General features: G+C 49.0%; 1 long non-coding RNA gene, 14 other non-coding genes and 4 pseudogenes across 17 annotated transcripts; 15 read left to right on the top strand and 4 right to left on the bottom strand.

Moving 5' to 3' along the window:
• The first annotated feature begins 4,436 nt into the window (after positions 1 to 4,436).
• On the top strand, positions 4,437 to 16,602 carry LOC138273946 (uncharacterized). Of its 3 annotated transcripts, none has more exons than XR_011200312.1 (4): positions 4,437 to 4,492; positions 4,647 to 4,702; positions 12,114 to 12,189; positions 16,512 to 16,602. It is a non-coding gene; the product is annotated as an uncharacterized lncRNA (long non-coding RNA). The 3 variants fall into 3 exon arrangements; XR_011200313.1 differs by having other exon boundaries at positions 4,486 to 4,552; XR_011200311.1 differs by lacking the exon at positions 4,437 to 4,492 and having other exon boundaries at positions 4,584 to 4,702.
• A 37,488-nt stretch (positions 16,603 to 54,090) lies between these two features.
• LOC138273949 (small Cajal body-specific RNA 4) lies at positions 54,091 to 54,217 on the top strand. The gene has a single exon (XR_011200320.1). It is a non-coding gene; the product is annotated as a small Cajal body-specific RNA 4 (non-coding RNA).
• Positions 54,218 to 57,154: 2,937 nt separating this feature from the next.
• On the top strand, positions 57,155 to 57,281 carry LOC138273963 (small Cajal body-specific RNA 4). The gene has a single exon (XR_011200334.1). It is a non-coding gene; the product is annotated as a small Cajal body-specific RNA 4 (non-coding RNA).
• Positions 57,282 to 66,721: 9,440 nt separating this feature from the next.
• On the bottom strand, positions 66,722 to 95,994 carry LOC138273940 (neuronal acetylcholine receptor subunit alpha-7-like; annotated as a pseudogene).
• On the top strand, positions 83,309 to 83,435 carry LOC138273955 (small Cajal body-specific RNA 4). Its single transcript, XR_011200326.1, has one exon. It is a non-coding gene; the product is annotated as a small Cajal body-specific RNA 4 (non-coding RNA).
• Positions 86,432 to 86,558, top strand: LOC138273962 (small Cajal body-specific RNA 4). Its single transcript, XR_011200333.1, has one exon. It is a non-coding gene; the product is annotated as a small Cajal body-specific RNA 4 (non-coding RNA).
• Positions 95,995 to 96,044: 50 nt separating the features above from the next.
• Positions 96,045 to 125,505, bottom strand: LOC138273939 (neuronal acetylcholine receptor subunit alpha-7-like; annotated as a pseudogene).
• LOC138273954 (small Cajal body-specific RNA 4) lies at positions 112,644 to 112,770 on the top strand. Its single transcript, XR_011200325.1, has one exon. It is a non-coding gene; the product is annotated as a small Cajal body-specific RNA 4 (non-coding RNA).
• LOC138273961 (small Cajal body-specific RNA 4) lies at positions 115,943 to 116,069 on the top strand. The gene has a single exon (XR_011200332.1). It is a non-coding gene; the product is annotated as a small Cajal body-specific RNA 4 (non-coding RNA).
• Positions 125,506 to 125,555: 50 nt separating the features above from the next.
• On the bottom strand, positions 125,556 to 154,816 carry LOC138273938 (neuronal acetylcholine receptor subunit alpha-7-like; annotated as a pseudogene).
• LOC138273953 (small Cajal body-specific RNA 4) lies at positions 142,165 to 142,291 on the top strand. Its single transcript, XR_011200324.1, has one exon. It is a non-coding gene; the product is annotated as a small Cajal body-specific RNA 4 (non-coding RNA).
• On the top strand, positions 145,254 to 145,380 carry LOC138273959 (small Cajal body-specific RNA 4). The gene has a single exon (XR_011200330.1). It is a non-coding gene; the product is annotated as a small Cajal body-specific RNA 4 (non-coding RNA).
• Positions 154,817 to 154,866: 50 nt separating the features above from the next.
• Positions 154,867 to 155,783, bottom strand: LOC138273937 (neuronal acetylcholine receptor subunit alpha-7-like; annotated as a pseudogene).
• A 15,692-nt stretch (positions 155,784 to 171,475) lies between these two features.
• On the top strand, positions 171,476 to 171,602 carry LOC138273952 (small Cajal body-specific RNA 4). Its single transcript, XR_011200323.1, has one exon. It is a non-coding gene; the product is annotated as a small Cajal body-specific RNA 4 (non-coding RNA).
• A 2,852-nt stretch (positions 171,603 to 174,454) lies between these two features.
• On the top strand, positions 174,455 to 174,581 carry LOC138273958 (small Cajal body-specific RNA 4). The gene has a single exon (XR_011200329.1). It is a non-coding gene; the product is annotated as a small Cajal body-specific RNA 4 (non-coding RNA).
• A 25,745-nt stretch (positions 174,582 to 200,326) lies between these two features.
• LOC138273983 (small Cajal body-specific RNA 4) lies at positions 200,327 to 200,454 on the top strand. Its single transcript, XR_011200355.1, has one exon. It is a non-coding gene; the product is annotated as a small Cajal body-specific RNA 4 (non-coding RNA).
• A 14,623-nt stretch (positions 200,455 to 215,077) lies between these two features.
• On the top strand, positions 215,078 to 215,204 carry LOC138273981 (small Cajal body-specific RNA 4). Its single transcript, XR_011200353.1, has one exon. It is a non-coding gene; the product is annotated as a small Cajal body-specific RNA 4 (non-coding RNA).
• A 39,844-nt stretch (positions 215,205 to 255,048) lies between these two features.
• LOC138273972 (small Cajal body-specific RNA 4) lies at positions 255,049 to 255,176 on the top strand. The gene has a single exon (XR_011200343.1). It is a non-coding gene; the product is annotated as a small Cajal body-specific RNA 4 (non-coding RNA).
• A 14,623-nt stretch (positions 255,177 to 269,799) lies between these two features.
• Positions 269,800 to 269,926, top strand: LOC138273980 (small Cajal body-specific RNA 4). The gene has a single exon (XR_011200352.1). It is a non-coding gene; the product is annotated as a small Cajal body-specific RNA 4 (non-coding RNA).
• The last annotated feature ends 18,432 nt before the right edge of the window (positions 269,927 to 288,358 follow it).

The raw sequence follows: 288,358 nt of genomic DNA, 5'->3' as shown, positions 1-288,358 counted from the left end.
TAACCCTATTGATCCGGAGGTCCTTTCAAACTGGGCGCAACGTGCTATTTGTATGCTGGGGAACGCCAACACTCAACTTTCGATTGAAAGGAGGAAGAGTCTGCTTTTAAAGATCGATCCCAAATTAACTTCTCTGGCCTCAAAAGATGAGGGTCCTTTGGCCAAAGGCCTGTTATTTGGAGATTCTTTTATTAAAGATTTGGGCAAATATGTGTCCACCTTTGCCTCTCTGGATAAGGCCCAGCTTTCGATGAAGAACATTTTTTCGTCTCGGGTTTTTGCCAGGGCCGGCAAAGGCAGGAGTCGCTTTGCCGGCCGCTCCATCAGGAATCAATATTCCAACAGAGACTCCTTCAACCAGCAATCTCAACCTGAATCCTATTCAGGATACAAACCGAAGTTCTATCCCCGTCGTTCAAGAGGCTACCGGTCCAGAGGTTACTCCAGCAGGGGAGACCAAACCTCCGGTAAGTATTTCCGCTTCTGGCCTTCCTCCTGTAGGGGGCAGATTAGCTCTGTGTCTCGATTCATGGCGTTCTCTCACCTCAGATCCCTGGGTGATTCAATCTGTTCAAGGGTACCAGTTAGAATTCTATCAGATGCCAGTTCAGAGTCGCGTCCCTATACCCCTAGTTTTTTCCCAAGAGCAAAACGAGCTTTTGCGCGTCGAAATCCAATCTATCCTGGCCAAGTGCGCAATAGAGCCTGTTCAATTCGACTCTTCGGGCTTCCTCAGCACCATCTTTCTAGTCCAGAAGAAGAATCACAAATTTCGTCTGGTGTTGAATCTCAAGGCTTTCAACAATTTTATAATCTATCGTCACTTCAAGATGGAGACTATTCTCCATCTCAGGGACATTCTGCTTCACCGAGATTGGCTAATCAGACTGGATCTGCAAGACGCCTATCTCACAGTCCCAATTCATCATTCACACAGGAAGTTTCTTCAATTATGGCAGGACTCTTTTTACCGCTTTCGAGTTCTTCCCTTCGGCCTTTCTTCCGCTCCTTGGTGTTTCACCAAGATTCTCAAACCCGTCGCAGCCTTTCTCCGGTCTCACGGGGTGCGTTTAATTCTCTATTTGGACGACTTCCTTTTGATGGCACAGGACAAAAATCTACTTCTAGATCATCTTCAACTGTGTCTAAACCTCCTTCGCGATTTAGGTTTTCTCATCAATGTGCAAAAGTCGGTTTTAGTTCCGACTCAATCTTTGGAGTTTCTCGGTTTTCGAATAAATACCACTCTATCGGTGTTGCAGCTCCCGCAACACAAGGTTTCATTGATCAAGAAGGAGATTCGCCACTCCCTTTCCCTTCCGCAGATCTCTCTCAGAAATCTGGCACGCCTAGTAGGTCTGTTAGCTTCTTCCATTCAGGCAATCTTCCCAGGTCCTTTACATTATCGAGCCCTGCAACGGCTCAAAATACGTCATCTTCACAAGGGTCTCGCTTATTCGGATCCCTTGGTCTTAGATGCCGAATCCAAAGAAGAGCTTCAGTGGTGGCTAACCCATCTAGATGCCTGGAACGGCAGAACTATCTTCTCTGCCGCCCCAGATCTTGTATTAGAATCCGATGCAAGTCGGACGGGTTGGGGCGCGAGATGTGGTCAGTTCTCGACTGGGGGCGCATGGTCTCTGAAGGAGTCCTTCTTGCACATCAACAGTTTAGAGATGCTTGCAGGTTCCTTTGCCATCCGCACTTTTGCAAAGAACAGGGTAAGTTGCACCATCCTTCTCAGGATGGACAATTTGTCCGCGGTCAGATACATCAATCACCTAGGAGGTACCAGGTCAAAGATACTCTCCTCTCTGGCAAAACATCTTTGGGAATATTGTCTGCCTCGTCGGATTTCAGTCAAGGCGGTTTTCCTGCCAGGCAGATTCAATACAGTAGCGGATTGGTATTCCAGACACCTTCACGATTCCAGCGATTGGCAACTGCACCCTTCAGTGTTCAGTCACCTTTCTTTTGTCTTTGGAGAAATGTCTATAGATCTGTTTGCTTCTCGCCTCAATTCTCACCTTCCTTCATATTTCAGTTGGAGGCCAGATCCACAAGCCCTGGCCACAGATGCCTTTCTTCAGATTTGGCCGACTTCCCTTCTATATGTTTTTCCCCCTTTCCTTCTCATCCCCAGAGTCCTCGCTCAGGTGCGCAGGCAACGGTCTATTCTGGTGATTGTAACTCCTTTCTGGCAGACCCAACCGTGGTATCCGACTCTATTAGAGCTGGCGATCGCTCCGCCTCTTTGGCTGCCCCAATTTCCCGATCTCCTCTTGAATCCTCAGGGCCATCAACATCAGTTGATTCTCGACGGATCCCTGTTCCTCATAGCTTGGAAAGTTTCGGGTCGTCCTGGGGAGTCCCAGGAATTTCGGAGGACGCTGTTAAATTTATCCAGCAGGCCAGAGCCCCGGGAACTTCCAGGGCCTATAAGTCAGCTTGGTCCCTTTGGTGCAGCTGGTGCCTGGACAGGAATTCAGATCCCTTTTCAGCGAATGTAGTATTAATTATAAATTTTTTGGCTTCTTTGGCTTCTCAAGGTAAGGCTTATCGCACTATTAATTTGTATAGATCTGCCATTTCTGCGGAACATCAAAGAGTTGATGGTAGGCCAGTTGGAGAGCATCCCCTGGTCTGTCAATTGTTAAAGGGAGTAAGATACGTTAATACACCGTCTCCTAAATATAATGTTATGTGGGATGTTACTCTGGTGTTGCGTTTTCTTACCTCGTGGCCTGATAATGAATTATTATCTCTCAAACAGCTTTCGGCTAAGTTAACCATCCTTTTATGTTTAGTTTCTATCAAGCGGATCTCAGATGTTAGAGCACTGGATGTTACTTCCTTTTTCTTTTCTCCCCTTGGTGTTTCGTTTCAGATCAAAAAACGTACGAAAACTAACTTGTCTAGTATTAATTATCCATATTTTCCCTCTCAACCCAATATATGTGTTGCAAATTGCTTAAAAACTTATGTAACCCGTACTGCAGATTTGAGATCATCCTCTTCATCCCAACTACTTATTTCCTTTCAGAAACCTCACCTTCCTGTGTCTTCCCCTACCCTGGCTCGTTGGGTTAAATGGGTTATGTCCCTTGCTGGCATTGATATTAGTGCCTTTGGTGCCCATTCGGCCAGGGGGGCTATGGCCTCTCGTGCTTTTTGGGCAGGTTCCTCTTTACAGGATATTCTCAGATCTGCAGACTGGTCGAATGAAAATACGTTTAGAACTTTTTATTGTAAACCGATTTCTCATGTCTCAGATTCTGTGATTGCAATGCTTTGAACATGCATAATAGGAGCCTCCGGTCTTGTAATAAAATTGAGATTTTCCTAGCCTTGGTGTCTGAAAGGCTAGATTTTATTAAAGACACGGAGGCGAGTATTATCCCACCACGATTTAACCCGCCCTGTTTCTCTCTTTCAGTACCAACTCCCTCTTCCGGTGTTGGCTCAGGGTGATACACACCAACGTCTCTTACCAAGCTTGGATTTGTGCGACATCGACTATACCTTCCAGTCGTCCTTCGGTCTCCGTCATCTTCGAGATGGTTGCATGGACTTTATGACTTTGGTTTTTATGTTCTATGTGATTGTTTTGGTTACTTCTCCTCTTTAGTTCGCATCAAGAAAAGAGGACTTGTTGCTCGCAGTTAAGATATTAGTAGTGCATTGTGATATCCCATTGGTTACTACACTATGAGGTCATTTTGTAGTTCTTTTGTTTCTGGATACTGTAGTTCTTGCTTGGCTGCTGTTCGTAATTAAAGCAAGAAAAGACTGCATAATACTCGCCTCCGTGTCTTTAATAAAATCTAGCCTTTCAGACACCAAGGCTAGGAAAATCTCAATTATGCAAAACATTGCTGTGGCAACACAATCGCATAATTCCAGTGACCCAACTATATATGACTCACTGAATGTGTTAGACTGTGAAGAAAAGTCTCCGATGAGAATGCAGGGGCTGATGAAACAGAAGCGGGTGACATCCCTAGCCCGTCTCACCCCACACCAGAGCCACTTGCCCTACAGCTTCAGGGTATAAACTGTGCACGAGAAAGGCCCCCTTCACCCGGGGAGTTAAAGGCCCCCAGTGCTGAGGCCAGCCTGCTCAGACCAGGAGCGTCCCACCCTCGGGGCTATCACCTGCCCACTACAGGTACCAGAAGCCTCCTTGAGATAGACACACCCAGCTGTTGCGCGCGTCCGAACACAGCCCATCCAATCACAACCTCGCTCTTCCTCGGGAGCCAATCAATGATAACCGGACTGTTCACATGACGGCCGCAGATATCGCTTCCATCTGTTTCACCTCTCTGCCGCCAAGATATCACGGACGCCTTGGATTGGCCAGGAGGTTGTCACATGACCGAAATAGGCGTGACTTGTAATCATCGGAGAGCCTCTGATTCGTCCAAAGGTGGCCACGTGACCTACTGGCGCGCCAGACTGTGGATTTAAAAAGGGTCAGCGTGGGCATTAGGTTGGTTTGTGCTGTTCACGTTGTGTTTGGAAGTTGAATTGCTCTCGTCTACGTTTTTATGTATGTGTCTAGTTTGTTAATAGCAATAGGTCTGAGTTGTCACCGGGCGTTCTCAGGTTGTTGTGTTTTATAATTGACTTGTTTTGAACTTTAGGACCTTGATGCTTCTCTTTCCTCGAAGAAGGGATGGGATGGCGGCTCAAGACAGAGGTGGGTGAACGAGAGGTGGTGGGATCTTTATTTTAAATACCTTGTAAATCTTCGTTTCTTTTGCAGGTCGCTATTCTTTTTTCGATAATCCGTCTCGAAGCTGCGTTATCCCACGTGATGTTCTCTCTGCGGAGCTGTCATTGCTCCCTTTAAACTTCTGCAATTGATTACTGTGGTTTTTTTTTGATCTAGCTTTGTTAATTTTCCATTTAAACGTAAACTTGTTAACAAAACGTTTTAACTAATGTTTAGTTTTTATGTATTTCAGCTCTGGCCGTTTGCACTTTGATAATTTAGTGTTTCTGTAGTGTTTACTATGAAATGTTTTCGCCATTGCCAAGTGCTTTTATTTCCGTTTCCTTAAGAAGACTCTGGTCTTCCTTTCAGAGCATTTATGGCTAAATGACTTGTTAACGGTATTTTTTGTTTAGTAATTCACTGTTGTGTTCTGGGACTTGTAGTTCAGTGTAAAATTGGAATAACGCCCATGAAAAGAAAATGCGAGCTGGAAGGGAAATGCTGGTCTGGGGGACACCAGTGTTCTCTAAACTCCATAGTAAGTATGCAAGTAGGTTTAATTACTTTAACTTGCAGATACGGTGCAGCTGTGTCCGGTCTCGCAAGAGTGAACCGCGGTGTAACATGAACTGCAGAGGACGGACACTGACAGTTCGCTTTCTTAGAGTGCGATGCATGTTGGAGCTCGTGTTATAGGTGGAAGAGAACAATCTTTAGCTTGTGTTTGGAGGGAATTTTGTGCGGGCCGTTGAAATTGAAGTTAATTTTATTACAATATTGTACGCGAACACTGTTGGAGGGATTTTTTTTTTCCTCACCACCCCCCAAAGTGATTCCTGCAGCCCGTGCCTCTGGCTCTAAGGTGAAGTACCCATGTTAAGATGCAGCTCTGAGGTGTGCAAGGACGCTTCTCAAAGGGTCCGGACTGCCTCGAGCACTGGGTCTTGAGTTGGAGAAAGTGGGGGGAGCGCCTCCAAGGGTGAGGAACGCTTCTTTTGAATGTGGGAGGCGGTGCCCCTAACCAGCTTCTCGTCACTCTCGGGGTACTGTGATTCCTTAGCTGTGTTTTGGGATCTGTTAGTAAGATATCTTCCCCGTTGCAGAGTTCTCTCCCATCTTCGGACTATTACGAGGCTCTGTACCGTGTAGGAGTACCTTTATCCCTAATGAGACAGTTGTCTCGGGGCCGCTGTGTTGAGATTCCATCTTCAGGTGGAGTGCATTGCGAATCCATTTTTCATTTTTTTGCAGATTTGCTGGTTGTCGTCTATAACGTCTCATCATATCAGTACAGTTGACCTTAGCAAGAGAGGAGGGAGGTGTACTGAACTGAAATTCCCTTTTTGATTTGCTCGCGCACTCCACCCGACCCCTCCCAAATTGAGTAGTTTACTACGAATGGCTGTTTTCACTCCAACTTTCTTTAACTCTGTTTTTCTTACGTTGTCGCAGAGGCTCAGTACCGCAAGCTAGTACACCGTGTTATGGTTTGTACTCGCAGTTCAGACTGAATTTCTCTCGCTGCCGGTGTTTAGATAGGTCCTCGAGTGGGTCTTGCCTGCTGACATTAATTCAGTGACCTCTGCTCAGCAGCTGGTGATGAATTTGCTTGTAGTCAGGCTCCATACACGCGGTTAGGGAGGACACACGCAACAATAGTCTATTATCGTAAAGGTATACACAGGGGCACAATGAGCCCTAAAAACTGGAGAAAAATATTAACTGCAGAAACTCTGCCTTGTCACTAATGCACGTCGTCAGTGTGATTGGGTAAAGTGAGTGCCCTCGTTCGATTAACCAAGCCATCTTTGAAGTTACAGCTTTAAAGGTGTTTGAGACAAATCTTACCCTGCCATTATAAAACTGTCTTCAACGAACTACACCTGTGTAGGCAAAAAATGACTTTCAGACTTATGTTTCTGGAGGCTACAAAATCACCCTTGAATGAACATATCTTGGGAGTGTCAACTCATTTCTCCCTGGCTGAAGAATGAACTCGCCTCCTTGTTTCTCTTCAGTTAAATATCTCTAGTGTGGAGGGACTTCACACGGGACTTTTCACGACTTGCAACATCCTGCATGGCTCGGATTTATCTGTTAAATGGTTTGTGGGTAAAATGATTATAACAAATCTCCCAAGTGGGCTTTTTGGCTCACGTTTTATGATAGGAGTGGCCGTTTTGAATTGGTGAGTACCCTCCTTCCAGCTCAGAAGTAACGTTCTCTTCCTGAGGATACTGCCTGTTTTAATAGCTAATACCTTGACCTGTAAATGGCAAACTAAGTGAAATTGACTACCAATGTAGTCATTTACTAGTTGTGTGGTCTCTGTAGCCAGACCTTGCACCAGAACTTTGCATCTACTTGCCACCAGGAGGCCTTCACTTGGATCTGAAGCTAAATTGTATAAACCTAGTGGTAAGGAGTTATATATTTTTTTCCTTGGTGGCACCCTATATTCATCAATTCTGTTTGCAGTGTTAAAACTTCTAACTTGCTCTAGTGCTGTTGAGGGTCCTGAAGGTCGTGGGATTCCGCCAATACCTTTTTGCTGTACTTTTGATCTTGCTATTAGGTGCAGGTTCTGAATGCCATAACTGACTGAAGCTGACTTAACCAGGGCAAAGGTACCACTTGCATACTGCAAGTGATAGGTCCCCGTGGCTTATCCCAGAAACAGCACAGAATCTGATTGCCGCTGATCAATTTCCAGAACTAATTCTGTAATGTTTGAAATTAACTATAAAAGGAATCCTTATGAAGAAAAGGATTGTGGACAGGAACACAGTGGATAAGTTCTAATCCATACATTTTCTGGGGCGTATCTTGGTCAGGAGGAGAGGGGGCAGCTTCAGATTTTCCAACAAAGGTTAAAATACATTTTACAAGGGCAGGGTGCATGAAAGGGACTTAAGGGGCAGTGGGAAGCGAGAAGAATGCCGATTGGTAGGTGGAGCTGGGTGGGAAAGTGTTTGGTAAACTTACCAACATTTTTGAAGACTCAAAACAAAGGAAGCCTGCATGATTACCTGTATGTAAAAATTCCTGGTGCCATCCAACAGACACTTGTCCATACATGACAAAGAACCTTTATCCAAATATTTACTGAAAAGTATATCGGAGGGGAGAGCGTGTTGACTGTAGGAAGCTGGTGTGTGGTGAGCACCTATGGTGTTATCACCTTATAGCAGGTATCCCCTGTTAGTGAGGAGTAGGCACTATCTAGGATGCCAGGGCTCTCTGGAGGTAATTTGTCTGAGCAGCCAAGACTTACCTGGGAGACATGCAAAGCTTATGCAATACCACTCGTCACACACCACTTAGACACATGAAAGAACAGTGTTACAAAAATAAATACTTCATTATGGTAACACAAATATTAGAATACTAATAGGCACCCCCCTTAACTGGTGGTAAGTAAACACTGTGTACACATTTTTAATCAGATAAACATGGAAAGCAGTGAGCATTGGTAAAAGCAATAGTGGTGAGGGCCAAACCATATACTAAAAGTGGAATATGAAGAGTCCTCCACCCAAAGATGTGGAATTGGGAGAAGGAGGAACTAGGAACCCCAAAAGGTAAGTATCCCAGTGCATGCCCTAGCCACCAGGATAGGTAAGTACATCTTGTGCCTCGGTCCCAACAAGACGACTCTGGAAGAGGGACTGCAAGACCCAGACAAGATGATCTCCAAAGGAAGGGAATAACATCCTGTTCATGATGCTGTCCTGTTGTGTCAGGAGCTGGAAAACCACCAAGCTTTGGCAAATGGAGGAGATGGTGTGTAAGGCGGAAAAGTACCAAGAAGGTCCAGGAAACTCAACCCAAGGAGGAGTCTGGTGGGTGACCTTTAGCAGCTGGGAGTTAAGAGGTACCCCCCAGGCAGCAGGCAAAGGAGTTGCAGTGAGGTCCACTCACTACCCCTGAAGTGTCGCACCCCACTGTAGCAGCAGGCAGGAGACTGTTGTAGAAAGGTGTTGGGGGCCAGGGCTACCTAAAGCATGAAGATTCCTTGGAGGCACAAACCAGGCTTGGTAACTGCAAGAGTTGCTGTGCACGGGGGTCCTGCTTGAAGAGGCAAGGGCTCGCCGTCTCCCAAGTTGGGCAGCTGGTAGATGGGACTAAAGGGACCGCTCCAGACCACCTGTAATGCTGGATCCATGCAGCTCTGGGGAGAGAAGATCCATGAGGACTCATCGTGGCAGTTGGTACTTGAGGGTGACCATATATTGGTGTGTGGGGGGGGGGGGTGTTCTGTGTACCTGCCTGACCACTCCAATTCTCCCATGGGCCTCTGCCCACCTTGAGTCCAAGGTGGTAGAATCCAGTGGCCAACTGGAGTTCTGAATCCCCACCCCCCAGGGTGGTGATGAACTGGGGTGTAGTTATTCCCTTTCCATTGTTTGCTTTGATGCCAGAGCAGTGTCTAGAGGTCCCTGGATTGGTGCAAACCAGTTTATGCAAGTTGGTATCAAATGTGCCCTTCAAAGCATACCAGTAGCTTGGGGAGGCTACCCCTACCAAGCCATGTTACACCTTCCCAATGGAGATGGTGTTACCTCCCTCTCCCACAGGAAATCCTTTATTCTGCCTTACCCTGCTTGAGCTGATCAAGCAGCAGGAGGACAAACAGTCTGCAGGGTGGTAGTTCGGGCTGTCTTAAACCCCACAGGACTAGTTGGAGCAATGCCAGGGGGTGTTCTCTAAGGAGCCCCTAGAGTGCATGGCATACAGCCAATACTGGCAACAGTAGTAGAGTTGGTTTCTGACATGTTTGAAACATTCAATGGCCATGTTTAGAGTTAGCATTATGTAGCTGGACACAGGGTAAAATGGCTTCCCCTGCACTTTTGAAGTCCAGTATAATGGGACTGGTGTTCATGGCCCACCTCTGCTCAGGTGGGGTGCCTTCAGACACTGGTACCTGCACCCTGCCCTCTGGGATAGGAGGGCCTGACAGAGGGATGTCTTAAAGTGACTTGGTGCATTGACCTGTAGTGAAAGGGTGTATGTACCTTCTCAAGCAGGTTCAGATAGCAGGCCTGCAGACGCACTTTGCATTGCCTCCCATGGGTGGCGCAATACATACTGCGGCTCCTGGGGAATTGCTGATGCCCTTGGTACCCAAGTACCATTTACAAGGGACTTGCATGGGAGCACCAGTATGCCACCTGTGGGGGGTGCCAAGTCTTACACAACTCACAGGAGAGCAGTCCCCAAGGTCCTGGTTAGCAGGATCCCAGTGAAAAGACACAGTGACAGCAGGGAAAAAGTGGGGGGTAACCATGCCAAGAGGGTACTTTTCTACACTGCCCAGTGAGTGAAGATTGTTTGGATATAAATGTAGCTTAAGGTGGAAGTTGTTTGTCACCAATTCAATAGGTGTGAGGGGCTGCAAGATGCTAGTGTCCTGCCACGCTATTGTATGTCTGTTAGCAATAGTTCCTTTCATATTTTCCCTAGCCTCTTGTACTTTAACTTTCCTTTTTTTAACTTTACTTTTTTTTTAACTTTACTTTTTTTTTAACTTTACTTTTTTTTTAACTTTACTTTTTTTTTAACTTTACTTTTTTTTTAACTTTACTTTTTTTTTAACTTTACTTTTTAGAGACATTTTTTTTTATTTATGCCTGACCTCAGCACTGCAGCCGGAGCCCCAGTGGGCATCCAGGTTTTTCTTTCTGGGTGCACATTGGCGGATCCAGCTGTAGTGCTGATGTCTACAGAGGTGGCAGAAATTGGTGCCATCTGTCACCTCTCTCTAGATAGCCTGAATTCTGGCACCCAAGGGCCACTCAGAACGCCTCTGAATAGACATCTCGCAGTGAAATCTCATCTCTAGAGAACTCCTTGTGGAGGAAGAGCTGCTAGCTTTGACACTGGAAGGACTTACTGCTGGCACAGTATGCACAAATGATTAAGTCACTGTCCCAGTCTGATATTGGCTTTTCCACTGGAGCTTTGGACCAATTTGTCCTCTTACAGATTTCCTGCAGCTTCAGAAGCGGCCTTTGGTTTCTCAGTGCTGCACCAATTCCTGAAGCATAGATGGTAGTTAAGCTGCCTACATATCTGCTTTGAACCAATCGGCTTAAGCTGCAGCATTGAGGGTAAGTCATGGGTTTATGACTTTCAATTATTGGAAAAGAAAATGGAGGTAACTAAATCATGGAAATCCAATTTTAAGGGAATGTAATTCAAATTACCATAAAATAAACTGGATTCAGCAAGCAATACGGTTTGAAGACTGCAGTAGAATATACATCAACAAAGGGGAAACTGTCCCATATTAAATCCCTATTAGGAATAGTTTTGAGTGTACTAATACCAGAAAACATTTCATTAAACTACTATTGAGCATGACTGCATTTATACATGTTCCTAAAAGGTGTTTGCGTTATGGACCAATAGAACTGTAATTCAAGGTTAATATGGAATCTACACCTTATGCTTTTCTATGAAATGGTGAATGCTGTTCCCTCTGCAACATTTCATTCAGCAGTCCTAGTTCATGAAATGGCTTGCACTTCAAACTGATTTGTAAGGTGCGTCTATAGTAGCATTACTAGAGTAAGGTGGCTTTCCATAGGCCTTGGGTGTATTTTAAGCAGTGGATTTTGGGGAAGGTGAGGTTTGGAGGCTGGGCTAAGGACTGGAGAGAGCTTAAATATATGCACTTGCGAGCACCTTTAGATAAATAGTGCCTGCTAGCCTTTGTCGTAGTCTCAACTTAATATGGTGGCTCTAGCCCTTTTACACTGTTAATCCAGGGTAGTGTACATGTGGGGTTGCTGCTGAGGCTGTTTTGAATGCAAACATCTATTTTGAGTGCCATTAACACACACTAAAATATTTAGGTTGTGAGATTCAGTTACTATGTAACTGACAAGCCTTTGTCCTGCCTCTTAAATGTTTGCAGGCATTTATATTCAAGCTTTTATTAGATTCTCCTTTCCTACTGTCTTAAATATACATGTCAAAACATAAAACTTGCTGTTTTATGCTGACTCTGGCACCCTAGCTGGGGCCCCACATGGCTGCATGTTTCTTGGGATGTCCCAAGGGGAGCAGGGGGAGACTGGCTGTAGAAATGGAAGAGATTGGTCTGATCTCACACCTTGACTTAAGGGTTCCAAGAGCACCCCAGAGTGCCTTTCTTGATAGACTGCAGTCAAATTTTCTCCCTATTACCAGAAGTGACAACCTTGGAATGAGGCAAAAACTGGAGCCCTCGTGACTGGAGTCAGTGTCTTGCTGTTGGTTCATTATTTTGATATAGCAAGTTAAGAGGATTATTTTATTTGCAGTCCACGTTTTGTAGTACTTATCTTTGCAAAATGAATAGTGTGCATAGTGGTTTCAGCGCCTAATGTGTTTTGGTTTTCTGCAGCTGACCTGGTGTTCCTCAGTTGTCCACTTTGCTGTGTGAAGCCTGTCCTTGCATCTGACACTGCCTGCACTATAAAGTAAGTTAAGGGTTCATAAATTGAACGTTACATGCACTAACGTATGTTACACATGTGATCGTAGTTTATAGTCTGAGGTGGTATGGCAGGTGTAAGGTGATATTGCTGTGAGGACTGGAGGTGGAGGGGACTTGGGAGAATAGAACGTTTATCAAGAGGTAAGAGTAGTTTACTGTGCCATGAGAACTAACAGATGTATTGCACCAGGCCTATGTCCATCAGATCCGACTGTTATGCAATATTTTGTAAGGTAAATCTAGAATGGTTTAATGGTCCAGGATGTAGGAGGCTGGACTGGCTTGTAGTGAGTACCAAGGGGTACTTGCACCTTGCACCAGGCCCAGTTATCCCTTATTAGTGTATAGGGTGTCTAGCAGCATAGGCTGATAGATAATGGTAGCTTAGCAGAGCAGCTTAGGCTGAACTAGGAGATGTGTGAAGCTACCACAGTACCACAAGTGTCACCTGCACAATATCATAAGAAAACACAATACACAGTTATACTAAAAATAAAGGTACTTTATTTTTATGACAATATGCCAACGTATCTCAGAGTGTACCCTCAGTATGAGGATAGCAAATATACACAAGTTATATGTACACAATACCAAAAATATGCAGTATAGTCTTAGAAAACAGTGCAAACAATGTATAGTTACAATAGGATGCAATGGGGACACATAGGGATAGGGGCAACACAAACCATATACTCAAAGTGGAATGCGAACCACGAATGGACCCCAAACCTATGTGACCTTGTAGAGGGTCGCTGGGACTATTAGAAAATAGTGAGGGTTAGAAAAATAGTCCACCCCAAGACCCTGAAAAGTGAGTGCAAAGTGCACTAAAGTTCCCCAAAGGACAAAGGTCGTGATAGGGGAATAATGCAGGAAAGACACAAACCAGCAATGCAACAACAATGGATTTCCAGTTGAGGGTACCTGTGGAACAAGGGGACCAAGTCCAAAAGTCACAAGCAAGTCGGAGATGGGCAGATGCCCAGGAAATGCCAGCTGTGGGTGCAAAGAAGCTTCTACTGGACAGAGGAAGCTGAGGATTCTGCAGGAACGAAAAGGGCTAGAGACTTCCCCTTTGGAGGACGGATCCCTCTCGCCGTGGAGAGTCGTGCAGAAGTGTTTTCCTGCCGAAAGAACGCCAACAAGCCTTGCTAGCTGCAAATCGTGCGGTTAGCGTTTTTGGATGCTGCTGTGGCCCAGGAGGGACCAGGATGTCGCAAATTGCGCCAGGAGGTAGAGGGGACGTCGAGCAAGACAAGGAGCCCTCTCAGCAGCAGGTAGCACCCGGAGAAGTGCCAGAAACAGGCACTACGAGGATGCGTGAAACGGTGCTCACCCGAAGTTACACAAAGGAGTCCCACGTCGCTGGAGACCGACTTAGAAAGTCGTGCAATGCAGGTTAGAGTGCCGTGGACCCAGGCTTGGCTGTGCACAAAGGATTTCCGCCGGAAGTGCACAGAGGCCGGAGTAGCTGCAAAAGTCGCGGTTACCAGCAATGCAGTCTGGCGTGGGGAGGCAAGGACTTACCTCCACCAAACTTGGACTGAAGAGTCACTGGACTGTGGGAGTCACTTGGACAGAGTTGCTGGATTCAAGGGACCTCGCTCGTCGTGCTGAGGAGACCCAAGGGACCAGTAATGCAGCTTTTTGGTGCCTGCGGTTGCAGGGGGAAGATTCAGTCGACCCACGGGAGATTTCTTCGGAGCTTCTAGTGCAGAGAGGAGGCAGACTACCTCCACAGCATGCACCACCAGGAAAACAGTCGAAGGCGGCAGGATCAGTGTTCGAGTTGCAGTAGTCGTCTTTGCTACTATGTTGCAGTTTTGCAGGCTTCCAGCGCGGTCAGCAGTCGATTCCTTGGCAGAAGGTGAAGAGAGATGCAGAGGAACTCTGATGAGCTCTTGCATTCGTTATCTAAAGTTTCCCCAGAGACCCTAAATAGCCAGAAAAGAGGGTTTGGCTAGCTAGGAGAGAGGATAGGCTAGCAACACCTGAAGGAGCCTATCAGAAGGAGTCTCTGACGTCACCTGGTGGCACTGGCCACTCAGAGCAGTCCAGTGTGCCAGCAGCACCTCTGTTTCCAAGATGGCAGAGGTCTGGAGCACACTGGAGCTCTGGACACCTCCCAGGGGAGGTGCAGGTCAGGGGAGTGGTCACTCCCCTTTCTTTTGTCCAGTTTCGCGCCAGAGCAGGGCTAAGGGGTCCCCTGAACCGGTGTAGACTGACGTATGCAGAATTGGGCACATCTGTGCCCATGAAAGCATTTCCAGAGGCTGGGGGAGGCTACTCCTCCCCTGCCTTCACACCATTTTCCAAAGGGAGAGGGTGTAACACCCTCTCTCAGAGGAAGTCCTTTGTTCTGCCATCCTGGGACAAGCCTGGCTTGACCCCAGGAGGGCAGAAACCTGTCTGAGGGGTTGGCAGCAGCTGCAGTGAAACCCCAGGAAAGGCAGTTTGGCAGTACCAGGGTCTGTGCTACAGACCACTGGGATCATGGGATTGTGCCAACTATGCCAGGATGGCATAGAGGGGGCAATTCCATGATCATAGACATGTTACGTGGCCATATTCGGAGTTACCATTGTGAAGCTACATATAGGTAGTGACCTATATGTAGTGCACGCGTGTAATGGTGTCCCCGCACTCACAAAGTCCGGGGAATTGGCCCTGAACAATGTGGGGGCACCTTGGCTAGTGCCAGGGTGCCCTCACACTAAGTAACTTTGCATCTAACCTTTATCAGGTAAAGGTTAGACATATAGGTGACTTATAAGTTACTTAAGTGCAGTGAAAATGGCTGTGAAATAACGTGGACGTTATTTCACTCAGGCTGTAGTGGCAGGCCTGTGTAAGAATTGTCAGAGCTCCCTATGGGTGGCAAAAGAAATTCTGCAGCCCATAGGGATCTCCTGGAACCCCAATACCCTGGGTACCTCAGTACCATATACTAGGGAATTATGAGGGTGTTCCAGTAAGCCAATGTAAATTGGTAAAATTGGTCACTAGCCTGTTAGTGACAATTTGAAAGATATGAGAGCGCATAACCACTGAGGTTCTGGTTAGCAGAGCCTCAGTGAGACAGTTAGGCACCACACAGGGAACACATACATATAGGCCACAACCTTATGAGCACTGGGGTCCTGACTAGCAGGGTCCCAGTGACACAACAAACATACTGAAAACATAGGGTTTTCACTATGAGCACTGGGCCCTGGCTAGTAGGATCCCAGTGAGACAGTGAAAACACCCTGACATACGCTCACAAACACGCCAAAAGTGGGGGTAACAAGGCTAGAAAGAGGCTACTTTCTCAGACAGGACATGAAGCTAACTAAGACAAAAAGAAGGCTCACAATATGAACTTCACCAGGAGAGACTGGAGTATTTAACTGTTTGCACAAATCTGTCATGTGCTTTTATTATAATCCAGGATCTGTAAAGTGCATCAAATCACCTGTGAGGGTCTCAAGGTGCTTAATTGTAGGCACTGAGAGCTTACGTTATTTACTGAGAATCACAGTACGTTGATCTGATAATGGAACCTAGTTACCCCAGTTCCAAAGTCGACAGCTCAGGCCATTACACCACACCATCTCCCTCCAGCTTTGCATCAATTGGCTAAAGCTTTAAATAAGGCTGTAGGAAAACGAGATCGAAGAGCATAGAAAGCAACCTGCACCATCTTTTTGCAGGAGGAAAAATTGAACTTAGACCTTGTCCCATGCCAAAAGCTGTGTTCCATAGCAGATGACTCCCATCAAGTATCTATATAGAGATCCCCCCCAATATCTCTTTGGTAATCCTCACTCCTTGCAACTTGAGCTGCTGGGCCACCCTTTAATGCAGCTTCCTCATGCTGTAATCTGTAAATTCCTATAAAGTCTGCAACCCTACATGCAGACATGCTGCATGCATGTAGGGTTGTCTTTTTCAGAATAATGATTATCGAAAATGCTGTTCTCTACTTGCCAAGAGTGGCACAGCAACTCAAGCTTCAAGGAGTGAAGATTGCCAAAGGGGTTGATGTGTAGATGTGCACTTGAAACATCAATTTAAAGTCTGCTCACAATGCAGTTGGCCTGTGCATACTCCATTTTTATTTTACTTGCCTTTAATATACTGGCATGCTTGTGAGGGCCTTATCACTGTAGGTTGAGGGGTGGGGGAAAATGTCTGCTGCTTGCTTTTCAGCAGACTGGAGAAAACCTGTAAACAGTCTGCTAGACTTAGTTCATTTTGGATGCTTCAACACTTCTGGTGGCTGTAGCTACCCTCACTCACTCTCTTAATCTTGTTTTCTTGTAGGTGACACCTCCCACCGGAAGCCTCTTGGAGGAAATCTTTGGTGACCAGGCCTTGTCTCGCTTCACATTAAGAAATAAAGTATTGAACTGAACTTTTGTGTCAGTACTAATTTTTGAGAGAATGGCAAAGAGTGATCAATGTTTCCTCAGAGGGGTGCTCCTGTGAGGTGATAGTTTGCAAATAGCATTCCGGTCCATCTTTAGAAGATGCTATATAGCACTTATTGTGCTGGGTAGTGACATACTTTTACAAAATTGCTTCTACCTTAAGCTTCTTCCAATGGAAGCTCACTATTAGAATGGTGTTTTAGTGAGGGGTTAGTGAGATGAACGAGTTCTCGAGCTCTGGATGTTCACAATTAAGTCTACAGTGCCATGGTGTTTATCTGGATTGTTTGTTCACTATCCTCATTTTAACTTCAAATTTGTTAATCATACACGTTTACTGGGTAAAACATTTCTTCAGACATAGCTATTCAGTAAGCAAAAGATCAAGCAACAACACTATATATCTATACACAGAAAAATAGAAAACTTTTTTGATAGACTGTGCCCCTTGCATATAACCCGTATACACACGTAACTGTATGGAACCTGTGGTAACCCTTAAATCCTAACCGCATAGGGGTAGTGGCATTATACAAAGATGCATGTTACGAACCATCTAATGTCTAGAGCCAAAAACCAAGACCCTAAAACAAGTGTTGAGGTGTGGCTAAAAGCTGTAAAAAGGCAGGACTGCCCTCTCTCGTATGTAGGTAACAAAAGGGTCCTAATAGATGTTTAATGAAAGGCATTAAACCATTGCATGCACTAGCTGGTAAATCAGTCCGTTCAAACCAAGCACTTTTTGCAAACCTAACTGAATAGGCCCATTCTAAAGTACCTCAGACAATGATGGTGAGTAGACATCTCTAACGAGGGTTGTGTGGCAGGAACTGATGAGGTATAGTACTGTCTGATCAACCTCTTAGCTGAAGCAAAGACCTCCATCTCAGCTGTTGGTAAATTATTCTGGCTTTCCAAGAGCTTTAAAATGTGACTTCATGTATTGTAGGCAGGGTATAGACATTTTGGTGTCTAAGCTCAAGCTATCCCGTATATCTATTCAAGTTTAGCTCCGCCGTAACCCAGCCTGAACAAGATATGAGGGTGAGCGTGGATCAAATTCTCAATAGAACCTTATCCAATTCCCCATGGTTGATCTGGTGGGGCACCTTGTCCAACACCTAGGAGGCCCCTCATGAACTTACGTGCCCCTACCTGTATTGGGTCAATTTGCATAACCAGTCTCGCAGCCAAATGTTGCCATGGGATACATTTTGCTTTATAGACAATTAATGGTCTATTGGCCTTAGCACTAGGCAACAGGGAAAATCATTTATACCAACAGGAGCCCTCTTAAGAGATTATGTATCTTTAATCTGAGGATGGCCACTCAATCCTGATTTAATAAATCCCTAAATGGGTAAAATTGTCTCCCTTGATTGGTCCCGGTCTTTCTACTAAAAGGTAGATGTTGTGTAATTCTTTGAACCCACCACAGGCTTGTCACCAGTTCCAGACTTCTCTTAAATATGATAAAAAGCTCTGTCAAAGCCTTCTGGCTGTACATGCAATCTGGACTACATCATCTGCGTAAAGAGCAGGCAGCATACATTGCTCTGCTTTCAGTATGTCAAGATTATGTCCAATAAGCAAAAACTCCAAATGATAGACCAAATAAATAATAAAAGGGAAGGGTGCCAAAATGCTGTGCTGATGAGCTTTAAGATTAAAATGTCTAGTGCATTCCTCATTGCTCACAAATCTAACTGAGGCTGTTACACCATGATTGAGGTCTTTCGAGAAGGCAGCGAGAGCAGGCTCAAGTCCCATGGAGCCTATCTCTACCAGAGTGTATCTCTGTTCATCTTATCAAAGGCAGATCCAAGGTCCGTGAAGGCCAGCTGTACCCACACCCCAGCCCTAATATTTGTCAGTAGTTATAAATTGAGGTTTTGCTTAGTGCTTACCAACTGGGTCAGGAGGTATCCTCACTCCTTTTCAAGAATAGGGTAAGGGCTGCTTCATTTGGCCTGGAGTGCTCAAGTACCCACAACTTCTTCCCTGGTCATTACTCCACCATGGCTAAGCACGTAGTCCACAAAGTCTTGCTAGGGCCTCTTTGAGAAGCCTATCCCAGCCTTCCCTCAGAAGACACAAACATCCCCTTACAGGATGTCCAAACAAACGTTCAAAGGGGGAAATAACCTACTCCCTTCTGTGGCACTTCTCAGTAGGTAAAAAGCAAGCAGGGTAACAGGATATCACATCTGAGTTTTTCCAGGAGTCCTGCAGCCATGCCCATCGTGGTTTTGTTGAATCTCTCAAACCATTTACTTGTGGGTGATATGGGGTACTTATAAGTCAATCTGAATTGCCTTGAGGTATGCAGACATGAAGTTACTATCTGTCTGATACCACCTCTTTAGGGAAGACCACCCTATTAAAGATACAGAGTAGGGCCCTGGCAACTGTGTTGGTAATCATAAGAGGTAGAGCTTCAGGGTACCTGTTTGCATGATCCATCACCATGAACCCTGAGGCCGTTAGATAGTCTAGGTGGGCAAAAACGTCCACCCCTACTCTTTCAAAGGGAACCCCAACCACTGGAAGTGAAATTAAGGGGGCGTTTGGGTGGCTACCTGACTTGCTACTGGCTTTACAAATGCACGTGAGTTACAAAACTCCTTTACCCCCCGGGACATGCCTGGCCTGTAGAAGTGAGGAACTAACCTACTGCAAGGTTTGCTCTGGCCAAGATGCCCAGCTAAGGGGATGGCAAGAGCCAAGGTGAGTAGGAATTCTCTATTAATCTGAGGTGCTCCCACTCTTCTTGTGGCACCAGGTTTGGAGTCTCTGGCCTCAGTATACAGGAGTCCCTCCTCCCAACAGGTTCTGTGGGAGCCGCTAACCTCTCCCTGGTCAGCGGCATTCCGTTTCAGGCTCTCAAGAGTGGGACGGGTCTTCTGTCCCTTGCACAGCTTTTCGATACAAGGGCCCAGGAGTTCTGCCATGTAAGGCCTAAGTTCCTGGAGCTCATTTACCTCATGGGCAGACAGTTCTCTCTGAGGAAAGAGGGCCTGAGCTTGGGGCTCCTCAGAAGCTGGCTTACCAGACTTCCTGCCTTTTCTGTTAGAGGGTTGGGCCGTTATTCCAGACTCCGCACCTCTTTTGCACCCTGGACTTTGCATAGCCCGCTGGTGTTTTTCATCCACACCCATTTGGGTATACCCAGCATTGCTGCATGAGTCAGTGGCATAACAAAACATGAGCGCGCCCCCCCCTGCAAAGTACATGAAGGCCCCCTCCGAACTCACTCAGGAGCTCTGAGGTCAGAGCACTGCGATAAGGTGGCGTCCTGGAGCTTGGACCTTGCAGTGCCAGAGGGGCCTTTGTTATGCCACTGGCATGAGTCTTTTGTTCGATCTCAGCCATGCTGAGGACTCTAGATCATTTCCTAGCAGCCAGGCTACAGAAACTGCAGAGGATACCACACCCTTTTTCTGGCCAGAAGCCCCTCGCAACTCTAAGGGCACCATTTCTATGGGATGAGCCTTAACTTGGTTGTCAGCAATGATGACTGTGAAAGTTTAACCCGTCAGATATTGCTCTGGGGTTATCATTTTTTCCAGTCACTGTGGTGACATTTACACCTGTTACAATAGGATGTTTGAATGTAACAATAAGTCCATACAGCAAAACAGCCAACACATGTTTCGTCTTCAAGACTTTGTCAAGGCTTCAGATGTATATAAAACATTATATGTAAACACGAAAGGTACATAGATCAAGCTGCTGGTAGTCATGAGTCCTTGGGAGAAATCGAATAGTACAGGCAAATGATGGACATGATAAGCCTCAAGTATTTGTGGAGCGAGTAAACCTGTGCCGTGCGTGTCGGGGTTTTGGCAGAGTACTAACACTCTGCCAAAACCCCAACGCGCGCGGGTTTATTCGCTCCACAAAAACTTGAGGCTTATCATGTCCATCATTTGCCTGTACTATTTGATTTCTCCCAAGGACTCATGACTACCAGCAGCTTGATCTATGTACCTTTCGTGTTTACATATAATGTTTTAAATACATCTGAAGTCTTGACAAAGTCTTGAAGACGAAACACGTGTTGGCTGTTTTGCTGTATGGACTTGTTACATTCGAACATCCTATTGTAACTTTGACCATTTATCACCATCTGGCTGCTCTGGACACATGGTCATTTTGTACACCGCAGTCTTTTGATTGAGATTTCTACTTTCTACCTGCACTTATAATAAATATCTACACATCATCTTCCAAGAACGAACTTTGAATTTATTCTTGAACATTATCAGGATTCGTGCTATTGGTGTGCCCTGGCCACTCTTCTTTCAATATTTAGGCAACCACCCACTCTTCAGTGTGTGGCCCTCCGACACCTGTGGTGGCAGGTGTTAGGGCTAGCCTGGCACCCAACACCATATTGTTTAAATTTTATGACTTCGCTCGGATTTCACTATTGACATACGCTTTGCAGATGTGCAAGCACTCTGGCATCCGCCACCATCTTCGCCTGACTTACATTTACACCTGTATCCCTCAGTGCTTCAACTCTGATCCCTCTAATATAGGCTGTTGTCTATACATCTCCAGATTACTGGGACAGAGCCAGAGCAGCTACAACAACCTCACCCTCTAACTGCTTATGTGAGCTCTGACATTCAGGGCCCACTTGGTCTCCCATGGGGAGACCTACCACTGCAGCAGGCGCTGTTGGTGCACTAGGGGGTTTCTTTTTGGGACAGGCAGGGTTTCCAGTTTGATGCCTGTTGGCTTTGCAATTGTAGCACCAAGCCTTCTTGTGATCCTAGTTCTGGTACCCACTCCTGCTTTGTCTTGTTGTAGGCCCAACCTACTGAACAGGTTTTTGGGGACCTTTAGAAGACTATCTTTAGACTGGTCACCATCTTTCCCTTGCGGAGCTTAGCAACCCAACAATGAGTTGTCTTGGACACCCTAGTCTTGACCCAGTGGTCTGCTTTCTTTCCCAATTCTTGGGGAGACATTGGACCTAGGTCTACCAGATATTGATGACGCTTTTCATTGAAGCAGTTACTGTAAGAAGCTGGCCTGGTGTGTGGTGGGTACCTAAGGTACTCACACCTTATAGCAGGTCCAGGTGTCCCCTATTAGTGTAGGCAGTGTCTAGACACAAGGCTCTTTAGAGGTAACTGTGGATGAGTAGCTAAGGCATATCTAGGAGACATGCAAAGCTCATGCAATACCACTGTAGTCACACAGTACTCACCAACAAGCAGGTTAAGGGTTCTTGGATGATCCAGTTGACATCCCACAACGGATGGAAGATTGCAGTCGGTCAGTGGTGTGGACAGGCCACCAAGAAGCCAAGGTCAGAATTTGTGGTGAAGCAAAAGTGGAGCTGCTGGCGACCAGCAAGGTCCAGGAGGACTCAACCCACAGGGGAGTCCTAGGGAGACCTTCAGCGAGTCCACAGAAGTAAAGGCAGCCCCCACAGGAGACCCACTGGAAAAGGAACCAGGCCTAGCAGAGGAGCCCTCACAGCACAACTAGAGAAGGGTTCCACACCGCAGAAGAAGCACGCAGAGGGCTCTGCATCGCAGGGAAAAGTGCTGGGAGCTGGGGGTACACGGAGCCTGAAGATCCCTTAGAGGAAAAATGCAACAAGCCTTAGTAGCTACAAGAGATGCGGTGCATGGGGTTACTGTCCTTTGTGGGAAGACAAGGGTTTATCCTCCACCAAAGTTGGACTGCTGGCAGAGAGGACTAAGAGGGCTACTCCGGACCACCACCTGTGATGCAGAATCCATGCAAGTCATGATAACAGGAGATCTAGGCAGCCGGTCGTTGTAGTAGTTAGTGCCTGCCAATGCAGGGGAGTGACTCCTTCACTCAAAGGGAGATTCCTTCTTGTGCAGACTGAAGACTGAACACCCTCAGAGCATACCCGGTGCTTGGGAAGGCTACCCCTCCCAAGCCATGTAACACCTATTTCCAAAGGGAGAGGGTGTTACCATTCCCCACCCCCACCCCACCCCTGTTATCTCCCGAAGGAAATATTTTGTTCTGCCTACCTGGGCTTGAGCTGTTTGAGCAGCAGAAGGGCAGACACTTGTTTGAGGGGTAACCGCAGCTTGGGCTTCCCGGGAAACCCCAGAATACTGATAGGAGCAATGCTGTGGGCCCTCTGAGCCCCCAGGGTGCATGGAATCCTACTTCCAATACTGGCCACAGTATTGGGGTATGATTTCGACATGTTTGATACTAAACATGCCTAGGTCCGGAGTTACCATTATGTAGTTGGTCATAGGTAGTGACCTATGTCCAGTACACGCGTAAAATGGCATCCCTGCACTCACCAAGTCCAGAAAAATGGGACTGGAGTTTGGTGACACCTCTGCTAGGGCATGAGTGCCCTCGCCCACAGGTACTTGAACCTTGCCCTCTAGACTAGGAGGGCCTGCCATAGGTGTGACTTGCAGTGACCTGCAGACTGCAATGGCAGGCCTGTAGATACTTTGCATGGGCTTGCCAGGGGTGGCATAATACATGCTGCAGCCCATGAAGATCCCTTGGTACCCCAATGCCCTGGGAACCATATACTAGGGACATACATGGGGGCACCAGTATGCCAAATGTGAGGTGTAAGTGGTTCAAATAACCATGTTTAAAGAGAGAGCACATAATCACGGGGGAGGGTCCTGGTTAGCAGGATCCCAGTGAACACAGTCAAACAGGCAATAAGTAGGGGGTAACCAAGCTAGAAAGAGGCTACTTTCCAACAGTTACTCATGTTTTCTTTCATAAACAAATTATAGAGCCCATCATAGGCATGCACTTCACTTCCAGTTTGCCAATCCTCTGGTGTTTCACTTAATAGTCTAAGAAATCCACCAGTCTTGCATGTGGTTTCCTCTTAACCTGCCACCCAGTGTATTGACTGAGAAGTCAACAAAATCTATCTAGGATTGCTAGTCTCCCTGAATCTGATCTGTACTCCTCAGCGGTGAGTCCAAAGTCCTCAATCGGTGTATCCTTCATGCGGTCATAGGACTCAGCATCTGCTCCAGTCAGTGTCAGAAGTCTATCCATACACTTCCCTGAGAACAGCTTCCAGATTAGAGAGCCCCAATACTTATGGCTGAGTATCCTCAGGGTACAAGCCCTCTCAAAGGATGTAAACCATTTGGTGATTATAACCCTCTGAATATTTGGAGACAATCCCTTTGGAGATCATAGAGTCAACCGCTTATTCGTTCTCCCTGTTTACATTTTTCGTGCCACCAGAGATGGGTTTTATTCCCATCTCACCACTTTCCTTTTGTATAGCCAAGAGCCTAGACTCTAATCCTATCCTCTGAGCTAGCTTCTGGAGTTCAGCATCTTCACGGTCTCCATCTCCTGGGGTTCAATCAAATGTGCTCACAGTGGTGTTACACTCAGTGGAGTTGTGGAGGGATTCAACATCCTCTTCCTACTCATTCTCCGTAGGGGCTCTATCATTTTCTGCCTGCAGAAGGGCTTTAGTGGATTTAGATTGCTTGGCAGAGGACTTCAGGTTGTGCCAACAAAAGGCTTTGGTAGGGACCCAGGCTGAGCTCCCAGGATGAATCTGCTGCTTCAGTCATGGAATTAAAGTAGTTGGGACCTTTTTTAAAGGGCATAACTAACTAAAGTATTTTAAATTCTAAACAATTTAAATTGGGTTACTTTAACACATAGCCCGCCGGCTAATAAAAACAATTATGAAAATTCAAAAATTAGCAAAAAAGTTTCCAAAATAGACCATTTTGGCTTCCATAGTGATATCATTTATTAACCGAGTGGTACAGCAAATTCAAGTTTTGTACCCCGCCTCACACCACAAATATAGGAAGCTGGCTCTTCATATGATGTATCAAAATGAGATATATTGTGCAAAGAGTCCAGTAGTTCCCTAACCAGTAGACATGGGCTTGCTCTAGCAATCCCAAGGTGCTCTTTTAGGGGGTATTCGGGTCAAGCAGCCTTAGCCTTATCCGAGAGGAGTGTTAGACATCTGCAAATGTACACACAGTCACTAAGACTCAACTCAATAAGGAAGTCAATACCAAATTACAAAAATAACAAGTATTTATATATATTTAATTTAGGCACCAGAATCAGTACGATCAGGTATGTATGTTTTTCTAGAAAATACTTTAGGTTTCAAATCGACACCGTGCGTTTTTCAGAAGCTGTAATGTTATCCTATTTTAGGGTGGGGGGGGGGGGGCGGTGTGCTAAGTACTGTATTCAGGTATAGGACATTGACTAACGGGACCAGACTTAGGGTGCGTCAGGGAGTCCACAGTGAGCAACTCCAAGGTGGGCTGTGTCTCTGGAGGCTGAGGGGGCCACATTGATACCATTGTCCCACTCCAACTCGGGCTAGTCCGTACGGGTGTCATGTTGCTTTCCAATGTTGGTGTTTTGTGGTCCAGACTCCTCTCGGGGTGCCTCCAAGATGCAGGTAAGCAACTCCACTGCTCCACATGAGTTCCTTGGTTCTTGGTTGACAGCAAGCAGGCTTTTTGGAGGCACAAGAGCTTGCAGGACAATTAGACTTTGGCACAAATCAGCGGGAACAGCAGATAGGTCAGCAGGGTTGGGCCAAGTCAGGTGCTTCTTCCTCAGTCCTTGCTTTTGGGGGGGTCTCCGTTGTCCTTCGTATGTCAGCAGGAATCTGTTTACTTGATGCCTGGGGCTCCGCTAAATATTGAATTACGGGGCTTTAGGGAAGCATAGGGCAGTAGCCAATGGACTACTTACCCTTAGGTTCACTATGCCCCCTATATGACCACTTCCTGTGGGAAAGTGGGCATAACACTGTCCCAGACTTCCGAAATCTGCCAACACCCAGATGGCAGATTTCTAAATGTTGTGACCACATTATGCAGCGCACCCTAGTCTGTGTAGGTGCCAAATGGACCCTGGGGTATTGGCAGTCGGCATCGCCCCTTTAATTGAAGCCAGATCTGTACACAAACGACGAGAGCCTCCTTTAAGCCCCCTGCCTTGGAATGCAGTTCACAGGTTATCCTGTTGGGAGGGGTGTGCTAACACCATGCCTGATAAGGCTTTTGTTCCTTTCCGCCAGAGGGCAAAGGCCCTCAACCTTGGGGGTCTGTAACGTGTCTGGTGGTGGCAGACTAGTTAGAACTTGTCAGCCAGCACAAGAGTAAATTGTAGGTTTTCAGGGGTCACCTCTAATGTGCCCTCTGGGTGTCTGTATTAATAAATCCATCACTGAGGATTTAATACAAGACGTTTAGTATCAAACATCCCTATTTTCAGTGAAGCCATCATGTAGCTGGGGAACTCGTACTGACTAGGGTCCAGCATATATAATTAAAATGCCTTCCCTGTTCACTTACTATGTCTGAGAATCGACAGATATAACAGGGGCGTATCTGCTCTTGCAAATATGTCCACACATGTAATATAATGCACCCTGCCCTACGGCTGTAAGGTGTGCTGTAGGGGTAACATATATATATTGCATGCAGTGTTAGGGGACATGGCACAAAGCCTGTGTGCCATGTCATGTTTTCACTTTTGTCTTTACCAGGACATGCAGCCTGCAATGGCAGTCTGCATATGCTAGGTGAAAGGGGTCCCTGTGGGTTGGCATTATATATATGCAGCCCTTGGGGACCCTCTTTGGTCTCCATGGCCTGTGTACCAGGGTTACCATTTACTAGGGACTTATGAGGGAGGCAAAAGTATTGCCACCTGGGAAATAATTGCACAGTTAACGACAGAGATCTGGCACAAGGGACCTGGTTAGCAGGAACCAAGTGCACTTTGTCTAAATTGCATTACATACCAGGCAACAATTGGTGGGACTGTGCTAAAAATGGGCACCTTCCTACACCTTATGTTCCAAATTTAAAGCACTTTCTCGGTGAGTTGCTCTGATCTCCTCTTTGAACACTAAAGTTTTAAACCTATGTCCTCCCCCCTGTGTTATAGGATGGTTAGCACATAGTATCACTCTTGCTGACCAATCTCCCACAGCCAGGGATAAATTCTAAAAATGTATCTTTGGCAGAGTGGCTTGGATGGGGAACAACTCTCATAAACTCAACGCTGATAAAACTGAGATTTTGATGATTAACATTGATAATAAAATTAAATATTAAAAGGCTGAAATTTGAGTGGCTCAGTTGGGGACTTCCGACTTGCTGCTTCATTGGTCTGTAATCTTGGGCTCTACTTTGATCAGGATCCCTCTCTCAACTCAGTTTTACCAAGTCTCTTCTCAGTGCTCAAAGATCATGATGTTTCTCCTATTTGATTCCGGTCACATTGTTTTCAAGTTATTGTTGTAAACAGGATTGATTACAATAATACCTTCCACAGTGTTCAAAATATTGCGGCACATCTAATACTCAATCTTCCCTCTTGTTCGTCCATCCCTACCCATCTGAGCCCCCTTCACTGGTTACTCTACTCAAAAGAATTATCTTCAAGTCAATGTGTCTGAAAAGCTTACCAGCCTACTGAACATACAATGCAAATTTGTTGGCTCTTCATGTTCTCAGATCGTGAAATCCCTGTTGTCTATTTGGATCATTGTTTCCTGTTACTCTCAAACTCATACGGGGGGCTTCTCTGTGCTTGTAGCCACACTCTGGAGCTCCCTTCTGCAATACCTTTGAAACAAACTCTGAAAACATGTTTTTTTCTGCTTGATCTTGCAATCTCCCTCCTCACTGGTCATGCTCTGTATGCCAGCCCTGTGGCTTCCCTTTAGCACCATGACATTTTATATGGAACTAATTGCACCAGGATATTTTATAGGGAAAACACAACTAAATAAGGCAGATAGACTTTGTTCCTCTCTCACCATCTCAAAAGATCTATCCGGTAATAATCCTGCCTTGATGTGTCCTCAAATAGACGTCAAAGAGCAGGAATCGAACTCCTTCACCTCATCTAAATATTTGCAACCCCCTCTATCATTTTGAATTATTTCACATTAGACAAGTCACTTTTTACCTATTCCTTCTCTAGTTGAGCCTGGTTCATTGTCTGGGTGAACTGAGGGCCCGTGCGAACAAGGGTAGGTCCTGCAGTCCAAGTTGAAGATTTAATATGAACAAGGACTTCACAGTATGATAGCAAGCTCTAGATAAGGGTACTAAGACATCACAGGTTGTAGAGTCCAAAATTGATGTCAGCAGATACAGCAACCACCTGATCTTTATTACTTTGGGTCGTCTTCTCTGCCTTGTCCTTTGGGGGCTAAAGAATTTTCTTAAGGGATAGACCACGTCAGAGGGGCTAGAAAGGGGAGCACTGTCTGTGGAATTGCTCAGCAGTGAAACAAAATATGTGATAACCCATGAAAAACTGGAGTTTAGAAATATGAATACCAAACTCTCTGTAACCACTGGATCCAGACTGATGCACTAACCTGCATGGCCGACTAAATGGCCTCTTTTTGATCCACTGGAGACTGTGGTGAGCTGTACAAGATGAAGAAAACACTAAATACCAATGGATGCATGTGCCCTTGTTAACTCTACATCGATGGCAGCTTCCCTATTGCAGTGCTTCCTCTTCCTTCAGTAGTTCTGCGGGTCTACACATTTCTGCTTGAGCAGTTGTCCACACTAAACCAAGCCAACGTGAGTTGAATGTGCGTTTACAATGGTGAAATGCAATTCTGTTTTTCAAGAGTGCCCTGAAATTGGGACGCATAGCTTTGCACTGGAGCACTTCACTACTCTTTCAGCCATGGTAGACCTGGCATCATTCTTAGAGTGACTTGCAGCGCAGGCTCAAATAAAGCCCTGAGCTGTGGATGATATTGTACATCCGATGCTGCGTCTGCCATGTTATGGTAAAAGTGACCTGGTATTACTGGTACCCAGCAGGTGATAACTCTGGAAAAGAGCTACATAGCCGTACACTGGGTGAGCCCTAGAACGCCCAATACTGAAATCTGGAAGAGAGACTTGGACGAATGGAGAACAGCAGACAAACAAAGATACGATGAAAGATTTGGCTGGCTAGACTGTAATGTAGGCATAGCTCTTATCAGGTTGAAAGTAATCTGGGTTCTAGGGTTTAGAGGTGCAGCCTAAATACTGAATTTAGGGGCTTTACAGGGGGTGCTAGGTGGTACCCTTTTTATGACCACTTCCTTTGGGAGGAGAGTATAACCCTATTGGCCTAATTCCTACCACACAATATGGAGTAATCTGAAAGGTGCTGTCCACTTCAGCTTGTCGACCCTAGGGGTGGGACTGGCATGGAGTGGGCACTCCTAATTTTCCTGCCAGTCCTGCCTCCAAAAGTAGGGTCAGGAAAAGGGGGTCCACTTTATCTACCATTTGGAGAGGCCTGGGTCGCATTTCAAAGCCATCAAGGCCTTTGAAGCTCCCTGCCCCGGAATGTCCATCCTGCCTGGAAGAGAAGGTAACACCTCTTCCAAGTGCAGGATTTTGTTCTGAGCCTTCGGGAGCACTGGCTCTCATCTCAGGGGGGCAGAACTTTGTCTAAGTTAGCACCACTGGTTTTGACCATGTTACCCACGTTAGGAGTTGGAAGGTTTTGCAGGGGCACCTCTAGGGTGCCCTCTGGGTGTCTGTATTAATAAATCCATCACTGGATTCAGTAAGAGTTTAGTAATTTGAGATGTTTGATACCAAACACCCCAAAAATGGCTTCCCTGTTTAATTGCGATATCTGAGAATTGACAAAGACCTAGCAGGGGCATATCTGCTCATGCAGGTATGCCCTCACATGTAATATAGTGCACCCTGCCTCTAGGGCTGGAAGGCCTGCCAGAGGGGTGATATGCATATATTGCATGTAGTGATTAGGGAACATGGCATACAGCCCGTGTGCCATGTTTTCGTTTTAGGTCTGCACCAAGGCACGCAGTCTGCAAAGGTAGTTTAGGGTGCAATTAGATGAGGGTCTCTGAGGGTGGCACAATCTGTGCTGCAGCCCTCAGGGGGCTTACTTTAGTACACATGCCCTAGGTACCAGTGGCAACTAAAGGTTTGCCAATTGGGAGAACGACTGCGCATTTTTAGTAATGAAATCTGGCACTAGGGACCTGTTTGACATGACTCCAGGGCACTTTCATTCAAAATTACACCAGAAACTATAGGAAAAAAGGTGGGGGGGGGGACATATCAAAAGAGGCACTATCCTACAGGTCTTACTCATGTCTTTCCTCTTTCCCAGTTCATAATGCCCCAGTGGGATTGAACTTGGTTCACACTTATCTGATGGTCGCTCCCTTTAAGCCACTTCACAACTGTACACTCAGCCAGGAGGAAGGCTGTTTTTAAAGTAAGCAGGCTATCACCTCTGTCTGCAGAGTGAGTGAGCTGCAGGCTCTTTCTTTGAAGCCATCTTTATTCTCCATCCATCCATCCATCCATCCTGATAAGGTGGTGCTTCGAACTAGACCTTTTTTTCCCTCCCTTAAGTGGTCACACACTTTCATGTGGGCAATCCATCACCTTGCCTACTTTTTACACCCCCCACATCCTTCTAAGGAAGAGGAGAGACTTCACCACCTGGACCCGAAAAGAGCTTTGGTGTTCTAACTCTATCATACTCGAGAGTTCTGGGTGGATGAGTAACTCTTTGTGGGCACGAAGAATAGACGGACAGTTCAGAAAAGAACCATCTCAAGATGTGATGCTCTCTGCATAAAAATGTGCTATGCTTTGGCTAAGAAGCAACCCCCTGAGGGTTTGCATGCTCACTCTACCAGAGCAACTGCTGCAACCACTGCGTTATCACGCGGAGTCCCTGTCCCGGATATCTGCCATGCAGTAATGTGGGTATACTTGCACTAAACACTACTACCTGGATAGTCCGGTCTGCAGGGATGGCTACTTTGACTGTTCGGTCTTGCAGGACTTCTTTGTATGATCTTAGTTCGCAGACCCACCTCTGGGGATAGTATTGCTTGGGTATCTGTTCTAAGATAAGGAACCTTCATGTATGTCTCTATTAGATGGACAGGTTACTTACATTCTGTAACGCATTATGTGGTGGAGACAATATCTAGTTGCAGATTCCTTACCGACCTGCCCATCCTCCCCGCAAACTGATTTCCTCTTCTTAGTTTTGCCTTCCTGTTTTCTAGGTCTCAACACATGATTGTACTATTAGCAGCAGGAAATACTTGGTTGACAACTTCAGCAATACACTGATTAATCTCTTTTGTAACTAAATTTATGTGTGCTGTGATTACTTCTACCAGTTTATTAATTATTTAGACACAATTCAGCCAGAATAAGATAATGGTCTGTCTAGGCCTTAGCAACGAAGTCTAGGAGGGCTAAAAATAAATGATCTAGGCGTGCATGGGGTTATCGATCAGCTGAGACAGTCCGAACACAGTCCAAAATATTTTAGCTTCACTTGAATTATTGATATCAATTTCGATGTTGAAATCACAGAGACCAAGCAAATTACTAAGTTTGACCTAGTGGAAAGACCAGGTTACCACTATTAATTTTGCACAATTTTTGCCTCAAGATGAATACTAGTTAAAGTTGCCTCCCATTTACAAATAATGACAATACTCCCTAGCCCTCCTCCTTACTTACACCCGGTAGGCTAGAGCAAAATCTGACTTTGGACAATACATTAGCCATGTCATTTTTGCAAATAGAGCCAGATGATGAGCCAGGATGCATTCCTGCACCGCAGTCTCTTGTTTAGGAACACATCTTGGTGTTTGTTTGAACTTAGCCCTAAATAATGTACTAAAATATAAACGTTAAGTCCAATTTGATCACAAAATACTTTACTTTTAAATGCGTTTAATAACAAGTAACCTTCAACCCTAATATCAACTAAAAACCTAATTATAATTTAAGTAAAATTGCAAACTCTCTATCAAAAATGGGTAGATGCACACTGTAAAAGGATGGCTCAGTCAGTATAGGGTGCCACACCACAGGTGTACACCAGATTCCAAGCAACCCTTAGTGATTGTAAATAGGTATTCATATAGCGGAATCTCACTAGGGGTAGCTGAGGCCAGCGGCTGAAGCTTATCCAGGAGGATTTTTAAGCACTTGAAATACCACAGTAGTTGAACAGTAACTCATTCACAAGAAAGAACCACACAAGTGTCTTAAAAGTAAAGAATAATGTATTAAAGCACTACTACTAGACTAGCATTGGTATATCTCCCTTTCGAGAAATCTGCACACAGTATGTACACAAAATAACAAACAGAGAAAGCATAATGCACAGGGCCCTAGGGAACCTTGCCTACCTGTCAGATGCTCACAGGGGCCTCTGCCCATCTTGTTTCCAAGATGGCAAAATCAAGTGGCCACCTGGCACAGCTCGGTACACCTCCCTAGGGGAGGAGCTGACCAGGGTGGTGCTCACTCCCCTGTCCTTTGTGTAGGTTTGCGTCAGAGTCGGAAACGGGGGGGGGGTTGCAGATTATGCAAGGAGGGCACCAAATGTGCCCTTCAAAGTAGGCTGGTGGTGCTCAGAGACCACCCCACCCCGTAGACACCTAATACACAGGGGGAGGCGGTCACACCTCTCCCTTGCAGGAAATCCTTTATTCAGCTCCTCTGGCCTGAGCCTGGCTCACCAGCAGGAGGGCAGGACAATGTCTGGGGTCAGCAGCGTGGGCTGGCACCTGGTCCCAGTAAGGTTGCACACGCAGAAATGGGTGATCTTCTAAGGCACCCCCAGAGTATATTGCATCATGCAACTAGCACTGGAATTGGCGTAGTTGCATGATTCCAACATGATTGATACCAGAAATGCCTAGGTTTGGAGAATCCATTATGTAGTTGGACCACTTGTGTTGGTCAGTGTCCACTACATACCTTAAAATGGCTTCCCCTCGAGTCGGCTTGGGGTTTATAGGAGTACCCTCACACTTGGAAACATGCACTGTGCCCTTGGGCTAAAGGGCCTACCAGAGGGGTGACTTAGGTCGGGTTTGGTGGTGAGAATGCATGCACCATTTCAAAAAGGCTGCAAAGGGTGGCCAGCACATGCCGTAGTCCATGGAGGACCCCTGGATACCTAAGTACGATACACTAGGGACTTAAATGGGTGCACCAGATTGCTAATTGTGGGTGTAAAAAGTTATGAGCAACTAAATTTAGGGGAGAGAGTACAGTCACTGGGGCCCTGGTTAGCAGGATCCCAGTGAACTACAGTTCATACACAATGACATCAGGCAAAAAGTGGGGGTAACTAATGGCAGAAAGACGGCAATTCACTACACACATTTGTTCTGTTAAAATGCGTTTATTGTGCTATGGTTATGTCTTGTCTTGTGAAGGAGCGTCTGTTGGAAGGCAGGTAGGCTGTTCCTTGCTAGACAAAATACAGGGATCTATTTGGGGTAAAATAGTCAAGACTGCTTATAGGGGTTTGCCGTAAGAATTAGGTTAAATCTGTCAATTGCCCTCGAGATATGCAGAATTAACAAAATGAAGAGATGTGAATCACAGGGCAGAAATACTTCTGTATCCATTTCCGTCCTCTGTTTAGGCATTCTCGACAGGCACTTTGCACTTAATGATCAACCTAACAGGTTTTTCTTTTTATGGAACAATTCTTTTTACGTCTACAACCCTCCAAACACCAGTGGAGAATGTTATCCACTTGAGAGACTGTGGCTTTGCACTCCACAGGATGCAGCAGTGGGCAAACCACCCACTGTAGAGACTTGTGAGACTGTGGCTTTGCACTCCCCAGGATTGATCAGTGGGCAAACCACCCACTGTAGAGACTTGAGAGACTGTGGCTTTGCACTCCCCAGGATTGATCAGTGGGCAAATCACCCACTGTAGAGACTTGAGAGACTGTGGCTTTGCACTCCCCAGGATTGATCAGTCGGCCAACCACCCACTGTAGAGACTTGAGACTGTGGCTTTGCACTCCCCAGGTTGCAGCAGTGGGCAAACCACGCACTGTAGAGACTTGTGAGACTGTGGCTTTGCACTTCCCAGGATTAATCAGTGGGCAAACCACCCACTGTAGAGACTTGTGAGACTGTGGCTTTGCACTCCCCAGGATTAATCAGTGGGCAAACCACCCACTGTAGAGACTTGTGAGACTGTGGCTTTGCACTCCCCAGGATTAATCAGTGGGCAAACCACCCACTGTAGAGACTTGAGAGACTGTGGCTTTGCACTCCCCAGGATTGATCAGTGGGCAAACCACGGTAGGAAGTTGGCTCTGTATGTACTATTTCAAAGTAAGAAATAGCATGCACAGAGTCCAAGGGTTCCCCTTAGATGTACGAGAGTGGCAAAAAGAGATAATTCTAATGCTCTATTTTGTGGTAGTGTGGTCGAGCAGTAGGCTTATCAGAGGGTAGTGTTAAGCATTTGTTGTACACACACAGGCAATAAATGAGGAACACACACTCAAAGACAATTCCAGGCCAATAGGTTTTTATATAGAAAAATATATTTTCTTAGTTTATTTTAAGAACCACAGGTTCAAGATTTACAAACAATACTTTAAATGAAAGGTATTTCACTTAGGAACTTTGAATTAGCAAAATAACATATACAGTTTTCACACAAATGGCAATAAGCTATTTTAAAACTGGACACTGCAATTTTCAACAGTTCCTGGGGGAGGTAAGTGTTTGTTAGTTTTGCAGGTAAGTAAACCACCTACAGGGTTCAAAGTTGGGTCCAAGGTAGCCCACCGTTGGGGGTTCAGAGCAACCCCAAAGTTACCACACCAGCAGCTCAGGGCCGGTCAGGTGCAGAGGTCAAAGTGGTGCCCAAAACACATAGGCTTCAATGGAGAAGGGGGTGCCCCGGTTCCAGTCTGCCAGCAGGTAAGTACCCGCGTCATCGGAGGGCAGACCAGGGGGGTTTTGTAGGGCACTGGGGGGAACACAAGTCAGCATAAAAAGTACACCCTCAGCTGCACGGGGGCGGCCGGGTGCAGTGTGCAAACAGGCGTCGGGTTTGCAATGTAGTTCAATGGGAGACTCGGGGGTCTCTTCAGCGATGCAGGCAAAGGGGGGGGGGGCTCCTCGGGGTAGCCACCACCTGGGCAAGGGAGAGGGCCACCTGGGGGTCGCTCCTGCACTGGAGGTCGGATCCTTCAGGTCCTGAGGGCTGCGGGTGCAGTGTCCTTACCAGGCGTCGGGTTCTTAGAAGCAGGCAGTCGCGGTCAGGGGGAGCCTCTGGATTCCCTCTGCAGGCGTCGCAGTGGGGGCTCAGGGGGGTCACCTCTGGCTACTCACAGGCTCGCAGTTGCCGGGGAGTCCTCCCTGTAGTGTTGGTTCTCCACAAGTCGAGCCGGGGGCGTCGGGTGCAGAGTGCAAAGTCTCACGCTTCCGGCGGGAAACGCGTGTTCTTTAAAAGTTGCTTCTTTGTTGCAAAGATGCTTCTTCCTTGGAGCAGAACTGCTGTCCTCAGGAGTTCTTGGTCCTTTTAGATACAGGGTAGTCCTCTGAGGCTTCAGAGGTCGCTGGACCCTGTGGAACAGTTGTTTTTAAGTGGGGAGACAGGCCGGTAGAGCTGGGGCCAAAGCAGTTGGTGTCTCTGTCTTCTCTGCAGGTTTTTCAGCTCAGCAGTCCTTCTTCGTATTAGGTTGCAGGAATCTAGTTTCCTAGGTTCTGGGGAGCCCCTAAATACTGAATTTAGGGGTGTGTTTAGGTCTGGGAGGGCAGTAGCCAATGGCTACTGTCCTTGAGGGTGGCTACACCCTCTTTGTGCCTCCTCCCTGAGGGGAGGGGGGCACATCCCTATCCCTATTCCTATTGGAATCCTCCTAAATCAAGATGGAGGATTTCTACAGGCAGGGGTCACCTCAGCTCAGGACACCTTAGGGGCTCTCCTGACTGGTGGGTGACTCCTCCTTATTTTTCTCATTATCTCCCCTGGACTTGACGCCACAAGTGGGAGTTGTGTCAAGGGGGGGGGCATCTCCACTAGCTGGAGTGCCCTGGGGCATTGTAACACGAAGCCTGGGCCTTTGAGGCTCACTGCTAGGTGTTACAGTTCCTGCAGGGGGGAGGTGTGAAGCACCTCCACCCAGAGCAGGCTTTTGTTTCTGTCCTCAGAGAGCACAAAGGCCCTCACCACATGGGGTCAGAAACTCGTCTCTGAGCAGCAGGCTGGCACAGACCAGTCAGTCCTGCACTGAACAATTGGGTACAATACAGGGGGCATCTCTAAGATGCCCTCTGTGTGCATTTTTTAATAAATCCAACACTGGCATCAGTGTGGGTTTATTATTCTGAGAAGTTTGATACCAAACTTCCCAGTATTCAGTGTAGCCATTATGGAGCTGTGGAGTTTGTTTTTGCCAAACTCCCAGACCATATACTTAATATGGCCACACTGTACTTACAATCTCTAAGAATAGACATAGACACTGTAGGGGCATAATGCTCATGCAGCTATGCCCTCACCTGTGGTATAGTGCACCCTGCCTTAGGGCTGTAAGGCCTGCTAGTGGGGTGACTTACCTATGCCACAGGCAGTGTGAGGTTGGCATGGCACCCTGAGGGGAGTGCCATGTTGACTTAGTCATTTTCTCCCCACCAGCACACACAAGCTGGCAAGCAGTGTGTCTGTGCTGAGTGAGGGGTCCCTAGGGTGGCATAAGACATGCTGCAGCCCTTAGAGACCTTCCCTGGCATCAGGGTCCTTGGTACCAGGGGTACCAGTTACAAGGGACTTACCTGGGTGCCAGGGTTGTGCCAATTGTGGAGACAATGGTACATTTTAGGTGAAAGAACACTGGTGCTGGGGCCTGGTTAGCAGGGTCCCAGCACACTTCTCAGTCAAGTCGGTATCAGTATCAGGTAAAAAGTGGGGGGTAACTGCAACAGGGATCCATTCCCTTACAACCACCCACTGTATAGACTTAAGAGACTGTGGCTTTGCACTCCCCAGGAGTGATCAGTGGGCAAACCACCCACTGTAGAGACTTGTGAGACTGTGGCTTTGCACTCCCCAGGATGCAGCAGTGGGCAAACCACCCACTGTAGAGACTTGAGAGACTGTGGCTTTGCACTTCCCAGGATACATCAATGGGCATGGAGGCCCCTCGTGGATCTGGCGTCGTGCACTCATCCGGCTGAGGTGCCCCCCCTTCCCTTCCCCCTGTGGTGCCTGTTGTATTTCTATCTGATGCCCCTGCAGTGTTCTCTCTGTTGTGATCTGGTATCGTGTGTGGGCCTCGCCCATGCATTGTGGGCCCAGTGGTCCACGGACTATGAATGGTGCAATACCTGGACTAATAATCTTGGTGTATATTTTTGTTAATAGTGTATATATGTATATTTTTGCTTACTGATTTTTTATATATTACTATGGTTACACTCATTTCCTTTTGTCTTTGCATTCTTCCGGGGGGGGGGGGTGTAAATATAATGTATAAATATGTATTAGTGTGTGTGTTGTCGTGGGTGGGTGTGGGGGTGTTGCGTGTTTGTATCCCTGTTTTTTCCCTCCCCCCTCCCCTGTTTCGTAGGTGCAGTACTCAACGTAGTCATCGCCGCCGGCGTTGGTGCTCCTGGTACAGGAGCAGGAAGACAATCGCAGGGAGAATTTGGAGTTCCGGGTCCATGGTGTCCTCCTTCCTCGTGGAGTGTGTAGAGGTGAGCGTTTTCCCTTCGAGATTCCTGTTTCCGCCGTGTTTTTATCCGTGGTGTATCCGCCCCGGAAAAGGTGGCGGATTGGCCTGTCATAATAGTGTGGGTGGTACATTGTCCTCCGCCTGTCTGTTGGCGGTGACCGCCGAGCTGTTTGTTTGTACCGCCGTGGCGGTCGGAGTGTTAAAGTGGCTGTCTTTGTTGGCTGTTTCCGCCACGGTCGTAATTGCTAACTTTTTACCGCCAGCCTGTTGGCGGTCTTACCGCCGCTTTAACACCATCCGCCAGGGTTGTAATGACCACCTCGATCTTGCACCTTAACTTTTTGCAAGGATTAATTCAGTGCAGCCTAAATATTGTACTCTCATATGAGGATTTCTGATTTGATCAAGCCGACTTTCTTGATCCTCAACGCGCCCCGTCTGCCCTCACGGGCCAAAATAACTAAAAGGGACAATTGAATAATTGGTTTGTCAATCTGTTCTAGGTCGTTCATCTCAGCAGCTCTATCCAGTGTTAAGGTTAATTTCTTTTCCTGCCGTCTTCTGGCACTGCTGTGGCACAATCTAGTTACTGTTTTTCACCTAATAGTAAAATTCTCAGTTTGTAATACTCTGTGCTCAGTTACCGAATTCTATGATCTTCTTCGGTACAGTTTAATAACTGATGCACGTAATGGGGATTAATCCATGGCTACATAGGCATTTACAAGGTTTAACATATTTAGGGTTTTTACTTAATTTGTGGCCGGAAGCACGTCTTTGATTTGTTCCATATGACAAGCTTTGATGCACCAGAGTGGGGAGCGGGACACACTTCCAGGCATATGGACGATCAGTTCATAGTGCATTACGTGAAGAACCCAGCGACTTGTAACTTGCTGAATGGTTAGATGCTGCGCTGAGTCATAGTCCCTACTAATGGGAACACATGATCAAGCATATTAACATTGGGATATCTGAGCTACTAATTGGCAGGTGTGGTCAATGGTAACAAGGGCCAGCAGGTGACGTCAGAGACTCCTTCTGATAGGCTTCTTCAGGTGTTGCTAGCCTATCCTCTCTCCTAAGTAGCCAAACCCTCTTTTCTGGCTATTTAGGGTCTCTGCTTTGGGGAATTCCTTAGATAACGAATGCAAGAGCTCATCAGAGTTCCTCTGCATCTCTCTCTTCACCTTCTGCCAAGGAATCGACTGCTGACCGTGCTGGAAGCCTGCAAAACTGCAACAAAGTAGCTAAGACGACTACTGCAACTCTGTAACGCTGATCCTGCCGCCTTCTCGACTTTTTTCCTGGTGGTGCATGCTGTGGGGGTAGTCTGCCTCCTCTCTGCACTAGAAGCTCCGAAGAAATATCCCGTGGGTCGACGGAATCTTCCCCCTGCAACCGCAGGCACCAAAGAACTGCATTACCGGTACTCTGGGTCTCCTCTCAGCATGACAAGCGAGGTCCCTTGGTTCCAGCAACTCTGTCCAAGTGACTCCCACAGTCCAGTGACTCTTCAGTCCAAGTTTGGTGGAGGTAAGTCCTTGCCTCCCCACGCCAGACTGCATTGCTGGGAACCGCAACTTTTGCAGCTACTCCGGCCTCTGTGCACTTCCGGCGGAAATCCTTTGTGCACAGCCAAGCCTGGGTCCACGGCACTCTAACCTGCATTGCACGACTTTCTAAGTGGCCCTCCGGCGACGTGGGACTCCTTTGTGCAACTTCGGGTGAGCACCGTTTCACTCCTCTTCGTAGTGCCTGTTCCGGCACTTCTGCGTGTGCTGCCTGCTTCTGAGAGGGCTCCTTGTCTTGCTCGACGCCCCCTCTGTCCCCAGACGCAATTGGCGACATCCTGGTCCCTCCTGGGCCACAGCAGCACGCAAAAACCCTTACCGCACGATTTGCAGCTAGCAAGGCTTGTTGGCTGTATTTCCACAGGAAAACACTTCTGCACGAGACTCCACGGCGTGGGGGATCCATCCTCCAAAGGGGAAGTCTCTAGCCCTTATCGTTCCTGCAGAATCCTCAGCTTCTACTGTCCAGTAGCAGCTTCTTTGCACCCACAGCTGGCATTTCCTGGGCATCTGCCCATCTCCGACTTGCTTGTGACTTTTGGCCTTGGTCCCCTTGTTCCACAGGTACCCTAGACTGGAAATCCATCGTTGTTGCATTGCTGGTTTGTGTCTTTCCTGCAGAATTCCCGTATCACGACTTATATGTCCTTTGGGGAACTTTAGTGCACTTTGCACTCACTTTTCAGGGTCTTGGGGTGGGCTATTTTTCTAACCCTAACTATTTTCTAATAGTCCCAGCGACCCTCTACAAGGTCACATAGGTTTGGGGTCCATTCGTGGTTCGCATTCCACTTTTGGAGTATTTGGTTTGTGTTGCCCCTATCCCTATGTGTCCCCATTGCATCCTATTGTAACTATACATTGTTTGCACTGTTTTCTAAGACTATACTGCATATTTTTGGTATTGTGTACATATATCTTGTGTATATTTGCTATCCTCATACTGAGGGTACATTCTGATATACTTTGGCATATTGTCATAAAAATAAAGTACCTTTATTTTTAGTATATCTGTGTATTGTGTTTTCTTATGATATTGTGCAAGTGACACTAGTGGTACTGTAGGAGCTTCACTCGTCTCCTAGTTCAGCCTAAGCTGCTCTGCTAAGCTACCATTATATATCAGCCTAAGCTGCTAGACACCCTATACACTAATAAGGGATACCTGGGCCTGGTGCAAGGTGTAAGTACCCCTTGGTACTCACTACAAGCCAGTCCAGCCTCCTACAGACCTGCAGAAAACCAACACTTCAGGGAAAACTCCCCGGCGACTGCGAGCCCGTGAGTAACCAGAGACTACCCCCCTGAGCCCCCACAGCGACGCCTCCAGCGGGAATCCAGGGGCTCCCCCTGACCGCGACTGCCTGTAACAAGGGACCCGATGCCTGGAACCAGCACTGCACCGGCAGCCCCCAGGACCTGAAGGAACCGAACTCCAGTGCAGGAGCGACCCCCCAGGCGACCGTCTGCCTAGCCCAGGTGGTGGCTGCCCCAAGGAGCCCCCCGTGCCTGCCTGCATCGTTGAAGAGACCCCCAGGTCTCCCCATTACTTCCTATCTAAAACCCGACACATGTTTGCACACTGCACCCGGCCGCCGCTGAGTGTGTACTTTTTGTGCCTTCTTGTGTCCCCCCCCGGTGCCCTACAAAACCCCCCTGGTCTGCCCCCCGAGGCAGCAAGTACTTACCTGCTGGCAGACTGGAACCGGAACACCCCTGTTCGCCATTGAAACCTAAGTGTTTTGGGTACCTCTTTGACCTCTGCACCTGACTGGCCCTGAGCTGCTGGTGTGGTAACTTAGGGGTTGCCTTGAACCCCCAACGGTGGGCTACCTATGCCCCAATTTTGAGACCTGTAAGTGTTTTACTTACCTTCAAAACTAATCTTTACTTACCTCCCCCAAGAATTGTTGATTTTTGCACTGTGTCCACTTTTAAAATAGCTTATTGCCATTTTTACAAAGACTGTACATGATATTGTGTGCATTCAAAGTTCCTAGAGTATCTAAGTGAAATACCTTTCGTCTGAAGTATTACTTGTAAATTTTGAACCTGTGGTTCTCAAAATAAACTAAGAAAATATATTTTTCAATCTAAAAACCTATTGGCCTAGAGTAAGTCTTTGAGTGTGTGTTCCTCATTTATTGCCTGTGTGTGTACAGCAAGTGCTTAGCACTACCCTCTGGTAAGTCTACTGCTTGACCACACTACCAAAAAATAGAGCATTAGGATTATCTCTTTTTGCCACTCTCTTACCTCTAAGAGGAACCCTTGGACTCCATACACACTATTTCTTACTTTGAAATAGTATATACAGGGCCAACTTCCTACACTTAACACTACCCCCTGATCAGCCTACTGCTCCACCACACTACTACAAAATAGAGCATTAGAATGATCTACTTTTGCCACTATCTTACCTCTAAAGGGAACCCTTGGACTTTGTGCACACTGATTCTTACTTTTAAATAGTATATACAGAGCCAACTTCCTACAATGGTGGATCAGCGGTGAGGTCTAAGACTTTGCATTTGCTGGACTACTCAGCCAATACCTGATCACACGACTAAATTCAAAAAAATGTCATTAGAAACTGATTTTTGCAATTTGAACTATTTTTCTAAATTTGTAAAAGTCCTGCTAGGGCCTTGTGTAAGTCCCTGTTAGCATTTCTTTTAGAGTTTAAAAGTTTGTAAAGGTTTGGATTTAAGTTCTAGAAGTAGTTTTTAGATTCTTAAAATGTAATCCCAACTTTTAGAGTGATAATGTCTAGCACGGATGAGATGGTGGTGGAACTCAACCTCACCCTTTGCCTGATTCTTAGGATGTCAGAGTTAATGACTCTCTGTAAAATAAAACATATAAAAACTGGATCAAACCCTACCAAAGTACAGCTCCAGGAGCTTTTGGCAGAGTTTGCTAGAGACCACCCCTCTGAAGATACCCTTACAGAGGGGGAAACTAGTGACATGGAAGATAACTCTCTCCCTCCTGTCCTAGTTAGGGAGACCAGGGTTCCTCAAACCCTGACTCCACAAGCGATAGTCAGAGATGCTGCTTCTCCCACAGGGGAGTCCAGCAACTCTGGAAGCATTGAGGACAGCCTAAATGAAGATGACCTCCTGTTAGCCAGGATGGCCAAAAGACTGGCTTTGGAGAGACAGCTCCTAGCCATAGAGAGGGGAAGACGAGATGGGTTTAGCTCAAATCAATGGTGGCAGCAACTCAAATAGGGTCAGATAGAGTACTGACATGCTAAAAATCTCCAAAGGGATTGTAACAAAATATGAAGATGTGATGACATCACCAAATGGTTCACAGCTTTTGAGAGGGCTTGTGCAACTAGAAAAGTAAACAGATCTCACTGGGGTGCTCTCCTTTGGGAAATGTTCACTGGGAAGTGTAGGGATAGACTCCTCACACTCTCTGGAAAAGATGCAGAATCCTATGACCTCATGAAGGCTACCCTGATTAAGGGCTTTTGAGTCTCAACAACTGAGGAGTACAGGATTAGGTTCAGGGGGGCTCAAAAATCCTTGAGCCAGACCAGGGTTGATTTTGTTGACTTCAGTCAAAACACTGGATGGTTGGATTAATGGCAGTGGTGTAAATGATTATGAAGGGCTGTATAATTTGTTTATGAAGGAACACCATTAAGTAATTGTTTCAATGATAAACTGCATCAGCATCTGGTAGACCTAGGTCCAATTTCACCCCAAGAATTGGGAAAGAAGGCAGACCACTGGGTCAAGACAAGGGTGACCAAGACTTCCACAGGGGGTGACCAAAAGAAAGGGGTCACAAAGCCTCCACAGGGGAAGAGTGTTGAGACATCCAAGGGAAAAAGTAAAGAGTCTTCTACAGGGCCCCAAAAACCTGCACAGGAGAGTGGGTCCAAAGCCTCTTCACAATCCTCATTTGGATACAAGGGTAAACACTTTGATCCCAAAAAGGCCTGGTGTCGCAGCTGTAGTCAGAATGAACACCAAACTAGAGACAAGGCCTGTCCCAAGAAAGGTTCCACTTCAACCACCACTCCAGTTCGCACTGGAATAGCCAGTCTCCAGGTGGGATCAACAGTGTGCCCAGACCAAATCAGGGTTCATACTGAAGCTACATTAGTCTCTCAGGGTGGGGTGGACTTAGCCACACTAGCTGCCTGGCCGACTAACATGCAAAAATACAGGCAGCAGCCTAGTTATTAATGGGACTAGAGTAGAGGCCCTGAGGGATACAGGTGCCAGTGTCACTATGGTGACAGACAAACTGGTTTCCCCAGGACAATACCTGACTGGACAAACGTATCCAGTCAACAATGCTGACAATCAGACTAAAGTACAGCCCATGGCTATGGTAACTTTAGAATGGGGAGGGTTCACTGGCCTGAAACAGGTGGTAGTCTCTTCTGCTATACCAGTTGAACGTCTGCTTGGAAATGATCTGGAGTCCTCAGCATGGGCTGAGGTAGAACTCAAAACCCATGCAGCCATGCTGGGTATCCCTGAACTGGTGTGTGTCAAGACTAGGGCACAGTGCAGAGCTCAGGGTGAAAAAGAGGTTTTGGAGTCTAGAATAATGGCCCAACCCTCCAAGAGAAAAGGAAAGAAGACTCGGGAACCAGCTTCAGCACAGAAAAAGAAACAGAACCTCTCTTCTCAGGAAGAAGTTCTATCCCCCGAGGGAACTGAGCCTATAGAGTTAGAACCTTATCAGGTTGAGCTCTTGGGCCCAGGGGGTCCCTCAAGGGAACAGTTGTGCAAGGGGCAAGAAACTTGTCCCTCTCCTGAAGGCCTAAGGCAGCAAGCTGCTGACCAAGAGAAAGGAAATGTCAGTGGAACACACAGGGTCTATTGGGAAGATGGTCTCCTTTACACTGAGGCAAGAGATCCAAAACCTGGTACCACTAGGAGAGTGGTAGTGCCTCAGGAGTTTAGGGAGTTCCTTCTGGTCTTAGCCCATGACATTCCCCTTGCTGGGCATTTGGGACAAACCAAGACATGGGAGAGGTTAGTCAACCATTTCTATTGGCCCAATATGTCCCAGAAAGTGAAGGAGTTTTGTGCCTCCTGTGCCACCTGTTAAGCCAGTGGTAAGACAGGTGGCCACCCAAAAGCCCCCCTCATTCCACTTCCAGTGGTGGGGGTCCCCTTTGAAAGAGTAGGAGTGGATATAGTGGGTCCACTTGAACCTCCCTTAGCCTCAGGGAACCAGTATATCCTAGTAGTAGTGGATCATGCTACTAGGTACCCTGAAGCAATTCCCCTTAGGTCCACTACTGCCCCTGCAGTAGCCAAAGCATTCATTGGTATTTGTCCCGGAGTGGGATTTCCTAAGGAGTTGGTTTCTGATAGAGGTACCAACTTCATGTCTGCTTACCTAAAACACATGTGGAATGAGTGTTGGGTGACTTACAAATTCACCACACCATACCATCCACAAACCAATGGTCTTGTTGAGAGACTTAACAAGACATTGAAGGGCATGATCATAGGGCTCCCTGAAAAACTCAAAAGGAGGTGGGATGTCCTCTTGCCATGCCTGCTTTTCGCCTACAGAGAGGTGCTTTCCTTTGTCCAGTTTCGCGCCAGAGCAGGGCTGAGGGGTCCCTGAACCGGTGTAGACTGGCTTATGCAGAAATGGGCACCATCTGTGCCCATGAAAGCATTTCCAGAGGCTGGGGGAGGCTACTCCTCCCCTGCCTTCACACCTTTTTCCAAAGGGAGAGGGTGTAACACCCTCTCTCTGAGGAAGTCCTTTGTTCTACCTTCCTGGGCCAAGCCTGGCTGGACCCCAGGAGGGCAGAAACCTGTCTGAGGGGTTGGCAGCAGCAGCAGCTGCAGTGAAACCCCTGAAAAGGCAGTTTGGCAGTACCCGGGTCTGAGCTACAGACCCATGGGATTGTACCAACAATGCCAGGATGGCATAGAGGGGGCAATTCCATGATCTTAGACATGTTACATGGCCATATTCGGAGTTACCATTGTGAAGCTACACATGGGTAGTGACCTATGTGTAGTGCACGCGTGTAATGGTGTCCCCGCACTCACAAAGTCCGGGGAATTTGCCCTGAACTATGTGGGAGCACCTTGGCTAGTGCCAGGGTGCCCACACACTAAGTAACTTTGCACCTAACCTTTACTAAGTAAAGGTTAGACATATAGGTGACTTATAAGTTACTTAAGTGCAGTGAAAATGGCTGTGAAATAATGTGTGCATTATTTCACTCAGGCTGCAGTGGCAGGCCTGTGTAAGAATTGTCAGAGCTCCCTATGGGTGGCAAAAGAAATGCTGCAGCCCATAGGGATCTCATGGAACCCCAATACCCTGGGTACTTCAGTACCATATACTAGGGAATTATAAGGGTGTTCCAGTATGCCAATGTGAATTGGTAAAATTGGTCACTAGCCTGTTAGTGACAATTTGGAAAGAAATGAGAGAGCATAACCACTGAGGTTCTGGATAGCAGAGCCTCAGTGAGACAGTTAGTCATAACACAGGTAACACAGTCAGGCACACTTATGAGCACTGGGGCCCTGGCTGGCAGGGTCCCAGTGACACATACAACTAAAACAACATATATACAGTGAAAAATGGGGGTAACATGCCAGGCAAGATGGTACTTTCCTACAAGGTCGAGCCGGGGGTGTCGGGTGCACAGTGGAAAGTTTCACGCTTCCGGCGGGAAACATGAAGTCTTTAAAGTTGTTTCTTGGTTGCAAGAAAGTTGCAGGTTGTTGAACAGGGCCTCTGTTCACGGGAGTTTCTTGGTCCTTGGTTGCAGGGCAGTCCTCTGAGGCTTCAGAGGTCGCTGGTCCCTGTTGGATGCGTCGCTGTTGCAGTTTTCTTCAAAGTAGGGAGACAGGCTGGTAGGGCTGGGGCCAAAGCAGTTGTCGTCTCCGTCTTCTCTGCAGGGCTTCAGGTCAGCAGTCCTTCTTCTTGTGGCGGAGGAGGGCAGGGAACGGGAAGAGGTCGTCATTGTTATATCTGACGAGGAGCAAGAGGGACAGGAGAGTTTTGGTTTTGTGGAAAGATCTATCGCTGAGCAGGATGTGAATTTTTTGAGTAGAGGAGCTGGGGCAGATGGTTTGAAGGAGTCCAGTTTGGGGAGGTGTTCAAGCATAAGGAGTTTTGAAGGAAATGTTAGCGCACGGAATGTTTTGCATGTGGGTGAACAGGTGGATCTGGTGGATCAGGAAGGTGTGTTGGTAACAGGTTTGGTTTATGGTCAGGTAGGTAGGCGTGTGAGTAGGGATAAGGGTAAGGTTTTGCTTGATAGGTGGAAGCCAGCTTTGCAAGAGGTTAGCGCTGGGTGTGACGCCCCTCGGTTTCCGGGCAGGCCGGGTGGACTGACGGTGCATCAGGATGCTGGGCGGCATGCTGGTGGGCAGAGTTTCCCGGTTAAGGCCAGGGTGCCTTTGATACACCGGAAAGAAGGGAGGGTAAATTCCGGAGCGGTTTACCCGACGACGAGGGAAACTGTTGTACGAGGTTCGCTGGGTCACGGTGCGGGCTCAGTTTTGGGAGATGAGCAGCCCTCCACCAGCTGGGGCGCTGGTGCAAGTTTCAAAAGGCTTGAAGAAACTATGCTCGATTATGACGACGACGAGGTCGATCAGGATACAAGGGTAGCAGCACCGGTGTTGCAGTCAACGGTTCCGGAGGTGGTCCAGGGCGATCATTATGGGATTTGTCGCACTTCGGCAGGGAATTTACCTAGAGGTGAGCTGGGGATGGGGATGGGTCGAATTGTTGGTGGTAATTATGGGAGGGAAGTATGTGGTTTTGGTGGGGTTAATGCTTCTGTACAGGTGGATGGCATTAAAGAGGATGGGGCAGGTAAGTCAGAGGTTACTGGGGATGTTCGTGAAGAGGACGGGTCAAAGGTTTTGCAGGAGTCGGTAAAGGCAGGGGGTGTAGTAGGTGCAGAGGTTTCGGTAAAAGGTAAAAAATTGCCGTACATGGGAGTGGCGATGCCTTTGGGGGCGCATCTCACTCAGAATTTACAGGATAAGATTTGGAAAGGGGAATTTGTGGATGTGTTTAAACTATTGCATAGAGAGGTGCAAGCGAAGGAAGGGTCAAAGGAAGAGGAGTGGGAATTGGCCAGGAGACCTAAAGTTCCTACAAATATTGAAAATTGGACATCAGCCTTTCTGATTTATGCATGCGTCTATTGTGAAAGGCACAAGGATTCGTGTATTGCTTTGTTTAAATATATGGATGTGGTGCGGCGGGCCCAAATGGATTATGGGGGATTTGGGTGGTTTCGGTATGAAGAGGAATTTCGTGCAAGGAAGGCGATGGACCCATCCAAAGCTTGGGGGGAGATAGATAATGAGTTGTGGATGCAGTGGTTAAGGACGGCCAGGTATGCTCCTACTACGCACACTGCAAGTGGTCTTCCGGTACAATATAAGCCCTTTCAGGGGCGTCCCACCCAATTTGGGGTGGGTTTTGGACAGCGCAGGCAGTTGCAAGGAAATGGGTCTTGCTGGGCATTTAACAGCAGCTTCTGCAATAGGCAGTCCTGTAGATTTCGGCATGATTGCTCCCATTGTGGAGGCAGGCACCCAGCTTTTCAGTGTTTTGGAGGCATGCACTGGGGATGGCAAGGACAGCAAAGTAGAGGTGGTGACAGGGGCAGAGGCCAAAGTCAGCATGTTGCTGGAAAAGGGCCCTACGCCTATTAAGTTTGAGATTATTTCAGATTGGCTACGTTGGTATCCTCGAAGGGACGAAGCAAAGGTTTTGTGGAGTGGTTTTGTTGAAGGTTTCCGTTTATGCTATGAAGGTCCTAGAGTGCGAAGGTGGGCCAATAATTTGAAATCGGCGAGGACTTACCCGGAGGTGGTTCAGGCAAAATTGGACAAGGAATTGGAATTGGGAAGGATTGTAGGCCCATTTTTGGAGTGGCCTTTGGCCAACTTGACTATTTCGCCCCTAGCAGTGGTTCCAAAAAAACAGACAGGTGAATTTAGGCTGATACATCATCTGTCTTGGCCAGCGGGGAGTTCGGTCAATGATTTTATCGCTGTTGAGGATTCTGTTGTGCACTATGCATCAGTGGATGAAGCTGTTGCCTTGGTGAGGAGGTGTGGGCATGGGGCAGAGATGGCAAAAGCGGACATAAAATCAGCGTTTCGGTTATTGCCTGTTCACCAAATGTCCTTTGTAACGTTCGAGGAGACTCTCTTCCATTTTCTTAAAACCCTATAACCTTATTGTGCGTTTTTTAATGGGTAGGCGGAGATTTCATTGCTCACCTACCCAGTTTTGCATTTTCATATCCCCACACTTGAATGGGGTGATTAATACCCACACCCAAGGCAGAATTACTGCTTGTGTATTGCGAGGTGGTGCCACAGTGACATTGAGGAGGTGGACCGTAAGTAATTATTGTAGAGTCGCTAATGCTAATGTGTGTTTTTCTGCTCATAGCATGGACCCATTCATATGACTAATTTAGGTACAGGCTTCCCAGACCAGCGAGGTGCCTGCGGAGGTGACAAGAAGAGAGGTGGTTCCCAAAGCAAGGAGAGAGAGAAGGACAGGTATGTTTGCACATAAAGCATTGACCCTTTGCTTAAGTATAGTAAACCATTACACTATAGGGCTCTTGAAAGTATGGGCAGTTTGAAGACTGTACTTATGGAACTTAGCTACCTGACCACCCAGCTTTATTTTGCATTTCTTACTGACATCTCCTAAATCTCTAGAGTGAGTTTTGTTTCTAAACTGCCCACCCTTCTGGAAACATGCCTTAAAAGCACCTTCTTCACATGTATATGGAAGGTGTTCCTGTATGATTTGCTGTGAGTTATTCAGGTGAAATTAGAGTATTTTATAGGAATGCAAATGCATATTTCATTTCACAAATACTTGAATCGCAGAAAATTGAAGGATCCTACCCTTTGATACAATAGTTTTGACCTCACTAAAGGCCCGCACATTTAAACAGTGACTTGAGCCTTTATATATGTGTTTTGCTTCCATAGTTTCTTGCTTTTCGTCATTTCAGCAAAACAAAGTTTGAAATATTGCCAAAATGTGAAATTGTCTTGCTCAATGTTCATCCTCTTTTTCATATTGTAAGCATGTTTCTGAACATAATGTATAAAATGTACTTGATTATTATTATATTAATGGTTGGATTTTTTTCTATGGGCGCATTTCTGTTGAGTGTCGAACATGGCAGGCAAAAGTAAGGAAGAAATAGCAAACTTTCTCCCATTATTAATCTCTAGGCATACCTCCTATCTATTGGTAATACCAGTGACTGCGTCTACGGTTCTACTCCTTCCAAACTTGTATATGCTGCTTCACTACTTCCCTCAGCGCTTAATTCGTAAATTAAAACGTTCCGGTGCTCAAAGTCCTCCTCTTAAACACGCGGCTGCTGCAATTAACGGTGAGAGCACGGTTGAGGCAGCGTAATCCTGAAGCCATCTCGTGCCACTTTAATCTATTTACACACTCCCTGTCCCTTCAGCTCACTCTTGTAGTTTTCTGTTTTCTCCCTTTGTGATGGTTTTTCTCTTCCTCCGTCTTTCCCATATGTGCCTTTTGCTCTCAGAAAAGGCTTGAGGCAGAAAAATAAGCGCCGACCCTCAAAAACAAGTGCTGGTGTAGGAAAGTACCATCTTGCCTGGCATGTTACCCCCATATTTCACTGTATATATGTTTTAGTGTATGTGTCACTGGGACCCTGCCAGCCAGGGCCCCAGTGCTCATAAGTGTGCCCTGTGTGTGTTCCCTGTGTGATAACTAACTGTCTCACTGAGGGTCTGCTAACCAGAACCTCAGTGGTTATGCTCTCTGCTTTCCAAATTGTCACTAACAGGCTAGTGACCAATTTCACCAATTCACATTGGCATACTGGAACACCCTTATAATTCCCTAGTATATGGTACTGATGTACCCAGGGTATTGGGGTTCCAGGAGATCCCTATGGGCTGCAGCATTTCTTTTGCCACCCATAGGGAGCTCTGACAATTGTTACACAGGCCTGAGTGAAATAACGTCCACGTTATTTCACAGCCATTTACCACTGCACTTAAGTAACTTATAAGTCACCTATATGTCTAACCTTCACCTGGTGAAGGATGGGTGCAAAGTTACTTAGTGTGTGGGCACCCTGGCACTAGCCAAGGTGCCCCCACATTGTTCAGGGCAAAGTCCCCGGACTTTGTGAGTGCGGGGACACCATTTCACACGTGCACTATAGTCACTACCGATGTATAGCGTCACAATCGTAACTCTGAACATGGCCATGTAACATGTCTAAGATCATGGAATTGTCACCCCAATGCCATTCTGGCATTGGGGAGACAATTCCATGATCCCCCGAGTCTCTAGCACAGACCCGGGTACTGCCAAACTACCTTTCCCGGGGTTTCACTGCAGCTGCTGCTGCTGCCAATCCCTCAGACAGGTTTCTGCCCTCCTGGGGTCCAGCCAGGCTTGGCCCAGGAAGGCAAAACAAAGGACTTCCTCAGAGAGAGGGTGTTACACCCTCTCCCTTTGGAAAAAGGTGTCAGGGCTGGGGAGGAGTAGCCTCCCCCAGCCTCTGGAAATGCTTTGATTGGGCACAGATGGTGCCCATCTCTGCATAAGCCAGTCTACACCGGTTCAGGGATCCCCCAGCCCTGCTCTGGCGCGAAACTGGACAAAGAAAAGGGGAGTGACCACTCCCCTGACCTGCACCTCCCAGGGGAGGTGCCCAGAGCTCCTCCAGCGTGCCCCAGACCTCTGCCATCTTGGATTCAGAGGTGCGCTGGCACACTGGACTGCTCTGAGTGGCCAGGGCCAGCAGGTGACGTCAGAGACTCCTTCTGATAGGCTAGTAAGAAAGGTAAGAGCCTATCCTCCTTCCTAGGTAGCCAAACCTCCTTTTCTGGCTATTTAGGGTCTCTGCTTTGGGGAATTCTTCAGATACAGAATGCAAGAGCTCACCAGAGTTCCCCTGCATCTCCCTCTTCACCTTCTGCCAAAGGATCGACCGCTGACTGCTCAGGACGCCTGCAAAACTGCCACAAAGTAGCAAAGACGACGACTGCAACCTTGTATCGCTTCATCCTGCCGGCTTTCTCGCCTGTTTCCTGGTGGTGCATGCTCTGGGGGTAGCCTGCCTCCTTCTTGCACCAGGAGCTCTGAAGAAATCTCCTGTGGGTCGACGGAATCTTCCCCCTGCAACTGCAGGCAACAAAAGACTACATCACCGGTCCTCTAGGTCCCCTCTCAGCACGACGAGCGTGGTCCCTGGAACTCAGCAACTCTGTCCAAGTGACTCCCACAGTCCAGTGACTCTTCAGTCCAAGTTTGGTGGAGGTAAGTCCTTGCCTCCCCAAGCTATACTGCATTGCTGGGTACCGCGTGATTTGCAGCTTCTCCGGCTCCTGTGCAGTCTTCCAGGATTTCCTTCGTGCACAGCAAAGCCTGGGTCCCCGACACTCTAACCTGCAGTGCACAACTTTCTGAGTTGTCCTCCGGCGTCGTGGGACTCCCTTTTCTGACTTCGTGTGGACTCCGGTTCACTCCTCTGATCCCGTACTTCTGCGGGTGCTGCCTGCTTCTGTGAGGGCTCCCTGACTTGCTGGGCGCCCCCTCTGTCTCCTCATCCAAGTGGCGACATCCTGGTCTCTCCTGGGCCACAGCAGCATCCAAAAACCCTAACCGCGACCCTTGCATCTAGCAAGGCTTGTTTGCGGTCTTTCTGCGTGGGACCACCTCTGCAAGCTTCTTCACGACCAAGGACATCCATCCTCCAAAGGGGAAGTTCCTAGTCCTCTTCGTTCTTGCAAAACACCAAGCTTCTTCCATCCGGTGGCAGCTTCCTTGCACCCTCAGCTGGCATTTCCTGGGCTCCTGCCCACTCTTGACACTGTCGCGACTCTTGGACTTGTTTCACAGGTACTCAGGTCCGGAAATCCACTGTTGTTGCTTTGCTGGTGTTGGTTTACCTTGCAGAATCCCCCTATCACGACTTCTGTGCTCTCTGGGGGTTGTAGGTGCACTTTACACCTAGGTTACAGGGTCTGGGGTGGGCTATTTTTCTAACCCTCACTGTTTTCTTACAGTCCCAGCGACCCTCTACAAGCTCACATAGGTTTGGGGTCCATTCGTGGTTCGCATTCCACTTTTAGAGTATATGGTTTGTGTTGCCCCGATACCTATGTGCTCCCATTGCAATCTATTGTAACTTTACACTGCTTGCATTACTTCCTTTTGCTATTACTGCATAATTTTGGTATTTTGTACATATATCTTGTGTATATTTGGCATCCTCATACTGAGGGTACTCACTGAGATACTTTTGGCATATTGTCATAAAAATAAAGTACCTTTATTTTTAGTATATCTGTGTATTGTGTTTTCTTATGATATTGTGCATATGACACCAGTGGTATAGTAGGAGCTTTGCATGTCTCCTAGTTCAGCCTAAGCTGCTCTGCTATAGCTACCTTCTATCAGCCTAAGCTGCTAGAAACACCTCTTCTACACTAATAAGGGATAACTGGACCTGGTACAGAGTGTAAGTACCCCTTGGTACCCACTACAAGCCAAGCCAGCCTCCTACAGCCGGTGCTTAGCACCGGAAACAAGAAGCACAAATTAAGCACTGACTTCCCTTTTAATGGTGAATGGAGTTGGAAAAAAGAAGTTTATTTTGCGATATGATTTTTCGATATGGGTCTTAGTCCTGGATGGCACCGTGGCAAGGAGTACATGACCATTTGCTAGCAGCTCCACCATCCTGCTTCCTTCAGGGTCGAGACCTAGCACTGGTTTTCCATATTAAGCGACTGGGTTCTTATATCTCAATTCCCACTATTGACAGTCCATTTCTACATCAGAATCCCCATTTGATGATCCCTTGGGTCTCTCTAACAGTGCCTTAGCTGTGAATTTCTTCTTGGATGCCCAGAGTGCCTCGAAGGTTTTCAGTTGCTTCTGGTTGCATCAAGTGGCTCTTTAGAGATGAAAGCAATACTGATGACTTATTGTCCTACATTTCCTGAGGCTTGAATAAGTTATAAAGCCTTTCTGTAGAGCACTCAGAATATATGGCAGTGGCTTTGTCAGGGAATATACTCACTGGGAAGTGGCGTGATTGCCTATTTAACAATGTGCTTTTTTTAAACCTTCAATCTATGGATTGACTTGCTGCTAGATCTTCGGTGAAGATATGCATGCATATGAGGTATTAGTAGGTCTGCTTTATTTTCATCTGAATAAGGTTGTTGTAGAGCTTTTTCATGGAGGCTAATTTTCACATCAGCCCGTAGAATAGGTGCAAGGATGGCCAGTCAACAGTCCATTAATGTTCTTGTATTCCATTTTTGCCTATTAAATTATTTACATTGGTGTTCTCGCTGGTTTGTTAGTTTTTAAACCTACATTGATGTTTTTTGAAGGCTTAGCATGATGGGGCTGAAGAAACTTGCCATTCTGAAAACTTTTTGCAAGGATTAATTCAGTGCACCCTAAATATTGTACTGCCTCATGAGGATTTCTGATTTGATCAAGCCGACTTTCTTGATCCTCAACGCGCCCCGTCTGCCCTCACGGGCCAAAATAACTAAAAGGGACAACTGAATAAATGGATTGTCAATCTGTTCTAGGTCGTTCATCTCAGCAGCTCTATCCAGTGTTAAGGTTAATTTCTCTTCCTGTCGTCTTCTGGCGCTGCTGTGGCACAATCTAGTTACTGTTTTTCACCTAATAGTAAAATTCTCAGTTTGTAATACTCTGTGCTCATTTACCGAATTCTATGATCTTCTTGGGTGCAGTTTAATAACTGAGTCACGTAATGGGGATTAATCCATGGCTACATAGGCATTTACAAGGTTTAACATATTTAGGGTTTTTACTTAATTTGTGCCCGGAAGCACGTCTTTGATTTGTTCCATATGACAAGCTTTGATGCACCAGAGTGGGGAGCGGGACACACTTCCAGGCACATGGACGATCAGTTCATGGTGCATTACGTAAAGAACCCTGCGACTTGCAACTTGCTGAATGGTTAGATGCTGCGCTGAGTCATAGTCACTACTAATGGGAACACATGATCAAGCATATTAACATTGGGATATCTGAGCTACTAATTGGCAGGTGTGATCACTGGTAACTGTGAGGTAAATTGATATGATATTCAGTAAGTTTTCTGAGATAGCGTTCGGAAATTAATAAACTATTTCCATATGTTATTTTGTGTATTTTTATCCTTATGAGGACAGTTGGCTTTCAGGTTTCCGAATCCTCCTGAGTAAAATCATTCGGAATTATAAAATTGTATTTTGTCAGATTCTGTAATAAATCCTCCCTAAAGCTACAGCCAATGTTTTTGTTAATGGGGGATTAAGAAGGTTGGGCCTATGAAGTAAGGCTCTGCTGATACTATCCCCCTAGAGTAAAGGGAAGTAGAGAACTGTCAGTTTCAAGAAGAGCTAGTGACGTGTTACTACTTCCTACATTTGCCCTGTTCTCATTTGCTCATTGTTGTTGCGCTCTAGTGGCAGTATGCATCATGGCTGTGTTGGCTTTGAACAGTGGGAGAATTCTTTCAGTGCGATCACTGGGGCGAGGGATAGTAATCTAGCTTCCGACAGTGTTCTACATTTCCTGTGGGCACCGTTGGAGTGACGTCTAGTATGGGCGATGTTATAGCACCCACGCCAATATGTCTTATTGTATCCTTTCTGGGGGTACATAAGGTAAAAGAAGTCCATCTGTTACGTGAAAGTCTTTTTTTGCAGCTTGCTAATAGGACCGATATTACCAAAACTGTAAAAAAAAAACAAATTGCCCTCTGAAAGACACCTTAATACAACATGGACACAAAGTTGAATGCTTTCAAGTGTAAGCAATATTCTGCCCACATTAGAAAGCAGGACCCCACACTATTTCAGTAGCTCTTGATGCTCACAGTTTTGGTGTTACCGACCACAGACAAACTTTCTGTACAGATCCAACTTGCACCAAAATGCATACTTTTCATTAAATCTGTGAACTGGAAGATCAATCAGTAACCTGGCAAGCCTAGATTTAACTGTAGAGAAAGATAGTTACAGGCAGTACTTGGTGATGAAAGGTCAAGGGGTGAAGATGGTGCTTTGTGTGGTGGTTTATTTTTTGGACTTTTTTGTTTTCCCTCTGCCCTTCCACATACATCTCTATGTCCTTGAAGGGCTAAACTTCTGTGTAAAATTCAGAAGGAGGACTAGGCTTCCAGTAGGCTGTGGGTGTACCAGAAAATAATATTTTTGCTTCTTGAAATCATGGGTATCGCTTTTTTCAGTAACATTTTTGTTTTTGCTGACAGGAACGTGATGTCTTGGTCGATTCCACCTCTTATGGGCATAAAAACCGAACTCCCAGAGAGAAATGGTTCCAGGGCCTCATCTGGACGTCACGGTGAGCATAATTCCTACAGAATACGGGCTTTGAATGTTGAACTGTGAGCCGGTCTGCATCATAGTTTTCTTTTGTGGAGCTCGCTCTCTTGCATTGCATATTGTGTATTGAGCCCCTAGGATAAGATTAATGTTCAACACCAAGCCTGTTTAAGAGTCTGAGTAATCTAGTCCAGTGCAGTTCTGTGCTTTCACCCTGTGCATCTTCCCATGTTGCAGGCCAAGAAAGCCTTTGAAAGGGTTGAGAGGCCAGCATGGTTCTAAGTAAATTTATATATGGGTACAGGAGGCTGTCACATGCCAGGTGTGCATACCACAGAGCCAGGCCACAGTATACTAATATTTCCAATTAGAGGAGCAAGGCTCATTTGACACTTTATGGGGTATCCTAGCTTGTGAACTTCCAGACCAAGCCAGAAGTCTGTTGGCGGTTTTATGGCGTTTTTTTGGGCGGTATTTTGCCGGTCATGTGTATTTCGGCGCTCTTTTGGCGGTCATGTGGCGCTCTTTTGGCGGCCGTTCGGCGCTCTCCTGGCCCTCTATCGGCGCTCTCCTGGCCCTCTATCGGCGCTCTCCTGGCGCTCTCTGTCGGTGGTCTTTCGGCGCTATTCTGGCGCTATTCTGGCGCTATTCTGGCGCTATTCTGGCGCTATTCTGGCGCTATTCTGGCGCTATTCTGGCGCTATTCTGGCGCTATTCTGGCGCTATTCTGGCGCTCTTTCTGGCGCTATTCTGGCGCTCTTTCTGGCGCTATTCTGGCGCTCTTTCTGGCGCTATTCTGGCGCTCTTTCTGGCGCTCTTTCGGCGCTCTTTCGGCGCTCTTTCGGCGCTATTCTGGCGGCCATTTGGCGCTCTCTCGGCGCTATTCTGGCGGCCATTTGGCGCTCTCTCGGCGCGGGGGGCATAGGTGGGAGACTAGTCTTCACCAATGTGCGCATATGCGAGTTAGCATTCAGGTGTAAAACAGTAGCATGATCCAAAGACAAAATTAGCCCTGCTCTGTTACCTTTAAGTTAAAGATCCTTACCCTCTCTGGAGCCAAACTATTTCATAACACACAGCGTCCTGTCAGAAATTGGTTGGAAAGGACTCTTTCTTGCACCTTAACTTTTTGCAAGGATTAATTCAGGGCAGCCTAAATATTGTACTGTCTCATGAGGATTTCTGATTTGATCAAGCCGACTTTCTTGATCCTCAACGGCCCCGTCTGCCCTCACGGTCCAAAATAACTAAAAGGGACAACTGAATAAATGGTTTGTCAATCTGTTCTAGGTCGTTCATCTCAGCAGCTCTATCCAGTGTTAAGGTTAATTTCTCTTCCTGTCGTCTTCTGGCGCTGCTGTGGCACAATCTAGTTACTGTTTTTCACCTAATAGTAAAATTCTCAGTTTGTAATACTCTGTGCTCAGTTACCGAATTCTGTGGTCTTCTTGGGTGCAGTTTAATAACTGAGTCAAGTAATGGGGATTAATCCATGGCTACATAGGCATTTACAAGGTTTAACATATTAAGGGTTTTTACTTAATTTGTGCCCGGAAGCACGTCTTTGATTTGTTCCATATGACAAGCTTTGATGCACCAGAGTGGGGAGCGGGACACACTTCCAGGCACATGGACGATCAGTTCATAGTGCATTACGTAAAGAACCCTGCGACTTGTAACTTGCTGAATGGTTAGATGCTGCGCTCAGTCATAGTCACTACTAATGGGAACACATGATCAAGCATATTAACATTGGGATATCTGAGCTACTAATTGGCAGGTGTGATCAATGGTAACTGTGAGGTAAAGTGATATGATATTCAGTAAGTTTTCTGCGATAGCGTTCGGAAAATGTATAAATTATTTCCATATGTTATTTTGTGTATTTTTATCCTCATGAGGACAGTTGACTTTCAGGTTTCCGAATCCTCCTGAGTAAAATCATTCGGAATTATGAATTTGTATTTTGTCAGATTCTGTACCAAATCCTCCCTGAAGCTACAGCCAATGTTTTTGTTAATGGGGGATTAAGAAGGTTAGGCCTATGAAGTAAGGCTCTGCTGATACTATCCCCCTAGAGTAAAGGGAAGTAGAGAACTGTCAGTTTCAAGAAGAGCTAGTGACGTGTTACTACTTCCTACATTTGCCCTGTTCTCATTTGCTCATTGTTGTTGCGCTCTAGTGGCAGTATGCATCATGGCTGTGTTGGCTTTGAACAGTGGGAGAATTCTTTCAGTGCGATCACTGGGGCGAGGGATAGTAATCTAGCTTCCGACAGTGTTCTACATTTCCTGTGGGCACCGTTGGAGTGACGTCTAGTATGGGCGATGTTATAGCACCCACGCCAATATGTCTTATTGTATCCTTTCTGTGGGTACATCAGGTGAAAGAAGTCCATCTGTTAAGTGAAAGTCTTTTTTGGCAGCTTGCTAATAGGACCGATATTACCAAAACTGTAAATGTCACATGCCAGGTATGGATACCACAGAGTCAGGCCACATTATACTAATATTTCCAATTAGAGGAGCAAGGCTCATTTGACGCTTCATCGGGTATCCTAGCTTGTGAACTTCCAGACCAGGTCAGAAGTCTTTTGGCAGTTTTTTGGAGTGTTTTGGCTGTCATTTGGCGCCATTTGGCTGTTTTTTGGCTGTCTGTAAGGAAATGCCTCCTTGGAATGGTTACCCCCTAATCTTTTGCCTTTGCTCATGCTAAGTTATGATTTGAAACTGTGCTGGGACCCTGCTAACCAGGCCCCAGGACTAGTGTTCTTTCCCAAAACTGTACATTTGTCTTCACAATTGGCACAATACTGGCACTCAGGTAAGTCCCTTGTAACTGGTACCCCTGGTACCAAGGGCCCTGTTGCCAGGGAAGGTCTCTAAGGGCTGCAGCATGCCTTATGCCACCCTAGAGACCCCTCACTCAGCACATGCACACTGCTTCACAACTTGTATGTGCTGGTGGGGAGAAAATGACTAAGTCGACATGGCACTCCCCTCAGAGTGCCATGCCAACCTCACACTGCCTGTGGCATAGGTAAGTCACCCCTCTAGTAGGACTTACAGCCCTAAGGCAGGGTGCACTATACCACAGGTGAGGGCATATGTGCATGAGCACTATGCCCCTACAGTGCAGGGTAGCCATAAGAGTATATGGTCTGGGAGTTTGTCAAAAACGAACTCCACAGTTCCATAATGGCTATACTGAAAACTGTGAAGTTTGGTATTAAACTTCTCAGCACAATAAATACACAATGATGCCAGTGTACAATCTATTGTAAAATACACCCAGAGGACATCTTAGAGATGCCCCCTGAATACATGCCCGACTTCTAGTGTAGGCTGACCAGTTCCTGCCAGCCTGCCACACACCAGACATGTTGCTGGCCACATGGGGAGAGTGCCTTTGTCACTATGTGGCCAGGAATAAAGCCTGTACTGAGTGGAGGTGCTTCTCAGCTCCCCCTGCAGGAGCTGTAACACCTGGCGGTGAGCCACAAAGGCGCACCTCTTTTGTTACAGCGCCCCAGGGCATCCCAGCTAGTGGAGATGCCTGCCCCTCCGGCCACTGCCCCCACTTTTGGCAGCAAGGCTGGAGGAAATAATGAGAAAAACAAGGAGTCAGCTCCCACCAGTCAGGACAGCCCTTAAGGTGTCCTGAGCTGAGGCTCACCCCTGCCTTTAGAAATCCTCCATCTTGAGTTAGGAGGATTCTCCCAATAGGATTAGGGATGTGCCCCTCTCCCCACAGGTAGGAGGCACAAAGAGGGTGTAGCCACCCTCAAGGACAGTAGGCATTGGCTACTGCCCTCCCAGACCTAAACACACCCCTAAATTCAGTATTTAGGGGCTCTCCAGATCCCAGGAAATCAGATTCCTGCAACCTGAAGAAAGAAGAAGGACTGCTGACCTAAATCCTGCAGAGAAGGAGGAAGACGACTACTGCTTTGGCCCGAGCCCTACCGGCCTGTCTCCAACTTCGAAAACCTGCTCCAGCGACGCATCCAACAGGGACCAGCGACCCTGAAGTCTCAGAGGACTGCCCTGCATCTAAAGGACCAAGAAGCTCCCGAGAACAGCAGCCCTGTTCAAGAAACTGCAACTTTCTGCAACAAAGAAGTAACTTTAAAGACCCCACGTTTCCCGCCGGAAGCGTGAGACTTTCCACTCTGCACCCGACGCCCCCGGCTCGACTTGCGGAAAAAACTAACACTACAGGGAGGACACCCCGGCGCCTGTGAGCCCGTGAGTAGCCAGAGTTGACCCCCCTGAGCCCCCACAGCGACGCCTGCAGAGGAAATCCAGAGGCTCCCCCTGACCGCGACTGCCTGTGTCAAGGGACCCAACGCCTGGAACCAACACTGCACCCGCAGCCCCCAGGACCTGAAGGAATCGAACTCCAGTGCAGGAGCGACCCCCAGGCGACCCTCTGTCTAGCCCAGGTGGTGGCTACCCCGAGGAGCCCCCCCCTGTGCCTCCCTGCATCGTTGGAGAGACCCCCGGTTCTCCCCATTACTTCCTATCTAAAACCTGACACCTGTTTGCACTCTGCACCCGCCTGCCCCTGTGCCCCTGAGGGTGTACTTTCTGTGCCTGCTTGTGTCCCCCCGGTGCTCTACAAACCCCCCTGGTCTGCCCCCCGAGGACTCGGGTACTTACCTGCTGGCAGACTGGAACCGGGGCACCCCTGTTCTCCATTGAAGCCTATGTGTTTTGGGCACCTCTTTGACCACTGCACCTGACCGGCCCTGAGCTGCTGGTGTGGTAACTTTGGGGTTGCCTTGAACCCCCAACAGTGGGCTACCTTGGACCCAACTTTGAGACTTGTAAGTGTTTTACTTACCTGCAAAACTAACTTCTACTTACCTCCCCAGGAACTGTTGATTTGTGCACTGTGTCCACTTTTAAAATAGCTTATTGCCATTTCTACAAAGACGGTACATGCTATTGTGATTATTCAAAGTCCCTAGAGTATCTAAATGGAATACCTTTCATTTGAAGTATTACTTGTAAATCTTGAACCTGTGGTTCTTAAAATAAACTAAGAAAATATATTTTTCTAAATAAAAACCTATTGGCCTGGAGTAAGTCTTTCAGTGTTTTTCCTCATTTATTGCCTGTGTGTGTACAACAAATGCTTAACACTACCCTCTGATAAGCCTACTGCCACAAAATAGAGCATTGGAATTATCTCTTTTTGCCACTATCTTACCTCTAAGGGGAGCCCTTGGACTCTGTGCACACTATTTCTTACTTTGAAATAGTATATACAGAGCCAACTTCCTACATTGGTGGATCAGCGGTGGGGTCTAAGACTTTGCATTTGCTGGACTACTCAGCCAATACCTGATCACATGACTTAATTCCAAAAATAGTCATTAGAAACTGATTTTTGCAATTGGAACTATTTTTCTAAATTTTTAAAAGTCCTGCTAGGGCCTTGTGTAAGTCCCTGTTAGCATTTCTTTTAGAGTTTATTGTTTTGTAAAAGCTTGGATTAAGTTCTAGAAATAGTTTTAGATTCTTAAAAAGTAATCCCAACTTTTAGAGAAATAATGTCTAGCACAGATGAGATGGTGGTGGAACTGAACCTCACCCGTTACCTGCATCTAAAGATGTCAGAGTTAAGGTCTTTTTGTAAGCTAAAAAAGATAAAGACTGGGTCCAACTCTACCAAAGTACAGCTCCAGGAGCTTTTGGCTGAGTTCAAAAGGGACAACCCCTCTGAGGATAATACTTCAGATGGGGAAATTAGTGAACAGGAGGATGACTTCCCCCCTCCTGTCCTAAATAGGGAGAACAGGGTCCCTCAAACCCTGACTCCTCAAATCCTAGTCAGAAAGACTGGTTCTTCCATAGGGGATTCCAGTAGCTCTGAAAACATTGAGGGCAGCCTCAATGAAGATGACCTCCTGTTAGCCAGGATGGCCAACAGATTGGCTTTGGAGAAGCAGCTCCTAGCCATAGAAAGGGAAAGAAAAGAGATGGGTTTAGTTCCCATTAATGGTGGCGGCAACTTAAATAGGGTCAGAGAGAATAATGAAATGCTAAAAATCCCCAAAGGGATTGTAACAAAATATGAAGATGGTGATGACATCACCAAGTGGTTCACAGCTTTTGAGAGGGCTTGTGCAACCAGAAAAGTAAACAGATCTCACGGGGGGGCTCTCCTTTGGGAAATGTTCACTGGAAAGTGTAGGGAGAGACTCCTAACACTCTCTGGTAAAGATGCAGAATCCTATGACCTCATGAAGGCTACCCTGATTGAGGGCTTTGGATTCTCCACTGAGCAGTACAGGATTAGGTTCAGGGGGGCTCAAAAATCCTCAAGCCAGACCTGGGTTAATTTTGTAGACTACTCAGTGAAAACACTGGATGGTTGGGTAACTGGAAATGAAGTGCATGACTATGTTGGGCTTTATAATTTGTTTATGAAAGAACACATTTTAAGTAACTGCTTAAATGAAAAGTTGCATCAATATCTGGTAGACTTAGGTCCAATTTCTCCCCAAGAATTGGGAAAGAAGGCAGACCACTGGGTCAAGACTAGGGTAACCAAAACTTCCACTGGGGGTGACCAAATGAAAGGGGTTACAAAGCCTCCCCAGGAGAAAGTGGGTGACACGACAAAGAAAGAGAGTCCTCTGTAGGCCCCTAGAAACCAGACCAGGTGGGTGGGCCCCAAGACACAACCCAAAACAAAGGTGGGTCCCAGGGTAAGAACTGGGATGCCACTAAGGCATGGTGCCAAAACTGTAGACAGACAGGGCACCACACCAAGGACACTTCTTGTCCCAAAAGCAAACCCCATAGCAAAGTCCCAGAGGTAACCAGTGTAGCCATTGGGGGTGACTCCCCAGATGAGGAGGTCTTCATAGCCTTCAACTTGAAAAAGGGCCCAACAGGTGAGTTGGAGATTCCAGAGGGAAGTAGACACTTCCACCGCCTACTGGTGAATGGAATTCCAGCCACTGCCCTGAGAGACACTTGTGCCAGTCACACTATTGTGCATGACAGGCTGGTTTTCTCAAACCAGTACATCCCAGGTGAGACTGCCAGAGTAAGAGTTAGCCCAGACAGGGTCAGTGATAGGCCTATGGCTTTTGTGCATATAGAAGTGGTTGGGACTTTTAGCTAGAGAAGGGTGGTAGTCAGACCAGACCTCCCCCTTGATTTCCTCCTTGGAAATGACTAACCAGAGGTTACTCAGAGCCTAAGAGGGGAACTGGTCCAGTACCAGCCCTCTCCCAAGGATTCTGGAGGTGCTACCTCTGCCGTAACTGCAAGTAGGCCGCAGAATAAAAAGAAAAGAAAACAGAGTAGGAAAGGGGGGTAACCTTTAGCCAAGGTTCCAGTAAGGGAGAACTCCAAAAGTGGCACTGGTAAAGTCCAACCTGGCCCACAAGAAGTCCTGACTAGTCAGGCAACTGTTCAACTGGAGTGGGTGGCTCCTCAGTTAACAGAAGAAAGAGTGGAAGAAGGGTGTTTACTACAAGATGCAGTAACCCCCCACTCCAACACAGCAGACAGGCACCCTGAACCCAAAGAAGCCTGTAACTTAGCTTCTTCCCTTGTAGGTGAAGAGCTAAAGGTGTGGTTCTGGGCACTGACAGCTGTCAGTGGCCCCTGCTGGGTGTTAGCCTTTATGGCTGCACTATCCTTGGCATGGTGGTCTGACCCCATGCCAAATAGCAAGTTAGGCCCCCTGACCATGTTGGTCATGGTGGGGTTACTCCGGCTATGGGTAACCTCTTTGGGTAAACTAGGGGTGTGACCCTGGCTAAAATGAGGTGGATACCTCTAAACCCAAAATAGAGAAAATAGGTGAAGACATTAAAAAGTCAGACAAGAGGCAATTCGGACTAGGTCCTATCACTGTGGAAGTGGGTAGTTCCCCAGAGGGAATGACCTGAACAGGAGGATGTAAGGCAGAGTAGGCCCTGCAACAAACCAGCCTATTTTCCCTACTCTTCCTCGCCTGACAGACTAGGAAGACTCTCCCAGCTTTGGCTGAGTCTCCTGGCCTGTGGGCAGGCTTGTGTAAGGAAATGTCTCCCTGTTGCAGTTACCCCCCACTTTTTTCCTGATACTGATGCTGACTTGACTAAGAAGTGTGCTGGGATCCTTCTAACCAGGCCCCAGCACCAGTGTTCTTTCACCTAAAATGTACCATTGTTTCCACAATTGGCACGCCCCTGGCACACAGATAAGTCCCTTGTAAAAGGTACCAGTGGTACCAAGAGCCCTGTGACCAGGGAAGATCCCTAAAGGCTGCAGCATATGCTGTGCCACCCTAAGAGACCCCTCACCTAACAAATGCACCCTGCCATTGTAGATGGTGTGTTTTGGTGGTGAGAAAAAGGCAAAGTCGACATGGCATCCCCCTCAGGATGCCATGTCCACAAAATACTGCCTGTGGCATAGGTAAGTCACCCCTCTAGCAGGCCTTACAGCCCTAAGACAGGGTGCACTATACCACAGGTGAGGGCATAGCTGCATGAGCATTATGCCCCTACAGTGTCTATGTCTATTCTTAGAGATTGTAAGTACAGTGTGGCCATATTAAGTATATGGTCTGGGAGTTTGGCAAAAACAAACTCCACAGCTCCATAATGGCTACACGGAATACTGGGATGTTTGGTATCGAACGTCTCAGAATAATAAACCCACACTGATACCAGCGTTGGATTTATTAAAAAATGCACACAGAGGGCATCTTAGAGATGCCCCTTGTATTTTACCCAATCTTTCAGTGCAGGACTGACTGGTCTATGCCAGCCTGCTGCTGAGAGACAAGTTTCTGACTCCCTGGGGTGAGAGCCTTTGTGCTTAGCACCTCCACCCTGCGGGAACTGTAACACCTAGCAGTGAGCCTCAAAGGCTCAGGTTTCGTGTTACAATGCCCCAGGGCACTCCAGCTAGTGGAGATGCCCGCCCCATGGACACAGCCCCCAATTTTGGCAGCAAGTCCAGGGGAGATAATGAAAAAAACAAGGAGAAGTCACCCACCAGTCAGGACAGCCCCTAAGATATCCTGAGCTGAGGTGACCCCTGTCTTTAGAAATCCTCCATCTTGATTCTGGAGGATTCCCTGTAAGGAAATGCCTCCTTGGCATGGTTACCCCCTGACGTTTTGCCTTTGCTGATGCCAAGTTATGATTTGAAATTGTGCTGGGACCCTGCTAACCAGTACCTTTGTCTCCACAATTGGCACAACCCTGGCACCCAAGTAAGTCCCTTGCTGACCACATGGGGAGAGTGCCTTTGTCACTCTGTGGCCAGGAACAAAGCCTGTACTGGGTGGAGGTGCTTCTCACCTCCCCCTGCAGGAACTGTAACACCTGGCGATGAGCCTCAAAGGCTCACCCCCTTTGTTACACTGCCACAGGGCATCCCAGCTAGTGGAGATGCCCGCTCCTCTGGCCACTGTCCCCACTTTTGGCGGCAAGGCTGGAGGAGATAATGAGGAAAACAAGGAGGAGTCAACCCCCAGTCAGGACAGCCCCTAAGGTTCCCTGAGCTCAGGTGACCCCTGCCTTTAGAAATCCTCCATCTTGAGTTTGGAGGATTCCCCCAATAGGAATAGGGATGTGCCCCCCTCCCCTCAGGGAGGAGGCACAAAGAGGGTATAGCCACCCTCCAGGACAGTAGCCATTGGCTACTGCCCCCAGAACTAAACACACCCCTAAATTTAGTATTGAGGGACGACCCTGATCCCAGGAAATCAGATTCCTGCAACCTACAACAAGAAGTAGGACTGCTGACCTGTAAGCCCTGCGGAGATGACAACTGACTTGGCCCCAGCCCTACCGGCCTGTTTCCAGACTCTAAGAACCTGCACTGCGATGCATCCAACAAGGACCAGCGACCTCTGAGGACTGCCCTGAACCCGAAGGACCAAGAAACTCCTGAGAACAGCGGCACTGGTCAAAAACTGAAACAACTTTGCAACAAAGAAACAACTTTTAAAGAACTCTCTCTTCCTGCCGGAAGCGTGAAACTTCACACTGTGCACCCAATGCCCCCTGCTCGAGTTCAGGTAAACCAACACTGCAGAGAAGACTCCCAGGCGACTACGATGACGTGGGTACCCTGAGTCGACCCCCCTGCACCTCCACAGTGACACCTGCAGAGAGGATCCAGAAGCTCCCCCTGACCGCGACTGCCAGTTTACAAGGAACCTGACGCCTGGACCAAGCACTGAACCACAGCCCCCAGGACAGAGAGGTACCACCTTCCAGTGCAGGAGCGACCATCAGGCAGCCCTCTTCCTAGCCCAGTCGGTGGCTGGCCTGAGGAGACCCCTGTGCCTTGCCTGCATCGCCTAAGTAACCCCCGGGTCCCTCCATTGCTTTCAATAGCAAACCCGATGCCTACTTTGTCCACTGCACCCGGCCGCCCCTGTGCCACGGAGGGTGTGTTTTTTGGGCTTGTGTCCGTCCCCCACCCCCCACCCCTCCAGTGCTCTACAAAACCCCCCTGGTCTGCTCCCCGAGGACGCAGGTACTTACCTGCTAGCAGACTGGATCCAGGGCACCCCTGTTCTTCATAGGCACCTATGTGTTTTCAGCCCTCCTTTGACCTCTGCACCTGACTGGCCCTGTGTTGCTGGTGCTGTGGCTTTGGGGTTGCCTTGAACCTCCAATGGTGGGCTGCCTATGCCCAGGAGACTGACTGTGTAAGTGCTTTACTTACCTGAGAAACTTAACCAAACTTACCTCCCCCAGGAACTGTTGATTTTTGCAGTGTCCACTTTTAAAATAGCGTATTGCCACTTTAATCTAAACTGTGTGTACTAATGTTTGAAATCAAAGTTCCATACTTACGTGTGTGAAGTACCTTGCATTTTATGTACTTACCTCAAATCTTGAATCTTGTGGTTCTAAAATACATTAAGAAAATATATTTTTCTATATAAGAACCATTGGCCTGGAGTTAAGTCTTTGAATGTGTGTTCGTCATTTATTGCCTGTGTGTGTACAACAAATGCTTAACACTACCCTCTGATAATCCTCCTGCTCGACCACACTACCACAAAATAAAGCATTAGAATTAACTAATTTTGCCACTATTAACCTCTTAAGGGGAAGGAAGCCTTGGACTCTGTGCACACTATCTTTCACTTTGAGATAGTATTTATAGTGCCAACTTCCTACATATAGTTTAATAGATTGTGCTATTGCTCTACCTATAACACAAATAATGGCCAGTTGCAAGGGTCACATGCTACAATTGCAAATGGTAGCGCTAGCAACAAATGAGAATGCCTCGTTGTAAGCAAACCACAAGTTCTCATTATAGCGGTTTGAAACAACTGGCATAAACTGCTTTTGGACTTCCACAAGGAGGGGCACGAAAGGCCCGGTGCAATGTAGTACTCTAAAATGTCCACCCACAACACTGTCCAGGATTCTGAGTGGCAGTACTGACACTGGGCAGCCATCAGGTGGAAGTTGTGCAGGTCACCAGGCTTCTTTCCTCCTCCTTTGTCCTTGCTGGCCCTTGCATTAAGCGACACAAAGACCAGCCACATGAACCAGTCTCCTCAATCCGACCTTGAACCCGAGGTAGGGTGGCTTATCCCTAGATGTAGTCTTTGGATACAGCTTCCACGAAGTTGATGCTGACATCAGGATGGAAATAGTGCAGATGATGTTGAAGATGGTAAAAGCCACCAGACACATGCGGTCAATGACTGTGGCGGCAAATTTTCACTCATTGCAGGCCGCCTCGTCTGCATCCTGGCTACGGAAACGATCTGCCAGGTACTGCACCTCCTCTAGGATCTTCTCAAGTTGGGGATCACCCGGCTCTGAACTGTGCCCGCTGGGCGGCACCCCATTGGAGTGCAGGGAAAGAGAAGCAGGGAAGTCAGGTTGCTTGTGCAAAAGGTCTGAGGTCTTGCCAGTGGTATGGTGCAGCTCTTCTAGGCCTCGGAATCCAATGTATAGTAGGTTTCCATTGGCACTGTTAGGACCACTGCCATGCCGGTCAGGAGTGGTGTGTTCGCTGTCAGAGCTGCAACTCAGAAGGCTTGGGGTACACTGGGGCCTTGGCTCAGCTTCCTCCCCAGGCTTCTTCATCCTCAGGAACCAGGCACACCATTTCAGAACAAAGATCTGCACCTAGGGAAAGCAAAGACACAGAGGGGCATAAAGCAGAGTTTTTCACAAGACCCTATTCACCCTGTCAACACCAAAAGACTGAGAACAAGGGTTTAAGACTAGCGGACCTGAGGGAGAGCTACAGGACATGCAGAAATGGATGTTCTTAAACATTATGTTAATGCTTTCCTGCTGCAACAATATTACATTTATAATATATGTACAAGTTACTTACCTTCGGTAACGATATATCTGGTAGAAACATATTCTAGTTGCAGATTCCTTACCTTAGAATTTTCCCCTAAGCGTCAGACTGGATCCGGAGATTTTTTCTTCGAGCAATACCCTTGCACGTCGGTAGGTGGCGTCGGTTGACTTCGCAGGCGTCGTGGTCACACTGATGATGTCGGGAGCAGTACATAGACGCCGCACTCATGCAGTGACGTCAGTTTCTTTTAATGTCTTTCCACGCCAGAGCGCAGAGCCGCTAAGAACTTTGATATTGGTGCGCTAGAGGTAAGGACCTCAAAGGGGGAATCCCTGTCCCTAGAAATCAGTTCACAAGCAGGGAGGATGGGTGGGCGGTAAGGAATCTGCAACTAAAATATGTCTCTACCAGATATATCGTTACTGAAGGTAAGTAACTTGTACATCTGATAGAGACTTCTAGTTGCAGATTCCTTATCTTAGAATAGATACCCAAGCAATGCCATCCTCGGTGGTGGGCTGCGAACTAAGATCATACTAGAAAGTCCTGCAGGACCGAACGACCAAAGTAGCCGTCCCGTCGGACCTGGCTGTCCAGACAGTAATGCTTAGCAAACGTGTGCAGAGACGCCCACATAGCTGCCTGACAGATATTAAGGACAGGAACTCCGCATGCTAACGCAGTGGATGCAGCAGTGGCCCTGGTAGAATGAGCCCACAAGCCTTCAGGAGGTTGCTTTTTCGCCAAAGCGTAGCACATTTGATGCAAAGAAGCACCCATTGAGAGATGGTACGTTTCTGCACCCCCTTCCGTTTCTTCGCTCCCACATAGCCAACAAAGAGTTGATCGTCCACCCAGAAGTCTTTAGTACGATTGAGATAGAACGCCAATGCTCTTTTTGGATCCAGACGGTGGCGTCTCTCCTCCTCATGGGAAGGATGTGGGGGTGCGTAGAAGGTAGGCATTGTGATGGACTGGCCTACATGAAACGGTGTAACCACCTTAGGAAGGAATGAAGCCCTAGTGCGTAACACCACCTTGTCGGGGTGAACGATAAGTATGGAGGCTTTGAAGAAAGGGCCTGAAGCTCACTCACCCTGCGAGCAGAGGTGATGGCGATGAGAAAGACAGTTTTGAATGTGAGGAGCTGTAAGGGACAATTATGCATAGGCTCAAAGGGAGTACGCATCAAGAAAGTAAGCACAAGATTAAGATCCCACTGAGGTATGATGAAGGGAGTGGGAGGAAATAAGTGGGTGAGCCCCTTTAAGAACCTACTCACAAGAGGAGATTTAAAGAGTGAGGGCTGATCAGGAAGCCTAAGAAAGGCGGAAATGGCAGACAGATACCCTTTAAGGGTGCCCAATGCAGAGCCGTGCTGGGGTAAGGAAAGAATGAACAGAAGAACCTCTGAAAGAAGGGCAGATAGGGGGTCAACAGATTTGTTGGTGCACCATGCCACAAATTTATTCCAACAACAGGCGTATACAGTTTTAGTCGAAGGACGCCTGGCTGCCAAGATAACATTGCAGACTTCGGGTGGAAGGGCAAATGCCGTCAACTGTTGCCGCTCAATCTCCACGCATGAAGGCAGAGGTTGGAAAGGTCCGGGTGAAGGACTGTCCCCTGCTGCTGCGACAGAAGATCCGTCCGAAGAGGCAGTCTGAGAGGAGGATCGATGGACATGCTCAGTAGCTCGGGATACCACAGTCTTCGAGCCCAGTCCTGAGCCAGCAAGATAACTTGGGCCCGGTCGCTCTTGATCTTCTTGAGAACTCTGGGCAGGAGAGGGATAGGCAGGAAGGTGTAGAGGAGACCGGAGTTCCACTCGGAGACGAAAAGCGTCTCCGAGCGAGTGCCGCCTTGGAAACCCCAACGCGCAAAATAGCTGACATTGCGCATTCTCTGCGGAGGCAAACGGATCTAACCAAGGCTCTCCCTACTAGCTAGAATTGGACATCTGCACCCTTCACTGGCTAACCGTCGCTTAGGAGAGTACTGCTTTACACATGATGGAGGGCATGTGTATCTACAACCAAACATGCTACGAATGGGTCTTTTAACCCTATAAGCATCTCTTTGTTGCATGTAGTGTAGATCAAAAGGCAAAACTTACCTTCTTCGAAGCCAGCGGAGGTAGGCTTTCACCATTTTTCACCTGTCCTCATTTACAGCACACACATAGTCGCCATACTGTCACACCAACTACTTTCTCTCACCCTTTGTGCGAAAATAATCTAACTGATAGAGACTTCTAGTTGCAGGTTCCTTACCATTGAATTTCCCAAGGCGTAAGCCTGGATCCGGAGATAATTCTTTGAGCAGTAACTCCTGTGTGCCGCGGGTGTCGTCGTGGTCGCCTTGATGACGTCCCAGACGTATATAGGCGCCACCCTGGTGCGCTGACGTCAGTTATTTTCTTTCCGCACCAGCCTTCGCGCAGATCCGGGCAAAGAGCTACCTCAGTCATTTTTTACTACCAGCGACTGTTTTGTTGAACTTTCTGTGACAAGATTGGGGGTGCGTCAAGGAATGTCACTTAAGACAAGCCTCAAACCCTGCGACTCCTGTCACCGAACTATGTTGGTGACGGATATGCACCTCATGTATCTATTGTTTGGAGCGCTACCATGACCCGAAGTCGTGCTCAGAGTGTTGGGCCATGAATCCGAAAGCTTTTAGGGAGCAGTCCCTAAAGCTGCTGGTGGCCCAACACTCGGCTCCACGTTGCTCCTGGTCTCGATCAAGAGGAAGGTCTCGAGACTGCCTGTGGACTCAACACCACTCTTCGCCCTCAAAGTCTTCTGAGCTTTTGGGTCACAAGGAAAAAGTCGAAGAAGATAAACGTTCACCCTCTCGTTCGGATGATGGGACTAGGGATGAGCTCAGCACTCTAGGCCTCCGTCATCGGAGCCTGCATCTGGGTCTGCTCCGCATTTCCCCAACTTCCTGGGAGCTGGTGTCACCCCTGCCCAACTAAAAGAATTCTGAGGCCATGCGCCTCATTTTTGGGCAGTCTGACCCACCCTCGGCCCCCTTAGGCCCAGGTGAGTCAGTAGGGGCCCCCTTGGGTTCCAAGTCATCGGCTTTGGCCCCGACTCCGGAAGATCCCTCCGGATCAGTTTCTGGATCCGTCCAGATGCCAGTTGTACCAGCGCAACCTTCCCCAGCGTTGGGTCTGACGTTGACGCTCCCGACACTGATTGTGCCCAGAATCGATGTCGATCCTATACTTATACCTGACGACCTCGATCCAGAACGGCGTCAATCGACACCCACTGGGATTGTAGAGGGGCTGCTGCACTCTTTGGAATACCAGCGTGACCCTAACATGGACTAGGTAGAGGAATTGAGTAACACCAGTGGACACCTCCCCTGATGCTGGCATGCTGTCTCCCATCTGTGGCTACGGAGGAGGGGAGCTCTTACTCAATGTTGGTAAGAATGGCGGCTGAGGTCTTGGACCTCGAGCTTCCTTCTGTGGAGGTCAGGACTAATCTCCTAACCAGGGTGCTTCAACCTAGTTCTTCCTCTTCCGAACCTCTTCTCCCATTTAACGAACACTGACAGACGTCCTCTTGGGTACCTGGTCAAGACCAAGCACAGGGGCTCCTGTGAATAGGATGATTGCCAGCCGCCATAGACCTGCACCATCAGACCCCAAATTCCTCACTCAACATCCCACGCCTGAGAGCCTTGACATCCAGGCTTCATCGGGCGCATTTCCTACCGCACCCCTGGATAGGGAATCAAAGACTGGACAGTCTTCCTTTTGTGGCTACTGAAGGGGCACCCAACCGCTTTCTTTCCCCCCAGTCATTGACCCACACATGCTGTACTGCCCCTGCGTGGACACGGGATCCCATGTTCCCGGGGATCAGAGAGCCAGCGGGTCACCTAGTTCACTTCCGCCCCCTCCTCAGCCTCCAAACCTTCCTAGTCTGCAGGCACACCAGGAACCAGTTGGTGGCAGGATTCGCCATCTCCTGCCCCAATGGCAATCCATTATTTTGGACAGGTGGGCCCTCCAGATCGTCCAGAGGGGCTACTCTCTCCCCTTCGAGACATCTCCAGCCATGCCACCTTCATACAATTGCATATCGGAGGATCATATGGCACTTTTCCGTTAGGAAGTCCAAGCCTTTTTGCCTAAGGAGCTATAGAGAGGGTCCCTCTTCCAGAAGTAAGTCGTGGTTGTAATTCCCGCTACTTTCTGTGCCGGGAAAGGACAAGGGCCTTTGTTCTATACTAGATCTTCAGTCCCTCAGCCTCTTCCTCTAAAAGGAGAAGTCCAAAATGTTGGCATTGGCTCAGGTCATATCTGCCCTGGACCCAGGAAACTGGATGGCGGCGTTGGACTTTCAAGACGCATACTTCCACATCCCCGTTACCAGATCAACATTCTTTATTCAAATCTCCCATTGTTGGGAGGTTTATTAAAGGCCTCATACATCTTTTTGCTCCTATCTCAGTCATCAAGTCCCAATGGGATCTGAACCTAGTCTTAACATTCCTTATGTGTGCCCTTTTCGAGCCTCTTCACAATTGCCCTTTACAGCTCTTAACCATCAAAACTGTGTTCTTAGCTGCCTTCACCTCTGCCTTTTGAGTAAGTGAGCTCCAAGCTCTTTCATCTGACCACCTTTCCTGGCAGTACACCCTGACAAAGTGGTACTTCACACAAGGGCTCCTTTTGTTCCTAAAGTAGTGACACCCTTCTATGTCGGGCAGTCCATCACTTTGCCTACCTCTTTTGCACCCCCACATCCCTCTCATGAAGAGGATAGACTTCACTGGTACGATCAAGGTAGAACTCCAACGCTCTTTTTGGATCCAGGCAAAGACTTCCGGGTGGATGATCAACCATATGTGGGTGCAAAGAAGGGGAAGTTTGTGCAGAAGAGACCATTTCAAGATGGGTGCTCTTACGCATCAAAATGTGCTACACTAAGAAGCAACCCCCTGACGGCGCACAGAGGTACTGCTGAAAGAAAAAATATCCAGATCCAGACTGACACCTGGGGAAATTCGAAGGTAAGGAATCTGCAACTAGAATATGTCTCTACCAGATATATCGTTACCAAAGGTAAGTAGCTTGTACAACAGTGGCGTCAGTGCCCACATTTACTACCAATTAAAGAAGGGATCGTATGGTACCTCTTGACTCTAAAGACTTCAAACAAAAAACAAGCAGCCACAGTCCGAGCTATAATTAGATGGTGGGTGTATGTAGAGCCCGTGATTCTACAGCACTACGTGCAACAAACAGATGTTTATAGGGACGGTAACATTTCTTCTGTTCACAAGAGTTAATGACAAATACACTTGCCTAAACTCATAAAGCCTAAATATAATACAGTTGGGGATGTGATGTTCCATTCCCTGAAGCCAGTGATATCAACACTGTACACTACACTTTTCACCTTCTGCTCTTGCAAGCTTCTTCGTCCTAGTTTGTCATCTACAAAAAAAAAAGCCTAAAAGGTGACTGATATTTTTCCACACACCTAATTGTTCTCTTTTGTTGTTCTGTGTTGTTTTTTTGTTTGTTTTTTTCTTCTCTTCTTTCTCTGTTCTCTTACATGTGCCTGATGAATCTGTTTGCGGATGCTGATGCTGTTTCATGCGACTTCCAACCTGGGGGCTGCCATTGATCCTGTGGGATCGTGAAACGGTGTCCAACTAACAATTTTACTATTAACAATTTTCTTTTAACTAAATCGACCATTTTGTCCTTGTTTGGGTTGGGGGTGTTTTTTTTGTTGTTTTTTTTTGTGTGTTCCCAGAGTTCCCAAGCAAGAAGATGAAGACATCCGAAAAGGTAGTGGGATTGGTGGCATATGCTGGAGACTCATCAGATGAAGAAGAAGATCAGGGCAGTCACAAAAAAGCAAGTACATTTGGACAGAGCTGGAACTCTAGTCGACAATTTCCATCTACCATGCAGCAGCGTGCCCAGCAACAGATGCCTTTCTGGATGGCACCATGACCCAACTGGCAACAGGCTGTCCATAGCGAACTCTCAGTAGCAATAATGCAGCATGAACTATTTAATAACACTTAGATTTAAACCTTAAAGGACAACTATTTCTTAACCTTCATACAATGTGAGGTGCAGTAATTTCTTTTGTTTCCATTAGAGGTTATTTGATATCCTCCCAATGGAGTTGGCACCTATTTTTTTTTTTTTTTGTCCAATTTTGAAGGCGTAGATTGGAATTTGAACAGCGTGTGGAGAAACAACTTGCAGAGTGTCATGAGAGCAGGAACTGTGTTCAGCTAACACATTTTATGCATCATCGTATTTCTTTTTAGTCTTGGAACTACTGTTCCCAGTTGAATCGCAATTACAGAAATTGGATATGGAGCTGAAACGAGCACATATAATGTGCCATTGACTTTCAAGTGTCCTTCATTAATGAAAGTCTGTTATGAAGAGCCAGTTAATGGGTGCTGTAATGTCTGTTTTTATTGTGTATATGTCCAAAATGAAAGGACATTGTAATTTGTCTTGATCGGCTGTGTTTTTTTTATTTATTTTTTACGAGCGAATTTTGAACCTGCATTTGCCTTTGGCATACTAACTCTATCAAGTCTGACGCACCTTTGTTTAGCTTGTTGGCCCAACATTTTTTTGAGCGTCCAATTGAGTGAGAGACCTCTAGAGCCTTCCACCTTTACCTTGTTACTGTGGCACTTAGCAGATAATTACCCCCTGTCTAAACCTTGGCCAACTGAATACTATCGCCTATTGCTGAATGCCTTTCTTTCCTTTTTACTTCCCAGTCTGGCACTAACTTTCCGAGTGAAGTTTGGATACCTCTGATATTTTCTAGGGCACTGGAATGAGGCATATCTTTTCTCCATTTTTTTTTTTTCTTTGTTTGCTTCCCCCCTGTTTATTGGGTGTGACCACCTACCCCTTCAGTTGATTGCATTGTTTATTTTCAGTACCCCATTTACAGGAAACTAATGTATTTACTTGCTGCATATGTCAAGGCTACCTGTTCTTCCGGTTTTCTTTTACAGCCATGTCTTCGCATCAGTGATTGTTTTTGGCAAATACCATATTGATTGTCCGCGTCTGTACCACACTTTGGACTCTGTGAAATGGAAGTAGCACACACGTTGCAGTATCTTGCTTAATAAAATTCTTATTTGTAAGAACGTTTAAACCATGCAAAGAAGAATTGTGCCCTTATTACTTATATTTTATGGGACCCTTTCTCCAGTAGTTGTTTTTTTGTATTTTATTTATTGACAACTAGGCCAGAACATGATTGCAGTGACAAAGATTGAACTTACCCAATCGTTCTAACATATCCCACACTTAACAGTTCTCTTCTTTCTCAGTCTCTTTCCCCATGTCAAATGTTTGTTTCTCATTTGCCTCCAGGTCCACGACTTCAGGCCTGTACAATGTGTTTTTTTTTTGTTTCTTAATGACCAAAGACCTGATGATTTACCAGTATACTTGGTGATTCTTAGAACTTTCGGTGTGGCTTATTCATATTTTTATTCCTGTTAAAATACCTTTTTCCATGGGACTTATATGCTCACCTTGGCCCTTCTGAAAGATGCGACCTACTTTGCTTAAGTGATGTCCTAAAAAGCACTGTTGCTCCAGTAATTGTCCCTGCTTCTTGGAAGCTGTAACGTTCAAGCTTTGTGAACAAGTCAATGGTAGGGTGTTGCAATTCTGTATATAATCTACCATTCACACTTCAAATAATTTTCACTTTCGCTTACACTTAAAGTCCCTACCAATTCTTCCTCAGAGGCTGACAGTATGTCCCACAATGTGGATGTTGGGGAATTAAACTGTGCTTTTGTGTTCCTCCAGAGTTTTTGTCCTCCCTTGTGGAATCCTGTATAGGAGGAAAACGTCGTCAAAGATGTTTACCATTCCTGAAATTATATTTGCCCACCACCCATTTTATCCTCATACATTCAGCATTCATGCTGCGGTTTTTAACTCTGAAACTGGTAGCATTTGTCCACAATAAGGTGAAAGTCTTGAGCTAGGCTCTGAATTTTGTTGTGGCACATGCCTTTACATCTGTTACGGGTGCCAGGAAATGGTATTGAGCACTTAAAAGGTGCTGATTGGAAATACAAGTGCATTTCTCATCCTATTTACTAGCGTACTCTTAATCTTAAAGCTGTCTTCTCAACCACTGTGCCATCACCACCTTAACAAATATACGTTGAATGCAAATCTAAAAGGTCTTGAGTAAATGAGGGAGACAAGATGGGGCCGCACATTGTTTTGAGGCTTAGGGTTCAGTGTTTTTGGGGTAAACCTGTATAGGTTGAGCGTGTTTTGAAATCTGAGGGGATTAGGTAACATTTTCTTGTTGGGTTGCTAGGCTGTAGTTCAGAGTTTCTCAATAAAGACTTCATCTTACCTGTATACTGACTGATAATTGTGTTTGCTGAAGTACAGTAAAGACCAACTAAAGACTTGGCATCAGGAAAGGCAAAAAGTCAGGGGGTAACCATGCCAAGGAGGCATTACCTTACAGTGTCAAAACGCTCTTTCAATTGTAATGTCAACATACCTATGTCACACAGCTCTAGTCCATGAGGAAACAAAGCAGATGTCACACAGTGGGACCCACATCTGTGAAATCATGAGGGAAAGTGACAACTCAGTGACCATACACTGGGTGAAAAGGACAGACAGTAGAGAGGTAGTAGTGTTAAAGTACATGTAGTAGGCAGGTTTGTATTCTTACCTGTGTCTCACTGGAAGTATTGCAGGATCACCGTTTTCCTGTTGTCGATGTCCTCTTCTTCTGCTTCCTCGTCTTCACTGTCCACAGGCCCCACAGCTGCCACAAAATCTCCATCTGGACCATCCTCCTGCAGAAAAGGCACCGGTCGTCGCAAAGCTAAGTTGTGAAGCATACAGCAGGCCACGAAGATCTGGCACACCTTCTTTGGTGAGTAGAATAGGGATCCACCTGTCATATGGAGGCACCTGAACCTGGCCTTCAGGAGGCCGAAGATCTGCTCTATAATCCTCCGAGTTTGCCCATGGGCCTCATTGTAGTGTTCCTCTGCCCTTGTCCTGGGATTCCTCACTGGGGCCAGTAGCCATGACAGGTTGGGGTAACCAGAGTCACCTGCAAATGGCGAGGGACAACTGTTAGACACACACTAACCTGTAGGGATATCCCCAGACCCAGCCAACCATTCCCACTGACTTGCTTCCAGGTGCTCACCTAATAGCCACACACGGTGCCTCTGGAGTTGACCCATCACATAAGGGATGCTGCTATTCCGCAGGATGTAGGCGTCATGCACTGAGCCAGGGAACATGGCATTCACATGGGAGATGTACTGGTCTGCCAAACATACCATCTGTACATTCATCGAATGATAACTCTTCCGGTTCCTGTACACCTGTTCACTCCTGTGGGGGGGGTACCAAAGCCACATGGGTCCCATCAATGGCACCTATGATGTTGGGGATATGTCCGAGGGCATAGAAGTCACCTTTCACTGTAGGCAAATCCTCCACCTGAGGGAAAACGATGTAGCTCCGCATGTGTTTCAGCAGGGCAGACAACACTCTGGACAATACGTTGGAAAACATAGGCTGGGACATCCCTGATGCCATGGCCACAGTTGTTTTGAAAAGACCCACTAGCAAGGAAATGGATCACTGATAGCACCTGCACTTGAGGGGGGATTCCTGTTGGATGGCGGATTGCTGACATCAGGTCTGGCTCCAACTGGGTACACAGTTCCTGGATTGTGGCACGGTCAAACCTGTAGGTGATAATCAAATTCCTTCCCTCCATTGTCGACAGGTCCACCAGCGGTCGGTACACCGGAGGATTCCGCCATCTCCTCACATGTCCCAGCGGACGGTGCCTATGAAGGACAACAGCGAGCACAGAGTTAAACAACTCAGAGGTATGTACCCACAGTCTACACAGAACACCATTCACACACAAAATGTGGCCTGTATGTGTGTTGAGACTAAGCCTAGGTATGTGTGACGCAGTTGGTAATTAGGCCATGTGGGCCCCTGAAATGGCGGCTGTCTGACCTGTAAAGTGGGACAATGGGATGTGAGGTAACTGCGCTGGCGTTGTACACCGTCGCGGTAGGCGGTCGAAGACCGCAGCGCAATGCTGCATTGGTTAACATTGGACCCTATGGGTCCCAGGAGCCAATGAGGATGTACGCCGGCGGTGATGGTACGCACCGCCGTGGACATGACTGCCGCGGACGTGACCGCCATTTTCTAGCTGTTGAATCACACGATACCTGATCTTCAACAGGAGAGGACCTACACTGCAAGTGCTGCTGTGACCTCGGTCTGGAAGAGACAATGGCTCGTGCATCTGGGGAAAGGGCCCCTGCCTTCACATCGGAGGAGTTGGAGAAGCTTGTCGATGGGGTCCTCCCCCAGTACACGCTGCTCTACGGTCCTCCAGACCAACAGGTAAGTTCACAGGGAGCATGTTGTATGGGCTATGCCTGTGTGGAGAGGGCTGGTTGTAAGAATGAAGGGGGCAGAGTTATGCGTGCATGAAAGACGGTGGGTGCATGTGCCACATGGCAAGGGTAGGGATGGGACCCACTCACTTTGACGGCGCAGTTGGTAATGACTTCTCTTCGTACCCTGTACATTTCATGTAGGTCAGCGCCCACCAGAAGAAGGATATTTGGCGTGCCATCGCCAAGGACGTCCGGACCCTGGGGTTCCACCACATACGGAGCACCCACTGCTGGAAGAGATGGGAGGACATTCGCCGCTGGAGCAAGAAGACGGCGGAGGCTCAGCTGGGGATGGCCTCCCAACGTGGGAGGGGTGCCCGTCGAACCATGACCCCCCTGATGTTCAGGATCCTGGTGGTGGCCTACCCGGAGTTGGATGGCGCTTGAGGGCACCACAGCAGACACAAGCCGGTGAGTACACTCTCATTCAGCTGACTGCGCGCAGTGGAGGTGTCTGAGTGGGGGAGGAGGGCTGTGAGTTTCCCTAGGCCAGGGCGAGTACCGTAGGCTAGGCCCCTCCGTAAGGCATGGCCCTGTGGCCCCCCACCCCACCTCTGTAGAGTGCCAAGTACAGCTATTCATGCACCTGTGTCATCTATGTGTACAGATGTCTTCCATAGCCTTGTAGGCCATTTCCCAGGAATTGCACTGTAGAGCCCAACAGCGCAATTGTGTCTGTCTTGTCCGCCAACGGTAGCAGTAATCCATGCACTCAACATGTCTTTCTTCTGTTTCCACCCCCCTTTTTTGTGGTCTCCCTGTTCTTGTGTGCATTAGCATCATCAGGCGGAGGAGCAGTGGCACCGGAGCACGAGGGAGCTGCATCCCACATGGCCATGGAGGGCCACACTACGGACTCTGAATACTCCAGTGGGACGGAGGGCAAGGGGAGCACCACAGTGGGGACAGGAGCTCCCTTGTGGTGGGGGCAACATCTGTGCCCCCCACTTCTACAGGTACAGCCACCAGCACCGCCCTCCCAGCAGCCCCTCAGCCTTCACCCCGTGCCAGCTCACCCAGGAGGGTGGGCATCACTTTCGCCCCAGGCACCTCAGCTCCTGCCCCAGTCACCCCTGCTGCCCTCAGTGAGGAGGCCATTGACCTCCTCAGGTCACTCACTGTTGGGCACTCTACTATTGTGAATGCCATCCAGGGTGTAGAACGGGAGTTGCAACAAACTAATGCATTCCTCGAGGGCATTCATTCTGGTCAGGCGGCCCTTCACCGATCCTTTCAAACTCTGGCCTCAGCACTGATAGCAGCCATTGTCCCTGTGTCTGGCCTCCCCCCTCCAACTTCCTCCACCCAGACCCAATCCCCTCTACCTCTGCCTATCCCAAGCACACCATCAGACCAGCCTGCACACACCTCACCACACAAGGGAAGCTCAGGCAAACATAAGCACCACACATCCCACAGGCACTCATGCAAGCATCACACACATACAGACACACCAACATCCACTGCCTCCACTGTGTCCCCCTCCTCGTCGTCTCCCTCCTCCCTCCCAGTCTCGTCTACACCCACACCTGCATGCACTACCTTTACAGCCACTACGTCCCGCACCAGCACACCCCGCTCACGTGCAGTCACCACCCCCACTACCATTCCCACGTCCCCTGTGTCCTCTCCCAGTGTGTCTGTGACGCCCCGTCCGAAGATACACAAACGCAGGCACACACCCACCCAACATACATCCACCTCACCACAGCCTTCAGCGCATGTACCTGCACCCAAAACCACAAAACGTACACCTCCTACAACCACCACCTCTTCCTCCACTCCCAAACCCCCTCCAGCTACCCGTCCCAGTGTGTCCAAACAACTTTTCCTGTCCACGATTAACCTATCTCCCCACCCCCCCCCATCCAACTCCTAGGTCCCGAACTAGCATCTCAGCCACAAAATCTCCGGGACCAGTGGTGCCTGTTGTCACAGGTATGTGGAGTGCACCGGTCACCAGGACAGCCAGTGTGTCACAGAGCCACAGCACAGCCAGTCCCCCCCTGTGAAGCACCAGACGTTGGCCAGTGCCCGGCGGGAGAGGGGGAAGACTCCAGCCACCCAAGCCGCTCCCAGGGGTCCCGGTGGGAGTGTGGACTCAGCTGTGACTCCTCCCAAGGTGGGGAAGGGCCAGAAGAAACCCGGCAAGTCTGGGACGAGCAGCACGGCGGAGAAGCCCGCCAGCCCCATCGTCGCTGCCCAGGAGGCCACCGCCAGCCCCATCGTCGCTGCCCAGGAGGGCCCCGCCAGCCACAGCCCACCTGCCTAGTAGGGCCCCGCCAGCCACAGCCCACCTGCCCAGGAGGGCCCCGCCAGCCACAGCCCACCTGCCCAGGAGAGCCCCGCCAGCCACAGCCCAGCTGACCAATGAAGGAGAGCCAGCCCCAGCCCAGCTGGGCAATGAAGGACCGCCAACTCAAGCACCGCTGCACAGGGCAAGCACCGCTGAACAGTGCAAGGACCGCCAACTCAAGCACCGCTGAACAGGGCAAGGACCGCCAATTCAAGAACGGCTGAACAGGGCAAGCACCGTTGAACAGGGCAAGGACCACCAACTCAAGCACCGCTGCACAGGGCAAGCACCGCTGAACAGGGCAAGGAACGCCAACTCAAGCACTGCTGAAAAGGGCAAGGACCGCCAACTCAAGCACCGCTGCACAGGGCAAGCACCGCTGAACAGGGCAAGGACCGCCAACTCAAGCACCGCTGCACAGGGCAAGGACCGCCAACTCAAGCACCGCTAGCCATGAGCGGCAGGGGCACTGACGCAACAGGGACCGTCACAGGGTGAGTGATGCACTCTGGGCACCAGTCCCCCTCCAGAACCAGTGGAGACATGCATCCACTCTCTTTCCTTCACAGGATGAAGCACCCTGGGCACCAATCACCCTCCAGAACCAGTGTAGACATGCATCCACTCTGTCTCTCCTTCACAGAATGAAGCACTCTGGGCACCAGTCCCCCTCCAGAACCAGTGTAGACATGCATCCACTCTGTCTGTTCTTCACAGGATGAAACACTCTGGGCACAAAGCCCCCTCCAGACACCAGTGGAGAATGTTATCCACTTGAGAGACTGTGGCTTTGCACTCCCCAGGATTGATCAGTGGGCAAACCACCCACTGTAGAGACTTGAGAGACTGTGGCTTTGCACTCCCCAGGATGCAGCAGTGGGAAAACCACCCACTGTAGAGACTTGTGAGACTTTGGCTTTGCACTCCCCAGGATGCAGCAGTGGGCAAACCACCCACTGTAGAGACTTGAGAGACTGTGGCTTTGCACTCCCCAGGATTGATCAGTGCGCAAACCACCCACTGTATAGACTTGAGAGACTGTGGCTTTGAACTCCCCAGGATTGATCAGTGGGAAAACCACCCACTGTAGAGACTTGTGAGACTGTGGCTTTGCACTCCCCAGGATGCAACAGTGGGCAAACCACCCACTGTAGAGACTTGAGACTGTGGCTTTGCACTCCACAGGATTGATCAGTGGGCAAACCACCCACTGTAGAGACTTGAGAGACTGTGGCTTTGCACTTCCCAGGATACATCAATGGGCATGGAGGCCCCTCGTGGATCTGGCGTCATGCACTCATCCGGCTGAGGTGCCACCCTTTCCCTTCCCCCAGAGGTGCCTGTTGTATTTCTATCTGATGCCCCTGCAGTGTTCTCTCTGTTTTGATCTGGTATCGTGTGTGGGCCCCGCCCATGCATTGTGGGCCCAGTGATCCACGGACTATAAATGGTGCAATATCTGGACTAATAATCTTGGTGTATATTTTGTTAATAGTGTATAATAATAATGTCGATTTTTGCTTACTGATTTTTGATATATTACAATGGTTACACTCATTTCCTTTTGTCTTTGCATTCTTCCGGGGGGGGGTGGGGGTTGGGGGGTGTTAATATAATGTATAAATATGTATTAGTGTGTGTGTTGTCGTGGGTGGGGGTGTTGCGTGTGTGTGTGTCCCTGTTTTTTCCCTCCCCTCTCCCCTGTGTCGTAGGTGCAGTACTCACCGTGGTCTTTGCCGCCGGCGTTGTTGCTCCTGGTACAGGAGCAGGAAGACAATCGCAGGGAGAATTTGGAGGTCCGGGTCCATGGTGTCCTCCTTCCTCGTGGAGTGTTTAGAGGTGAGCGTTTTCCCTTTGAGATTCCTGTTTCCGCCGTGTTTTTATCCCCGGTGTATCCTCCCCGGACAAGGTGGCAGATTGGCCTGTCATAATAGTGTGGCAGGTACATTGTCCTCTGCCTGTCTGTTGGCGGTGACCACCGAGATGTTTGTTTGTACCGCCGTGGCGGACAGAGTGTTAAAGTGGCTGTCTTTGTTGGTGGTTTCTGCCACAGTCGTAATTGCAAACTTTTTACCGCTGGCCTGTTGGCGGTCTTACCGCCGCTTTAACACCGTCCGCCAGGGTTGTAATGACCACCTCTATCTTGCACCTTAACTTTTTGCAAGGATTAATTCAGTGCAGCCTAAATATTGTACTGCCTCATGAGGATTTCTGATTTGATCAAGCCGACTTTCTTGATCCTCAACGCGCCCCGTCTTCCCTCACGGGCCAAAATAACTAAAAGGGACAACTGAATAAATAGTTTGTCAATCTGTTCTAGGTCGTTCATCTCAGCGGCTCTATCCAGTGTTAAGGTTAATTTCTCTTCCTGTCGTCTTCTGGCGCTGCTGTGGCACAATCTAGTTACTGTTTTTCACCTAATAGTAAAATTCTCAGTTTGTAATACTCTGTGCTCAGTTACCGAATTCTATGATCTTCTTGGGTGCAGTTTAATAACTGATGCACGTAATGGGGATTAATCCATGGCTACATAGGCATTTACAAGGTTTAACATATTTAGGGTTTTTACTTAATTTGTGCCCGGAAGCACGTCTTTGATTTGTTCCATATGACAAGCTTTGATGCACCAGAGTGGGGAGCGGGACACACTTCCAGGCACATGGACGATCAGTTCATGGTGCATTACGTAAAGAACCCTGCGACTTGTAACTTGCTGAATGGTTAGATGCTGCGCTGAGTCATAGTCACTACTAATGGGAACACATGATCAAGCATATTAACATTGGGATATCTGAGCTACTAATTGGCAGATGTGATCAATGGTAACTGTGAGGTAAATTGATATGATATTCAGTATGTTTTCTGAGATAGCGTTCGATAATTAATAAACTATTTCCATATCTTATTTTGTGTATTTTTATCCTTATGAGGACAGTTGGCTTTCAGGTTTCCGAATCCTCCTGAGTAAAATCATTCGGAATTATAAATTTGTATTTTGTCAAATTCTGTACCAAATCCTCCCTAAAGCTACAGCCAATGTTTTTGTTAATGGAGGATTAAGAAGGTTGGGCCTATGAAGTAAGGCTCTGCTGATACTATCCCCCTAGAGTAAAGGGAAGTAGAGAACTGTCAGTTTCAAGAAGAGCTAGTGACGTGTTACTACTTCCTACATTTGCCCTGTTCTCATTTGCTCATTGTTGTTGCGCTCTAGTGGCAGTATGCATCATGGCTGTGTTGGCTTTGAACAGTGGGAGAATTCTTTCAGTGCGATCACTGGGGCGAGGGATAGTAATCTAGCTTCCGACAGTGTTCTACATTTCCTGTGGGCACCGTTGGAGTGACGTCTAGTATGGGCGATGTTATAGCACCCACGCCAATATGTCTTATTGTATCCTTTCTGTGGGTACATCAGGTGAAAGAAGTCCATCTGTTAAGTGAAAGTCTTTTTTGGCAGCTTGCTAATAGGACCGATATTACCAAAACTGTAAAAAAAAAAAAAAAAAAAAAATTGCCCTCTCAAAGACACCTTAATACAACATGGACACAAAGTTGAATGCTTTCAAGTGTAAGCAATATTCTGCCCACATTAGAAAGCAGGACCCCACACTATTTCAGTAGCTCTTGATGCTCACAGTTTTGGTGTTACCGACCACAGACAAACTTTCTGTACAGATCCAACTTGCACCAAAATGCATACTTTTCATTAAATCTGTGAAGTGGAAGATCAATCGGTAACCTGGCAAGCCTAGATTTAACTGTAGAGAAAGATAGTTACAGGCAGTACTTGGTGATGAAAGGTCAAGGGGTGAAGATGGTGCTTTGTGTGGTGGTTTATTTTTTGGACTTTTTTGTTTTCCCTCTGCCCTTCCACATACATCTCTATGTCCTTGAAGGGCTAAACTTCTGTGTAAAATTCAGAAGGAGGACTAGGCTTCCAGTAGGCTGTGGGTGTACCAGAAAATAATATTTTTGCTTCTTGAAATCATGGGTATCGCTTTTTTCAGTAACATTTTTGTTTTTGCTGACAGGAACGTGATGTCTTGGTCGATTCCACCTCTTATGGGCATAAAAACCGAACTCCCAGAGAGAAATGGTTCCAGGGCCTCATCTGGACGTCACGGTGAGCATAATTCCTACAGAATACGGGCTTTGAATGTTGAACTGTGAGCCGGTCTGCATCATAGTTTTCTTTTGTGGAGCTCGCTCTCTTGCATTGCATATTGTGTATTGAGCCCCTAGGATAAGATTAATGTTCAACACCAAGCCTGTTTAAGAGTCTGAGTAATCTAGTCCAGTGCAGTTCTGTGCTTTCACCCTGTGCATCTTCCCATGTTGCAGGCCAAAAAAGCCTTTGAAAGGGTTGAGAGGCCAGCATGGTTCTAAGTAAATTTATATATGGGTACAGGAGGCTGTCACATGCCAGGTGTGCATACCACAGAGCCAGGCCACAGTATACTAATATTTCCAATTAGAGGAGCAAGGCTCATTTGACACTTTATGGGGTATCCTAGCTTGTGAACTTCCAGACCAAGCCAGAAGTCTGTTGGCGGTTTTATGGCGTTTTTTTGGGCGGTATTTTGCCGGTCATGTGTATTTCGGCGCTCTTTTGGCGGTCATGTGGCGCTCTTTTGGCGGCCGTTCGGCGCTCTCCTGGCCCTCTATCGGCGCTCTCCTGGCCCTCTATCGGCGCTCTCCTGGCCCTCTATCGGCGCTCTCCTGGCCCTCTATCGGCGCTCTCCTGGCGCTCTCTGTCGGTGGTCTTTCGGCGCTATTCTGGCGCTATTCTGGCGCTATTCTGGCGCTATTCTGGCGCTATTCTGGCGCTATTCTGGCGCTATTCTGGCGCTATTCTGGCGCTATTCTGGCGCTATTCTGGCGCTATTCTGGCGCTATTCTGGCGCTATTCTGGCGCTCTTTCGGCGCTCTTTCGGCGCTATTCTGGCGCTCTTTCGGCGCTATTCTGGCGCTCTTTCGGCGCTCTTTCGGCGCTCTTTCGGCGCTATTCTGGCGGCCATTTGGCGCTCTCTCGGCGCTATTCTGGCGGCCATTTGGCGCTCTCTCGGCGCGGGGGGCATAGGTGGGAGACTAGTCTTCACCAATGTGCGCATATGCGAGTTAGCATTCAGGTGTAAAACAGTAGCATGATCCAAAGACAAAATTAGCCCTGCTCTGTTACCTTTAAGTTAAAGATCCTTACCCTCTCTGGAGCCAAACTATTTCATAACACACAGCGTCCTGTCAGAAATTGGTTGGAAAGGACTCTTTCTTGCACCTTAACTTTTTGCAAGGATTAATTCAGGGCAGCCTAAATATTGTACTGTCTCATGAGGATTTCTGATTTGATCAAGCCGACTTTCTTGATCCTCAACGGCCCCGTCTGCCCTCACGGTCCAAAATAACTAAAAGGGACAACTGAATAAATGGTTTGTCAATCTGTTCTAGGTCGTTCATCTCAGCAGCTCTATCCAGTGTTAAGGTTAATTTCTCTTCCTGTCGTCTTCTGGCGCTGCTGTGGCACAATCTAGTTACTGTTTTTCACCTAATAGTAAAATTCTCAGTTTGTAATACTCTGTGCTCAGTTACCGAATTCTGTGGTCTTCTTGGGTGCAGTTTAATAACTGAGTCAAGTAATGGGGATTAATCCATGGCTACATAGGCATTTACAAGGTTTAACATATTAAGGGTTTTTACTTAATTTGTGCCCGGAAGCACGTCTTTGATTTGTTCCATATGACAAGCTTTGATGCACCAGAGTGGGGAGCGGGACACACTTCCAGGCACATGGACGATCAGTTCATAGTGCATTACGTAAAGAACCCTGCGACTTGTAACTTGCTGAATGGTTAGATGCTGCGCTCAGTCATAGTCACTACTAATGGGAACACATGATCAAGCATATTAACATTGGGATATCTGAGCTACTAATTGGCAGGTGTGATCAATGGTAACTGTGAGGTAAAGTGATATGATATTCAGTAAGTTTTCTGCGATAGCGTTCGGAAAATGTATAAATTATTTCCATATGTTATTTTGTGTATTTTTATCCTCATGAGGACAGTTGACTTTCAGGTTTCCGAATCCTCCTGAGTAAAATCATTCGGAATTATGAATTTGTATTTTGTCAGATTCTGTACCAAATCCTCCCTGAAGCTACAGCCAATGTTTTTGTTAATGGGGGATTAAGAAGGTTAGGCCTATGAAGTAAGGCTCTGCTGATACTATCCCCCTAGAGTAAAGGGAAGTAGAGAACTGTCAGTTTCAAGAAGAGCTAGTGACGTGTTACTACTTCCTACATTTGCCCTGTTCTCATTTGCTCATTGTTGTTGCGCTCTAGTGGCAGTATGCATCATGGCTGTGTTGGCTTTGAACAGTGGGAGAATTCTTTCAGTGCGATCACTGGGGCGAGGGATAGTAATCTAGCTTCCGACAGTGTTCTACATTTCCTGTGGGCACCGTTGGAGTGACGTCTAGTATGGGCGATGTTATAGCACCCACGCCAATATGTCTTATTGTATCCTTTCTGTGGGTACATCAGGTGAAAGAAGTCCATCTGTTAAGTGAAAGTCTTTTTTGGCAGCTTGCTAATAGGACCGATATTACCAAAACTGTAAATGTCACATGCCAGGTATGGATACCACAGAGTCAGGCCACATTATACTAATATTTCCAATTAGAGGAGCAAGGCTCATTTGACGCTTCATCGGGTATCCTAGCTTGTGAACTTCCAGACCAGGTCAGAAGTCTTTTGGCAGTTTTTTGGAGTGTTTTGGCTGTCATTTGGCGCCATTTGGCTGTTTTTTGGCTGTCTGTAAGGAAATGCCTCCTTGGAATGGTTACCCCCTAATCTTTTGCCTTTGCTCATGCTAAGTTATGATTTGAAACTGTGCTGGGACCCTGCTAACCAGGCCCCAGGACTAGTGTTCTTTCCCAAAACTGTACATTTGTCTTCACAATTGGCACAATACTGGCACTCAGGTAAGTCCCTTGTAACTGGTACCCCTGGTACCAAGGGCCCTGTTGCCAGGGAAGGTCTCTAAGGGCTGCAGCATGCCTTATGCCACCCTAGAGACCCCTCACTCAGCACATGCACACTGCTTCACAACTTGTATGTGCTGGTGGGGAGAAAATGACTAAGTCGACATGGCACTCCCCTCAGAGTGCCATGCCAACCTCACACTGCCTGTGGCATAGGTAAGTCACCCCTCTAGTAGGACTTACAGCCCTAAGGCAGGGTGCACTATACCACAGGTGAGGGCATATGTGCATGAGCACTATGCCCCTACAGTGCAGGGTAGCCATAAGAGTATATGGTCTGGGAGTTTGTCAAAAACGAACTCCACAGTTCCATAATGGCTATACTGAAAACTGTGAAGTTTAGTATTAAACTTCTCAGCACAATAAATACACAATGATGCCAGTGTACAATCTATTGTAAAATACACCCAGAGGACATCTTAGAGATGCCCCCTGAATACATGCCCGACTTCTAGTGTAGGCTGACCAGTTCCTGCCAGCCTGCCACACACCAGACATGTTGCTGGCCACATGGGGAGAGTGCCTTTGTCACTATGTGGCCAGGAATAAAGCCTGTACTGAGTGGAGGTGCTTCTCAGCTCCCCCTGCAGGAGCTGTAACACCTGGCGGTGAGCCACAAAGGCGCACCTCTTTTGTTACAGCGCCCCAGGGCATCCCAGCTAGTGGAGATGCCTGCCCCTCCGGCCACTGCCCCCACTTTTGGCGGCAAGGCTGGAGGAAATAATGAGAAAAACAAGGAGTCAGCTCCCACCAGTCAGGACAGCCCTTAAGGTGTCCTGAGCTGAGGCTCACCCCTGCCTTTAGAAATCCTCCATCTTGAGTTAGGAGGATTCTCCCAATAGGATTAGGGATGTGCCCCTCTCCCCACAGGTAGGAGGCACAAAGAGGGTGTAGCCACCCTCAAGGACAGTAGGCATTGGCTACTGCCCTCCCAGACCTAAACACACCCCTAAATTCAGTATTTAGGGGCTCTCCAGATCCCAGGAAATCAGATTCCTGCAACCTGAAGAAAGAAGAAGGACTGCTGACCTAAATCCTGCAGAGAAGGAGGAAGACGACTACTGCTTTGGCCCGAGCCCTACCGGCCTGTCTCCAACTTCGAAAACCTGCTCCAGCGACGCATCCAACAGGGACCAGCGACCCTGAAGTCTCAGAGGACTGCCCTGCATCTAAAGGACCAAGAAGCTCCCGAGAACAGCAGCCCTGTTCAAGAAACTGCAACTTTCTGCAACAAAGAAGTAACTTTAAAGACCCCACGTTTCCCGCCGGAAGCGTGAGACTTTCCACTCTGCACCCGACGCCCCCGGCTCGACTTGCGGAAAAAACTAACACTACAGGGAGGACACCCCGGCGCCTGTGAGCCCGTGAGTAGCCAGAGTTGACCCCCCTGAGCCCCCACAGCGACGCCTGCAGAGGAAATCCAGAGGCTCCCCCTGACCGCGACTGCCTGTGTCAAGGGACCCAACGCCTGGAACCAACACTGCACCCGCAGCCCCCAGGACCTGAAGGAATCGAACTCCAGTGCAGGAGCGACCCCCAGGCGACCCTCTGTCTAGCCCAGGTGGTGGCTACCCCGAGGAGCCCCCCCCTGTGCCTCCCTGCATCGTTGGAGAGACCCCCGGTTCTCCCCATTACTTCCTATCTAAAACCTGACACCTGTTTGCACTCTGCACCCGCCTGCCCCTGTGCCCCTGAGGGTGTACTTTCTGTGCCTGCTTGTGTCCCCCCGGTGCTCTACAAACCCCCCTGGTCTGCCCCCCGAGGACTCGGGTACTTACCTGCTGGCAGACTGGAACCGGGGCACCCCTGTTCTCCATTGAAGCCTATGTGTTTTGGGCACCTCTTTGACCACTGCACCTGACCGGCCCTGAGCTGCTGGTGTGGTAACTTTGGGGTTGCCTTGAACCCCCAACAGTGGGCTACCTTGGACCCAACTTTGAGACTTGTAAGTGTTTTACTTACCTGCAAAACTAACTTCTACTTACCTCCCCAGGAACTGTTGATTTGTGCACTGTGTCCACTTTTAAAATAGCTTATTGCCATTTCTACAAAGACGGTACATGCTATTGTGATTATTCAAAGTCCCTAGAGTATCTAAATGGAATACCTTTCATTTGAAGTATTACTTGTAAATCTTGAACCTGTGGTTCTTAAAATAAACTAAGAAAATATATTTTTCTAAATAAAAACCTATTGGCCTGGAGTAAGTCTTTCAGTGTTTTTCCTCATTTATTGCCTGTGTGTGTACAACAAATGCTTAACACTACCCTCTGATAAGCCTACTGCCACAAAATAGAGCATTGGAATTATCTCTTTTTGCCACTATCTTACCTCTAAGGGGAGCCCTTGGACTCTGTGCACACTATTTCTTACTTTGAAATAGTATATACAGAGCCAACTTCCTACATTGGTGGATCAGCGGTGGGGTCTAAGACTTTGCATTTGCTGGACTACTCAGCCAATACCTGATCACATGACTTAATTCCAAAAATAGTCATTAGAAACTGATTTTTGCAATTGGAACTATTTTTCTAAATTTTTAAAAGTCCTGCTAGGGCCTTGTGTAAGTCCCTGTTAGCATTTCTTTTAGAGTTTATTGTTTTGTAAAAGCTTGGATTAAGTTCTAGAAATAGTTTTAGATTCTTAAAAAGTAATCCCAACTTTTAGAGAAATAATGTCTAGCACAGATGAGATGGTGGTGGAACTGAACCTCACCCGTTACCTGCATCTAAAGATGTCAGAGTTAAGGTCTTTTTGTAAGCTAAAAAAGATAAAAACTGGGTCCAACTCTACCAAAGTACAGCTCCAGGAGCTTTTGGCTGAGTTCAAAAGGGACAACCCCTCTGAGGATAATACTTCAGATGGGGAAATTAGTGAACAGGAGGATGACTTCCCCCCTCCTGTCCTAAATAGGGAGAACAGGGTCCCTCAAACCCTGACTCCTCAAATCCTAGTCAGAAAGACTGGTTCTTCCATAGGGGATTCCAGTAGCTCTGAAAACATTGAGGGCAGCCTCAATGAAGATGACCTCCTGTTAGCCAGGATGGCCAACAGATTGGCTTTGGAGAAGCAGCTCCTAGCCATAGAAAGGGAAAGAAAAGAGATGGGTTTAGTTCCCATTAATGGTGGCGGCAACTTAAATAGGGTCAGAGAGAATAATGAAATGCTAAAAATCCCCAAAGGGATTGTAACAAAATATGAAGATGGTGATGACATCACCAAGTGGTTCACAGCTTTTGAGAGGGCTTGTGCAACCAGAAAAGTAAACAGATCTCACGGGGGGGGGCTCTCCTTTGGGAAATGTTCACTGGAAAGTGTAGGGAGAGACTCCTAACACTCTCTGGTAAAGATGCAGAATCCTATGACCTCATGAAGGCTACCCTGATTGAGGGCTTTGGATTCTCCACTGAGCAGTACAGGATTAGGTTCAGGGGGGCTCAAAAATCCTCAAGCCAGACCTGGGTTAATTTTGTAGACTACTCAGTGAAAACACTGGATGGTTGGGTAACTGGAAATGAAGTGCATGACTATGTTGGGCTTTATAATTTGTTTATGAAAGAACACATTTTAAGTAACTGCTTAAATGAAAAGTTGCATCAATATCTGGTAGACTTAGGTCCAATTTCTCCCCAAGAATTGGGAAAGAAGGCAGACCACTGGGTCAAGACTAGGGTAACCAAAACTTCCACTGGGGGTGACCAAATGAAAGGGGTTACAAAGCCTCCCCAGGAGAAAGTGGGTGACACGACAAAGAAAGAGAGTCCTCTGTAGGCCCCTAGAAACCAGACCAGGTGGGTGGGCCCCAAGACACAACCCAAAACAAAGGTGGGTCCCAGGGTAAGAACTGGGATGCCACTAAGGCATGGTGCCAAAACTGTAGACAGACAGGGCACCACACCAAGGACACTTCTTGTCCCAAAAGCAAACCCCATAGCAAAGTCCCAGAGGTAACCAGTGTAGCCATTGGGGGTGACTCCCCAGATAAGGAGGTCTTCATAGCCTTCAACTTGAAAAAGGGCCCAACAGGTGAGTTGGAGATTCCAGAGGGAAGTAGACACTTCCACCGCCTACTGGTGAATGGAATTCCAGCCACTGCCCTGAGAGACACTTGTGCCAGTCACACTATTGTGCATGACAGGCTGGTTTTCTCAAACCAGTACATCCCAGGTGAGACTGCCAGAGTAAGAGTTAGCCCAGACAGGGTCAGTGATAGGCCTGTGGCTTTTGTGCATATAGAAGTGGTTGGGACTTTTAGCTAGAGAAGGGTGGTAGTCAGACCAGACCTCCCCCTTGATTTCCTCCTTGGAAATGACTAACCAGAGGTTACTCAGAGCCTAAGAGGGGAACTGGTCCAGTACCAGCCCTCTCCCAAGGATTCTGGAGGTGCTACCTCTGCCGTAACTGCAAGTAGGCCGCAGAATAAAAAGAAAAGAAAACAGAGTAGGAAAGGGGGGTAACCTTTAGCCAAGGTTCCAGTAAGCCAAGGAGATTCTGCTCCAGTAAGGGAGAACTCCAAAAGTGGCACTGGTAAAGTCCAACCTGGCCCACAAGAAGTCCTGACTAGTCAGGCAACTGTTCAACTGGAGTGGGTGGCTCCTCAGTTAACAGAAGAAAGAGTGGAAGAAGGGTGTTTACTACAAGATGCAGTAACCCCCCACTCCAACACAGCAGACAGGCACCCTGAACCCAAAGAAGCCTGTAACTTAGCTTCTTCCCTTGTAGGTGAAGAGCTAAAGGTGTGGTTCTGGGCACTGACAGCTGTCAGTGGCCCCTGCTGGGTGTTAGCCTTTATGGCTGCACTATCCTTGGCATGGTGGTCTGACCCCATGCCAAATAGCAAGTTAGGCCCCCTGACCATGTTGGTCATGGTGGGGTTACTCCGGCTATGGGTAACCTCTTTGGGTAAACTAGGGGTGTGACCCTGGCTAAAATGAGATTAGCAGAGGTGGATACCTCTAAACCCAAAATAGAGAAAATAGGTGAAGACATTAAAAAGTCAGACAAGAGGCAATTCGGACTAGGTCCTATCACTGTGGAAGTGGGTAGTTCCCCAGAGGGAATGACCTGAACAGGAGGATGTAAGGCAGAGTAGGCCCTGCAACAAACCAGCCTATTTTCCCTACTCTTCCTCGCCTGACAGACTAGGAAGACTCTCCCAGCTTTGGCTGAGTCTCCTGGCCTGTGGGCTGGGGGGAGGCTTGTGTAAGGAAATGTCTCCCTGTTGCAGTTACCCCCCACTTTTTTCCTGATACTGATGCTGACTTGACTAAGAAGTGTGCTGGGATCCTTTTAACCAGGCCCCAGCACCAGTGTTCTTTCACCTAAAATGTACCATTGTTTCCACAATTGGCACGCCCCTGGCACACAGATAAGTCCCTTGTAAAAGGTACCAGTGGTACCAAGAGCCCTGTGACCAGGGAAGATCCCTAAAGGCTGCAGCATATGCTGTGCCACCCTAAGAGACCCCTCACCTAACAAATGCACCCTGCCATTGTAGATGGTGTGTTTTGGTGGTGAGAAAAAGGCAAAGTCGACATGGCATCCCCCTCAGGATGCCATGTCCACAAAATACTGCCTGTGGCATAGGTAAGTCACCCCTCTAGCAGGCCTTACAGCCCTAAGACAGGGTGCACTATACCACAGGTGAGGGCATAGCTGCATGAGCATTATGCCCCTACAGTGTCTATGTCTATTCTTAGAGATTGTAAGTACAGTGTGGCCATATTAAGTATATGGTCTGGGAGTTTGGCAAAAACAAACTCCACAGCTCCATAATGGCTACACGGAATACTGGGATGTTTGGTATCGAACGTCTCAGAATAATAAACCCACACTGATACCAGCGTTGGATTTATTAAAAAATGCACACAGAGGGCATCTTAGAGATGCCCCTTGTATTTTACCCAATCTTTCAGTGCAGGACTGACTGGTCTGTGCCAGCCTGCTGCTGAGAGACAAGTTTCTGATTCCCTGGGGTGAGAGCCTTTGTGCTTAGCACCTCCACCCTGCGGGAACTGTAACACCTAGCAGTGAGCCTCAAAGGCTCAGGTTTCGTGTTACAATGCCCCAGGGCACTCCAGCTAGTGGAGATGCCCGCCCCATGGACACAGCCCCCAATTTTGGCAGCAAGTCCAGGGGAGATAATGAAAAAAACAAGGAGAAGTCACCCACCAGTCAGGACAGCCCCTAAGATATCCTGAGCTGAGGTGACCCCTGTCTTTAGAAATCCTCCATCTTGATTCTGGAGGATTCCCTGTAAGGAAATGCCTCCTTGGCATGGTTACCCCCTGACGTTTTGCCTTTGCTGATGCCAAGTTATGATTTGAAATTGTGCTGGGACCCTGCTAACCAGTACCTTTGTCTCCACAATTGGCACAACCCTGGCACCCAAGTAAGTCCCTTGCTGACCACATGGGGAGAGTGCCTTTGTCACTCTGTGGCCAGGAACAAAGCCTGTACTGGGTGGAGGTGCTTCTCACCTCCCCCTGCAGGAACTGTAACACCTGGCGATGAGCCTCAAAGGCTCACCCCCTTTGTTACACTGCCACAGGGCATCCCAGCTAGTGGAGATGCCCGCTCCTCTGGCCACTGTCCCCACTTTTGGCGGCAAGGCTGGAGGAGATAATGAGGAAAACAAGGAGGAGTCAACCCCCAGTCAGGACAGCCCCTAAGGTTCCCTGAGCTCAGGTGACCCCTGCCTTTAGAAATCCTCCATCTTGAGTTTGGAGGATTCCCCCAATAGGAATAGGGATGTGCCCCCCTCCCCTCAGGGAGGAGGCACAAAGAGGGTATAGCCACCCTCCAGGACAGTAGCCATTGGCTACTGCCCCCAGAACTAAACACACCCCTAAATTTAGTATTGAGGGACGACCCTGATCCCAGGAAATCAGATTCCTGCAACCTACAACAAGAAGTAGGACTGCTGACCTGTAAGCCCTGCGGAGATGACAACTGACTTGGCCCCAGCCCTACCGGCCTGTTTCCAGACTCTAAGAACCTGCACTGCGATGCATCCAACAAGGACCAGCGACCTCTGAGGACTGAGGACTGCCCTGAACCCGAAGGACCAAGAAACTCCTGAGAACAGCGGCACTGGTCAAAAACTGAAACAACTTTGCAACAAAGAAACAACTTTTAAAGAACTCTCTCTTCCTGCCGGAAGCGTGAAACTTCACACTGTGCACCCAATGCCCCCTGCTCGAGTTCAGGTAAACCAACACTGCAGAGAAGACTCCCAGGCGACTACGATGACGTGGGTACCCTGAGTCGACCCCCCTGCACCTCCACAGTGACACCTGCAGAGAGGATCCAGAAGCTCCCCCTGACCGCGACTGCCAGTTTACAAGGAACCTGACGCCTGGACCAAGCACTGAACCACAGCCCCCAGGACAGAGAGGTACCACCTTCCAGTGCAGGAGCGACCATCAGGCAGCCCTCTTCCTAGCCCAGTCGGTGGCTGGCCTGAGGAGACCCCTGTGCCTTGCCTGCATCGCCTAAGTAACCCCCGGGTCCCTCCATTGCTTTCAATAGCAAACCCGATGCCTACTTTGTCCACTGCACCCGGCCGCCCCTGTGCCACGGAGGGTGTGTTTTTTGGGCTTGTGTCCGTCCCCCACCCCCCACCCCTCCAGTGCTCTACAAAACCCCCCTGGTCTGCTCCCCGAGGACGCAGGTACTTACCTGCTAGCAGACTGGATCCAGGGCACCCCTGTTCTTCATAGGCACCTATGTGTTTTCAGCCCTCCTTTGACCTCTGCACCTGACTGGCCCTGTGTTGCTGGTGCTGTGGCTTTGGGGTTGCCTTGAACCTCCAATGGTGGGCTGCCTATGCCCAGGAGACTGACTGTGTAAGTGCTTTACTTACCTGAGAAACTTAACCAAACTTACCTCCCCCAGGAACTGTTGATTTTTGCAGTGTCCACTTTTAAAATAGCGTATTGCCACTTTAATCTAAACTGTGTGTACTAATGTTTGAAATCAAAGTTCCATACTTACGTGTGTGAAGTACCTTGCATTTTATGTACTTACCTCAAATCTTGAATCTTGTGGTTCTAAAATACCTTAAGAAAATATATTTTTCTATATAAGAACCATTGGCCTGGAGTTAAGTCTTTGAATGTGTGTTCGTCATTTATTGCCTGTGTGTGTACAACAAATGCTTAACACTACCCTCTGATAATCCTCCTGCTCGACCACACTACCACAAAATAAAGCATTAGAATTAACTAATTTTGCCACTATTAACCTCTTAAGGGGAAGCCTTGGACTCTGTGCACACTATCTTTCACTTTGAGATAGTATTTATAGTGCCAACTTCCTACATATAGTTTAATAGATTGTGCTATTGCTCTACCTATAACACAAATAATGGCCAGTTGCAAGGGTCACATGCTACAATTGCAAATGGTAGCGCTAGCAACAAATGAGAATGCCTCGTTGTAAGCAAACCACAAGTTCTCATTATAGCGGTTTGAAACAACTGGCATAAACTGCTTTTGGACTTCCACAAGGAGGGGCACGAAAGGCCCGGTGCAATGTAGTACTCTAAAATGTCCACCCACAACACTGTCCAGGATTCTGAGTGGCAGTACTGACACTGGGCAGCCATCAGGTGGAAGTTGTGCAGGTCACCAGGCTTCTTTCCTCCTCCTTTGTCCTTGCTGGCCCTTGCATTAAGCGACACAAAGACCAGCCACATGAACCAGTCTCCTCAATCCGACCTTGAACCCGAGGTAGGGTGGCTTATCCCTAGATGTAGTCTTTGGATACAGCTTCCACGAAGTTGATGCTGACATCAGGATGGAAATAGTGCAGATGATGTTGAAGATGGTAAAAGCCACCAGACACATGCGGTCAATGACTGTGGCGGCAAATTTTCACTCATTGCAGGCCGCCTCGTCTGCATCCTGGCTACGGAAACGATCTGCCAGGTACTGCACCTCCTCTAGGATCTTCTCAAGTTGGGGATCACCCGGCTCTGAACTGTGCCCGCTGGGCGGCACCCCATTGGAGTGCAGGGAAAGAGAAGCAGGGAAGTCAGGTTGCTTGTGCAAAAGGTCTGAGGTCTTGCCAGTGGTATGGTGCAGCTCTTCTAGGCCTCGGAATCCAATGTATAGTAGGTTTCCATTGGCACTGTTAGGACCACTGCCATGCCGGTCAGGAGTGGTGTGTTCGCTGTCAGAGCTGCAACTCAGAAGGCTTGGGGTACACTGGGGCCTTGGCTCAGCTTCCTCCCCAGGCTTCTTCATCCTCAGGAACCAGGCACACCATTTCAGAACAAAGATCTGCACCTAGGGAAAGCAAAGACACAGAGGGGCATAAAGCAGAGTTTTTCACAAGACCCTATTCACCCTGTCAACACCAAAAGACTGAGAACAAGGGTTTAAGACTAGCGGACCTGAGGGAGAGCTACAGGACATGCAGAAATGGATGTTCTTAAACATTATGTTAATGCTTTCCTGCTGCAACAATATTACATTTATAATATATGTACAAGTTACTTACCTTCGGTAACGATATATCTGGTAGAAACATATTCTAGTTGCAGATTCCTTACCTTAGAATTTTCCCCTAAGCGTCAGACTGGATCCGGAGATTTTTTCTTCGAGCAATACCCTTGCACGTCGGTAGGTGGCGTCGGTTGACTTCGCAGGCGTCGTGGTCACACTGATGATGTCGGGAGCAGTACATAGACGCCGCACTCATGCAGTGACGTCAGTTTCTTTTAATGTCTTTCCACGCCAGAGCGCAGAGCCGCTAAGAACTTTGATATTGGTGCGCTAGAGGTAAGGACCTCAAAGGGGGAATCCCTGTCCCTAGAAATCAGTTCACAAGCAGGGAGGATGGGTGGGCGGTAAGGAATCTGCAACTAAAATATGTCTCTACCAGATATATCGTTACTGAAGGTAAGTAACTTGTACATCTGATAGAGACTTCTAGTTGCAGATTCCTTATCTTAGAATAGATACCCAAGCAATGCCATCCTCGGTGGTGGGCTGCGAACTAAGATCATACTAGAAAGTCCTGCAGGACCGAACGACCAAAGTAGCCGTCCCGTCGGACCTGGCTGTCCAGACAGTAATGCTTAGCAAACGTGTGCAGAGACGCCCACATAGCTGCCTGACAGATATTAAGGACAGGAACTCCGCATGCTAACGCAGTGGATGCAGCAGTGGCCCTGGTAGAATGAGCCCACAAGCCTTCAGGAGGTTGCTTTTTCGCCAAAGCGTAGCACATTTGATGCAAAGAAGCACCCATTGAGAGATGGTACGTTTCTGCACCCCCTTCCGTTTCTTCGCTCCCACATAGCCAACAAAGAGTTGATCGTCCACCCAGAAGTCTTTAGTACGATTGAGATAGAACGCCAATGCTCTTTTTGGATCCAGACGGTGGCGTCTCTCCTCCTCATGGGAAGGATGTGGGGGTGCGTAGAAGGTAGGCATTGTGATGGACTGGCCTACATGAAACGGTGTAACCACCTTAGGAAGGAATGAAGCCCTAGTGCGTAACACCACCTTGTCGGGGTGAACGATAAGTATGGAGGCTTTGAAGAAAGGGCCTGAAGCTCACTCACCCTGCGAGCAGAGGTGATGGCGATGAGAAAGACAGTTTTGAATGTGAGGAGCTGTAAGGGACAATTATGCATAGGCTCAAAGGGAGTACGCATCAAGAAAGTAAGCACAAGATTAAGATCCCACTGAGGTATGATGAAGGGAGTGGGAGGAAATAAGTGGGTGAGCCCCTTTAAGAACCTACTCACAAGAGGAGATTTAAAGAGTGAGGGCTGATCAGGAAGCCTAAGAAAGGCGGAAATGGCAGACAGATACCCTTTAAGGGTGCCCAATGCAGAGCCGTGCTGGGGTAAGGAAAGAATGAACAGAAGAACCTCTGAAAGAAGGGCAGATAGGGGGTCAACAGATTTGTTGGTGCACCATGCCACAAATTTATTCCAACAACAGGCGTATACAGTTTTAGTCGAAGGACGCCTGGCTGCCAAGATAACATTGCAGACTTCGGGTGGAAGGGCAAATGCCGTCAACTGTTGCCGCTCAATCTCCACGCATGAAGGCAGAGGTTGGAAAGGTCCGGGTGAAGGACTGTCCCCTGCTGCTGCGACAGAAGATCCGTCCGAAGAGGCAGTCTGAGAGGAGGATCGATGGACATGCTCAGTAGCTCGGGATACCACAGTCTTCGAGCCCAGTCCTGAGCCAGCAAGATAACTTGGGCCCGGTCGCTCTTGATCTTCTTGAGAACTCTGGGCAGGAGAGGGATAGGCAGGAAGGTGTAGAGGAGACCGGAGTTCCACTCGGAGACGAAAAGCGTCTCCGAGCGAGTGCCGCCTTGGAAACCCCAACGCGCAAAATAGCTGACATTGCGCATTCTCTGCGGAGGCAAACGGATCTAACCAAGGCTCTCCCTACTAGCTAGAATTGGACATCTGCACCCTTCACTGGCTAACCGTCGCTTAGGAGAGTACTGCTTTACACATGATGGAGGGCATGTGTATCTACAACCAAACATGCTACGAATGGGTCTTTTAACCCTATAAGCATCTCTTTGTTGCATGTAGTGTAGATCAAAAGGCAAAACTTACCTTCTTCGAAGCCAGCGGAGGTAGGCTTTCACCATTTTTCACCTGTCCTCATTTACAGCACACACATAGTCGCCATACTGTCACACCAACTACTTTCTCTCACCCTTTGTGCGAAAATAATCTAACTGATAGAGACTTCTAGTTGCAGGTTCCTTACCATTGAATTTCCCAAGGCGTAAGCCTGGATCCGGAGATAATTCTTTGAGCAGTAACTCCTGTGTGCCGCGGGTGTCGTCGTGGTCGCCTTGATGACGTCCCAGACGTATATAGGCGCCACCCTGGTGCGCTGACGTCAGTTATTTTCTTTCCGCACCAGCCTTCGCGCAGATCCGGGCAAAGAGCTACCTCAGTCATTTTTTACTACCAGCGACTGTTTTGTTGAACTTTCTGTGACAAGATTGGGGGTGCGTCAAGGAATGTCACTTAAGACAAGCCTCAAACCCTGCGACTCCTGTCACCGAACTATGTTGGTGACGGATATGCACCTCATGTATCTATTGTTTGGAGCGCTACCATGACCCGAAGTCGTGCTCAGAGTGTTGGGCCATGAATCCGAAAGCTTTTAGGGAGCAGTCCCTAAAGCTGCTGGTGGCCCAACACTCGGCTCCACGTTGCTCCTGGTCTCGATCAAGAGGAAGGTCTCGAGACTGCCTGTGGACTCAACACCACTCTTCGCCCTCAAAGTCTTCTGAGCTTTTGGGTCACAAGGAAAAAGTCGAAGAAGATAAACGTTCACCCTCGACTTCACCCTTTCGTTCGGATGATGGGACTAGGGATGAGCTCAGCACTCTAGGCCTCCGTCATCGGAGCCTGCATCTGGGTCTGCTCCGCATTTCCCCAACTTCCTGGGAGCTGGTGTCACCCCTGCCCAACTAAAAGAATTCTGAGGCCATGCGCCTCATTTTTGGGCAGTCTGACCCACCCTCGGCCCCCTTAGGCCCAGGTGAGTCAGTAGGGGCCCCCTTGGGTTCCAAGTCATCGGCTTTGGCCCCGACTCCGGAAGATCCCTCCGGATCAGTTTCTGGATCCGTCCAGATGCCAGTTGTACCAGCGCAACCTTCCCCAGCGTTGGGTCTGACGTTGACGCTCCCGACACTGATTGTGCCCAGAATCGATGTCGATCCTATACTTATACCTGACGACCTCGATCCAGAACGGCGTCAATCGACACCCACTGGGATTGTAGAGGGGCTGCTGCACTCTTTGGAATACCAGCGTGACCCTAACATGGACTAGGTAGAGGAATTGAGTAACACCAGTGGACACCTCCCCTGATGCTGGCATGCTGTCTCCCATCTGTGGCTACGGAGGAGGGGAGCTCTTACTCAATGTTGGTAAGAATGGCGGCTGAGGTCTTGGACCTCGAGCTTCCTTCTGTGGAGGTCAGGACTAATCTCCTAACCAGGGTGCTTCAACCTAGTTCTTCCTCTTCCGAACCTCTTCTCCCATTTAACGAACACTGACAGACGTCCTCTTGGGTACCTGGTCAAGACCAAGCACAGGGGCTCCTGTGAATAGGATGATTGCCAGCCGCCATAGACCTGCACCATCAGACCCCAAATTCCTCACTCAACATCCCACGCCTGAGAGCCTTGACATCCAGGCTTCATCGGGCGCATTTCCTACCGCACCCCTGGATAGGGAATCAAAGACTGGACAGTCTTCCTTTTGTGGCTACTGAAGGGGCACCCAACCGCTTTCTTTCCCCCCAGTCATTGACCCACACATGCTGTACTGCCCCTGCGTGGACACGGGATCCCATGTTCCCGGGGATCAGAGAGCCAGCGGGTCACCTAGTTCACTTCCGCCCCCTCCTCAGCCTCCAAACCTTCCTAGTCTGCAGGCACACCAGGAACCAGTTGGTGGCAGGATTCGCCATCTCCTGCCCCAATGGCAATCCATTATTTTGGACAGGTGGGCCCTCCAGATCGTCCAGAGGGGCTACTCTCTCCCCTTTGAGACATCTCCAGCCATGCCACCTTCATACAATTGCATATCGGAGGATCATATGGCACTTTTCCGTTAGGAAGTCCAAGCCTTTTTGCCTAAGGAGCTATAGAGAGGGTCCCTCTTCCAGAAGTAAGTCGTGGTTGTAATTCCCGCTACTTTCTGTGCCGGGAAAGGACAAGGGCCTTTGTTCTATACTAGATCTTCAGTCCCTCAGCCTCTTCCTCTAAAAGGAGAAGTCCAAAATGTTGGCATTGGCTCAGGTCATATCTGCCCTGGACCCAGGAAACTGGATGGCGGCGTTGGACTTTCAAGACGCATACTTCCACATCCCCGTTACCAGATCAACATTCTTTATTCAAATCTCCCATTGTTGGGAGGTTTATTAAAGGCCTCATACATCTTTTTGCTCCTATCTCAGTCATCAAGTCCCAATGGGATCTGAACCTAGTCTTAACATTCCTTATGTGTGCCCTTTTCGAGCCTCTTCACAATTGCCCTTTACAGCTCTTAACCATCAAAACTGTGTTCTTAGCTGCCTTCACCTCTGCCTTTTGAGTAAGTGAGCTCCAAGCTCTTTCATCTGACCACCTTTCCTGGCAGTACACCCTGACAAAGTGGTACTTCACACAAGGGCTCCTTTTGTTCCTAAAGTAGTGACACCCTTCTATGTCGGGCAGTCCATCACTTTGCCTACCTCTTTTGCACCCCCACATCCCTCTCATGAAGAGGATAGACTTCACTGGTACGATCAAGGTAGAACTCCAACGCTCTTTTTGGATCCAGGCAAAGACTTCCGGGTGGATGATCAACCATATGTGGGTGCAAAGAAGGGGAAGTTTGTGCAGAAGAGACCATTTCAAGATGGGTGCTCTTACGCATCAAAATGTGCTACACTAAGAAGCAACCCCCTGACGGCGCACAGAGGTACTGCTGAAAGAAAAAATATCCAGATCCAGACTGACACCTGGGGAAATTCGAAGGTAAGGAATCTGCAACTAGAATATGTCTCTACCAGATATATCGTTACCAAAGGTAAGTAGCTTGTACAACAGTGGCGTCAGTGCCCACATTTACTACCAATTAAAGAAGGGATCGTATGGTACCTCTTGACTCTAAAGACTTCAAACAAAAAACAAGCAGCCACAGTCCGAGCTATAATTAGATGGTGGGTGTATGTAGAGCCCGTGATTCTACAGCACTACGTGCAACAAACAGATGTTTATAGGGACGGTAACATTTCTTCTGTTCACAAGAGTTAATGACAAATACACTTGCCGAAACTCATAAAGCCTAAATATAATACAGTTGGGGATGTGATGTTCCATTCCCTGAAGCCAGTGATATCAACACTGTACACTACACTTTTCACCTTCTGCTCTTGCAAGCTTCTTCGTCCTAGTTTGTCATCTACAAAAAAAAAAGCCTAAAAGGTGACTGATATTTTTCCACACACCTAATTGTTCTCTTTTGTTGTTCTGTGTTGTTTTTTTGTTTGTTTTTTTCTTCTCTTCTTTCTCTGTTCTCTTACATGTGCCTGATGAATCTGTTTGCGGATGCTGATGCTGTTTCATGCGACTTCCAACCTGGGGGCTGCCATTGATCCTGTGGGATCGTGAAACGGTGTCCAACTAACAATTTTACTATTAACAATTTTCTTTTAACTAAATCGACCATTTTGTCCTTGTTTGGGTTGGGGGTGTTTTTTTTGTTGTTTTTTTTTGTGTGTTCCCAGAGTTCCCAAGCAAGAAGATGAAGACATCCGAAAAGGTAGTGGGATTGGTGGCATATGCTGGAGACTCATCAGATGAAGAAGAAGATCAGGGCAGTCACAAAAAAGCAAGTACATTTGGACAGAGCTGGAACTCTAGTCGACAATTTCCATCTACCATGCAGCAGCGTGCCCAGCAACAGATGCCTTTCTGGATGGCACCATGACCCAACTGGCAACAGGCTGTCCATAGCGAACTCTCAGTAGCAATAATGCAGCATGAACTATTTAATAACACTTAGATTTAAACCTTAAAGGACAACTATTTCTTAACCTTCATACAATGTGAGGTGCAGTAATTTCTTTTGTTTCCATTAGAGGTTATTTGATATCCTCCCAATGGAGTTGGCACCTATTTTTTTTTTTTTTGTCCAATTTTGAAGGCGTAGATTGGAATTTGAACAGCGTGTGGAGAAACAACTTGCAGAGTGTCATGAGAGCAGGAACTGTGTTCAGCTAACACATTTTATGCATCATCGTATTTCTTTTTAGTCTTGGAACTACTGTTCCCAGTTGAATCGCAATTACAGAAATTGGATATGGAGCTGAAACGAGCACATATAATGTGCCATTGACTTTCAAGTGTCCTTCATTAATGAAAGTCTGTTATGAAGAGCCAGTTAATGGGTGCTGTAATGTCTGTTTTTATTGTGTATATGTCCAAAATGAAAGGACATTGTAATTTGTCTTGATCGGCTGTGTTTTTTTTATTTTTTTTTTACGAGCGAATTTTGAACCTGCATTTGCCTTTGGCATACTAACTCTATCAAGTCTGACGCACCTTTGTTTAGCTTGTTGGCCCAACATTTTTTTGAGCGTCCAATTGAGTGAGAGACCTCTAGAGCCTTCCACCTTTACCTTGTTACTGTGGCACTTAGCAGATAATTACCCCCTGTCTAAACCTTGGCCAACTGAATACTATCGCCTATTGCTGAATGCCTTTCTTTCCTTTTTACTTCCCAGTCTGGCACTAACTTTCCGAGTGAAGTTTGGATACCTCTGATATTTTCTAGGGCACTGGAATGAGGCATATCTTTTCTCCATTTTTTTTTTTTCTTTGTTTGCTTCCCCCCTGTTTATTGGGTGTGACCACCTACCCCTTCAGTTGATTGCATTGTTTATTTTCAGTACCCCATTTACAGGAAACTAATGTATTTACTTGCTGCATATGTCAAGGCTACCTGTTCTTCCGGTTTTCTTTTACAGCCATGTCTTCGCATCAGTGATTGTTTTTGGCAAATACCATATTGATTGTCCGCGTCTGTACCACACTTTGGACTCTGTGAAATGGAAGTAGCACACACGTTGCAGTATCTTGCTTAATAAAATTCTTATTTGTAAGAACGTTTAAACCATGCAAAGAAGAATTGTGCCCTTATTACTTATATTTTATGGGACCCTTTCTCCAGTAGTTGTTTTTTTGTATTTTATTTATTGACAACTAGGCCAGAACATGATTGCAGTGACAAAGATTGAACTTACCCAATCGTTCTAACATATCCCACACTTAACAGTTCTCTTCTTTCTCAGTCTCTTTCCCCATGTCAAATGTTTGTTTCTCATTTGCCTCCAGGTCCACGACTTCAGGCCTGTACAATGTGTTTTTTTTTTGTTTCTTAATGACCAAAGACCTGATGATTTACCAGTATACTTGGTGATTCTTAGAACTTTCGGTGTGGCTTATTCATATTTTTATTCCTGTTAAAATACCTTTTTCCATGGGACTTATATGCTCACCTTGGCCCTTCTGAAAGATGCGACCTACTTTGCTTAAGTGATGTCCTAAAAAGCACTGTTGCTCCAGTAATTGTCCCTGCTTCTTGGAAGCTGTAACGTTCAAGCTTTGTGAACAAGTCAATGGTAGGGTGTTGCAATTCTGTATATAATCTACCATTCACACTTCAAATAATTTTCACTTTCGCTTACACTTAAAGTCCCTACCAATTCTTCCTCAGAGGCTGACAGTATGTCCCACAATGTGGATGTTGGGGAATTAAACTGTGCTTTTGTGTTCCTCCAGAGTTTTTGTCCTCCCTTGTGGAATCCTGTATAGGAGGAAAACGTCGTCAAAGATGTTTACCATTCCTGAAATTATATTTGCCCACCACCCATTTTATCCTCATACATTCAGCATTCATGCTGCGGTTTTTAACTCTGAAACTGGTAGCATTTGTCCACAATAAGGTGAAAGTCTTGAGCTAGGCTCTGAATTTTGTTGTGGCACATGCCTTTACATCTGTTACGGGTGCCAGGAAATGGTATTGAGCACTTAAAAGGTGCTGATTGGAAATACAAGTGCATTTCTCATCCTATTTACTAGCGTACTCTTAATCTTAAAGCTGTCTTCTCAACCACTGTGCCATCACCACCTTAACAAATATACGTTGAATGCAAATCTAAAAGGTCTTGAGTAAATGAGGGAGACAAGATGGGGCCGCACATTGTTTTGAGGCTTAGGGTTCAGTGTTTTTGGGGTAAACCTGTATAGGTTGAGCGTGTTTTGAAATCTGAGGGGATTAGGTAACATTTTCTTGTTGGGTTGCTAGGCTGTAGTTCAGAGTTTCTCAATAAAGACTTCATCTTACCTGTATACTGACTGATAATTGTGTTTGCTGAAGTACAGTAAAGACCAACTAAAGACTTGGCATCAGGAAAGGCAAAAAGTCAGGGGGTAACCATGCCAAGGAGGCATTACCTTACAGTGTCAAAACGCTCTTTCAATTGTAATGTCAACATACCTATGTCACACAGCTCTAGTCCATGAGGAAACAAAGCAGATGTCACACAGTGGGACCCACATCTGTGAAATCATGAGGGAAAGTGACAACTCAGTGACCATACACTGGGTGAAAAGGACAGACAGTAGAGAGGTAGTAGTGTTAAAGTACATGTAGTAGGCAGGTTTGTATTCTTACCTGTGTCTCACTGGAAGTATTGCAGGATCACCGTTTTCCTGTTGTCGATGTCCTCTTCTTCTGCTTCCTCGTCTTCACTGTCCACAGGCCCCACAGCTGCCACAAAATCTCCATCTGGACCATCCTCCTGCAGAAAAGGCACCGGTCGTCGCAAAGCTAAGTTGTGAAGCATACAGCAGGCCACGAAGATCTGGCACACCTTCTTTGGTGAGTAGAATAGGGATCCACCTGTCATATGGAGGCACCTGAACCTGGCCTTCAGGAGGCCGAAGATCTGCTCTATAATCCTCCGAGTTTGCCCATGGGCCTCATTGTAGTGTTCCTCTGCCCTTGTCCTGGGATTCCTCACTGGGGCCAGTAGCCATGACAGGTTGGGGTAACCAGAGTCACCTGCAAATGGCGAGGGACAACTGTTAGACACACACTAACCTGTAGGGATATCCCCAGACCCAGCCAACCATTCCCACTGACTTGCTTCCAGGTGCTCACCTAATAGCCACACACGGTGCCTCTGGAGTTGACCCATCACATAAGGGATGCTGCTATTCCGCAGGATGTAGGCGTCATGCACTGAGCCAGGGAACATGGCATTCACATGGGAGATGTACTGGTCTGCCAAACATACCATCTGTACATTCATCGAATGATAACTCTTCCGGTTCCTGTACACCTGTTCACTCCTGTGGGGGGGTACCAAAGCCACATGGGTCCCATCAATGGCACCTATGATGTTGGGGATATGTCCGAGGGCATAGAAGTCACCTTTCACTGTAGGCAAATCCTCCACCTGAGGGAAAACGATGTAGCTCCGCATGTGTTTCAGCAGGGCAGACAACACTCTGGACAATACGTTGGAAAACATAGGCTGGGACATCCCTGATGCCATGGCCACAGTTGTTTTGAAAAGACCCACTAGCAAGGAAATGGATCACTGATAGCACCTGCACTTGAGGGGGGATTCCTGTTGGATGGCGGATTGCTGACATCAGGTCTGGCTCCAACTGGGTACACAGTTCCTGGATTGTGGCACGGTCAAACCTGTAGGTGATAATCAAATTCCTTCCCTCCATTGTCGACAGGTCCACCAGCGGTCGGTACACCGGAGGATTCCGCCATCTCCTCACATGTCCCAGCGGACGGTGCCTATGAAGGACAACAGCGAGCACAGAGTTAAACAACTCAGAGGTATGTACCCACAGTCTACACAGAACACCATTCACACACAAAATGTGGCCTGTATGTGTGTTGAGACTAAGCCTAGGTATGTGTGACGCAGTTGGTAATTAGGCCATGTGGGCCCCTGAAATGGCGGCTGTCTGACCTGTAAAGTGGGACAATGGGATGTGAGGTAACTGCGCTGGCATTGTACACCGTCGCGGTAGGCGGTCGAAGACCGCAGCGCAATGCTGCATTGGTTAACATTGGACCCTATGGGTCCCAGGAGCCAATGAGGATGTACGCCGGCGGTGATGGTACGCACCGCCATGGACATGACTGCCGCGGACGTGACCGCCATTTTCTAGCTGTTGAATCACACGATACCTGATCTTCAACAGGAGAGGACCTACACTGCAAGTGCTGCTGTGACCTCGGTCTGGAAGAGACAATGGCTCGTGCATCTGGGGAAAGGGCCCCTGCCTTCACATCGGAGGAGTTGGAGAAGCTTGTCGATGGGGTCCTCCCCCAGTACACGCTGCTCTACGGTCCTCCAGACCAACAGGTAAGTTCACAGGGAGCATGTTGTATGGGCTATGCCTGTGTGGAGAGGGCTGGTTGTAAGAATGAAGGGGGCAGAGTTATGCGTGCATGAAAGACGGTGGGTGCATGTGCCACATGGCAAGGGTAGGGATGGGACCCACTCACTTTGACGGCGCAGTTGGTAATGACTTCTCTTCGTACCCTGTACATTTCATGTAGGTCAGCGCCCACCAGAAGAAGGATATTTGGCGTGCCATCGCCAAGGACGTCCGGACCCTGGGGTTCCACCACATACGGAGCACCCACTGCCGGAAGAGATGGGAGGACATTCGCCGCTGGAGCAAGAAGACGGCGGAGGCTCAGCTGGGGATGGCCTCCCAACGTGGGAGGGGTGCCCGTCGAACCATGACCCCCCTGATGTTCAGGATCCTGGTGGTGGCCTACCCGGAGTTGGATGGCGCTTGAGGGCACCACAGCAGACACAAGCCGGTGAGTACACTCTCATTCAGCTGACTGCGCGCAGTGGAGGTGTCTGAGTGGGGGAGGAGGGCTGTGAGTTTCCCTAGGCCAGGGCGAGTACCGTAGGCTAGGCCCCTCCGTAAGGCATGGCCCTGTGGCCCCCCACCCCACCTCTGTAGAGTGCCAAGTACAGCTATTCATGCACCTGTGTCATCTATGTGTACAGATGTCTTCCATAGCCTTGTAGGCCATTTCCCAGGAATTGCACTGTAGAGCCCAACAGCGCAATTGTGTCTGTCTTGTCCGCCAACGGTAGCAGTAATCCATGCACTCAACATGTCTTTCTTCTGTTTCCACCCCCCTTTTTTGTGGTCTCCCTGTTCTTGTGTGCATTAGCATCATCAGGCGGAGGAGCAGTGGCACCGGAGCACGAGGGAGCTGCATCCCACATGGCCATGGAGGGCCACACTACGGACTCTGAATACTCCAGTGGGACGGAGGGCAAGGGGAGCACCACAGTGGGGACAGGAGCTCCCTTGTGGTGGGGGCAACATCTGTGCCCCCCACTTCTACAGGTACAGCCACCAGCACCGCCCTCCCAGCAGCCCCTCAGCCTTCACCCCGTGCCAGCTCACCCAGGAGGGTGGGCATCACTTTCGCCCCAGGCACCTCAGCTCCTGCCCCAGTCACCCCTGCTGCCCTCAGTGAGGAGGCCATTGACCTCCTCAGGTCACTCACTGTTGGGCACTCTACTATTGTGAATGCCATCCAGGGTGTAGAACGGGAGTTGCAACAAACTAATGCATTCCTCGAGGGCATTCATTCTGGTCAGGCGGCCCTTCACCGATCCTTTCAAACTCTGGCCTCAGCACTGATAGCAGCCATTGTCCCTGTGTCTGGCCTCCCCCCTCCAACTTCCTCCACCCAGACCCAATCCCCTCTACCTCTGCCTATCCCAAGCACACCATCAGACCAGCCTGCACACACCTCACCACACAAGGGAAGCTCAGGCAAACATAAGCACCACACATCCCACAGGCACTCATGCAAGCATCACACACATACAGACACACCAACATCCACTGCCTCCACTGTGTCCCCCTCCTCGTCGTCTCCCTCCTCCCTCCCAGTCTCGTCTACACCCACACCTGCATGCACTACCTTTACAGCCACTACGTCCCGCACCAGCACACCCCGCTCACGTGCAGTCACCACCCCCACTACCATTCCCACGTCCCCTGTGTCCTCTCCCAGTGTGTCTGTGACGCCCCGTCCGAAGATACACAAACGCAGGCACACACCCACCCAACATACATCCACCTCACCACAGCCTTCAGCGCATGTACCTGCACCCAAAACCACAAAACGTACACCTCCTACAACCACCACCTCTTCCTCCACTCCCAAACCCCCTCCAGCTACCCGTCCCAGTGTGTCCAAACAACTTTTCCTGTCCACGATTAACCTATCTCCCCACCCCCCCCCATCCAACTCCTAGGTCCCGAACTAGCATCTCAGCCACAAAATCTCCGGGACCAGTGGTGCCTGTTGTCACAGGTATGTGGAGTGCACCGGTCACCAGGACAGCCAGTGTGTCACAGAGCCACAGCACAGCCAGTCCCCCCCTGTGAAGCACCAGACGTTGGCCAGTGCCCGGCGGGAGAGGGGGAAGACTCCAGCCACCCAAGCCGCTCCCAGGGGTCCCGGTGGGAGTGTGGACTCAGCTGTGACTCCTCCCAAGGTGGGGAAGGGCCAGAAGAAACCCGGCAAGTCTGGGACGAGCAGCACGGCGGAGAAGCCCGCCAGCCCCATCGTCGCTGCCCAGGAGGCCACCGCCAGCCCCATCGTCGCTGCCCAGGAGGGCCCGCCAGCCACAGCCCACCTGCCTAGTAGGGCCCCGCCAGCCACAGCCCACCTGCCCAGGAGGGCCCCGCCAGCCACAGCCCACCTGCCCAGGAGAGCCCCGCCAGCCACAGCCCAGCTGACCAATGAAGGAGAGCCAGCCCCAGCCCAGCTGGGCAATGAAGGACCGCCAACTCAAGCACCGCTGCACAGGGCAAGCACCGCTGAACAGTGCAAGGACCGCCAACTCAAGCACCGCTGAACAGGGCAAGGACCGCCAATTCAAGAACGGCTGAACAGGGCAAGCACCGTTGAACAGGGCAAGGACCACCAACTCAAGCACCGCTGCACAGGGCAAGCACCGCTGAACAGGGCAAGGAACGCCAACTCAAGCACTGCTGAAAAGGGCAAGGACCGCCAACTCAAGCACCGCTGCACAGGGCAAGCACCGCTGAACAGGGCAAGGACCGCCAACTCAAGCACCGCTGCACAGGGCAAGGACCGCCAACTCAAGCACCGCTAGCCATGAGCGGCAGGGGCACTGACGCAACAGGGACCGTCACAGGGTGAGTGATGCACTCTGGGCACCAGTCCCCCTCCAGAACCAGTGGAGACATGCATCCACTCTGTCTTTCCTTCACAGGATGAAGCACCCTGGGCACCAATCACCCTCCAGAACCAGTGTAGACATGCATCCACTCTGTCTCTCCTTCACAGAATGAAGCACTCTGGGCACCAGTCCCCCTCCAGAACCAGTGTAGACATGCATCCACTCTGTCTGTTCTTCACAGGATGAAACACTCTGGGCACAAAGCCCCCTCCAGACACCAGTGGAGAATGTTATCCACTTGAGAGACTGTGGCTTTGCACTCCCCAGGATTGATCAGTGGGCAAACCACCCACTGTAGAGACTTGAGAGACTGTGGCTTTGCACTCCCCAGGATGCAGCAGTGGGAAAACCACCCACTGTAGAGACTTGTGAGACTTTGGCTTTGCATTCCCCAGGATGCAGCAGTGGGCAAACCACCCACTGTAGAGACTTGAGAGACTGTGGCTTTGCACTCCCCAGGATTGATCAGTGCGCAAACCACCCACTGTATAGACTTGAGAGACTGTGGCTTTGAACTCCCCAGGATTGATCAGTGGGAAAACCACCCACTGTAGAGACTTGTGAGACTGTGGCTTTGCACTCCCCAGGATGCAACAGTGGGCAAACCACCCACTGTAGAGACTTGAGACTGTGGCTTTGCACTCCACAGGATTGATCAGTGGGCAAACCACCCACTGTAGAGACTTGAGAGACTGTGGCTTTGCACTTCCCAGGATACATCAATGGGCATGGAGGCCCCTCGTGGATCTGGCGTCATGCACTCATCCGGCTGAGGTGCCACCCTTTCCCTTCCCCCAGAGGTGCCTGTTGTATTTCTATCTGATGCCCCTGCAGTGTTCTCTCTGTTTTGATCTGGTATCGTGTGTGGGCCCCGCCCATGCATTGTGGGCCCAGTGATCCACGGACTATAAATGGTGCAATATCTGGACTAATAATCTTGGTGTATATTTTGTTAATAGTGTATAATAATAATGTCGATTTTTGCTTACTGATTTTTGATATATTACAATGGTTACACTCATTTCCTTTTGTCTTTGCATTCTTCCGGGGGGGGGGTGGGGGTTGGGGGGTGTTAATATAATGTATAAATATGTATTAGTGTGTGTGTTGTCGTGGGTGGGGGTGTTGCGTGTGTGTGTGTCCCTGTTTTTTCCCTCCCCTCTCCCCTGTGTCATAGGTGCAGTACTCACCGTGGTCTTTGCCGCCGGCGTTGTTGCTCCTGGTACAGGAGCAGGAAGACAATCGCAGGGAGAATTTGGAGGTCCGGGTCCATGGTGTCCTCCTTCCTCGTGGAGTGTTTAGAGGTGAGCGTTTTCCCTTTGAGATTCCTGTTTCCGCCGTGTTTTTATCCCCGGTGTATCCTCCCCGGACAAGGTGGCAGATTGGCCTGTCATAATAGTGTGGCAGGTACATTGTCCTCTGCCTGTCTGTTGGCGGTGACCACCGAGATGTTTGTTTGTACCGCCGTGGCGGACAGAGTGTTAAAGTGGCTGTCTTTGTTGGTGGTTTCTGCCACAGTCGTAATTGCTAACTTTTTACCGCTGGCCTGTTGGCGGTCTTACCGCCGCTTTAACACCGTCCGCCAGGGTTGTAATGACCACCTCTATCTTGCACCTTAACTTTTTGCAAGGATTAATTCAGTGCAGCCTAAATATTGTACTGCCTCATGAGGATTTCTGATTTGATCAAGCCGACTTTCTTGATCCTCAACGCGCCCCGTCTTCCCTCACGGGCCAAAATAACTAAAAGGGACAACTGAATAAATAGTTTGTCAATCTGTTCTAGGTCGTTCATCTCAGCGGCTCTATCCAGTGTTAAGGTTAATTTCTCTTCCTGTCGTCTTCTGGCGCTGCTGTGGCACAATCTAGTTACTGTTTTTCACCTAATAGTAAAATTCTCAGTTTGTAATACTCTGTGCTCAGTTACCGAATTCTATGATCTTCTTGGGTGCAGTTTAATAACTGATGCACGTAATGGGGATTAATCCATGGCTACATAGGCATTTACAAGGTTTAACATATTTAGGGTTTTTACTTAATTTGTGCCCGGAAGCACGTCTTTGATTTGTTCCATATGACAAGCTTTGATGCACCAGAGTGGGGAGCGGGACACACTTCCAGGCACATGGACGATCAGTTCATGGTGCATTACGTAAAGAACCCTGCGACTTGTAACTTGCTGAATGGTTAGATGCTGCGCTGAGTCATAGTCACTACTAATGGGAACACATGATCAAGCATATTAACATTGGGATATCTGAGCTACTAATTGGCAGATGTGATCAATGGTAACTGTGAGGTAAATTGATATGATATTCAGTATGTTTTCTGAGATAGCGTTCGATAATTAATAAACTATTTCCATATCTTATTTTGTGTATTTTTATCCTTATGAGGACAGTTGGCTTTCAGGTTTCCGAATCCTCCTGAGTAAAATCATTCGGAATTATAAATTTGTATTTTGTCAAATTCTGTACCAAATCCTCCCTAAAGCTACAGCCAATGTTTTTGTTAATGGAGGATTAAGAAGGTTGGGCCTATGAAGTAAGGCTCTGCTGATACTATCCCCCTAGAGTAAAGGGAAGTAGAGAACTGTCAGTTTCAAGAAGAGCTAGTGACGTGTTACTACTTCCTACATTTGCCCTGTTCTCATTTGCTCATTGTTGTTGCGCTCTAGTGGCAGTATGCATCATGGCTGTGTTGGCTTTGAACAGTGGGAGAATTCTTTCAGTGCGATCACTGGGGCGAGGGATAGTAATCTAGCTTCCGACAGTGTTCTACATTTCCTGTGGGCACCGTTGGAGTGACGTCTAGTATGGGCGATGTTATAGCACCCACGCCAATATGTCTTATTGTATCCTTTCTGGGGGTACATCAGGTAAAAGAAGTCCATCTGTTACGTGAAAGTCTTTTTTGCAGCTTGCTAATAGGACCGATATTACCAAAACTGTAAAAAAAAAAAAAAAAAAAAAAATTGCCCTCTCAAAGACACCTTAATACAACATGGACACAAAGTTGAATGCTTTCAAGTGTAAGCAATATTCTGCCCACATTAGAAAGCAGGACCCCACACTATTTCAGTAGCTCTTGATGCTCACAGTTTTGGTGTTACCGACCACAGACAAACTTTCTGTACAGATCCAACTTGCACCAAAATGCATACTTTTCATTAAATCTGTGAAGTGGAAGATCAATCGGTAACCTGGCAAGCCTAGATTTAACTGTAGAGAAAGATAGTTACAGGCAGTACTTGGTGATGAAAGGTCAAGGGGTGAAGATGGTGCTTTGTGTGGTGGTTTATTTTTTGGACTTTTTTGTTTTCCCTCTGCCCTTCCACATACATCTCTATGTCCTTGAAGGGCTAAACTTCTGTGTAAAATTCAGAAGGAGGACTAGGCTTCCAGTAGGCTGTGGGTGTACCAGAAAATAATATTTTTGCTTCTTGAAATCATGGGTATCGCTTTTTTCAGTAACATTTTTGTTTTTGCTGACAGGAACGTGATGTCTTGGTCGATTCCACCTCTTATGGGCATAAAAACCGAACTCCCAGAGAGAAATGGTTCCAGGGCCTCATCTGGACGTCACGGTGAGCATAATTCCTACAGAATACGGGCTTTGAATGTTGAACTGTGAGCCGGTCTGCATCATAGTTTTCTTTTGTGGAGCTCGCTCTCTTGCATTGCATATTGTGTATTGAGCCCCTAGGATAAGATTAATGTTCAACACCAAGCCTGTTTAAGAGTCTGAGTAATCTAGTCCAGTGCAGTTCTGTGCTTTCACCCTGTGCATCTTCCCATGTTGCAGGCCAAAAAAGCCTTTGAAAGGGTTGAGAGGCCAGCATGGTTCTAAGTAAATTTATATATGGGTACAGGAGGCTGTCACATGCCAGGTGTGCATACCACAGAGCCAGGCCACAGTATACTAATATTTCCAATTAGAGGAGCAAGGCTCATTTGACACTTTATGGGGTATCCTAGCTTGTGAACTTCCAGACCAAGCCAGAAGTCTGTTGGCGGTTTTATGGCGTTTTTTTGGGCGGTATTTTGCCGGTCATGTGTATTTCGGCGCTCTTTTGGCGGTCATGTGGCGCTCTTTTGGCGGCCGTTCGGCGCTCTCCTGGCCCTCTATCGGCGCTCTCCTGGCCCTCTATCGGCGCTCTCCTGGCCCTCTATCGGCGCTCTCCTGGCGCTCTCTGTCGGTGGTCTTTCGGCGCTATTCTGGCGCTATTCTGGCGCTATTCTGGCGCTATTCTGGCGCTATTCTGGCGCTATTCTGGCGCTATTCTGGCGCTATTCTGGCGCTATTCTGGCGCTATTCTGGCGCTATTCTGGCGCTATTCTGGCGCTATTCTGGCGCTATTCTGGCGCTATTCTGGCGCTCTTTCGGCGCTATTCTGGCGCTCTTTCGGCGCTCTTTCGGCGCTATTCTGGCGCTCTTTCGGCGCTATTCTGGCGCTCTTTCGGCGGCCATTTGGCGCTCTTTCGGCGGCCATTTGGCGCTCTTTCGGCGGCCATTTGGCGCTCTTTCGGCGGCCATTTGGCGCTCTCTCGGCGGCCATTTGGCGCTCTCTCGGCGGCCATTTGGCGGCCATTTGGCGCTCTCTCGGCGCTATTCTGGCGGCCATTTGGCGCTCTCTCGGCGCTATTCTGGCGGCCATTTGGCGCTCTCTCGGCGCTATTCTGGCGGCCATTCGGCGCTCTTTCGGCGCGGGGGGCATAGGTGGGAGACTAGTCTTCACCAATGTGCGCATATGCGAGTTAGCATTCAGGTGTAAAACAGTAGCATGATCCAAAGACAAAATTAGCCCTGCTCTGTTACCTTTAAGTTAAAGATCCTTACCCTCTCTGGAGCCAAACTATTTCATAACACACAGCGTCCTGTCAGAAATTGGTTGGAAAGGACTCTTTCTTGCACCTTAACTTTTTGCAAGGATTAATTCAGGGCAGCCTAAATATTGTACTGTCTCATGAGGATTTCTGATTTGATCAAGCCGACTTTCTTGATCCTCAACGGCCCCGTCTGCCCTCACGGTCCAAAATAACTAAAAGGGACAACTGAATAAATGGTTTGTCAATCTGTTCTAGGTCGTTCATCTCAGCAGCTCTATCCAGTGTTAAGGTTAATTTCTCTTCCTGTCGTCTTCTGGCGCTGCTGTGGCACAATCTAGTTACTGTTTTTCACCTAATAGTAAAATTCTCAGTTTGTAATACTCTGTGCTCAGTTACCGAATTCTGTGGTCTTCTTGGGTGCAGTTTAATAACTGAGTCAAGTAATGGGGATTAATCCATGGCTACATAGGCATTTACAAGGTTTAACATATTAAGGGTTTTTACTTAATTTGTGCCCGGAAGCACGTCTTTGATTTGTTCCATATGACAAGCTTTGATGCACCAGAGTGGGGAGCGGGACACACTTCCAGGCACATGGACGATCAGTTCATAGTGCATTACGTAAAGAACCCTGCGACTTGTAACTTGCTGAATGGTTAGATGCTGCGCTCAGTCATAGTCACTACTAATGGGAACACATGATCAAGCATATTAACATTGGGATATCTGAGCTACTAATTGGCAGGTGTGATCAATGGTAACTGTGAGGTAAAGTGATATGATATTCAGTAAGTTTTCTGCGATAGCGTTCGGAAAATGTATAAATTATTTCCATATGTTATTTTGTGTATTTTTATCCTCATGAGGACAGTTGACTTTCAGGTTTCCGAATCCTCCTGAGTAAAATCATTCGGAATTATGAATTTGTATTTTGTCAGATTCTGTACCAAATCCTCCCTGAAGCTACAGCCAATGTTTTTGTTAATGGGGGATTAAGAAGGTTAGGCCTATGAAGTAAGGCTCTGCTGATACTATCCCCCTAGAGTAAAGGGAAGTAGAGAACTGTCAGTTTCAAGAAGAGCTAGTGACGTGTTACTACTTCCTACATTTGCCCTGTTCTCATTTGCTCATTGTTGTTGCGCTCTAGTGGCAGTATGCATCATGGCTGTGTTGGCTTTGAACAGTGGGAGAATTCTTTCAGTGCGATCACTGGGGCGAGGGATAGTAATCTAGCTTCCGACAGTGTTCTACATTTCCTGTGGGCACCGTTGGAGTGACGTCTAGTATGGGCGATGTTATAGCACCCACGCCAATATGTCTTATTGTATCCTTTCTGTGGGTACATCAGGTGAAAGAAGTCCATCTGTTAAGTGAAAGTCTTTTTTGGCAGCTTGCTAATAGGACCGATATTACCAAAACTGTAAATGTCACATGCCAGGTATGGATACCACAGAGTCAGGCCACATTATACTAATATTTCCAATTAGAGGAGCAAGGCTCATTTGACGCTTCATCGGGTATCCTAGCTTGTGAACTTCCAGACCAGGTCAGAAGTCTTTTGGCAGTTTTTTGGAGTGTTTTGGCTGTCATTTGGCGCCATTTGGCTGTTTTTTGGCTGTCTGTAAGGAAATGCCTCCTTGGAATGGTTACCCCCTAATCTTTTGCCTTTGCTCATGCTAAGTTATGATTTGAAACTGTGCTGGGACCCTGCTAACCAGGCCCCAGGACTAGTGTTCTTTCCCAAAACTGTACATTTGTCTTCACAATTGGCACAATACTGGCACTCAGGTAAGTCCCTTGTAACTGGTACCCCTGGTACCAAGGGCCCTGTTGCCAGGGAAGGTCTCTAAGGGCTGCAGCATGCCTTATGCCACCCTAGAGACCCCTCACTCAGCACATGCACACTGCTTCACAACTTGTATGTGCTGGTGGGGAGAAAATGACTAAGTCGACATGGCACTCCCCTCAGAGTGCCATGCCAACCTCACACTGCCTGTGGCATAGGTAAGTCACCCCTCTAGTAGGACTTACAGCCCTAAGGCAGGGTGCACTATACCACAGGTGAGGGCATATGTGCATGAGCACTATGCCCCTACAGTGCAGGGTAGCCATAAGAGTATATGGTCTGGGAGTTTGTCAAAAACGAACTCCACAGTTCCATAATGGCTATACTGAAAACTGTGAAGTTTAGTATTAAACTTCTCAGCACAATAAATACACAATGATGCCAGTGTACAATCTATTGTAAAATACACCCAGAGGACATCTTAGAGATGCCCCCTGAATACATGCCCGACTTCTAGTGTAGGCTGACCAGTTCCTGCCAGCCTGCCACACACCAGACATGTTGCTGGCCACATGGGGAGAGTGCCTTTGTCACTATGTGGCCAGGAATAAAGCCTGTACTGAGTGGAGGTGCTTCTCAGCTCCCCCTGCAGGAGCTGTAACACCTGGCGGTGAGCCACAAAGGCGCACCTCTTTTGTTACAGCGCCCCAGGGCATCCCAGCTAGTGGAGATGCCTGCCCCTCCGGCCACTGCCCCCACTTTTGGCGGCAAGGCTGGAGGAAATAATGAGAAAAACAAGGAGTCAGCTCCCACCAGTCAGGACAGCCCTTAAGGTGTCCTGAGCTGAGGCTCACCCCTGCCTTTAGAAATCCTCCATCTTGAGTTAGGAGGATTCTCCCAATAGGATTAGGGATGTGCCCCTCTCCCCACAGGTAGGAGGCACAAAGAGGGTGTAGCCACCCTCAAGGACAGTAGGCATTGGCTACTGCCCTCCCAGACCTAAACACACCCCTAAATTCAGTATTTAGGGGCTCTCCAGATCCCAGGAAATCAGATTCCTGCAACCTGAAGAAAGAAGAAGGACTGCTGACCTAAATCCTGCAGAGAAGGAGGAAGACGACTACTGCTTTGGCCCGAGCCCTACCGGCCTGTCTCCAACTTCGAAAACCTGCTCCAGCGACGCATCCAACAGGGACCAGCGACCCTGAAGTCTCAGAGGACTGCCCTGCATCTAAAGGACCAAGAAGCTCCCGAGAACAGCAGCCCTGTTCAAGAAACTGCAACTTTCTGCAACAAAGAAGTAACTTTAAAGACCCCACGTTTCCCGCCGGAAGCGTGAGACTTTCCACTCTGCACCCGACGCCCCCGGCTCGACTTGCGGAAAAAACTAACACTACAGGGAGGACACCCCGGCGCCTGTGAGCCCGTGAGTAGCCAGAGTTGACCCCCCTGAGCCCCCACAGCGACGCCTGCAGAGGAAATCCAGAGGCTCCCCCTGACCGCGACTGCCTGTGTCAAGGGACCCAACGCCTGGAACCAACACTGCACCCGCAGCCCCCAGGACCTGAAGGAATCGAACTCCAGTGCAGGAGCGACCCCCAGGCGACCCTCTGTCTAGCCCAGGTGGTGGCTACCCCGAGGAGCCCCCCCCTGTGCCTCCCTGCATCGTTGGAGAGACCCCCGGTTCTCCCCATTACTTCCTATCTAAAACCTGACACCTGTTTGCACTCTGCACCCGCCTGCCCCTGTGCCCCTGAGGGTGTACTTTCTGTGCCTGCTTGTGTCCCCCCGGTGCTCTACAAACCCCCCTGGTCTGCCCCCCGAGGACTCGGGTACTTACCTGCTGGCAGACTGGAACCGGGGCACCCCTGTTCTCCATTGAAGCCTATGTGTTTTGGGCACCTCTTTGACCACTGCACCTGACCGGCCCTGAGCTGCTGGTGTGGTAACTTTGGGGTTGCCTTGAACCCCCAACAGTGGGCTACCTTGGACCCAACTTTGAGACTTGTAAGTGTTTTACTTACCTGCAAAACTAACTTCTACTTACCTCCCCAGGAACTGTTGATTTGTGCACTGTGTCCACTTTTAAAATAGCTTATTGCCATTTCTACAAAGACGGTACATGCTATTGTGATTATTCAAAGTCCCTAGAGTATCTAAATGGAATACCTTTCATTTGAAGTATTACTTGTAAATCTTGAACCTGTGGTTCTTAAAATAAACTAAGAAAATATATTTTTCTAAATAAAAACCTATTGGCCTGGAGTAAGTCTTTCAGTGTTTTTCCTCATTTATTGCCTGTGTGTGTACAACAAATGCTTAACACTACCCTCTGATAAGCCTACTGCCACAAAATAGAGCATTGGAATTATCTCTTTTTGCCACTATCTTACCTCTAAGGGGAGCCCTTGGACTCTGTGCACACTATTTCTTACTTTGAAATAGTATATACAGAGCCAACTTCCTACATTGGTGGATCAGCGGTGGGGTCTAAGACTTTGCATTTGCTGGACTACTCAGCCAATACCTGATCACATGACTTAATTCCAAAAATAGTCATTAGAAACTGATTTTTGCAATTGGAACTATTTTTCTAAATTTTTAAAAGTCCTGCTAGGGCCTTGTGTAAGTCCCTGTTAGCATTTCTTTTAGAGTTTATTGTTTTGTAAAAGCTTGGATTAAGTTCTAGAAATAGTTTTAGATTCTTAAAAAGTAATCCCAACTTTTAGAGAAATAATGTCTAGCACAGATGAGATGGTGGTGGAACTGAACCTCACCCGTTACCTGCATCTAAAGATGTCAGAGTTAAGGTCTTTTTGTAAGCTAAAAAAGATAAAAACTGGGTCCAACTCTACCAAAGTACAGCTCCAGGAGCTTTTGGCTGAGTTCAAAAGGGACAACCCCTCTGAGGATAATACTTCAGATGGGGAAATTAGTGAACAGGAGGATGACTTCCCCCCTCCTGTCCTAAATAGGGAGAACAGGGTCCCTCAAACCCTGACTCCTCAAATCCTAGTCAGAAAGACTGGTTCTTCCATAGGGGATTCCAGTAGCTCTGAAAACATTGAGGGCAGCCTCAATGAAGATGACCTCCTGTTAGCCAGGATGGCCAACAGATTGGCTTTGGAGAAGCAGCTCCTAGCCATAGAAAGGGAAAGAAAAGAGATGGGTTTAGTTCCCATTAATGGTGGCGGCAACTTAAATAGGGTCAGAGAGAATAATGAAATGCTAAAAATCCCCAAAGGGATTGTAACAAAATATGAAGATGGTGATGACATCACCAAGTGGTTCACAGCTTTTGAGAGGGCTTGTGCAACCAGAAAAGTAAACAGATCTCACGGGGGGGGGCTCTCCTTTGGGAAATGTTCACTGGAAAGTGTAGGGAGAGACTCCTAACACTCTCTGGTAAAGATGCAGAATCCTATGACCTCATGAAGGCTACCCTGATTGAGGGCTTTGGATTCTCCACTGAGCAGTACAGGATTAGGTTCAGGGGGGCTCAAAAATCCTCAAGCCAGACCTGGGTTAATTTTGTAGACTACTCAGTGAAAACACTGGATGGTTGGGTAACTGGAAATGAAGTGCATGACTATGTTGGGCTTTATAATTTGTTTATGAAAGAACACATTTTAAGTAACTGCTTAAATGAAAAGTTGCATCAATATCTGGTAGACTTAGGTCCAATTTCTCCCCAAGAATTGGGAAAGAAGGCAGACCACTGGGTCAACACTAGGGTAACCAAAACTTCCACTGGGGGTGACCAAATGAAAGGGGTTACAAAGCCTCCCCAGGAGAAAGTGGGTGACACGACAAAGAAAGAGAGTCCTCTGTAGGCCCCTAGAAACCAGACCAGGTGGGTGGGCCCCAAGACACAACCCAAAACAAAGGTGGGTCCCAGGGTAAGAACTGGGATGCCACTAAGGCATGGTGCCAAAACTGTAGACAGACAGGGCACCACACCAAGGACACTTCTTGTCCCAAAAGCAAACCCCATAGCAAAGTCCCAGAGGTAACCAGTGTAGCCATTGGGGGTGACTCCCCAGATAAGGAGGTCTTCATAGCCTTCAACTTGAAAAAGGGCCCAACAGGTGAGTTGGAGATTCCAGAGGGAAGTAGACACTTCCACCGCCTACTGGTGAATGGAATTCCAGCCACTGCCCTGAGAGACACTTGTGCCAGTCACACTATTGTGCATGACAGGCTGGTTTTCTCAAACCAGTACATCCCAGGTGAGACTGCCAGAGTAAGAGTTAGCCCAGACAGGGTCAGTGATAGGCCTGTGGCTTTTGTGCATATAGAAGTGGTTGGGACTTTTAGCTAGAGAAGGGTGGTAGTCAGACCAGACCTCCCCCTTGATTTCCTCCTTGGAAATGACTAACCAGAGGTTACTCAGAGCCTAAGAGGGGAACTGGTCCAGTACCAGCCCTCTCCCAAGGATTCTGGAGGTGCTACCTCTGCCGTAACTGCAAGTAGGCCGCAGAATAAAAAGAAAAGAAAACAGAGTAGGAAAGGGGGGTAACCTTTAGCCAAGGTTCCAGTAAGCCAAGGAGATTCTGCTCCAGTAAGGGAGAACTCCAAAAGTGGCACTGGTAAAGTCCAACCTGGCCCACAAGAAGTCCTGACTAGTCAGGCAACTGTTCAACTGGAGTGGGTGGCTCCTCAGTTAACAGAAGAAAGAGTGGAAGAAGGGTGTTTACTACAAGATGCAGTAACCCCCCACTCCAACACAGCAGACAGGCACCCTGAACCCAAAGAAGCCTGTAACTTAGCTTCTTCCCTTGTAGGTGAAGAGCTAAAGGTGTGGTTCTGGGCACTGACAGCTGTCAGTGGCCCCTGCTGGGTGTTAGCCTTTATGGCTGCACTATCCTTGGCATGGTGGTCTGACCCCATGCCAAATAGCAAGTTAGGCCCCCTGACCATGTTGGTCATGGTGGGGTTACTCCGGCTATGGGTAACCTCTTTGGGTAAACTAGGGGTGTGACCCTGGCTAAAATGAGATTAGCAGAGGTGGATACCTCTAAACCCAAAATAGAGAAAATAGGTGAAGACATTAAAAAGTCAGACAAGAGGCAATTCGGACTAGGTCCTATCACTGTGGAAGTGGGTAGTTCCCCAGAGGGAATGACCTGAACAGGAGGATGTAAGGCAGAGTAGGCCCTGCAACAAACCAGCCTATTTTCCCTACTCTTCCTCGCCTGACAGACTAGGAAGACTCTCCCAGCTTTGGCTGAGTCTCCTGGCCTGTGGGCTGGGGGGAGGCTTGTGTAAGGAAATGTCTCCCTGTTGCAGTTACCCCCCACTTTTTTCCTGATACTGATGCTGACTTGACTAAGAAGTGTGCTGGGATCCTTCTAACCAGGCCCCAGCACCAGTGTTCTTTCACCTAAAATGTACCATTGTTTCCACAATTGGCACGCCCCTGGCACACAGATAAGTCCCTTGTAAAAGGTACCAGTGGTACCAAGAGCCCTGTGACCAGGGAAGATCCCTAAAGGCTGCAGCATATGCTGTGCCACCCTAAGAGACCCCTCACCTAACAAATGCACCCTGCCATTGTAGATGGTGTGTTTTGGTGGTGAGAAAAAGGCAAAGTCGACATGGCATCCCCCTCAGGATGCCATGTCCACAAAATACTGCCTGTGGCATAGGTAAGTCACCCCTCTAGCAGGCCTTACAGCCCTAAGACAGGGTGCACTATACCACAGGTGAGGGCATAGCTGCATGAGCATTATGCCCCTACAGTGTCTATGTCTATTCTTAGAGATTGTAAGTACAGTGTGGCCATATTAAGTATATGGTCTGGGAGTTTGGCAAAAACAAACTCCACAGCTCCATAATGGCTACACGGAATACTGGGATGTTTGGTATCGAACGTCTCAGAATAATAAACCCACACTGATACCAGCGTTGGATTTATTAAAAAATGCACACAGAGGGCATCTTAGAGATGCCCCTTGTATTTTACCCAATCTTTCAGTGCAGGACTGACTGGTCTGTGCCAGCCTGCTGCTGAGAGACAAGTTTCTGATTCCCTGGGGTGAGAGCCTTTGTGCTTAGCACCTCCACCCTGCGGGAACTGTAACACCTAGCAGTGAGCCTCAAAGGCTCAGGTTTCGTGTTACAATGCCCCAGGGCACTCCAGCTAGTGGAGATGCCCGCCCCATGGACACAGCCCCCAATTTTGGCAGCAAGTCCAGGGGAGATAATGAAAAAAACAAGGAGAAGTCACCCACCAGTCAGGACAGCCCCTAAGATATCCTGAGCTGAGGTGACCCCTGTCTTTAGAAATCCTCCATCTTGATTCTGGAGGATTCCCTGTAAGGAAATGCCTCCTTGGCATGGTTACCCCCTGACGTTTTGCCTTTGCTGATGCCAAGTTATGATTTGAAATTGTGCTGGGACCCTGCTAACCAGTACCTTTGTCTCCACAATTGGCACAACCCTGGCACCCAAGTAAGTCCCTTGCTGACCACATGGGGAGAGTGCCTTTGTCACTCTGTGGCCAGGAACAAAGCCTGTACTGGGTGGAGGTGCTTCTCACCTCCCCCTGCAGGAACTGTAACACCTGGCGATGAGCCTCAAAGGCTCACCCCCTTTGTTACACTGCCACAGGGCATCCCAGCTAGTGGAGATGCCCGCTCCTCTGGCCACTGTCCCCACTTTTGGCGGCAAGGCTGGAGGAGATAATGAGGAAAACAAGGAGGAGTCAACCCCCAGTCAGGACAGCCCCTAAGGTTCCCTGAGCTCAGGTGACCCCTGCCTTTAGAAATCCTCCATCTTGAGTTTGGAGGATTCCCCCAATAGGAATAGGGATGTGCCCCCCTCCCCTCAGGGAGGAGGCACAAAGAGGGTATAGCCACCCTCCAGGACAGTAGCCATTGGCTACTGCCCCCAGAACTAAACACACCCCTAAATTTAGTATTGAGGGACGACCCTGATCCCAGGAAATCAGATTCCTGCAACCTACAACAAGAAGTAGGACTGCTGACCTGTAAGCCCTGCGGAGATGACAACTGACTTGGCCCCAGCCCTACCGGCCTGTTTCCAGACTCTAAGAACCTGCACTGCGATGCATCCAACAAGGACCAGCGACCTCTGAGGACTGAGGACTGCCCTGAACCCGAAGGACCAAGAAACTCCTGAGAACAGCGGCACTGGTCAAAAACTGAAACAACTTTGCAACAAAGAAACAACTTTTAAAGAACTCTCTCTTCCTGCCGGAAGCGTGAAACTTCACACTGTGCACCCAATGCCCCCTGCTCGAGTTCAGGTAAACCAACACTGCAGAGAAGACTCCCAGGCGACTACGATGACGTGGGTACCCTGAGTCGACCCCCCTGCACCTCCACAGTGACACCTGCAGAGAGGATCCAGAAGCTCCCCCTGACCGCGACTGCCAGTTTACAAGGAACCTGACGCCTGGACCAAGCACTGAACCACAGCCCCCAGGACAGAGAGGTACCACCTTCCAGTGCAGGAGCGACCATCAGGCAGCCCTCTTCCTAGCCCAGTCGGTGGCTGGCCTGAGGAGACCCCTGTGCCTTGCCTGCATCGCCTAAGTAACCCCCGGGTCCCTCCATTGCTTTCAATAGCAAACCCGATGCCTACTTTGTCCACTGCACCCGGCCGCCCCTGTGCCACGGAGGGTGTGTTTTTTGGGCTTGTGTCCGTCCCCCACCCCCCACCCCTCCAGTGCTCTACAAAACCCCCCTGGTCTGCTCCCCGAGGACGCAGGTACTTACCTGCTAGCAGACTGGATCCAGGGCACCCCTGTTCTTCATAGGCACCTATGTGTTTTCAGCCCTCCTTTGACCTCTGCACCTGACTGGCCCTGTGTTGCTGGTGCTGTGGCTTTGGGGTTGCCTTGAACCTCCAATGGTGGGCTGCCTATGCCCAGGAGACTGACTGTGTAAGTGCTTTACTTACCTGAGAAACTTAACCAAACTTACCTCCCCCAGGAACTGTTGATTTTTGCAGTGTCCACTTTTAAAATAGCGTATTGCCACTTTAATCTAAACTGTGTGTACTAATGTTTGAAATCAAAGTTCCATACTTACGTGTGTGAAGTACCTTGCATTTTATGTACTTACCTCAAATCTTGAATCTTGTGGTTCTAAAATACCTTAAGAAAATATATTTTTCTATATAAGAACCATTGGCCTGGAGTTAAGTCTTTGAATGTGTGTTCGTCATTTATTGCCTGTGTGTGTACAACAAATGCTTAACACTACCCTCTGATAATCCTCCTGCTCGACCACACTACCACAAAATAAAGCATTAGAATTAACTAATTTTGCCACTATTAACCTCTTAAGGGGAAGCCTTGGACTCTGTGCACACTATCTTTCACTTTGAGATAGTATTTATAGTGCCAACTTCCTACATATAGTTTAATAGATTGTGCTATTGCTCTACCTATAACACAAATAATGGCCAGTTGCAAGAGTCACATGCTACAATTGCAAATGGTAGCGCTAGCAACAAATGAGAATGCCTCGTTGTAAGCAAACCACAAGTTCTCATTATAGCGGTTTGAAACAACTGGCATAAACTGCTTTTGGACTTCCACAAGGAGGGGCACGAAAGGCCCGGTGCAATGTAGTACTCTAAAATGTCCACCCACAACACTGTCCAGGATTCTGAGTGGCAGTACTGACACTGGGCAGCCATCAGGTGGAAGTTGTGCAGGTCACCAGGCTTCTTTCCTCCTCCTTTGTCCTTGCTGGCCCTTGCATTAAGCGACACAAAGACCAGCCACATGAACCAGTCTCCTCAATCCGACCTTGAACCCGAGGTAGGGTGGCTTATCCCTAGATGTAGTCTTTGGATACAGCTTCCACGAAGTTGATGCTGACATCAGGATGGAAATAGTGCAGATGATGTTGAAGATGGTAAAAGCCACCAGACACATGCGGTCAATGACTGTGGCGGCAAATTTTCACTCATTGCAGGCCGCCTCGTCTGCATCCTGGCTACGGAAACGATCTGCCAGGTACTGCACCTCCTCTAGGATCTTCTCAAGTTGGGGATCACCCGGCTCTGAACTGTGCCCGCTGGGCGGCACCCCATTGGAGTGCAGGGAAAGAGAAGCAGGGAAGTCAGGTTGCTTGTGCAAAAGGTCTGAGGTCTTGCCAGTGGTATGGTGCAGCTCTTCTAGGCCTCGGAATCCAATGTATAGTAGGTTTCCATTGGCACTGTTAGGACCACTGCCATGCCGGTCAGGAGTGGTGTGTTCGCTGTCAGAGCTGCAACTCAGAAGGCTTGGGGTACACTGGGGCCTTGGCTCAGCTTCCTCCCCAGGCTTCTTCATCCTCAGGAACCAGGCACACCATTTCAGAACAAAGATCTGCACCTAGGGAAAGCAAAGACACAGAGGGGCATAAAGCAGAGTTTTTCACAAGACCCTATTCACCCTGTCAACACCAAAAGACTGAGAACAAGGGTTTAAGACTAGCGGACCTGAGGGAGAGCTACAGGACATGCAGAAATGGATGTTCTTAAACATTATGTTAATGCTTTCCTGCTGCAACAATATTACATTTATAATATATGTACAAGTTACTTACCTTCGGTAACGATATATCTGGTAGAAACATATTCTAGTTGCAGATTCCTTACCTTAGAATTTTCCCCTAAGCGTCAGACTGGATCCGGAGATTTTTTCTTCGAGCAATACCCTTGCACGTCGGTAGGTGGCGTCGGTTGACTTCGCAGGCGTCGTAGGCATCGTGGTCACACTGATGATGTCGGGAGCAGTACATAGACGCCGCACTCATGCAGTGACGTCAGTTTCTTTTAATGACTTTCCACGCCAGAGCGCAGAGCCGCTAAGAACTTTGATATTGGTGCGCTAGAGGTAAGGACCTCAAAGGGGGAATCCCTGTCCCTAGAAATCAGTTCACAAGCAGGGAGGATGGGTGGGCGGTAAGGAATCTGCAACTAAAATATGTCTCTACCAGATATATCGTTACTGAAGGTAAGTAACTTGTACATCTGATAGAGACTTCTAGTTGCAGATTCCTTATCTTAGAATAGATACCCAAGCAATGCCATCCTCGGTGGTGGGCTGCGAACTAAGATCATACTAGAAAGTCCTGCAGGACCGAACGACCAAAGTAGCCGTCCCGTCGGACCTGGCTGTCCAGACAGTAATGCTTAGCAAACGTGTGCAGAGACGCCCACATAGCTGCCTGACAGATATTAAGGACAGGAACTCCGCATGCTAACGCAGTGGATGCAGCAGTGGCCCTGGTAGAATGAGCCCACAAGCCTTCAGGAGGTTGCTTTTTCGCCAAAGCGTAGCACATTTGATGCAAAGAAGCACCCATTGAGAGATGGTACGTTTCTGCACCCCCTTCCGTTTCTTCACTCCCACATAGCCAACAAAGAGTTGATCGTCCACCCAGAAGTCTTTAGTACGATTGAGATAGAACGCCAATGCTCTTTTTGGATCCAGACGGTGGCGTCTCTCCTCCTCATGGGAAGGATGTGGGGGTGCGTAGAAGGTAGGCATTGTGATGGACTGGCCTACATGAAACGGTGTAACCACCTTAGGAAGGAATGAAGCCCTAGTGCGTAACACCACCTTGTCGGGGTGAACGATAAGTATGGAGGCTTTGAAGAAAGGGCCTGAAGCTCACTCACCCTGCGAGCAGAGGTGATGGCGATGAGAAAGACAGTTTTGAATGTGAGGAGCTGTAAGGGACAATTATGCATAGGCTCAAAGGGAGTACGCATCAAGAAAGTAAGCACAAGATTAAGATCCCACTGAGGTATGATGAAGGGAGTGGGAGGAAATAAGTGGGTGAGCCCCTTTAAGAACCTACTCACAAGAGGAGATTTAAAGAGTGAGGGCTGATCAGGAAGCCTAAGAAAGGCGGAAATGGCAGACAGATACCCTTTAAGGGTGCCCAATGCAGAGCCGTGCTGGGGTAAGGAAAGAATGAACAGAAGAACCTCTGAAAGAAGGGCAGATAGGGGGTCAACAGATTTGTTGGTGCACCATGCCACAAATTTATTCCAACAACAGGCGTATACAGTTTTAGTCGAAGGACGCCTGGCTGCCAAGATAACATTGCAGACTTCGGGTGGAAGGGCAAATGCCGTCAACTGTTGCCGCTCAATCTCCACGCATGAAGGCAGAGGTTGGAAAGGTCCGGGTGAAGGACTGTCCCCTGCTGCTGCGACAGAAGATCCGTCCGAAGAGGCAGTCTGAGAGGAGGATCGATGGACATGCTCAGTAGCTCGGGATACCACAGTCTTCGAGCCCAGTCCTGAGCCAGCAAGATAACTTGGGCCCGGTCGCTCTTGATCTTCTTGAGAACTCTGGGCAGGAGAGGGATAGGCAGGAAGGTGTAGAGGAGACCGGAGTTCCACTCGGAGACGAAAAGCGTCTCCGAGCGAGTGCCGCCTTGGAAACCCCAACGCGCAAAATAGCTGACATTGCGCATTCTCTGCGGAGGCAAACGGATCTAACCAAGGCTCTCCCTACTAGCTAGAATTGGACATCTGCACCCTTCACTGGCTAACCGTCGCTTAGGAGAGTACTGCTTTACACATGATGGAGGGCATGTGTATCTACAACCAAACATGCTACGAATGGGTCTTTTAACCCTATAAGCATCTCTTTGTTGCATGTAGTGTAGATCAAAAGGCAAAACTTACCTTCTTCGAAGCCAGCGGAGGTAGGCTTTCACCATTTTTCACCTGTCCTCATTTACAGCACACACATAGTCGCCATACTGTCACACCAACTACTTTCTCTCACCCTTTGTGCGAAAATAATCTAACTGATAGAGACTTCTAGTTGCAGGTTCCTTACCATTGAATTTCCCAAGGCGTAAGCCTGGATCCGGAGATAATTCTTTGAGCAGTAACTCCTGTGTGCCGCGGGTGTCGTCGTGGTCGCCTTGATGACGTCCCAGACGTATATAGGCGCCACCCTGGTGCGCTGACGTCAGTTATTTTCTTTCCGCACCAGCCTTCGCGCAGATCCGGGCAAAGAGCTACCTCAGTCATTTTTTACTACCAGCGACTGTTTTGTTGAACTTTCTGTGACAAGATTGGGGGTGCGTCAAGGAATGTCACTTAAGACAAGCCTCAAACCCTGCGACTCCTGTCACCGAACTATGTTGGTGACGGATATGCACCTCATGTATCTATTGTTTGGAGCGCTACCATGACCCGAAGTCGTGCTCAGAGTGTTGGGCCATGAATCCGAAAGCTTTTAGGGAGCAGTCCCTAAAGCTGCTGGTGGCCCAACACTCGGCTCCACGTTGCTCCTGGTCTCGATCAAGAGGAAGGTCTCGAGACTGCCTGTGGACTCAACACCACTCTTCGCCCTCAAAGTCTTCTGAGCTTTTGGGTCACAAGGAAAAAGTCGAAGAAGATAAACGTTCACCCTCGACTTCACCCTTTCGTTCGGATGATGGGACTAGGGATGAGCTCAGCACTCTAGGCCTCCGTCATCGGAGCCTGCATCTGGGTCTGCTCCGCATTTCCCCAACTTCCTGGGAGCTGGTGTCACCCCTGCCCAACTAAAAGAATTCTGAGGCCATGCGCCTCATTTTTGGGCAGTCTGACCCACCCTCGGCCCCCTTAGGCCCAGGTGAGTCAGTAGGGGCCCCCTTGGGTTCCAAGTCATCGGCTTTGGCCCCGACTCCGGAAGATCCCTCCGGATCAGTTTCTGGATCCGTCCAGATGCCAGTTGTACCAGCGCAACCTTCCCCAGCGTTGGGTCTGACGTTGACGCTCCCGACACTGATTGTGCCCAGAATCGATGTCGATCCTATACTTATACCTGACGACCTCGATCCAGAACGGCGTCAATCGACACCCACTGGGATTGTAGAGGGGCTGCTGCACTCTTTGGAATACCAGCGTGACCCTAACATGGACTAGGTAGAGGAATTGAGTAACACCAGTGGACACCTCCCCTGATGCTGGCATGCTGTCTCCCATCTGTGGCTACGGAGGAGGGGAGCTCTTACTCAATGTTGGTAAGAATGGCGGCTGAGGTCTTGGACCTCGAGCTTCCTTCTGTGGAGGTCAGGACTAATCTCCTAACCAGGGTGCTTCAACCTAGTTCTTCCTCTTCCGAACCTCTTCTCCCATTTAACGAACACTGACAGACGTCCTCTTGGGTACCTGGTCAAGACCAAGCACAGGGGCTCCTGTGAATAGGATGATTGCCAGCCGCCATAGACCTGCACCATCAGACCCCAAATTCCTCACTCAACATCCCACGCCTGAGAGCCTTGACATCCAGGCTTCATCGGGCGCATTTCCTACCGCACCCCTGGATAGGGAATCAAAGACTGGACAGTCTTCCTTTTGTGGCTACTGAAGGGGCACCCAACCGCTTTCTTTCCCCCCAGTCATTGACCCACACATGCTGTACTGCCCCTGCGTGGACACGGGATCCCATGTTCCCGGGGATCAGAGAGCCAGCGGGTCACCTAGTTCACTTCCGCCCCCTCCTCAGCCTCCAAACCTTCCTAGTCTGCAGGCACACCAGGAACCAGTTGGTGGCAGGATTCGCCATCTCCTGCCCCAATGGCAATCCATTATTTTGGACAGGTGGGCCCTCCAGATCGTCCAGAGGGGCTACTCTCTCCCCTTCGAGACATCTCCAGCCATGCCACCTTCATACAATTGCATATCGGAGGATCATATGGCACTTTTCCGTTAGGAAGTCCAAGCCTTTTTGCCTAAGGAGCTATAGAGAGGGTCCCTCTTCCAGAAGTAAGTCGTGGTTGTAATTCCCGCTACTTTCTGTGCCGGGAAAGGACAAGGGCCTTTGTTCTATACTAGATCTTCAGTCCCTCAGCCTCTTCCTCTAAAAGGAGAAGTCCAAAATGTTGGCATTGGCTCAGGTCATATCTGCCCTGGACCCAGGAAACTGGATGGCGGCGTTGGACTTTCAAGACGCATACTTCCACATCCCCGTTACCAGATCAACATTCTTTATTCAAATCTCCCATTGTTGGGAGGTTTATTAAAGGCCTCATACATCTTTTTGCTCCTATCTCAGTCATCAAGTCCCAATGGGATCTGAACCTAGTCTTAACATTCCTTATGTGTGCCCTTTTCGAGCCTCTTCACAATTGCCCTTTACAGCTCTTAACCATCAAAACTGTGTTCTTAGCTGCCTTCACCTCTGCCTTTTGAGTAAGTGAGCTCCAAGCTCTTTCATCTGACCACCTTTCCTGGCAGTACACCCTGACAAAGTGGTACTTCACACAAGGGCTCCTTTTGTTCCTAAAGTAGTGACACCCTTCTATGTCGGGCAGTCCATCACTTTGCCTACCTCTTTTGCACCCCCACATCCCTCTCATGAAGAGGATAGACTTCACTGGTACGATCAAGGTAGAACTCCAACGCTCTTTTTGGATCCAGGCAAAGACTTCCGGGTGGATGATCAACCATATGTGGGTGCAAAGAAGGGGAAGTTTGTGCAGAAGAGACCATTTCAAGATGGGTGCTCTTACGCATCAAAATGTGCTACACTAAGAAGCAACCCCCTGACGGCGCACAGAGGTACTGCTGAAAGAAAAAATATCCAGATCCAGACTGACACCTGGGGAAATTCGAAGGTAAGGAATCTGCAACTAGAATATGTCTCTACCAGATATATCGTTACCAAAGGTAAGTAGCTTGTACAACAGTGGCGTCAGTGCCCACATTTACTACCAATTAAAGAAGGGATCGTATGGTACCTCTTGACTCTAAAGACTTCAAACAAAAAACAAGCAGCCACAGTCCGAGCTATAATTAGATGGTGGGTGTATGTAGAGCCCGTGATTCTACAGCACTACGTGCAACAAACAGATGTTTATAGGGACGGTAACATTTCTTCTGTTCACAAGAGTTAATGACAAATACACTTGCCTAAACTCATAAAGCCTAAATATAATACAGTTGGGGATGTGATGTTCCATTCCCTGAAGCCAGTGATATCAACACTGTACACTACACTTTTCACCTTCTGCTCTTGCAAGCTTCTTCGTCCTAGTTTGTCATCTACAAAAAAAAAAGCCTAAAAGGTGACTGATATTTTTCCACACACCTAATTGTTCTCTTTTGTTGTTCTGTGTTGTTTTTTTGTTTGTTTTTTTCTTCTCTTCTTTCTCTGTTCTCTTACATGTGCCTGATGAATCTGTTTGCGGATGCTGATGCTGTTTCATGCGACTTCCAACCTGGGGGCTGCCATTGATCCTGTGGGATCGTGAAACGGTGTCCAACTAACAATTTTACTATTAACAATTTTCTTTTAACTAAATCGACCATTTTGTCCTTGTTTGGGTTGGGGGTGTTTTTTTTGTTGTTTTTTTTTGTGTGTTCCCAGAGTTCCCAAGCAAGAAGATGAAGACATCCGAAAAGGTAGTGGGATTGGTGGCATATGCTGGAGACTCATCAGATGAAGAAGAAGATCAGGGCAGTCACAAAAAAGCAAGTACATTTGGACAGAGCTGGAACTCTAGTCGACAATTTCCATCTACCATGCAGCAGCGTGCCCAGCAACAGATGCCTTTCTGGATGGCACCATGACCCAACTGGCAACAGGCTGTCCATAGCGAACTCTCAGTAGCAATAATGCAGCATGAACTATTTAATAACACTTAGATTTAAACCTTAAAGGACAACTATTTCTTAACCTTCATACAATGTGAGGTGCAGTAATTTCTTTTGTTTCCATTAGAGGTTATTTGATATCCTCCCAATGGAGTTGGCACCTATTTTTTTTTTTTTTTGTCCAATTTTGAAGGCGTAGATTGGAATTTGAACAGCGTGTGGAGAAACAACTTGCAGAGTGTCATGAGAGCAGGAACTGTGTTCAGCTAACACATTTTATGCATCATCGTATTTCTTTTTAGTCTTGGAACTACTGTTCCCAGTTGAATCGCAATTACAGAAATTGGATATGGAGCTGAAACGAGCACATATAATGTGCCATTGACTTTCAAGTGTCCTTCATTAATGAAAGTCTGTTATGAAGAGCCAGTTAATGGGTGCTGTAATGTCTGTTTTTATTGTGTATATGTCCAAAATGAAAGGACATTGTAATTTGTCTTGATCGGCTGTGTTTTTTTTATTTTTTTTTTACGAGCGAATTTTGAACCTGCATTTGCCTTTGGCATACTAACTCTATCAAGTCTGACGCACCTTTGTTTAGCTTGTTGGCCCAACATTTTTTTGAGCGTCCAATTGAGTGAGAGACCTCTAGAGCCTTCCACCTTTACCTTGTTACTGTGGCACTTAGCAGATAATTACCCCCTGTCTAAACCTTGGCCAACTGAATACTATCGCCTATTGCTGAATGCCTTTCTTTCCTTTTTACTTCCCAGTCTGGCACTAACTTTCCGAGTGAAGTTTGGATACCTCTGATATTTTCTAGGGCACTGGAATGAGGCATATCTTTTCTCCATTTTTTTTTTTTCTTTGTTTGCTTCCCCCCTGTTTATTGGGTGTGACCACCTACCCCTTCAGTTGATTGCATTGTTTATTTTCAGTACCCCATTTACAGGAAACTAATGTATTTACTTGCTGCATATGTCAAGGCTACCTGTTCTTCCGGTTTTCTTTTACAGCCATGTCTTCGCATCAGTGATTGTTTTTGGCAAATACCATATTGATTGTCCGCGTCTGTACCACACTTTGGACTCTGTGAAATGGAAGTAGCACACACGTTGCAGTATCTTGCTTAATAAAATTCTTATTTGTAAGAACGTTTAAACCATGCAAAGAAGAATTGTGCCCTTATTACTTATATTTTATGGGACCCTTTCTCCAGTAGTTGTTTTTTTGTATTTTATTTATTGACAACTAGGCCAGAACATGATTGCAGTGACAAAGATTGAACTTACCCAATCGTTCTAACATATCCCACACTTAACAGTTCTCTTCTTTCTCAGTCTCTTTCCCCATGTCAAATGTTTGTTTCTCATTTGCCTCCAGGTCCACGACTTCAGGCCTGTACAATGTGTTTTTTTTTTGTTTCTTAATGACCAAAGACCTGATGATTTACCAGTATACTTGGTGATTCTTAGAACTTTCGGTGTGGCTTATTCATATTTTTATTCCTGTTAAAATACCTTTTTCCATGGGACTTATATGCTCACCTTGGCCCTTCTGAAAGATGCGACCTACTTTGCTTAAGTGATGTCCTAAAAAGCACTGTTGCTCCAGTAATTGTCCCTGCTTCTTGGAAGCTGTAACGTTCAAGCTTTGTGAACAAGTCAATGGTAGGGTGTTGCAATTCTGTATATAATCTACCATTCACACTTCAAATAATTTTCACTTTCGCTTACACTTAAAGTCCCTACCAATTCTTCCTCAGAGGCTGACAGTATGTCCCACAATGTGGATGTTGGGGAATTAAACTGTGCTTTTGTGTTCCTCCAGAGTTTTTGTCCTCCCTTGTGGAATCCTGTATAGGAGGAAAACGTCGTCAAAGATGTTTACCATTCCTGAAATTATATTTGCCCACCACCCATTTTATCCTCATACATTCAGCATTCATGCTGCGGTTTTTAACTCTGAAACTGGTAGCATTTGTCCACAATAAGGTGAAAGTCTTGAGCTAGGCTCTGAATTTTGTTGTGGCACATGCCTTTACATCTGTTACGGGTGCCAGGAAATGGTATTGAGCACTTAAAAGGTGCTGATTGGAAATACAAGTGCATTTCTCATCCTATTTACTAGCGTACTCTTAATCTTAAAGCTGTCTTCTCAACCACTGTGCCATCACCACCTTAACAAATATACGTTGAATGCAAATCTAAAAGGTCTTGAGTAAATGAGGGAGACAAGATGGGGCCGCACATTGTTTTGAGGCTTAGGGTTCAGTGTTTTTGGGGTAAACCTGTATAGGTTGAGCGTGTTTTGAAATCTGAGGGGATTAGGTAACATTTTCTTGTTGGGTTGCTAGGCTGTAGTTCAGAGTTTCTCAATAAAGACTTCATCTTACCTGTATACTGACTGATAATTGTGTTTGCTGAAGTACAGTAAAGACCAACTAAAGACTTGGCATCAGGAAAGGCAAAAAGTCAGGGGGTAACCATGCCAAGGAGGCATTACCTTACAGTGTCAAAACGCTCTTTCAATTGTAATGTCAACATACCTATGTCACACAGCTCTAGTCCATGAGGAAACAAAGCAGATGTCACACAGTGGGACCCACATCTGTGAAATCATGAGGGAAAGTGACAACTCAGTGACCATACACTGGGTGAAAAGGACAGACAGTAGAGAGGTAGTAGTGTTAAAGTACATGTAGTAGGCAGGTTTGTATTCTTACCTGTGTCTCACTGGAAGTATTGCAGGATCACCGTTTTCCTGTTGTCGATGTCCTCTTCTTCTGCTTCCTCGTCTTCACTGTCCACAGGCCCCACAGCTGCCACAAAATCTCCATCTGGACCATCCTCCTGCAGAAAAGGCACCGGTCGTCGCAAAGCTAAGTTGTGAAGCATACAGCAGGCCACGAAGATCTGGCACACCTTCTTTGGTGAGTAGAATAGGGATCCACCTGTCATATGGAGGCACCTGAACCTGGCCTTCAGGAGGCCGAAGATCTGCTCTATAATCCTCCGAGTTTGCCCATGGGCCTCATTGTAGTGTTCCTCTGCCCTTGTCCTGGGATTCCTCACTGGGGCCAGTAGCCATGACAGGTTGGGGTAACCAGAGTCACCTGCAAATGGCGAGGGACAACTGTTAGACACACACTAACCTGTAGGGATATCCCCAGACCCAGCCAACCATTCCCACTGACTTGCTTCCAGGTGCTCACCTAATAGCCACACACGGTGCCTCTGGAGTTGACCCATCACATAAGGGATGCTGCTATTCCGCAGGATGTAGGCGTCATGCACTGAGCCAGGGAACATGGCATTCACATGGGAGATGTACTGGTCTGCCAAACATACCATCTGTACATTCATCGAATGATAACTCTTCCGGTTCCTGTACACCTGTTCACTCCTGTGGGGGGGTACCAAAGCCACATGGGTCCCATCAATGGCACCTATGATGTTGGGGATATGTCCGAGGGCATAGAAGTCACCTTTCACTGTAGGCAAATCCTCCACCTGAGGGAAAACGATGTAGCTCCGCATGTGTTTCAGCAGGGCAGACAACACTCTGGACAATACGTTGGAAAACATAGGCTGGGACATCCCTGATGCCATGGCCACAGTTGTTTTGAAAAGACCCACTAGCAAGGAAATGGATCACTGATAGCACCTGCACTTGAGGGGGGATTCCTGTTGGATGGCGGATTGCTGACATCAGGTCTGGCTCCAACTGGGTACACAGTTCCTGGATTGTGGCACGGTCAAACCTGTAGGTGATAATCAAATTCCTTCCCTCCATTGTCGACAGGTCCACCAGCGGTCGGTACACCGGAGGATTCCGCCATCTCCTCACATGTCCCAGCGGACGGTGCCTATGAAGGACAACAGCGAGCACAGAGTTAAACAACTCAGAGGTATGTACCCACAGTCTACACAGAACACCATTCACACACAAAATGTGGCCTGTATGTGTGTTGAGACTAAGCCTAGGTATGTGTGACGCAGTTGGTAATTAGGCCATGTGGGCCCCTGAAATGGCGGCTGTCTGACCTGTAAAGTGGGACAATGGGATGTGAGGTAACTGCGCTGGCGTTGTACACCGTCGCGGTAGGCGGTCGAAGACCGCAGCGCAATGCTGCATTGGTTAACATTGGACCCTATGGGTCCCAGGAGCCAATGAGGATGTACGCCGGCGGTGATGGTACGCACCGCCGTGGACATGACTGCCGCGGACGTGACCGCCATTTTCTAGCTGTTGAATCACACGATACCTGATCTTCAACAGGAGAGGACCTACACTGCAAGTGCTGCTGTGACCTCGGTCTGGAAGAGACAATGGCTCGTGCATCTGGGGAAAGGGCCCCTGCCTTCACATCGGAGGAGTTGGAGAAGCTTGTCGATGGGGTCCTCCCCCAGTACACGCTGCTCTACGGTCCTCCAGACCAACAGGTAAGTTCACAGGGAGCATGTTGTATGGGCTATGCCTGTGTGGAGAGGGCTGGTTGTAAGAATGAAGGGGGCAGAGTTATGCGTGCATGAAAGACGGTGGGTGCATGTGCCACATGGCAAGGGTAGGGATGGGACCCACTCACTTTGACGGCGCAGTTGGTAATGACTTCTCTTCGTACCCTGTACATTTCATGTAGGTCAGCGCCCACCAGAAGAAGGATATTTGGCGTGCCATCGCCAAGGACGTCCGGACCCTGGGGTTCCACCACATACGGAGCACCCACTGCCGGAAGAGATGGGAGGACATTCGCCGCTGGAGCAAGAAGACGGCGGAGGCTCAGCTGGGGATGGCCTCCCAACGTGGGAGGGGTGCCCGTCGAACCATGACCCCCCTGATGTTCAGGATCCTGGTGGTGGCCTACCCGGAGTTGGATGGCGCTTGAGGGCACCACAGCAGACACAAGCCGGTGAGTACACTCTCATTCAGCTGACTGCGCGCAGTGGAGGTGTCTGAGTGGGGGAGGAGGGCTGTGAGTTTCCCTAGGCCAGGGCGAGTACCGTAGGCTAGGCCCCTCCGTAAGGCATGGCCCTGTGGCCCCCCACCCCACCTCTGTAGAGTGCCAAGTACAGCTATTCATGCACCTGTGTCATCTATGTGTACAGATGTCTTCCATAGCCTTGTAGGCCATTTCCCAGGAATTGCACTGTAGAGCCCAACAGCGCAATTGTGTCTGTCTTGTCCGCCAACGGTAGCAGTAATCCATGCACTCAACATGTCTTTCTTCTGTTTCCACCCCCCTTTTTTGTGGTCTCCCTGTTCTTGTGTGCATTAGCATCATCAGGCGGAGGAGCAGTGGCACCGGAGCACGAGGGAGCTGCATCCCACATGGCCATGGAGGGCCACACTACGGACTCTGAATACTCCAGTGGGACGGAGGGCAAGGGGAGCACCACAGTGGGGACAGGAGCTCCCTTGTGGTGGGGGCAACATCTGTGCCCCCCACTTCTACAGGTACAGCCACCAGCACCGCCCTCCCAGCAGCCCCTCAGCCTTCACCCCGTGCCAGCTCACCCAGGAGGGTGGGCATCACTTTCGCCCCAGGCACCTCAGCTCCTGCCCCAGTCACCCCTGCTGCCCTCAGTGAGGAGGCCATTGACCTCCTCAGGTCACTCACTGTTGGGCACTCTACTATTGTGAATGCCATCCAGGGTGTAGAACGGGAGTTGCAACAAACTAATGCATTCCTCGAGGGCATTCATTCTGGTCAGGCGGCCCTTCACCGATCCTTTCAAACTCTGGCCTCAGCACTGATAGCAGCCATTGTCCCTGTGTCTGGCCTCCCCCCTCCAACTTCCTCCACCCAGACCCAATCCCCTCTACCTCTGCCTATCCCAAGCACACCATCAGACCAGCCTGCACACACCTCACCACACAAGGGAAGCTCAGGCAAACATAAGCACCACACATCCCACAGGCACTCATGCAAGCATCACACACATACAGACACACCAACATCCACTGCCTCCACTGTGTCCCCCTCCTCGTCGTCTCCCTCCTCCCTCCCAGTCTCGTCTACACCCACACCTGCATGCACTACCTTTACAGCCACTACGTCCCGCACCAGCACACCCCGCTCACGTGCAGTCACCACCCCCACTACCATTCCCACGTCCCCTGTGTCCTCTCCCAGTGTGTCTGTGACGCCCCGTCCGAAGATACACAAACGCAGGCACACACCCACCCAACATACATCCACCTCACCACAGCCTTCAGCGCATGTACCTGCACCCAAAACCACAAAACGTACACCTCCTACAACCACCACCTCTTCCTCCACTCCCAAACCCCCTCCAGCTACCCGTCCCAGTGTGTCCAAACAACTTTTCCTGTCCACGATTAACCTATCTCCCCACCCCCCCCCATCCAACTCCTAGGTCCCGAACTAGCATCTCAGCCACAAAATCTCCGGGACCAGTGGTGCCTGTTGTCACAGGTATGTGGAGTGCACCGGTCACCAGGACAGCCAGTGTGTCACAGAGCCACAGCACAGCCAGTCCCCCCCTGTGAAGCACCAGACGTTGGCCAGTGCCCGGCGGGAGAGGGGGAAGACTCCAGCCACCCAAGCCGCTCCCAGGGGTCCCGGTGGGAGTGTGGACTCAGCTGTGACTCCTCCCAAGGTGGGGAAGGGCCAGAAGAAACCCGGCAAGTCTGGGACGAGCAGCACGGCGGAGAAGCCCGCCAGCCCCATCGTCGCTGCCCAGGAGGCCACCGCCAGCCCCATCGTCGCTGCCCAGGAGGGCCCCGCCAGCCACAGCCCACCTGCCTAGTAGGGCCCCGCCAGCCACAGCCCACCTGCCCAGGAGGGCCCCGCCAGCCACAGCCCACCTGCCCAGGAGAGCCCCGCCAGCCACAGCCCAGCTGACCAATGAAGGAGAGCCAGCCCCAGCCCAGCTGGGCAATGAAGGACCGCCAACTCAAGCACCGCTGCACAGGGCAAGCACCGCTGAACAGTGCAAGGACCGCCAACTCAAGCACCGCTGAACAGGGCAAGGACCGCCAATTCAAGAACGGCTGAACAGGGCAAGCACCGTTGAACAGGGCAAGGACCACCAACTCAAGCACCGCTGCACAGGGCAAGCACCGCTGAACAGGGCAAGGAACGCCAACTCAAGCACTGCTGAAAAGGGCAAGGACCGCCAACTCAAGCACCGCTGCACAGGGCAAGCACCGCTGAACAGGGCAAGGACCGCCAACTCAAGCACCGCTGCACAGGGCAAGGACCGCCAACTCAAGCACCGCTAGCCATGAGCGGCAGGGGCACTGACGCAACAGGGACCGTCACAGGGTGAGTGATGCACTCTGGGCACCAGTCCCCCTCCAGAACCAGTGGAGACATGCATCCACTCTGTCTTTCCTTCACAGGATGAAGCACCCTGGGCACCAATCACCCTCCAGAACCAGTGTAGACATGCATCCACTCTGTCTCTCCTTCACAGAATGAAGCACTCTGGGCACCAGTCCCCCTCCAGAACCAGTGTAGACATGCATCCACTCTGTCTGTTCTTCACAGGATGAAACACTCTGGGCACAAAGCCCCCTCCAGACACCAGTGGAGAATGTTATCCACTTGAGAGACTGTGGCTTTGCACTCCCCAGGATTGATCAGTGGGCAAACCACCCACTGTAGAGACTTGAGAGACTGTGGCTTTGCACTCCCCAGGATGCAGCAGTGGGAAAACCACCCACTGTAGAGACTTGTGAGACTTTGGCTTTGCACTCCCCAGGATGCAGCAGTGGGCAAACCACCCACTGTAGAGACTTGAGAGACTGTGGCTTTGCACTCCCCAGGATTGATCAGTGCGCAAACCACCCACTGTATAGACTTGAGAGACTGTGGCTTTGAACTCCCCAGGATTGATCAGTGGGAAAACCACCCACTGTAGAGACTTGTGAGACTGTGGCTTTGCACTCCCCAGGATGCAACAGTGGGCAAACCACCCACTGTAGAGACTTGAGACTGTGGCTTTGCACTCCACAGGATTGATCAGTGGGCAAACCACCCACTGTAGAGACTTGAGAGACTGTGGCTTTGCACTTCCCAGGATACATCAATGGGCATGGAGGCCCCTCGTGGATCTGGCGTCATGCACTCATCCGGCTGAGGTGCCACCCTTTCCCTTCCCCCAGAGGTGCCTGTTGTATTTCTATCTGATGCCCCTGCAGTGTTCTCTCTGTTTTGATCTGGTATCGTGTGTGGGCCCCGCCCATGCATTGTGGGCCCAGTGATCCACGGACTATAAATGGTGCAATATCTGGACTAATAATCTTGGTGTATATTTTGTTAATAGTGTATAATAATAATGTCGATTTTTGCTTACTGATTTTTGATATATTACAATGGTTACACTCATTTCCTTTTGTCTTTGCATTCTTCCGGGGGGGGGTGGGGGTTGGGGGGTGTTAATATAATGTATAAATATGTATTAGTGTGTGTGTTGTCGTGGGTGGTGGTGTTGCGTGTGTGTGTGTCCCTGTTTTTTCCCTCCCCTCTCCCCTGTGTCATAGGTGCAGTACTCACCGTGGTCTTTGCCGCCGGCGTTGTTGCTCCTGGTACAGGAGCAGGAAGACAATCGCAGGGAGAATTTGGAGGTCCGGGTCCATGGTGTCCTCCTTCCTCGTGGAGTGTTTAGAGGTGAGCGTTTTCCCTTTGAGATTCCTGTTTCCGCCGTGTTTTTATCCCCGGTGTATCCTCCCCGGACAAGGTGGCAGATTGGCCTGTCATAATAGTGTGGCAGGTACATTGTCCTCTGCCTGTCTGTTGGCGGTGACCACCGAGATGTTTGTTTGTACCGCCGTGGCGGACAGAGTGTTAAAGTGGCTGTCTTTGTTGGTGGTTTCTGCCACAGTCGTAATTGCTAACTTTTTACCGCTGGCCTGTTGGCGGTCTTACCGCCGCTTTAACACCGTCCGCCAGGGTTGTAATGACCACCTCTATCTTGCACCTTAACTTTTTGCAAGGATTAATTCAGTGCAGCCTAAATATTGTACTGCCTCATGAGGATTTCTGATTTGATCAAGCCGACTTTCTTGATCCTCAACGCGCCCCGTCTTCCCTCACGGGCCAAAATAACTAAAAGGGACAACTGAATAAATAGTTTGTCAATCTGTTCTAGGTCGTTCATCTCAGCGGCTCTATCCAGTGTTAAGGTTAATTTCTCTTCCTGTCGTCTTCTGGCGCTGCTGTGGCACAATCTAGTTACTGTTTTTCACCTAATAGTAAAATTCTCAGTTTGTAATACTCTGTGCTCAGTTACCGAATTCTATGATCTTCTTGGGTGCAGTTTAATAACTGATGCACGTAATGGGGATTAATCCATGGCTACATAGGCATTTACAAGGTTTAACATATTTAGGGTTTTTACTTAATTTGTGCCCGGAAGCACGTCTTTGATTTGTTCCATATGACAAGCTTTGATGCACCAGAGTGGGGAGCGGGACACACTTCCAGGCACATGGACGATCAGTTCATGGTGCATTACGTAAAGAACCCTGCGACTTGTAACTTGCTGAATGGTTAGATGCTGCGCTGAGTCATAGTCACTACTAATGGGAACACATGATCAAGCATATTAACATTGGGATATCTGAGCTACTAATTGGCAGATGTGATCAATGGTAACTGTGAGGTAAATTGATATGATATTCAGTATGTTTTCTGAGATAGCGTTCGATAATTAATAAACTATTTCCATATCTTATTTTGTGTATTTTTATCCTTATGAGGACAGTTGGCTTTCAGGTTTCCGAATCCTCCTGAGTAAAATCATTCGGAATTATAAATTTGTATTTTGTCAAATTCTGTACCAAATCCTCCCTAAAGCTACAGCCAATGTTTTTGTTAATGGAGGATTAAGAAGGTTGGGCCTATGAAGTAAGGCTCTGCTGATACTATCCCCCTAGAGTAAAGGGAAGTAGAGAACTGTCAGTTTCAAGAAGAGCTAGTGACGTGTTACTACTTCCTACATTTGCCCTGTTCTCATTTGCTCATTGTTGTTGCGCTCTAGTGGCAGTATGCATCATGGCTGTGTTGGCTTTGAACAGTGGGAGAATTCTTTCAGTGCGATCACTGGGGCGAGGGATAGTAATCTAGCTTCCGACAGTGTTCTACATTTCCTGTGGGCACCGTTGGAGTGACGTCTAGTATGGGCGATGTTATAGCACCCACGCCAATATGTCTTATTGTATCCTTTCTGGGGGTACATCAGGTAAAAGAAGTCCATCTGTTACGTGAAAGTCTTTTTTGCAGCTTGCTAATAGGACCGATATTACCAAAACTGTAAAAAAAAAAAAAAAAAAAAAATTGCCCTCTCAAAGACACCTTAATACAACATGGACACAAAGTTGAATGCTTTCAAGTGTAAGCAATATTCTGCCCACATTAGAAAGCAGGACCCCACACTATTTCAGTAGCTCTTGATGCTCACAGTTTTGGTGTTACCGACCACAGACAAACTTTCTGTACAGATCCAACTTGCACCAAAATGCATACTTTTCATTAAATCTGTGAAGTGGAAGATCAATCGGTAACCTGGCAAGCCTAGATTTAACTGTAGAGAAAGATAGTTACAGGCAGTACTTGGTGATGAAAGGTCAAGGGGTGAAGATGGTGCTTTGTGTGGTGGTTTATTTTTTGGACTTTTTTGTTTTCCCTCTGCCCTTCCACATACATCTCTATGTCCTTGAAGGGCTAAACTTCTGTGTAAAATTCAGGAGGAGGACTAGGCTTCCAGTAGGCTGTGGGTGTACCAGAAAATAATATTTTTGCTTCTTGAAATCATGGGTATCGCTTTTTTCAGTAACATTTTTGTTTTTGCTGACAGGAACGTGATGTCTTGGTCGATTCCACCTCTTATGGGCATAAAAACCGAACTCCCAGAGAGAAATGGTTCCAGGGCCTCATCTGGACGTCACGGTGAGCATAATTCCTACAGAATACGGGCTTTGAATGTTGAACTGTGAGCCGGTCTGCATCATAGTTTTCTTTTGTGGAGCTCGCTCTCTTGCATTGCATATTGTGTATTGAGCCCCTAGGATAAGATTAATGTTCAACACCAAGCCTGTTTAAGAGTCTGAGTAATCTAGTCCAGTGCAGTTCTGTGCTTTCACCCTGTGCATCTTCCCATGTTGCAGGCCAAAAAAGCCTTTGAAAGGGTTGAGAGGCCAGCATGGTTCTAAGTAAATTTATATATGGGTACAGGAGGCTGTCACATGCCAGGTGTGCATACCACAGAGCCAGGCCACAGTATACTAATATTTCCAATTAGAGGAGCAAGGCTCATTTGACACTTTATGGGGTATCCTAGCTTGTGAACTTCCAGACCAAGCCAGAAGTCTGTTGGCGGTTTTATGGCGTTTTTTTGGGCGGTATTTTGCCGGTCATGTGTATTTCGGCGCTCTTTTGGCGGTCATGTGGCGCTCTTTTGGCGGCCGTTCGGCGCTCTCCTGGCCCTCTATCGGCGCTCTCCTGGCCCTCTATCGGCGCTCTCCTGGCGCTCTCTGTCGGTGGTCTTTCGGCGCTATTCTGGCGCTATTCTGGCGCTATTCTGGCGCTATTCTGGCGCTATTCTGGCGCTATTCTGGCGCTCTTTCGGCGGCCATTTGGCGCTCTTTCGGCGGCCATTTGGCGCTCTTTCGGCGGCCATTTGGCGCTCTTTCGGCGGCCATTTGGCGCTCTCTCGGCGGCCATTTGGCGCTCTCTCGGCGGCCATTTGGCGCTCTCTCGGCGCTATTCTGGCGGCCATTTGGCGCTCTCTCGGCGCTATTCTGGCGGCCATTTGGCGCTCTCTCGGCGCTATTCTGGCGGCCATTCGGCGCTCTTTCGGCGCGGGGGGCATAGGTGGGAGACTAGTCTTCACCAATGTGCGCATATGCGAGTTAGCATTCAGGTGTAAAACAGTAGCATGATCCAAAGACAAAATTAGCCCTGCTCTGTTACCTTTAAGTTAAAGATCCTTACCCTCTCTGGAGCCAAACTATTTCATAACACACAGCGTCCTGTCAGAAATTGGTTGGAAAGGACTCTTTCTTGCACCTTAACTTTTTGCAAGGATTAATTCAGGGCAGCCTAAATATTGTACTGTCTCATGAGGATTTCTGATTTGATCAAGCCGACTTTCTTGATCCTCAACGGCCCCGTCTGCCCTCACGGTCCAAAATAACTAAAAGGGACAACTGAATAAATGGTTTGTCAATCTGTTCTAGGTCGTTCATCTCAGCAGCTCTATCCAGTGTTAAGGTTAATTTCTCTTCCTGTCGTCTTCTGGCGCTGCTGTGGCACAATCTAGTTACTGTTTTTCACCTAATAGTAAAATTCTCAGTTTGTAATACTCTGTGCTCAGTTACCGAATTCTGTGGTCTTCTTGGGTGCAGTTTAATAACTGAGTCAAGTAATGGGGATTAATCCATGGCTACATAGGCATTTACAAGGTTTAACATATTAAGGGTTTTTACTTAATTTGTGCCCGGAAGCACGTCTTTGATTTGTTCCATATGACAAGCTTTGATGCACCAGAGTGGGGAGCGGGACACACTTCCAGGCACATGGACGATCAGTTCATAGTGCATTACGTAAAGAACCCTGCGACTTGTAACTTGCTGAATGGTTAGATGCTGCGCTCAGTCATAGTCACTACTAATGGGAACACATGATCAAGCATATTAACATTGGGATATCTGAGCTACTAATTGGCAGGTGTGATCAATGGTAACTGTGAGGTAAAGTGATATGATATTCAGTAAGTTTTCTGCGATAGCGTTCGGAAAATGTATAAATTATTTCCATATGTTATTTTGTGTATTTTTATCCTCATGAGGACAGTTGACTTTCAGGTTTCCGAATCCTCCTGAGTAAAATCATTCGGAATTATGAATTTGTATTTTGTCAGATTCTGTACCAAATCCTCCCTGAAGCTACAGCCAATGTTTTTGTTAATGGGGGATTAAGAAGGTTAGGCCTATGAAGTAAGGCTCTGCTGATACTATCCCCCTAGAGTAAAGGGAAGTAGAGAACTGTCAGTTTCAAGAAGAGCTAGTGACGTGTTACTACTTCCTACATTTGCCCTGTTCTCATTTGCTCATTGTTGTTGCGCTCTAGTGGCAGTATGCATCATGGCTGTGTTGGCTTTGAACAGTGGGAGAATTCTTTCAGTGCGATCACTGGGGCGAGGGATAGTAATCTAGCTTCCGACAGTGTTCTACATTTCCTGTGGGCACCGTTGGAGTGACGTCTAGTATGGGCGATGTTATAGCACCCACGCCAATATGTCTTATTGTATCCTTTCTGTGGGTACATCAGGTGAAAGAAGTCCATCTGTTAAGTGAAAGTCTTTTTTGGCAGCTTGCTAATAGGACCGATATTACCAAAACTGTAAATGTCACATGCCAGGTATGGATACCACAGAGTCAGGCCACATTATACTAATATTTCCAATTAGAGGAGCAAGGCTCATTTGACGCTTCATCGGGTATCCTAGCTTGTGAACTTCCAGACCAGGTCAGAAGTCTTTTGGCAGTTTTTTGGAGTGTTTTGGCTGTCATTTGGCGCCATTTGGCTGTTTTTTGGCTGTCTGTAAGGAAATGCCTCCTTGGAATGGTTACCCCCTAATCTTTTGCCTTTGCTCATGCTAAGTTATGATTTGAAACTGTGCTGGGACCCTGCTAACCAGGCCCCAGGACTAGTGTTCTTTCCCAAAACTGTACATTTGTCTTCACAATTGGCACAATACTGGCACTCAGGTAAGTCCCTTGTAACTGGTACCCCTGGTACCAAGGGCCCTGTTGCCAGGGAAGGTCTCTAAGGGCTGCAGCATGCCTTATGCCACCCTAGAGACCCCTCACTCAGCACATGCACACTGCTTCACAACTTGTATGTGCTGGTGGGGAGAAAATGACTAAGTCGACATGGCACTCCCCTCAGAGTGCCATGCCAACCTCACACTGCCTGTGGCATAGGTAAGTCACCCCTCTAGTAGGACTTACAGCCCTAAGGCAGGGTGCACTATACCACAGGTGAGGGCATATGTGCATGAGCACTATGCCCCTACAGTGCAGGGTACCCATAAGAGTATATGGTCTGGGAGTTTGTCAAAAACGAACTCCACAGTTCCATAATGGCTATACTGAAAACTGTGAAGTTTAGTATTAAACTTCTCAGCACAATAAATACACAATGATGCCAGTGTACAATCTATTGTAAAATACACCCAGAGGACATCTTAGAGATGCCCCCTGAATACATGCCCGACTTCTAGTGTAGGCTGACCAGTTCCTGCCAGCCTGCCACACACCAGACATGTTGCTGGCCACATGGGGAGAGTGCCTTTGTCACTATGTGGCCAGGAATAAAGCCTGTACTGAGTGGAGGTGCTTCTCAGCTCCCCCTGCAGGAGCTGTAACACCTGGCGGTGAGCCACAAAGGCGCACCTCTTTTGTTACAGCGCCCCAGGGCATCCCAGCTAGTGGAGATGCCTGCCCCTCCGGCCACTGCCCCCACTTTTGGCGGCAAGGCTGGAGGAAATAATGAGAAAAACAAGGAGTCAGCTCCCACCAGTCAGGACAGCCCTTAAGGTGTCCTGAGCTGAGGCTCACCCCTGCCTTTAGAAATCCTCCATCTTGAGTTAGGAGGATTCTCCCAATAGGATTAGGGATGTGCCCCTCTCCCCACAGGTAGGAGGCACAAAGAGGGTGTAGCCACCCTCAAGGACAGTAGGCATTGGCTACTGCCCTCCCAGACCTAAACACACCCCTAAATTCAGTATTTAGGGGCTCTCCAGATCCCAGGAAATCAGATTCCTGCAACCTGAAGAAAGAAGAAGGACTGCTGACCTAAATCCTGCAGAGAAGGAGGAAGACGACTACTGCTTTGGCCCGAGCCCTACCGGCCTGTCTCCAACTTCGAAAACCTGCTCCAGCGACGCATCCAACAGGGACCAGCGACCCTGAAGTCTCAGAGGACTGCCCTGCATCTAAAGGACCAAGAAGCTCCCGAGAACAGCAGCCCTGTTCAAGAAACTGCAACTTTCTGCAACAAAGAAGTAACTTTAAAGACCCCACGTTTCCCGCCGGAAGCGTGAGACTTTCCACTCTGCACCCGACGCCCCCGGCTCGACTTGCGGAAAAAACTAACACTACAGGGAGGACACCCCGGCGCCTGTGAGCCCGTGAGTAGCCAGAGTTGACCCCCCTGAGCCCCCACAGCGACGCCTGCAGAGGAAATCCAGAGGCTCCCCCTGACCGCGACTGCCTGTGTCAAGGGACCCAACGCCTGGAACCAACACTGCACCCGCAGCCCCCAGGACCTGAAGGAATCGAACTCCAGTGCAGGAGCGACCCCCAGGCGACCCTCTGTCTAGCCCAGGTGGTGGCTACCCCGAGGAGCCCCCCCCTGTGCCTCCCTGCATCGTTGGAGAGACCCCCGGTTCTCCCCATTACTTCCTATCTAAAACCTGACACCTGTTTGCACTCTGCACCCGCCTGCCCCTGTGCCCCTGAGGGTGTACTTTCTGTGCCTGCTTGTGTCCCCCCGGTGCTCTACAAACCCCCCTGGTCTGCCCCCCGAGGACTCGGGTACTTACCTGCTGGCAGACTGGAACCGGGGCACCCCTGTTCTCCATTGAAGCCTATGTGTTTTGGGCACCTCTTTGACCACTGCACCTGACCGGCCCTGAGCTGCTGGTGTGGTAACTTTGGGGTTGCCTTGAACCCCCAACAGTGGGCTACCTTGGACCCAACTTTGAGACTTGTAAGTGTTTTACTTACCTGCAAAACTAACTTCTACTTACCTCCCCAGGAACTGTTGATTTGTGCACTGTGTCCACTTTTAAAATAGCTTATTGCCATTTCTACAAAGACGGTACATGCTATTGTGATTATTCAAAGTCCCTAGAGTATCTAAATGGAATACCTTTCATTTGAAGTATTACTTGTAAATCTTGAACCTGTGGTTCTTAAAATAAACTAAGAAAATATATTTTTCTAAATAAAAACCTATTGGCCTGGAGTAAGTCTTTCAGTGTTTTTCCTCATTTATTGCCTGTGTGTGTACAACAAATGCTTAACACTACCCTCTGATAAGCCTACTGCCACAAAATAGAGCATTGGAATTATCTCTTTTTGCCACTATCTTACCTCTAAGGGGAGCCCTTGGACTCTGTGCACACTATTTCTTACTTTGAAATAGTATATACAGAGCCAACTTCCTACATTGGTGGATCAGCGGTGGGGTCTAAGACTTTGCATTTGCTGGACTACTCAGCCAATACCTGATCACATGACTTAATTCCAAAAATAGTCATTAGAAACTGATTTTTGCAATTGGAACTATTTTTCTAAATTTTTAAAAGTCCTGCTAGGGCCTTGTGTAAGTCCCTGTTAGCATTTCTTTTAGAGTTTATTGTTTTGTAAAAGCTTGGATTAAGTTCTAGAAATAGTTTTAGATTCTTAAAAAGTAATCCCAACTTTTAGAGAAATAATGTCTAGCACAGATGAGATGGTGGTGGAACTGAACCTCACCCGTTACCTGCATCTAAAGATGTCAGAGTTAAGGTCTTTTTGTAAGCTAAAAAAGATAAAAACTGGGTCCAACTCTACCAAAGTACAGCTCCAGGAGCTTTTGGCTGAGTTCAAAAGGGACAACCCCTCTGAGGATAATACTTCAGATGGGGAAATTAGTGAACAGGAGGATGACTTCCCCCCTCCTGTCCTAAATAGGGAGAACAGGGTCCCTCAAACCCTGACTCCTCAAATCCTAGTCAGAAAGACTGGTTCTTCCATAGGGGATTCCAGTAGCTCTGAAAACATTGAGGGCAGCCTCAATGAAGATGACCTCCTGTTAGCCAGGATGGCCAACAGATTGGCTTTGGAGAAGCAGCTCCTAGCCATAGAAAGGGAAAGAAAAGAGATGGGTTTAGTTCCCATTAATGGTGGCGGCAACTTAAATAGGGTCAGAGAGAATAATGAAATGCTAAAAATCCCCAAAGGGATTGTAACAAAATATGAAGATGGTGATGACATCACCAAGTGGTTCACAGCTTTTGAGAGGGCTTGTGCAACCAGAAAAGTAAACAGATCTCACGGGGGGGGGCTCTCCTTTGGGAAATGTTCACTGGAAAGTGTAGGGAGAGACTCCTAACACTCTCTGGTAAAGATGCAGAATCCTATGACCTCATGAAGGCTACCCTGATTGAGGGCTTTGGATTCTCCACTGAGCAGTACAGGATTAGGTTCAGGGGGGCTCAAAAATCCTCAAGCCAGACCTGGGTTAATTTTGTAGACTACTCAGTGAAAACACTGGATGGTTGGGTAACTGGAAATGAAGTGCATGACTATGTTGGGCTTTATAATTTGTTTATGAAAGAACACATTTTAAGTAACTGCTTAAATGAAAAGTTGCATCAATATCTGGTAGACTTAGGTCCAATTTCTCCCCAAGAATTGGGAAAGAAGGCAGACCACTGGGTCAAGACTAGGGTAACCAAAACTTCCACTGGGGGTGACCAAATGAAAGGGGTTACAAAGCCTCCCCAGGAGAAAGTGGGTGACACGACAAAGAAAGAGAGTCCTCTGTAGGCCCCTAGAAACCAGACCAGGTGGGTGGGCCCCAAGACACAACCCAAAACAAAGGTGGGTCCCAGGGTAAGAACTGGGATGCCACTAAGGCATGGTGCCAAAACTGTAGACAGACAGGGCACCACACCAAGGACACTTCTTGTCCCAAAAGCAAACCCCATAGCAAAGTCCCAGAGGTAACCAGTGTAGCCATTGGGGGTGACTCCCCAGATAAGGAGGTCTTCATAGCCTTCAACTTGAAAAAGGGCCCAACAGGTGAGTTGGAGATTCCAGAGGGAAGTAGACACTTCCACCGCCTACTGGTGAATGGAATTCCAGCCACTGCCCTGAGAGACACTTGTGCCAGTCACACTATTGTGCATGACAGGCTGGTTTTCTCAAACCAGTACATCCCAGGTGAGACTGCCAGAGTAAGAGTTAGCCCAGACAGGGTCAGTGATAGGCCTGTGGCTTTTGTGCATATAGAAGTGGTTGGGACTTTTAGCTAGAGAAGGGTGGTAGTCAGACCAGACCTCCCCCTTGATTTCCTCCTTGGAAATGACTAACCAGAGGTTACTCAGAGCCTAAGAGGGGAACTGGTCCAGTACCAGCCCTCTCCCAAGGATTCTGGAGGTGCTACCTCTGCCGTAACTGCAAGTAGGCCGCAGAATAAAAAGAAAAGAAAACAGAGTAGGAAAGGGGGGTAACCTTTAGCCAAGGTTCCAGTAAGCCAAGGAGATTCTGCTCCAGTAAGGGAGAACTCCAAAAGTGGCACTGGTAAAGTCCAACCTGGCCCACAAGAAGTCCTGACTAGTCAGGCAACTGTTCAACTGGAGTGGGTGGCTCCTCAGTTAACAGAAGAAAGAGTGGAAGAAGGGTGTTTACTACAAGATGCAGTAACCCCCCACTCCAACACAGCAGACAGGCACCCTGAACCCAAAGAAGCCTGTAACTTAGCTTCTTCCCTTGTAGGTGAAGAGCTAAAGGTGTGGTTCTGGGCACTGACAGCTGTCAGTGGCCCCTGCTGGGTGTTAGCCTTTATGGCTGCACTATCCTTGGCATGGTGGTCTGACCCCATGCCAAATAGCAAGTTAGGCCCCCTGACCATGTTGGTCATGGTGGGGTTACTCCGGCTATGGGTAACCTCTTTGGGTAAACTAGGGGTGTGACCCTGGCTAAAATGAGATTAGCAGAGGTGGATACCTCTAAACCCAAAATAGAGAAAATAGGTGAAGACATTAAAAAGTCAGACAAGAGGCAATTCGGACTAGGTCCTATCACTGTGGAAGTGGGTAGTTCCCCAGAGGGAATGACCTGAACAGGAGGATGTAAGGCAGAGTAGGCCCTGCAACAAACCAGCCTATTTTCCCTACTCTTCCTCGCCTGACAGACTAGGAAGACTCTCCCAGCTTTGGCTGAGTCTCCTGGCCTGTGGGCTGGGGGGAGGCTTGTGTAAGGAAATGTCTCCCTGTTGCAGTTACCCCCCACTTTTTTCCTGATACTGATGCTGACTTGACTAAGAAGTGTGCTGGGATCCTTCTAACCAGGCCCCAGCACCAGTGTTCTTTCACCTAAAATGTACCATTGTTTCCACAATTGGCACGCCCCTGGCACACAGATAAGTCCCTTGTAAAAGGTACCAGTGGTACCAAGAGCCCTGTGACCAGGGAAGATCCCTAAAGGCTGCAGCATATGCTGTGCCACCCTAAGAGACCCCTCACCTAACAAATGCACCCTGCCATTGTAGATGGTGTGTTTTGGTGGTGAGAAAAAGGCAAAGTCGACATGGCATCCCCCTCAGGATGCCATGTCCACAAAATACTGCCTGTGGCATAGGTAAGTCACCCCTCTAGCAGGCCTTACAGCCCTAAGACAGGGTGCACTATACCACAGGTGAGGGCATAGCTGCATGAGCATTATGCCCCTACAGTGTCTATGTCTATTCTTAGAGATTGTAAGTACAGTGTGGCCATATTAAGTATATGGTCTGGGAGTTTGGCAAAAACAAACTCCACAGCTCCATAATGGCTACACGGAATACTGGGATGTTTGGTATCGAACGTCTCAGAATAATAAACCCACACTGATACCAGCGTTGGATTTATTAAAAAATGCACACAGAGGGCATCTTAGAGATGCCCCTTGTATTTTACCCAATCTTTCAGTGCAGGACTGACTGGTCTGTGCCAGCCTGCTGCTGAGAGACAAGTTTCTGATTCCCTGGGGTGAGAGCCTTTGTGCTTAGCACCTCCACCCTGCGGGAACTGTAACACCTAGCAGTGAGCCTCAAAGGCTCAGGTTTCGTGTTACAATGCCCCAGGGCACTCCAGCTAGTGGAGATGCCCGCCCCATGGACACAGCCCCCAATTTTGGCAGCAAGTCCAGGGGAGATAATGAAAAAAACAAGGAGAAGTCACCCACCAGTCAGGACAGCCCCTAAGATATCCTGAGCTGAGGTGACCCCTGTCTTTAGAAATCCTCCATCTTGATTCTGGAGGATTCCCTGTAAGGAAATGCCTCCTTGGCATGGTTACCCCCTGACGTTTTGCCTTTGCTGATGCCAAGTTATGATTTGAAATTGTGCTGGGACCCTGCTAACCAGTACCTTTGTCTCCACAATTGGCACAACCCTGGCACCCAAGTAAGTCCCTTGCTGACCACATGGGGAGAGTGCCTTTGTCACTCTGTGGCCAGGAACAAAGCCTGTACTGGGTGGAGGTGCTTCTCACCTCCCCCTGCAGGAACTGTAACACCTGGCGATGAGCCTCAAAGGCTCACCCCCTTTGTTACACTGCCACAGGGCATCCCAGCTAGTGGAGATGCCCGCTCCTCTGGCCACTGTCCCCACTTTTGGCGGCAAGGCTGGAGGAGATAATGAGGAAAACAAGGAGGAGTCAACCCCCAGTCAGGACAGCCCCTAAGGTTCCCTGAGCTCAGGTGACCCCTGCCTTTAGAAATCCTCCATCTTGAGTTTGGAGGATTCCCCCAATAGGAATAGGGATGTGCCCCCCTCCCCTCAGGGAGGAGGCACAAAGAGGGTATAGCCACCCTCCAGGACAGTAGCCATTGGCTACTGCCCCCAGAACTAAACACACCCCTAAATTTAGTATTGAGGGACGACCCTGATCCCAGGAAATCGGATTCCTGCAACCTACAACAAGAAGTAGGACTGCTGACCTGTAAGCCCTGCGGAGATGACAACTGACTTGGCCCCAGCCCTACCGGCCTGTTTCCAGACTCTAAGAACCTGCACTGCGATGCATCCAACAAGGACCAGCGACCTCTGAGGACTGAGGACTGCCCTGAACCCGAAGGACCAAGAAACTCCTGAGAACAGCGGCACTGGTCAAAAACTGAAACAACTTTGCAACAAAGAAACAACTTTTAAAGAACTCTCTCTTCCTGCCGGAAGCGTGAAACTTCACACTGTGCACCCAATGCCCCCTGCTCGAGTTCAGGTAAACCAACACTGCAGAGAAGACTCCCAGGCGACTACGATGACGTGGGTACCCTGAGTCGACCCCCCTGCACCTCCACAGTGACACCTGCAGAGAGGATCCAGAAGCTCCCCCTGACCGCGACTGCCAGTTTACAAGGAACCTGACGCCTGGACCAAGCACTGAACCACAGCCCCCAGGACAGAGAGGTACCACCTTCCAGTGCAGGAGCGACCATCAGGCAGCCCTCTTCCTAGCCCAGTCGGTGGCTGGCCTGAGGAGACCCCTGTGCCTTGCCTGCATCGCCTAAGTAACCCCCGGGTCCCTCCATTGCTTTCAATAGCAAACCCGATGCCTACTTTGTCCACTGCACCCGGCCGCCCCTGTGCCACGGAGGGTGTGTTTTTTGGGCTTGTGTCCGTCCCCCACCCCCCACCCCTCCAGTGCTCTACAAAACCCCCCTGGTCTGCTCCCCGAGGACGCAGGTACTTACCTGCTAGCAGACTGGATCCAGGGCACCCCTGTTCTTCATAGGCACCTATGTGTTTTCAGCCCTCCTTTGACCTCTGCACCTGACTGGCCCTGTGTTGCTGGTGCTGTGGCTTTGGGGTTGCCTTGAACCTCCAATGGTGGGCTGCCTATGCCCAGGAGACTGACTGTGTAAGTGCTTTACTTACCTGAGAAACTTAACCAAACTTACCTCCCCCAGGAACTGTTGATTTTTGCAGTGTCCACTTTTAAAATAGCGTATTGCCACTTTAATCTAAACTGTGTGTACTAATGTTTGAAATCAAAGTTCCATACTTACGTGTGTGAAGTACCTTGCATTTTATGTACTTACCTCAAATCTTGAATCTTGTGGTTCTAAAATACCTTAAGAAAATATATTTTTCTATATAAGAACCATTGGCCTGGAGTTAAGTCTTTGAATGTGTGTTCGTCATTTATTGCCTGTGTGTGTACAACAAATGCTTAACACTACCCTCTGATAATCCTCCTGCTCGACCACACTACCACAAAATAAAGCATTAGAATTAACTAATTTTGCCACTATTAACCTCTTAAGGGGAAGCCTTGGACTCTGTGCACACTATCTTTCACTTTGAGATAGTATTTATAGTGCCAACTTCCTACATATAGTTTAATAGATTGTGCTATTGCTCTACCTATAACACAAATAATGGCCAGTTGCAAGGGTCACATGCTACAATTGCAAATGGTAGCGCTAGCAACAAATGAGAATGCCTCGTTGTAAGCAAACCACAAGTTCTCATTATAGCGGTTTGAAACAACTGGCATAAACTGCTTTTGGACTTCCACAAGGAGGGGCACGAAAGGCCCGGTGCAATGTAGTACTCTAAAATGTCCACCCACAACACTGTCCAGGATTCTGAGTGGCAGTACTGACACTGGGCAGCCATCAGGTGGAAGTTGTGCAGGTCACCAGGCTTCTTTCCTCCTCCTTTGTCCTTGCTGGCCCTTGCATTAAGCGACACAAAGACCAGCCACATGAACCAGTCTCCTCAATCCGACCTTGAACCCGAGGTAGGGTGGCTTATCCCTAGATGTAGTCTTTGGATACAGCTTCCACGAAGTTGATGCTGACATCAGGATGGAAAAAGTGCAGATGATGTTGAAGATGGTAAAAGCCACCAGACACATGAGGTCAATGACTGTGGCGGCAAATTTTCACTCATTGCAGGCCGCCTCGTCTGCATCCTGGCTACGGAAACGATCTGCCAGGTACTGCACCTCCTCTAGGATCTTCTCAAGTTGGGGATCACCCGGCTCTGAACTGTGCCCGCTGGGCGGCACCCCATTGGAGTGCAGGGAAAGAGAAGCAGGGAAGTCAGGTTGCTTGTGCAAAAGGTCTGAGGTCTTGCCAGTGGTATGGTGCAGCTCTTCTAGGCCTCGGAATCCAATGTATAGTAGGTTTCCATTGGCACTGTTAGGACCACTGCCATGCCGGTCAGGAGTGGTGTGTTCGCTGTCAGAGCTGCAACTCAGAAGGCTTGGGGTACACTGGGGCCTTGGCTCAGCTTCCTCCCCAGGCTTCTTCATCCTCAGGAACCAGGCACACCATTTCAGAACAAAGATCTGCACCTAGGGAAAGCAAAGACACAGAGGGGCATAAAGCAGAGTTTTTCACAAGACCCTATTCACCCTGTCAACACCAAAAGACTGAGAACAAGGGTTTAAGACTAGCGGACCTGAGGGAGAGCTACAGGACATGCAGAAATGGATGTTCTTAAACATTATGTTAATGCTTTCCTGCTGCAACAATATTACATTTATAATATATGTACAAGTTACTTACCTTCGGTAACGATATATCTGGTAGAAACATATTCTAGTTGCAGATTCCTTACCTTAGAATTTTCCCCTAAGCGTCAGACTGGATCCGGAGATTTTTTCTTCGAGCAATACCCTTGCACGTCGGTAGGTGGCGTCGGTTGACTTCGCAGGCGTCGTAGGCATCGTGGTCACACTGATGATGTCGGGAGCAGTACATAGACGCCGCACTCATGCAGTGACGTCAGTTTCTTTTAATGACTTTCCACGCCAGAGCGCAGAGCCGCTAAGAACTTTGATATTGGTGCGCTAGAGGTAAGGACCTCAAAGGGGGAATCCCTGTCCCTAGAAATCAGTTCACAAGCAGGGAGGATGGGTGGGCGGTAAGGAATCTGCAACTAAAATATGTCTCTACCAGATATATCGTTACTGAAGGTAAGTAACTTGTACATCTGATAGAGACTTCTAGTTGCAGATTCCTTATCTTAGAATAGATACCCAAGCAATGCCATCCTCGGTGGTGGGCTGCGAACTAAGATCATACTAGAAAGTCCTGCAGGACCGAACGACCAAAGTAGCCGTCCCGTCGGACCTGGCTGTCCAGACAGTAATGCTTAGCAAACGTGTGCAGAGACGCCCACATAGCTGCCTGACAGATATTAAGGACAGGAACTCCGCATGCTAACGCAGTGGATGCAGCAGTGGCCCTGGTAGAATGAGCCCACAAGCCTTCAGGAGGTTGCTTTTTCGCCAAAGCGTAGCACATTTGATGCAAAGAAGCACCCATTGAGAGATGGTACGTTTCTGCACCCCCTTCCGTTTCTTCACTCCCACATAGCCAACAAAGAGTTGATCGTCCACCCAGAAGTCTTTAGTACGATTGAGATAGAACGCCAATGCTCTTTTTGGATCCAGACGGTGGCGTCTCTCCTCCTCATGGGAAGGATGTGGGGGTGCGTAGAAGGTAGGCATTGTGATGGACTGGCCTACATGAAACGGTGTAACCACCTTAGGAAGGAATGAAGCCCTAGTGCGTAACACCACCTTGTCGGGGTGAACGATAAGTATGGAGGCTTTGAAGAAAGGGCCTGAAGCTCACTCACCCTGCGAGCAGAGGTGATGGCGATGAGAAAGACAGTTTTGAATGTGAGGAGCTGTAAGGGACAATTATGCATAGGCTCAAAGGGAGTACGCATCAAGAAAGTAAGCACAAGATTAAGATCCCACTGAGGTATGATGAAGGGAGTGGGAGGAAATAAGTGGGTGAGCCCCTTTAAGAACCTACTCACAAGAGGAGATTTAAAGAGTGAGGGCTGATCAGGAAGCCTAAGAAAGGCGGAAATGGCAGACAGATACCCTTTAAGGGTGCCCAATGCAGAGCCGTGCTGGGGTAAGGAAAGAATGAACAGAAGAACCTCTGAAAGAAGGGCAGATAGGGGGTCAACAGATTTGTTGGTGCACCATGCCACAAATTTATTCCAACAACAGGCGTATACAGTTTTAGTCGAAGGACGCCTGGCTGCCAAGATAACATTGCAGACTTCGGGTGGAAGGGCAAATGCCGTCAACTGTTGCCGCTCAATCTCCACGCATGAAGGCAGAGGTTGGAAAGGTCCGGGTGAAGGACTGTCCCCTGCTGCTGCGACAGAAGATCCGTCCGAAGAGGCAGTCTGAGAGGAGGATCGATGGACATGCTCAGTAGCTCGGGATACCACAGTCTTCGAGCCCAGTCCTGAGCCAGCAAGATAACTTGGGCCCGGTCGCTCTTGATCTTCTTGAGAACTCTGGGCAGGAGAGGGATAGGCAGGAAGGTGTAGAGGAGACCGGAGTTCCACTCGGAGACGAAAAGCGTCTCCGAGCGAGTGCCGCCTTGGAAACCCCAACGCGCAAAATAGCTGACATTGCGCATTCTCTGCGGAGGCAAACGGATCTAACCAAGGCTCTCCCTACTAGCTAGAATTGGACATCTGCACCCTTCACTGGCTAACCGTCGCTTAGGAGAGTACTGCTTTACACATGATGGAGGGCATGTGTATCTACAACCAAACATGCTACGAATGGGTCTTTTAACCCTATAAGCATCTCTTTGTTGCATGTAGTGTAGATCAAAAGGCAAAACTTACCTTCTTCGAAGCCAGCGGAGGTAGGCTTTCACCATTTTTCACCTGTCCTCATTTACAGCACACACATAGTCGCCATACTGTCACACCAACTACTTTCTCTCACCCTTTGTGCGAAAATAATCTAACTGATAGAGACTTCTAGTTGCAGGTTCCTTACCATTGAATTTCCCAAGGCGTAAGCCTGGATCCGGAGATAATTCTTTGAGCAGTAACTCCTGTGTGCCGCGGGTGTCGTCGTGGTCGCCTTGATGACGTCCCAGACGTATATAGGCGCCACCCTGGTGCGCTGACGTCAGTTATTTTCTTTCCGCACCAGCCTTCGCGCAGATCCGGGCAAAGAGCTACCTCAGTCATTTTTTACTACCAGCGACTGTTTTGTTGAACTTTCTGTGACAAGATTGGGGGTGCGTCAAGGAATGTCACTTAAGACAAGCCTCAAACCCTGCGACTCCTGTCACCGAACTATGTTGGTGACGGATATGCACCTCATGTATCTATTGTTTGGAGCGCTACCATGACCCGAAGTCGTGCTCAGAGTGTTGGGCCATGAATCCGAAAGCTTTTAGGGAGCAGTCCCTAAAGCTGCTGGTGGCCCAACACTCGGCTCCACGTTGCTCCTGGTCTCGATCAAGAGGAAGGTCTCGAGACTGCCTGTGGACTCAACACCACTCTTCGCCCTCAAAGTCTTCTGAGCTTTTGGGTCACAAGGAAAAAGTCGAAGAAGATAAACGTTCACCCTCGACTTCACCCTTTCGTTCGGATGATGGGACTAGGGATGAGCTCAGCACTCTAGGCCTCCGTCATCGGAGCCTGCATCTGGGTCTGCTCCGCATTTCCCCAACTTCCTGGGAGCTGGTGTCACCCCTGCCCAACTAAAAGAATTCTGAGGCCATGCGCCTCATTTTTGGGCAGTCTGACCCACCCTCGGCCCCCTTAGGCCCAGGTGAGTCAGTAGGGGCCCCCTTGGGTTCCAAGTCATCGGCTTTGGCCCCGACTCCGGAAGATCCCTCCGGATCAGTTTCTGGATCCGTCCAGATGCCAGTTGTACCAGCGCAACCTTCCCCAGCGTTGGGTCTGACGTTGACGCTCCCGACACTGATTGTGCCCAGAATCGATGTCGATCCTATACTTATACCTGACGACCTCGATCCAGAACGGCGTCAATCGACACCCACTGGGATTGTAGAGGGGCTGCTGCACTCTTTGGAATACCAGCGTGACCCTAACATGGACTAGGTAGAGGAATTGAGTAACACCAGTGGACACCTCCCCTGATGCTGGCATGCTGTCTCCCATCTGTGGCTACGGAGGAGGGGAGCTCTTACTCAATGTTGGTAAGAATGGCGGCTGAGGTCTTGGACCTCGAGCTTCCTTCTGTGGAGGTCAGGACTAATCTCCTAACCAGGGTGCTTCAACCTAGTTCTTCCTCTTCCGAACCTCTTCTCCCATTTAACGAACACTGACAGACGTCCTCTTGGGTACCTGGTCAAGACCAAGCACAGGGGCTCCTGTGAATAGGATGATTGCCAGCCGCCATAGACCTGCACCATCAGACCCCAAATTCCTCACTCAACATCCCACGCCTGAGAGCCTTGACATCCAGGCTTCATCGGGCGCATTTCCTACCGCACCCCTGGATAGGGAATCAAAGACTGGACAGTCTTCCTTTTGTGGCTACTGAAGGGGCACCCAACCGCTTTCTTTCCCCCCAGTCATTGACCCACACATGCTGTACTGCCCCTGCGTGGACACGGGATCCCATGTTCCCGGGGATCAGAGAGCCAGCGGGTCACCTAGTTCACTTCCGCCCCCTCCTCAGCCTCCAAACCTTCCTAGTCTGCAGGCACACCAGGAACCAGTTGGTGGCAGGATTCGCCATCTCCTGCCCCAATGGCAATCCATTATTTTGGACAGGTGGGCCCTCCAGATCGTCCAGAGGGGCTACTCTCTCCCCTTCGAGACATCTCCAGCCATGCCACCTTCATACAATTGCATATCGGAGGATCATATGGCACTTTTCCGTTAGGAAGTCCAAGCCTTTTTGCCTAAGGAGCTATAGAGAGGGTCCCTCTTCCAGAAGTAAGTCGTGGTTGTAATTCCCGCTACTTTCTGTGCCGGGAAAGGACAAGGGCCTTTGTTCTATACTAGATCTTCAGTCCCTCAGCCTCTTCCTCTAAAAGGAGAAGTCCAAAATGTTGGCATTGGCTCAGGTCATATCTGCCCTGGACCCAGGAAACTGGATGGCGGCGTTGGACTTTCAAGACGCATACTTCCACATCCCCGTTACCAGATCAACATTCTTTATTCAAATCTCCCATTGTTGGGAGGTTTATTAAAGGCCTCATACATCTTTTTGCTCCTATCTCAGTCATCAAGTCCCAATGGGATCTGAACCTAGTCTTAACATTCCTTATGTGTGCCCTTTTCGAGCCTCTTCACAATTGCCCTTTACAGCTCTTAACCATCAAAACTGTGTTCTTAGCTGCCTTCACCTCTGCCTTTTGAGTAAGTGAGCTCCAAGCTCTTTCATCTGACCACCTTTCCTGGCAGTACACCCTGACAAAGTGGTACTTCACACAAGGGCTCCTTTTGTTCCTAAAGTAGTGACACCCTTCTATGTCGGGCAGTCCATCACTTTGCCTACCTCTTTTGCACCCCCACATCCCTCTCATGAAGAGGATAGACTTCACTGGTACGATCAAGGTAGAACTCCAACGCTCTTTTTGGATCCAGGCAAAGACTTCCGGGTGGATGATCAACCATATGTGGGTGCAAAGAAGGGGAAGTTTGTGCAGAAGAGACCATTTCAAGATGGGTGCTCTTACGCATCAAAATGTGCTACACTAAGAAGCAACCCCCTGACGGCGCACAGAGGTACTGCTGAAAGAAAAAATATCCAGATCCAGACTGACACCTGGGGAAATTCGAAGGTAAGGAATCTGCAACTAGAATATGTCTCTACCAGATATATCGTTACCAAAGGTAAGTAGCTTGTACAACAGTGGCGTCAGTGCCCACATTTACTACCAATTAAAGAAGGGATCGTATGGTACCTCTTGACTCTAAAGACTTCAAACAAAAAACAAGCAGCCACAGTCCGAGCTATAATTAGATGGTGGGTGTATGTAGAGCCCGTGATTCTACAGCACTACGTGCAACAAACAGATGTTTATAGGGACGGTAACATTTCTTCTGTTCACAAGAGTTAATGACAAATACACTTGCCTAAACTCATAAAGCCTAAATATAATACAGTTGGGGATGTGATGTTCCATTCCCTGAAGCCAGTGATATCAACACTGTACACTACACTTTTCACCTTCTGCTCTTGCAAGCTTCTTCGTCCTAGTTTGTCATCTACAAAAAAAAAAGCCTAAAAGGTGACTGATATTTTTCCACACACCTAATTGTTCTCTTTTGTTGTTCTGTGTTGTTTTTTTGTTTGTTTTTTTCTTCTCTTCTTTCTCTGTTCTCTTACATGTGCCTGATGAATCTGTTTGCGGATGCTGATGCTGTTTCATGCGACTTCCAACCTGGGGGCTGCCATTGATCCTGTGGGATCGTGAAACGGTGTCCAACTAACAATTTTACTATTAACAATTTTCTTTTAACTAAATCGACCATTTTGTCCTTGTTTGGGTTGGGGGTGTTTTTTTTGTTGTTTTTTTTTGTGTGTTCCCAGAGTTCCCAAGCAAGAAGATGAAGACATCCGAAAAGGTAGTGGGATTGGTGGCATATGCTGGAGACTCATCAGATGAAGAAGAAGATCAGGGCAGTCACAAAAAAGCAAGTACATTTGGACAGAGCTGGAACTCTAGTCGACAATTTCCATCTACCATGCAGCAGCGTGCCCAGCAACAGATGCCTTTCTGGATGGCACCATGACCCAACTGGCAACAGGCTGTCCATAGCGAACTCTCAGTAGCAATAATGCAGCATGAACTATTTAATAACACTTAGATTTAAACCTTAAAGGACAACTATTTCTTAACCTTCATACAATGTGAGGTGCAGTAATTTCTTTTGTTTCCATTAGAGGTTATTTGATATCCTCCCAATGGAGTTGGCACCTATTTTTTATTTTTTTTGTCCAATTTTGAAGGCGTAGATTGGAATTTGAACAGCGTGTGGAGAAACAACTTGCAGAGTGTCATGAGAGCAGGAACTGTGTTCAGCTAACACATTTTATGCATCATCGTATTTCTTTTTAGTCTTGGAACTACTGTTCCCAGTTGAATCGCAATTACAGAAATTGGATATGGAGCTGAAACGAGCACATATAATGTGCCATTGACTTTCAAGTGTCCTTCATTAATGAAAGTCTGTTATGAAGAGCCAGTTAATGGGTGCTGTAATGTCTGTTTTTATTGTGTATATGTCCAAAATGAAAGGACATTGTAATTTGTCTTGATCGGCTGTGTTTTTTTTATTTTTTTTTTACGAGCGAATTTTGAACCTGCATTTGCCTTTGGCATACTAACTCTATCAAGTCTGACGCACCTTTGTTTAGCTTGTTGGCCCAACATTTTTTTGAGCGTCCAATTGAGTGAGAGACCTCTAGAGCCTTCCACCTTTACCTTGTTACTGTGGCACTTAGCAGATAATTACCCCCTGTCTAAACCTTGGCCAACTGAATACTATCGCCTATTGCTGAATGCCTTTCTTTCCTTTTTACTTCCCAGTCTGGCACTAACTTTCCGAGTGAAGTTTGGATACCTCTGATATTTTCTAGGGCACTGGAATGAGGCATATCTTTTCTCCATTTTTTTTTTTTCTTTGTTTGCTTCCCCCCTGTTTATTGGGTGTGACCACCTACCCCTTCAGTTGATTGCATTGTTTATTTTCAGTACCCCATTTACAGGAAACTAATGTATTTACTTGCTGCATATGTCAAGGCTACCTGTTCTTCCGGTTTTCTTTTACAGCCATGTCTTCGCATCAGTGATTGTTTTTGGCAAATACCATATTGATTGTCCGCGTCTGTACCACACTTTGGACTCTGTGAAATGGAAGTAGCACACACGTTGCAGTATCTTGCTTAATAAAATTCTTATTTGTAAGAACGTTTAAACCATGCAAAGAAGAATTGTGCCCTTATTACTTATATTTTATGGGACCCTTTCTCCAGTAGTTGTTTTTTTGTATTTTATTTATTGACAACTAGGCCAGAACATGATTGCAGTGACAAAGATTGAACTTACCCAATCGTTCTAACATATCCCACACTTAACAGTTCTCTTCTTTCTCAGTCTCTTTCCCCATGTCAAATGTTTGTTTCTCATTTGCCTCCAGGTCCACGACTTCAGGCCTGTACAATGTGTTTTTTTTTTGTTTCTTAATGACCAAAGACCTGATGATTTACCAGTATACTTGGTGATTCTTAGAACTTTCGGTGTGGCTTATTCATATTTTTATTCCTGTTAAAATACCTTTTTCCATGGGACTTATATGCTCACCTTGGCCCTTCTGAAAGATGCGACCTACTTTGCTTAAGTGATGTCCTAAAAAGCACTGTTGCTCCAGTAATTGTCCCTGCTTCTTGGAAGCTGTAACGTTCAAGCTTTGTGAACAAGTCAATGGTAGGGTGTTGCAATTCTGTATATAATCTACCATTCACACTTCAAATAATTTTCACTTTCGCTTACACTTAAAGTCCCTACCAATTCTTCCTCAGAGGCTGACAGTATGTCCCACAATGTGGATGTTGGGGAATTAAACTGTGCTTTTGTGTTCCTCCAGAGTTTTTGTCCTCCCTTGTGGAATCCTGTATAGGAGGAAAACGTCGTCAAAGATGTTTACCATTCCTGAAATTATATTTGCCCACCACCCATTTTATCCTCATACATTCAGCATTCATGCTGCGGTTTTTAACTCTGAAACTGGTAGCATTTGTCCACAATAAGGTGAAAGTCTTGAGCTAGGCTCTGAATTTTGTTGTGGCACATGCCTTTACATCTGTTACGGGTGCCAGGAAATGGTATTGAGCACTTAAAAGGTGCTGATTGGAAATACAAGTGCATTTCTCATCCTATTTACTAGCGTACTCTTAATCTTAAAGCTGTCTTCTCAACCACTGTGCCATCACCACCTTAACAAATATACGTTGAATGCAAATCTAAAAGGTCTTGAGTAAATGAGGGAGACAAGATGGGGCCGCACATTGTTTTGAGGCTTAGGGTTCAGTGTTTTTGGGGTAAACCTGTATAGGTTGAGCGTGTTTTGAAATCTGAGGGGATTAGGTAACATTTTCTTGTTGGGTTGCTAGGCTGTAGTTCAGAGTTTCTCAATAAAGACTTCATCTTACCTGTATACTGACTGATAATTGTGTTTGCTGAAGTACAGTAAAGACCAACTAAAGACTTGGCATCAGGAAAGGCAAAAAGTCAGGGGGTAACCATGCCAAGGAGGCATTACCTTACAGTGTCAAAACGCTCTTTCAATTGTAATGTCAACATACCTATGTCACACAGCTCTAGTCCATGAGGAAACAAAGCAGATGTCACACAGTGGGACCCACATCTGTGAAATCATGAGGGAAAGTGACAACTCAGTGACCATACACTGGGTGAAAAGGACAGACAGTAGAGAGGTAGTAGTGTTAAAGTACATGTAGTAGGCAGGTTTGTATTCTTACCTGTGTCTCACTGGAAGTATTGCAGGATCACCGTTTTCCTGTTGTCGATGTCCTCTTCTTCTGCTTCCTCGTCTTCACTGTCCACAGGCCCCACAGCTGCCACAAAATCTCCATCTGGACCATCCTCCTGCAGAAAAGGCACCGGTCGTCGCAAAGCTAAGTTGTGAAGCATACAGCAGGCCACGAAGATCTGGCACACCTTCTTTGGTGAGTAGAATAGGGATCCACCTGTCATATGGAGGCACCTGAACCTGGCCTTCAGGAGGCCGAAGATCTGCTCTATAATCCTCCGAGTTTGCCCATGGGCCTCATTGTAGTGTTCCTCTGCCCTTGTCCTGGGATTCCTCACTGGGGCCAGTAGCCATGACAGGTTGGGGTAACCAGAGTCACCTGCAAATGGCGAGGGACAACTGTTAGACACACACTAACCTGTAGGGATATCCCCAGACCCAGCCAACCATTCCCACTGACTTGCTTCCAGGTGCTCACCTAATAGCCACACACGGTGCCTCTGGAGTTGACCCATCACATAAGGGATGCTGCTATTCCGCAGGATGTAGGCGTCATGCACTGAGCCAGGGAACATGGCATTCACATGGGAGATGTACTGGTCTGCCAAACATACCATCTGTACATTCATCGAATGATAACTCTTCCGGTTCCTGTACACCTGTTCACTCCTGTGGGGGGGTACCAAAGCCACATGGGTCCCATCAATGGCACCTATGATGTTGGGGATATGTCCGAGGGCATAGAAGTCACCTTTCACTGTAGGCAAATCCTCCACCTGAGGGAAAACGATGTAGCTCCGCATGTGTTTCAGCAGGGCAGACAACACTCTGGACAATACGTTGGAAAACATAGGCTGGGACATCCCTGATGCCATGGCCACAGTTGTTTTGAAAAGACCCACTAGCAAGGAAATGGATCACTGATAGCACCTGCACTTGAGGGGGGATTCCTGTTGGATGGCGGATTGCTGACATCAGGTCTGGCTCCAACTGGGTACACAGTTCCTGGATTGTGGCACGGTCAAACCTGTAGGTGATAATCAAATTCCTTCCCTCCATTGTCGACAGGTCCACCAGCGGTCGGTACACCGGAGGATTCCGCCATCTCCTCACATGTCCCAGCGGACGGTGCCTATGAAGGACAACAGCGAGCACAGAGTTAAACAACTCAGAGGTATGTACCCACAGTCTACACAGAACACCATTCACACACAAAATGTGGCCTGTATGTGTGTTGAGACTAAGCCTAGGTATGTGTGACGCAGTTGGTAATTAGGCCATGTGGGCCCCTGAAATGGCGGCTGTCTGACCTGTAAAGTGGGACAATGGGATGTGAGGTAACTGCGCTGGCGTTGTACACCGTCGCGGTAGGCGGTCGAAGACCGCAGCGCAATGCTGCATTGGTTAACATTGGACCCTATGGGTCCCAGGAGCCAATGAGGATGTACGCCGGCGGTGATGGTACGCACCGCCGTGGACATGACTGCCGCGGACGTGACCGCCATTTTCTAGCTGTTGAATCACACGATACCTGATCTTCAACAGGAGAGGACCTACACTGCAAGTGCTGCTGTGACCTCGGTCTGGAAGAGACAATGGCTCGTGCATCTGGGGAAAGGGCCCCTGCCTTCACATCGGAGGAGTTGGAGAAGCTTGTCGATGGGGTCCTCCCCCAGTACACGCTGCTCTACGGTCCTCCAGACCAACAGGTAAGTTCACAGGGAGCATGTTGTATGGGCTATGCCTGTGTGGAGAGGGCTGGTTGTAAGAATGAAGGGGGCAGAGTTATGCGTGCATGAAAGACGGTGGGTGCATGTGCCACATGGCAAGGGTAGGGATGGGACCCACTCACTTTGACGGCGCAGTTGGTAATGACTTCTCTTCGTACCCTGTACATTTCATGTAGGTCAGCGCCCACCAGAAGAAGGATATTTGGCGTGCCATCGCCAAGGACGTCCGGACCCTGGGGTTCCACCACATACGGAGCACCCACTGCCGGAAGAGATGGGAGGACATTCGCCGCTGGAGCAAGAAGACGGCGGAGGCTCAGCTGGGGATGGCCTCCCAACGTGGGAGGGGTGCCCGTCGAACCATGACCCCCCTGATGTTCAGGATCCTGGTGGTGGCCTACCCGGAGTTGGATGGCGCTTGAGGGCACCACAGCAGACACAAGCCGGTGAGTACACTCTCATTCAGCTGACTGCGCGCAGTGGAGGTGTCTGAGTGGGGGAGGAGGGCTGTGAGTTTCCCTAGGCCAGGGCGAGTACCGTAGGCTAGGCCCCTCCGTAAGGCATGGCCCTGTGGCCCCCCACCCCACCTCTGTAGAGTGCCAAGTACAGCTATTCATGCACCTGTGTCATCTATGTGTACAGATGTCTTCCATAGCCTTGTAGGCCATTTCCCAGGAATTGCACTGTAGAGCCCAACAGCGCAATTGTGTCTGTCTTGTCCGCCAACGGTAGCAGTAATCCATGCACTCAACATGTCTTTCTTCTGTTTCCACCCCCCTTTTTTGTGGTCTCCCTGTTCTTGTGTGCATTAGCATCATCAGGCGGAGGAGCAGTGGCACCGGAGCACGAGGGAGCTGCATCCCACATGGCCATGGAGGGCCACACTACGGACTCTGAATACTCCAGTGGGACGGAGGGCAAGGGGAGCACCACAGTGGGGACAGGAGCTCCCTTGTGGTGGGGGCAACATCTGTGCCCCCCACTTCTACAGGTACAGCCACCAGCACCGCCCTCCCAGCAGCCCCTCAGCCTTCACCCCGTGCCAGCTCACCCAGGAGGGTGGGCATCACTTTCGCCCCAGGCACCTCAGCTCCTGCCCCAGTCACCCCTGCTGCCCTCAGTGAGGAGGCCATTGACCTCCTCAGGTCACTCACTGTTGGGCACTCTACTATTGTGAATGCCATCCAGGGTGTAGAACGGGAGTTGCAACAAACTAATGCATTCCTCGAGGGCATTCATTCTGGTCAGGCGGCCCTTCACCGATCCTTTCAAACTCTGGCCTCAGCACTGATAGCAGCCATTGTCCCTGTGTCTGGCCTCCCCCCTCCAACTTCCTCCACCCAGACCCAATCCCCTCTACCTCTGCCTATCCCAAGCACACCATCAGACCAGCCTGCACACACCTCACCACACAAGGGAAGCTCAGGCAAACATAAGCACCACACATCCCACAGGCACTCATGCAAGCATCACACACATACAGACACACCAACATCCACTGCCTCCACTGTGTCCCCCTCCTCGTCGTCTCCCTCCTCCCTCCCAGTCTCGTCTACACCCACACCTGCATGCACTACCTTTACAGCCACTACGTCCCGCACCAGCACACCCCGCTCACGTGCAGTCACCACCCCCACTACCATTCCCACGTCCCCTGTGTCCTCTCCCAGTGTGTCTGTGACGCCCCGTCCGAAGATACACAAACGCAGGCACACACCCACCCAACATACATCCACCTCACCACAGCCTTCAGCGCATGTACCTGCACCCAAAACCACAAAACGTACACCTCCTACAACCACCACCTCTTCCTCCACTCCCAAACCCCCTCCAGCTACCCGTCCCAGTGTGTCCAAACAACTTTTCCTGTCCACGATTAACCTATCTCCCCACCCCCCCCCATCCAACTCCTAGGTCCCGAACTAGCATCTCAGCCACAAAATCTCCGGGACCAGTGGTGCCTGTTGTCACAGGTATGTGGAGTGCACCGGTCACCAGGACAGCCAGTGTGTCACAGAGCCACAGCACAGCCAGTCCCCCCCTGTGAAGCACCAGACGTTGGCCAGTGCCCGGCGGGAGAGGGGGAAGACTCCAGCCACCCAAGCCGCTCCCAGGGGTCCCGGTGGGAGTGTGGACTCAGCTGTGACTCCTCCCAAGGTGGGGAAGGGCCAGAAGAAACCCGGCAAGTCTGGGACGAGCAGCACGGCGGAGAAGCCCGCCAGCCCCATCGTCGCTGCCCAGGAGGCCACCGCCAGCCCCATCGTCGCTGCCCAGGAGGGCCCCGCCAGCCACAGCCCACCTGCCTAGTAGGGCCCCGCCAGCCACAGCCCACCTGCCCAGGAGGGCCCCGCCAGCCACAGCCCACCTGTCCAGGAGAGCCCCGCCAGCCACAGCCCAGCTGACCAATGAAGGAGAGCCAGCCCCAGCCCAGCTGGGCAATGAAGGACCGCCAACTCAAGCACCGCTGCACAGGGCAAGCACCGCTGAACAGTGCAAGGACCGCCAACTCAAGCACCGCTGAACAGGGCAAGGACCGCCAATTCAAGAACGGCTGAACAGGGCAAGCACCGTTGAACAGGGCAAGGACCACCAACTCAAGCACCGCTGCACAGGGCAAGCACCGCTGAACAGGGCAAGGAACGCCAACTCAAGCACTGCTGAAAAGGGCAAGGACCGCCAACTCAAGCACCGCTGCACAGGGCAAGCACCGCTGAACAGGGCAAGGACCGCCAACTCAAGCACCGCTGCACAGGGCAAGGACCGCCAACTCAAGCACCGCTAGCCATGAGCGGCAGGGGCACTGACGCAACAGGGACCGTCACAGGGTGAGTGATGCACTCTGGGCACCAGTCCCCCTCCAGAACCAGTGGAGACATGCATCCACTCTGTCTTTCCTTCACAGGATGAAGCACCCTGGGCACCAATCACCCTCCAGAACCAGTGTAGACATGCATCCACTCTGTCTCTCCTTCACAGAATGAAGCACTCTGGGCACCAGTCCCCCTCCAGAACCAGTGTAGACATGCATCCACTCTGTCTGTTCTTCACAGGATGAAACACTCTGGGCACAAAGCCCCCTCCAGACACCAGTGGAGAATGTTATCCACTTGAGAGACTGTGGCTTTGCACTCCCCAGGATTGATCAGTGGGCAAACCACCCACTGTAGAGACTTGAGAGACTGTGGCTTTGCACTCCCCAGGATGCAGCAGTGGGAAAACCACCCACTGTAGAGACTTGTGAGACTTTGGCTTTGCACTCCCCAGGATGCAGCAGTGGGCAAACCACCCACTGTAGAGACTTGAGAGACTGTGGCTTTGCACTCCCCAGGATTGATCAGTGCGCAAACCACCCACTGTATAGACTTGAGAGACTGTGGCTTTGAACTCCCCAGGATTGATCAGTGGGAAAACCACCCACTGTAGAGACTTGTGAGACTGTGGCTTTGCACTCCCCAGGATGCAACAGTGGGCAAACCACCCACTGTAGAGACTTGAGACTGTGGCTTTGCACTCCACAGGATTGATCAGTGGGCAAACCACCCACTGTAGAGACTTGAGAGACTGTGGCTTTGCACTTCCCAGGATACATCAATGGGCATGGAGGCCCCTCGTGGATCTGGCGTCATGCACTCATCCGGCTGAGGTGCCACCCTTTCCCTTCCCCCAGAGGTGCCTGTTGTATTTCTATCTGATGCCCCTGCAGTGTTCTCTCTGTTTTGATCTGGTATCGTGTGTGGGCCCCGCCCATGCATTGTGGGCCCAGTGATCCACGGACTATAAATGGTGCAATATCTGGACTAATAATCTTGGTGTATATTTTGTTAATAGTGTATAATAATAATGTCGATTTTTGCTTACTGATTTTTGATATATTACAATGGTTACACTCATTTCCTTTTGTCTTTGCATTCTTCCGGGGGGGGGTGGGGGTTGGGGGGTGTTAATATAATGTATAAATATGTATTAGTGTGTGTGTTGTCGTGGGTGGGGGTGTTGCGTGTGTGTGTGTCCCTGTTTTTTCCCTCCCCTCTCCCCTGTGTCGTAGGTGCAGTACTCACCGTGGTCTTTGCCGCCGGCGTTGTTGCTCCTGGTACAGGAGCAGGAAGACAATCGCAGGGAGAATTTGGAGGTCCGGGTCCATGGTGTCCTCCTTCCTCGTGGAGTGTTTAGAGGTGAGCGTTTTCCCTTTGAGATTCCTGTTTCCGCCGTGTTTTTATCCCCGGTGTATCCTCCCCGGACAAGGTGGCAGATTGGCCTGTCATAATAGTGTGGCAGGTACATTGTCCTCTGCCTGTCTGTTGGCGGTGACCACCGAGATGTTTGTTTGTACCGCCGTGGCGGACAGAGTGTTAAAGTGGCTGTCTTTGTTGGTGGTTTCTGCCACAGTCGTAATTGCAAACTTTTTACCGCTGGCCTGTTGGCGGTCTTACCGCCGCTTTAACACCGTCCGCCAGGGTTGTAATGACCACCTCTATCTTGCACCTTAACTTTTTGCAAGGATTAATTCAGTGCAGCCTAAATATTGTACTGCCTCATGAGGATTTCTGATTTGATCAAGCCGACTTTCTTGATCCTCAACGCGCCCCGTCTTCCCTCACGGGCCAAAATAACTAAAAGGGACAACTGAATAAATAGTTTGTCAATCTGTTCTAGGTCGTTCATCTCAGCGGCTCTATCCAGTGTTAAGGTTAATTTCTCTTCCTGTCGTCTTCTGGCGCTGCTGTGGCACAATCTAGTTACTGTTTTTCACCTAATAGTAAAATTCTCAGTTTGTAATACTCTGTGCTCAGTTACCGAATTCTATGATCTTCTTGGGTGCAGTTTAATAACTGATGCACGTAATGGGGATTAATCCATGGCTACATAGGCATTTACAAGGTTTAACATATTTAGGGTTTTTACTTAATTTGTGCCCGGAAGCACGTCTTTGATTTGTTCCATATGACAAGCTTTGATGCACCAGAGTGGGGAGCGGGACACACTTCCAGGCACATGGACGATCAGTTCATGGTGCATTACGTAAAGAACCCTGCGACTTGTAACTTGCTGAATGGTTAGATGCTGCGCTGAGTCATAGTCACTACTAATGGGAACACATGATCAAGCATATTAACATTGGGATATCTGAGCTACTAATTGGCAGATGTGATCAATGGTAACTGTGAGGTAAATTGATATGATATTCAGTATGTTTTCTGAGATAGCGTTCGATAATTAATAAACTATTTCCATATCTTATTTTGTGTATTTTTATCCTTATGAGGACAGTTGGCTTTCAGGTTTCCGAATCCTCCTGAGTAAAATCATTCGGAATTATAAATTTGTATTTTGTCAAATTCTGTACCAAATCCTCCCTAAAGCTACAGCCAATGTTTTTGTTAATGGAGGATTAAGAAGGTTGGGCCTATGAAGTAAGGCTCTGCTGATACTATCCCCCTAGAGTAAAGGGAAGTAGAGAACTGTCAGTTTCAAGAAGAGCTAGTGACGTGTTACTACTTCCTACATTTGCCCTGTTCTCATTTGCTCATTGTTGTTGCGCTCTAGTGGCAGTATGCATCATGGCTGTGTTGGCTTTGAACAGTGGGAGAATTCTTTCAGTGCGATCACTGGGGCGAGGGATAGTAATCTAGCTTCCGACAGTGTTCTACATTTCCTGTGGGCACCGTTGGAGTGACGTCTAGTATGGGCGATGTTATAGCACCCACGCCAATATGTCTTATTGTATCCTTTCTGGGGGTACATCAGGTAAAAGAAGTCCATCTGTTACGTGAAAGTCTTTTTTGCAGCTTGCTAATAGGACCGATATTACCAAAACTGTAAAAAAAAAAAAAATAAAAAAATTGCCCTCTCAAAGACACCTTAATACAACATGGACACAAAGTTGAATGCTTTCAAGTGTAAGCAATATTCTGCCCACATTAGAAAGCAGGACCCCACACTATTTCAGTAGCTCTTGATGCTCACAGTTTTGGTGTTACCGACCACAGACAAACTTTCTGTACAGATCCAACTTGCACCAAAATGCATACTTTTCATTAAATCTGTGAAGTGGAAGATCAATCGGTAACCTGGCAAGCCTAGATTTAACTGTAGAGAAAGATAGTTACAGGCAGTACTTGGTGATGAAAGGTCAAGGGGTGAAGATGGTGCTTTGTGTGGTGGTTTATTTTTTGGACTTTTTTGTTTTCCCTCTGCCCTTCCACATACATCTCTATGTCCTTGAAGGGCTAAACTTCTGTGTAAAATTCAGAAGGAGGACTAGGCTTCCAGTAGGCTGTGGGTGTACCAGAAAATAATATTTTTGCTTCTTGAAATCATGGGTATCGCTTTTTTCAGTAACATTTTTGTTTTTGCTGACAGGAACGTGATGTCTTGGTCGATTCCACCTCTTATGGGCATAAAAACCGAACTCCCAGAGAGAAATGGTTCCAGGGCCTCATCTGGACGTCACGGTGAGCATAATTCCTACAGAATACGGGCTTTGAATGTTGAACTGTGAGCCGGTCTGCATCATAGTTTTCTTTTGTGGAGCTCGCTCTCTTGCATTGCATATTGTGTATTGAGCCCCTAGGATAAGATTAATGTTCAACACCAAGCCTGTTTAAGAGTCTGAGTAATCTAGTCCAGTGCAGTTCTGTGCTTTCACCCTGTGCATCTTCCCATGTTGCAGGCCAAAAAAGCCTTTGAAAGGGTTGAGAGGCCAGCATGGTTCTAAGTAAATTTATATATGGGTACAGGAGGCTGTCACATGCCAGGTGTGCATACCACAGAGCCAGGCCACAGTATACTAATATTTCCAATTAGAGGAGCAAGGCTCATTTGACACTTTATGGGGTATCCTAGCTTGTGAACTTCCAGACCAAGCCAGAAGTCTGTTGGCGGTTTTATGGCGTTTTTTTGGGCGGTATTTTGCCGGTCATGTGTATTTCGGCGCTCTTTTGGCGGTCATGTGGCGCTCTTTTGGCGGCCGTTCGGCGCTCTCCTGGCCCTCTATCGGCGCTCTCCTGGCCCTCTATCGGCGCTCTCCTGGCGCTCTCTGTCGGTGGTCTTTCGGCGCTATTCTGGCGCTATTCTGGCGCTATTCTGGCGCTATTCTGGCGCTATTCTGGCGCTATTCTGGCGCTATTCTGGCGCTATTCTGGCGCTATTCTGGCGCTATTCTGGCGCTCTTTCGGCGCTCTTTCGGCGCTCTTTCGGCGGCCATTTGGCGCTCTCTCGGCGCTATTCTGGCGGCCATTTGGCGCTCTCTCGGCGCGGGGGGCATAGGTGGGAGACTAGTCTTCACCAATGTGCGCATATGCGAGTTAGCATTCAGGTGTAAAACAGTAGCATGATCCAAAGACAAAATTAGCCCTGCTCTGTTACCTTTAAGTTAAAGATCCTTACCCTCTCTGGAGCCAAACTATTTCATAACACACAGCGTCCTGTCAGAAATTGGTTGGAAAGGACTCTTTCTTGCACCTTAACTTTTTGCAAGGATTAATTCAGGGCAGCCTAAATATTGTACTGTCTCATGAGGATTTCTGATTTGATCAAGCCGACTTTCTTGATCCTCAACGGCCCCGTCTGCCCTCACGGTCCAAAATAACTAAAAGGGACAACTGAATAAATGGTTTGTCAATCTGTTCTAGGTCGTTCATCTCAGCAGCTCTATCCAGTGTTAAGGTTAATTTCTCTTCCTGTCGTCTTCTGGCGCTGCTGTGGCACAATCTAGTTACTGTTTTTCACCTAATAGTAAAATTCTCAGTTTGTAATACTCTGTGCTCAGTTACCGAATTCTGTGGTCTTCTTGGGTGCAGTTTAATAACTGAGTCAAGTAATGGGGATTAATCCATGGCTACATAGGCATTTACAAGGTTTAACATATTAAGGGTTTTTACTTAATTTGTGCCCGGAAGCACGTCTTTGATTTGTTCCATATGACAAGCTTTGATGCACCAGAGTGGGGAGCGGGACACACTTCCAGGCACATGGACGATCAGTTCATAGTGCATTACGTAAAGAACCCTGCGACTTGTAACTTGCTGAATGGTTAGATGCTGCGCTCAGTCATAGTCACTACTAATGGGAACACATGATCAAGCATATTAACATTGGGATATCTGAGCTACTAATTGGCAGGTGTGATCAATGGTAACTGTGAGGTAAAGTGATATGATATTCAGTAAGTTTTCTGCGATAGCGTTCGGAAAATGTATAAATTATTTCCATATGTTATTTTGTGTATTTTTATCCTCATGAGGACAGTTGACTTTCAGGTTTCCGAATCCTCCTGAGTAAAATCATTCGGAATTATGAATTTGTATTTTGTCAGATTCTGTACCAAATCCTCCCTGAAGCTACAGCCAATGTTTTTGTTAATGGGGGATTAAGAAGGTTAGGCCTATGAAGTAAGGCTCTGCTGATACTATCCCCCTAGAGTAAAGGGAAGTAGAGAACTGTCAGTTTCAAGAAGAGCTAGTGACGTGTTACTACTTCCTACATTTGCCCTGTTCTCATTTGCTCATTGTTGTTGCGCTCTAGTGGCAGTATGCATCATGGCTGTGTTGGCTTTGAACAGTGGGAGAATTCTTTCAGTGCGATCACTGGGGCGAGGGATAGTAATCTAGCTTCCGACAGTGTTCTACATTTCCTGTGGGCACCGTTGGAGTGACGTCTAGTATGGGCGATGTTATAGCACCCACGCCAATATGTCTTATTGTATCCTTTCTGTGGGTACATCAGGTGAAAGAAGTCCATCTGTTAAGTGAAAGTCTTTTTTGGCAGCTTGCTAATAGGACCGATATTACCAAAACTGTAAATGTCACATGCCAGGTATGGATACCACAGAGTCAGGCCACATTATACTAATATTTCCAATTAGAGGAGCAAGGCTCATTTGACGCTTCATCGGGTATCCTAGCTTGTGAACTTCCAGACCAGGTCAGAAGTCTTTTGGCAGTTTTTTGGAGTGTTTTGGCTGTCATTTGGCGCCATTTGGCTGTTTTTTGGCTGTCTGTAAGGAAATGCCTCCTTGGAATGGTTACCCCCTAATCTTTTGCCTTTGCTCATGCTAAGTTATGATTTGAAACTGTGCTGGGACCCTGCTAACCAGGCCCCAGGACTAGTGTTCTTTCCCAAAACTGTACATTTGTCTTCACAATTGGCACAATACTGGCACTCAGGTAAGTCCCTTGTAACTGGTACCCCTGGTACCAAGGGCCCTGTTGCCAGGGAAGGTCTCTAAGGGCTGCAGCATGCCTTATGCCACCCTAGAGACCCCTCACTCAGCACATGCACACTGCTTCACAACTTGTATGTGCTGGTGGGGAGAAAATGACTAAGTCGACATGGCACTCCCCTCAGAGTGCCATGCCAACCTCACACTGCCTGTGGCATAGGTAAGTCACCCCTCTAGTAGGACTTACAGCCCTAAGGCAGGGTGCACTATACCACAGGTGAGGGCATATGTGCATGAGCACTATGCCCCTACAGTGCAGGGTAGCCATAAGAGTATATGGTCTGGGAGTTTGTCAAAAACGAACTCCACAGTTCCATAATGGCTATACTGAAAACTGTGAAGTTTGGTATTAAACTTCTCAGCACAATAAATACACAATGATGCCAGTGTACAATCTATTGTAAAATACACCCAGAGGACATCTTAGAGATGCCCCCTGAATACATGCCCGACTTCTAGTGTAGGCTGACCAGTTCCTGCCAGCCTGCCACACACCAGACATGTTGCTGGCCACATGGGGAGAGTGCCTTTGTCACTGTGGCCAGGAATAAAGCCTGTACTGAGTGGAGGTGCTTCTCAGCTCCCCCTGCAGGAGCTGTAACACCTGTTGGTGAGCCACAAAGGTGCACCTCTTTTGTTACAGCGCCCCAGGGCATCCCAGCTAGTGGAGATGCCTGCCCCTCCGGCCACTGCCCCCACTTTTGGCGGCAAGGCTGGAGGAAATAATGAGAAAAACAAGGAGTCAGCTCCCACCAGTCAGGACAGCCCTTAAGGTGTCCTCAGCTGAGGCTCACCCCTGCCTTTAGAAATCCTCCATCTTGAGTTAGGAGGATTCTCCCAATAGGATTAGGGATGTGCCCCTCTCCCCACAGGTAGGAGGCACAAAGAGGGTGTAGCCACCCTCAAGGACAGTAGGCATTGGCTACTGCCCTCCCAGACCTAAACACACCCCTAAATTCAGTATTTAGGGGCTCCCCAGATCCCAGGAAATCAGATTCCTGCAACCTGAAGAAAGAAGAAGGACTGCTGACCTAAATCCTGCAGAGAAGGAGGAAGACGACTACTGCTTTGGCCCGAGCCCTACCGGCCTGTCTCCAACTTCGAAAACCTGCTCCAGCGACGCATCCAACAGGGACCAGCGACCCTGAAGTCTCAGAGGACTGCCCTGCATCTAAAGGACCAAGAAGCTCCCGAGAACAGCAGCCCTGTTCAAGAAACTGCAACTTTCTGCAACAAAGAAGTAACTTTAAAGACCCCACGTTTCCCGCCGGAAGCGTGAGACTTTCCACTCTGCACCCGACGCCCCCGGCTCGACCTGCGGAAAAAACTAACACTACAGGGAGGACACCCCGGCGCCTGTGAGCCCGTGAGTAGCCAGAGTTGACCCCCCTGAGCCCCCACAGCGACGCCTGCAGAGGAAATCCAGAGGCTCCCCCTGACCGCGACTGCCTGTGTCAAGGGACCCAACGCCTGGAACCAACACTGCACCCGCAGCCCCCAGGACCTGAAGGAATCGAACTCCAGTGCAGGAGCGACCCCCAGGCGACCCTCTGTCTAGCCCAGGTGGTGGCTACCCCGAGGAGCCCCCCCCTGTGCCTCCCTGCATCGTTGGAGAGACCCCCGGTTCTCCCCATTACTTCCTATCTAAAACCTGACACCTGTTTGCACTCTGCACCCGCCTGCCCCTGTGCCCCTGAGGGTGTACTTTCTGTGCCTGCTTGTGTCCCCCCGGTGCTCTACAAACCCCCCTGGTCTGCCCCCTGAGGACTCGGGTACTTACCTGCTGGCAGACTGGAACCGGGGCACCCCTGTTCTCCATTGAAGCCTATGTGTTTTGGGCACCTCTTTGACCACTGCACCTGACCGGCCCTGAGCTGCTGGTGTGGTAACTTTGGGGTTGCCTTGAACCCCCAACAGTGGGCTACCTTGGACCCAACTTTGAGACTTGTAAGTGTTTTACTTACCTGCAAAACTAACTTCTACTTACCTCCCCAGGAACTGTTGATTTGTGCACTGTGTCCACTTTTAAAATAGCTTATTGCCATTTCTACAAAGACGGTACATGCTATTGTGATTATTCAAAGTCCCTAGAGTATCTAAATGGAATACCTTTCATTTGAAGTATTACTTGTAAATCTTGAACCTGTGGTTCTTAAAATAAACTAAGAAAATATATTTTTCTAAATAAAAACCTATTGGCCTGGAGTAAGTCTTTCAGTGTGTGTTCCTCATTTATTGCCTGTGTGTGTACAACAAATGCTTAACACTACCCTCTGATAAGCCTACTGCCACAAAATAGAGCATTGGAATTATCTCTTTTTGCCACTATCTTACCTCTAAGGGGAGCCCTTGGACTCTGTGCACACTATTTCTTACTTTGAAATAGTATATACAGAGCCAACTTCCTACATTGGTGGATCAGCGGTGGGGTCTAAGACTTTGCATTTGCTGGACTACTCAGCCAATACCTGATCACATGACTTAATTCCAAAAATAGTCATTAGAAACTGATTTTTGCAATTGGAACTATTTTTCTAAATTTTTAAAAGTCCTGCTAGGGCCTTGTGTAAGTCCCTGTTAGCATTTCTTTTAGAGTTTATTGTTTTGTAAAAGCTTGGATTAAGTTCTAGAAATAGTTTTAGATTCTTAAAAAGTAATCCCAGCTTTTAGAGAAATAACGTCTAGCACAGATGAGATGGTGGTGGAACGGAACCTCACCCGTTACCTGCATCTAAAGATGTCAGAGTTAAGGTCTTTTTGTAAGCTAAAAAAGATAAAAACTGGGTCCAACTCTACCAAAGTACAGCTCCAGGAGCTTTTGGCTGAGTTCAAAAGGGACAACCCCTCTGAGGATAATACTTCAGATGGGGAAATTAGTGAACAGGAGGATGACTTCCCCCCTCCTGTCCTAAATAGGGAGAACAGGGTCCCTCAAACCCTGACTCCTCAAATCCTAGTCAGAAAGACTGGTTCTTCCATAGGGGATTCCAGTAGCTCTGAAAACATTGAGGGCAGCCTCAATGAAGATGACCTCCTGTTAGCCAGGATGGCCAACAGATTGGCTTTGGAGAAGCAGCTCCTAGCCATAGAAAGGGAAAGAAAAGAGATGGGTTTAGTTCCCATTAATGGTGGCGGCAACTTAAATAGGGTCAGAGAGAATAATGAAATGCTAAAAATCCCCAAAGGGATTGTAACAAAATATGAAGATGGTGATGACATCACCAAGTGGTTCACAGCTTTTGAGAGGGCTTGTGCAACCAGAAAAGTAAACAGATCTCACGGGGGGCTCTCCTTTGGGAAATGTTCACTGGAAAGTGTAGGGAGAGACTCCTAACAGTCTCTGGTAAAGATGCAGAATCCTATGACCTCATAAAGGCTACCCTGATTGAGGGCTTTGGATTCTCCACTGAGCAGTACAGGATTAGGGTCAGGGGGGCTCAAAAATCCTCAAGCCAGACCTGGGTTAATTTTGTAGACTACTCAGTGAAAACACTGGATGGTTGGGTAACTGGAAATGAAGTGCATGACTATGTTGGGCTTTATAATTTGTTTATGAAAGAACACATTTTAAGTAACTGCTTAAATGAAAAGTTGCATCAATATCTGGTAGACTTAGGTCCAATTTCTCCCCAAGAATTGGGAAAGAAGGCAGACCACTGGGTCAAGACTAGGGTAACCAAAACTTCCACTGGGGGTGACCAAATGAAAGGGGTTACAAAGCCTCCCCAGGAGAAAGTGGGTGACACGACAAAGAAAGAGAGTCCTCTGTAGGCCCCTAGAAACCAGACCAGGTGGGTGGGCCCCAAGACACAACCCAAAACAAAGGTGGGTCCCAGGGTAAGAACTGGGATGCCACTAAGGCATGGTGCCAAAACTGTAGACAGGGCACCACACCAAGGACACTTCTTGTCCCAAAAGCAAACCCCATAGCAAAGTCCCAGAGGTAACCAGTGTAGCCATTGGGGGTGACTCCCCAGATGAGGAGGTCTTCATAGCCTTCAACTTGAAAAAGGGCCCAACAGGTGAGTTGGAGATTCCAGAGGGAAGTAGACACTTCCACCGCCTACTGGTGAATGGAATTCCAGCCACTGCCCTGAGAGACACTTGTGCCAGTCACACTATTGTGCATGACAGGCTGGTTTTCTCAAACCAGTACATCCCAGGTGAGACTGCCAGAGTAAGAGTTAGCCCAGACAGGGTCAGTGATAGGCCTGTGGCTTTTGTGCATATAGAAGTGGTTGGGACTTTTAGCTAGAGAAGGGTGGTAGTCAGACCAGACCTCCCCCTTGATTTCTTCCTTGGAAATGACTAACCAGAGGTTACTCAGAGCCTAAGAGGGGAACTGGTCCAGTACCAGCCCTCTCCCAAGGATTCTGGAGGTGCTACCTCTGCCGTAACTGCAAGTAGGCCGCAGAATAAAAAGAAAAGAAAACAGAGTAGGAAAGGGGGGTAACCTTTAGCCAAGGTTCCAGTAAGCCAAGGAGATTCTGCTCCAGTAAGGGAGAACTCCAAAAGTGGCACTGGTAAAGTCCAACCTGGCCCACAAGAAGTCCTGACTAGTCAGGCAACTGTTCAACTGGAGTGGGTGGCTCCTCAGTTAACAGAAGAAAGAGTGGAAGAAGGGTGTTTACTACAAGATGCAGTAACCCCCCACTCCAACACAGCAGACAGGCACCCTGAACCCAAAGAAGCCTGTAACTTAGCTTCTTCCCTTGTAGGTGAAGAGCTAAAGGTGTGGTTCTGGGCACTGACAGCTGTCAGTGGCCCCTGCTGGGTGTTAGCCTTTATGGCTGCACTATCCTTGGCATGGTGGTCTGACCCCATGCCAAATAGCAAGTTAGGCCCCCTGACCATGTTGGTCATGGTGGGGTTACTCCGGCTATGGGTAACCTCTTTGGGTAAACTAGGGGTGTGACCCTGGCTAAAATGAGATTAGCAGAGGTGGATACCTCTAAACCCAAAATAGAGAAAATAGGTGAAGACATTAAAAAGTCAGACAAGAGGCAATTCGGACTAGGTCCTATCACTGTGGAAGTGGGTAGTTCCCCAGAGGGAATGACCTGAACAGGAGGATGTAAGGCAGAGTAGGCCCTGCAACAAACCAGCCTATTTTCCCTACTCTTCCTCGCCTGACAGACTAGGAAGACTCTCCCAGCTTTGGCTGAGTCTCCTGGCCTGTGGGCTGGGGGGAGGCTTGTGTAAGGAAATGTCTCCCTGTTGCAGTTACCCCCCACTTTTTTCCTGATACTGATGCTGACTTGACTAAGAAGTGTGCTGGGATCCTTCTAACCAGGCCCCAGCACCAGTGTTCTTTCACCTAAAATGTACCATTGTTTCCACAATTGGCACGCCCCTGGCACACAGATAAGTCCCTTGTAAAAGGTACCAGTGGTACCAAGAGCCCTGTGACCAGGGAAGATCCCTAAAGGCTGCAGCATATGCTGTGCCACCCTAAGAGACCCCTCACCTAACAAATGCACCCTGCCATTGTAGATGGTGTGTTTTGGTGGTGAGAAAAAGGCAAAGTCGACATGGCATCCCCCTCAGGATGCCATGTCCACAAAATACTGCCTGTGGCATAGGTAAGTCACCCCTCTAGCAGGCCTTACAGCCCTAAGACAGGGTGCACTATACCACAGGTGAGGGCATAGCTGCATGAGCATTATGCCCCTACAGTGTCTATGTCTATTCTTAGAGATTGTAAGTACAGTGTGGCCATATTAAGTATATGGTCTGGGAGTTTGGCAAAAACAAACTCCACAGCTCCATAATGGCTACACGGAATACTGGGATGTTTGGTATCGAACGTCTCAGAATAATAAACCCACACTGATACCAGCGTTGGATTTATTAAAAAATGCACACAGAGGGCATCTTAGAGATGCCCCTTGTATTTTACCCAATCTTTCAGTGCAGGACTGACTGGTCTATGCCAGCCTGCTGCTGAGAGACAAGTTTCTGACTCCCTGGGGTGAGAGCCTTTGTGCTTAGCACCTCCACCCTGCGGGAACTGTAACACCTAGCAGTGAGCCTCAAAGGCTCAGGTTTCGTGTTACAATGCCCCAGGGCACTCCAGCTAGTGGAGATGCCCGCCCCATGGACACAGCCCCCAATTTTGGCAGCAAGTCCAGGGGAGATAATGAAAAAAACAAGGAGAAGTCACCCACCAGTCAGGACAGCCCCTAAGATATCCTGAGCTGAGGTGACCCCTGTCTTTAGAAATCCTCCATCTTGATTCTGGAGGATTCCCTGTAAGGAAATGCCTCCTTGGCATGGTTACCCCCTGACGTTTTGCCTTTGCTGATGCCAAGTTATGATTTGAAATTGTGCTGGGACCCTGCTAACCAGTACCTTTGTCTCCACAATTCGCACAACCCTGGCACCCAAGTAAGTCCCTTGCTGACCACATGGGGAGAGTGCCTTTGTCACTCTGTGGCCAGGAACAAAGCCTGTACTGGGTGGAGGTGCTTCTCACCTCCCCCTGCAGGAACTGTAACACCTGGCGATGAGCCTCAAAGGCTCACCCCCTTTGTTACACTGCCACAGGGCATCCCAGCTAGTGGAGATGCCCGCTCCTCTGGCCACTGTCCCCACTTTTGGCGGCAAGGCTGGAGGAGATAATGAGGAAAACAAGGAGGAGTCAACCCCCAGTCAGGACAGCCCCTAAGGTTCCCTGAGCTCAGGTGACCCCTGCCTTTAGAAATCCTCCATCTTGAGTTTGGAGGATTCCCCCAATAGGAATAGGGATGTGCCCCCCTCCCCTCAGGGAGGAGGCACAAAGAGGGTATAGCCACCCTCCAGGACAGTAGCCATTGGCTACTGCCCCCAGAACTAAACACACCCCTAAATTTAGTATTGAGGGATGACCCTGATCCCAGGAAATCAGATTCCTGCAACCTACAACAAGAAGTAGGACTGCTGACCTGTAAGCCCTGCGGAGATGACAACTGACTTGGCCCCAGCCCTACCGGCCTGTTTCCAGACTCTAAGAACCTGCACTGCGATGCATCCAACAAGGACCAGCGACCTCTGAGGACTGCCCTGAACCCGAAGGACCAAGAAACTCCTGAGAACAGCGGCACTGGTCAAAAACTGAAACAACTTTGCAACAAAGAAACAACTTTTAAAGAACTCTCTCTTCCTGCCGGAAGCGTGAAACTTCACACTGTGCACCCAATGCCCCCTGCTCGAGTTCAGGTAAACCAACACTGCAGAGAAGACTCCCAGGCGACTACGATGACGTGGGTACCCTGAGTCGACCCCCCTGCACCTCCACAGTGACACCTGCAGAGAGGATCCAGAGGCTCCCCCTGACCGCGACTGCCAGTTTACAAGGAACCTGACGCCTGGACCAAGCACTGAACCACAGCCCCCAGGACAGAGAGGTACCACCTTCCAGTGCAGGAGCGACCATCAGGCAGCCCTCTTCCTAGCCCAGTCGGTGGCTGGCCTGAGGAGACCCCTGTGCCTTGCCTGCATCGCCTAAGTAACCCCCGGGTCCCTCCATTGCTTTCAATAGCAAACCCGATGCCTACTTTGTCCACTGCACCCGGCCGCCCCTGTGCCACGGAGGGTGTGTTTTTTGGGCTTGTGTCCGTCCCCCACCCCCCACCCCTCCAGTGCTCTACAAAACCCCCCTGGTCTGCTCCCCGAGGACGCAGGTACTTACCTGCTAGCAGACTGGATCCAGGGCACCCCTGTTCTTCATAGGCACCTATGTGTTTTCAGCCCTCCTTTGACCTCCGCACCTGACTGGCCCAGTGTTGCTGGTGCTGTGGCTTTGGGGTTGCCTTGAACCTCCAATGGTGGGCTGCCTATGCCCAGGAGACTGACTGTGTAAGTGCTTTACTTACCTGAGAAACTTAACCAAACTTACCTCCCCCAGGAACTGTTGATTTTTGCAGTGTCCACTTTTAAAATAGCGTATTGCCACTTTAATCTAAACTGTGTGTACTAATGTTTGAAATCAAAGTTCCATACTTACGTGTGTGAAGTACCTTGCATTTTATGTACTTACCTCAAATCTTGAATCTTGTGGTTCTAAAATACATTAAGAAAATATATTTTTCTATATAAGAACCATTGGCCTGGAGTTAAGTCTTTGAATGTGTGTTCGTCATTTATTGCCTGTGTGTGTACAACAAATGCTTAACACTACCCTCTGATAATCCTCCTGCTCGACCACACTACCACAAAATAAAGCATTAGAATTAACTAATTTTGCCACTATTAACCTCTTAAGGGGAAGCCTTGGACTCTGTGCACACTATCTTTCACTTTGAGATAGTATTTATAGTGCCAACTTCCTAAATATAGTTTAATAGATTGTGCTATTGCTCTACCTATAACACAAATAATGGCCAGTTGCAAGGGTCACATGCTACAATTGCAAATGGTAGCGCTAGCAACAAATGAGAATGCCTCGTTGTAAGCAAACCACAAGTTCTCATTATAGCGGTTTGAAACAACTGGCTTAAACTGCTTTTGGACTTCCACAAGGAGGGGCACGAAAGGCCCGGTGCAATGTAGTACTCTAAAATGTCCACCCACAACACTGTCCAGGATTCTGAGTGGCAGTACTGACACTGGGCAGCCATCAGGTGGAAGTTGTGCAGGTCACCAGGCTTCTTTCCTCCTCCTTTGTCCTTGCTGGCCCTTGCATTAAGCAACACAAAGACCAGCCACATGAACCAGTCTCCTCAATCCGACCTTGAACCCGAGGTAGGGTGGCTTATCCCTAGATGTAGTCTTTGGATACAGCTTCCACGAAGTTGATGCTGACATCAGGATGGAAATGTATAGTAGGTTTCCTTTGGCACTGTTAGGACCACTGCCATGCCGGTCAGGAGTGGTGTGTTCGCTGTCAGAGCTGCAACTCAGAAGGCTTGGGCGAGTACCGTAGGCTAGGCCCCTCCGTAAGGCATGGCCCTGTGGCCCCCCACCCCACCTCTGTAGAGTGCCAAGTACAGCTATTCATGCACCTGTGTCATCTATGTGTACAGATGTCTTCCATAGCCTTGTAGGCCATTTCCCAGGAATTGCACTGTAGAGCCCAACAGCGCAATTGTGTCTGTCTTGTCCGCCAACAGTAGCAGTAATCCATGCACTCAACATGTCTTTCTTCTGTTTCCACCCCCCTTTTTTGTGGTCTCCCTGTTCTTGTGTGCATTAGCATCATCAGGCGGAGGAGCAGTGGCACCGGAGCACGAGGGAGCTGCATCCCACATGGCCATGGAGGGCCACACTACGGACTCTGAATACACCAGTGGGACGGAGGGCAAGGGGAGCACCACAGTGGGGACAGGAGCTCCCTTGTGGTGGGGGCAACATCTGTGCCCCCCACTTCTACAGGTACAGCCGCCACCCCCCCTACCAGCACCGCCCTCCCAGCAGCCCCTCAGCCTTCACCCCGTGCCAGCTCACCCAGGAGCGAGGCAATATTCTGCCCACATTAGAAAGCAGGACCCCACACTATTTCAGTAGCTCTTGATGCTCACAGTTTTGGTGTTACCGACCACAGACAAACTTTCTGTACAGATCCAACTTGCACCAAAATGCATACTTTTCATTAAATCTGTGAAGTGGAAGAACAATCAGTAACCTGGCAAGCCTACATTAACTGTAGAGAAAGATAGTTACAGGCAGTACTTGGTGATGAAAGGTCAAGGGGTGAAGATGGTGCTTTGTGTGGTGGTTTATTTTTTGGACTTTTTTGTTTTCCCTCTGCCCTTCCACATACATCTCTATGTCCTTGAAGGGCTAAACTTCTGTGTAAAATTCAGAAGGAGGACTAGGCTTCCAGTAGGCTGTGGGTGTACCAGAAAATAATATTTTTGCTTCTTGAAATCATGGGTATCGCTTTTTTCAGTAACATTTTTGTTTTTGCTGACAGGAACGTGATGTCTTGGTCGATTCCACCTCTTATGGGCATAAAAACCGAACTCCCAGAGAGAAATGGTTCCAGGGCCTCATCTGGACGTCATGGTGAGCATAATTCCTACAGAATACAGGCTTTGAATGTTGAACTGTGAGCCGGTCTGCATCATAGTTTTCTTTTGTGGAGCTCGCTCTCTTGCATTGCATATTGTGTATTGAGCCCCTAGGATAAGATTAATGTTCAACACCAAGCCTGTTTAAGAGTCTGAGTAATCTAGTCCAGTGCAGTTCTGTGCTTTCACCCTGTGCATCTTCCCATGTTGCAGGCCAAGAAAGCCTTTGAAAGGGTTGAGAGGCCAGCATGGTTCTAAATAAATTTATATATGGGTACAGGAGGCTGTCACATGCCAGGTGTGCATACCACAGAGCCAGGCCACAGTATACTAATATTTCCAATTAGAGGAGCAAGGCTCATTTGACGCTTCATCGGGTATCCTAGCTTGTGAACTTCCAGACCAGGCCAGAAGTCTCTTGGCGGCCATTTTGGCTGTGTTTTGGTTGTCTGTACGGAAATGCCTCCTTGGCATGGTTACCCCCTAAGTTTTTGCCTTTGCTGATAATAAGTTATGATTTGAAAGTGTGCTGGGACCCTGCTAACCAGGCCCCAGCACCAGTGTTCTTTCCCTAAACTGTACCTTTGTCTTCACAATTGGCACAACCCTGGCACTCAGGTAAGTCCCTTGTAACTGGTACCCCTGGTACCAAGGTCTCTAAGGGCTGCAGCATGCCTTATGCCACCCTAGGGACCCCTCACTCAGCACATGCACACTGCTTCACAGCTTGTATGTGCTGGTGGGGAGAAAATGACTAAGTCGACATGGCACTCCCCTCAGAGTGCCATCCCAACCTCACACTGCATGTGGCATAGGTAAGTCACCCCTATAGCAGGCCTTACAGCCCTAAGGCAGGGTGCACTATACCACAGGTGAGGGCATATGTGCATGAGCACTATGCCCCTACAGTGTCTAATCAAAACCTTAGCCATTGTAAGTGCAGGGTAGCCGTAAGAGTATATGGTCTGGGAGTTTGTCAAACATGAACCCCACAGTTCCATAATGCCTACACTGAAAACTGGTAAGTTTGCTATCAAACTTCTCAGCACAATAAAAGCACACTGATGCCAGTGTACAATCTATTGTAAAATACACCCAGAGGGCATCTTAGAGATGCCCCCTGAATACATGCCCCACTTCTAGTGTGGGCGGACCAGTTTCTGCCAGCCTGCCACACACCAGACATGTTGCTGGCCATATGGGGAGAGTGCCTTTGTCACTCTGTGGCCAGTAACAAAGCCTGTACTGGGTGGAGGTGCTTCTCACCTCCCCCTGCAGGATCTGTAACACCTGGCGGTGAGCCGCAAGGATTCACCCCTTTTGTTACAGCGCCACAGGGCATCCCAGCTAGTGGAGATGCCCGCCCCTTCGGCCACTGCCCCTACATTTGGTGGCAAGGCTGGAGGAGATAATGAGAAAAACAAGGAGGAGTCACCCACCAGTCAGGACAGCCCCTAAGGTATCCTGAGCTGAGGTGACCCTTACTTTTAGAAATCCTCCATCTTGTGAGTGGAGGATTCCCGCAATAGAATTAGGGATGTGCCCCCCCCTACCCGCAGGGAGGAGGCACAAAGAGGGTGTAGCCACCCTCCAGGACAGTAGCCATTGGCTACTGCCCTCCCAGACCTAAACACACCCCTAAATTCAGTATTTAAGGGCTCCCCAGAACCTAGAAAACTAGATTCCTGCAACCTTAACAAGAAGAAGGACTGCTTACCTGAAGCTCTGCAGAGAAGACTGAGACGACAACTGCTTTGGCCCCAGCCCTACCGGCCTGTCTCCCTACTTCAAAGAAAACTGCAACAGTGACGCATCCAAGAGGGACCAGCGACCTCTGAAGCCTCAGAGGACTGCCCTGCAACGAATGACCAAGAAACTCCCGTGAACAGCAGCCCTGTTCAACAACCTGCAACTTTCTTGCAACAAAGAAACAACTTGAAAGACTTCACGTTTCCCGCCGGAAGCGTGAGACTTTCCACTCTGCACCCGACCCCCCTGGCTCGACCTGCGGAAAACCAACACCTCAGGTAGGACTCCCCTGCGACTGCGAGCCTGTGAGTAACCAGAGACGACCCCCCTGAGCCCCCACATCGACACTGTAGGAGGCTGGACTGGCTTGTAGTGGGTACCAAGGGGTACTTACACTTTGCACCAGGCCCAGGTATCCCTTATTAGTGTAGAGGGGTGTCTAGCAGCTTAGGCTGATAGAAAAGGTAGCTCAGCAGAGCAGCTTAGGCTGAACTAGGAGACGAGTGAAGCTCCTACAGTACCACTAGTGTCATATGCACAATATCATAAGAAAACACAATACACAGATATACTAAAAATAAAGGTACCTTATTTTTATGACAATATGCCAAAGTATCTCAGTGAGTACCCTCAGTATGAGAATAGCAAATATACACAAGATATATGTACACAATACCAAAATATGCAGTAATAGCAATAGTAAACAGTGCAAACAATGTATATTCACAATAGAATGCAATGGGGGCACATAGGGATAGGGGCAACACAAACCATATACATTACAGGCCCTCTCAAGTGCAGCAAACCACTTGTTAATGTCACCCCCCTCCTTGTAAGGGGGAACTATCTTATGCAGATTCCTAGAATCATGCTCTTTGACAGGATTACTATCTGTAATACTGCTGCTGCCACCATGGGGTCCTAACCCCAACCTCTGTCTTTCTTTTTCTAAATCAAAGGACTGCCTATCTAAATCCAGCTGCTGCTTCTTGAGCTTCAGCCTGGATTTTTCCACTCTCAATCTATTGAGCTCCCTTTCTAACACCCTGTCATCAGGGAGGGTGGGTGGGGCAGGCCTTGAAACAGAATTATGGTGAGAATGAACAGAGGGAGACCTGTCCCCAACAGATGGCACTCTAACAACCTGGCTAACAGAAGTAACACTCCTACTATGATGAGAAGTAACACTCTTACTGTGATGTGAATTTACATCAGTACCAGCTATGCTAGGTGGCCTGCTAATGGGCAGGTTGGGAAGGTTCCCTTCTAAATCCTTTGCTAGGGGTGCCCCAGGGTCAGATTGGGAACCATCAGCTAATTTCTCAACAGAAGTGCCAATATTGGTCTTATCTTGTTCAACGAGCATATTAACCAACAGTTCTCTAGAGGGATTCTTCCCTACCCCTAAACCTCTTTCAATGCAGAGACTCCTTGCTCCTTTCCAGCTAAGGTGATCATAAGCAAGTTTGGACAGATCAACAGTTTGACCTGTGCCAGACATTACAGAAAGTGTTTAAGGGACAGAAAAAGAAAGAAAAAAAAGTTTTTAGAACTTTTTAAAGAACAGAAAAAAAAACTTTTAAAACTTTTTAAGAACTTTTTAGAAAGTTTAGAGGTACTTTTCAGCACTTAACAAAGAAGTGAGAGAAGAAAAAAAAAACTTTTTGGTTAGGTGTACATACACTGAACTTGTTTTGTATATTTTTCTCTTATGAAAAGTACAATATGACAAAGTGGTAAGTAGTTGTAAAGTACTTATCCCACCGCTGCACAACCAATGTAGGAGGCTGGACTGGCTTGTAGTGGGTACCAAGGGGTACTTACACTTTGCACCAGGCCCAGGTATCCCTTATTAGTGTAGAGGGGTGTCTAGCAGCTTAGGCTGATAGAAAAGGTAGCTCAGCAGAGCAGCTTAGGCTGAACTAGGAGACGAGTGAAGCTCCTACAGTACCACTAGTGTCATATGCACAATATCATAAGAAAACACAATACACAGATATACTAAAAATAAAGGTACCTTATTTTTATGACAATATGCCAAAGTATCTCAGTGAGTACCCTCAGTATGAGAATAGCAAATATACACAAGATATATGTACACAATACCAAAATATGCAGTAATAGCAATAGTAAACAGTGCAAACAATGTATATTCACAATAGAATGCAATGGGGGCACATAGGGATAGGGGCAACACAAACCATATACATTACAGGCCCTCTCAAGTGCAGCAAACCACTTGTTAATGTCACCCCCCTCCTTGTAAGGGGGAACTATCTTATGCAGATTCCTAGAATCATGCTCTTTGACAGGATTACTATCTGTAATACTGCTGCTGCCACCATGGGGTCCTAACCCCAACCTCTGTCTTTCTTTTTCTAAATCAAAGGACTGCCTATCTAAATCCAGCTGCTGCTTCTTGAGCTTCAGCCTGGATTTTTCCACTCTCAATCTATTGAGCTCCCTTTCTAACACCCTGTCATCAGGGAGGGTGGGTGGGGCAGGCCTTGAAACAGAATTATGGTGAGAATGAACAGAGGGAGACCTGTCCCCAACAGATGGCACTCTAACAACCTGGCTAACAGAAGTAACACTCCTACTATGATGAGAAGTAACACTCTTACTGTGATGTGAATTTACATCAGTACCAGCTATGCTAGGTGGCCTGCTAATGGGCAGGTTGGGAAGGTTCCCTTCTAAATCCTTTGCTAGGGGTGCCCCAGGGTCAGATTGGGAACCATCAGCTAATTTCTCAACAGAAGTGCCAATATTGGTCTTATCTTGTTCAACGAGCATATTAACCAACAGTTCTCTAGAGGGATTCTTCCCTACCCCTAAACCTCTTTCAATGCAGAGACTCCTTGCTCCTTTCCAGCTAAGGTGATCATAAGCAAGTTTGGACAGATCAACAGTTTGACCTGTGCCAGACATTACAGAAAGTGTTTAAGGGACAGAAAAAGAAAGAAAAAAAAGTTTTTAGAACTTTTTAAAGAACAGAAAAAAAAACTTTTAAAACTTTTTAAGAACTTTTTAGAAAGTTTAGAGGTACTTTTCAGCACTTAACAAAGAAGTGAGAGAAGAAAAAAAAAACTTTTTGGTTAGGTGTACATACACTGAACTTGTTTTGTATATTTTTCTCTTATGAAAAGTACAATATGACAAAGTGGTAAGTAGTTGTAAAGTACTTATCCCACCGCTGCACAACCAATGTAGGAGGCTGGACTGGCTTGTAGTGGGTACCAAGGGGTACTTACACTTTGCACCAGGCCCAGGTATCCCTTATTAGTGTAGAGGGGTGTCTAGCAGCTTAGGCTGATAGAAAAGGTAGCTTAGCAGAGTAGCTTAGGCTGAACTAGGAGACGAGTGAAGCTCCTACAGTACCACTAGTGTCATATGCACAATATCATAAGAAAACACAATACACAGATATACTAAAAATAAAGGTACTTTATTTTTATGACAATATGCCAAAGTATCTCAGTGAGTACCCTCAGAATGAGGATAGCAGATATTCACAAGATATATGTACACAATACCAAAATATGCAGTAATAGCATTAGAAAACAGTGCAAACAATGTATAGTCACAATAGAATGCAATAGGGGCACATAGGGATAGGGGCAACACAAACCACATACTCTAGAAGTGGAATGCGAACCACAAATGGACCCCAAACCTATCTGACCTTGTAGAGGGTCGCTGGGACTGGAAGAAAACAGTGAGGGTTAGAAAAATAGCCCACCCCAAGACCCTGAAAAGTGGGTGCAAAGTCCACCTAAGTTCCACAAAGAGCACAGAAGTAGTGATAGGGGAATTCTGCAAGGAAGACCAACACCAGCAATGCAACAACGATGGATTTCCTGACGAGAGTTCCTGTGGAACAAGGGGACCAAGTCCAAAAGTCACGATCAAGTCGGGAGTGGGCAGATGCCCAGGAAATGCCAACTGTGGGTGCAAAGAAGCTGCCACTGAATGGTAGAAGCTGTGGATTCTGCAAGAACGACAAGGGCTAGAAACTTCCCCTTTAGAGGATGGATGTCACACGTCGTGAAGAGTCGTGCAGAGGTGTTTCCGTGCAGAAAGACCGCAAACAAGCCTTGCTAGCTGCAAGGGTCGCGGTTAGGGTTTTTGGATGCTGCTGTGGCCCAGGAGGGACCAGGATGTCGGCAATTGCGTGAGGGGACAGAGGGGGCGTCCAGCAAGACAAGGAGCCCACTCAGAAGCAAACAGCACCCGTAGAAGCGCCAAAACAGGCACTACGAAGTGGAGTGAACCGGAGCTCACCCGAAGTCACAAAGGAAGGTCACACTACGCCGGAGGACAACCCAGGAGGTCGTGCACTGCAGGTTATAGTGCCGGGGACCCAAGCTTGGCTGTGCACAAAGGAAATCCTGGAAGAGTGCACAGGAGCCGGAGTAGCTGCAAAACACGCGGTTCCCAGCAATGCAGTCTAGCGTGGGGAGGCAAGGACTTACCTCCACCAAACTTGGACTGAAGAGTCACTGGACTGTGGGAGTCACTTGGACAGAGTTGCTGAGTTCAAGGGACCTCGCTCGTCGTGCTGAGAGGAGACCCAGAGGACCGGTGATGCAGTTATTTGGTGCTTGCGGTTGCAGGGGGAAGATTCCGTCGACCCACGGGAGATTTCTTCGGAGCTTCTAGTGCAGAGAGGAGGCAGACTACCCCCACAGCATGCACCACCAGGAAAACAGTTGAGAAGGCGTCAGGATCAGCGTTACAAGGTCGCAGTAGTCGTCTTTGCTACTTTGTTGCAGTTTTGCAGGCTTCCAGCGCGGTCAGCAGTCGATTCCTTAGCAGAAGGTGAAGAGAGAGATGCAGAGGAACTCTGATGAGCTCTTGCATTCGTTATCTAAGGAATTCCCAAAAGCAGAGACCCTAAATAGCCAGAAAAGGAGGTTTGGCTACCTAGGAGAGAGGATAGGCTAGCAACACCTGGAGGAGCCTATCAGAAGGAGTCTCTGACGTCACCTGCTGGCACTGGCCACTCAGAGCAGTCCAGTGTGCCAGCAGCACCTCTGTTTCCAAGATGGCAGAGGTCTGGAGCACACTGGAGTATCTCTGGGCACCTCCCAGGGGTGGTGCAGGTCAGGGGAGTGGTCACTCCCCTTTCCTTTGTCCAGTTTCACGCCAGAGCAGGGCTGGGGGATCCGGCTTATGCAGAAATGGGCACCATCTGTGCCCATGAAAGCATTTCCAGAGGCTGGGGGAGGCTACTCCTCCCAAGCCCTAACACCTTTTTCCAAAGGGAGAGGGTGTAACACCCTCTCTCTGAGGAAGTCCTTTGTTCTGCCTTCCTGGGCCAAGCCTGGCTGGACCCCAGGAGGGCAGAAACCTGTCTGGGGGGTTGGCAGCAGCAGCAGCTGCAGTGAGACCCCGGGAAAGGTTGTTTGGCAGTACCCGGGTCTGAGCTAGAGACTCCGGGGGATCATGGAATTGTCTCCCCAATGCCAATTCCATGATCTTAGACATGTTACATGGCCATGTTCGGAGTTACCATTGTGACGCTATACATATGTCGTGACATATGTATAGTGCACGCGTCTAATGGTGTCCCCGCACTCACAAAGTCTGGGGAATTTGCCCTGAACAATGTGGGAGCACCTTGGATAGTGCCAGGGTGCCCACACACTAAGTAACTTAGCACCCAACCTTTACCAGGTAAAGGTTAGACATATAGGTGACTTATAAGTTACTTAAGTGCAGTGGTAAATGGCTGTGAAATAACATGGACGTTATTTCACTCAGGCTCCACTGGCAGGCCTGTGTAAGAATTGTCAGATCTCCCTATGGGTGGCACAAGAAATGCTGCAGCCCATAGGGATCTCCTGGAACCCCAATACCCTGGGTACCTCAGTACCATATACTAGGGAATTATAAGGGTGTTCCAGTATGCCAATGTAAATTGGTGAAATTGGTCACTAGCCTGTTAGTGACAATTTGGAAAGAGAATGAGAGAGCATAACCACTGAGGTTCTGGATAGCAGAGCCTCAGTGAGACAGTTAGTCATAACACAGGTAACACATACAGGGCACACTTATGAGCACTGGGGCCCTGGCTGGCAGGGTCCCAGTGACACATACCCCCATATTTCACTGTATATATGTTGTTTTAGTTGTAACATACCAGGCAAGATGGTACTTTCCTACAGACGCCTGCAGAGGAAATCCAGAGGCTCCCCCTGACCGCGACTGCCTGTGACAAGGGACCCGACGCCTGGAACCAACACTGCACCCGCAGCCCCCAGGACCTGAAGGAACCAAATTCTAGTGCAGGAGCAACCCCCAGGAGACCCTCTGCCTAGCCCAGGTGGTGGCTTCCCCAAGGAGCCCCCCCGTGCCTGCCTGCATCGTTGAAGAGACCCCTGGGTCTCCCCATTACTTCCTATCTAAAACCCGACACCCGTTTGCACACTGCACCAGGCCGCCCCTGTGCCGCTGAGGGTGTACTTTCTGTGCCTTTTTGTGTTCCCCCCCCCCCCCCCCCCCACCCCCCCCGCCCCCCAGTGCCCCACAAAACCCCCCTGGTCTGCCCACCGAGAACGCAAGTACTTACCTGCTGACAGACTGGAACCGGGGCACCCCTGTTCTCCATTGAAACCTATGTGTTTTGGGCACCTCTTTGACCTCTGCACCTGACTAGCCCCGAGCTGCTGGTCTGGTGACTTTGGGGTTGCCTTGAACCTCCAACGGTGGGCTATCTATGCCCCAACTTTGAGACTTGTAAGTGTTTTACTTACCTTCAAAACTAACCTCTACTTACCTCACCCAGGAACTGTTGATTTTTGCAGTGTCCACTTTTAAAATAGCTTATTGCCATTTTTGCAAAGACTGTACATGCTATTGTGTTTATTCAAAGTTCCTAGAGTACCGAAGTGAAATACCTTTCATTTGAAGTATTACTTGTAAATCTTGAACCGGTGGTTCTTAAAATAAACTAAGAAAATATATTTTTCAATATAAAAACCTATTGGCCTGGAGTAAGTCTTTGAGTGTGTGTTCCTCATTTATTGCCTGTGTGTGTACAACAAATGCTTAACACTACCCTCTGATAAGCCTACTTCTCGACCACACTACCACAAAATAGAGCATTAGAATTATCTCTTTTTGCCACTATCTTACCTCTAAGGGGAACCTTTGGACTCTGTGCACACTATTTCTTACTTTGAAATAGTATATACAGAGCCAAGTTCCTACATTGGTGGATCAGCGGTGGGGTCTAAGAATTTGCATTTGCTGGACTACTCAGCCAATTCCTGATCACACAGCTAAATTCCCAAAATTGTCATTAGAAACTGATTTTTTTAAATTGGATCTATTTTTCTAAATTTTTAAAAGTCCTGCTAGGGCCTTGTGTAAGTCCCTGTTAGCATTTCTTTTAGAGCTTAAAAGTTTTGTAAAAGTTTGGGTTAAGTTCTTGAGCTAGTTTTAGATTCTTAAAAAGTATCCCAACTTTTTAGAGAAATAATGTCTAGCCCTGAGGGATACAGGTGCCAGTGTCACAATGGTGACAGACAACCTGTTTTCCCAAGGACAATACCTGACTGGACAAACTTATCCAGTCACCAACGCTGACAATCACACTAAAGTACATCCCATGGCTATGGTAACTGTAGAATGGGGAGAGGTCACTGGCCTGAAACAGGTGGTAGTCTCTTCTGCTATATCAATAGACTGTCTGCTTCGAAATGATCTGGAGTCCTCAGCATGGGCTGAGGTTGAACTCAAAACCCATGCAGCCATGCTGGGTATCCCTGAACTTGTGTGTCAACACAAGGGCACAGTGCAAGGCTCAGGGTGAAAAAGAAGTGTTGGAGTCTGGAATAATGACCCAACATTCCAAGGGAAAAGGAAAGAAGACTGGGGAACCAGCTTCAGCACAGAAAAAGAAACAGAACCTCACTTCTCAGGAAGAAGGTCTATCCCCTGAGGGAACTGAGCCTATGGAGTTAGAACCCTATTAGGTTGAGCTCTTGGGCCAAGGCGGACCCACAAGGGAACAACTGTGCAAAGGGCAAGAAAAAAATCCCTCTCTTGAAGGCCTTAGGCAGCAAGCTGCTGAGAAAACAAAAGGAAATGTCAGTGGGACCCACAGGGTCTATTGGGAAGATGGACTCCTTTGCACTGAGGCAAGAGATCCAAAACCTGGTGCCACTAGGAGAGTGGTAGTGCCTCAGGCAGGTGTTTAGGGAGTTAATTCTGACCTTAGCCCATGACATTCCCCTTGCTGGGCATTTGGGACAAACCAAGACATGGGAGAGGTTAGTCAACCATTTCTGTTGGCCCAACATGTCCCAGAAGGTGAAGGAGTTTTGTTCCTCCTGTGCCACCTGTCAAGCCAGTTGTAAGACCGGTGGCCACCCAAAGCCTCCCCTCATTCCACTTCCAGTGGTGGGAGTCCCCGTTGAAAGAGTGTGAGTGGATATAGTGGGTCCACTTGAACCTCCCACAGCATCAGGGAATCAGTATATCCTAGTGGTAGTGGATCATGCCACTAGGTACCCTGAAGCAATTCCCCTTAGGTCCAGTACTGCCCCTGCAGTAGCCAAAGCACTCATTGGTATTTTTACCAGAGTGGTATTTCCTAAGGAGGTGGTTTCTGACAGAGGTACCAACTTCATGTCAGCTTACCTGAAACATATGTGGAATGAGAGTGGGGTGACTTACAATTTCACCACACCATACCATCCACAAACCAATGGACTTGTGGAAAGATTTATCAAGACATTGAAGGGCATGATCATGGGGCTCCCTGAAAAACTCAAAAGTAGATGGGATGTCCTCTTGCCATCCCTGCTTTTTGCCTACAGAGAGGTGCCTCACAAGGGAGTAGGGGTTTCCCCTTTTGAACTTCTATTTGGCCATCCTGTTAGGGGACCACTGGCTCTTGTAAAAGAAAGCTGGGAGAGACCTCTCCATGAGCCTAAACATGATGTGGTGGACTATGTACTAGGACTATGTTCAAGGGGGACAGAGTACATGGAAAAGGCAAGCAAAAAACCTTGAGGCCAGCCAACAACTCCAGATGTGGTATGACCAAAAGGCTGCTATGGTTGAGTTTCAGCCAGGGCAGGAAGTCTGGGTTCTGGTGCCTGTGGCTCCCAGGGCACATCAGGACAGATGGAGTGGCCCTTACCCAGTGCTAGAGAGAAAGAGTCAGACACCTACCTGGTAGACCTAGGCACTAGCAGGACCCCCAAAAGGGTGATCCATGTGAACCGCCTCGAACTCTTTCATGACAGGGCAGATGTAAACAGGTTAATGGTTACAGATGAGGACCAGGAAGCAGAGAGTGAGCCTCTCCCTGATCTCCTCTCCTCTGACCCTAAAGATGGCTCAGTAGATTGAGTGGTCTACTCAGACACCCTCTCTGGCCAACAGCAAGCTGACTGTAGGCAAGTCCTCCTGCAGTTTGCTGAGCTCTCTTCCCTAACCCCTGGTCAGACACACCTGTGTACCCATGATGTGGACACTGGAGACAGCATGCCTGTCAAAAACAACATTTTTCGACAGTCTGATCAAGTTAAGGAAAGCATCAAAGTGGAAGTCCACAAGATGCTGGAGTTGGGAGTAATTGAGCACTCTGACAGTCCCTGGGCTAGCCCAGTGGTCTTAGTCCCCAAACCTCACACAAAAGATGGCAAGAGAGAGATGAGGTTCTGTGTGGACTACAGAGGGCTTAATTCTGTCACCAAGACAGATGATCATCCCATCCCAAGAGCAGATGAGTTAATTGACAAATTGGGTGCTGCCAAATACTTGAGTACCTTTGACTTGACAGCAGGGTACTGGCAAATAAGAATGGCACCAGGAGCAAAAGAGAAAACAGCATTCTCTACACCTGATGGCCAGTACCAGTTTACTGTGATGCCCTTTCGCTTAAAGAATGCCCCTACCACCTTCCAAAGGTTGGTGAATCAAGTCCTTGCTGGCGTGGAGTCCTTTAGTGCAGCTTATCTTGGTGATATTGCTGTCTTAAGCTCCAGCTGGCAGGATCACCTGGTCCACCTGAAGAAGGTTTTGCAGGCCCTGCAAGCACCAGGCCTCTCTATCAAGGCATCTAAATGTCAGGTAGGGCAGGGTACTGTGGTTTACTTGGGACACCTTGTAGGTAGAGGCCAAGTTCAGCCACTCCTACCCAAGATCCAGACTATTCTGGACTGGGTAGGTCCAAAAACCCAGACTCAAGTCAGGGCATTCCTTGGCTTGACTGGTTACTATAGGAGGTTTGTGAAAGGATATGTGTAGGAAGTTGGCTCTGTATGTACTATTTCAAAGTAAGAAATAGCATTTACAGAGTCCAAGGGTTCCCCTTAGTGGTAAGATAGTGGCAAAAAGAGATAACTCTAATGCTCTATTTTGTGGTAGTGTGGTCGAGCAGTAGGCTTATCAGAGGGTAGTGTTAAGCATTTGTTGGACACACACAGGCAATAAATGAGGAACACACACTCAAAGACTTACTCCAGGCCAATAGGTTTTTATATAGAAAAATATATTTTCTTACTTTATTTTAAGAACCACAGGTTCAAGATTTACAAACAATACTTTAAATGAAAGGTATTTCACTCAGGTATCTTGGGAACTTTTAATCATCACAGTAGCATGTACAGTTTTGGCAAAATGGCAATAAGCTATTTAAAAAATGGACACACTGCAAAAATGAACAGTTCCTGGGGGAGGTAAGTATTTGTTAGGTTCACAGGTAAGTAAAACACTTACAGGGTTCAAAATTGGGTCCAAGGTAGTCCACCGTTGGGGGTTAAAGTCAACCCCAAAGTTACCACACTAGCAGCTCAGGGCCGGTCAGGTGCAGAGGTCAAAGTGGTGCCCAAAACACATAGGCTTCAATGGAAATAGGGGTGCCCTGGTTCCAGTCTGCCAGCAGGTAAGTAACTGCGACTTCGGGGGGCAGACCAGGGGGGTTTTGTAGGGCACCGGGGGGGGACACAAGCAGGCACAGAAAGTACACCCTCAGCGGCACAGGGGCGGCCGGGTGCAGAGTGCAAAAAAGGAGGCGGGTTTGCAATAGGATTCAATGGGGAGCCCCGGGGGTCTCTTCAATGATGCAGGCAGGCCAGGGGGGGGTCTCCCCGGGGTAGCCACCACCTGGGCTAGGAAGAGGGCTGCCTGGGGGTCGCTACTGCCCTGGAGTTCGGTTCCTTCAGGTCCTGGGGGCTGCGGGTGCACTGTGTTTTCCAGGCATTGGGTTCCTTGAAACAGGCAGTCGCGGTCAGGGGGAGCCTCTGGATTCCCTCTGCAGGCGTCGCTGTTGGGGCTCAGGGGGGTCAACTCTGGCTACTCACGGACTAGCAGTCACCGGGGAGTCCTCCCTTTAGAATTAATTTTCCGCAGGTCGAGCCGGGGGCGTCGTGTGCAGAGTGGAAAGTCTCGTGCTTCCGGCGGGAAACGTGTGGTCTTTAAAAATTGCTTCTTTGTTGCAAAGTTGCAGGTTTGTTGAACAGGGCCGCTGTTCTCTGGAGCTTCTTGGTCCTTTTAGATGCAGGGTAGTCCTCTGAGGCTTCAGAGGTCGCTGGACCCTAGGGGATGCGTCACTGGTGCAGTTTTTCTCGAAGTGGGGAGACAGGCCGGTAGGGCTGGGGCCAAAGCAGTTGGTGTCTCTGTCTTCTCTGCAGGGCTTCAGGTCAGCAGTCCTTCTTTGTCTTCGGGTTGCAGGAATCTATCTTCCTAGGTTCTGGGGGCCCCTAAATACTCAATTTAGGGGTGTGTTTAGGTCTGGGAGGTTAGTAGTCAATGGCTACTAGCCCTGAGGGTGGCTACACCCTCTTTGTGCCTCCTCCCGGTGGGGAGGGGGTCACATCCCTAATCCTATTGGGGGAATCCTCCATCTACAAGATGGAGGATTTCTAAAAGCCAGTCACCTCAGCTCAGGACACCTTAGGGGTTGTCCTGATTGGCCAGTGACTCCTCCTTGTTTTTCTCATTATCTCCTCCAGCCTTGCCGCCAAAAGTGGGGGCAGTGGCCGGAGGGGTGGGCATCTCCACTAGCTGGGATGACCTGTGGCGCTGTAACAAAGGGGGTGAGCCTTTGAGGCTCACCGCCAGGTGTTACAGTTCCTGCAGGGGGAGGTGAGAGCACCTCCACCCAGTACAGGCTTTGTTCCTGGCCACAGAGTGACAAAGGCACTCTCCCCATGTGGCCAGCCACATGCCTGGTGTGTGGCAGGCTGGCAAAACTAGTCAGCCCACACTGGAAGTCGGTATGTTTTCAGGGGCATCTCTAAGATGGCCTCTGGGTGTATTTCACAATAAAATGTACACTGGCATCAGTGTGCATTTATTGTGCTGAGAAGTTTGATACCAAACTTCCAAGTTTTCAGTGTAGCCATTATGGTGCTGTGGAGTTCGTGTATGACAGATTCCCCTGAAAACATACCCGACTTCCAGTGTAGGCTGACTAGTTTCTGCCAACCTGCCACACACCAGACATGTTCCTGGCCACAGGGGGAGAGTGCCTTTGTCACTCCGTGGACACGAACAAAGCCTGTACTGGGTGCAGGTGCTTACCACTACCCTCTGATAAGCCTACTGCTCGACCCCACTACCACAAAATAGAGCATTAGAATTATCTCTTTTTGCCACTATCTTACCTCTAAGGGGAACCCTTGGACTCTGTGCACACTATTTCTTACTTTGAAATAGTATATACAGAGCCATCTTCCTACTACCCTGCACTTACAATCTCTAAGGTTTTGCTTAGACACTGTAGGGGCATAGTGCTCATGCACATATGCCATCACCTGTGGTATAGTGCACCCTGCCTTAGGGCTGTAATGCCTGCTAGAGGGGTGACTTACCTATGCCACAGGCAGTGTGAGGTTGGCATGGCACTCTGAGGGGAGTGCCATGTCGACTTAGTAATTTTCTTTCCACCAGCACACACAAGCTGTGAGGCAGTGTGCATGTGCTGAGTGAGGGGTCCCCCGGGTGGCATAAGACATGCTGCAGCCCTTAGAGACCTTCCTTGGCATCAGGGCCCTTGGTACCAGGGGTACCAGTTACAAGGGACTTACCTGAGTCAGGGTTGTGCCAGTTGTGGAGACAAAGGTACAGTTTAGGGAAAGAACACTGGTGCTGGGGCCTGGTTAGCAGGGTCTCAGCAAACTTTCAGATCATAACGTAGCATCAGCAAAGGCAAAAAGTTAGGGGGTAACCATGCCAAGGAGGCATTTGCTTACATGTATTTTATCAGATTCTGTAATAAATCCTCCCTAAAGCTACAGCCAATGTTTTTGTTAATGGAGGATTAAGAAGGTTGGGCCTATGAAGTAAGGCTCTGCTAATACTATCCTCCTAGAGTAAAGGGAAGTAAAGAACTGTCCAGTTTCAAGAAGAGCTAGTGACGTGTTACTACTTCCTACATTTGCCCTGTTCTCATTTGCTCATTGTTGTTGCGCTCTAGTGGCAGTATGCATCATGGCTGTGTTGGCTTTGAACAGTGGGAGAATTCTTTCAGTGCGATCATTGGGGCGAGAGATAGTAGTCTAGCTTCCGACAGTGTTCTACATTTCATGTGGGCACCGTTGGAGTGACGTCTAGTATGGACGATGTTACAGCACCCAAGCCAATATGTCTTATTGTATCCTTTCTGGGGGTCCATCAGGTAAAAGAAGTCCATCTGTTACGTGAAAGTCTGTTTTGCAGCTTGCTAATAAGACCAAAACTGTAAAAAAAAAAAAAAAAAAAATGCCCTCTGAAAGACACCTTAATACAACATGGACACAAAGTTGAATGCTTTCAAGTGTAAGCAATATTCTACCCACATTAGAAAGCAGGACCCCACACTATTTTAGTAGCTCTTGATGCTCACAGTTTTGGTGTTACCGACCACAGACAAACTTTCTGTACAGATCCAACTTGCACCAAAATGCATAGTTTTCATTAAATCTGTGAAGTGGAAATAAAATCAGTAACCTGGCAAGCCTAGATTTAACTGTAGAGAAAAATAGTTACAGGCAGTACTTGGTGATGAAAGGTCAAGGGGTGAAGATGGTGCTTTGTGTGGTGGTTTATTTCTTGGACTTTTTTGTTTTCCCTCTGCCCTTCCACACACATTTCTGTGTACTTGAGGGGCTAAACTTCTGTGTAAAATTCAGAAGGAGGACTAGGCTTCCAGTAGGCTGTGGGTGTACCAGAAAATTATATTTTTGCTTCTTGAAATCATGGGTATCGCTTTTTTCAGTAACATTTTTGTTTTTGCTGACAGGAACGTGATGTCTTTGTCGATTCCACCTCTTATGGGCATAAATACCCAACTGCCAGAGAGAAATGGTTCCAGGGCCTCATCTGGACGTCACGGTGAGCATAATTCCTATGGAATACGGGCTTTTAATGTTAAAGTGTGAGCAGGTCTGCATCATAGTTTTCTTTTGTGGAGCTAGCTCTGTTGCATTGCATATTGTGTATTGAGCCCCTAAAATAAGATTAATGTTCAACACTAAGGCCCTCATTAGAACATTGGCGGTAAAAGCCGCTTACCGCCATGCAGAAGACCGCCAACACACTGCCGCTACAGTGGAATTCCGCCATGGTCATTATGACCCACTGCTCGGAATCCGCCAAAATTGAGGCACCCACACAAGTCCGCCACACCAAAGGTCAGTGATAAACTGGCGATAACAAAACCTCTACCGTCCAGCCAACAGAAATAATCCCACACTATCACGACCCACTAATCCACGCGGCGGTCTTTCAACTGCGGTATTCCATTGGTGGTACACACCGCTGCGCTCAAAATACACACACTCTTACAAAACACTGCCACTTTGGACAATACACACACCTGATACACATACACACATCACTCCCACACACCCATTACAATATAAAACACACACCCACATCACCCACAAACCCCTACGACCAAAATACCGAAAGAAGGCCAGAGAGAGACACTACAAACTACTACCAAGCATCTACAGGCACACAATACCATCAACCACATAACTTCCACGCACCTCACACAACACACCACTAAATATCACCCCACTTCTCACTACACACATCACCCACACCACCCCATGGCACGGCAAAGACACCCCAGGTTCTCTGAGGAGGAGCTCAGGGTCATGGTGGAGGTATTCGGATCACAGGTGCAGCACACCTCCATAGCTAGGAAGATGGAGCTATTGCAAAGAATATTGGACAGGGTTAACGCAGTGGGAGACCACCTAAGAAATAGGGAGGACATCAAGAAGAGGTGGAAGACCTATGGTGGAAGGTGCGTTCCGTGGTCTCAAGACATCACCTTGCGGTTCAGCAGACTGGCGGCGGACCCCCACCTCCTCCCCCACAACTAACAACATGGGTGGAGCAAGTCTTGGCGATTCTGCATCCTGAGTGCCTCGCAGGAGTAGATGGAGGAATGGACTCTGGTAAGGCAATGCGTTACTACTATATCCCCCACCCTACCTGCATGCCATCACATACCCCCACCCTCGCCCTCACCCCCATCATTCCAACTCCTCACAAATGTCCCAATATCACAAACCACACATCCCAATACCAGCCCTGCATGAAACAACAAAGCATGGACACCCATCACCAAAGCATGGCCATTGCACATACCAAGATACCCCCCTAAACCACCGTCACACAAGGTCCCACACAGGAATGCAAGCACTGGGGTACACGGTCACCCACCCATTGCACACCATGGCACACACAGATGCAATAAACATCCTTTTATACCCCTGCAGGACCCCTACCCAACATCACAGGACAGGAGGGTCCACACATGTCCACACCACCAACAGAAGAGGCCCACAGTGATGACAGAAGCTTTGTCCAACTGGATCTAGATGACCAGCCCTGCCCATCTGGGACCTCGGGACAGTCAGTTCCCCTCACACAGGCACAGTCCACCACAGAGCTTCCCCCCCTATGGAAACACCAGCACAGCACCCACCCAGCGGGCCCATACCTCTGTCCCCAGGACACGTCAATCAGCAGTGTGTCCACCACTACAGGGAACCCAGGCTAACCCACCACCCCAACAACAACAGGGACCTGGGGGCAGTAGCAGTGGGGACACAGTCCAGGGGACAGAGGCCCAGTAACACAGGGGAACTGGGAGGGCTGCTGTGCGACAGGGGGGGGACAGGCCCAGGGAACCCACTCTCCACGAGGCCCTCTCCAACATCATGGGAGCATACCACCATTCCCAGGAGACGATGGCAGTAGTACTGGCCAAGTTTCACGAGACCCAGCGGCTGCAGGAGGAACAGTATTTGGGCTTCAGGGAGGAACTCAGATCCATCAACTCCACCCTGGGCACCATCGTAGGGGTGCTGATGGAGGTCCTCAACACCAGGAAGGGACACTGTGGCACAACAAGGGGCCGCTGACACTAGCCTGGACAATGAACTGGCCACCACCTCCACCGGCGCTAGTGGGCAAGAGGCACCGCCACAGGACCACCACACTAGCACCCCACCCCCTGCAGAGGGAGAACCACCCCGCAAACAGTCCCTGAGATCCAGGACAAAGACAGAGAACGATGCCAAGACCCCCGCCAAGAAATGAGACTGCACTGATTGTCATCCTTCTGTCACACCTTGTCACCCTGGCCATCCTCAAACTGCCCTACCTCCACTTCCTATGCCCATTTGGGCAATGCACCTGTGAGACTAATAGACTGGACTCTGCCATGGACATTCCTCCACCATCACCCCTCACCATTTTATAGCACCCTCCAATATTGAGCACTTAAACAAACACCCTTAAAGCACAAAACAATCTGGAGTCTGTCTGTGATTTCGAAGTAGTGTAGTAGCAATTACAGTGTCTGTAGGAAGTTGGCTCTGTATGTACTATTTCAAAGTAAGAAATAGCATGCACAGAGTCCAAGGGTTCCCCTTAGAGGTAAGATAGTGGCAAAAAGAGATAATTCTAATGCTCTATTTTGTGGTAGTGTGGTCGAGCAGTAGGCTTATCAGAGGGTAGTGTTAAGCATTTGTTGTACACACACAGGCAATAAATGAGGAACACACACTCAAAGACAATTCCAGGCCAATAGGTTTTTATATAGAAAACTATCTTTTCTTAGTTTATTTTAAGAACCACAGGTTCAAGATTTACAAACAATACTTTAAATGAAAGGTATTTCACTTAGGAACGTTAGGAACTTTGAATTAGCAAAATAGCATATACAGTTTTCACACAAATGGCAATAAGCTATTTTAAAACTGGACACAGTGCAATTTTCAACAGTTCCTGGGGGAGATAAGTGTTTGTTAGTTTTGCAGGTAAGTAAACCACCTACAGGGTTCAAAGTTGGGTCCAAGGTATCCCACCCTGGGGGTTCAGAGCAACCCTAAAGTTACCACACCAGCAGCTCAGGGCCAGTCAGGTGCAGAGGTCAAAGTGGTGCCCAAAACACATAGGGGGTCATTCCAACCCTGGCGGATGGCGGAGAACCGGCGGTAAGACCACCAACAGGCTGGCGGTCTTACCTTGGTGTATTATGACCATGGCGGTTACCGCCATGGTCAACCGCCGGTTATCTGTCCCGCCCGCCAGGGTGGAGAGGACCGCCGGGCTGGAGACCTGGGTCTCCAGCCCGGCGGCCGTCAGTATACCGCCGGCGGTATTTGGACCCGGCTTACCGCCGTGGATTTCCAGCGGTTTGAACCGCCATGAAATCCATGGCGGTAAGCACTATCAGTGCCAGGGAAATCCTTCCCTGGCACTGATAGGGGTCTCCCCCATCCCCACTCCCACCCTAACACCCTCCCCTACACCCCCCACCACCCCTGTCACACCCCAAAGGTGGCAGGGCCCCCCTCCCCACCCGACCCCCAACATAACATTACTCACACACACCCGACACAAATGCAGGCACCACACACGCACACACCCCGACATACATGCCTACATCCACACACACAGTCAGAAACGCACACCCACATTTAAACATACACGCACACATCCATACAGACATACCCACAGACATACATGCACTCATTCCCATACACACAACACCGCCGCAAGCATACACGCACTCACACACCCCCTCTACATACACACACGCACACCCCCATGCACGCACACAACACCCCCCTCCCCTAACGGACGATCGACTTACCTGGTCCGTCGATCTTCCGGGAGGGGACGGGTGCCATGAGGGCAGCTCCGCCGACACCACACCGCCAACAGAACACCGCCATGGCGAATCACAGGACGTGATTCGCTGGGCGGTGTTCTGTTGGCGTGGAGGTGGAGCAACCTCCACTTCCCCGCCGCCCGCAAGTATGGCTGTTGGCGGCTCTCCGTCGGAATAACGACGGAGAGCAGCCAACAGTCATAATACGCCGAGCGGCAAACCGCCTGCACAGGCGGTCTTCCGCACGGCGGTCCCTCAGCGGTCTTGCAAAAAGACCGCCGAGGTCGTAATGACCCCCATAGGCTTCAATGGAGAAGGGGGTGCCCCGGTTCGAGTCTGCCAGCAGGTAAGCACCCGGGTCTTCAGAGGGCAGAGCAGGGGGGTTTTGTAGGGCACCGGGGGGGACACAAGTCCTCACAAAAAGTAGACCCTCAGCGGCAAGGGGGCGGCCGGGTGCAGTGTGCAAACGGGCGTCGGGTTTGCAATAGGATTCAATGGGAGACCCAGGGGTCTCTTCAGCGAAGCAGGCAGGCAAGGTGGGGATCCTCGGGGTAGCCACCACCTGGGCAAGGGAGAGGGCCACCTGCGGGTCGCTTCTGCACTGGAGGTCGGATCCTTCAGGTCCTGGGGGCTGCGGGTGCAGTGTCTTTACCAGGCGTAGGGTTCTTTGAAGCAGGCAGTCTCGGTCAAGGGGAGCCTCTGGATTCCCTCTGCAGGCATCGCTGTGGGGGGTCAGGGGGGTCAACTCTGGCTACTCACGGCTCGCAGTCGCCGGGGAGTCCTACCTGTAGTACTGGTTCTCCACAAGTCGAGCCGGGGGCGTCGAGTGCAGAGTGCAAAGTCTCACGCTTCCGGCGGGAGACGTGTGTTCTTTCAAAGTTGCTTCTTTGTTGCAAAGATGCTTCTTCCTTGGAGCAGAGCCCCTGTCCTCGGGAGTTCTTGGTCCTTTTAGATGCAGGGTAGTCCTCTGAGGCTTCAGAGGTTGCTGGACCCTGTGGAACGCGTCGCTGTAGCAGTTCTTTTGAAGTGGGGAGACAGGCCGGTAGAGCTGGGGCCAAAGCAGTTGGTGTCTCCTTCTTCTCTGCAGGTTTTTCAGCTCAGCATTCCTTCTTCGTCTTAGGTTGCAGGAATCTATCTTGCTAGGTTCTGGGAGCCCCTATATACTCGATTTCGGGGTGTGTTTAGGTCTGGGGGGTTAGTAGCCAGTGGCTACTAGCCCTGAGGGTGGCTACACCCTCTTTGTGCCTCCTCCCTGCGGGGAGGGGGGTACATCCCTAATCCTATTGGGGGAATCCTCCATCTGCAAGATGGAGGATTTCTAAAAGTCAGTCACCTCAGCTCAGGACACCTTAGGGGCTGTCCTGACTGGCCAGTGACTCCTCCTTGTTTTTCTCATTATCTCCTCCGGCCTTGCCGCCAAAAGTGGGGCCGTGGCCGGAGGGGGCGGGCAACTCCACTAGCTGGAGTGCCCTGGGGTGTTGTAACAAAGGGGGTGAGCCTTTGAGGCTCACCGCCAGGTGTTACAGTTCCTGCAGGGGGAGGTGAGAGGCACCTCCACCCAGTACAGGCTTTGTTACTATCCACAGAGTGACAAAGGCACTCTCCCCATGTGGCCAGCAACATGTTTGGTGTGTGGCAGGCTGCTAAAACTAGTCAGCCCACACTGGCAGTTGGGTATGGTTTCAGGGGGCATCTCTAAGATGCCCTCTGGGGTGTATATCACAATAAAATGTACAGTGGCATCAGTGTGCATTTATTGTGCTGAGAAGTTTGATACCAAACTTCCCAGTTTTCAGTGTAGCCATTATGGTGCTGTGGAGTTCGTGCATGACAGACTCCCAGACCATATACTCTTATGGCTACCCTGCACTTACAATGTCTAAGGTTTTGCTTAGACACTGTAGGTGCATTGTGCTCATACACCTATGCCCTCACCTATGGTATAGTGCACCCTGCCTTAGGGCTGTAAGGCCTGCTAGAGGGGTGATGTATCTATACCTATAGGCAGTGTGAGGTTGCAATGGAACCCTGAGGGGAGTGCCATGTCGACTTAGTCATTTTATCCCCACCAGCACACACAAGCTGGCAAGCAGTGTGTCTGTGCTGAGTGAGGGGTCTCCAGGGTGGCATAAGACATGCTGCAGCCCTTAGAGACCTTCCCTGGCATCAGGGCCCCTGGTGCCAGGGGTACCAGTTACAAGGGGCTTACCTGGATGCCAGGGTGTGCCAATTCTGGAAACAAAGGTACAGGTTAGGGAAAGAACACTGGTGCTGGAGCCTGGTTAGCAGGCCTCAGCACACTTTCAAATCATAACTTGGCATAAGCAAAGGCAAAAAGTCAGGGGATAACCATGCCAAGGAGGCATTACCTTACAGTGTCAAAACGCTCTTTCAATTGTAATGTCAACATACCTATGTCACACATCTCTAGTCCATGAGGAAACAAAGCAGATGTCACACAGTGGGACCCACATCTGTGAAATCATAAGTGAAAGTGACAACTCCGTGACCATACACTGGGTGAAAAGGACAGACAGTAGAGAGGTAGTAGTGTTAAAGTACATGTAGTAGGCAGGTTTGTATTCTTACCTGTGTCTCACTGGAAGTATTGCAGGATCACCGATTTCCTGTTGTCGATGTCCTCTTCTTCTGCTTCCTCGTCTTCACTGTCCACAGGCCCCACAGCTGCCACAACACCTCCACCTGGACCATCCTCCTGCAGAAAAGGCACCTGTCGTCGCAAAGCTAAGTTGTGAAGCATACAGCAGGCCACGATGATCTGGCACACCTTCTTTGGTGAGTAGAATAGGGATCCACCTGTCATATGGAGGCACCTGAACCTGGCCTTCAGGAGGCCGAAGATCCGCTCTATAATCCTCTGAGTTTGCCCATGGGCCTCATTGTAGTGTTCCTCTGCCCTTGTCCTGGGATTCCTCACTGGGGCCAGTAGCCATGACAGGTTGGGGTAACCAGAGTCACCTGCAAATGGCGAGGGACAACTGTTAGACACACACTAACCTGTAGGGATATCCCCAGACCCAGCCAACCATTCCCACTGACTTGCTTCCAGGTGCTCACCTAATAGCCACACACGGTGCCTCTGGAGTTGACCCATCACATAAGGGATGCTGCTATTCCACAGGATGTAGGCGTCATGCACTGAGCCAGGGAACATGGCATTCACATGGGAGATGTACTGGCCTGCCAAACATACCCATCTGTACATTCATCGAATGATAACTCTTCCGGTTCCTGTACACCTGTTCACTCCTGTGGGGGGGTACCAAAGCCACATGGGTCCCATCAATGGCACCTATGATGTTGGGGATATGTCCAAGGGCATAGAAGTCACCTTTCACTGTAGGTAAATAAATCCTCCACCTGAGGGAAAACGATGTAGCTCTGCATGTGTTTCAGCAGGGCAGACAACACTTTGGACAATACGTTGGAAAACATAGGCTGGGACATCCCTGATGCCATGGCCACAGTTGTTTGAAAAGACCCACTAGCAAGGAAATGGATCACTGATAGCACCTGCACTTGAGGGGGGATTCCTGTTGGATGGCGGATTGCTGACATCAGGTCTGGCTCCAACTGGGTACACAGTTCCTGGATTGTGGCACGGTCAAACCTGTAGGTGATAATCAAATTCCTTCCCTCCATTGTCGACAGGTCCACCAGCGGTCGGTACACCAAAGGATTCCGCCATCTCCTCACATGTTCCAGCGGACGGTGCCTATGAAGGACAACAGCGAGCACAGAGTTAAACAACTCAGAGGTATGTACCCACAGTCTACACAGAACACCATTCACACACAAAATGTGGCCTGTATGTGTGTTGAGACTAGGCCTAGGTATGTGTGACGCAGTTGGTAATTAGGCCATGTGGGCCCCTGAAATGGCGGCTGTCTGACCTGTAAAGTGGGACAATGGGATGTGAGGTAACTGCGCTGGCGTTGTACACCGTCGAGGTAGGCGGTCGAAGACTGCAGCGCAATGCTGCATTGGTGAACATTGGACCCTATGGGTCCCAGGAGCCAATGACGGTGTATGCCGGCGGTGATGGTACGCACCGCCACGGACATGACTGCCGCGGACGTGACCGCCATTTTCTAGCTGTTGAATCAATCGATACCTGATCTTCAACAGGAGAGGACCTACACTGCAAGTGCTGCTGTGACCTCGGTCTGGAAGAGACAATGGCTCGTGCGTCTGGGAAAGGGGCCCCTGCCTTCACATCAGAGGAGTTGGAGAAGCTTGTCGATGGGGTCCTCCCCCAGTACACGCTGCTCTACGGTCCTCCAGACCAACAGGTAAGTTCACAGGGAGCATGTTGTATGGGCTATGCCTGTGTGGAGAGGGCTGGTTGTAAGAATGAAGGGGGTAGAGTTATGCATGCATGAAAGACGGTGGGTGCATGTGCCACATGGCAAGGGTAGGGATAGGACCCACTCACTTTGACGGCGCAGTTGGTAATGACTTCTCTTCGTACCCTGTACATTTCATGTAGGTCAGCGCCCACCAGAAGAAGGATATTTGGCGTGCCATCGCCAAGGACGTCCGGACCCTGGGGGTCCACCACATACGGAGCACCCACTGCCGGAAGATATGGGAGGACATTCGCCACTGGAGCAAGAAGACGGCGGAGGCTCAGCTGGGGATGGCCACCCAACGTGGGAGGGGTGCCCGTCGAACCATGACCCCCCTGATGTTCAGGATCCTGGCGGTGGCCTACCCGGAGTTGGATGGGCGCTTGAGGGCACCACAGCAGACACAGGGGGTTGAGTACACTCTCATTCAGCTGACTTTGCGCGCAGTGGAGGTGTCTGAGTGGGGGAGGAGGGCTGTGGGTTTCCCTTGGACAGGGCGAGTTCCATAGGCTAGGCCCCTCCGTAAGGCATCGCCCTGTGGCCCCCCACCTCTGTAGAGTGCCAAGTACAGCTATTCATGCACCTGTGTCATCTATGTGTACAGATGTCTTCCATAGCCTTGTAGGCCATTTCCCAGGAATTGCACTGTAGAGCCCAACAGCGCAACGTAGTGCACGGGGGTTCTGTGTCTGTCTTGTCCGCCAACGGTAGCAGTAATCCATGCACTCAACATGTCTTTCTTCTGTTCCCCCCCCTTTTTTGTGGTCTCCCTGTTCTTGTGTGCATTAGCATCATCAGGCGGAGGAGCAGTTGCACCGGAGCACGAGGGAGCTGCATCCCACATGGCCATGGAGGGCCACACTACGGACTCTGAATACACCAGTGGGACGGAGGGCAAGGGGAGCACCACGGCGGGGATAGGAGCTCCCTTGTGGTGGCGGCAACATCTGTGCCCCCCACTTCTACAGGTACAGCCGCCACCCCCCCTACCAGCACCGCCCTCCCAGCAGCCCCTCAGCCTTCACCCCGTGCCAGCTCACCCAGGAGGGTGGGCATCACTTTCGCCCCAGGCACCTCAGCTCCTGCCCCAGTCACCTCTGCTGCCCTCAGTGAGGAGGCCATTGACCTCCTCAGGTCACTCACTGTTGGGCACTCTACCATTGTGAATGCCATCCAGGGTGTAGAAGGGGAGTGGCAACAAACTAATGCATTCCTCAAGGGCATTCATTCTGGTCAGGCGGCACTTCACCAATCCTTTCAAACTCTGGCCTCAGCACTGATGGCAGCCATTGTCCCTGTGTCTGGCCTCCCTCTCCAACTTCCTCCACCCAGACCCAATCCCCTTTACCTCTGCCTATCCCAAGCACACCATCAGACCAGCCTGCACACACCTCACCACACAAGGGAAGCTCAGGCAAACATAAGCACCACACATTCCACAGGCACTCATGCAAGCATCACACACATACAGACACACCAACATCCACTGCCTCCACTGTGTCCCCCTCCTCGTCGTCTCCCTCCTCCCTTCCAGTCTCGTCTACACTCACACCTGCATGCACTACCTTTACAGCCACTACGTCCCGCACCAGCACACCCCGCTCACGTGCAGTCACCACCCCCACTACCATTCACACGTCCCCTGTGTCCTCTCCCAGTGTGTCTGTGACGCCCCGGCCGAAGATACACAAACGCAGGCACACACCCACCCAACATACATCCACCTCACCACAGCCTCCAGCGCATGCACCTGCTCCCAAAACCACAAAACGTACACCTCCTACAACCACCACCTCTTCCTCCACTCCCAAACCCCCTCCAGCTACCCGTCCCAGTGTGTCCAAACAACGTTTCCTGTCCACGATTAACCTATCCGCCCCCCCCATCCAACTCCTAGGTCCCGAACTAGCATCTCAGCCACAAAATCTCCGGGACCAGTGGTGCCTGTTGTCACAGGTATGTGGAGTGCACCGGTCACCAGGACAGCCAGTGTGTCACGGAGCCACAGCACAGCCAGTCCCCCCCTGTGAAGCACCAGACGTTGGCCAGTGCCCGGTGGGAGAGGGGGAAGACTCCAGCCACCCAAGCTGCTCCCAGGGGTCCCGGTGGGAGTGTGGACTCAGCTGTGACTCCTCCCAAGGTGGGGAAGGGCCAGAAGAAACCCGGCAAGTCTGGGACGAGCAGCACAGCGGAGAAGCCCGCCATCATCCCCGCTGCCCAGGAGGGCCCCGCCAGCCCCATCGCCGCTGCCAAGGAGGCCACCGCCAGCCCCATCGTCGCTGCCCAGGAGGCCACCGCCAGCCCCATCGTCGAGGCCACCGGCAGCCCAATCATCGCTGCCCAGGAGGGCCCCGCCAGCCACAGCCCACCTGCCCAGTAGGGCCCCGCCAGCCACAGCCCACCTGCCCAGGAGGGCCCGCCAGCCACAGCCCTCCTGCCCAGGAGAGCCCCGCCAGCCACAGCCCTCCTGCCCAGGAGAGCCCCGCCAGCCACAGCCCAGCTGACCAATGAAGGAGAGCCAGCCCCAGCCCAGCTGGGCAATGAAGGACCGCCAACTCAAGCACCGCTGCACAGGGCAAGCAACGCTGAACAGGGCAAGGACCGCCAACTCAAGCACTGCTGAACAGGGCAAGGACCGCCAACTCAAGCACCGCTGAACAGGGCAAGGACCGCTGAACAGGGCAAGGACCACCAACTCAAGCACCGCTGAACAGGGCAAGCACCGTTGAACAGGGCAAGGACCGCCAACTCAAGCACCGCTGTACAGGGCAAGCACCGTTGAACAGGGCAAGGACCGCCAACTCAAGCACCGCTGAAAAGGGCAAGGACCGCCAACTAAAGTACCTCTGAACAGGGCAAGCACTGCTGAACAGGGCAAGGACCGCCAACTCAAGCACCGCTGCACAGGGCAAGCACTGCTGAACAGGGCAAGGACCGCCAACTCAAGCACCACTGCACAGGGCAAGGACCGCCAACTCAAGCACCGCTAGCCATGAGCGGCAGGGGCACTGACGCAACAGGGACCGTCACGGGGTGAGTGATGCACTCTGGGCACCAGTCCCCCTCCAGAACCAGTGGAGACATGCATCCACTCTGTCTTTCCTTCACAGGATGAAGCACCCTGGGCACCAATCACCCTCCAGAACCAGTGGAGACATGCATCAACTCTGTCTGTCCTTCACAGAATGAAGCACTCTGGGCACCAGTCCCCCTCCAGAACCAGTGTAGACATGCATCCACTCTGTCTGTCCTTCACAGGATGAAGCACTCTGGGCACAAAGCCCTCTCCAGACACCAGTGGAGAATGTTATCCACTTGAGAGACTGTGGCTTTGCACTCCCCAGGATGCAGCAGTGGGCAAACCACCCACTGTAGAGACTTGAGAGACTGTGGCTTTGCACTCCCCAGGATTGATCAGTGGGCAAACCACCCACTGTATAGACTTGAGAGACTGTGGCTTTGCACTCCCCAGGATTGATCAGTGGGCAAACCACCCACTGTAGAGACTTGTGAGACTGTGGCTTTGCACTCCCCAGGATGCAGCAGTGAGCAAACCACCCACTGTAGAGACTTGTGAGACTGTGGCTTTGCACTCCACAGGATTGATCAGTGGGCAAACCACCTACTGTAGAGACTTGAGAGACTGTGGCTTTGCACTCCCCAGGATTGATCAGTGGGCAAACCACCCACTGTAGAGACTTGAGAGACTGTGGCTTTGCACTTCCCAGGATACATCAATGGGCATGGAGGCCCCTCGTGGATCTGGCGTCATGCAGTCATCCGGCTGAGGTGCCACCCTTTCCCTTCCCCCAGAGGTGCCTGTTGTATTTCTATCTGATGCCCCTGCAGTGTTCTCTCTGTTTTGATCTGGTATCGTGTGTGGGCCTCGCCCATGCATTGTGGGCCCAGTGATCCACGGACCATAAATGGTGCAATATCTGGACTAATAATCTTGGTGTATATTTTGTTAATAGTGTATAATAATAATGTATATTTTTGCTTACTGATTTTTGATATATTACAATGGTTACACTCATTTCCTTTTGTCTTTGCATTCTTCCGGGGGGGGGGGATTGGGGGGTGTTAATATAATGTATAAATATGTATTAGTGTGTGTGTTGTCGTGGGTGGGGGTGTTGCGTGTGTGTGTCCCTGTTTCCCCCCCTCCCCTGTGTCGTAGGTGCAGTATTCACTGTGGTGTTCGCCGCCGGCGTTGGTGCTCCTGGTACAGGAGCAGGAAGACAATCTCAGGGAGAATTTGGAGGTCCGGGTCCATGGTGTCCTCCTTCCTCGTGGAGTGTGTAGAGGTGAGCGTTTTCCCTTTGAGATTCCTGTTTCCGCCGTGTTTTTATCCGCGGTGTATCCGCCGCGGAAAAGGTGGCAGATTGGCCTGTCATAATAGTGTGGCAGGTACATTGTCCTCTGCCTGTCTGTTGGCGGTGACCGCCGAGCTGTTTGTTTGTACCGCCGTGGCGGTCAGAGTGTTAAAGTGGCTGTCTTTGTTGGCGGTTTCCGCCACAGTAGTAATTGCAAAAGTTTTACCGCCGGCCTGTTGGCGGTCTTACCGCCGCTTTAACACGGTCCGCCAGGGTTGTAATGACCACCTCTATCTTGCACCTTAACTTTTTGCAAGGATTAATTCAGTGCAGCCTAAATATTGTACTGCCTCATGAGGATTTCTGATTTGATCAAGCCGACTTTCTTGATCCTCAATGCGCCCCGTCTGCCCTCACAGGCCAAAAGAACTAAAAGGGACAACTGAATAAATGGTTTGTCAATCTGTTCTAGGTCGTTCATCTCAGCAGCTCTATCCAGTGTTAAGGTTAATTTCTCTTCCTGTCGTCTTCTGGCGCTGCTGTGGCACAATCTAGTTACTGTTTTTCACCTAATAGTAAAATTCTCAGTTTGTAATACTCTGTGCTCAGTTACCGAATTCTATGATCTTCTTGGGTGCAGTTTAATAACTGATGCACGTAATGGGGATTAATCCATGGCTACATAGGCATTTACAAGGTTTAACATATTTAGGGTTTTTACTTAATTTGTGCCCGGAAGCACGTCTTTGATTTGTTTCATATGAAAAGCTTTGATGCACCAGAGTGGGGAGCGGGACACACTTCCAGGCATATGAACGATCAGTTCATGGGGCATTACGTAAAGAACCCTGCGACTTGTAACTTGCTGAATGGTTAGATGCTGCGCTCAGTCATAGTCACTACTAATGGGAACACATGATCAAGCATATTAACATTGGGATATCTGAGCTACTAATTGGCAGGTGTGATCAATGGTAACTGTGAGGTAAATTGATATGATATTCAGTAAGTTTTCTGAGATAGCGTTCGGAAATTAATAAACTATTTCCATATGTTATTTTGTGTATTTTTATCCTTATGAGGACAGTTGGCTTTCAGGTTTCCGAATCCTCCTGAGTAAAATCCTTCGGAATTATAAAATTGTATTTTGTCAGATTCTGTAATAAATCCTCCCTAAAGCTACAGCCAATGTTTGTGTTAATGGAGGATTAAGAAGGTTGGGCCTATGAAGTAAGGCTCTGCTGATACTATCTCCCTAGAGTAAAGGGAAGTAAAGAACTGTCAGTTTCAAGAAGAGCTAGTGACGTGTTACTACTTCCTACATTTGCCCTGTTCTCATTTGCTCATTGTTGTTGCGCTCTAGTGGCAGTATGCATCATGGCTGTGTTGGCTTTGAACAGTGGGAGAATTCTTTCAGTGCGATCACTGGGGCGAGGGATAGTAATCTAGCTTCCGACAGTGTTCTACATTTCCTGTGGGCACCGTTGGAGTGACGTCTAGTATGGGCGATGTTATAGCACCCACGCCAATATGTCTTATTGTATCCTTTCTGTGGGTACATCAGGTGAAAGAAGTCCATCTGTTACGTGAAAGTCTTTTTTTGCAGCTTGCTAATAGGACCGATATTACCAAAACTGTAAAAAAAAACAAATTGCCCTCTGAAAGACACCTTAATACAATATGGACACAAAGTTGAATGCTTTCAAGTGTAAGCAATATTCTGCCCACATTAGAAAGCAGAACCCCACACTATTTCAGTAGCTCTTGATGCTCACAGTTTTGGTGTTACCGACCACAGACAAACTTTCTGTACAGATCCAGCTTGCACCAAAATGCATACTTTTCATTAAATCTGTGAAGTGGAAGAACAATCAGTAACCTGGCAAGCCTAGATTTATCTGTAGAGAAAGATAGTTACAGGCAGTACTTGGTGATGAAAGGTCAAGGGGTGAAGATGGTGCTTTGTGTGGTGGTTTATTTCTTGGACTTGTTTATTTTCCCTCTGCCCCTCCACACACATTTCTGTGTACTTGAGGGGCTATGCTTCTGTGTAAAATTCAGAAGGAGGACTAGGCTTCCAGTAGGCTGTGGGTGTACCAGAAAATAATATTTTTGCTTCTTGAAATCATGGGTATCGCTTTTTTCAGTAACATTTTTGTTTTTGCTGACAGGAACGTAATGTCTTCGTCCATTCCACCTCTTATGGGCATAAAAACCGAACTCCCAGAGAGAAATGGTTCCAGGGCCTCATCTGGACGTCACGGTGAGCATAATTCCTACAGAATACGGGCTTTGAATGTTGAACTGTGAGCCGGTCTGCATCATAGTTTTCTTTTGTGGAGCTAGCTCTCTTGCATTGCATATTGTGTATTGAGCCCCTAGGATAAGATTAATGTTCAACACCAAGCCTGTTAAAGATTCTGAGTAATCTAGTCCAGTGCAGTTCTGTGCTTTCACCCTGTGCATCTTCCCATGTTGCAGGCCAAGAAAGCCTTTGAAAGGGTTGAGAGGCCAGCATGGTTCTAAATAAATTTATATATGGGTACAGGAGGCTGTCACATGCCAGGTGTGCATACCACAGAGCCAGGCCACAGTATACTAATATTTCCAATTAGAGGAGCAAGGCTCATTTGACACTTCATCGGGTATCCTAGCTTGTGAACTTCCAGACCAGGCCAGAAGTCTTTTGGCGGCCATTTGGCTGTCTTTTGGCGGTCCTTTGGCGACCATTTGGCTGTCTTTTGGCGGTCCTTTGGCGGCCATTTGGCTGTATTTTAGTTGTCTGTACGGAAATGCCTCCTTGGCATGGTTACCCCCAAACCTTTTGCCTTTGCTGATAATAAGTTATGATTTGAAAGTGTGCTTTGATGCTGCTAACCAGGCCCCAGCACCAGTGTTCTTACTCTTTACCTAAACTGTACCTTTGTCTACACAATTGGCACAACCCTGGCACTCAGGTAAGTCCCTTGTAACTGGTATCCCTGGTACCAAGGTCTCTAAGGGCTGCAGCATGCCTTATGCCACCCTAGAGACCCCTCACTTAGCACATGCACACTGCTTCACAGCTTGTATGTGCTGATGGGGAGAAAATGAGGGAACTGAGCCTATGGGGTTAGAACCCTATCAGGTTGAGCTCTTGGGCCCAGGCGGACCCACAAGGGAACAACTGTGGAAGGGGCAAGAAACATGTCCCTCTCTTGAAGGCCTTAGGCAGCAAGCTGCTGAGGAAACAAAAGGAAATGTCAGTGGGACCCACAGGGTCTATTGGGAAGATGGACTCCTTTGCACTGAGGTAAGAGATCCAAAACCTGGTGCCACTAGGAGAGTGGTAGTGCCTCAGGCAGGTGTTTAGGGAGTTAATTCTGACCTTAGCCCATGACATTCCCCTTGCTGGGCATGTGGGACAAACCAAGACATGGGAGAGGTTAGTCAACCATTTCTGTTGGCCCAACATGTCCCAGAAGGTGAAGGAGTTTTGTTCCTCCTGTGCCACCTGTCAAGCCAGTGGTAAGACCGGTGGCCACCCAAAGCCTCCCCTCATTTCACTTCCAGTGGTGGGGGTCCCCATTGAAAGAGTGGGAGTGGATATAGTGGGTCCACTTGAACCTCCCACAGCATCAGGGAATCAGTATATCCTAGTGGTAGTGGATCATGCCACTAGGTACCCTGAAGCAATTCCCCTTAGGTCCACTACTGCCCCTGCAGTAGCCAAAGCACTCATTGGTATTTTTACCAGAGTTGGATTTCCTAAGGAGGTGGTTTCTGACAGAGGTACCAACTTCATGTCAGCTTACCTGAAACATATGTGGAATGAGAGTGGGGTGACTTACAAATACACCACACCATACCATCCACAAACCAATGGACTTGTGGAAAGATTTATCAAGACATTGAAGGGCATGATCATGGGGCTCCCTGAAAAACTCAAAAGTAGATGGGATGTCCTCTTGCCATCCCTGTTTTTCGCCTACAGAGAGGTGTCTTAGAAGGGAGTAGGGGTTTCCCCCTTTGAACTTTTGTTTGGCCATCCTGTTAGGGGACCACTGGCTCTTGTAAAAGAAAGCTGGGAGTGACCTCTCCATGAGCCTAAACAAGATGTGGTGGACTATGTACTAGGCCTATGTTCAAGGGGGGCAGAGTCCATGGAAAAGGCAAGCAAAATACTTGAGGCCAGCCAACAACTCCAGATGTGGTATGACCAAAAGGCTGCTATGGTTGAGTTTCAGCCAGGGCAGAAAGTCTGGGTTCTGGTGCCTGTGGCTCCCAGGGCACATCAGGACAGATGGAGTGGCCCTTACCCAGTGCTAGAGAGAAAGAGTCAGACACCTACCTGGTAGACCTAGGCACTAGCAGGACCCCCAAAAGGGTGATCCATGTGAACCGCCTCAAACTCTTTCATGACAGGGCAGATGTAAACATGTTAATGGTTACAGATGAGGACCAGGAAGCAGAGAGTGAGCCTCGCCCTGATCTCCTCTCCTCTGACCCTAAAGATGGCTCAGTAGATTGAGTGGTCTACTCAGACACCCTCTCTGGCCAACAGCAAGCTGACTGTAGGCATGTCCTCCTGCAGTTTGCTGAGCTCTCTTCCCTAACCCCTGGTCAGACACACCTGTGTACCCATGATGTGGACACTGGAGAGAGCATGCCTGTCAAAAACAACATTTTTAGACAGTCTGATCAAGTTAAGGAAAGCATGAAAGTGGAAGTCCACAAGATGCTGGAGTTGGGAGTAATTGAGCACTCTGACAGTCCCTGGGCTAGCCCAGTGGTCTTAGTCCCCAAACCTCACACAAAAGATGGCAAGAGAGAGATGAGGTTCTGTGTGGACTACAGAGGGCTTAATTCTGTCACGAAGACAGATGATCATCCCATCCCAAGAGCAGATGAGTTAATTGACAAATTGGGTGCTGCCAAATACTTGAGTACCTTTGACTTGACAGCAGGGTACTGGCAAATAAGAATGGCACCAGGAGCAAAAGAGAAAACAGCATTCTCTACACCTGATGGCCAGTACCAGTTTACTGTGATGCCCTTTCGCTTAAAGAATGCCCCTGCCACCTTCCAAAGGTTGGTGAATCAAGTCCTTGCTGGCGTGGAGTCCTTTAGTGCAGCTTATCTTGGTGATATTGCTGTCTTTAGCTCCAGCTGGCAGGATCACCTGGTCCACCTGAAGAAGGTTTTGCAGGCCCTGCAAGCAGCAGGCCTCGCTATCAATGCATCTAAATGTCAGGTAGGGCAGGGTACTGTGGTTTACTTGGGACACCTTGTAGGTAGAGGCCAAGTTCAGCCACTCCAACCCAAGATCCAGACTATTCTGGACTGGGTAGGTCCAAAAACCCAGACTCATGTCAGGGCATTCCTTGGCTTGACTGGTTACTATAGGAGGTTTGTGAAAGGATATGTGTAGGAAGTTGGCTCTGTATGTACTATTTCAAAGTAAGAAATAGCATTTACAGAGTCCAAGGGTTCCCCTTAGAGGTAAGATAGTGGCAAAAAGAGATAACTCTAATGCTCTATTTTGTGGTAGTGTGGTCGAGCAGTAGGCTTATCAGAGGGTAGTGTTAAGCATTTGTTGGACACACACAGGCAATAAATGAGGAACACACACTCAGAGTTACTCCATGCCAATAGGTTTTTATATAGAAAAATATATTTTCTTACTTTATTTTAAGAACCACAGGTTCAAGATTTACAAACAATACTTTAAAAGAAAGGTATTTCACTCAGGTATCTTGGGAACTTTGAATCATCACAGTAGCATGTAGAGATTTGGCAAAATGGCAATAAGCTATTAAAAAAATGGACACACTGCACAAATGAACAGTTCCTGGGGGAGGTAAGTATTTGTTAGGTTCACAGGTAAGTAAAACACTTACAGGGTTCAAAGTTGGGTCCAAGGTAGCCCACCGTTGGGGGTTCAAGGCAACCCCAAAGTTACCACACCAGCAGCTCAGGGCCGGTCAGGTGCAGAGGTCAAAGTGGTGCCCAAAACACATAGGCTTCAATGGAGAAGGGGGTGCCCCGGTTCCAGTCTGCCAGCAGGTAAGTACCCGCGTCTTCGGAGGGCAGACCAGGGGGGTTTTGTAGGGCACTGGGGGGGACACAAGTCAGCATAAAAAGTACACCCTCAGCTGCACGGGGGCGGCCGGGTGCAGTGTGCAAACAGGCGTCGGGTTTGCAATGTAGTTCAATGGGAGACTCGGGGGTCTCTTCAGCGATGCAGGCAAAGGGGGGGGGGCTCCTCGGGGTAGCCACCACCTGGGCAAGGGAGAGGGCCACCTGGGGGTCGCTCCTGCACTGGAGGTCGGATCCTTCAGGTCCTGAGGGCTGCGGGTGCAGTGTCCTTACCAGGCGTCGGGTTCTTAGAAGCAGGCAGTCGCGGTCAGGGGGAGCCTCTGGATTCCCTCTGCAGGCGTCGCAGTGGGGGCTCAGGGGGGTCACCTCTGGCTACTCACAGGCTCGCAGTTGCCGGGGAGTCCTCCCTGTAGTGTTGGTTCTCCACAAGTCGAGCCGGGGGCGTCGGGTGCAGAGTGCAAAGTCTCACGCTTCCGGCGGGAAACGCGTGTTCTTTAAAAGTTGCTTCTTTGTTGCAAAGATGCTTCTTCCTTGGAGCAGAACTGCTGTCCTCAGGAGTTCTTGGTCCTTTTAGATACAGGGTAGTCCTCTGAGGCTTCAGAGGTCGCTGGACCCTGTGGAACAGTTGTTTTTAAGTGGGGAGACAGGCCGGTAGAGCTGGGGCCAAAGCAGTTGGTGTCTCTGTCTTCTCTGCAGGTTTTTCAGCTCAGCAGTCCTTCTTCGTATTAGGTTGCAGGAATCTAGTTTCCTAGGTTCTGGGGAGCCCCTAAATACTGAATTTAGGGGTGTGTTTAGGTCTGGGAGGGCAGTAGCCAATGGCTACTGTCCTTGAGGGTGGCTACACCCTCTTTGTGCCTCCTCCCTGAGGGGAGGGGGGCACATCCCTATCCCTATTCCTATTGGAATCCTCCAAAATCAAGATGGAGGATTTCTACAGGCAGGGGTCACCTCAGCTCAGGACACCTTAGGGGCTCTCCTGACTGGTGGGTGACTCCTCCTTATTTTTCTCATTATCTCCCCTGGACTTGACGCCACAAGTGGGAGTTGTGTCAAGGGGGGGGGCATCTCCACTAGCTGGAGTGCCCTGGGGCATTGTAACACGAAGCCTGGGCCTTTGAGGCTCACTGCTAGGTGTTACAGTTCCTGCAGGGGGGAGGTGTGAAGCACCTCCACCCAGAGCAGGCTTTTGTTTCTGTCCTCAGAGAGCACAAAGGCCCTCACCACATGGGTCAGAAACTCGTCTCTGAGCAGCAGGCTGGCACAGACCAGTCAGTCCTGCACTGAACAATTGGGTACAATACAGGGGGCATCTCTAAGATGCCCTCTGTGTGCATTTTTTAATAAATCCAACACTGGCATCAGTGTGGGTTTATTATTCTGAGAAGTTTGATACCAAACTTCCCAGTATTCAGTGTAGCCATTATGGAGCTGTGGAGTTTGTTTTTGCCAAACTCCCAGACCATATACTTAATATGGCCACACTGTACTTACAATCTCTAAGAATAGACATAGACACTGTAGGGGCATAATGCTCATGCAGCTATGCCCTCACCTGTGGTATAGTGCACCCTGCCTTAGGGCTGTAAGGCCTGCTAGTGGGGTGACTTACCTATGCCACAGGCAGTGTGAGGTTGGCATGGCACCCTGAGGGGAGTGCCATGTTGACTTAGTCATTTTCTCCCCACCAACACAAGCTGGCAAGCAGTGTGTCTGTGCTGAGTGAGGGGTCCCTAGGGTGGCATAAGACATGCTGCAGCCCTTAGAGACCTTCCCTGGCATCAGGGTCCTTGGTACCAGGGGTACCAGTTACAAGGGACTTACCTGGGTGCCAGGGTTGTGCCAATTGTGGAGACAATGGTACATTTTAGGTGAAAGACACTGGTGCTGGGGCCTGGTTAGCAGGGTCCCAGCACACTTCTCAGTCAAGTCGGTATCAGTATCAGGTAAAAAGTGGGGGGTAACTGCAACAGGGATCCATTCCCTTACAACCACCCACTGTATAGACTTAAGAGACTGTGGCTTTGCACTCCCCAGGAGTGATCAGTGGGCAAACCACCCACTGTAGAGACTTGTGAGACTGTGGCTTTGCACTCCCCAGGATGCAGCAGTGGGCAAACCACCCACTGTAGAGACTTGAGAGACTGTGGCTTTGCACTTCCCAGGATACATCAATGGGCATGGAGGCCCCTCGTGGATCTGGCGTCGTGCACTCATCCGGCTGAGGTGCCCCCCCTTCCCTTCCCCCTGTGGTGCCTGTTGTATTTCTATCTGATGCCCCTGCAGTGTTCTCTCTGTTGTGATCTGGTATCGTGTGTGGGCCTCGCCCATGCATTGTGGGCCCAGTGGTCCACGGACTATGAATGGTGCAATACCTGGACTAATAATCTTGGTGTATATTTTTGTTAATAGTGTATATATGTATATTTTTGCTTACTGATTTTTTATATATTACTATGGTTACACTCATTTCCTTTTGTCTTTGCATTCTTCCGGGGGGGGGGGGGTGTGTAAATATAATGTATAAATATGTATTAGTGTGTGTGTTGTCGTGGGTGGGTGTGGGGGTGTTGCGTGTGTGTATCCCTGTTTTTTCCCTCCCCCCTCCCCTGTTTCGTAGGTGCAGTACTCAACGTAGTCATCGCCGCCGGCGTTGGTGCTCCTGGTACAGGAGCAGGAAGACAATCGCAGGGAGAATTTGGAGTTCCGGGTCCATGGTGTCCTCCTTCCTCGTGGAGTGTGTAGAGGTGAGCGTTTTCCCTTCGAGATTCCTGTTTCCGCCGTGTTTTTATCCGCGGTGTATCCGCCCCGGAAAAGGTGGCGGATTGGCCTGTCATAATAGTGTGGGTGGTACATTGTCCTCCGCCTGTCTGTTGGCGGTGACCGCCGAGCTGTTTGTTTGTACCGCTGTGGCGGTCGGAGTGTTAAAGTGGCTGTCTTTGTTGGCTGTTTCCGCCACGGTCGTAATTGCTAACTTTTTACCGCCAGCCTGTTGGCGGTCTTACCGCCGCTTTAACACCATCCGCCAGGGTTGTAATGACCACCTCGATCTTGCACCTTAACTTTTTGCAAGGATTAATTCAGTGCAGCCTAAATATTGTACTCTCATATGAGGATTTCTGATTTGATCAAGCCGACTTTCTTGATCCTCAACGCGCCCCGTCTGCCCTCACGGGCCAAAATAACTAAAAGGGACAATTGAATAATTGGTTTGTCAATCTGTTCTAGGTCGTTCATCTCAGCAGCTCTATCCAGTGTTAAGGTTAATTTCTTTTCCTGCCGTCTTCTGGCACTGCTGTGGCACAATCTAGTTACTGTTTTTCACCTAATAGTAAAATTCTCAGTTTGTAATACTCTGTGCTCAGTTACCGAATTCTATGATCTTCTTCGGTACAGTTTAATAACTGATGCACGTAATGGGGATTAATCCATGGCTACATAGGCATTTACAAGGTTTAACATATTTAGGGTTTTTACTTAATTTGTGGCCGGAAGCACGTCTTTGATTTGTTCCATATGACAAGCTTTGATGCACCAGAGTGGGGAGCGGGACACACTTCCAGGCATATGGACGATCAGTTCATAGTGCATTACGTGAAGAACCCAGCGACTTGTAACTTGCTGAATGGTTAGATGCTGCGCTGAGTCATAGTCCCTACTAATGGGAACACATGATCAAGCATATTAACATTGGGATATCTGAGCTACTAATTGGCAGGTGTGGTCAATGGTAACAAGGGCCAGCAGGTGACGTCAGAGACTCCTTCTGATAGGCTCCTTCAGGTGTTGCTAGCCTATCCTCTCTCCTAAGTAGCCAAACCCTCTTTTCTGGCTATTTAGGGTCTCTGCTTTGGGGAATTCCTTAGATAACGAATGCAAGAGCTCATCAGAGTTCCTCTGCATCTCTCTCTTCACCTTCTGCCAAGGAATCGACTGCTGACCGTGCTGGAAGCCTGCAAAACTGCAACAAAGTAGCTAAGACGACTACTGCAACTCTGTAACGCTGATCCTGCCGCCTTCTCGACTTTTTTCCTGGTGGTGCATGCTGTGGGGGTAGTCTGCCTCCTCTCTGCACTAGAAGCTCCGAAGAAATATCCCGTGGGTCGACGGAATCTTCCCCCTGCAACCGCAGGCACCAAAGAACTGCATTACCGGTACTCTGGGTCTCCTCTCAGCACGACAAGCGAGGTCCCTTGGTTCCAGCAACTCTGTCCAAGTGACTCCCACAGTCCAGTGACTCTTCAGTCCAAGTTTGGTGGAGGTAAGTCCTTGCCTCCCCACGCCAGACTGCATTGCTGGGAACCGCAACTTTTGCAGCTACTCCGGCCTCTGTGCACTTCCGGCGGAAATCCTTTGTGCACAGCCAAGCCTGGGTCCACGGCACTCTAACCTGCATTGCACGACTTTCTAAGTGGCCCTCCGGCGACGTGGGACTCCTTTGTGCAACTTCGGGTGAGCACCGTTTCACTCCTCTTCGTAGTGCCTGTTCCGGCACTTCTGCGTGTGCTGCCTGCTTCTGAGAGGGCTCCTTGTCTTGCTCGACGCCCCCTCTGTCCCCAGACGCAATTGGCGACATCCTGGTCCCTCCTGGGCCACTGCAGCACGCAAAAACCCTTACCGCACGATTTGCAGCTAGCAAGGCTTGTTGGCTGTATTTCCACAGGAAAACACTTCTGCACGAGACTCCACGGCGTGGGGGATCCATCCTCCAAAGGGGAAGTCTCTAGCCCTTATCGTTCCTGCAGAATCCTCAGCTTCTACTGTCCAGTAGCAGCTTCTTTGCACCCACAGCTGGCATTTCCTGGGCATCTGCCCATCTCCGACTTGCTTGTGACTTTTGGCCTTGGTCCCCTTGTTCCACAGGTACCCTAGACTGGAAATCCATCGTTGTTGCATTGCTGGTTTGTGTCTTTCCTGCAGAATTCCCGTATCACGACTTATATGTCCTTTGGGGAACTTTAGTGCACTTTGCACTCACTTTTCAGGGTCTTGGGGTGGGCTATTTTTCTAACCCTAACTATTTTCTAATAGTCCCAGCGACCCTCTACAAGGTCACATAGGTTTGGGGTCCATTCGTGGTTCGCATTCCACTTTTGGAGTATTTGGTTTGTGTTGCCCCTATCCCTATGTGTCCCCATTGCATCCTATTGTAACTATACATTGTTTGCACTGTTTTCTAAGACTATACTGCATATTTTTGGTATTGTGTACATATATCTTGTGTATATTTGCTATCCTCATACTGAGGGTACATTCTGATATACTTTGGCATATTGTCATAAAAATAAAGTACCTTTATTTTTAGTATATCTGTGTATTGTGTTTTCTTATGATATTGTGCAAGTGACACTAGTGGTACTGTAGGAGCTTCACTCGTCTCCTAGTTCAGCCTAAGCTGCTCTGCTAAGCTACCATTATATATCAGCCTAAGCTGCTAGACACCCTATACACTAATAAGGGATACCTGGGCCTGGTGCAAGGTGTAAGTACCCCTTGGTACTCACTACAAGCCAGTCCAGCCTCCTACAGACCTGCAGAAAACCAACACTTCAGGGAAAACTCCCCGGCGACTGCGAGCCCGTGAGTAACCAGAGACTACCCCCCTGAGCCCCCACAGCGACGCCTCCAGAGGGAATCCAGGGGCTCCCCCTGACCGCGACTGCCTGTAACAAGGGACCCGATGCCTGGAACCAGCACTGCACCCGCAGCCCCCAGGACCTGAAGGAACCGAACTCCAGTGCAGGAGCGACCCCCCAGGCGACCGTCTGCCTAGCCCAGGTGGTGGCTGCCCCAAGGAGCCCCCCGTGCCTGCCTGCATCGTTGAAGAGACCCCCAGGTCTCCCCATTACTTCCTATCTAAAACCCGACACATGTTTGCACACTGCACCCGGCCGCCGCTGAGTGTGTACTTTTTGTGCCTTCTTGTGTCCCCCCCCGGTGCCCTACAAAACCCCCCTGGTCTGCCCCCCGAGGCAGCAAGTACTTACCTGCTGGCAGACTGGAACCGGAACACCCCTGTTCGCCATTGAAACCTAAGTGTTTTGGGTACCTCTTTGACCTCTGCACCTGACTGGCTGCCTTGAACCCCCAACGGTGGGCTACCTATGCCCCAATTTTGAGACCTGTAAGTGTTTTACTTACCTTCAAAACTAATCTTTACTTACCTCCCCCAAGAATTGTTGATTTTTGCACTGTGTCCACTTTTAAAATAGCTTATTGCCATTTTTACAAAGACTGTACATGATATTGTGTGCATTCAAAGTTCCTAGAGTATCTAAGTGAAATACCTTTCGTCTGAAGTATTACTTGTAAATTTTGAACCTGTGGTTCTCAAAATAAACTAAGAAAATATATTTTTCAATCTAAAAACCTATTGGCCTAGAGTAAGTCTTTGAGTGTGTGTTCCTCATTTATTGCCTGTGTGTGTACAGCAAGTGCTTAGCACTACCCTCTGGTAAGTCTACTGCTTGACCACACTACCAAAAAATAGAGCATTAGGATTATCTCTTTTTGCCACTCTCTTACCTCTAAGAGGAACCCTTGGACTCCATACACACTATTTCTTACTTTGAAATAGTATATACAGGGCCAACTTCCTACACTTAACACTACCCCCTGATCAGCCTACTGCTCCACCACACTACTACAAAATAGAGCATTAGAATGATCTACTTTTGCCACTATCTTACCTCTAAAGGGAACCCTTGGACTTTGTGCACACTGATTCTTACTTTCAAATAGTATATACAGAGCCAACTTCCTACAATGGTGGATCAGCGGTGAGGTCTAAGACTTTGCATTTGCTGGACTACTCAGCCAATACCTGATCACACGACTAAATTCAAAAAAATGTCATTAGAAACTGATTTTTGCAATTTGAACTATTTTTCTAAATTTGTAAAAGTCCTGCTAGGGCCTTGTGTAAGTCCCTGTTAGCATTTCTTTTAGAGTTTAAAAGTTTGTAAAGGTTTGGATTTAAGTTCTAGAAGTAGTTTTTAGATTCTTAAAATGTAATCCCAACTTTTAGAGTGATAATGTCTAGCACGGATGAGATGGTGGTGGAACTCAACCTCACCCTTTGCCTGATTCTTAGGATGTCAGAGTTAATGACTCTCTGTAAAATAAAACATATAAAAACTGGATCAAACCCTACCAAAGTACAGCTCCAGGAGCTTTTGGCAGAGTTTGCTAGAGACCACCCCTCTGAAGATACCCTTACAGAGGGGGAAACTAGTGACATGGAAGATAACTCTCTCCCTCCTGTCCTAGTTAGGGAGACCAGGGTTCCTCAAACCCTGACTCCACAAGCGATAGTCAGAGATGCTGCTTCTCCCACAGGGGAGTCCAGCAACTCTGGAAGCATTGAGGACAGCCTAAATGAAGATGACCTCCTGTTAGCCAGGATGGCCAAAAGACTGGCTTTGGAGAGACAGCTCCTAGCCATAGAGAGGGGAAGACGAGATGGGTTTAGCTCAAATCAATGGTGGCAGCAACTCAAATAGGGTCAGATAGAGTACTGACATGCTAAAAATCTCCAAAGGGATTGTAACAAAATATGAAGATGTGATGACATCACCAAATGGTTCACAGCTTTTGAGAGGGCTTGTGCAACTAGAAAAGTAAACAGATCTCACTGGGGTGCTCTCCTTTGGGAAATGTTCACTGGGAAGTGTAGGGATAGACTCCTCACACTCTCTGGAAAAGATGCAGAATCCTATGACCTCATGAAGGCTACCCTGACCCTGGCTAAAATGAGATTAGCAGAGGTGGATACCTCTAAACCCAAAATAGAGAAAATAGGTGAAGACATTAAAAAGTCAGACAAGAGGCAATTCGGACTAGGTCCTATCACTGTGGAAGTGGGTAGTTCCCCAGAGGGAATGACCTGAACAGGAGGATGTAAGGCAGAGTAGGCCCTGCAACAAACCAGCCTATTTTCCCTACTCTTCCTCGCCTGACAGACTAGGAAGACTCTCCCAGCTTTGGCTGAGTCTCCTGGCCTGTGGGCTGGGGGGAGGCTTGTGTAAGGAAATGTCTCCCTGTTGCAGTTACCCCCCACTTTTTTCCTGATACTGATGCTGACTTGACTAAGAAGTGTGCTGGGATCCTTCTAACCAGGCCCCAGCACCAGTGTTCTTTCACCTAAAATGTACCATTGTTTCCACAATTGGCACGCCCCTGGCACACAGATAAGTCCCTTGTAAAAGGTACCAGTGGTACCAAGAGCCCTGTGACCAGGGAAGATCCCTAAAGGCTGCAGCATATGCTGTGCCACCCTAAGAGACCCCTCACCTAACAAATGCACCCTGCCATTGTAGATGGTGTGTTTTGGTGGTGAGAAAAAGGCAAAGTCGACATGGCATCCCCCTCAGGATGCCATGTCCACAAAATACTGCCTGTGGCATAGGTAAGTCACCCCTCTAGCAGGCCTTACAGCCCTAAGACAGGGTGCACTATACCACAGGTGAGGGCATAGCTGCATGAGCATTATGCCCCTACAGTGTCTATGTCTATTCTTAGAGATTGTAAGTACAGTGTGGCCATATTAAGTATATGGTCTGGGAGTTTGGCAAAAACAAACTCCACAGCTCCATAATGGCTACACGGAATACTGGGATGTTTGGTATCGAACGTCTCAGAATAATAAACCCACACTGATACCAGCGTTGGATTTATTAAAAAATGCACACAGAGGGCATCTTAGAGATGCCCCTTGTATTTTACCCAATCTTTCAGTGCAGGACTGACTGGTCTATGCCAGCCTGCTGCTGAGAGACAAGTTTCTGACTCCCTGGGGTGAGAGCCTTTGTGCTTAGCACCTCCACCCTGCGGGAACTGTAACACCTAGCAGTGAGCCTCAAAGGCTCAGGTTTCGTGTTACAATGCCCCAGGGCACTCCAGCTAGTGGAGATGCCCGCCCCATGGACACAGCCCCCAATTTTGGCAGCAAGTCCAGGGGAGATAATGAAAAAAACAAGGAGAAGTCACCCACCAGTCAGGACAGCCCCTAAGATATCCTGAGCTGAGGTGACCCCTGTCTTTAGAAATCCTCCATCTTGATTCTGGAGGATTCCCTGTAAGGAAATGCCTCCTTGGCATGGTTACCCCCTGACGTTTTGCCTTTGCTGATGCCAAGTTATGATTTGAAATTGTGCTGGGACCCTGCTAACCAGTACCTTTGTCTCCACAATTGGCACAACCCTGGCACCCAAGTAAGTCCCTTGCTGACCACATGGGGAGAGTGCCTTTGTCACTCTGTGGCCAGGAACAAAGCCTGTACTGGGTGGAGGTGCTTCTCACCTCCCCCTGCAGGAACTGTAACACCTGGCGATGAGCCTCAAAGGCTCACCCCCTTTGTTACACTGCCACAGGGCATCCCAGCTAGTGGAGATGCCCGCTCCTCTGGCCACTGTCCCCACTTTTGGCGGCAAGGCTGGAGGAGATAATGAGGAAAACAAGGAGGAGTCAACCCCCAGTCAGGACAGCCCCTAAGGTTCCCTGAGCTCAGGTGACCCCTGCCTTTAGAAATCCTCCATCTTGAGTTTGGAGGATTCCCCCAATAGGAATAGGGATGTGCCCCCCTCCCCTCAGGGAGGAGGCACAAAGAGGGTATAGCCACCCTCCAGGACAGTAGCCATTGGCTACTGCCCCCAGAACTAAACACACCCCTAAATTTAGTATTGAGGGACGACCCTGATCCCAGGAAATCAGATTCCTGCAACCTACAACAAGAAGTAGGACTGCTGACCTGTAAGCCCTGCGGAGATGACAACTGACTTGGCCCCAGCCCTACCGGCCTGTTTCCAGACTCTAAGAACCTGCACTGCGATGCATCCAACAAGGACCAGCGACCTCTGAGGACTGAGGACTGCCCTGAACCCGAAGGACCAAGAAACTCCTGAGAACAGCGGCACTGGTCAAAAACTGAAACAACTTTGCAACAAAGAAACAACTTTTAAAGAACTCTCTCTTCCTGCCGGAAGCGTGAAACTTCACACTGTGCACCCAATGCCCCCTGCTCGAGTTCAGGTAAACCAACACTGCAGAGAAGACTCCCAGGCGACTACGATGACGTGGGTACCCTGAGTCGACCCCCCTGCACCTCCACAGTGACACCTGCAGAGAGGATCCAGAAGCTCCCCCTGACCGCGACTGCCAGTTTACAAGGAACCTGACGCCTGGACCAAGCACTGAACCACAGCCCCCAGGACAGAGAGGTACCACCTTCCAGTGCAGGAGCGACCATCAGGCAGCCCTCTTCCTAGCCCAGTCGGTGGCTGGCCTGAGGAGACCCCTGTGCCTTGCCTGCATCGCCTAAGTAACCCCCGGGTCCCTCCATTGCTTTCAATAGCAAACCCGATGCCTACTTTGTCCACTGCACCCGGCCGCCCCTGTGCCACGGAGGGTGTGTTTTTTGGGCTTGTGTCCGTCCCCCACCCCTCCAGTGCTCTACAAAACCCCCCTGGTCTGCTCCCCGAGGACGCAGGTACTTACCTGCTAGCAGACTGGATCCAGGGCACCCCTGTTCTTCATAGGCACCTATGTGTTTTCAGCCCTCCTTTGACCTCTGCACCTGACTGGCCCTGTGTTGCTGGTGCTGTGGCTTTGGGGTTGCCTTGAACCTCCAATGGTGGGCTGCCTATGCCCAGGAGACTGACTGTGTAAGTGCTTTACTTACCTGAGAAACTTAACCAAACTTACCTCCCCCAGGAACTGTTGATTTTTGCAGTGTCCACTTTTAAAATAGCGTATTGCCACTTTAATCTAAACTGTGTGTACTAATGTTTGAAATCAAAGTTCCATACTTACGTGTGTGAAGTACCTTGCATTTTATGTACTTACCTCAAATCTTGAATCTTGTGGTTCTAAAATACATTAAGAAAATATATTTTTCTATATAAGAACCATTGGCCTGGAGTTAAGTCTTTGAATGTGTGTTCGTCATTTATTGCCTGTGTGTACAACAAATGCTTAACACTACCCTCTGATAATCCTCCTGCTCGACCACACTACCACAAAATAAAGCATTAGAATTAACTAATTTTGCCACTATTAACCTCTTAAGGGGAAGCCTTGGACTCTGTGCACACTATCTTTCACTTTGAGATAGTATTTATAGTGCCAACTTCCTACATATAGTTTAATAGATTGTGCTATTGCTCTACCTATAACACAAATAATGGCCAGTTGCAAGGGTCACATGCTACAATTGCAAATGGTAGCGCTAGCAACAAATGAGAATGCCTCGTTGTAAGCAAACCACAAGTTCTCATTATAGCGGTTTGAAACAACTGGCATAAACTGCTTTTGGACTTCCACAAGGAGGGGCACGAAAGGCCCGGTGCAATGTAGTACTCTAAAATGTCCACCCACAACACTGTCCAGGATTCTGAGTGGCAGTACTGACACTGGGCAGCCATCAGGTGGAAGTTGTGCAGGTCACCAGGCTTCTTTCCTCCTCCTTTGTCCTTGCTGGCCCTTGCATTAAGCGACACAAAGACCAGCCACATGAACCAGTCTCCTCAATCCGACCTTGAACCCGAGGTAGGGTGGCTTATCCCTAGATGTAGTCTTTGGATACAGCTTCCACGAAGTTGATGCTGACATCAGGATGGAAATAGTGCATCCTCTTTAATGCCATCCACCTGTACAGAAGCATTAACCCCACCGAAACCACATACTTCCCTCCCATAATTACCACCAACAATTCGACCCATCCCCATCCCCAGCTCACCTCTAGGTAAATTCCCTGCCGAAGTGCGACAAATCCCATAATGATCGCCCTGGACCACCTCCGGAACCGTTGACTGCAACACCGGTGCTGCTACCCTTGTATCCTGATCGACCTCGTCGTCGTCATAATCGAGCATAGTTTCTTCAAGCCTTTTGAAACTTGCACCAGCGCCCCAGCTGGTGGAGGGCTGCTCATCTCCCAAAACTGAGCCCGCACCGTGACCCAGCGAACCTCGTACAACAGTTTCCCTCGTCGTCGGGTAAACCGCTCCGGAATTTACCCTCCCTTCTTTCCGGTGTATCAAAGGCACCCTGGCCTTAACCGGGAAACTCTGCCCACCAGCATGCCGCCCAGCATCCTGATGCACCGTCAGTCCACCCGGCCTGCCCGGAAACCGAGGGGCGTCACACCCAGCGCTAACCTCTTGCAAAGCTGGCTTCCACCTATCAAGCAAAACCTTACCCTTATCCCTACTCACACGCCTACCTACCTGACCATAAACCAAACCTGTTACCAACACACCTTCCTGATCCACCAGATCCACCTGTTCACCCACATGCAAAACATTCCGTGCGCTAACATTTCCTTCAAAACTCCTTATGCTTGAACACCTCCCCAAACTGGACTCCTTCAAACCATCTGCCCCAGCTCCTCTACTCAAAAAATTCACATCCTGCTCAGCGATAGATCTTTCCACAAAACCAAAACTCTCCTGTCCCTCTTGCTCCTCGTCAGATATAACAATGACGACCTCTTCCCGTTCCCTGCCCTCCTCCGCCACAAGAAGAAGGACTGCTGACCTGAAGCCCTGCAGAGAAGACGGAGACGACAACTGCTTTGGCCCCAGCCCTACCAGCCTGTCTCCCTACTTTGAAGAAAACTGCAACAGCGACGCATCCAACAGGGACCAGCGACCTCTGAAGCCTCAGAGGACTGCCCTGCAACCAAGGACCAAGAAACTCCCGTGAACAGAGGCCCTGTTCAACAACCTGCAACTTTCTTGCAACCAAGAAACAACTTTAAAGACTTCATGTTTCCCGCCGGAAGCGTGAAACTTTCCACTGTGCACCCGACACCCCCGGCTCGACCTTGTAGGAAAGTACCATCTTGCCTGGCATGTTACCCCCATTTTTCACTGTATATATGTTGTTTTAGTTGTATGTGTCACTGGGACCCTGCCAGCCAGGGCCCCAGTGCTCATAAGTGTGCCTGACTGTGTTACCTGTGTTATGACTAACTGTCTCACTGAGGCTCTGCTATCCAGAACCTCAGTGGTTATGCTCTCTCATTTCTTTCCAAATTGTCACTAACAGGCTCGTGACCAATTTTACCAATTCACATTGGCATACTGGAACACCCTTATAATTCCCTAGTATATGGTACTGAAGTACCCAGGGTATTGGGGTTCCATGAGATCCCTATGGGCTGCAGCATTTCTTTTGCCACCCATAGGGAGCTCTGACAATTCTTACACAGGCCTGCCACTGCAGCCTGAGTGAAATAATGCACACATTATTTCACAGCCATTTTCACTGCACTTAAGTAACTTATAAGTCACCTATATGTCTAACCTTTACTTAGTAAAGGTTAGGTGCAAAGTTACTTAGTGTGTGGGCACCCTGGCACTAGCCAAGGTGCTCCCACATAGTTCAGGGCAAATTCCCCGGACTTTGTGAGTGCGGGGACACCATTACACGCGTGCACTACACATAGGTCACTACCCATGTGTAGCTTCACAATGGTAACTCCGAATATGGCCATGTAACATGTCTAAGATCATGGAATTGCCCCCTCTATGCCATCCTGGCATTGTTGGTACAATCCCATGATCCCATGGGTCTGTAGCTCAGACCCGGGTACTGCCAAACTGCCTTTTCAGGGGTTTCACTGCAGCTGCTGCTGCTGCCAACCCCTCAGACAGGTTTCTGCCCTCCTGGGGTCCAGCCAGGCTTGGCCCAGGAAGGTAGAACAAAGGACTTCCTCAGAGAGAGGGTGTTACACCCTCTCCCTTTGGAAAAAGGTGTGAAGGCAGGGGAGGAGTAGCCTCCCCCAGCCTCTGGAAATGCTTTCATGGGCACAGATGGTGCCCATTTCTGCATAAGCCAGTCTACACCGGTTCAGGGACCCCTCAGCCCTGCTCTGGCGCGAAACTGGACAAAGGAAAGCACCTCTCTGTAGGCGAAAAGCAGGCATGGCAAGAGGACATCCCACCTCCTTTTGAGTTTTTCAGGGAGCCCTATGATCATGCCCTTCAATCATCATCCGAACGAAAGGGTGAAGTCGAGGGTGAACGTTTATCTTCTTCGACTTTTTCCTTGTGACCCAAAAGCTCAGAAGACTTTGAGGGCGAAGAGTGGTGTTGAGTCCACAGGCAGTCTCGAGACCTTCCTCTTGATCGAGACCAGGAGCAACGTGGAGCCGAGTGTTGGGCCACCAGCAGCTTTAGGGACTGCTCCCTAAAAGCTTTCGGATTCATGGCCCAACACTCTGAGCACGACTTCGGGTCATGGTAGCGCTCCAAACAATAGATACATGAGGTGCATATCCGTCACCAACATAGTTCGGTGACAGGAGTCGCAGGGTTTGAGGCTTGTCTTAAGTGACATTCCTTGACGCACCCCCAATCTTGTCACAGAAAGTTCAACAAAACAGTCGCTGGTAGTAAAAAATGACTGAGGTAGCTCTTTGCCCGGATCTGCGCGAAGGCTGGTGCGGAAAGAAAATAACTGACGTCAGCGCACCAGGGTGGCGCCTATATACGTCTGGGACGTCATCAAGGCGACCACGACGACACCCGCGGCACACAGGAGTTACTGCTCAAAGAATTATCTCCGGATCCAGGCTTACGCCTTGGGAAATTCAATGGTAAGGAACCTGCAACTAGAAGTCTCTATCAGTTAGATTATTTTCGCACAAAGGGTGAGAGAAAGTAGTTGGTGTGACAGTATGGCGACTATGTGTGTGCTGTAAATGAGGACAGGTGAAAAATGGTGAAAGCCTACCTCCGCTGGCTTCGAAGAAGGTAAGTTTTGCCTTTTGATCTACACTACATGCAACAAAGAGATGCTTATAGGGTTAAAAGACCCATTCGTAGCATGTTTGGTTGTAGATACACATGCCCTCCATCATGTGTAAAGCAGTACTCTCCTAAGCGACGGTTAGCCAGTGAAGGGTGCAGATGTCCAATTCTAGCTAGTAGGGAGAGCCTTGGTTAGATCCGTTTGCCTCCGCAGAGAATGCGCAATGTCAGCTATTTTGCGCGTTGGGGTTTCCAAGGCGGCACTCGCTCGGAGACGCTTTTCGTCTCCGAGTGGAACTCCGGTCTCCTCTACACCTTCCTGCCTATCCCTCTCCTGCCCAGAGTTCTCAAGAAGATCAAGAGCGACCGGGCCCAAGTTATCTTGCTGGCTCAGGACTGGGCTCGAAGACTGTGGTATCCCGAGCTACTGAGCATGTCCATCGATCCTCCTCTCAGACTGCCTCTTCGGACGGATCTTCTGTCGCAGCAGCAGGGGACAGTCCTTCACCCGGACCTTTCCAACCTCTGCCTTCATGCGTGGAGATTGAGCGGCAACAGTTGACGGCATTTGCCCTTCCACCCGAAGTCTGCAATGTTATCTTGGCAGCCAGGCGTCCTTCGACTAAAACTGTATACGCCTGTTGTTGGAATAAATTTGTGGCATGGTGCACCAACAAATCTGTTGACCCCCTATCTGCCCTTCTTTCAGAGGTTCTTCTGTTCATTCTTTCCTTACCCCAGCACGGCTCTGCATTGGGCACCCTTAAAGGGTATCTGTCTGCCATTTCCGCCTTTCTTAGGCTTCCTGATCAGCCCTCACTCTTTAAATCTCCTCTTGTGAGTAGGTTCTTAAAGGGGCTCACCCACTTATTTCCTCCCACTCCCTTCATCATACCTCAGTGGGATCTTAATCTTGTGCTTACTTTCTTGATGCGTACTCCCTTTGAGCCTATGCATAATTGTCCCTTACAGCTCCTCACATTCAAAACTGTCTTTCTCATCGCCATCACCTCTGCTTGCAGGGTGAGTGAGCTTCAGGCCCTTTCTTCAAAGCCTCCATACTTATCGTTCACCCCGACAAGGTGGTGTTACGCACTAGGGCTTCATTCCTTCCTAAGGTGGTTACACCGTTTCATGTAGGCCAGTCCATCACAATGCCTACCTTCTACGCACCCCCACATCCTTCCCATGAGGAGGAGAGACGCCACCGTCTGGATCCAAAAAGAGCATTGGCGTTCTATCTCAATCGTACTAAAGACTTCTGGGTGGACGATCAACTCTTTGTTGGCTATGTGGGAGCGAAGAAACGGAAGGGGGTGCAGAAACGTACCATCTCTCAATGGGTGCTTCTTTGCATCAAATGTGCTACGCTTTGGCGAAAAAGCAACCTCCTGAAGGCTTGTGGGCTCATTCTACCAGGGCCACTGCTGCATCCACTGCGTTAGCATGCGGAGTTCCTGTCCTTAATATCTGTCAGGCAGCTATGTGGGCGTCTCTGCACACGTTTGCTAAGCATTACTGTCTGGACAGCCAGGTCCGACGGGACGGCTACTTTGGTCGTTCGGTCCTGCAGGACTTTCTAGTATGATCTTAGTTCGCAGCCCACCACCGAGGATGGCATTGCTTGGGTATCTATTCTAAGATAAGGAATCTGCAACTAGAAGTCTCTATCAGATGTACAAGTTACTTACCTTCAGTAACGATATATCTGGTAGAGACATATTTTAGTTGCAGATTCCTTACCGCCCACCCATCCTCCCTGCTTGTGAACTGATTTCTAGGGACAGGGATTCCCCCTTTGAGGTCCTTACCTCTAGCGCACCAATATCAAAGTTCTTAGCGGCTCTGCGCTCTGGCGTGGAAAGTCATTAAAAGAAACTGACGTCACTGCATGAGTGCGGCGTCTATGTACTGCTCCCGACATCATCAGTGTGACCACGATGCCTACGACTCCTGCGAAGTCAACCGACGCCACCTACCGACGTGCAAGGGTATTGCTCGAAGAAAAAATCTCCGGATCCAGTCTGACGCTTAGGGGAAAATTCTAAGGTAAGGAATCTGCAACTAGAATATGTTTCTACCAGATATATCGTTACCGAAGGTAAGTAACTTGTACATATATTATAAATGTAATATTGTTGCAGCAGGAAAGCATTAACATAATGTTTAAGAACATCCATTTCTGCATGTCCTGTAGCTCTCCCTCAGGTCCGCTAGTCTTAAACCCTTGTTCTCAGTCTTTTGGTGTTGACAGGGTGAATAGGGTCTTGTGAAAAACTCTGCTTTATGCCCCTCTGTGTCTTTGCTTTCCCTAGGTGCAGATCTTTGTTCTGAAATGGTGTGCCTGGTTCCTGAGGATGAAGAAGCCTGGGGAGGAAGCTGAGCCAAGGCCCCAGTGTACCCCAAGCCTTCTGAGTTGCAGCTCTGACAGCGAACACACCACTCCTGACCGGCATGGCAGTGGTCCTAACAGTGCCAATGGAAACCTACTATACATTGGATTCCGAGGCCTAGAAGAGCTGCACCATACCACTGGCAAGACCTCAGACCTTTTGCACAAGCAACCTGACTTCCCTGCTTCTCTTTCCCTGCACTCCAATGGGGTGCCGCCCAGCGGGCACAGTTCAGAGCCGGGTGATCCCCAACTTGAGAAGATCCTAGAGGAGGTGCAGTACCTGGCAGATCGTTTCCGTAGCCAGGATGCAGACGAGGCGGCCTGCAATGAGTGAAAATTTGCCGCCACAGTCATTGACCGCATGTGTCTGGTGGCTTTTACCATCTTCAACATCATCTGCACTATTTCCATCCTGATGTCAGCATCAACTTCGTGGAAGCTGTATCCAAAGACTACATCTAGGGATAAGCCACCCTACCTCGGGTTCAAGGTCGGATTGAGGAGACTGGTTCATGTGGCTGGTCTTTGTGTCGCTTAATGCAAGGGCCAGCAAGGACAAAGGAGGAGGAAAGAAGCCTGGTGACCTGCACAACTTCCACCTGATGGCTGCCCAGTGTCAGTACTGCCACTCAGAATCCTGGACAGTGTTGTGGGTGGACATTTTAGAGTACTACATTGCACCGGGCCTTTCGTGCCCCTCCTTGTGGAAGTCCAAAAGCAGTTTATGCCAGTTGTTTCAAACCGCTATAATGAGAACTTGTGGTTTGCTTACAACGAGGCATTCTCATTTGTTGCTAGCGCTACCATTTGCAATTGTAGCATGTGACCCTTGCAACTGGCCATTATTTGTGTTATAGGTAGAGCAATAGCACAATCTATTAAACTATATGTAGGAAGTTGGCACTATAAATACTATCTCAAAGTGAAAGATAGTGTGCACAGAGTCCAAGGCTTCCCCTTAAGAGGTTAATAGTGGCAAAATTAGTTAATTCTAATGCTTTATTTTGTGGTAGTGTGGTCGAGCAGGAGGATTATCAGAGGGTAGTGTTAAGCATTTGTTGTACACACACAGGCAATAAATGACGAACACACATTCAAAGACTTAACTCCAGGCCAATGGTTCTTATATAGAAAAATATATTTTCTTAATGTATTTTAGAACCACAAGATTCAAGATTTGAGGTAAGTACATAAAATGCAAGGTACTTCACACACGTAAGTATGGAACTTTGATTTCAAACATTAGTACACACAGTTTAGATTAAAGTGGCAATACGCTATTTTAAAAGTGGACACTGCAAAAATCAACAGTTCCTGGGGGAGGTAAGTTTGGTTAAAACATAGGCTGGGACATCCCTGATGCCATGGCCACAGTTGTTTTGAAAAGACCCACTAGCAAGGAAATGGATCACTGATAGCACCTGCACTTGAGGGGGGATTCCTGTTGGATGGCGGATTGCTGACATCAGGTCTGGCTCCAACTGGGTGCACAGTTCCTGGATTGTGGCACGGTCAAACCTGTAGGTGATAATCAAATTCCTTCCCTCCATTGTCGACAGGTCCACCAGCGGTCGGTACACCGGAGGATTCCGCCATCTCCTCACATGTCCCAGCGGACGGTGCCTATGAAGGACAACAGCGAGCACAGAGTTAAACAACTCAGAGGTATGTACCCACAGTCTACACAGAACACCATTCACACACAAAATGTGGCCTGTATGTGTGTTGAGACTAAGCCTAGGTATGTGTGACGCAGTTGGTAATTAGGCCATGTGGGCCCCTGAAATGGCGGCTGTCTGACCTGTAAAGTGGGACAATGGGATGTGAGGTAACTGCGCTGGCGTTGTACACCGTCGCGGTAGGCGGTCGAAGACCGCAGCGCAATGCTGCATTGGTTAACATTGGACCCTATGGGTCCCAGGAGCCAATGACGATGTACGCCGGCGGTGATGGTACGCACCGCCGTGGACATGACTGCCGCGGACGTGACCGCCATTTTCTAGCTGTTGAATCACACGATACCTGATCTTCAACAGGAGAGGACCTACACTGCAAGTGCTGCTGTGACCTCGGTCTGGAAGAGACAATGGCTCGTGCATCTGGGGAAAGGGCCCCTGCCTTCACATCGGAGGAGTTGGAGAAGCTTGTCGATGGGGTCCTCCCCCAGTACACGCTGCTCTACGGTCCTCCAGACCAACAGGTAAGTTCACAGGGAGCATGTTGTATGGGCTATGCCTGTGTGGAGAGGGCTGGTTGTAAGAATGAAGGGGGCAGAGTTATGCGTGCATGAAAGACGGTGGGTGCATGTGCCACATGGCAAGGGTAGGGATGGGACCCACTCACTTTGACGGCGCAGTTGGTAATGACTTCTCTTCGTACCCTGTACATTTCATGTAGGTCAGCGCCCACCAGAAGAAGGATATTTGGCGTGCCATCGCCAAGGACGTCCGGACCCTGGGGTTCCACCACATACGGAGCACCCACTGCCGGAAGAGATGGGAGGACATTCGCCGCTGGAGCAAGAAGACGGCGGAGGCTCAGCTGGGGAAGGCCTCCCAACGTGGGAGGGGTGCCCGTCGAACCATGACCCCCCTGATGTTCAGGATCCTGGTGGTGGCCTACCCGGAGTTGGATGGCGCTTGAGGGCACCACAGCAGACACAAGCCGGTGAGTACACTCTCATTCAGCTGACTGCGCGCAGTGGAGGTGTCTGAGTGGGGGAGGAGGGCTGTGAGTTTCCCTAGGCCAGGGCGAGTACCGTAGGCTAGGCCCCTCCGTAAGGCATGGCCCTGTGGCCCCCCACCCCACCTCTGTAGAGTGCCAAGTACAGCTATTCATGCACCTGTGTCATCTATGTGTACAGATGTCTTCCATAGCCTTGTAGGCCATTTCCCAGGAATTGCACTGTAGAGCCCAACAGCGCAATTGTGTCTGTCTTGTCCGCCAACGGTAGCAGTAATCCATGCACTCAACATGTCTTTCTTCTGTTTCCACCCCCCTTTTTTGTGGTCTCCCTGTTCTTGTGTGCATTAGCATCATCAGGCGGAGGAGCAGTGGCACCGGAGCACGAGGGAGCTGCATCCCACATGGCCATGGAGGGCCACACTACGGACTCTGAATACACCAGTGGGACGGAGGGCAAGGGGAGCACCACAGTGGGGACAGGAGCTCCCTTGTGGTGGGGGCAACATCTGTGCCCCCCACTTCTACAGGTACAGCCACCAGCACCGCCCTCCCAGCAGCCCCTCAGCCTTCACCCCGTGCCAGCTCACCCAGGAGGGTGGGCATCACTTTCGCCCCAGGCACCTCAGCTCCTGCCCCAGTCACCCCTGCTGCCCTCAGTGAGGAGGCCATTGACCTCCTCAGGTCACTCACTGTTGGGCACTCTACTATTGTGAATGCCATCCAGGGTGTAGAACGGGAGTTGCAACAAACTAATGCATTCCTCGAGGGCATTCATTCTGGTCAGGCGGCCCTTCACCGATCCTTTCAAACTCTGGCCTCAGCACTGATAGCAGCCATTGTCCCTGTGTCTGGCCTCCCCCCTCCAACTTCCTCCACCCAGACCCAATCCCCTCTACCTCTGCCTATCCCAAGCGCACCATCAGACCAGCCTGCACACACCTCACCACACAAGGGAAGCTCAGGCAAACATATATCTACAACCAAACATGCTACGAATGGGTCTTTTAACCCTATAAGCATCTCTTTGTTGCATGTAGTGTCGATCAAAAGGCAAAACTTACCTTCTTCGAAGCCAGCGTAGGTAGGCTTTCACCATTTTTCACCTGTCCTCATTTACAGCACACACATAGTCGCCATACTGTCACACCAACTACTTTCTCTCACCCTTTGTGCGAAAATAATCTAACTGATAGAGACTTCTAGTTGCAGGTTCCTTACCATTGAATTTCCCAAGGCGTAAGCCTGGATCCGGAGATAATTCTTTGAGCAGTAACTCCTGTGTGCCGCGGGTGTCGTCGTGGTCGCCTTGATGACGTCCCAGACGTATATAGGCGCCACCCTGGTGCGCTGACGTCAGTTATTTTCTTTCCGCACCAGCCTTCGCGCAGATCCGGGCAAAGAGCTACCTCAGTCATTTTTTACTACCAGCGACTGTTTTGTTGAACTTTCTGTGACAAGATTGGGGGTGCGTCAAGGAATGTCACTTAAGACAAGCCTCAAACCCTGCGACTCCTGTCACCGAACTATGTTGGTGACGGATATGCACCTCATGTATCTATTGTTTGGAGCGCTACCATGACCCGAAGTCGTGCTCAGAGTGTTGGGCCATGAATCCGAAAGCTTTTAGGGAGCAGTCCCTAAAGCTGCTGGTGGCCCAACACTCGGCTCCACGTTGCTCCTGGTCTCGATCAAGAGGAAGGTCTCGAGACTGCCTGTGGACTCAACACCACTCTTCGCCCTCAAAGTCTTCTGAGCTTTTGGGTCACAAGGAAAAAGTCGAAGAAGATAAACGTTCACCCTCTCGTTCGGATGATGGGACTAGGGATGAGCTCAGCACTCTAGGCCTCCGTCATCGGAGCCTGCATCTGGGTCTGCTCCGCATTTCCCCAACTTCCTGGGAGCTGGTGTCACCCCTGCCCAACTAAAAGAATTCTGAGGCCATGCGCCTCATTTTTGGGCAGTCTGACCCACCCTCGGCCCCCTTAGGCCCAGGTGAGTCAGTAGGGGCCCCCTTGGGTTCCAAGTCATCGGCTTTGGCCCCGACTCCGGAAGATCCCTCCGGATCAGTTTCTGGATCCGTCCAGATGCCAGTTGTACCAGCGCAACCTTCCCCAGCGTTGGGTCTGACGTTGACGCTCCCGACACTGATTGTGCCCAGAATCGATGTCGATCCTATACTTATACCTGACGACCTCGATCCAGAACGGCGTCAATCGACACCCACTGGGATTGTAGAGGGGCTGCTGCACTCTTTGGAATACCAGCGTGACCCTAACATGGACTAGGTAGAGGAATTGAGTAACACCAGTGGACACCTCCCCTGATGCTGGCATGCTGTCTCCCATCTGTGGCTACGGAGGAGGGGAGCTCTTACTCAATGTTGGTAAGAATGGCGGCTGAGGTCTTGGACCTCGAGCTTCCTTCTGTGGAGGTCAGGACTAATCTCCTAACCAGGGTGCTTCAACCTAGTTCTTCCTCTTCCGAACCTCTTCTCCCATTTAACGAACACTGACAGACGTCCTCTTGGGTACCTGGTCAAGACCAAGCACAGGGGCTCCTGTGAATAGGATGATTGCCAGCCGCCATAGACCTGCACCATCAGACCCCAAATTCCTCACTCAACATCCCACGCCTGAGAGCCTTGACATCCAGGCTTCATCGGGCGCATTTCCTACCGCACCCCTGGATAGGGAATCAAAGACTGGACAACTTAGGGAAGATGTTTTCTTTCACTAGTATAGTGCTGCGGTCTGTGAACCCCGCCTGCCTTTTGGGACGCTATTCTCATACTCTCTGGGATACGGTCACGCAAGTGCTGTCTAGAGTCCCGGAGGAGGCCTGGACTGTCCTTTCCCAAGCCGCGACAGATGGGAAGGACGCAGCAAAGTTTGATTCGTTGTGGACTGGATATGAATGACTCTCCAGGCAGATCGGTTGCATTGGCAGTGGCATTGAGACACCTTTGATGGCACATGTCTCTTTGGAGACAAGGTGGACTCAGCGCTTGAGCACTTCTAGGATTCCCAGGCCACGGCCCGGTCCCTTGGCCTCACACCCGCTCCTAGACCCTATCAGTCTTCCTTTTGTGGCTACTGAAGGGGCACCCAACCGCTTTCTTTCCCCCCAGTCATTGACCCACACATGCTGTACTGCCCCTGCGTGGACACGGGATCCCATGTTCCCGGGGATCAGAGAGCCAGCGGGTCACCTAGTTCACTTCCGCCCCCTCCTCAGCCTCCAAACCTTCCTAGTCTGCAGGCACACCAGGAACCAGTTGGTGGCAGGATTCGCCATCTCCTGCCCCAATGGCAATCCATTATTTTGGACAGGTGGGCCCTCCAGATCGTCCAGAGGGGCTACTCTCTCCCCTTCGAGACATCTCCAGCCATGCCACCTTCATACAATTGCATATCGGAGGATCATATGGCACTTTTCCGTTAGGAAGTCCAAGCCTTTTTGCCTAAGGAGCTATAGAGAGGGTCCCTCTTCCAGAAGTAAGTCGTGGTTGTAATTCCCGCTACTTTCTGTGCCGGGAAAGGACAAGGGCCTTTGTTCTATACTAGATCTTCAGTCCCTCAGCCTCTTCCTCTAAAAGGAGAAGTCCAAAATGTTGGCATTGGCTCAGGTCATATCTGCCCTGGACCCAGGAAACTGGATGGCGGCGTTGGACTTTCAAGACGCATACTTCCACATCCCCGTTACCAGATCAACATTCTTTATTCAAATCTCCCATTGTTGGGAGGTTTATTAAAGGCCTCATACATCTTTTTGCTCCTATCTCAGTCATCAAGTCCCAATGGGATCTGAACCTAGTCTTAACATTCCTTATGTGTGCCCTTTTCGAGCCTCTTCACAATTGCCCTTTACAGCTCTTAACCATCAAAACTGTGTTCTTAGCTGCCTTCACCTCTGCCTTTTGAGTAAGTGAGCTCCAAGCTCTTTCATCTGACCACCTTTCCTGGCAGTACACCCTGACAAAGTGGTACTTCACACAAGGGCTCCTTTTGTTCCTAAAGTAGTGACACCCTTCTATGTCGGGCAGTCCATCACTTTGCCTACCTCTTTTGCACCCCCACATCCCTCTCATGAAGAGGATAGACTTCACTGGTACAATCAAGGTAGAACTCCAACGCTCTTTTTGGATCCAGGCAAAGACTTCCGGGTGGATGATCAACCATATGTGGGTGCAAAGAAGGGGAAGTTTGTGCAGAAGAGACCATTTCAAGATGGGTGCTCTTACGCATCAAAATGTGCTACACTAAGAAGCAACCCCCTGACGGCGCACAGAGGTACTGCTGAAAGAAAAAATATCCAGATCCAGACTGACACCTGGGGAAATTCGAAGGTAAGGAATCTGCAACTAGAATATGTCTCTACCAGATATATCGTTACCAAAGGTAAGTAGCTTGTACAACAGTGGCGTCAGTGCCCATGTTTACTACCAATTAAAGAAGGGATCGTATGGTACCTCTTGACTCTAAAGACTTCAAACAAAAAACAAGCAGCCACAGTCCGAGCTATAATTAGATGGTGGGTGTATGTAGAGCCCGTGATTCTACAGCACTACGTGCAACAAACAGATGTTTATAGGGACGGTAACATTTCTTCTGTTCACAAGAGTTAATGACAAATACACTTGCCTAAACTCATAAAGCCTAAATATAATACAGTTGGGGATGTGATGTTCCATTCCCTGAAGCCAGTGATATCAACACTGTACACTACACTTTTCACCTTCTGCTCTTGCAAGCTTCTTCGTCCTAGTTTGTCATCTACAAAAAAAAAAGCCTAAAAGGTGACTGATATTTTTCCACACACCTAATTGTTCTCTTTTGTTGTTCTGTGTTGTTTTTTTGTTTGTTTTTTTCTTCTCTTCTTTCTCTGTTCTCTTACATGTGCCTGATGAATCTGTTTGCGGATGCTGATGCTGTTTCATGCGACTTCCAACCTGGGGGCTGCCATTGATCCTGTGGGATCGTGAAACGGTGTCCAACTAACAATTTTACTATTAACAATTTTCTTTTATCTAAATCGACCATTTTGTCCTTGTTTGGGTTGGGGGTGTTTTTTTTTTTGTTTTTTTTTGTGTGTTCCCAGAGTTCCCAAGCAAGAAGATGAAGACATCCGAAAAGGTAGTGGGATTGGTGGCATATGCTGGAGACTCATCAGATGAAGAAGAAGATCAGGGCAGTCACAAAAAAGCAAGTACATTTGGACAGAGCTGGAACTCTAGTCGACAATTTCCATCTACCATGCAGCAGCGTGCCCAGCAACAGATGCCTTTCTGGATGGCACCATGACCCAACTGGCAACAGGCTGTCCATAGCGAACTCTCAGTAGCAATAATGCAGCATGAACTATTTAATAACACTTAGATTTAAACCTTAAAGGACAACTATTTCTTAACCTTCATACAATGTGAGGTGCAGTAATTTCTTTTGTTTCCATTAGAGGTTATTTGATATCCTCCCAATGGAGTTGGCACCTATTTTTTTTTTTTTTGTCCAATTTTGAAGGCGTAGATTGGAATTTGAACAGCGTGTGGAGAAACAACTTGCAGAGTGTCATGAGAGCAGGAACTGTGTTCAGCTGACACATTTTATGCATCATCGTATTTCTTTTTAGTCTTGGAACTACTGTTCCCAGTTGAATCGCAATTACAGAAATTGGATATGGAGCTGAAACGAGCACATATAATGTGCCATTGACTTTCAAGTGTCCTTCATTAATGAAAGTCTGTTATGAAGAGCCAGTTAATGGGTGCTGTAATGTCTGTTTTTATTGTGTATATGTCCAAAATGAAAGGACATTGTAATTTGTCTTGATCGGCTGTGTTTTTTTTATTTATTTTTTACGAGCGAATTTTGAACCTGCATTTGCCTTTGGCATACTAACTCTATCAAGTCTGACGCACCTTTGTTTAGCTTGTTGGCCCAACATTTTTTTGAGCGTCCAATTGAGTGAGAGACCTCTAGAGCCTTCCACCTTTACCTTGTTACTGTGGCACTTAGCAGATAATTACCCCCTGTCTAAACCTTGGCCAACTGAATACTATCGCCTATTGCTGAATGCCTTTCTTTCCATTTTACTTCCCAGTCTGGCACTAACTTTCCGAGTGAAGTTTGGATACCTCTGATATTTTCTAGGGCACTGGAATGAGGCATATCTTTTCTCCATTTTTTTTTTTCTTTGTTTGCTTCCCCCCTGTTTATTGGGTGTGACCACCTACCCCTTCAGTTGATTGCATTGTTTATTTTCAGTACCCCATTTACAGGAAACTAATGTATTTACTTGCTGCATATGTCAAGGCTACCTGTTCTTCCGGTTTTCTTTTACAGCCATGTCTTCGCATCAGTGATTGTTTTTGGCAAATACCATATTGATTGTCCGCGTCTGTACCACACTTTGGACTCTGTGAAATGGAAGTAGCACACACGTTGCAGTATCTTGGTTAATAAAATTCTTATTTGTAAGAACGTTTAAACCATGCAAAGAAGAATTGTGCCCTTATTACTTATATTTTATGGGACCCTTTCTCCAGTAGTTGTTTTTTTGTATTTTATTTATTGACAACTAGGCCAGAACATGATTGCAGTGACAAAGATTGAACTTACCCAATCGTTCTAACATATCCCACACTTAACAGTTCTCTTCTTTCTCAGTCTCTTTCCCCATGTCAAATGTTTGTTTCTCATTTGCCTCCAGGTCCACGACTTCAGGCCTGTACAATGTGTTTTTTTTTTGTTTCTTAATGACCAAAGACCTGATGATTTACCAGTATACTTGGTGATTCTTAGAACTTTCGGTGTGGCTTATTCATATTTTTATTCCTGTTAAAATACCTTTTTCCATGGGACTTATATGCTCACCTTGGCCCTTCTGAAAGATGCGACCTACTTTGCTTAAGTGATGTCCTAAAAAGCACTGTTGCTCCAGTAATTGTCCCTGCTTCTTGGAAGCTGTAACGTTCAAGCTTTGTGAACAAGTCAATGGTAGGGTGTTGCAATTCTGTATATAATCTACCATTCACACTTCAAATAATTTTCACTTTCGCTTACACTTAAAGTCCCTACCAATTCTTCCTCAGAGGCTGACAGTATGTCCCACAATGTGGATGTTGGGGAATTAAACTGTGCTTTTGTGTTCCTCCAGAGTTTTTGTCCTCCCTTGTGGAATCCTGTATAGGAGGAAAACGTCGTCAAAGATGTTTACCATTCCTGAAATTATATTTGCCCACCACCCATTTTATCCTCATACATTCAGCATTCATGCTGCGGTTTTTAACTCTGAAACTGGTAGCATTTGTCCACAATAAGGTGAAAGTCTTGAGCTAGGCTCTGAATTTTGTTGTGGCACATGCCTTTACATCTGTTACGGGTGCCAGGAAATGGTATTGAGCACTTAAAAGGTGCTGATTGGAAATACAAGTGCATTTCTCATCCTATTTACTAGCGTACTCTTAATCTTAAAGCTGTCTTCTCAACCACTGTGCCATCACCACCTTAACAAATATACGTTGAATGCAAATCTAAAAGGTCTTGAGTAAATGAGGGAGACAAGATGGGGCCGCACATTGTTTTGAGGCTTAGGGTTCAGTGTTTTTGGGGTACACCTGTATAGGTTGAGCGTGTTTTGAAATCTGAGGGGATTAGGTAACATTTTCTTGTTGGGTTGCTAGGCTGTAGTTCAGAGTTTCTCAATAAAGACTTCATCTTACCTGTATACTGACTGATAATTGTGTTTGCTGAAGTACAGTAAAGACCAACTAAAGACTTGGCATCAGGAAAGGCAAAAAGTCAGGGGGTAACCATGCCAAGGAGGCATTACCTTACAGTGTCAAAACGCTCTTTCAATTGTAATGTCAACATACCTATGTCACACAGCTCTAGTCCATGAGGAAACAAAGCAGATGTCACACAGTGGGACCCACATCTGTGAAATCATGAGGGAAAGTGACAACTCAGTGACCATACACTGGGTGAAAAGGACAGACAGTAGAGAGGTAGTAGTGTTAAAGTACATGTAGTAGGCAGGTTTGTATTCTTACCTGTGTCTCACTGGAAGTATTGCAGGATCACCGTTTTCCTGTTGTCGATGTCCTCTTCTTCTCCTTCCTCGTCTTCACTGTCCACAGGCCCCACAGCTGCCACAAAATCTCCATCTGGACCATCCTCCTGCAGAAAAGGCACCGGTCGTCGCAAAGCTAAGTTGTGAAGCATACAGCAGGCCACGAAGATCTGGCACACCTTCTTTGGTGAGTAGAATAGGGATCCACCTGTCATATGGAGGCACCTGAACCTGGCCTTCAGGAGGCCGAAGATCTGCTCTATAATCCTCCGAGTTTGCCCATGGGCCTCATTGTAGTGTTCCTCTGCCCTTGTCCTGGGATTCCTCACTGGGGCCAGTAGCCATGACAGGTTGGGGTAACCAGAGTCACCTGCAAATGGCGAGGGACAACTGTTAGACACACACTAACCTGTAGGGATATCCCCAGACCCAGCCAACCATTCCCACTGACTTGCTTCCAGGTGCTCACCTAATAGCCACACACGGTGCCTCTGGAGTTGACCCATCACATAAGGGATGCTGCTATTCCGCAGGATGTAGGCGTCATGCACTGAGCCAGGGAACATGGCATTCACATGGGAGATGTACTGGTCTGCCAAACATACCATCTGTACATTCATCGAATGATAACTCTTCCGGTTCCTGTACACCTGTTCACTCCTGTGGGGGGGTACCAAAGCCACATGGGTCCCATCAATGGCACCTATGATGTTGGGGATATGTCCGAGGGCATAGAAGTCACCTTTCACTGTAGGCAAATCCTCCACCTGAGGGAAAACGATGTAGCTCCGCATGTGTTTCAGCAGGGCAGACAACACTCTGGACAATACGTTGGAAAACATAGGCTGGGACATCCCTGATGCCATGGCCACAGTTGTTTTGAAAAGACCCACTAGCAAGGAAATGGATCACTGATAGCACCTGCACTTGAGGGGGGATTCCTGTTGGATGGCGGATTGCTGACATCAGGTCTGGCTCCAACTGGGTGCACAGTTCCTGGATTGTGGCACGGTCAAACCTGTAGGTGATAATCAAATTCCTTCCCTCCATTGTCGACAGGTCCACCAGCGGTCGGTACACCGGAGGATTCCGCCATCTCCTCACATGTCCCAGCGGACGGTGCCTATGAAGGACAACAGCGAGCACAGAGTTAAACAACTCAGAGGTATGTACCCACAGTCTACACAGAACACCATTCACACACAAAATGTGGCCTGTATGTGTGTTGAGACTAAGCCTAGGTATGTGTGACGCAGTTGGTAATTAGGCCATGAGGGCCCCTGAAATGGCGGCTGTCTGACCTGTAAAGTGGGACAATGGGATGTGAGGTAACTGCGCTGGCGTTGTACACCGTCGCGGTAGGCGGTCGAAGACCGCAGCGCAATGCTGCATTGGTTAACATTGGACCCTATGGGTCCCAGGAGCCAATGACGATGTACGCCGGCGGTGATGGTATGCACCGCCGTGGACATGACTGCCGCGGACGTGACCGCCATTTTCTAGCTGTTGAATCACACGATACCTGATCTTCAACAGGAGAGGACCTACACTGCAAGTGCTGCTGTGACCTCGGTCTGGAAGAGACAATGGCTCGTGCATCTGGGGAAAGGGCCCCTGCCTTCACATCGGAGGAGTTGGAGAAGCTTGTCGATGGGGTCCTCCCCCAGTACACGCTGCTCTACGGTCCTCCAGACCAACAGGTAAGTTCACAGGGAGCATGTTGTATGGGCTATGCCTGTGTGGAGAGGGCTGGTTGTAAGAATGAAGGGGGCAGAGTTATGCGTGCATGAAAGACGGTGGGTGCATGTGCCACATGGCAAGGGTAGGGATGGGACCCACTCACTTTGACGGCGCAGTTGGTAATGACTTCTCTTCGTACCCTGTACATTTCATGTAGGTCAGCGCCCACCAGAAGAAGGATATTTGGCGTGCCATCGCCAAGGACGTCCGGACCCTGGGGTTCCACCACATACGGAGCACCCACTGCCGGAAGAGATGGGAGGACATTCGCCGCTGGAGCAAGAAGACGGCGGAGGCTCAGCTGGGGAAGGCCTCCCAACGTGGGAGGGGTGCCCGTCGAACCATGACCCCCCTGATGTTCAGGATCCTGGTGGTGGCCTACCCGGAGTTGGATGGCGCTTGAGGGCACCACAGCAGACACAAGCCGGTGAGTACACTCTCATTCAGCTGACTGCGCGCAGTGGAGGTGTCTGAGTGGGGGAGGAGGGCTGTGAGTTTCCCTAGGCCAGGGCGAGTACCGTAGGCTAGGCCCCTCCGTAAGGCATGGCCCTGTGGCCCCCCACCCCACCTCTGTAGAGTGCCAAGTACAGCTATTCATGCACCTGTGTCATCTATGTGTACAGATGTCTTCCATAGCCTTGTAGGCCATTTCCCAGGAATTGCACTGTAGAGCCCAACAGCGCAATTGTGTCTGTCTTGTCCGCCAACGGTAGCAGTAATCCATGCACTCAACATGTCTTTCTTCTGTTTCCACCCCCCTTTTTTGTGGTCTCCCTGTTCTTGTGTGCATTAGCATCATCAGGCGGAGGAGCAGTGGCACCGGAGCACGAGGGAGCTGCATCCCACATGGCCATGGAGGGCCACACTACGGACTCTGAATACACCAGTGGGACGGAGGGCAAGGGGAGCACCACAGTGGGGACAGGAGCTCCCTTGTGGTGGGGGCAACATCTGTGCCCCCCACTTCTACAGGTACAGCCACCAGCACCGCCCTCCCAGCAGCCCCTCAGCCTTCACCCCGTGCCAGCTCACCCAGGAGGGTGGGCATCACTTTCGCCCCAGGCACCTCAGCTCCTGCCCCAGTCACCCCTGCTGCCCTCAGTGAGGAGGCCATTGACCTCCTCAGGTCACTCACTGTTGGGCACTCTACTATTGTGAATGCCAGCCACCCTCCAGGACAGTAGCCATTGGCTACTGCCCTCCCAGACCTAAACACACCCCTAAATTCAGTATTTAAGGGCTCCCCAGAACCTAGAAAACTAGATTCCTGCAACCTTAACAAGAAGAAGGACTGCTTACCTGAAGCTCTGCAGAGAAGACTGAGACGACAACTGCTTTGGCCCCAGCCCTACCGGCCTGTCTCCCTACTTCAAAGAAAACTGCAACAGTGACGCATCCAAGAGGGACCAGCGACCTCTGAAGCCTCAGAGGACTGCCCTGCAACGAATGACCAAGAAACTCCCGTGAACAGCAGCCCTGTTCAACAACCTGCAACTTTCTTGCAACAAAGAAACAACTTGAAAGACTTCACGTTTCCCGCCGGAAGCGTGAGACTTTCCACTGTGCACCCGACCCCCCTGGCTCGACCTGCGGAAAACCAACACCTCAGGTAGGACTCCCCTGCGACTGCGAGCCTGTGAGTAACCAGAGACGACCCCCCTGAGCCCCCACATCGACACTGTAGGAGGCTGGACTGGCTTGTAGTGGGTACCAAGGGGTACTTACACTTTGCACCAGGCCCAGGTATCCCTTATTAGTGTAGAGGGGTGTCTAGCAGCTTAGGCTGATAGAAAAGGTAGCTCAGCAGACCAGCTTAGGCTGAACTAGGAGACGAGTGAAGCTCCTACAGTACCACTAGTGTCATATGCACAATATCATAAGAAAACACAATACACAGATATACTAAAAATAAAGGTACCTTATTTTTATGACAATATGCCAAAGTATCTCAGTGAGTACCCTCAGTATGAGAATAGCAAATATACACAAGATATATGTACACAATACCAAAATATGCAGTAATAGCAATAGTAAACAGTGCAAACAATGTATATTCACAATAGAATGCAATGGGGGCACATAGGGATAGGGGCAACACAAACCATATACATTACAGGCCCTCTCAAGTGCAGCAAACCACTTGTTAATGTCACCCCCCTCCTTGTAAGGGGGAACTATCTTATGCAGATTCCTAGAATCATGCTCTTTGACAGGATTACTATCTGTAATACTGCTGCTGCCACCATGGGGTCCTAACCCCAACCTCTGTCTTTCTTTTTCTAAATCAAAGGACTGCCTATCTAAATCCAGCTGCTGCTTCTTGAGCTTCAGCCTGGATTTTTCCACTCTCAATCTATTGAGCTCCCTTTCTAACACCCTGTCATCAGGGAGGGTGGGTGGGGCAGGCCTTGAAACAGAATTATGGTGAGAATGAACAGAGGGAGACCTGTCCCCAACAGATGGCACTCTAACAACCTGGCTAACAGAAGTAACACTCCTACTATGATGAGAAGTAACACTCTTACTGTGATGTGAATTTACATCAGTACCAGCTATGCTAGGTGGCCTGCTAATGGGCAGGTTGGGAAGGTTCCCTTCTAAATCCTTTGCTAGGGGTGCCCCAGGGTCAGATTGGGAACCATCAGCTAATTTCTCAACAGAAGTGCCAATATTGGTCTTATCTTGTTCAACGAGCATATTAACCAACAGTTCTCTAGAGGGATTCTTCCCTACCCCTAAACCTCTTTCAATGCAGAGACTCCTTGCTCCTTTCCAGCTAAGGTGATCATAAGCAAGTTTGGACAGATCAACAGTTTGACCTGTGCCAGACATTACAGAAAGTGTTTAAGGGACAGAAAAAGAAAGAAAAAAAAGTTTGTAGAACTTTTTAAAGAACAGAAAAAAAAACTTTTAAAACTTTTTAAGAACTTTTTAGAAAGTTTAGAGGTACTTTTCAGCACTTAACAAAGAAGTGAGAGAAGAAAAAAAAAACTTTTTGGTTAGGTGTACATACACTGAACTTGTTTTGTATATTTTTCTCTTATGAAAAGTACAATATGACAAAGTGGTAAGTAGTTGTAAAGTACTTATCCCACCGCTGCACAACCAATGTAGGAGGCTGGACTGGCTTGTAGTGGGTACCAAGGGGTACTTACACTTTGCACCAGGCCCAGGTATCCCTTATTAGTGTAGAGGGGTGTCTAGCAGCTTAGGCTGATAGAAAAGGTAGCTTAGCAGAGTAGCTTAGGCTGAACTAGGAGACGAGTGAAGCTCCTACAGTACCACTAGTGTCATATGCACAATATCATAAGAAAACACAATACACAGATATACTAAAAATAAAGGTACTTTATTTTTATGACAATATGCCAAAGTATCTCAGTGAGTACCCTCAGAATGAGGATAGCAGATATTCACAAGATATATGTACACAATACCAAAATATGCAGTAATAGCATTAGAAAACAGTGCAAACAATGTATAGTCACAATAGAATGCAATAGGGGCACATAGGGATAGGGGCAACACAAACCACAATCTCTAGAAGTGGAATGCGAACCACAAATGGACCCCAAACCTATCTGACCTTGTAGAGGGTCGCTGGGACTGGAAGAAAACAGTGAGGGTTAGAAAAATAGCCCACCCCAAGACCCTGAAAAGTGGGTGCAAAGTCCACCTAAGTTCCACAAAGAGCACAGAAGTAGTGATAGGGGAATTCTGCAAGGAAGACCAACACCAGCAATGCAACAACGATGGATTTCCTGACGAGAGTTCCTGTGGAACAAGGGGACCAAGTCCAAAAGTCACGATCAAGTCGGGAGTGGGCAGATGCCCAGGAAATGCCAACTGTGGGTGCAAAGAAGCTGCCACTGAATGGTAGAAGCTGTGGATTCTGCAAGAACGACAAGGGCTAGAAACTTCCCCTTTAGAGGATGGATGTCACACGTCGTGAAGAGTCGTGCAGAGGTGTTTCCGTGCAGAAAGACCGCAAACAAGCCTTGCTAGCTGCAAGGGTCGCGGTTAGGGTTTTTGGATGCTGCTGTGGCCCAGGAGGGACCAGGATGTCGGCAATTGCGTGAGGGGACAGAGGGGGCGTCCAGCAAGACAAGGAGCCCACTCAGAAGCAAACAGCACCTGTAGAAGCGCCAAAACAGGCACTACGAAGTGGAGTGAACCGGAGCTCACCCGAAGTCACAAAGGAAGGTCACACTACGCCGGAGGACAACCCAGGAGGTCGTGCACTGCAGGTTATAGTGCCGCCAGGTGTTACAGTTCCTGCAGGGGGAGGTGAGAGCACCTCCACCCAGTACAGGCTTTGTTCCTGGCCACAGAGTGACAAAGGCACTCTCCCCATGTGGCCAGCCACATGCCTGGTGTGTGGCAGGCTGGCAAAACTAGTCAGCCCACACTGGAAGTCGGTATGTTTTCAGGGGCATCTCTAAGATGGCCTCTGGGTGTATTTCACAATAAAATGTACACTGGCATCAGTGTGCATTTATTGTGCTGAGAAGTTTGATACCAAACTTCCAAGTTTTCAGTGTAGCCATTATGGTGCTGTGGAGTTCGTGTATGACAGATTCCCCTGAAAACATACCCGACTTCCAGTGTAGGCTGACTAGTTTCTGCCAACCTGCCACACACCAGACATGTTCCTGGCCACAGGGGGAGAGTGCCTTTGTCACTCCGTGGACACGAACAAAGCCTGTACTGGGTGCAGGTGCTTACCACTACCCTCTGATAAGCCTACTGCTCGACCCCACTACCACAAAATAGAGCATTAGAATTATCTCTTTTTGCCACTATCTTACCTCTAAGGGGAACCCTTGGACTCTGTGCACACTATTTCTTACTTTGAAATAGTATATACAGAGCCATCTTCCTACTACCCTGCACTTACAATCTCTAAGGTTTTGCTTAGACACTGTAGGGGCATAGTGCTCATGCACATATGCCATCACCTGTGGTATAGTGCACCCTGCCTTAGGGCTGTAATGCCTGCTAGAGGGGTGACTTACCTATGCCACAGGCAGTGTGAGGTTGGCATGGCACTCTGAGGGGAGTGCCATGTCGTCTTAGTAATTTTCTTTCCACCAGCACACACAAGCTGTGAGGCAGTGTGCATGTGCTGAGTGAGGGGTCCCCCGGGTGGCATAAGACATGCTGCAGCCCTTAGAGACCTTCCTTGGCATCAGGGCCCTTGGTACCAGGGGTACCAGTTACAAGGGACTTACCTGAGTCAGGGTTGTGCCAGTTGTGGAGACAAAGGTACAGTTTAGGGAAAGAACACTGGTGCTGGGGCCTGGTTAGCAGGGTCTCAGCAAACTTTCAGATCATAACGTAGCATCAGCAAAGGCAAAAAGTTAGGGGGTAACCATGCCAAGGAGGCATTTGCTTACATGTATTTTATCAGATTCTGTAATAAATCCTCCCTAAAGCTACAGCCAATGTTTTTGTTAATGGAGGATTAAGAAGGTTGGGCCTATGAAGTAAGGCTCTGCTAATACTATCCTCCTAGAGTAAAGGGAAGTAAAGAACTGTCCAGTTTCAAGAAGAGCTAGTGACGTGTTACTACTTCCTACATTTGCCCTGTTCTCATTTGCTCATTGTTGTTGCGCTCTAGTGGCAGTATGCATCATGGCTGTGTTGGCTTTGAACAGTGGGAGAATTCTTTCAGTGCGATCATTGGGGCGAGAGATAGTAGTCTAGCTTCCGACAGTGTTCTACATTTCATGTGGGCACCGTTGGAGTGACGTCTAGTATGGACGATGTTACAGCACCCAAGCCAATATGTCTTATTGTATCCTTTCTGGGGGTCCATCAGGTAAAAGAAGTCCATCTGTTACGTGAAAGTCTGTTTTGCAGCTTGCTAATAAGACCAAAACTGTAAAAAAAAAAAAAAAAAAAATGCCCTCTGAAAGACACCTTAATACAACATGGACACAAAGTTGAATGCTTTCAAGTGTAAGCAATATTCTACCCACATTAGAAAGCAGGACCCCACACTATTTTAGTAGCTCTTGATGCTCACAGTTTTGGTGTTACCGACCACAGACAAACTTTCTGTACAGATCCAACTTGCACCAAAATGCATAGTTTTCATTAAATCTGTGAAGTGGAAATAAAATCAGTAACCTGGCAAGCCTAGATTTAACTGTAGAGAAAAATAGTTACAGGCAGTACTTGGTGATGAAAGGTCAAGGGGTGAAGATGGTGCTTTGTGTGGTGGTTTATTTCTTGGACTTTTTTGTTTTCCCTCTGCCCTTCCACACACATTTCTGTGTACTTGAGGGGCTAAACTTCTGTGTAAAATTCAGAAGGAGGACTAGGCTTCCAGTAGGCTGTGGGTGTACCAGAAAATTATATTTTTGCTTCTTGAAATCATGGGTATCGCTTTTTTCAGTAACATTTTTGTTTTTGCTGACAGGAACGTGATGTCTTTGTCGATTCCACCTCTTATGGGCATAAATACCCAACTGCCAGAGAGAAATGGTTCCAGGGCCTCATCTGGACGTCACGGTGAGCATAATTCCTATGGAATACGGGCTTTTAATGTTAAAGTGTGAGCAGGTCTGCATCATAGTTTTCTTTTGTGGAGCTAGCTCTGTTGCATTGCATATTGTGTATTGAGCCCCTAAAATAAGATTAATGTTCAACACTAAGGCCCTCATTAGAACATTGGCGGTAAAAGCCGCTTACCGCCATGCAGAAGACCGCCAACACACTGCCGCTACAGTGGAATTCCGCCATGGTCATTATGACCCACTGCTCGGAATCCGCCAAAATTGAGGCACCCACACAAGTCCGCCACACCAAAGGTCAGTGATAAACTGGCGATAACAAAACCTCTACCGTCCAGCCAACAGAAATAATCCCACACTATCACGACCCACTAATCCACGCGGCGGTCTTTCAACTGCGGTATTCCATTGGTGGTACACACCGCTGCGCTCAAAATACACACACTCTTACAAAACACTGCCACTTTGGACAATACACACACCTGATACACATACACACATCACTCCCACACACCCATTACAATATAAAACACACACCCACATCACCCACAAACCCCTACGACCAAAATACCGAAAGAAGGCCAGAGAGAGACACTACAAACTACTACCAAGCATCTACAGGCACACAATACCATCAACCACATAACTTCCACGCACCTCACACAACACACCACTAAATATCACCCCACTTCTCACTACACACATCACCCACACCACCCCATGGCACGGCAAAGACACCCCAGGTTCTCTGAGGAGGAGCTCAGGGTCATGGTGGAGGTATTCGGATCACAGGTGCAGCACACCTCCATAGCTAGGAAGATGGAGCTATTGCAAAGAATAGTGGACAGGGTTAACGCAGTGGGAGACCACCTAAGAAATAGGGAGGACATCAAGAAGAGGTGGAAGACCTATGGTGGAAGGTGCGTTCCGTGGTCTCAAGACATCACCTTGCGGTTCAGCAGACTGGCGGCGGACCCCCACCTCCTCCCCCACAACTAACAACATGGGTGGAGCAAGTCTTGGCGATTCTGCATCCTGAGTGCCTTGCAGGAGTAGATGGAGGAATGGACTCTGGTAAGGCAATGCGTTACTACTATATCCCCCACCCTACCTGCATGCCATCACATACCCCCACCCTCGCCCTCACCCCCATCATTCCAACTCCTCACAAATGTCCCAATATCACAAACCACACATCCCAATACCAGCCCTGCATGAAACAACAAAGCATGGACACCCATCACCAAAGCATGGCCATTGCACATACCAAGATACCCCCCTAAACCACCGTCACACAAGGTCCCACACAGGAATGCAAGCACTGGGGTACACGGTCACCCACCCATTGCACACCATGGCACACACAGATGCAATAAACATCCTTTTATACCCCTGCAGGACCCCTACCCAACATCACAGGACAGGAGGGTCCACACATGTCCACACCACCAACAGAAGAGGCCCACAGTGATGACAGAAGCTTTGTCCAACTGGATCTAGATGACCAGCCCTGCCCATCTGGGACCTCGGGACAGTCAGTTCCCCTCACACAGGCACAGTCCACCACAGAGCTTCCCCCCCTATGGAAACACCAGCACAGCACCCACCCAGCGGGCCCATACCTCTGTCCCCAGGACACGTCAATCAGCAGTGTGTCCACCACTACAGGGAACCCAGGCTAACCCACCACCCCAACAACAACAGGGACCTGGGGGCAGTAGCAGTGGGGACACAGTCCAGGGGACAGAGGCCCAGTAACACAGGGGAACTGGGAGGGCTGCTGTGCGACAGGGGGGGGACAGGCCCAGGGAACCCACTCTCCACGAGGCCCTCTCCAACATCATGGGAGCATACCACCATTCCCAGGAGACGATGGCAGTAGTACTGGCCAAGTTTCACGAGACCCAGCGGCTGCAGGAGGAACAGTATTTGGGCTTCAGGGAGGAACTCAGATCCATCAACTCCACCCTGGGCACCATCGTAGGGGTGCTGATGGAGGTCCTCAACACCAGGAAGGGACACTGTGGCACAACAAGGGGCCGCTGACACTAGCCTGGACAATGAACTGGCCACCACCTCCACCGGCGCTAGTGGGCAAGAGGCACCGCCACAGGACCACCACACTAGCACCCCACCCCCTGCAGAGGGAGAACCACCCCGCAAACAGTCCCTGAGATCCAGGACAAAGACAGAGAACGATGCCAAGAACCCCGCCAAGAAATGAGACTGCACTGATTGTCATCCTTCTGTCACACCTTGTCACCCTGGCCATCCTCAAACTGCCCTACCTCCACTTCCTATGCCCATTTGGGCAATGCACCTGTGAGACTAATAGACTGGACTCTGCCATGGACATTCCTCCACCATCACCCCTCACCATTTTATAGCACCCTCCAATATTGAGCACTTAAACAAACACCCTTAAAGCACAAAACAATCTGGAGTCTGTCTGTGATTTCGAAGTAGTGTAGTAGCAATTACAGTGTCTGTAGGAAGTTGGCTCTGTATGTACTATTTCAAAGTAAGAAATAGCATGCACAGAGTCCAAGGGTTCCCCTTAGAGGTAAGATAGTGGCAAAAAGAGATAATTCTAATGCTCTATTTTGTGGTAGTGTGGTCGAGCAGTAGGCTTATCAGAGGGTAGTGTTAAGCATTTGTTGTACACACACAGGCAATAAATGAGGAACACACACTCAAAGACAATTCCAGGCCTATAGGTTTTTATATAGAAAACTATCTTTTCTTAGTTTATTTTAAGAACCACAGGTTCAAGATTTACAAACAATACTTTAAATGAAAGGTATTTCACTTAGGAACGTTAGGAACTTTGAATTAGCAAAATAGCATATACAGTTTTCACACAAATGGCAATAAGCTATTTTAAAACTGGACACAGTGCAATTTTCAACAGTTCCTGGGGGAGATAAGTGTTTGTTAGTTTTGCAGGTAAGTAAACCACCTACAGGGTTCAAAGTTGGGTCCAAGGTATCCCACCCTGGGGGTTCAGAGCAACCCTAAAGTTACCACACCAGCAGCTCAGGGCCAGTCAGGTGCAGAGGTCAAAGTGGTGCCCAAAACACATAGGGGGTCATTCCAACCCTGGCGGATGGCGGAGAACCGGCGGTAAGACCACCAACAGGCTGGCGGTCTTACCTTGGTGTATTATGACCATGGCGGTTACCGCCATGGTCAACCGCCGGTTATCTGTCCCGCCCGCCAGGGTGGAGAGGACCGCCGGGCTGGAGACCTGGGTCTCCAGCCCGGCGGCCGTCAGTATACCGCCGGCGGTATTTGGACCCGGCTTACCGCCGTGGATTTCCAGCGGTTTGAACCGCCATGAAATCCATGGCGGTAAGCACTATCAGTGCCAGGGAAATCCTTCCCTGGCACTGATAGGGGTCTCCCCCATCCCCACTCCCACCCTAACACCCTCCCCTACACCCCCCACCACCCCTGTCACACCCCAAAGGTGGCAGGGCCCCCCTCCCCACCCGACCCCCAACATAACATTACTCACACACACCCGACACAAATGCAGGCACCACACACGCACACACCCCGACATACATGCCTACATCCACACACACAGTCAGAAACGCACACCCACATTTAAACATACACGCACACATCCATACAGACATACCCACAGACATACATGCACTCATTCCCATACACACAACACCGCCGCAAGCATACACGCACTCACACACCCCCTCTACATACACACACGCACACCCCCATGCACGCACACAACACCCCCCTCCCCTAACGGACGATCGACTTACCTGGTCCGTCGATCTTCCGGGAGGGGACGGGTGCCATGAGGGCAGCTCCGCCGACACCACACCGGCAACAGAACACCGCCATGGCGAATCACAGGACGTGATTCGCTGGGCGGTGTTCTGTTGGCGTGGAGGTGGAGCAACCTCCACTTCCCCGCCGCCCGCAAGTATGGCTGTTGGCGGCTCTCCGTCGGAATAACGACGGAGAGCAGCCAACAGTCATAATACGCCGAGCGGCAAACCGCCTGCACAGGCGGTCTTCCGCACGGCGGTCCCTCAGCGGTCTTGCAAAAAGACCGCCGAGGTCGTAATGACCCCCATAGGCTTCAATGGAGAAGGGGGTGCCCCGGTTCGAGTCTGCCAGCAGGTAAGCACCCGGGTCTTCAGAGGGCAGAGCAGGGGGGTTTTGTAGGGCACCGGGGGGGACACAAGTCCTCACAAAAAGTAGACCCTCAGCGGCAAGGGGGCGGCCGGGTGCAGTGTGCAAACGGGCGTCGGGTTTGCAATAGGATTCAATGGGAGACCCAGGGGTCTCTTCAGCGAAGCAGGCAGGCAAGGTGGGGATCCTCGGGGTAGCCACCACCTGGGCAAGGGAGAGGGCCACCTGCGGGTCGCTTCTGCACTGGAGGTCGGATCCTTCAGGTCCTGGGGGCTGCGGGTGCAGTGTCTTTACCAGGCGTAGGGTTCTTTGAAGCAGGCAGTCTCGGTCAAGGGGAGCCTCTGGATTCCCTCTGCAGGCATCGCTGTGGGGGGTCAGGGGGGTCAACTCTGGCTACTCACGGCTCGCAGTCGCCGGGGAGTCCTCCCTGTAGTACTGGTTCTCCACAAGTCGAGCCGGGGGCGTCGAGTGCAGAGTGCAAAGTCTCACGCTTCCGGCGGGAGACGTGTGTTCTTTCAAAGTTGCTTCTTTGTTGCAAAGATGCTTCTTCCTTGGAGCAGAGCCCCTGTCCTCGGGAGTTCTTGGTCCTTTTAGATGAAGGGTAGTCCTCTGAGGCTTCAGAGGTTGCTGGACCCTGTGGAACGCGTCGCTGTAGCAGTTCTTTTGAAGTGGGGAGACAGGCCGGTAGAGCTGGGGCCAAAGCAGTTGGTGTCTCCTTCTTCTCTGCAGGTTTTTCAGCTCAGCATTCCTTCTTCGTCTTAGGTTGCAGGAATCTATCTTGCTAGGTTCTGGGAGCCCCTAAATACTCGATTTCGGGGTGTGTTTAGGTCTGGGGGGTTAGTAGCCAGTGGCTACTAGCCCTGAGGGTGGCTACACCCTCTTTGTGCCTCCTCCCTGCGGGGAGGGGGGCACATCCCTAATCCTATTGGGGGAATCCTCCATCTGCAAGATGGAGGATTTCTAAAAGTCAGTCACCTCAGCTCAGGACACCTTAGGGGCTGTCCTGACTGGCCAGTGACTCCTCCTTGTTTTTCTCATTATCTCCTCCGGCCTTGCCGCCAAAAGTGGGGCCGTGGCCGGAGGGGGCGGGCAACTCCACTAGCTGGAGTGCCCTGGGGTGTTGTAACAAAGGGGGTGAGCCTTTGAGGCTCACCGCCAGGTGTTACAGTTCCTGCAGGGGGAGGTGAGAGGCACCTCCACCCAGTACAGGCTTTGTTACTATCCACAGAGTGACAAAGGCACTCTCCCCATGTGGCCAGCAACATGTTTGGTGTGTGGCAGGCTGCTAAAACTAGTCAGCCCACACTGGCAGTTGGGTATGGTTTCAGGGGGCATCTCTAAGATGCCCTCTGGGGTGTATATCACAATAAAATGTACAGTGGCATCAGTGTGCATTTATTGTGCTGAGAAGTTTGATACCAAACTTCCCAGTTTTCAGTGTAGCCATTATGGTGCTGTGGAGTTCGTGCATGACAGACTCCCAGACCATATACTCTTATGGCTACCCTGCACTTACAATGTCTAAGGTTTTGCTTAGACACTGTAGGTGCATTGTGCTCATACACCTATGCCCTCACCTATGGTATAGTGCACCCTGCCTTAGGGCTGTAAGGCCTGCTAGAGGGGTGATGTATCTATACCTATAGGCAGTGTGAGGTTGCAATGGAACCCTGAGGGGAGTGCCATGTCGACTTAGTCATTTTATCCCCACCAGCACACACAAGCTGGCAAGCAGTGTGTCTGTGCTGAGTGAGGGGTCTCCAGGGTGGCATAAGACATGCTGCAGCCCTTAGAGACCTTCCCTGGCATCAGGGCCCCTGGTGCCAGGGGTACCAGTTACAAGGGGCTTACCTGGATGCCAGGGTGTGCCAATTCTGGAAACAAAGGTACAGGTTAGGGAAAGAACACTGGTGCTGGAGCCTGGTTAGCAGGCCTCAGCACACTTTCAAATCATAACTTGGCATAAGCAAAGGCAAAAAGTCAGGGGATAACCATGCCAAGGAGGCATTACCTTACAGTGTCAAAACGCTCTTTCAATTGTAATGTCAACATACCTATGTCACACATCTCTAGTCCATGAGGAAACAAAGCAGATGTCACACAGTGGGACCCACATCTGTGAAATCATAAGTGAAAGTGACAACTCCGTGACCATACACTGGGTGAAAAGGACAGACAGTAGAGAGGTAGTAGTGTTAAAGTACATGTAGTAGGCAGGTTTGTATTCTTACCTGTGTCTCACTGGAAGTATTGCAGGATCACCGATTTCCTGTTGTCGATGTCCTCTTCTTCTGCTTCCTCGTCTTCACTGTCCACAGGCCCCACAGCTGCCACAACACCTCCACCTGGACCATCCTCCTGCAGAAAAGGCACCTGTCGTCGCAAAGCTAAGTTGTGAAGCATACAGCAGGCCACGATGATCTGGCACACCTTCTTTGGTGAGTAGAATAGGGATCCACCTGTCATATGGAGGCACCTGAACCTGGCCTTCAGGAGGCCGAAGATCCGCTCTATAATCCTCTGAGTTTGCCCATGGGCCTCATTGTAGTGTTCCTCTGCCCTTGTCCTGGGATTCCTCACTGGGGCCAGTAGCCATGACAGGTTGGGGTAACCAGAGTCACCTGCAAATGGCGAGGGACAACTGTTAGACACACACTAACCTGTAGGGATATCCCCAGACCCAGCCAACCATTCCCACTGACTTGCTTCCAGGTGCTCACCTAATAGCCACACACGGTGCCTCTGGAGTTGACCCATCACATAAGGGATGCTGCTATTCCACAGGATGTAGGCGTCATGCACTGAGCCAGGGAACATGGCATTCACATGGGAGATGTACTGGCCTGCCAAACATACCCATCTGTACATTCATCGAATGATAACTCTTCCGGTTCCTGTACACCTGTTCACTCCTGTGGGGGGGTACCAAAGCCACATGGGTCCCATCAATGGCACCTATGATGTTGGGGATATGTCCAAGGGCATAGAAGTCACCTTTCACTGTAGGTAAATAAATCCTCCACCTGAGGGAAAACGATGTAGCTCCGCATATGTTTCAGCAGGGCAGACAACACTTTGGACAATACGTTGGAAAACATAGGCTGGGACATCCCTGATGCCATGGCCACAGTTGTTTGAAAAGACCCACTAGCAAGGAAATGGATCACTGATAGCACCTGCACTTGAGGGGGGATTCCTGTTGGATGGCGGATTGCTGACATCAGGTCTGGCTCCAACTGGGTACACAGTTCCTGGATTGTGGCACGGTCAAACCTGTAGGTGATAATCAAATTCCTTCCCTCCATTGTCGACAGGTCCACCAGCGGTCGGTACACCAAAGGATTCCGCCATCTCCTCACATGTTCCAGCGGACGGTGCCTATGAAGGACAACAGCGAGCACAGAGTTAAACAACTCAGAGGTATGTACCCACAGTCTACACAGAACACCATTCACACACAAAATGTGGCCTGTATGTGTGTTGAGACTAGGCCTAGGTATGTGTGACGCAGTTGGTAATTAGGCCATGTGGGCCCCTGAAATGGCGGCTGTCTGACCTGTAAAGTGGGACAATGGGATGTGAGGTAACTGCGCTGGCGTTGTACACCGTCGAGGTAGGCGGTCGAAGACTGCAGCGCAATGCTGCATTGGTGAACATTGGACCCTATGGGTCCCAGGAGCCAATGACGGTGTATGCCGGCGGTGATGGTACGCACCGCCGCGGACATGACTGCCGCGGACGTGACCGCCATTTTCTAGCTGTTGAATCAATCGATACCTGATCTTCAACAGGAGAGGACCTACACTGCAAGTGCTGCTGTGACCTCGGTCTGGAAGAGACAATGGCTCGTGCGTCTGGGAAAGGGGCCCCTGCCTTCACATCAGAGGAGTTGGAGAAGCTTGTCGATGGGGTCCTCCCCCAGTACACGCTGCTCTACGGTCCTCCAGACCAACAGGTAAGTTCACAGGGAGCATGTTGTATGGGCTATGCCTGTGTGGAGAGGGCTGGTTGTAAGAATGAAGGGGGTAGAGTTATGCATGCATGAAAGACGGTGGGTGCATGTGCCACATGGCAAGGGTAGGGATAGGACCCACTCACTTTGACGGCGCAGTTGGTAATGACTTCTCTTCGTACCCTGTACATTTCATGTAGGTCAGCGCCCACCAGAAGAAGGATATTTGGCGTGCCATCGCCAAGGACGTCCGGACCCTGGGGGTCCACCACATACGGAGCACCCACTGCCGGAAGATATGGGAGGACATTCGCCACTGGAGCAAGAAGACGGCGGAGGCTCAGCTGGGGATGGCCTCCCAACGTGGGAGGGGTGCCCGTCGAACCATGACCCCCCTGATGTTCAGGATCCTGGCGGTGGCCTACCCGGAGTTGGATGGGCGCTTGAGGGCACCACAGCAGACACAGGGGGTTGAGTACACTCTCATTCAGCTGACTTTGCGCGCAGTGGAGGTGTCTGAGTGGGGGAGGAGGGCTGTGGGTTTCCCTTGGACAGGGCGAGTTCCATAGGCTAGGCCCCTCCGTAAGGCATCGCCCTGTGGCCCCCCACCTCTGTAGAGTGCCAAGTACAGCTATTCATGCACCTGTGTCATCTATGTGTACAGATGTCTTCCATAGCCTTGTAGGCCATTTCCCAGGAATTGCACTGTAGAGCCCAACAGCGCAACGTAGTGCACGGGGGTTCTGTGTCTGTCTTGTCCGCCAACGGTAGCAGTAATCCATGCACTCAACATGTCTTTCTTCTGTTCCCCCCCCTTTTTTGTGGTCTCCCTGTTCTTGTGTGCATTAGCATCATCAGGCAGAGGAGCAGTGGCACAGGAGCACGAGGGAGCTGCATCCCACATGGCCATGGAGGGCCACACTACGGACTCTGAATACACCAGTGGGACGGAGGGCAAGGGGAGCACCACGGCGGGGATAGGAGCTCCCTTGTGGTGGCGGCAACATCTGTGCCCCCCACTTCTACAGGTACAGCCGCCACCCCCCCTACCAGCACCGCCCTCCCAGCAGCCCCTCAGCCTTCACCCCGTGCCAGCTCACCCAGGAGGGTGGGCATCACTTTCGCCCCAGGCACCTCAGCTCCTGCCCCAGTCACCTCTGCTGCCCTCAGTGAGGAGGCCATTGACCTCCTCAGGTCACTCACTGTTGGGCACTCTACCATTGTGAATGCCATCCAGGGTGTAGAAGGGGAGTGGCAACAAACTAATGCATTCCTCAAGGGCATTCATTCTGGTCAGGCGGCACTTCACCAATCCTTTCAAACTCTGGCCTCAGCACTGATGGCAGCCATTGTCCCTGTGTCTGGCCTCCCTCTCCAACTTCCTCCACCCAGACCCAATCCCCTTTACCTCTGCCTATCCCAAGCACACCATCAGACCAGCCTGCACACACCTCACCACACAAGGGAAGCTCAGGCAAACATAAGCACCACACATTCCACAGGCACTCATGCAAGCATCACACACATACAGACACACCAACATCCACTGCCTCCACTGTGTCCCCCTCCTCGTCGTCTCCCTCCTCCCTTCCAGTCTCGTCTACACTCACACCTGCATGCACTACCTTTACAGCCACTACGTCCCGCACCAGCACACCCCGCTCACGTGCAGTCACCACCCCCACTACCATTCACACGTCCCCTGTGTCCTCTCCCAGTGTGTCTGTGACGCCCCGGCCGAAGATACACAAACGCAGGCACACACCCACCCAACATACATCCACCTCACCACAGCCTCCAGCGCATGCACCTGCTCCCAAAACCACAAAACGTACTCCTCCTACAACCACCACCTCTTCCTCCACTCCCAAACCCCCTCCAGCTACCCGTCCCAGTGTGTCCAAACAACTTTTCCTGTCCACGATTAACCTATCCGCACCCCCCATCCAACTCCTAGGTCCCGAACTAGCATCTCAGCCACAAAATCTCCGGGACCAGTGGTGCCTGTTGTCACAGGTATGTGGAGTGCACCGGTCACCAGGACAGCCAGTGTGTCACGGAGCCACAGCACAGCCAGTCCCCCCCTGTGAAGCACCAGACGTTGGCCAGTGCCCGGTGGGAGAGGGGGAAGACTCCAGCCACCCAAGCTGCTCCCAGGGGTCCCGGTGGGAGTGTGGACTCAGCTGTGACTCCTCCCAAGGTGGGGAAGGGCCAGAAGAAACCCGGCAAGTCTGGGACGAGCAGCACAGCGGAGAAGCCCGCCATCATCCCCGCTGCCCAGGAGGGCCCCGCCAGCCCCATCGCCGCTGCCAAGGAGGCCACCGCCAGCCCCATCGTCGCTGCCCAGGAGGCCACCGCCAGCCCCATCGTCGAGGCCACCGGCAGCCCAATCATCGCTGCCCAGGAGGGCCCCGCCAGCCACAGCCCACCTGCCCAGTAGGGCCCCGCCAGCCACAGCCCACCTGCCCAGGAGGGCCCGCCAGCCACAGCCCTCCTGCCCAGGAGAGCCCCGCCAGCCACAGCCCTCCTGCCCAGGAGAGCCCCGCCAGCCACAGCCCAGCTGACCAATGAAGGAGAGCCAGCCCCAGCCCAGCTGGGCAATGAAGGACCGCCAACTCAAGCACCGCTGCACAGGGCAAGCAACGCTGAACAGGGCAAGGACCGCCAACTCAAGCACTGCTGAACAGGGCAAGGACCGCCAACTCAAGCACCGCTGAACAGGGCAAGGACCGCTGAACAGGGTAAGGACCACCAACTCAAGCACCGCTGAACAGGGCAAGCACCGTTGAACAGGGCAAGGACCGCCAACTCAAGCACCGCTGTACAGGGCAAGCACCGTTGAACAGGGCAAGGACCGCCAACTCAAGCACCGCTGAAAAGGGCAAGGACCGCCAACTCAAGTACCTCTGAACAGGGCAAGCACTGCTGAACAGGGCAAGGACCGCCAACTCAAGCACCGCTGCACAGGGCAAGCACTGCTGAACAGGGCAAGGACCGCCAACTCAAGCACCACTGCACAGGGCAAGGACCGCCAACTCAAGCACCGCTAGCCATGAGCGGCAGGGGCACTGACGCAACAGGGACCGTCACGGGGTGAGTGATGCACTCTGGGCACCAGTCCCCCTCCAGAACCAGTGGAGACATGCATCCACTCTGTCTTTCCTTCACAGGATGAAGCACCCTGGGCACCAATCACCCTCCAGAACCAGTGGAGACATGCATCAACTCTGTCTGTCCTTCACAGAATGAAGCACTCTGGGCACCAGTCCCCCTCCAGAACCAGTGTAGACATGCATCCACTCTGTCTGTCCTTCACAGGATGAAGCACTCTGGGCACAAAGCCCTCTCCAGACACCAGTGGAGAATGTTATCCACTTGAGAGACTGTGGCTTTGCACTCCCCAGGATGCAGCAGTGGGCAAACCACCCACTGTAGAGACTTGAGAGACTGTGGCTTTTTAACTCCCCAGGATTGATCAGTGGGCAAACCACCCACTGTATAGACTTGAGAGACTGTGGCTTTGCACTCCCCAGGATTGATCAGTGGGCAAACCACCCACTGTAGAGACTTGTGAGACTGTGGCTTTGCACTCCCCAGGATGCAGCAGTGGGCAAACCACCCACTGTAGAGACTTGTGAGACTGTGGCTTTGCACTCCACAGGATTGATCAGTGGGCAAACCACCTACTGTAGAGACTTGAGAGACTGTGGCTTTGCACTCCCCAGGATTGATCAGTGGGCAAACCACCCACTGTAGAGACTTGAGAGACTGTGGCTTTGCACTTCCCAGGATACATCAATGGGCATGGAGGCCCCTCGTGGATCTGGCGTCATGCAGTCATCCGGCTGAGGTGCCACCCTTTCCCTTCCCCCAGAGGTGCCTGTTGTATTTCTATCTGATGCCCCTGCAGTGTTCTCTCTGTTTTGATCTGGTATCGTGTGTGGGCCTCGCCCATGCATTGTGGGCCCAGTGATCCACGGACCATAAATGGTGCAATATCTGGACTAATAATCTTGGTGTATATTTTGTTAATAGTGTATAATAATTATGTATATTTTTGCTTACTGATTTTTGATATATTACAATGGTTACACTCATTTCCTTTTGTCTTTGCATTCTTCCGGGGGGGGGGGGGATTGGGGGGTGTTAATATAATGTATAAATATGTATTAGTGTGTGTGTTGTCGTGGGTGGGGGTGTTGCGTGTGTGTCCCTGTTTCCCCCCTCCCCTGTGTCGTAGGTGCAGTATTCACTGTGGTGTTCGCCGCCGGCGTTGGTGCTCCTGGTACAGGAGCAGGAAGACAATCTCAGGGAGAATTTGGAGGTCCGGGTCCATGGTGTCCTCCTTCCTCGTGGAGTGTGTAGAGGTGAGCGTTTTCCCTTTGAGATTCCTGTTTCCGCCGTGTTTTTATCCGCGGTGTATCCGCCGCGGAAAAGGTGGCAGATTGGCCTGTCATAATAGTGTGGCAGGTACATTGTCCTCTGCCTGTCTGTTGGCGGTGACCGCCGAGCTGTTTGTTTGTACCGCCGTGGCGGTCAGAGTGTTAAAGTGGCTGTCTTTGTTGGCGGTTTCCGCCACAGTAGTAATTGCAAAAGTTTTACCGCCGGCCTGTTGGCGGTCTTACCGCCGCTTTAACACGGTCCGCCAGGGTTGTAATGACCACCTCTATCTTGCACCTTAACTTTTTGCAAGGATTAATTCAGTGCAGCCTAAATATTGTACTGCCTCATGAGGATTTCTGATTTGATCAAGCCGACTTTCTTGATCCTCAATGCGCCCCGTCTGCCCTCACAGGCCAAAAGAACTAAAAGGGACAACTGAATAAATGGTTTGTCAATCTGTTCTAGGTCGTTCATCTCAGCAGCTCTATCCAGTGTTAAGGTTAATTTCTCTTCCTGTCGTCTTCTGGCGCTGCTGTGGCACAATCTAGTTACTGTTTTTCACCTAATAGTAAAATTCTCAGTTTGTAATACTCTGTGCTCAGTTACCGAATTCTATGATCTTCTTGGGTGCAGTTTAATAACTGATGCACGTAATGGGGATTAATCCATGGCTACATAGGCATTTACAAGGTTTAACATATTTAGGGTTTTTACTTAATTTGTGCCCGGAAGCACGTCTTTGATTTGTTTCATATGAAAAGCTTTGATGCACCAGAGTGGGGAGCGGGACACACTTCCAGGCATATGAACGATCAGTTCATGGGGCATTACGTAAAGAACCCTGCGACTTGTAACTTGCTGAATGGTTAGATGCTGCGCTCAGTCATAGTCACTACTAATGGGAACACATGATCAAGCATATTAACATTGGGATATCTGAGCTACTAATTGGCAGGTGTGATCAATGGTAACTGTGAGGTAAATTGATATGATATTCAGTAAGTTTTCTGAGATAGCGTTCGGAAATTAATAAACTATTTCCATATGTTATTTTGTGTATTTTTATCCTTATGAGGACAGTTGGCTTTCAGGTTTCCGAATCCTCCTGAGTAAAATCCTTCGGAATTATAAAATTGTATTTTGTCAGATTCTGTAATAAATCCTCCCTAAAGCTACAGCCAATGTTTGTGTTAATGGAGGATTAAGAAGGTTGGGCCTATGAAGTAAGGCTCTGCTGATACTATCTCCCTAGAGTAAAGGGAAGTAAAGAACTGTCAGTTTCAAGAAGAGCTAGTGACGTGTTACTACTTCCTACATTTGCCCTGTTCTCATTTGCTCATTGTTGTTGCGCTCTAGTGGCAGTATGCATCATGGCTGTGTTGGCTTTGAACAGTGGGAGAATTCTTTCAGTGCGATCACTGGGGCGAGGGATAGTAATCTAGCTTCCGACAGTGTTCTACATTTCCTGTGGGCACCGTTGGAGTGACGTCTAGTATGGGCGATGTTATAGCACCAACGCCAATATGTCTTATTGTATCCTTTCTGGGGGTACATCAGGTGAAAGAAGTCCATCTGTTACGTGAAAGTCTTTTTTTGCAGCTTGCTAATAAGACCGATATTACCAAAACTGTAAAAAAAAACAAATTGCCCTCTGAAAGACACCTTAATACAATATGGACACAAAGTTGAATGCTTTCAAGTGTAAGCAAAATTCTGCCCACATTGGAAAGCAGGACCCCACACTATTTCAGTAGCTCTTGATGCTCACAGTTTTGGTGTTACCGACCACAGACAAACTTTCTGTACAGATCCAGCTTGCACCAAAATGCATACTTTTCATTAAATCTGTGAAGTGGAAGAACAATCAGTAACCTGGCAAGCCTAGATTTATCTGTAGAGAAAGATAGTTACAGGCAGTACTTGGTGATGAAAGGTCAAGGGGTGAAGATGGTGCTTTGTGTGGTGGTTTATTTCTTGGACTTGTTTATTTTCCCTCTGCCCCTCCACACACATTTCTGTGTACTTGAGGGGCTATGCTTCTGTGTAAAATTCAGAAGGAGGACTAGGCTTCCAGTAGGCTGTGGGTGTACCAGAAAATAATATTTTTGCTTCTTGAAATCATGGGTATCGCTTTTTTCAGTAACATTTTTGTTTTTGCTGACAGGAACGTAATGTCTTCGTCCATTCCACCTCTTATGGGCATAAAAACCGAACTCCCAGAGAGAAATGGTTCCAGGGCCTCATCTGGATGTCACGGTGAGCATAATTCCTACAGAATACGGGCTTTGAATGTTGAACTGCGAGCCGGTCTGCATCATAGTTTTCTTTTGTGGAGCTAGCTCTCTTGCATTGCATATTGTGTATTGAGCCCCTAGGATAAGATTAATGTTCAACACCAAGCCTGTTAAAGATTCTGAGTAATCTAGTCCAGTGCAGTTCTGTGCTTTCACCCTGTGCATCTTCCTATGTTGCAGGCCAAGAAAGCCTTTGAAAGGGTTGAGAGGCCAGCATGGTTCTAAATAAATTTATATATGGGTACAGGAGGCTGTCACATGCCAGGTGTGCATACCACAGAGCCAGGCCACAGTATACTAATATTTCCAATTAGAGGAGCAAGGCTCATTTGACACTTCATCGGGTATCCTAGCTTGTGAACTTCCAGACCAGGCCAGAAGTCTTTTGGCGGCCATTTGGCTGTCTTTTGGCGGTCCTTTGGCGACCATTTGGCTGTCTTTTGGCGGTCCTTTGGCGGCCATTTGGCTGTATTTTAGTTGTCTGTACGGAAATGCCTCCTTGGCATGGTTACCCCCAAACCTTTTGCCTTTGCTGATAATAAGTTATGATTTGAAAGTGTGCTTTGATGCTGCTAACCAGGCCCCAGCACCAGTGTTCTTACTCTTTACCTAAACTGTACCTTTGTCTACACAATTGGCACAACCCTGGCACTCAGGTAAGTCCCTTGTAACTGGTATCCCTGGTACCAAGGTCTCTAAGGGCTGCAGCATGCCTTATGCCACCCTAGAGACCCCTCACTTAGCACATGCACACTGCTTCACAGCTTGTATGTGCTGATGGGGAGAAAATGAGGGAACTGAGCCTATGGGGTTAGAACCCTATCAGGTTGAGCTCTTGGGCCCAGGCGGACCCACAAGGGAACAACTGTGGAAGGGGCAAGAAACATGTCCCTCTCTTGAAGGCCTTAGGCAGCAAGCTGCTGAGGAAACAAAAGGAAATGTCAGTGGGACCCACAGGGTCTATTGGGAAGATGGACTCCTTTGCACTGAGGTAAGAGATCCAAAACCTGGTGCCACTAGGAGAGTGGTAGTGCCTCAGGCAGGTGTTTAGGGAGTTAATTCTGACCTTAGCCCATGACATTCCCCTTGCTGGGCATGTGGGACAAACCAAGACATGGGAGAGGTTAGTCAACCATTTCTGTTGGCCCAACATGTCCCAGAAGGTGAAGGAGTTTTGTTCCTCCTGTGCCACCTGTCAAGCCAGTGGTAAGACCGGTGGCCACCCAAAGCCTCCCCTCATTTCACTTCCAGTGGTGGGGGTCCCCATTGAAAGAGTGGGAGTGGATATAGTGGGTCCACTTGAACCTCCCACAGCATCAGGGAATCAGTATATCCTAGTGGTAGTGGATCATGCCACTAGGTACCCTGAAGCAATTCCCCTTAGGTCCACTACTGCCCCTGCAGTAGCCAAAGCACTCATTGGTATTTTTACCAGAGTTGGATTTCCTAAGGAGGTGGTTTCTGACAGAGGTACCAACTTCATGTCAGCTTACCTGAAACATATGTGGAATGAGAGTGGGGTGACTTACAAATACACCACACCATACCATCCACAAACCAATGGACTTGTGGAAAGATTTATCAAGACATTGAAGGGCATGATCATGGGGCTCCCTGAAAAACTCAAAAGTAGATGGGATGTCCTCTTGCCATCCCTGTTTTTCGCCTACAGAGAGGTGTCTTAGAAGGGAGTAGGGGTTTCCCCCTTTGAACTTTTGTTTGGCCATCCTGTTAGGGGACCACTGGCTCTTGTAAAAGAAAGCTGGGAGTGACCTCTCCATGAGCCTAAACAAGATGTGGTGGACTATGTACTAGGCCTATGTTCAAGGGGGGCAGAGTCCATGGAAAAGGCAAGCAAAATACTTGAGGCCAGCCAACAACTCCAGATGTGGTATGACCAAAAGGCTGCTATGGTTGAGTTTCAGCCAGGGCAGAAAGTCTGGGTTCTGGTGCCTGTGGCTCCCAGGGCACATCAGGACAGATGGAGTGGCCCTTACCCAGTGCTAGAGAGAAAGAGTCAGACACCTACCTGGTAGACCTAGGCACTAGCAGGACCCCCAAAAGGGTGATCCATGTGAACCGCCTCAAACTCTTTCATGACAGGGCAGATGTAAACATGTTAATGGTTACAGATGAGGACCAGGAAGCAGAGAGTGAGCCTCGCCCTGATCTCCTCTCCTCTGACCCTAAAGATGGCTCAGTAGATTGAGTGGTCTACTCAGACACCCTCTCTGGCCAACAGCAAGCTGACTGTAGGCATGTCCTCCTGCAGTTTGCTGAGCTCTCTTCCCTAACCCCTGGTCAGACACACCTGTGTACCCATGATGTGGACACTGGAGACAGCATGCCTGTCAAAAACAACATTTTTAGACAGTCTGATCAAGTTAAGGAAAGCATGAAAGTGGAAGTCCACAAGATGCTGGAGTTGGGAGTAATTGAGCACTCTGACAGTCCCTGGGCTAGCCCAGTGGTCTTAGTCCCCAAACCTCACACAAAAGATGGCAAGAGAGAGATGAGGTTCTGTGTGGACTACAGAGGGCTTAATTCTGTCACGAAGACAGATGATCATCCCATCCCAAGAGCAGATGAGTTAATTGACAAATTGGGTGCTGCCAAATACTTGAGTACCTTTGACTTGACAGCAGGGTACTGGCAAATAAGAATGGCACCAGGAGCAAAAGAGAAAACAGCATTCTCTACACCTGATGGCCAGTACCAGTTTACTGTGATGCCCTTTCGCTTAAAGAATGCCCCTGCCACCTTCCAAAGGTTGGTGAATCAAGTCCTTGCTGGCGTGGAGTCCTTTAGTGCAGCTTATCTTGGTGATATTGCTGTCTTTAGCTCCAGCTGGCAGGATCACCTGGTCCACCTGAAGAAGGTTTTGCAGGCCCTGCAAGCAGCAGGCCTCGCTATCAATGCATCTAAATGTCAGGTAGGGCAGGGTACTGTGGTTTACTTGGGACACCTTGTAGGTAGAGGCCAAGTTCAGCCACTCCAACCCAAGATCCAGACTATTCTGGACTGGGTAGGTCCAAAAACCCAGACTCATGTCAGGGCATTCCTTGGCTTGACTGGTTACTATAGGAGGTTTGTGAAAGGATATGTGTAGGAAGTTGGCTCTGTATGTACTATTTCAAAGTAAGAAATAGCATTTACAGAGTCCAAGGGTTCCCCTTAGAGGTAAGATAGTGGCAAAAAGAGATAACTCTAATGCTCTATTTTGTGGTAGTGTGGTCGAGCAGTAGGCTTATCAGAGGGTAGTGTTAAGCATTTGTTGGACACACACAGGCAATAAATGAGGAACACACACTCAGAGTTACTCCATGCCAATAGGTTTTTATATAGAAAAATATATTTTCTTACTTTATTTTAAGAACCACAGGTTCAAGATTTACAAACAATACTTTAAAAGAAAGGTATTTCACTCAGGTATCTTGGGAACTTTGAATCATCACAGTAGCATGTAGAGATTTGGCAAAATGGCAATAAGCTATTAAAAAAATGGACACACTGCACAAATGAACAGTTCCTGGGGGAGGTAAGTATTTGTTAGGTTCACAGGTAAGTAAAACACTTACAGGGTTCAAAGTTGGGTCCAAGGTAGCCCACCGTTGGGGGTTCAAGGCAACCCCAAAGTTACCACACCAGCAGCTCAGGGCCGGTCAGGTGCAGAGGTCAAAGTGGTGCCCAAAACACATAGGCTTCAATGGAGAAGGGGGTGCCCCGGTTCCAGTCTGCCAGCAGGTAAGTACCCGCGTCTTCGGAGGGCAGACCAGGGGGGTTTTGTAGGGCACTGGGGGGGACACAAGTCAGCATAAAAAGTACACCCTCAGCTGCACGGGGGCGGCCGGGTGCAGTGTGCAAACAGGCGTCGGGTTTGCAATGTAGTTCAATGGGAGACTCGGGGGTCTCTTCAGCGATGCAGGCAAAGGGGGGGGGGGCTCCTCGGGGTAGCCACCACCTGGGCAAGGGAGAGGGCCACCTGGGGGTCGCTCCTGCACTGGAGGTCGGATCCTTCAGGTCCTGAGGGCTGCGGGTGCAGTGTCCTTATCAGGCGTCGGGTTCTTAGAAGCAGGCAGTCGCGGTCAGGGGGAGCCTCTGGATTCCCTCTGCAGGCGTCGCAGTGGGGGCTCAGGGGGGTCACCTCTGGCTACTCACAGGCTCGCAGTTGCCGGGGAGTCCTCCCTGTAGTGTTGGTTCTCCACAAGTCGAGCCGGGGGCGTCGGGTGCAGAGTGCAAAGTCTCACGCTTCCGGCGGGAAACGCGTGTTCTTTAAAAGTTGCTTCTTTGTTGCAAAGATGCTTCTTCCTTGGAGCAGAACTGCTGTCCTCAGGAGTTCTTGGTCCTTTTAGATACAGGGTAGTCCTCTGAGGCTTCAGAGGTCGCTGGACCCTGTGGAACAGTTGTTTTTAAGTGGGGAGACAGGCCGGTAGAGCTGGGGCCAAAGCAGTTGGTGTCTCTGTCTTCTCTGCAGGTTTTTCAGCTCAGCAGTCCTTCTTCGTATTAGGTTGCAGGAATCTAGTTTCCTAGGTTCTGGGGAGCCCCTAAATACTGAATTTAGGGGTGTGTTTAGGTCTGGGAGGGCAGTAGCCAATGGCTACTGTCCTTGAGGGTGGCTACACCCTCTTTGTGCCTCCTCCCTGAGGGGAGGGGGGCACATCCCTATCCCTATTCCTATTGGAATCCTCCAAAATCAAGATGGAGGATTTCTACAGGCAGGGGTCACCTCAGCTCAGGACACCTTAGGGGCTCTCCTGACTGGTGGGTGACTCCTCCTTATTTTTCTCATTATCTCCCCTGGACTTGACGCCACAAGTGGGAGTTGTGTCAAGGGGGGGGGGCATCTCCACTAGCTGGAGTGCCCTGGGGCATTGTAACACGAAGCCTGGGCCTTTGAGGCTCACTGCTAGGTGTTACAGTTCCTGCAGGGGGGAGGTGTGAAGCACCTCCACCCAGAGCAGGCTTTTGTTTCTGTCCTCAGAGAGCACAAAGGCCCTCACCACATGGGGTCAGAAACTCGTCTCTGAGCAGCAGGCTGGCACAGACCAGTCAGTCCTGCACTGAACAATTGGGTACAATACAGGGGGCATCTCTAAGATGCCCTCTGTGTGCATTTTTTAATAAATCCAACACTGGCATCAGTGTGGGTTTATTATTCTGAGAAGTTTGATACCAAACTTCCCAGTATTCAGTGTAGCCATTATGGAGCTGTGGAGTTTGTTTTTGCCAAACTCCCAGACCATATACTTAATATGGCCACACTGTACTTACAATCTCTAAGAATAGACATAGACACTGTAGGGGCATAATGCTCATGCAGCTATGCCCTCACCTGTGGTATAGTGCACCCTGCCTTAGGGCTGTAAGGCCTGCTAGTGGGGTGACTTACCTATGCCACAGGCAGTGTGAGGTTGGCATGGCACCCTGAGGGGAGTGCCATGTTGACTTAGTCATTTTCTCCCCACCAGCACACACAAGCTGGCCAGCAGTGTGTCTGTGCTGAGTGAGGGGTCCCTAGGGTGGCATAAGACATGCTGCAGCCCTTAGAGACCTTCCCTGGCATCAGGGTCCTTGGTACCAGGGGTACCAGTTACAAGGGACTTACCTGGGTGCCAGGGTTGTGCCAATTGTGGAGACAATGGTACATTTTAGGTGAAAGACACTGGTGCTGGGGCCTGGTTAGCAGGGTCCCAGCACACTTCTCAGTCAAGTCGGTATCAGTATCAGGTAAAAAGTGGGGGGTAACTGCAACAGGGATCCATTCCCTTACAACCACCCACTGTATAGACTTAAGAGACTGTGGCTTTGCACTCCCCAGGAGTGATCAGTGGGCAAACCACCCACTGTAGAGACTTGTGAGACTGTGGCTTTGCACTCCCCAGGATGCAGCAGTGGGCAAACCACCCACTGTAGAGACTTGAGAGACTGTGGCTTTGCACTTCCCAGGATACATCAATGGGCATGGAGGCCCCTCGTGGATCTGGCGTCGTGCACTCATCCGGCTGAGGTGCCCCCCCTTCCCTTCCCCCTGTGGTGCCTGTTGTATTTCTATCTGATGCCCCTGCAGTGTTCTCTCTGTTGTGATCTGGTATCGTGTGTGGGCCTCGCCCATGCATTGTGGGCCCAGTGGTCCACGGACTATGAATGGTGCAATACCTGGACTAATAATCTTGGTGTATATTTTTGTTAATAGTGTATATATGTATATTTTTGCTTACTGATTTTTTATATATTACTATGGTTACACTCATTTCCTTTTGTCTTTGCATTCTTCCGGGGGGGGGGGGGGGGGTGTAAATATAATGTATAAATATGTATTAGTGTGTGTGTTGTCGTGGGTGGGTGTGGGGGTGTTGCGTGTGTGTATCCCTGTTTTTTCCCTCCCCCCTCCCCTGTTTCGTAGGTGCAGTACTCAACGTAGTCATCGCCGCCGGCGTTGGTGCTCCTGGTACAGGAGCAGGAAGACAATCGCAGGGAGAATTTGGAGTTCCGGGTCCATGGTGTCCTCCTTCCTCGTGGAGTGTGTAGAGGTGAGCGTTTTCCCTTCGAGATTCCTGTTTCCGCCGTGTTTTTATCCGCGGTGTATCCGCCCCGGAAAAGGTGGCGGATTGGCCTGTCATAATAGTGTGGGTGGTACATTGTCCTCCGCCTGTCTGTTGGCGGTGACCGCCGAGCTGTTTGTTTGTACCGCTGTGGCGGTCGGAGTGTTAAAGTGGCTGTCTTTGTTGGCTGTTTCCGCCACGGTCGTAATTGCTAACTTTTTACCGCCAGCCTGTTGGCGGTCTTACCGCCGCTTTAACACCATCCGCCAGGGTTGTAATGACCACCTCGATCTTGCACCTTAACTTTTTGCAAGGATTAATTCAGTGCAGCCTAAATATTGTACTCTCATATGAGGATTTCTGATTTGATCAAGCCGACTTTCTTGATCCTCAACGCGCCCCGTCTGCCCTCACGGGCCAAAATAACTAAAAGGGACAATTGAATAATTGGTTTGTCAATCTGTTCTAGGTCGTTCATCTCAGCAGCTCTATCCAGTGTTAAGGTTAATTTCTTTTCCTGCCGTCTTCTGGCACTGCTGTGGCACAATCTAGTTACTGTTTTTCACCTAATAGTAAAATTCTCAGTTTGTAATACTCTGTGCTCAGTTACCGAATTCTATGATCTTCTTCGGTACAGTTTAATAACTGATGCACGTAATGGGGATTAATCCATGGCTACATAGGCATTTACAAGGTTTAACATATTTAGGGTTTTTACTTAATTTGTGGCCGGAAGCACGTCTTTGATTTGTTCCATATGACAAGCTTTGATGCACCAGAGTGGGGAGCGGGACACACTTCCAGGCATATGGACGATCAGTTCATAGTGCATTACGTGAAGAACCCAGCGACTTGTAACTTGCTGAATGGTTAGATGCTGCGCTGAGTCATAGTCCCTACTAATGGGAACACATGATCAAGCATATTAACATTGGGATATCTGAGCTACTAATTGGCAGGTGTGGTCAATGGTAACAAGGGCCAGCAGGTGACGTCAGAGACTCCTTCTGATAGGCTCCTTCAGGTGTTGCTAGCCTATCCTCTCTCCTAAGTAGCCAAACCCTCTTTTCTGGCTATTTAGGGTCTCTGCTTTGGGGAATTCCTTAGATAACGAATGCAAGAGCTCATCAGAGTTCCTCTGCATCTCTCTCTTCACCTTCTGCCAAGGAATCGACTGCTGACCGTGCTGGAAGCCTGCAAAACTGCAACAAAGTAGCTAAGACGACTACTGCAACTCTGTAACGCTGATCCTGCCGCCTTCTCGACTTTTTTCCTGGTGGTGCATGCTGTGGGGGTAGTCTGCCTCCTCTCTGCACTAGAAGCTCCGAAGAAATATCCCGTGGGTCGACGGAATCTTCCCCCTGCAACCGCAGGCACCAAAGAACTGCATTACCGGTACTCTGGGTCTCCTCTCAGCACGACAAGCGAGGTCCCTTGGTTCCAGCAACTCTGTCCAAGTGACTCCCACAGTCCAGTGACTCTTCAGTCCAAGTTTGGTGGAGGTAAGTCCTTGCCTCCCCACGCCAGACTGCATTGCTGGGAACCGCAACTTTTACAGCTACTCCGGCCTCTGTGCACTTCCGGCGGAAATCCTTTGTGCACAGCCAAGCCTGGGTCCACGGCACTCTAACCTGCATTGCACGACTTTCTAAGTGGCCCTCCGGCGACGTGGGACTCCTTTGTGCAACTTCGGGTGAGCACCGTTTCACTCCTCTTCGTAGTGCCTGTTCCGGCACTTCTGCGTGTGCTGCCTGCTTCTGAGAGGGCTCCTTGTCTTGCTCGACGCCCCCTCTGTCCCCAGACGCAATTGGCGACATCCTGGTCCCTCCTGGGCCACAGCAGCACGCAAAAACCCTTACCGCACGATTTGCAGCTAGCAAGGCTTGTTGGCTGTATTTCCACAGGAAAACACTTCTGCACGAGACTCCACGGCGTGGGGGATCCATCCTCCAAAGGGGAAGTCTCTAGCCCTTATCGTTCCTGCAGAATCCTCAGCTTCTACTGTCCAGTAGCAGCTTCTTTGCACCCACAGCTGGCATTTCCTGGGCATCTGCCCATCTCCGACTTGCTTGTGACTTTTGGCCTTGGTCCCCTTGTTCCACAGGTACCCTAGACTGGAAATCCATCGTTGTTGCATTGCTGGTTTGTGTCTTTCCTGCAGAATTCCCGTATCACGACTTATATGTCCTTTGGGGAACTTTAGTGCACTTTACACTCACTTTTCAGGGTCTTGGGGTGGGCTATTTTTCTAACCCTAACTATTTTCTAATAGTCCCAGCGACCCTCTACAAGGTGACATGGGTTTGGGGTCCATTCGTGGTTCGCATTCCACTTTTGGAGTATTTGGTTTGTGTTGCCCCTATCCCTATGTGTCCCCATTGCATCCTATTGTAACTATACATTGTTTGCACTGTTTTCTAAGACTATACTGCATATTTTTGGTATTGTGTACATATATCTTGTGTATATTTGCTATCCTCATACTGAGGGTACATTCTGATATACTTTGGCATATTGTCATAAAAATAAAGTACCTTTATTTTTAGTATATCTGTGTATTGTGTTTTCTTATGATATTGTGCAAGTGACACTAGTGGTACTGTAGGAGCTTCACTCGTCTCCTAGTTCAGCCTAAGCTGCTCTGCTAAGCTACCATTATATATCAGCCTAAGCTGCTAGACACCCTATACACTAATAAGGGATACCTGGGCCTGGTGCAAGGTGTAAGTACCCCTTGGTACTCACTACAAGCCAGTCCAGCCTCCTACAGACCTGCAGAAAACCAACACTTCAGGGAAAACTCCCCGGCGACTGCGAGCCCGTGAGTAACCAGAGACTACCCCCCTGAGCCCCCACAGCGACGCCTCCAGAGGGAATCCAGGGGCTCCCCCTGACCGCGACTGCCTGTAACAAGGGACCCGATGCCTGGAACCAGCACTGCACCCGCAGCCCCCAGGACCTGAAGGAACCGAACTCCAGTGCAGGAGCGACCCCCCAGGCGACCGTCTGCCTAGCCCAGGTGGTGGCTGCCCCAAGGAGCCCCCCGTGCCTGCCTGCATCGTTGAAGAGACCCCCAGGTCTCCCCATTACTTCCTATCTAAAACCCGACACATGTTTGCACACTGCACCCGGCCGCCGCTGAGTGTGTACTTTTTGTGCCTTCTTGTGTCCCCCCCCGGTGCCCTACAAAACCCCCCTGGTCTGCCCCCCGAGGCAGCAAGTACTTACCTGCTGGCAGACTGGAACCGGAACACCCCTGTTCGCCATTGAAACCTAAGTGTTTTGGGTACCTCTTTGACCTCTGCACCTGACTGGCCCTGAGCTGCTGGTGTGGTAACTTAGGGGTTGCCTTGAACCCCCAACGGTGGGCTACCTATGCCCCAATTTTGAGACCTGTAAGTGTTTTACTTACCTTCAAAACTAATCTTTACTTACCTCCCCCAAGAATTGTTGATTTTTGCACTGTGTCCACTTTTAAAATAGCTTATTGCCATTTTTACAAAGACTGTACATGATATTGTGTGCATTCAAAGTTCCTAGAGTATCTAAGTGAAATACCTTTCGTCTGAAGTATTACTTGTAAATTTTGAACCTGTGGTTCTCAAAATAAACTAAGAAAATATATTTTTCAATCTAAAAACCTATTGGCCTAGAGTAAGTCTTTGAGTGTGTGTTCCTCATTTATTGCCTGTGTGTGTACAGCAAGTGCTTAGCACTACCCTCTGGTAAGTCTACTGCTTGACCACACTACCAAAAAATAGAGCATTAGGATTATCTCTTTTTGCCACTCTCTTACCTCTAAGAGGAACCCTTGGACTCCATACACACTATTTCTTACTTTGAAATAGTATATACAGGGCCAACTTCCTACACTTAACACTACCCCCTGATCAGCCTACTGCTCCACCACACTACTACAAAATAGAGCATTAGAATGATCTACTTTTGCCACTATCTTACCTCTAAAGGGAACCCTTGGACTTTGTGCACACTGATTCTTACTTTCAAATAGTATATACAGAGCCAACTTCCTACAATGGTGGATCAGCGGTGAGGTCTAAGACTTTGCATTTGCTGGACTACTCAGCCAATACCTGATCACACGACTAAATTCAAAAAAATGTCATTAGAAACTGATTTTTGCAATTTGAACTATTTTTCTAAATTTGTAAAAGTCCTGCTAGGGCCTTGTGTAAGTCCCTGTTAGCATTTCTTTTAGAGTTTAAAAGTTTGTAAAGGTTTGGATTTAAGTTCTAGAAGTAGTTTTTAGATTCTTAAAATGTAATCCCAACTTTTAGAGTGATAATGTCTAGCACGGATGAGATGGTGGTGGAACTCAACCTCACCCTTTGCCTGATTCTTAGGATGTCAGAGTTAATGACTCTCTGTAAAATAAAACATATAAAAACTGGATCAAACCCTACCAAAGTACAGCTCCAGGAGCTTTTGGCAGAGTTTGCTAGAGACCACCCCTCTGAAGATACCCTTACAGAGGGGGAAACTAGTGACATGGAAGATAACTCTCTCCCTCCTGTCCTAGTTAGGGAGACCAGGGTTCCTCAAACCCTGACTCCACAAGCGATAGTCAGAGATGCTGCTTCTCCCACAGGGGAGTCCAGCAACTCTGGAAGCATTGAGGACAGCCTAAATGAAGATGACCTCCTGTTAGCCAGGATGGCCAAAAGACTGGCTTTGGAGAGACAGCTCCTAGCCATAGAGAGGGGAAGACGAGATGGGTTTAGCTCAAATCAATGGTGGCAGCAACTCAAATAGGGTCAGATAGAGTACTGACATGCTAAAAATCTCCAAAGGGATTGTAACAAAATATGAAGATGTGATGACATCACCAAATGGTTCACAGCTTTTGAGAGGGCTTGTGCAACTAGAAAAGTAAACAGATCTCACTGGGGTGCTCTCCTTTGGGAAATGTTCACTGGGAAGTGTAGGGATAGACTCCTCACACTCTCTGGAAAAGATGCAGAATCCTATGACCTCATGAAGGCTACCCTGATTAAGGGCTTTTGAGTCTCAACAACTGAGGAGTACAGGATTAGGTTCAGGGGGGCTCAAAAATCCTTGAGCCAGACCAGGGTTGATTTTGTTGACTTCAGTCAAAACACTGGATGGTTGGATTAATGGCAGTGGTGTAAATGATTATGAAGGGCTGTATAATTTGTTTATGAAGGAACACCATTAAGTAATTGTTTCAATGATAAACTGCATCAGCATCTGGTAGACCTAGGTCCAATTTCACCCCAAGAATTGGGAAAGAAGGCAGACCACTGGATCAAGACAAGGGTGACCAAGACTTCCACAGGGGGTGACCAAAAGAAAGGGGTCACAAAGCCTCCACAGGGGAAGAGTGTTGAGACATCCAAGGGAAAAAGTAAAGAGTCTTCTACAGGGCCCCAAAAACCTGCACAGGAGAGTGGGTCCAAAGCCTCTTCACAATCCTCATTTGGATACAAGGGTAAACACTTTGATCCCAAAAAGGCCTGGTGTCGCAGCTGTAGTCAGAATGAACACCAAACTAGAGACAAGGCCTGTCCCAAGAAAGGTTCCACTTCAACCACCACTCCAGTTCGCACTGGAATAGCCAGTCTCCAGGTGGGATCAACAGTGTGCCCAGACCAAATCAGGGTTCATACTGAAGCTACATTAGTCTCTCAGGGTGGGGTGGACTTAGCCACACTAGCTGCCTGGCCGACTAACATGCAAAAATACAGGCAGCAGCCTAGTTATTAATGGGACTAGAGTAGAGGCCCTGAGGGATACAGGTGCCAGTGTCACTATGGTGACAGACAAACTGGTTTCCCCAGGACAATACCTGACTGGACAAACGTATCCAGTCAACAATGCTGACAATCAGACTAAAGTACAGCCCATGGCTATGGTAACTTTAGAATGGGGAGGGTTCACTGGCCTGAAACAGGTGGTAGTCTCTTCTGCTATACCAGTTGAACGTCTGCTTGGAAATGATCTGGAGTCCTCAGCATGGGCTGAGGTAGAACTCAAAACCCATGCAGCCATGCTGGGTATCCCTGAACTGGTGTGTGTCAAGACTAGGGCACAGTGCAGAGCTCAGGGTGAAAAAGAGGTTTTGGAGTCTAGAATAATGGCCCAACCCTCCAAGAGAAAAGGAAAGAAGACTCGGGAACCAGCTTCAGCACAGAAAAAGAAACAGAACCTCTCTTCTCAGGAAGAAGTTCTATCCCCCGAGGGAACTGAGCCTATAGAGTTAGAACCTTATCAGGTTGAGCTCTTGGGCCCAGGGGGTCCCTCAAGGGAACAGTTGTGCAAGGGGCAAGAAACTTGTCCCTCTCCTGAAGGCCTAAGGCAGCAAGCTGCTGACCAAGAGAAAGGAAATGTCAGTGGAACACACAGGGTCTATTGGGAAGATGGTCTCCTTTACACTGAGGCAAGAGATCCAAAACCTGGTACCACTAGGAGAGTGGTAGTGCCTCAGGAGTTTAGGGAGTTCCTTCTGGTCTTAGCCCATGACATTCCCCTTGCTGGGCATTTGGGACAAACCAAGACATGGGAGAGGTTAGTCAACCATTTCTATTGGCCCAATATGTCCCAGAAAGTGAAGGAGTTTTGTGCCTCCTGTGCCACCTGTTAAGCCAGTGGTAAGACAGGTGGCCACCCAAAAGCCCCCCTCATTCCACTTCCAGTGGTGGGGGTCCCCTTTGAAAGAGTAGGAGTGGATATAGTGGGTCCACTTGAACCTCCCTTAGCCTCAGGGAACCAGTATATCCTAGTAGTAGTGGATCATGCTACTAGGTACCCTGAAGCAATTCCCCTTAGGTCCACTACTGCCCCTGCAGTAGCCAAAGCATTCATTGGTATTTTTCCCGGAGTGGGATTTCCTAAGGAGTTGGTTTCTGATAGAGGTACCAACTTCATGTCTGCTTACCTAAAACACATGTGGAATGAGTGTTGGGTGACTTACAAATTCACCACACCATACCATCCACAAACCAATGGTCTTGTTGAGAGACTTAACAAGACATTGAAGGGCATGATCATAGGGCTCCCTGAAAAACTCAAAAGGAGGTGGGATGTCCTCTTGCCATGCCTGCTTTTCGCCTACAGAGAGGTGCTTTCCTTTGTCCAGTTTCGCGCCAGAGCAGGGCTGAGGGGTCCCTGAACCGGTGTAGACTGGCTTATGCAGAAATGGGCACCATCTGTGCCCATGAAAGCATTTCCAGAGGCTGGGGGAGGCTACTCCTCCCCTGCCTTCACACCTTTTTCCAAAGGGAGAGGGTGTAACACCCTCTCTCTGAGGAAGTCCTTTGTTCTACCTTCCTGGGCCAAGCCTGGCTGGACCCCAGGAGGGCAGAAACCTGTCTGAGGGGTTGGCAGCAGCAGCAGCTGCAGTGAAACCCCTGAAAAGGCAGTTTGGCAGTACCCGGGTCTGAGCTACAGACCCATGGGATCATGGGATTGTACCAACAATGCCAGGATGGCATAGAGGGGGCAATTCCATGATCTTAGACATGTTACATGGCCATATTCGGAGTTACCATTGTGAAGCTACACATGGGTAGTGACCTATGTGTAGTGCACGCGTGTAATGGTGTCCCCGCACTCACAAAGTCCGGGGAATTTGCCCTGAACTATGTGGGAGCACCTTGGCTAGTGCCATGGTGCCCACACACTAAGTAACTTTGCACCTAACCTTTACTAAGTAAAGGTTAGACATATAGGTGACTTATAAGTTACTTAAGTGCAGTGAAAATGGCTGTGAAATAATGTGTGCATTATTTCACTCAGGCTGCAGTGGCAGGCCTGTGTAAGAATTGTCAGAGCTCCCTATGGGTGGCAAAAGAAATGCTGCAGCCCATAGGGATCTCATGGAACCCCAATACCCTGGGTACTTCAGTACCATATACTAGGGAATTATAAGGGTGTTCCAGTATGCCAATGTGAATTGGTAAAATTGGTCACTAGCCTGTTAGTGACAATTTGGAAAGAAATGAGAGAGCATAACCACTGAGGTTCTGGATAGCAGAGCCTCAGTGAGACAGTTAGTCATAACACAGGTAACACAGTCAGGCACACTTATGAGCACTGGGGCCCTGGCTGGCAGGGTCCCAGTGACACATACAACTAAAACAACATATATACAGTGAAAAATGGGGGTAACATGCCAGGCAAGATGGTACTTTCCTACAAGGTCGAGCCGGGGGTGTCGGGTGCACAGTGGAAAGTTTCACGCTTCCGGCGGGAAACATGAAGTCTTTAAAGTTGTTTCTTGGTTGCAAGAAAGTTGCAGGTTGTTGAACAGGGCCTCTGTTCACGGGAGTTTCTTGGTCCTTGGTTGCAGGGCAGTCCTCTGAGGCTTCAGAGGTCGCTGGTCCCTGTTGGATGCGTCGCTGTTGCAGTTTTCTTCAAAGTAGGGAGACAGGCTGGTAGGGCTGGGGCCAAAGCAGTTGTCGTCTCCGTCTTCTCTGCAGGGCTTCAGGTCAGCAGTCCTTCTTCTTGTGGCGGAGGAGGGCAGGGAACGGGAAGAGGTCGTCATTGTTATATCTGACGAGGAGCAAGAGGGACAGGAGAGTTTTGGTTTTGTGGAAAGATCTATCGCTGAGCAGGATGTGAATTTTTTGAGTAGAGGAGCTGGGGCAGATGGTTTGAAGGAGTCCAGTTTGGGGAGGTGTTCAAGCATAAGGAGTTTTGAAGGAAATGTTAGCGCACGGAATGTTTTGCATGTGGGTGAACAGGTGGATCTGGTGGATCAGGAAGGTGTGTTGGTAACAGGTTTGGTTTATGGTCAGGTAGGTAGGCGTGTGAGTAGGGATAAGGGTAAGGTTTTGCTTGATAGGTGGAAGCCAGCTTTGCAAGAGGTTAGCGCTGGGTGTGACGCCCCTCGGTTTCCGGGCAGGCCGGGTGGACTGACGGTGCATCAGGATGCTGGGCGGCATGCTGGTGGGCAGAGTTTCCCGGTTAAGGCCAGGGTGCCTTTGATACACCGGAAAGAAGGGAGGGTAAATTCCGGAGCGGTTTACCCGACGACGAGGGAAACTGTTGTACGAGGTTCGCTGGGTCACGGTGCGGGCTCAGTTTTGGGAGATGAGCAGCCCTCCACCAGCTGGGGCGCTGGTGCAAGTTTCAAAAGGCTTGAAGAAACTATGCTCGATTATGACGACGACGAGGTCGATCAGGATACAAGGGTAGCAGCACCGGTGTTGCAGTCAACGGTTCCGGAGGTGGTCCAGGGCGATCATTATGGGATTTGTCGCACTTCTGCAGGGAATTTACCTAGAGGTGAGCTGGGGATGGGGATGGGTCGAATTGTTGGTGGTAATTATGGGAGGGAAGTATGTGGTTTCGGTGGGGTTAATGCTTCTGTACAGGTGGATGGCATTAAAGAGGATGGGGCAGGTAAGTCAGAGGTTACTGGGGATGTTCGTGAAGAGGACGGGTCAAAGGTTTTGCAGGAGTCGGTAAAGGCAGGGGGTGTAGTAGGTGCAGAGGTTTCGGTAAAAGGTAAAAAATTGCCGTACATGGGAGTGGCGATGCCTTTGGGGGCGCATCTCACTCAGAATTTACAGGATAAGATTTGGAAAGGGGAATTTGTGGATGTGTTTAAACTATTGCATAGAGAGGTGCAAGCGAAGGAAGGGTCAAAGGAAGAGGAGTGGGAATTGGCCAGGAGACCTAAAGTTCCTACAAATATTGAAAATTGGACATCAGCCTTTCTGATTTATGCAAGCGTCTATTGTGAAAGGCACAAGGATTCGTGTATTGCTTTGTTTAAATATATGGATGTGGTGCGGCGGGCCCAAATGGATTATGGGGGATTTGGGTGGTTTCGGTATGAAGAGGAATTTCGTGCAAGGAAGGCGATGGACCCATCCAAAGCTTGGGGGGAGATAGATAATGAGTTGTGGATGCAGTGGTTAAGGACGGCCAGGTATGCTCCTACTACGCACACTGCAAGTGGTCTTCCGGTACAATATAAGCCCTTTCAGGGGCGTCCCACCCAATTTGGGGTGGGTTTTGGACAGCGCAGGCAGTTGCAAGGAAATGGGTCTTGCTGGGCATTTAACAGCAGCTTCTGCAATAGGCAGTCCTGTAGATTTCGGCATGATTGCTCCCATTGTGGAGGCAGGCACCCAGCTTTTCAGTGTTTTGGAGGCATGCACTGGGGATGGCAAGGACAGCAAAGTAGAGGTGGTGACAGGGGCAGAGGCCAAAGTCAGCATGTTGCTGGAAAAGGGCCCTACGCCTATTAAGTTTGAGATTATTTCAGATTGGCTACGTTGGTATCCTCGAAGGGACGAAGCAAAGGTTTTGTGGAGTGGTTTTGTTGAAGGTTTCCGTTTATGCTATGAAGGTCCTAGAGTGCGAAGGTGGGCCAATAATTTGAAATCGGCGAGGACTTACCCGGAGGTGGTTCAGGCAAAATTGGACAAGGAATTGGAATTGGGAAGGATTGTAGGCCCATTTTTGGAGTGGCCTTTGGCCAACTTGACTATTTCGCCCCTAGGAGTGGTTCCAAAAAAACAGACAGGTGAATTTAGGCTGATACATCATCTGTCTTGGCCAGCGGGGAGTTCGGTCAATGATTTTATCGCTGTTGAGGATTCTGTTGTGCACTATGCATCAGTGGATGAAGCTGTTGCCTTGGTGAGGAGGTGTGGGCATGGGGCAGAGATGGCAAAAGCGGACATAAAATCAGCGTTTCGGTTATTGCCTGTTCACCAAATGTCCTTTGTAACGTTCGAGGAGACTCTCTTCCATTTTCTTAAAACCCTATAACCTTATTGTGCGTTTTTTAATGGGTAGGCGGAGATTTCATTGCTCACCTACCCAGTTTTGCATTTTCATATCCCCACACTTGAATGGGGTGATTAATACCCACACCCAAGGCAGAATTACTGCTTGTGTATTGCGAGGTGGTGCCACAGTG

Source organism: Pleurodeles waltl, unplaced genomic scaffold, assembly GCF_031143425.1.
Source record: "Pleurodeles waltl isolate 20211129_DDA unplaced genomic scaffold, aPleWal1.hap1.20221129 scaffold_127, whole genome shotgun sequence".
Lineage (NCBI taxonomy): Eukaryota > Metazoa > Chordata > Amphibia > Caudata > Salamandridae > Pleurodeles > Pleurodeles waltl.
This window is presented reverse-complemented; position numbering and strand designations above follow the sequence as displayed.